This window comes from Salvelinus fontinalis, chromosome 12 (assembly GCF_029448725.1).
Source record: "Salvelinus fontinalis isolate EN_2023a chromosome 12, ASM2944872v1, whole genome shotgun sequence".
Classification (NCBI taxonomy): domain Eukaryota; kingdom Metazoa; phylum Chordata; class Actinopteri; order Salmoniformes; family Salmonidae; genus Salvelinus; species Salvelinus fontinalis.
The window spans coordinates 9,418,839-9,668,475 of NC_074676.1; the positions used below are offsets into that span (position 1 = coordinate 9,418,839).

The following is a 249,637-nucleotide window of genomic DNA, read 5'->3' on the forward strand; positions in this document are numbered from 1 at the left end:
ACCACCACGTGAATTTCCACATGTGAAAATTACAATTTCACATGTGAATGTTTCTTACATGTGAAACTGCAAAATAGATTTTCACATGTGAATGGTTTTCACGTGAACTTGCTATTCCACATGTGAAATTAAGATATTCAAATGTGGAGATCTCTTACATGTGAAACTGCAAATGTGATTTTTGCATGTGATTGTTTTTACATGTGAAAATGCAATTCCATATGTGAAAAGGAGATTTTCACATGTGGCGTTTTCTTACATGTGAAACTGCAAATTTGATTTTCACATGAGATTGATTTTCAAATGTGAGCTTGCAATTCCAGATTTTCACATGAGAATGTTTTTCACATGTGCAACTGCAATTCACATGAGGTGAAAACATGTTTTCTTTTCACATGTGGAAAGCTGGTATTAACATGTGAACTCTAAATGTAATACATGTGAAAATATGGTTACACGTGAAATTTAAGCTCAACATGTGAAATCAGCTATTTAACATGAAAAATTGCGATTTCACATTTTAAACTGCAAATTTGACCCGTTTTTTTTAAATGTAAGAGTTAGCTAACATGTGGCTTTGGCTAAGGTAAACTTTCACAAATTGCAATTAATACGAATCAAAGCAGAACAGTACAGCAATGCTATGAGCAAACTGATTGGTCTATAGCTCATCCTGAAGGGAGAATCAACAGGTACCACTACTGTTGTTGGCTTAATTAATATGTAGAATGAATATGCTCCTCTCCAGCTGGCTGCTTCCTCTGTCTAAAGCAACTGTAGGAGTCTCCATTTCCTCTCCAATGGATGGTATGGTCTTTAGTCTAATTAAAGCATCCCATTGGGATGGGGTAAAAAAATGATCTAATTGAGGGATAGTGGCAGGACAAGTTCAGACTGTTGATGCTACAAATGAATTAAAAACAGTTCTGCTTCTGTTGAGATGCCTTGTCTGCTGTGCACACTGACTGTCGTGCACACTGGCTGTGGTGCACACTGACCGTCACTGAAGCCTCTCATAATGTAGTCTGCCTTTTGAGATGAACTACATGTCTCAGCAACCTGTTCATCTTGGTCCAAGATGGCGTAGCAGTGTAGACGTCTTTGTCCTGTCGTGTCCCGTGTCCCTTGTATATATCTTTTTACATCTTTTTCTTCGCATATCTTTTAAAAAATATTTTCTTAAACCTCAACTTCTACTCTCCTGCAACCCGCCTCACCCAATGTGGCGTGGATCTGCTTTTTTCTAAAGTATTTCTATTTACTTCTGATCTGGAATCCATCAACTGAAGATAGCCAGCTAACTACCTACCAGCTATCAGTTAGCAAACCATTGCTAGCGGTCATCAGCTAACCTTTCGCTCGGAAAGCTCTCGCTAGTTCGAACAACGTGACTAAAACCAGAGCATAACGGACCTATTTCTCTCCATATCCCCGGATTCCTACCGCAAACTCTGAACATTTTCATCTGGATCTTCGCAACTAGCTAACCACAATCCCGGGTGACCACTCCTGGCTAGCGTTTCCATCCCGGAGCAAGCACCAATTAGCCTGAAGCTAGCCCGGCTAGGGCTCCTGTGCTACCACTGAAGCCCACTCCTGGGCTACAATATCTGGACCCCTTTACTGCCGGTACGGAGCACGGAACCCCGCCGATCCTCTACGACTGGAATACCGACATAATCTGCCCGAGGACTCCAACAGGCCCCTCAGGCGTGACGCCCGCTGAAGGCCCATTCTGCTAACCTACTAGGCCTGCTAGCTACCTAGAGCTACCTGGAACCCTACTAATTCCACGACTGGTCTATCGACGTCACTGCGCGAAGAGGCAAAAACAGACTTCCCCCCCATCGCGACGTCCCCCAAAGGCTAACTTGCTAGCCCCGGTCTGCTAACTGCTAGCTTGCCTGCCCCGGTCTGCTAACTGCTAGCTTATCTAGCAGCTGGCGCAGCAAGGAAGCTAGCACCAGTTAGCAAACACAATTCTACAATTCACAACCTCTATTTCGCCATCGCCATCCGGCTTGGATTCTCTGTCGACACGACCACGTCTGGTCTGCAGACGAATACCCCATCCGCTGTGCCCTCAACCGGCCTCCGTCTGAGCAGACCCCCTCCGTCTGAGCAGACCACCCCCCGGGCTACTAACTTTAAACGCGTGCTAGCTTAGTGGAGGCCTCACTGCTCCATCTACGGCTGCCCCCTGGACACTATGATCACTTGGCTACATAGCTGATGCCTGCTTGACTGTCCATTAATTCACGGTACTCCATTCTGTTTATTTGTGTTTTATCTGTCGGCTCTGTGCTTTAACTCAGGATCTGTGTGTAGTTAATCCGACCCCCTCTGCCTAGTCGTCGCCATTTTTACCTTCTGTTGCTGTGTTAGCTGACTAGCTGCTGTTATCTCACCTGTTGTTTTAGCTAGCTCTCCCAATCAAGACCTGCAATCACTTTATGCCTTATTGTATGTCTCTCTCAAATATCAATATGCCTTGCATACTGTTGTTCAGGCTAGTTATCATTGTTTTGGTTTGCAATGGACCCCGTAGTTCCACTCTCCGTACCTCTGATACCTCCTTTGTCCCACCCCCCACACATGCGGTGACCTCACCCATTGAGACTAGCATGTCCAGAGATACAACCTCTCTTATCATCACCCAGTGCCTGGGCTTGCCTCCGCTGTACCCGTGCCCCACCATACCCTGGTCTGCACATTATGCCCAGAATCTATTCTACCACGCCCATAAATCTGATCATTTTATTCCTTGTCCCCAACGCTCTAGGCGACCAGTTTTGATAGCCTTTAGCCGCACCCTCATCCTACTACTCCTCTGTTCCTCGGGTGATGTGGAGGTAAACCCAGGCCCTGCATGTCCCCAGTCACCCTCATTTGTTGACTTCTGTGATCGAAAAAGCCTTGGCCTCATGCATGTCAACATCAGAAGCCTCCTCCCTAAGTTTGCCTTACTCACCACTTTAGCACACTCTGCCAACCCTGATGTCCTTGCCGTGTCCGAATCCTGGCTTAGGAAGGCCACCAAAAACTCTGAGATTTCCATACCCAACTATAACACTTTCCGTCAAGATAGAACTGCCAAAGGGGGAGGAGTTGCAATCTACTGCAGAGATAGCCTGCAAAGTTCTGTCATACTTTCCAGGTCTATGCCCAAACAGTTCGAACTTCTAATTTTAAAAATTAATCTCTCCAGAAATAAGTCTCTCACTGTTGCCGCCTGCTACCGACCCCCCTCAGCTCCCAGCTGTGCCCTGGACACCATCTGTGAATTGATCGCTCCCCATCTAGCTTCAGAGTTTGTCCTGTTAGGTGACCTAAACTGGGATATGCTTAACACCCCGGCAGTCCTACAACCTAAGCTTGATGCCCTCAATCTCACACAAATCATCAAGGAACCCACCAGGTACAACCCTAAATCCGTAAACATGGGCACCCTAATAGACATTATCCTGACCAACTTGCCCTCCAAATACACCTCTGCTGTCTTCAATCAAGATCTCAGCGATCACTGCCTCATTGCCTGTATCCGCCACGGGTCCGCGGTCAAACGACCACCCCTCATCACTGTCAAACGCTCCCTAAAACACTTCTGCGAGCAGGCCTTTCTAATCGACCTGGCCCGGGTACCCTGGAAGGATATTGACCTCATCCCGTCAGTTGAGGATGCCTGGTCATTCTTTAAAAGTTACTTCCTCACCATATTAGACAAGCATGCTCCGTTCAAAAAATGCAGAACCAAGAACAGATATAGCCCTTGGTTCACTCCAGACCTGACTGCCCTCGACCAGCACAAAAACATCCTGTGGCGAACTGCAATAGCATCGAAGAGCCCCCGCGATATGCAACTGTTCAGGGAAGTCAGGAACCAATACACGCAGTCAGTCAGGAAAGCAAAGGCCAGTTTTTTTCAAGCAGAAATTTGCATCCTGTAGCTCTAACTCCAAAAAGTTCTGGGATACTGTAAAGTCCATGGAAAACAAGAGCACCTCCTCCCAGCTGCCCACTGCACTGAGGCTAGGTAACACGGTCACCACTGATAAGTCCGTGATAATCGAAAACTTCAACAAACATTTCTCAATGGCTGGCCATGCCTTCCTCCTGGCGACTCCAACCTTGGCCAACAGCCCCGCCCCCCCCCGCTGCTACTCGCCCAAGCCTCCCCAGCTTCTCCTTTACCCATATCCAGATAGCAGATGTTCTGAAAGAGCTGGAAAACCTGGACCCATACAAATCAGCTGGGCTTGACAATCTGGACCCCCTATTTCTGAAACTGTCCGCCGCCATTGTCGCACCCCTTATTACCAGCCTGTTCAACCTCTCCTTCGTATCATCTGAGATCCCCAAGGATTGGAAAGCTGCCGCGGTCATCCCCCTCTTCAAAGGGGGAGACACCCTGAACCCAAACTGTTACAGACCTATATCCATCCTGCCCTGCCTAGCTAAGGTCTTCGAAAGCCAAGTCAACAAACAGATCACTGACCATCTCGAATCCCACCGTACCTTCTCCGCTGTGCAATCCGGTTTCCGAGCCGGTCACGGGTGCACCTCAGCCACGCTCAAGGTACTAAACGATATCATAACCGCCATCGATAAAAGACATTACTGTGCAGCCGTCTTCATCGACCTGGCCAAGGCTTTCGACTCTGTCAATCACCATATTCTTATCGGCAGACTCAATAGCCTCGGTTTTTCTAATGACTGCCTTGCCTGGTTCACCAACTACTTTGCAGACAGAGTTCAGTGTGTCAAATCGGAGGGCATGTTGTCCGGTCCTCTGGCAGTCTCTATGGGGGTACCACAGGGTTCAATTCTCGGGCCGACTCTTTTCTCTGTATACATCAATGATGATGCTCTTGCTGCGGGCGATTCCCTGATCCATCTCTACGCAGACGACACCATTCTGTATACTTCCGGCCCTTCCCTGGACACTGTGCTATCTAACCTCCAAACGAGCTTCAATACCATACAACACTCCTTCCGTGGCCTCCAACTGCTCTTAAACGCTAGTAAAACCAAATGCATGCTTTTCAACCGTTCGCTGCCTGCACCCGCACGCCCGACTAGCATCACCACCCTGGACGGTTCCGACCTAGAATACGTGGACATCTATAAGTACCTAGGTGTCTGGCTAGAATGCAAACTCTCCTTCCAGACTCATATCAAACATCTCCAATCCAAAATCAAATCTAGAGTCGGCTTTCTATTCCGCAACAAAGCCTCCTTCACTCACGCCGCCAAACTTACCCTAGTAAAACTGACTATCCTACCGATCCTCGACTTCGGCGATGTCATCTACAAAATAGCTTCCAATACTCTACTCAGCAAAATGGATGCAGTTTATCACAGTGCCATCCGTTTTGTTACTAAAGCACCTCATACGACCCACCACTGCGACCTGTATGCCCTAGTCGGCTGGCCCTCGCTACATGTTCGTCGTCAGACCCACTGGCTCCAGGTCATCTACAAGGCTATGCTAGGTAAAGTGCCGCCTTATCTCAGTTCACTGGTCACGATGGCTACACCCACCCGTAGCACGCGCTCCAGCAGGTGTATCTCACTGATCATCGCTAAAGCCAAAACCTCATTTGGACGCCTTTCCTTCCAGTTCTCTGCTGCCTGCGACTGGAACGAATTGCAAAAATCTCTGAAGTTGGAGACTTTTATCTCCCTCAACAACTTTAAAAATCTGCTATCCGAGCAGCTAACCGATCGCTGCAGCTGTACATAGTCCATCTGTAAACTACCCACCCAATTTACCTACCTCACCCCCATACTGCTTTTATTTATTTACTTTTCTGCTCTTTTGCACACCAGTATCTCTTCTTGCACATGATCATCTGATGATTTATCACTCCAGTGTTAATCTGCTAAATTGTAATTATTCGATTTATTGCCTACCTCATGCCTTTTGCACACATTATATATAGATTCTCTTTTTTTTCTCTACCATGTTATTGACTTGTTTATTGTTTACTCCATGTGTAACTCTGTGTTGTTGTCTGTTCACACTGCTATGCTTTATCTTGGCCAGGTCGCAGTTGCAAATGAGAACTTGTTCTCAACTAGCCTACCTGGTTAAATAAAGGTGAAATAAAATAAATAAATCTATTTGTCATTTGAACTCCTCCAGGACCAGGCGACTGAGTAATGAAAGGCCCTTTTTCCATGCTCGGTTCTAATTTTCGGGACTCTTAGCATAAAACGAGATTGAGATCTGAGCTTGTATGCGTTTTTTTTTGTTGAGCTACAAGATAGGATAAATGTCTGTTTTCCTAACATGGTCTCATAAATAAGAACTGTACCAGTGTTTGAGCCTGCGTGTTGCTAGTGATGTCCACCCGACAGCACTGTAGGGATCACTGGAGAGTTAGACGTCTCTGGTTGGTGATCAAATGAAGGGCTGCACGATACACAGATTCAAGAGTCTTCGGTGTAGAGCTTGAGGCACATAAATAGGATCGCCGTAGTCCAACGCAGAGAGAAAAGTACAATGAATGAATTGCCCTGGGCAACATCCTACAAACCCTTCAAATACCTTACAAAACAAAGCGCATGATTTTCCCAGGCCAGAGAATATGATAAATCTTCCAATTGGTATGGATCTCACTAACTCTTCAAATCCTCTTAGGCAATAAGTCTGTTTGAGTTTTCTCACCATTAGCCACGTAAATGATTCTATTGTTACAGGATCAGTGGAATGGCCCTTTTTAAGTCCCCAAGTTGTACACAAAACATTTAAAGAAAAGATTGTCTATGTCTAGCGCATTTGTTTTCAGCTAAAGTGATACATTTTTATTGCATGTGTTGTACTACTGTGCACTGACACATTTCTCCTCAGCTCTGGATGTCATTTGATGAAATAGCATATAATAGAATAAATGTCCTTTGGTAAAGTAGACAGATGCCTGTCAGCTTTAGGTAACGACACATGGATTTCCCCACAGGAACAATAAGTAGACTTTCACAGGGTAGTCCTGTTAGCAAACAAACGGGTCACTAATGGGAAACCATGTTTAGCCCAAAGACGGCTCACAAGTTGTGTCTAGAACTGGGTCCACAGACCCACAGTTGGTGTGGGAGCCCAGTGTCAGTTTGGGTAACAGCAGACCCACAATAGACCAAGCCAGGCTCCCTACCAGGGGGCCAACAGAGCTACGAATGTCAATGCCGAGGGAACAATCCCAGAGTGAATGGAGCAGCATTAGCCAGGCCCCTAATGCCAGTTTACTAACACCTGTATTAGTGCACCATCACTGTGGTGAAGACGACTGTCCAGCAACTAGTAATCCCATAAGCTCCCACAGCATTTGCATATTCCTCATTATTTTATTTAAACCTGAAGAAGGCAGGTTTTCACAGCTAGCGTTCTCTATTCCTCCACTCCCGCTACCTGGGTGGCTGTGGAACAGTGTAGTAGAGTAATGTTAGTGAATGTGAGGTTGATGTGTATGTAAGGGATTAACAGAATGAGTTTGGGTGTGAACCAATGCAGCCATATTCTCTACACGGGATCAGGGTAATTGGAGGGGTGGAGAAGATGGACGATCCATTAGTTTGAGTCTGTTTGCTCGGCGGTCAGCAGGCCTAGTTTGGCAATTTTGCTCCCGCTTTTGGCACTGCTACTTTGTAAGTGTTGTGTTGGGGGGAGGGGGCTTTTTTGTCACCAGACCTTAGCCCTGAGAACCTCTGTATATTCACCAAGCTAAGCAGATCCCCCTACAAAGCAAATGCCTTGAAGATTTAGCATGGCGGACTAGTAGTGTGGTGAAAAAGGGAAAAATTGCTGTGTACATTTCAAGTGATACTTGAGGTGGCGACCCAATCAGACCTGACATTCTGCTGCTCTCTACAAGTGAGAGATAATTGAAATCTATAAACACCTCCAAAGCCCCTTTCTTATTTTTATTAATTCTCTGCTTCTAAATCTCTGCATCAAATGTGCCAAAATCTACTTCAAAGAAGATTGAAATGGTTCAAATTCAGCATATAAAGAAAGGCATTATCGAAAGGCTCTCCCTCTTGCAGAATCTATTTGATTGTGTGGTATTTGAATCTGAAAGCTAGTGGAAATATCACATAGCGTAACTCAAATGATTCAAAGGAACAACATGTTTCAAGTCGTAATATTTTTTTACAAATATATTTCAGCAAGTTCTAACTCAAAATCATCATATTTCAAAGATGTAGGCTAGAGTTTTCCTTGTCAAAGCTGTTAAGTTTTACTATTAGGCTATTAAGGCTGACATTTCCCTTGTGTGAAAAATATTATCCAGCATGTAAAATTATCTGATTACAGGTGGTACTAATTCAATATTGTATCACACACACACACACAATATCACACACACACACACAATATCACAACAGAGCTGTGTTAATCAAGTGGTGGGAATCAGATCAGTTGTCACCACCAATTCTCCCCAGTGTGTGACAGTGGTAAGATAGCCTTCAGAGCCAATTAGGGGAGGGGGTGGTGTGTGTGTGTGCTCTGGATCTGGGTGGGGTGTGAGGGGCTAATGGGTGATCAGTGTGAAGGATCGAGCTTCTCATTACCTCTAATCTCTAGTGTTCTTCTGGGGATAGCTAGCTAGCTGGCCATTACTGTCACACAGCACAACAGTGATCCGATGCAGAATTAGACAAATGTGCTAACCTGTGAGAAGCTTCTCTAACTGTTGTGGGAGATCCTGTCATCTGGGTTATGTTGTGCTATCTAAAGGCCATGGAGTCAGTGGTGTTTTCTAACATGACTGTTTGCTACATAAGGCATCATTTGTGCCTTGTCGGGATTCAAAGATTGCCTGTTGACATCGTTTCAACACTCTAACCAGCTTAATTCTGATGCTGATGGCGCTTGAAGTCACTTGTGCCGAACGTAGGTTAATTAACCCCTGCCTGCATCCTCCCTACCCCAGGCGTCCTCACACACAAGCACACACAGACCAGCACAAAGGTTTGGTTATAAGCAGATAAAAGGCCCATAATGACATGGCAGCAGGTTGGAACAAAAGACATGGACTGGTGGCAGCCATCATGTCTTCTGCCTCAGCGAACAACACAACAGGCCATGCCGCGTGCGGACCATGGGATTGGAACTGTATTGATCACTCAATTTGTGGCCCTGGTTATCCTGGGGCCGTCTGGTGCTGTCCCTGGGGGCCTGGAGGGCTGGCCCAGGAGGGGCTGGCCTAGGGCTCCGTCTGCTCCCCTGACAGGCCCAGCTCTGGGGTTGAAGAATGGGGGAGGCAGGTGGTGTGACTAAGCAGAGCCTTGTTAGAATGGGGCGGTGCGGACGGGAGGGGCGCGTCGTCAGGCACTATCCAAAAATAGGCTGCTGTGCGCCTTTTTTTTTTACATCCCTCCAACTGTTCACATTTCAACGCTCTGACCCTTTTTTCATTTCTATACAATGCATTGTTAACAAAACAGTTTACAAACCACGGGCGATACATTATCCACTCTTGACTTCTCAGATTTACTCTGACTAATGGATTCAGCCACTGAGCTGTGCAGAAGTCCACACATGAACAATGTTCAATATCTCCTTTGTGTAGCATTTGAAAGCAAATGCAAACTTACTGACAAGTCGTGTCTGTAATACTTGTGTGTATATTATAAATATTTACACAAGCATCATTCTCTTTTTGGAGTTCTCATATTTGTGGGAACTCACAACGTAAGAGTTCACAACGTAACAACTCAACTTAATTATGAAGAACTTATTCCTAATTGAACATGTAGAAAAGTGCTTGGACATTTTGAATGATACCAAATTCAATTTGAATTGAATAGAAACGACAGAGTAAGCAAATAAACAAAACAAACCTAACTACAAAAACAGAAAAAAAAGGGAGAAAAGTGAATCAGTGAGTTGGTCTGTTACTGTGACACAGTCAGCAACCACGGTAAAAGTGTTTCCATATAAAAGCGACTAAGTAGGCAAGCTTTGCACACTCCACATGTTACCACCGCTGTCTTCCCCGGGGAAAGCTTTGCATTTATAGTGATCTTAAAGAAATTAATTTGACTTTAACTAGATCATCTTGTCCCTTTTCACACAGTCAGAGACCCCTGGGGTTGACAATAGGGCCTTTGAGAGGGGAAGGAGGTTAGTGCTGGCCAAAGGTTAAACAGGCCGTCCCCTCATGATAAATCACTGCTTAATGAGCCTGCCATTGTCCCACATTGTATTGCTCACTTTCAGACCGTTACCTTCTGGTTGTAAAGCTGACACACATAATGAACTGGCCGCTTTGAAGTCATCCACAATATTGACTGATTGCATGGAGCAGATGTCTCTGGCCAGGCAACTAGTAAATGTACATTTGATTAAGAAAGAGTTCATGGTCCTGGATGTGGCTAGTAGTGTGTGTGTGTGTGTGTGTGTGCGTGTGTGTGTGTGTGTGCGTGTGCGTGTGCGCGTGCGTGCGTGTGTGTGTGTGTTTGAGTGAGTGGAGGGATCATTCACCCAGGGAAGTTCATTTTAAAACAATGACTTTTCACTTTGACAAGAGACTCTCTCGCTCTCTGCGAATAGACTCCACTGGAGCACGGCAGGTTGTTTGGCTGTTTCTGTCACGTTGCTTTTCTGTTTGTTTGAATGGTCTTAGGCTTCTTCTGTTGAATAGGGTGGCTCATTGGCATAGGCTGAAATCTTTCATGTATGCATCTATTAGGGAAATCTACTGGGGCAAGGGGGCTTTGACCTTTTTGGTTCACTTTATTTTCAGGTGATCTTCTATTTTGATGTTGGTCTTCAACCTAGATCTCTACCGAGTGATATATTTTCTCAACAGCGTGTCATAGCAGATCCAGACACGTCACTAACACACTGTTGCATTCAAAAGATTGTTTGGAATAATAAAGAGGGTATTTTTCTATGTTAATTGAGCTTAAAAAGGCCAAATAATTGACAGTTTAAATAAAACCACACTACTTATGATATCTATTTTATTGGGTTTTCTCACACAAGAATGTCATAGGTTCTTACCACATGTTTACAGCAGTACTGTACTTTGGCATATAATCATTAAGACACATGAAATAGCCAAACGTTCAACAATCACACCACAGTACAATACCAATTTGTAAGTCGCTCTGGATAAGAGCGTCTGCTAAATGACTTAAATGTAAATGTAAATACTATAACGCAAATAGAATATCCATACTGTGTTTAACATAATCCTACAATGTAATATCAAACGCATTCTGTATCCCATCTAGTGCTAATAGTCTAGACGCGGGAGCTTTAAACCACACTATTCAATTCTGATCAGAAATATATATTTCTTTCATTATCATACATTTTCTTGAATCCTCTGAACAATATAAAGTCCACATGTAAATGGAGCCAACGTTGAGAGCCCCCTCTCTGAATGTGTAGGGGGAAAAAAGGAAGTGGTTTTCATAGTGGAGGAAAGTCTTCTTCCAGTGTGTTCTAAGGGAGAGGTAATGGCTTAATAAGTAGGCATGACTAAACACGAGCCGGTGCACCAGCTTGTCGTGACAGAGAGGGAAAGTGGAGGAGAAAGGTATTGCTGAGCTCCACTGATTAGCATATAATTGCTGCCTTTGTATTTAGACATGGGGAATTAGTCTTGTGCTAGCTTTAATGCTAGTGGCTGGCTGTCCATTCACTCGCTCAACGTATGTAGCTGGCGCTGTTGCAAAGCAGTTCTGAAATTCAAAAATGCGCTGTTTACATTCAGTTGACACAGTCGACAGCTAGCATAGCATTATTATAAGGTTTGAGGAAATAACTTCCTGGATGATTCTATACTTCATAAGCCAGCTAAACAATACATGGAACATGCACATTCCCACAAGTTCACAATATTCAACTGAGATCAGAAGATGTGCATCTGCATGAAAAATCGAAAATTCAGAAATCATCAAAATCGAAATACATGTTAACCAATGATCCAGTCAAAGGAAGAACATGAGAAAGTCAATAAGGGATTTATCTCCTGAGAAATGTCATAACTAAGCAATTACACGGAAACAATAAAACAATGGTTACCTCCCTGTTAGATGTTCAGTGGGTAAAGAAACACAAACAGGAGGCAAAGAAGTACGGTTCATTTGTGGTCTCACTCATGTTATATTGAGATTAGGGACCAATCCGCCTCAAAGTGCAGATTTAGTCAGATTAGTTGAAGGATCTGGTTCCTAGTTGAGAAAATGTGACCCTTTTTCCAGTCCAGATTTTACTTTGTGATGGAGCGTGTCCCAAAATATTACAAAATCAAATAGAGATTTAGGAGAACCACGGTTTTCCAGTTACTGTATCTGTAGTCTATCCAGACAGTTTCAGGTACATATTTTGCTTACTTAAGTACTCATAGACATAAACTTCTAACTTGGGTTGTAGTGTTTGTTAGGAGTTTGAGAGCCCTACTATGGTAGTAATGACAAAACAAAATATGGGTACACCGAGTACCCAAAAAGTGGAAAATGGTGTTAAATTGTTTTTTTTTGGTGAATATCTATTTAAAAGAATCATAGGCTGGGATTCCATCTGTTCGCACTTTGTTGGCTATGCACCTTTTTAAAGGCAATGTCCCCGCCTTCGCGGAGACCGCATTCACGGTAAACGCTGCATATGTCGGCTCAATCGGAAATTACCCTTCGATGTCAAGCATGCTAAAACGTGAATTTACCAGTGATCAGAATGAATCTCGGCCCTAGTGGCCTCCTTATAGCTACATCTGAGTAGTATGTCACCACCAGTACTTTTTTATACCTTACACACTTTATACAACCACAAGGGTTCTTTTTGCCTCCACAAAGAATTGCTCGCAGTGCATGAAGTTCTGTTCGGTGCTAAACCATTATCTGTGTAATACTATTTCATTAGTCATCGTATTGACCCAGCCATTTTCATGGTGTGCCTATTTAAATGTGTTGTTACATGGTGTGTCTGCCACGGTCTGTGTGAGTGTGTGGTGCTCACATGGCAGGCCCTGAGAGGAATGTGTGTGTGCGGGGGCTCCCATGCTGCCCAGGGCCATGATAAATGGTCTGTGGTCAGCTTGAGGAGGGGAGGGTTCCAGAGCCGTGCACGAAGGCCCCTGGGGGTCGTCAGCTCAGCGAGATGGAGGGATGAGGTGGACCCACGCCAATTATGTCCCTTTGTGCCAGACCGCTCTGTGATTGACATCAGTGTTTCCCTCTCCCCATGGCCCCCATTGAAGAATACTGGCCAGCCACTGACCTGCACAGTGGAGGCAATACATATAACAATCTTGCTACTTGCTTTAAGCAGAAGCCACTCTGATGGAGGTTGAAAAAAACACTAACATATTGGCTTTGGAGACATTTCGTTGGTGGTCGCTACATAATGAAAGTCTGAGGTCCTGTCTTCGTCTTAAGTAAGATTCCCAGAAAATGATTGAATCATTTCTTATTTTAAAGTGACTCAAAAGTGCAAAGGTCAAAAGACGTATGTTCCCTACCACATTGACAGTCACAAGACCCAGCATCCTCACACAGTTAGCATCTTTATAACCCTGGAAAGACCCTTTGTCCCCTTTGACACAAAATTATCACTCATTACTTTTAAAAAGCCCTTTTCCGAGTTTCTATTAATTTTCATTGATGCCAGCCTTTTTATGCCTTTCTCAATGCGGTATTCCTTCCCCCTTTTGTTTCCCCTCAAGTGACGGCTGAATAACTACTCAAGAAATGAGAGCATAATGACCCGGCAATGGTGACAAAACCTAATTGGTCACGGAGGCCAGTGGCTAATGAGCTGAAAAAATGAGCCCATGGGTGTGTAATAACTGTATTTTCCTCTGCCTCTACTCCTTTCGTCACAGCCCTGTGTGGCATTTTTAACAAACTGAAATGGCACCAGATGCAACAGGGCTCAGACACTTTGACTTGAATTGGGAAACCATATGTTCAGATAAGTCATGGTTTCCCCTTTCCCACAGGCAGGGGCCAGTGTGTCTGTGAGGTAGAGCACTGGTGGCCAGGAAGCACCACTTTACGACTCGGCACCATGGGCGACAAAGAAATATATCTCTTAGACACAAATCTTAATAAACTTTATTTTATTACATCAAAGATTTAGATTTTCTTTGGGTTTCATCACCTTTTGAAAAATCTACTTATTTTTTCACTCAGTATGTTATAATAAAAATATACTTAAATGTGGGTAAATATTTTGGGAGGGAGTATTTCAAATATACATGTTTAAAATATATTTCATTATATTTAATGAATCCATTTATTTATTAAATAAGAGTAACACCACATATGTCCCTTGTGATAAATATCATTTTCTGTTAGAGTCAGCCGCAAAGACGTAAAGTTTCTCAAAGGCTTTGTTTTTGCAAGCTTGGCTGCTCAGTTCACACTGTTGTTCGCTCCAGTCAAGTGAAGTTATTATCCTTTTTTTAATATACTGCACTTCTTGCCCTCGTGAACCTGTTGAGAGGTTCTGAAAGGGACCTGAAGAGTACCACTGGCTCCTGAAAATAGTGCTGACTATGAGGCAGAAAGGGGGAACTTCAGTTTTATTCAGTTCCTAAGATAACACCATACAGAATGATAGACTCCTCTGGACTGTTTGTCCCCCCTCGCCCATTGTTCTTCCTTTCATTGAGTGAGACTTGAGGGGGCCGTCACAGGTAGGAGAGCAACAGAGATAATTCCCAGCCCATGGTTGATTGCCCCCTTATAGACACTCACTCCCAGGGCCCTGAAAGGCCTCAGACGCTGGTGAATAAACTCCTACTCGCTTCCATAAACTTTTTCTCCTCCCGAATTTTCCGGGGATGTGAGCATCTCCCAGCCAGGCCCGGGGATGTCTCTGAAAGAGAGCCTGTTTGGAATCAAAGCCCGTCGGCTCCACCCCTCTCTGCACACACACAAAAAGAGAGTGCCTCTGATCCAGCGCTCAGCCAGTAAAGACAAGCTCTTATTTTCCCTCCTATGGTATACCATCCCAGGTTCTCTTCCCTCCTATGGTATACCATCCCAGGTTCTCTTCCCTCCTATGGTATACCATCCCAGGTTCATTTCCCTCCTATGGTATACCATCCCAGGTTCATTTCCCTCCTATGGTATACCATCCCAGGTTCTTTTCCCTCCTATGGTATACCATCCCAGGTTAATTTCCCTCCTGTGGTATACCATCCCAGGTTCTCTTCCCTCCTATGGTATACCATCCCAGGTTCATTTCCCTCCTATGGTATACCATCCCAGGTTCTCTTCCCTCCTATGGTATACCATCCCAGGTTCTTTTCCCTCCTATGGTATACCATCCCAGGTTCTTTTCCCTCCTATGGTATACCATCCCAGGTTCTTTTCCCTCCTATGGTATACCATCCCAGGTTCTCTTCCCTCCTATGGTATACCATCCCAGGTTCTTTTCCCTCCTATGGTATACCATCCCAGGTTCATTCCCCTCCTATGGTATACCATCCCAGGTTCTCTTCCCTCCTATGGTATACCATCCCAGGTTCTTTTCCCTCCTATGGTATACCATCCCAGGTTCTTTTCCCTCCTATGGTATACCATCCCAGGTTCTCTTCCCTCCTATGGTATACCATCCCAGGTTCATTTCCCTCCTATGGTATACCATCCCAGGTTCATTTCCCTCCTATGGTATACCATCCCAGGTTCTTTTCCCTCCTATGGTATACCATCCCAGGTTCATTTCCCTCCTATGGTATACCATCCCAGGTTCTCGTCCCTCCTATGGTATACCATCCCAGGTTCTCGTCCCTCCTATGGTATACCATCCCAGGTTCTCTTCCCTCCTATGGTATACCATCCCAGGTTCATTTCCCTCCTATGGTATACCATCCCAGGTTCTCGTCCCTCCTATGGTATACCATCCCAGGTTCTCTTCCCTCCTATGGTATACCATCCCAGGTTCTCTTCCCTCCTATGGTATACCATCCCAGGTTCATTTCCCTCCTATGGTATACCATCCCAGGTTCATTTCCCTCCTATGGTATACCATCCCAGGTTATTTTCCCTCCTATGGTATACCATCCCAGGTTAATTTCCCTCCTATGGTATGCCATCCCAGGTTCTCTTCCCTCCTATGGTATACCATCCCAGGTTAATTTCCCTCCTATGGTATACCATCCCAGGTTCTCTTCCCTCCTATGGTATACCATCCCAGGTTCTTTTCCCTCCTATGGTATACCATCCCAGGTTCTTTTCCCTCCTATGGTATACCATCCCAGGTTCTCTTCCCTCCTATGGTATACCATCCCAGGTTCATTTCCCTCCTATGGTATACCATCCCAGGTTCATTTCCCTCCTATGGTATACCATCCCAGGTTCTTTTCCCTCCTATGGTATACCATCCCAGGTTCATTTCCCTCCTATGGTATACCATCCCAGGTTCTCGTCCCTCCTATGGTATACCATCCCAGGTTCATTTCCCTCCTATGGTATACCATCCCAGGTTCTCTTCCCTCCTATGGTATACCATCCCAGGTTCATTTCCCTCCTATGGTATACCATCCCAGGTTCTTTTCCCTCCTATGGTATACCATCCCAGGTTCTTTTCCCTCCTATGGTATACCATCCCAGGTTCTTTTCCCTCCTATGGTATACCATCCCAGGTTCTTTTCCCTCCTATGGTATACCATCCCAGGTTCTCTTCCCTCCTATGGTATACCATCCCAGGTTCTCTTCCCTCCTATGGTATACCATCCCAGGTTCTTTTCCCTCCTATGGTATACCATCCCAGGTTCTTTCCCCTCCTATGGTATACCATCCCAGGTTCTCTTCCCTCCTATGGTATACCATCCCAGGTTCTTTTCCCTCCTATGGTATACCATCCCAGGTTCTTTTCCCTCCTATGGTATACCATCCCATGTTCTCTTCCCTCCTATGGTATACCATCCCAGGTTCTCTTCCCTCCTATGGTATACCATCCCAGGTTCTTTCCCCTCCTATGGTATACCATCCCAGGTTCTTTTCCCTCCTATGGTATACCATCCCAGGTTCTTTCCCCTCCTATGGTATACCATCCCAGGTTCTTTTCCCTCCTATGGTATACCATCCCAGGTTCTTTTCCCTCCTATGGTATACCATCCCAGGTTCTCTTCCCTCCTATGGTATACCATCCCAGGTTCATTTCCCTCTTATGGTATACCATCCCAGGTTCTTTCCCCTCTTATGGTATACCATCCCAGGTTCTTTCCCCTCCTATGGTATACCATCCCAGGTTATTTTCCCTCCTATGGTATACCATCCCAGGTTCTTTCCCTCCTATGGTATACCATCCCAGGTTCTTTCCCTCCTATGGTATACCATCCCAGGTTCTCTTCCCTCCTATGGTATACCATCCCAGGTTCTCTTCCTTGCTATGGTAGATTATCCCAGGTTCTCTTCCCTCTTATGGTATATTATCCCAGGTTCTTTTCCCTCCTATGGTATACCATCCCAGGTTCTCTTCCTTGCTATGGTATACCATCCCAGGTTCTCTTCCCTCCTATGGTATACCATCCCAGGTTCTCTTCCTTGCTATGGTAGATTATCCCAGGTTCTCTTCCCTCCTATGGTATACCATCCCAAGTTCTCTTACCTCCTATGGTATACCATCCCAGGTTCTCTTCCCTCCTATGGTATACCATCCCAGGTTCTCTTCCCTCCTATGGTATACCATCCCAGGTTCTCTTCCTTGCTATGGTAGATTATCCCAGGTTCTCTTCCCTCCTATGGTATACCATCCCAGGTTCTCTTCCCTCCTATGGTATACCATCCCAGGTTCTCTTCCTTGCTATGGTAGATTATCCCAGGTTCTCTTCCTTGCTATGGTATACCATCCCAGGTTCTCTTCCCTAGAAGAGTAGAAGCTGTTGAGGAGCCTTTTGGTCTTAGACTTGGCACTCTGGCACTGCTTGCCGTGTGGTAGCAGAGAAAACAGTCTATAACTTAGGTGACTGGAGTCTCTGACAATTTTATGAGCTTTCCTTTGACACCGCCCTATTATGTATGTATGTATGTATGTATGTATGTATGTATGTATGTATGTATGTATGTATGTATGTATGTATGTATGTCACTAATAAAACAAACGCTTTGGTAAAGAGAAAAATGACCAAGGGGGTTGACCCTACAGCAGGAACCAGCAGCCCTAGAATCTTCACAGCCGAGCAGGGTCTCAGATGAGATCACTGGGGGAGATGGCAGCATTGTTAGCGTCCCAACATGGGGCAGTGTATTAAATGCAGCATGAGCTTGATCCCCTTTCAGTCTTGACTTAGCTGCACAGACTCTAAGACCTATGACATAGTCGCACATTCTTAGTGTGACCTCCCTCATGCAGCCTGTTGGCTCCCTTGGAGAGTTAAAAGTCACAAAGAAGAGTGCTGATAGCCACCAGGAAGATTTCAGCACATTAACAATGCTCTTTTTCACTGGGCCATGGGGTGGGTTAAAGAAGGACCTGCTAGTGATAGCAGTGGAGCGAGGAGCACCCACTTTGATTGACAGTGTCTGTCGGGGACAATGAACTCCACTTCAACATTGTATTTATGTGTTCCGTGTAGAGTTGTTCGACTGTGACCCTTCCATCTGTTCTTGCTAATCTGTCCATCATTTGGACCGGGTGTCTCTTGATAGGCATCCGTCCAGTCTCCTCTCGTTCTCTCCAGTACGTATAGACTAGTGTTTCAGATGGAGAGAAATGAAGAGGACAGTGAGCCTCACTAAGAACCTCACTTCAGTCGAGTTCAGGCTTAACTGAATGACAACAGATGGAACACAATATGGAATTTTATTGAATAGTTTGCGGTAGGCCTCGTCTCTGAGTCTCTGAGGAATGCTCATCCGAGCCAGATGTTGATGACAGGTCGCTGGCATCGAAACCCCCCCACTTTGAGAATGGTGTTCCGATGACGGGCCTTCAGGTTTTTATGTTGGTGGTGGTGGGGAGGTAGAAGGTTGTTGGAAGACTGTTGCTGCAAAACATCAAGTGAGAGACAAGGGGTGAGTTAACATAAGTACTCCCCTAGATGTATGCCCATTGGTTGAAAGAAAGGGAAGTGATTATTACCCATAGGGTAATCCCATAGGTTAATCAGCAAGCATGGTGGAATTGCCTTAGTGTGCCATGCTCATTGGCTGAAGTTAATAGGTGAATGACATTCCCTACGCTTGCTAATGGTAAAGACGAGGAGAGACATGACGCTATCCTGATGAGGTAACATTAACACTACCATATAAATACCTGCTTTGCTGATGAGGTAACATGGGCACTCCATATCAATACCTGCTATGCTTAGAAGGCACCATTATAAACACTACTATTAATACCTGCTATGCAGGTAGCCTAGTGGTTAGAGAGTTGGGCCAGCTGGATCGAATCCCTGAGCTGACGAGCTGAGGCCAAGCTCAACAGATAAGAGGGCATCCAGGGGACTTTGAAGCTACTGCTTTAATCTGCATTATTACAGCTGACTCATTCAGCAGCAACATGGGCGATTAGAGTATTTCTCAAAGAAACATGAGAAAGAGAAGATGGTCATAACCTTTGTTATTGGCCTTGACCCCATGTGTCCATTGAACTTAAGGGAACCCGAGAAAGCTGACAACAAAGCAGGATGAGGGGGGAAAAAACTCAAGGTTACTTGCGTAACCCAGGATCTCTGATATTACAAGTGAGATATCTCACATGTGGGATTCACCAGAATCTCAGAAGCTTAAAAGAACCTATCACACACGTCTGTCGGATACAGACAGGCCGAGTGGCGAATGAGGTGAGCCCCTCCCCTCATTATAAGGAGACACTCGGCCGCCCTCTGTTCATTCTCGAGCATACCGAACTTCCTCACACTTATGCTGGTAGGAGAATGCGGTGAAATACAGGTAACTGCCAAAATAAAGGAAACACCAACACCATAGTGTCTTAATGTGGTGTTGGGCCACCACAAGTCTCCAGAACAGCTTCAATGCGCCTTGGTGCCTTAGCATAGATTCTACAAGTGGTCTGAAACTCGTGTGTTGGAGGAATGCGTCACCATTCTTCCACAGGAAATTCCTTTAATTTGGTGTTTTGTTGATGGTGGTGGAAAATGCTGTCTCAGGCACCTCTCCAGAATCCCCCATTGGTCTGAGATCTGGTGACTGATACACACAACACACGTGGCACACACACCTGGGTACCCAACCCTGAAATCTGAACATCTCCGGAATGATCACGTGTTGATCACACCCTGTGAAACATGCGATCATCCGAGAGGGTTGCCTGATAAGAGAGAGGTATTCTATTCTCTGTGTTGGCACCAAACAGCCCTTTATCGGATTTGATCTTCAACCCTAGCTCGGAGAGGTGGGTTACAAGGGAAGTCGTGTCACGTACCTCTTATAAACGGGCTCAAAAAACGGGTGGTCTCAGAGCAAACTGCAGTCTGTAGCCCTTCGTAACCGTGGACCAGACTCAGGGCTGGACTGTGTATGTGCGCCATTTCCCTGCTCTTGTGGCGAGTACCCCACAGGTCGGTAGACTCTCGCTCACCAGTGGTGCCGGAGTGTCCTGTGGTGGCGATGGAGCGAGTCGCCCTTTCATTGTATTTTTGCTCTGTGTGCTTGGCATGATGCCTGGATACAACAGAGACTTTTTGTTGTTGTAAAGGGCAGTGTTGTCACACCCTGATCTGTTGCACCTGTCTTTGTGCTTGCCTCCACCCCCCACCAGGTGTCTCCCATCTCCCCCCATTATCCCCTGTGTATTTATACCTGCGTTTTCTGTTTGTCTGTTGCCAGTTCGTCTTGTCTCATCAAGCCTTTCCGTACTCCTGTTTGCTCTAGTCGTCCCAGTTCTGACCTTTCTGCCAGTCCTGATCCTGCCTGCCGTCCTGTACCTGCCTGACTCTGACTTGGATTACGACATTTTGCCTGCCTTGACTTACCTTTTGCCTGCCCCTTGTACTTTAATAAACGCTGAGACTCGCACTATCTGCTTCCTGTGTCTGCATCTTGGTCTTAGCCTGAGCCGTGATAAGTGTTGACACACTAGAACACGGGGACAGTGCTTGGTGCCATGTCACAATTTGTTTTCCTGCCCCTCTGCTTGAACCAGAGCCGGAGTGTAACGCTCGTTGTTGTAAGAATGGTCGGACCAAGATGCAGCGTGGGGTAGGTTAATCATATTGATTAATGATAACCAGCAACAAAACAAGAAAGAGAAACCAACGAAACGTACAGCCTTGTAGGGCTCAACAGCAACAATACAAATCAAGATCCCACAAACTACAGGTGGGAAAAAGCTGCCTAAGTATGATCCCCAATCAGAGACCTACGATAGACAGCTGAGTCTGATTGGGAACCATACCCAGCCAACAAAGAAATAGAAAACATAGATTGCCCACCCTAGTCACACCCTGACCTAACCAAATAGAGAATTAAAAGGATCTCTAAGGTCAGGGTGTGACACGGAGGGAAAGCCGTGGCACGGAGGGCACTCGGGGGGGGGGGGGGGCGGTAGAGTAAATTCCCTCCGTCTTCCTTAAGAGCGAACACATAGAAATGGGTTGCTGCACATGGAGAAGGGCTCTAGGAGCATAGATGTAAATTAGGAAGGAAAAAGTTTGAGTGGCGATACAGTGCTTCTGTATTTGATACTTTTTATACTTTTTCAAACACTTCTACGTTTTATATTTTGAACCTCTTAAATGTAATGGCATAATGTAGATTCCCACCTAAATAGATATACCCATATTTGGAAAGAAGATATCTGAGAGATTATGAGGAATTGATCAAAAGATAGGAGTTACATAGTTCAGAATACACAAGATCAAGCACACACAAAATATGTATTTTGAAAGTAATCTTTCATTGACAATCTATAAGTGAATTATTGATTCCCAAAGCTGGAAACACATCAGATGGCTTCCACAAGATGTGAACAATATCAGAAAAAAATGGGATTGATAAACCTAACAACTAGAAATGGGCAGATATTTTAGTAAGTGGTGTCAGGTGTGGTCACGGGACGTTTCCAAGTGTCCCTAAACCTCTCCAAAGTGGCATATGTCTGTAAATTAGATAATTCCAGTGCTATTACATATTTGCAATCCCCAAATGCCATTTGTTCAGTATAAATACACAATGTCTACCATATCAACCTCACTCAAGCATTGTGGTGGTGTTATGGGGTGGCGTACTATATACTAGTTCAGTTAAATCTCAATTTGCATCAACAGTTGACCAGATAAGAGAGTTTGTACCTAAAACGCAGGCTTTTTTAAATGGCTGTTTCTGTTTACTGTATGTATTTGTTTATTGTACTAAACACACTAAGAAAAAAGGGTTCCAAAAATATTATGCGGCTGTCAAAAGGGTTCTACCTGGAACCAAAAGGGGTTCTTCAAAGAGTTCCCCTCTGGGGACAGCCCGAATAACCTTTTTTTCCGAGTGTAGTCAGCAAGAGATGAATCTCTCTGAGCTGAAACACAAAACATTGCACACCAGATGTCCCTGTGAAGTCCCCCAAAAACGGCAAGCACATGGCCTTTAACGTAAAGTTGGCCATTAATTAATCCCTGTTTTTCTCTCAAAATACCCTATCCTTCGGCTCTTTTACTGATTTCAACACACTCGGGAGCTGAACTATAGGGGAGTGAAAAGCTCCATAGAAGAAGTGAAGTGTCTTAATTAAAGCCCAGAATTACCAGCGCCCTCCACCTCTCCCTGCTCCTTTCTTCCAGGCCCAGAGAAGCAGGAGGAATGGTTCAATCCCACTTGAAGGCCCCCTTGTTTTCTACCGCCAATAGAAAGTCCCATTAGATACAATGACAGAGAGAGGGCTCAAACTAAAACTAAGACTCCTCTGCCTATGTCATCCCCTCTCATTATTTCCAAAATTAGAAAGCGAGAGGGAGTTGAATGTGGCTTCTTCAAATCCTCGGCATGGCAACACTTGATGCTAATTAACAGAGACTTATTGTCGCAAACCAATGTATATATAAGGGTTTAGTGGGCCTAGAGAAAAGCCCCAAAGTGAGGGTGAATAACTTAATGGATAACTGACACTCATTGGCTTTCACCCTGCCCAGCCTGGATGGAGCTACACTATATTGTCCTTTTAAAATGAACTAATTGCTACATAACTTCTCATAGAACTTGGTCCAGTCAGTCAGTTCAGATAAATATGATGCACAGTAGATGGGAATAAGTCAAGACAGTTATGTTCATTTTATGTGGGATACAGAAAACTGTAACTTAGAAACCTTATTATGTGGATCACACACACAACTCCCTATTCCAAAGCACCTTAGACTTGTTTTTCGAGGATCAAAGTGGAATATGGTTAGAGGAAGTAGAGCTATACTCACTTGATAAACAAATAACACGCTTTCTAAATACTGTAGATATTTCATGCGGTTACCATTTTAAGGAGGACGGATGTCTTCTTTATTCCAGTTAATAAACAAATAATGTGATTCAATCCATCCAAAATGAAAGGCTCTAGTTCCCTGGATCCTTTCCCCATTCCACTGTGGAGTGGCACAAAGAGAACGATGCAGAAGCCTTGGAGTCGGCACTTTCTGATTACTTATACATGACTTGGCGCTCACTCTATTATTCCAAGGCAGAGGATTCGTTTTCTTTGAGACTATGCTTTTCGAATTCGTCCTCATTTTAACTTTTCTTTTCATGACCGCAACGTGCCCCTTCAAACAAATCAGGCCCTCTTTTCTTTCGGGTGGTGGAAAGATGAGAGAATATGTCAGTATGTAAATTGTCGGTTCATATGAGGCTTTGCTCACAGCCCTTTTTTTTTGTTGTTCTCCTTTATTTTTTCAAAGCCCCCCCCCCCAAAAAAAAGAAACAATTATTTGGACCACAAAGGAGATGTGGAGGGGGGGATTCACTGAGCAAACGATATAAATCACATTTTGGGGAGCATTACAAAATAATTACACATATGCTTAGATGGGAGGCATTCATTGGGGTTCACAATATTTTAGGGATTAAAGATGTTAGTGGTGCAGCCCTCTCTAAGGGACACATTCAAATGCAAAAGCGTAGCATTTGGAGAGTGTAATGCCGTCTGTCTCTGGAGCCTTCTACAAATTTTGGAATGGCTTTCCTGCATCCAGACACTGGGCCCTTAATGCCTAAATATGTTCCCTCGTATAAAGCAGGGGACAAAGGCAGGCAGCTTTCATGGTGTAAAAGTAATTACCTTTGAGCTGATCAGAAAAATCTCCTCCATCCCAAACCTCTGTTCACTGCAACAGGCAACTGACCACAAATACCACAGTGTTTTTATTTTATCTCACACTTTAGTCCACCATTCTGAATTCATTTTGGAGTGAGAAGGCATAATACCTGCGGTGCTATTTACAGGTGTACTTGTCTTTCGTCCCTTGAATCTCTTCAGAAAATATACCATCGCAAAATATGTTCTCCAGATTTATAAAACGTGTATTTTCCTTTTACTCAACTGTGGTCATCTGTGATGAGATAGACAATAGAATTTTAGGCTTTTCAGACTGCTAAATCCTGCAGCTCAAATCAAAGTCTACTTCGTCATTTGACCTTCTCCATGCCATAAAAAATAACCACATTTGTACCCAGACTGTAACAGAGACTCTGGATTTTATGTTTTCTTTCTTCTCCCTGCCAGTGTTGATCTGCCTGGCTGAAGTCGGGGCCATGAAATCCCTTTTTTGTTGATGTTTAGACATGGAAATGTAAAGTATTCATGGCAATTATAGGCATGAGAAATTGATGAAATTACAGTCTGTTCCTTGAAAGAGGCAGAGCGGGTGCGAAACGAAAGGCGATTGGCTGTGTCTGCAGTGTGGTGGTGGCTTTCTAACAGGTGAAGGGCCCCGTGTGTGGGATGACTGGGATCGGCACGTGAATGTGGCAGGACAACAGGCCTCCTGCTGGGCCGGCACAAAGAGGGGGCACACACCAGAACCGCCAGGACATTGACTGAAATGAGCACCCACTCTTTCTCTGAGGGAAATCTTTTGGACCTCCTCGAGTGTTACAGATACGGCACATTTCACCAAACGAAGACCTTCAAATGGGAGGTGAATAGCTTAGTGCACGCTTTCATTTCCCCCAGCCCTTTTCAAAGGAGCGGCGATATGGGATGAATGAGCGCCGCTTGAGAATATCCTCCGTATCGCCTTTCTTTCTCTTTGTATGTGTGGGTGTGTGTGACTTTAGTCCTTGTGAAATTATCAAACAAAGGTGGTGCAGGAACCTGAATGAAAGCAGAGCATGCTGAGCGTGTGACTATAATCTGGTGAATGATGTTGTGGTGGACGTGATAACGTTTTCAAAGTGAAAATGAAATGAAAAAGCATGTATTTATCCACTCACATTGTGAAGGGAATTGTATTAGCCTTGACCCTATTTGTATATTACCAGTTTGAATACTGAATTCTCTGTTCTGTTTTGTAGCATTTGTCATCTTGCTTGTTGTCAATTCTGTGGGATTCCAAGAACCGATTTCATACTTCTTCAAGATCGTCCTTTTGTTTAAAAAAAAGTATATTTAATTTAAAAAATACTCTATAAGTGGCAAGTGTTTTTCTGCCTTTATATTGAATGTGTTTTCACATGAGAGAGTTTAACGGTGACACAGCAGAGTGCAAACAAGCCTTTCATTCAGAATCAATGCACCTCTGGGGTGGGAAAGGAAGTCGAAAGCAACTTCTTGGCCTCTCTGCAACAACCCCTTTAAGGCAGGCCATCTGATAAACCCTGTTAATGAAAACACACACACACACACACACACACACACACACACACACACACACACACACACACACACACACACACACACACACACACACACACACACACACACACACACACATCGAGGAAAGCAAATCATCCTATAGCCAAGTCCCATATTTCTTCTGCTGCACCCTGTGTGAAGTGCTAAGCTAACTGTGTCTTGAGATGTGGCAGAGAATAAAAGTCCAAGGAACCACTGTGGCCCTTTATGGGTTCCATTCACAGCCATGCTTCCATGAATACAGCAAAATCTAAAATGAAACTTTCGATCTCTGCATCACATTCAGCTTGCTAAGAATGGGGACTTCCTTTTTAACAGCTTCCCCCACCAACCTTTTGTGTTCTCTCTGCTCGTAATAGTCTTTAGATTTCTCTCTGACCCAGCGAGGGTTATAGACTGCTGAAAGACTCCCCTTTGTCACACTCCAAGAGAATTATAAGGCAAAGGGGGGAAAAAAGAGGCTTGTTTTTTGGGTCCAAAAGGGATTCACTTTAAAAGGCAATGTTTCCTGGATATGGACAAGGAAAAAGGTGCATATGAGGAAGCAAGTAGTGTCCTAAAATTCCTCACCTTTTCTCCCTCTTTCAGAAAATGACTTCAGTCCATTGAAGGTCAGCATGCAGAGCGTGGCTCCTGTTTAAAAATACACAGAAGTATTCATGTTTTATTCAGAATCAAATGTAGCATCAAGTTGAGAAAAGGTCCCATAAAAATGTCTGGAGGGCCATTGGGACCCCCAGGCCCTTTGTAAAGGGGACCCCTCCGCATCTGAAGGAGGAATGATTTCATGACTGAGTAAGAATGAAAAAACACCCCTCAAGAACAAACCTCAGCTCTTGTGACTATTTTTGTTATTTTCTCCCTGAGCAGTAACACCTACATTGTATTCAGAGAGACAGAGAGCATTCAATGGCCTCCGAAAGAAAACCCATTCACTTCAAGGCAGCTGGGCAGGCCAAGTACTCAGTCCAGCCTCTTCACTCTTGGATGGGTTTTGTACAAAGCTCAGATTCAGAGGCCTCTGTTTCACTCACTCTGACAGAAAGTGACTATAAATTCACCTTGTGGGGATTTTTACAGAGCTTGCTAGCTTCTTGGAATGCAGGCCTCAGTGTATAGAGACACAGTGGCATATTACTCTATTTCACTTTATCCCCATTCATTTTTACTCACACAGATACAATACATATGAGCAAAAGACAAAATTATGTTTTACTCATAGCTGAGTGTGTTTGGTGTGGGTGGCTTAGGCTATTGCAGAGGGCTTGCCTTTTCAGGTTTCTCCAGGCACTATTTTTAGGCACCCTGCTCTGTGTCTGTCTGTCAGAGAACTGAATACAGAGGACCCTGAAAGCCCCTCTTTAGAGGGCATCCCAGAGTTCAAAAGGTCCTGCAGAAATGTTTGGGACCTTTCTGTTCGCAGTCTTGACCATCAGTGGACAGGAGAACCACTGGAGGTTTCAGGGGCTGGTCACTTCATGAAGTCCCACGCCAAAAGAAGTTCCTTTTGGGGCCGATTCCTTTATTCTCTTTATACCTCCACCTTCTCATGCATTGTGCTCTCCCTGGCCACTGTTTGTTTAATCTATAGCAGCTCTCCAACCTTTCATCGAAAGGCCAGGATTTCTCAGAGTTTGAAACCGTACTCATTGCACATTGTTTGAATTGTATGTATTCTACTTCTGTCAATTACTCTTAATGCTATTGTCATTATCTATCAGATGGATGCACAATAGAGAGCAAAAGTAATGGAGTCTTTTTGTAGGTATTAAAGGAGGCCAAACGCCTATGGAGAAATGAGTGGGGTTTTTGGAGAGTTTTGTGATGAACGTTGAAAATAAGGTCTGTGGTAAACACAGACTTAGGAGATCGTATACGTTTTGTTCTATGAATTTTGAAGCATTTGTGTAATCACAACAAGCACATAAAGCTTCATAGTTCATAAAGGTCATGTTAACTGACTGATATTATCTCATAGACCAAACTTTATAAGATCTCCCAAGCCTGTGTTATCCTCAGACCTTATTTTCGGCATTTATCACAAAGCCCCATTCAATTCCCCCATAGGAATGGTTGAACGAACCAGAGGTAACTAATTTCCGTTTTTTAGGACTACAAGCTGGCGAGCTCTATATCATAGAGGTTATTCAGAACATTTGACCAGCATGGTAAATTTACCACTATTTTATGATGATATAAAGAATGGATAGAGCCAGATTCATATTTGGGCTATCAACAAAGCATGGAATAATCCTATAAAAGTTGTTTTTTACTCTGTTTGTAAAATATTTTCTGTCTTGGAAAAGAGTGTTGTAACAGGTGGAAAAAAGACAACTTCAAATATCTTTAAAGCCGCAGTCAGGAAGGTTTCCCGTGATTTCAATGAATGACTAGAGTATCATAGAAAGTTGGACAGAAAGGAACAGCATATGCTGAAAATGATGCCTCATCTCATTCACTTTGTATGGATCAACAGATCCTGCCCTAGCATGGTGCCGTGACAACAATGATATTCAGTGGGGCAACCACATCAAAAGTTATTATACCTTTGATTCAGAGAACAAGGATACCAGCACAAGCAGCTTGGGATCAGAGGTTCTCCATATGGGGGTGAGGACGGGGCGCCAATATCACCCACCTCTTCAGGAAGTGTACTGTGAAAGCCCAGAGTAGTAGGGAAGGGGCTCCCCATGGCCATGTGGAGTCCACACAGCCAGCAGGCACAGCGGCTGGCAGCATTATCCCGTTGGAGGAAGAGATCCAGGGCTGCCAGTCCCCGTCCGCTGCTCCCCCATGCCTTTCAACCCCCGCGACCTGCCACACAGAAAAGGAGATTAGGATTAATCTTGCGTCTGACATGCTGATATTAACACCATTTTTTTCTATCTTTCCTTTTAGTTGCTGTACATTTTTGGGCTTGTGAAAAAGGAAGGAGGGGTGGGGGGCCAAAATCAAAGTCTGGGCCCTGGATTACTCCGTGAGAGGGAGGGGGCAGGTTCAAAGGGTTTTTCTTGTGATGGACACAGAAGGAGAATCATTTTGGCAGAGGACAATATAGTGTCAATATCACTCTTTATTGATCTGATTTGGGATATGTGGGTTCAAATTGCCACAGGGAAAAAGAGAGGGCTTCCATACTTTAGGTTTAATATGTCTCTCCATCTCAAAATGCGCACCAGCCAATAAAAATCGTTGAGGTAGTTGATGATAGCTCTTCACACACTTAGCCCTACGCTAAAAAATTCTGCATTAGCCAATCAAAGATTTTAGACTTTGTATCCTACAACCAATGGCATTTTTAAAAGAAATAGGTCAACTTGGCCATGAGAGATATATATATATTTTAAACCTCCAAAATCAAGGTTTACTTTCTTCCTCTTGGTCTGTCACAATTGTTGTGTGTCAATGTTGCATGATGCATCCTTGACTAGGCTACTAACTACTAACATTAGACAACTCTGGAGGCACGTTAGACAAAATTAAATAGGCACGTTTTCTCATATATGATCAAATATTGCGTTTTTTGCTTATCACACACGTCCATGTGCTTTTATGCAAATATTTGAAATTAGGTTCTTACAAGTTCAGAGTGCGAATTATACAATGACATTCAGGGGAGTCTCTATTGGGTGCACGTGCACACATTTAGTTTATGGGCATAATAATCGATACATGTCATTTAACTGTAAAAATTGTGAATGAAATTCATCTGGTTGTCAAACAAATCACTTCAAAAAGTAGGCAACCTGCGGCAGCGCACATTCATCCACTCCATTTGCTGAATGGAAAGAGACATCTGTTACAAAAACCACAAGTGACACACGGCGACTGTCATTAAACCTACTATAACGGTGTGTATTCACAGATGCCAAGGGAAGCCATGCCTCCCAAAAATGGGAACAATAAAAAAAGAACAAAAACGAATTAATTCTTGTTTCATAATTGTCCTTCAATTCGCAAGTGGCTCTTCATGTTTTTTTTTTTTTTTGTTTTGATGTACGATAAACTTACAGAGTGCAAATTACAGGGGAGACATGAGCTCCTCTCTAAATATTGATAATTTGACTGAAACGTGCGCCTCCAGCAAGAGCGTCAATCTCACCGGAGAAAGCATTTGAGCGAGCGAAACAGCGCCCCCCTGTTTCTGTGTGTAGCCCATGTATCTGATGCTGTCTGGCCAAAAAGAGGGCCACTGTTTCGCTCGCTTGGATACTTTCTCCGGTGAGATTGATGCTCTTGCTGTCGGCGCGCGCGTCTTGGTCAAATTATCAATATTCAGAGACCCCCCCCACTAAAGTTTGACTTTTGTTTCCTTAAGAGGAGCTCATGTCTCCCTCGTAATTTGCACTCTGTGTAAATTTACTGTACACAAAAAAGGATTAAGCGCTTCTGGATTAAAATAGCTATGATGTACCACTATTGCCATCTCTTCCAGGTGGCACGCATCGCTAAAGTGGTTGACTTGAAATCTGCAGGGCACATTAACTGTTGCTATGCGCCCCCCTTGTGTGAAGATGTTTTGTTAAGCAAAACACTGTTCACTGCTAGTCCTCGATGCTTGATTCAAATAATGCATATGTCATGAAGTGGATGATTATAACAATGCATGTCAAATGTTGTTCATGTAAAATGTTGTTCATCTTAATCTTCATTTTCAAGGTTTTGGCAGCACTTCCCTTCGCACCACACTAACACAATAAATATAATTACACATTTCAAAGGAAAAAACTATATCTCACCTGGGATTCAAATTTACCACAAACTGTGAAAATTACCATGAGCCAGGCTCGCTACACTGTGAGCTTTTTCCCAAGTTTATATTTTGCATACGGTTTTGTTCGTTTGACTATCCGATCATGCCATTTGACTTCTCTGTTAAGGACGTTTTCATGAAAAAGTGTTCAATCACGTCCACCTACATCAACATCTGTAATTGGCTGATGCAGAAGTTGTTACTGGAAATAATCATGTCCAGCTGGTCAGGTTAGCATATAATAGCATATAAAGCTAAGTTTGCCAGGTTATGTGGTGGGAACAGCTAGCATGTAGCGTTTTATCACGTGCAACTAAGTTGACGATTTCAATTGGCTGATGCACATTTTGAGACAGAGAAAAAGTTAAAACGTATATATATTTTTTTTATATAATGTTCACATGTATGGACACAGGGACTTTAGGTAAAGGCCTACTCTGTTTCTGAAAATAAAACAGACGAGTCAAACAGCACTGTGCTCCAGAACCAGAACTGAAAGCTTCATTCCTGAGACCATATGTTGTTTAATGTCAGTGAGACCTGTTGCTATTCGTGGGGAGTGCAAAACCAAACAAACCTTACTAAATTAAATTGTGTTTTCAAATTTCTATTGGCTATTGTTTTTTTTTTTCTTTAGTCCCCCCCCCCCCCCCCCCCCCCACACACAACTTAACATGCATGTGCTAACCAGGTCTTTGAATGAATGACAGTTATCGCGAGATATTGGGTGAAATTGTGGCTATGGAAACTTCTGGTTGCAGTTCCCTTTCTGTTTTTATACAAGTGGATTAAGGACTGATCATATTTCCTTGGTCCATTTGTATAATAACAAACAATGAACTCCATTAAAAATTATCATATTTAGAAAAGCAGGCCTCCAACCTTTAAAAAAAAAGAAAAAGAAGCTGTATAAACAACAATAAAAACAACAACAAACAATTGTTGGTGAAATGATATCACGTGAGATTCACAGCACTTCAGGCGTATTACAGTGTCTTAGCCTGACATTATTGCTCCTTTAGTGGGAAAAGTGAAATGTCATTGTCTGGAATTTTCCCTCTGCCTTTTGATTATCCCTGTGAGAAACCCTGCTCCTCCTAAAGTACATGAATAGTATACACTTCCAATTACACTTTACACTTACAGGGTCTAGGCCAGGGAACCCTTCAGAAAAAGACATACTCACACACAGAAAAGGCAAAGGGCCTTTGCTGTTATGCAAATATATCAGTCGGTAAACGGTTAAATGCGAATTATATTTGAATTAAATGAGTCTTTGGCTTTCTATAACTGAATTGCAAGACGAAGTCTCAATACAGAATCCCCACGCCGCGGTCACACATATTATGCACTTGACGAAATGCAAACTGACATATATACCATGGCTCACTTTGAATCCGATTACTCGGCTAAACCACATCAATACCATCCAGCCAACAGGCGCTAGCGTCCCCCCATTCAAGTTGCCAGAGAACAACCCCAGCTCCTCCTTGGTACACAAGCGCCCTCGCTGCCGCTGCAGAGCCCCTATGCTCAACCCATCAGAGAAACTCAAAAGAGCCCTTTCGACAAGGTGCTTTCCTCAGCTCTCCAAGCTCCGGCCTAAAACAAAGCTAAAGATTGTGTCGACGTGCCCAAATTCCCACTGCAGCCCCGTCAGCACATACTAGTACTCAGGTTTAAAAAATACTCTCCCCTTCAAAGACTCAGGGCTCTTTTGGTGTGCCATCTTATTGAGTAGGTTTTCCCAATGTGTTCCCATTATCAGAGACGCCATGCCCATAGGGGGCACAGGGGCACGTGCCCCCTCAGATTTGTCCTGTTTAAAAATATATAATAAATAATAATAATAATAATATTGTTGTTTCTGTGTAATACTACTAGCCACCTAGTAAGTTAATGAAGTTGGCTTATAGCCCAGATCTCCCAACCTAATAACTAGCTACGAAGAAGCCATTTCAGGGTATCAATCAAGGTAGCTAGCTTGTCTAACTACAGGTAACTGCCAAAATAAAGGAAACACTAACATAAATTGTCTTCAAGGGTGTTGGGCACCACAAACCAGAACAGCTTCACTGCACCGTGGCATGCATTCTACAAGTGTCTGGAACTCTACTGGAGGGATGCGACACCATTCTTCAATAATAAATTCCATCATTTGGTGTTTTGTTGATGGTGGTGGAAAACGCTGTCTCAGGCACCTCTCCAGAATCTCCCATAGGTGTTCAATTGGGTTGAGATCTGGTGACAGACGGCCATGGCATATGGCTTAGAATGTTTTCATGCTCATCAAACCATTCAGTGACTAATCTTGGATGGGGACATTGTCATCCTATGGGGGCATAGCCATGGTAGCGAAAATAATGGCCTGCCCTGCATTTTTATACATGACCCTAAGCATGAGGGGATGTTTTTTTAATTTTTTTTATTATTATTATTTTTTAATTTTATTAATTTTTATCCCATTTTCTCCCCAATTTTTGTGGTATCCAATCGCTAGTAATTACTACCTTGTCTCATCGCTACAACTCCCGTACGGGCTCGGGAGAGACGAAGGTCGAAAGCCATGCGTCCTCCGAAGCACAACCCAACCAGCCGTACTGCTTCTTAACACAGCGCGCCTCCAACCCGGAAGCCAGCCGCACCAATGTGTCGGAGGAAACACCGTGTACCTGGCCCCCTTGGCTGGCGCGCACTGCGCCCGGCCCGCCACAGGAGTCGCTGGAGCGCGATGAGACAAGGATATCCCTACCGGCCAAACCCTCCCTACCCCGGACGACGCTATGCCAATTGTGCGTCGCCCCACGGACCTCCCGGTCGCGGCCGGCTGCGACAGAGCCTGGGCGCGAACCCAGAGACTCTGGTGGCGCAGTTAGCACTGCGATGCAGTGCCCTAGACCACTGCGCCACCCGGGAGGCCCTGAAGGGATGTTAATTATGTCAGGAACCACACATGTGTGGAAGCACCTGCTTTCAATATACTTTGTATCCCTCATTTACTCAAGTGTTTCCATTATTTGGCAGTTACCTGTATTTTAGGCTTTGTGGCAGCGCTTTGGTTTTTCGTGGAGCACATTTCAACCAGAGGCATTTACAAGACTTTTCTAAACAACCTGCCAGGTGCAGAGGGATCCCCAAAGATCCAGCTAGGCAGTGTAACGTTATGAGGACCAAAGAGATTTTAATTAAATATGTCCCCTGATCTCCCATGACTGATTTAAGACTAATGAGCATTCTATGAGGGTTTCAAAAAGTCCAATGTTTTTAGCCATCTATCTTAATGAGAGAAAATAACCAAGTTTTGAATTGAAATGGTTAGTTGAGCTAAAGGAGGGTACAAAGACCATATTGAGGCAAATGTTTCCCATATATAGTACCGGTCAAAAGTTTGGACACCTACTCATTCAAGGATTTTTCTTTATTTTTACTATTTTCTACATTGTAGAATAATATTGCTGACATCGAAACTATGAAATAAATCATATGGAATCAATGTAGTAACCAAAAAAGTGTTAAACAAATCAAAATATATTTTACATTTGAGATTCTTCAAAGTAGCCACCCTTTGCCTTGATGACATCTTTGCACACTCTTGGCATTCTCTCAACCAGCTTCATGAGGTAGTCACCTGGAATGCATTTCAATTAACAGGTGTGCCTTGTTATTAAAAGTTAATTTGTGGAATGTCCTTCCTTCTTAATGCGTTTGAGCCAATCAGTTATGTTGTGACAAGGTAGGGGGGCTATACAGAAGATAGCCCTATTTGGTAAAAGACCAAGTCCATATTATGGCAAGAACAGCTCGAGTAAGCAAACAGAGACAACAGTCCATCATTACTTTAAGACATGAAGGTCAGCCAATGTGGAAAATGTCAAGAACTTTGAAAGTTTCTTCAAGTGCAGTCGCTAAAACCATCAAGTGTTATGACGAAACCCATGTGTCTCAGTTGGTAGAGCATGGTGCTTGCAACGCCATGGTTGTGGGTTTGATTCCCATGGGGACCAGTAAGAAAATGTATGCTCTCACTACTGTAAGTCACTCTGGATAAGAGTGTTTTCTAAACGACAAAAACAATATATATAGTTAACTAAGCAAAACATAACTATGAACATATGACCAGATATAGGATGGACTAACTGACATTGGTAGAGGTTCGAAGGAAAGCCTTCATAGACAGATTGGCTACCAATGAAATTGGGGAACAGGTGCATTGAGAGCAACACACACTGAAACGCTTTGTCCGTTGGACTTGTGCCTCTCTCCGTTTGAAAACGGGGGTTATGTTTAATGCAAAGTTAATATCGATGTAATGCTGGTCAGAGCTTCTCTGTATTTTAGGCCAGTCCTAATCCCTTCAATGTTCCGCAGTGGCCGGATCCTAGTCAGAAACAGATGCTGAGCCAGACTTGAAGAGGGAGAGCCTGCGCAAGCAGGCGGCTTAGCGAAGGTGTTAAGACCAAAGCAAAGCAGCGTGTAAAATAAATACAATTCAAAAACACAATTTAAACTTGATGATTATCTTCTAATAATATAACCAATAATAGCCCACGTGACTTTTTTAACAGATTTGGTAGTATATTATTTTTTACATTTCCCTGAATGTTGTCATAATTTGCAATCATGATCAAAAACTCTAAGGAGGGTATTTATTTATTTGATTAAAGGAAAATATTAGAATTTGTCTAAATGCAAATGATGGACATCTGCTCACTAAATTGGCTACTCTTAAATATATTGACTAGACTGGCAGAGTGAAAGTCAAGGAAAGAGTCGAATATATTCGGTTAAACAAATAAAGAGCTTGCAAGAAGGAAATATATATATTTTCAAAACGTTAAATAATTTACTTAATTAACCTGAATTTAAAACAGTTATTCTAGTAGGTTAAACGGTTCAAATAATTATGAAGCAGTATTAACGACTGGATCATTTTAATTTTAATACAGGCACATCTTGTGTCTAGGGACAAGGAGGGTGGGTGGTGAGTGCACCTTATGTGGATATAATATCTTAAAAATGGGTTTAAATGTTTCAAATTGATGAATTCAGCGACTGACCAGCTGTTGTATCTATATTTGGTAAAGAGAAAACAATCGTGCTGGCTTGGAAAGCTAGTAGAAATTAGTTTCGGTCACTGGGGCTAAGCTATATTTCCTGCAAACCATCTGCTTGATTTGTACAATAGGGGGATTTTCGAGGGATCGCGAAAGAATAAAATGCTTTGAACATACCAGTGATGTTTTTTTGTCTTCTGTGAAGGTGGGTGCTGTGTTAAGGTGTCTTAATATAGGTTTGGCTACAGTTTGTCTTTGCCCTGATAAATACATTATTCAATGGTCTGAAAAGATAAGAGTAGGCTTTATCTATGTTAATGTGGAAGTGTTTCTGACTATGTTATTATTGTCATGGCTCTTTTGCATAAAACGCGTATTAACCTGAAAATAGGATAAAATAGTCCAAATTAACTAAGTCGACCCTGCTTGCGTAACATGCAAGACGACTGGATCAGGGGGATAGTGGGTAGCCAGCCTACCAGTGTGAGATCATTTGTCAAATATATTTAAAAATCATTACAATTCATGTTGTTGTTAGTTATGGAAGTAGGCTACCATACTGTAAACAAAATCTAGTTATTTCAACTATTATTAAGTAACTGGTTTCCTAGCCTTTTTTTGTTTACTCAACTTTTTGGTTAATGTTACCTAAATGTAAAAAATGTTGTTGGCCCAAACTTAGCTTCAACATTAGAAAACGTAGGCAAAAATCAGTCAATTTAAAATGATGTGTTTGCTCAATTTGTCTCGTATGTTCTTTCAACTAGAAATGATTATTTTGGCATTTTACATTAAAAAAAGGGCAGAGGAACTAGTTACACACACTGCTTTTAATATACAACGTTTTCAACTAACATATTTGACACAAGTTGACTCCATTGTGCATGTTTATTTTTACAGTAATTAGTAGCCTATTAAACATGTCCTCACCTGGGATTTGAACTCACAACCTCATGGAGCGGTAGGTAGCCATAGGGGTTAAGAGCATTGGGCAAGTAACGAACGGTTGCTGGCTTGGATTCCCGAGCCGGCAAGGTGGAAAAGTCTGCCCTTCAGCAAAGCAGTTACCCCCCAAAACTGCTCCCCAGGCGCCAATGACGTGAGACATCGAGCCCTCCATGATTCAGAGGGGTTGAGTTAATGCGGAAGACGCATTTCAGTTGAGTGCAACTGTCTAGGTATCCCCCTTTCCAACAGTATTCCAAACTTCCTGTTACCCCACAATGTCTGTGTCAAGAACTGATTTCACCTGTATTGGTGCACTTCAAAGTAAATATCAGCTCTGTTAAAAGTACACTCAAGAATAGCTATTTTATTTATCATAGTGAAGGAGTAACATTAAAAAAGAGAAATATGTTCCACCATTAGACACCTGTACAACTATAAACAAATACATCAAATCAATGATGAGATAATAGATTAACTGATAATCTACACAGACGTGGGGTGTATAGCACGAAGATCGGAATGCCATGAACCAAGAGGTTGTGAGATCAAATCCCAGGTGAAGACATGTTGAATAATGATTACTGTATATATGAACAATGTAATCACATGTGTCGAATATGTAAGTTGAAACCATTGTATGGCAAAAGCCTGTTCCACAGCCTTTTCTTAGTTGCATGAACATATGAGAAAAATTGAGCAAACGCATCATTTGAAATTGATTTCACTTTTGAGTACATTTTATCATGTTGGTTGGTCATGTGTTACATGCATTTTTTATTGTATTACTTCAGGTAACACTTTGAGAGAAAAGTTTAGTGAACAAAAACAAAGGCGGTGGAACCAGTTACTTAATAATAATTAGTTGAAACAACTAGATTTGTTGGTGTGTTTTGTTGTTGTTTTTACAGTGCATGCATCTATCTTCCTGGGAAGCGCCTATAGAGCATCATTTCATGGAGATTTACTTTCTGTGCCATCACTTAGGACACACACGGGCTTTCTCTTCCCCTCGCATTCAAAGCAGAACAGTTTACTCTTCAGAAAGAAATGTGTAAGGTAACCACTTGAAAATTAATGATTAGGATTTAGGAGAACAAACCCGAGAGAGCAGCAGTCAAACACCATTAGTTGCAGGTCTTAGCCAACAGGCCTCAGGATTCACCTCTCCTGTCGGATCACACAGAAAATAACTTCGAAATAGATTCTTCCTCAAATAAACTATTTAGTTAACTTTCCCCCCTGTTTTATGATCTATTTCATCAATGGGCATTTATCATTTTCCTCTTGCAAGCTATCCTGAAACGTTTTTGCTTTGACATACTACAATGAAATGAACTCACGTGTGGCCCAGCATGCGTCTGAACTAGCCCTCTAAACAATGTCTCCCTTTCTACCCGCAGTATACCGTGCAAGAAAATGTTGCTCATGTTGCACATGTCACCATTAATATCTGCACTATGAGGAGATTCGATGTAAAGTCCATTATGTACAATTGCACTAAATATGATTTGAATAATGCAAGATTTTAAATCCTAGCAGTCTTTAAAATTACATTCGGGAGCAAAAGGTTTTCAACAGTTGTTTTTAATTAATAAAAAAATAATACATTGGAATGGAATATAAATAATACAATTAAATAACATTGGAATATAACATTTAATAACATTAACTTTACTAATTAACTCAGTGTAACATTGATGTGGCAACTCTCTTATGCTCTGCTATTGCACGCATCTAATTTGTACCTGTAGGTCACCCATTTTTTACTTTTATTTAACCTTTATTTAACTAGACAAGTCAGTTAAGAACAAATTCTTATTTATAATGACGGCCTACCCCGGCCAAACCCTAACCCGTACGAAGCTGGGCCAATTGTGCACCGCTCTATGGGACTCCCAATCACGTCCGGTTGTGATACAGCCAGGACTTGAACCACGGTCTGTGGTGATGCCTCCAGCATTGTAATCCCTTAGACCGCTGCACCACTCAGGAGCCCCCCAAATAAAGCTATTCCCACTCACATTGGAGCACAACTCATGAGTGCACCTCCTGCACTGCTCACACCTAATCCAGTCTCCACCTGTGGCTAAAAACAAGCTCTCTCTTAAAAATGTAGATAGCTACCTAGCTATATGACATAAAATGCTGTGTAAAATAGCTAAAAGGTTATAAAGTTGCATTAACTTTAAAGCTATCAGTCACCAATTGAAACATTTACGACTGAATTGTAAGTTATGTTATCTTTTTTAATGTATTTTACCTCAGATGATCTCGTAGTAAGGTTGGTAGCTAGTACTCCTAGCAGTTTATGCTAACTAGCTAGCATTCACTGCTAGTGAAGTTGCTAGCTAGCAAGTTAGCATAAACTAGCGTTAACTGGGCTAGGGCTAGTCATGCCCCCAACACACTCATCCAATTTATTACTACTTTACAAAAAAATTATCACATTTTTTCTCTCTAAACAAGTGGATTATTTATCTTAAGGCCTTCCTACTTGTATATAGACCTAACTTCACTGGAATATATCTACAACTTTTTCAAAATGTCAATTTATTTGATCAATTTACCACAAAGGATTTTTCCCCCAGCAAGGACAGTCACAGACAGGGAAAGTGTTGAGAAAATAATTTGGTGACATCTTGTGTTTTTTTATGTGAACTACAAGGGGGGCAGTTACCCCAGGGGGCTAGTTACCGCCTACTACCCTAACTATCATGAATTTTTAAATAAAAAATGCCCTATGTCATTTCTTTTTCTTTTTTATAGATAAATCATAGGGTTCATTCTCGTCCCATATAAAGCTTATAATGACTGTTAAAAGATAATAAGCATCTAATTAGGCTCAGTAGGCTCAATGCTTCTTTTTTTGTTCTGTGTTTAGGTCTTCCAAGAAATAGGACACAAATTGCCAAATTGCCACTGGCACACAAGTTATTTTGAATAAATTCAGTCATTAAATTCAAAACCGCTTCATCTAATGGTGCCTTACAGCACAAATGCACTTTCATTGAAGAATGATTCTCTAAACGCCCATTGAAATCAAGCTAAAAACGATTTTCCAGAAAGATTTGTGTCAGGGTAAGAATATTTTTGTTGTTGTTGCGTTTGACAGTTACTTCATTGATAAGACATAAGAGCGCCAAGGCCAGAGCTGCACATTATTTTCAGCGGGAGCAGCGACATCAAACGTGATCGCTCAGATCACCAGTTTTTAACACACCAGTTAAAATGCTCGGATATGAAACCTGTCTGATTTTCAATGAGAAAAACTGATTGGTACAGATGACAAAGCCTATTGTGCTCATAATATCCTACTGAATATGCTACATTTTTTTTTTTAACGAGAGAAAAAGGTCATACAAAAAATGAAAATACAGTAGGTTGATAATAATCATCACAAAAACAATAATAATTATGATCATCATCAAATCATTATCATCATACATAATAATAACAATAATACCCTAATAATAAAACAATAGCCTAACTACAACAATATTTTGAATACAAGTGAATGCGTTTAATATTTACAATTATGGCATTTTACAATCAACTTTTGTGGTCAGGCAAATTGTCTCACATTGCAATGCATCCTAATAGAAATGAGGGAATCACGATATTATCATCGTTCCTCTAACAAGTACGAAACTAACGACATTATGCAGTTAGGTGCTCAAATTAATTGAATAGATCATTTTTTATAAACCCCCTATTCACAGACTAACGTTGTTTGGAGTCCTTTAAAAATAACCTTTTTTATTAGTTTGTGTGTGCTGCCACCAGTATCACAGTGAAAGTTATACCAGAGTGGTAAGTATATGTAAAACGGATGACTACACTTTCTTTGTTAAAGGACATTGTCTAGTCTTTGCTTATGAAGTCTAATCCAATCATAAATTGTTTATTCGGACCAATCAGGAGGCACTGAATTTCCCCTGAAAGAAATTCACGTCGAGAACTTTGTTGAACTTCATTGTTAGGCTGTCAGTTTCGAAAGGGCTTTGGTAAAGGTCCACTATAAAACCCTTCTTCTAAAGGGAAGGGCCAGAAGAGAACTGTGAGTCTTTCCACTTGGATCCTATAGGCGAGGGAAACTCCTTCAGTGAGAAAGGGCTCTTTACAGTTACTTTTACTTTACCCATCCAAACTGAGCAATGATGTTCCCTAGTGCACTTGTGCCTCCCGCTATATGCCCAAGTCTACTTCGACCGCCGGCGGCTCTCTCTCTGCCCCAGTCCTTGCATTCAGCTTTCCCCGCCCACTCTAGCTTTTTGGTGGAGGACCTGTTGCGGATCAGTCGGCCAGTGAGCTACTTCCACCGGACGATTCCCTCACCCAGCGTGTCTCCCCTGGCATCAGGAGCCACCACGCTGACCTGCAGTCATCACACTCACCAAGCTGTCATCTCCACTTTAGCACAGACAAGAACGGGTTCTACTCAGACCGCACTCTCCATCAACCACGACCCTAACTATCTGAAGTTTGGAGTTAATGCCATCCTAGCACCATCAACGAGAAACGGTAAGATTATTGCGAAAGTATAGGCTAATGTGAAAATTGTCAGAGTGAATTTAGCCTACAAACAGGCGAGCTGCTTTGAATTTATGCAAATGCATGAATATTATGTATATTTTGTCTGTATGATTTAACGAAACGACAGTCAATTAATGTAAATGTTTCTTTCATTTTGAATCACAGCGTCGTCTCCACGTTTAATGCATCATGCCATGCACGCAAAAGCCTTCCCTCTGCCATATTTTGACTGTTCGTTTCATCCCTTCATCAGAGCATCATATTTTCCAGGTAAATCCACTTAACCCTGTCATGCCCATGTATTCAGCTGATGTTGTTGAACCTAACAACAATCTGCCTTTATTAGTTGAACCTAAGGAGAATACAATCATTAGTTCAGAGGTTGGGAGCCGTAGAACGTCGTGGAATCAGTCTCGCCAATTTGAAGCCCTATTTAGCAGTGCTGACATTTTGCATCAGTCCCCCTAATCTACAAATTAGCCGCAATTGTCATGGTCTAAATTTGAGGCGGATCCCCTCTCACAAGGAAGCTGCTGGCGTCTCTTCATTGCTTATTTTTCCCACCGAGCCAGTGAACTTAGCTACTGATAACTCACAAAGCTTTCAGCACCATGACCAATTGGTCAGCTCCCTCCGGGAAGCCACACTTGACTTAAACATGCTGTTGATAGGCATTTACCAGTCATGGACTAATTCCCCATTAGAGGCTATTCACTATTTCAATATTCTCACAAGACCACATAGAGTGTCATGCATGTTTATGCATAGTGCTGTTGTGAGAAATCTAAAGTTAGCAAACAATAAATGGCACAGGATCCTGGAGTAATGTAATTAAACTATAATGACAGGCTAGCTAATGCTACAATGCTAGGGTTTAAATATTTCAAGATTAAGAATAAGTGTATTATTTCCCACACAGCTATAGTGAATTCACACACCCTTTGGCGTTTGAATAGCCAACAATAAAGATAGTGATAAGAAGAACCTAAAATGGCTACGCTATAAGGTACAGATCTGGGTTAAGACGGCTTCTTTTGAGATCAATAAAACAACTTCAGCCTTATGAATAGCTTTTTGTGTTCATTTAATGAAAATGATGGGACAAAAATGAAAATGATGGGACAAAAATAAGGCCCAGCCATCAGTAGGCTATTCTCCTGGACCCAATTTCCTAAAAGCATTTTAAAGGCTTAAGTTCATCGTTAGAATTTTTGTAGGAGCATCGCCAAGGGCTCTATTCAATCCGTATCACAGAAGTTCAGAGTTACAGCGTGATTGAAATTTAAAGGCAAAGTTCCCGTGTTGGCTGAGACAGCATTCACGGTAAAAGCTGCATATGTCGGCTCAATAGGAAATTACTTTTAAATGTAGCCTATATGGCGCAATTAGTAACGCTTCAGCGATACAGATTGAATAGAGCTCTAAATATCTGAGCTGTTTCCCAAAAGGCCTACTAAAGTTGCAATTGAAAACGCTCGTTATTTACCGACTGCCTCAGACCACGTAGAACAGCTAAGAGCGTCTTTAGATGCTTTTTGCCCTTCCGCGTCACTTCATACACAGAGGATTTCCACTAAACATATCAAGATGTGCAGGCCCTACAGTATCTGTCTCTCTGTGACCACCGATAACTCCAGAACGAAGTTGCCTATAAATACAAACTAGCCAATGTCTTATCAATTGTTACAAACACGCGTAGGATAAAAATAGACTTAAATTGAAAACAGAGGGGACTGCATTCAAATATAAAACAGTAGACTACATAGGCCTATGTATTTCAATCGTTGACTTTCGAAATCAATATCATGATCAATCTATTTAGTTATATTTAGCTAATTGTAGGCTACTGTATCCTAGGCTATGTAAATATCTGCCTCAATATATTTCATGATGTGTAACAACATGTGCGCAATTATGTGCCAAATATGTGATTTAGGCCAGTGCTTTATTAGAGGGTAAGCCATTAGAATCGCTATTGGGAAACCGGGGCCAGATGATCTAGGCATACGGTTGTGTTTAGTTTGAAAGTATAAATCTCTTTTGTGGCAGTAATGTATGGCTTTAGTGTCCTGTCCTAAGCCTTTTTCAGTTAGTTCATTACTACACAATTACCGTTCACGCTTCATCAGCCCCTCTATCTTTCATTGGAGCTTTCGAATGGGATACTCTGCCTTTTTACCATACCAATGCTATAAGGTACCAAGCAATGTGCTAATTAGCTGCTTCGTGCCAATTCATTCAGACGGGCTGCATTTAAGAACTTAAGAACAAAAAACCCGTCAACATTTATAGACTTCGAGAGACTTTGCTTTAGACTACGAAAGAATTCGCTTTTATGCACGTTTATCCCCCCCACCCACTTCCTGAAAAAAAGAAGGCTAGGCTACTTTGTTAAGCAAGACTACTTTGTTAGCCTATGTGTGCATTTCCTGGAATGACACGACGCAAAGCTAATGGTATGTTTTTTTCTTTACTTTTAGCATCCTCTTCAGTGATTCCTATCCCCGGTACATTTTCATGGCCGCTGGCTGCAAGAGGAAAGCCCAGGAGGGGGATGCTACGACGGGCAGTGTTCTCTGATGTCCAGCGCAAAGCCCTGGAGAAAATGTTTCAGAAACAGAAATACATCAGCAAACCAGACAGAAAGAAGCTGGCTGCAAAACTTGGGCTTAAAGACTCACAGGTAAAAAAAAAAAATACAAAAACAACCAGTAGCCTAAGTGAATAAGACCAATAGACCCCCATCAATGTAAAACATTCCTTTTATGTTAGTTTGATTACTGGCATGTTATAATATTGTTATTTGAATAAACCATGATTAGATAGCATTATAATATTAAATATATCTTTCAAGGTGAAAATATGGTTCCAAAACAGAAGAATGAAATGGCGCAATTGCAAAGAGAGGGAGTTGTTGTCGTCCGGAGGTTGCCGGGAGCAAACCCTTCCAACTAAGATGAACCCCCACCCGGACCTCAGTGACGTCGGGAAGAAGTCTTGCGAGGAGGAGGTAGACGCGTTCAGCCCGCGCGCGGCATTCTGCCGCTCTCCATCAGAGGGCGAACTTTTGAACAGTGTGGAGTCGCACCTCTCTTCGCCTTGCAACTCCAGCAAGCACTCCGACTTCTCAGAATCAGAGGAGGAAGAGATTACAGTGTCTTAATTATAAATAATACATACATTATGTTTGTATAAAGTTGTTTGATCACATGTAATTGTTGCGTATATTGTATATAGACATTATTACCCAAATTAGATCCACGCATCCTTTGATTTGAGCATATTATTTGTCTGTGATATTACCAATTCACCTAGCCTATACGTAAATGTAGGCGCCATATTGGTTGTGGTAGATATTTTAGTACTTATTAAGGGATTCACTTAATAAATTAGATGTATTCTTGCAGCTTTTGCTATTTGTACCATATTTTGTAAGGGCCATTTTTATACCAAGAGGATTATACCTGACTTAAATGCGTATATTAGATGCATTGCTTTTAATCTATGTAGATGTTAAATCTATAACTTAAAAATAAATATATTATTTGTATGCTTTGTTTAAATGTTGTGCTTTGAGAGTATTTTTTCAAATAAAACTAAAATGTAAAGAACAACTGCTGCTTTCTTGACAATGGTACAACAAACAGAATAACACTTAAATAGTTTCATTATATTCCCACTATAACAAGTAAACAATGATTGATAAGGTTTGTCACTGCTTTTTTTGCTTTTCTTCTCATAAGAAAGACAGAGGTCAGTATGAGAGAGGGCAGTGTCTTCTATTGCCTTAGAAATGACAGTTACTAGTCCAACCCTCTAACCACTAGGCTACCTGCCGCCCCAGTATAGGGCTATACACCAGGACGTCAGTCACATGAGTAGCCTAAATAATAACAGGCCATTGCGTTATTTCCAACAATGCTACTGAGTTGAGACACTTGAAATGAGTTCAACATACTGACATACTGAACATTGCTGAACAATATTTAAAACCATGTGAGGTCAAATAAAACTTTTACCATTTTAAAACAACTTAATAAATAAACACTGGTTTATTGATTTCTCTATGAATAAAAAAATATGAAAGATGGAAAGTACAGTATTGGGACCAGATTTATTCTCACAGTCTCATAGTTTTTCACTCTTATAGAGAAAGGAACAACCTATGGAGGAAACCTAACTGTAGGCCTACACACATTACTCTGTAGTTCAGTAAAAGATGTATAGAAAATGTTTTGAAAACGTGGCATTCAGATCAAATGTGTACATCTTCACATTACAAAATAAAAATGTGCATAAACAAAATTCACATATCAAAGAATTCAACAATTATCAACCACTAGATTCAATAGCATACCTTTCACATCATTCCAACATCCTAACTGTGTGGGACCAAGAAAAGACAAACAACCATTTTGATTTGTGCTTGCACCACCCTTTACAGTCCAGTAAGATATGCTAGTGAAAATTCAAACCTTGCAAAAATATTCACAGATCAATGTACCTGCAATACAAATCTTGACAATACTTAAAAATACAAGTAAACTGTTTTGGTTTCAGTCGAAAGTTCCAAATGAATGTTGCAAAGAATTTGTTACTAAGAACACTCATGGGATGAATAGCAACAACACTGACAGATAATGGGGACATTGTGAGGGGGAGCAACCAAAGTGGTACCTCTTAGTAGAGTAAGCTGCTCTAAGAATACTCCATCTTATGAGGGAATAAAGCCTAGTCACTCCAATACAGCAACACAGAGGATCCCATTAACACTGGACGCAAATGGAACCGGTGCTAATTCTTCAGAGTGAGCGACTAGACATGCCCGCCTCCGTCTCAAAGCCATGCAGTCGCTCTGATCCTTTTCTAGCCAGAGACCTTTCAGATGTGGGTCTATATGTCCAATGTGCCTCTATATAGGGAAACACTGTGTTGGAACATTTCATGCAGGGATGGAGCTCTGTCTAGAGCTGAACAAAAGACAAACTAGGGCTTTTGGGATACTGTTTGAAACGCTCATGAGGTGTAAAGTTCTCATCTTCCTCAGGAGAGCACCAAAAATCCTAAAAGTATCACTGATTTCAAGATATCCATAACAAAAGCCTAGACCTTTTCGCTACCAGCTAGCTGCACATAAACGATGTGGAGTCATTTTCATCAAAGTATGAGCATGTTAGCAGCCCCTAAACTCTGCACCGCCTCTATAGAAATCAAGTATATCAAAGGCATTGTCAATGCATGTGACCACCGTTGTTATAAAGGTAGCAAGGCATCATTTGAAAGTTAAGCACCAAAAAGATGTCTCTTCACTAAGAAAATGCACACAGGTCAAGCTCTGTGAAGCTGAGTGAATGTATGTACAGTTTTTGCTACTCAGTTTGGACCACATAGCTATAGCCTAGGTTAGGTCACAGTCAAGGCAACTGGTTTGATGCCTCATAAACTACGTCATTCATTTATATGGCTGAGTGTCTTTGTCTGGGACTGTAAACAGACTCCTAATAAACACTGAAAACAGTAGAAATACTGAGTTGAAATTATTCAGGTTATTGAACTTCGACTGGGTTTTTCATCTCGGGTTACCTCCACCCAGTAAATCTATTTATTCTATTATGTATCAGTACACAGTGTAAATAGTGAGTTACAACTGGTAGATAAGATGCTCTGACTGCCTAAAGACATGAAATCGCAGAGGTCAAATTCTAACTTGAAATACATAACCGAACATTGAACCTCATATCAATGGATGATTAACGCAAAAGGTATGTTCCTTTAGGATGTTTCCCAGAGTGAGTACTAGCCGACAGAGGGAGACTCATAGTGTGTACTCCAGTGGTGAATCCAGCATGTTGTCTTCATGGGGATCCTGGTTGCTGTTGGAGTCGCTGTCGTAACTCTGAGTGCTGCCGGAGCAGTGGGCTGCCTCCTTTAACCTCATCAGCATGTTCATCTGTGGAGATTTATAGAGGTCAGAGGTCAGATTGTATGTAGGCAACAACCTGACACTCATGCGGAACATAAAGCCATAGATAGTCTTTCAATAAGGTGTTTTTAAATAGTATGTTCTTGGATACAAATATCAAGTCAAACCTTTGTCCATACAGACCATCACCACATACAGGATTATTGTGTAATGCCATACCAAACATACTTTCTTGATTATTTCCAAATCCAACCAATATTTGGGTTAAAGATTGTCAGAAACGTTAACAGGAGGTGTAAGCCTTATATCAACGTACCAGGGGGTCTCCGTCTGTGCATCCCTGGGGAAGCTGTTTTCTGGGACAGCCATCTTTGGAGATTGAGTATCCATCGAAGCCTACGTCCTCTGGCCGGAGCTGCAGCAGCTGGGGCCATTCGTGCTGCAGGGGGCTGGCTGCCCAGGGGTAGCTCTCCATCACCCACCGTGCTGGATCCTCCCACGGAGCTCTCCTCCCATACATCTGGAAGACCGACAGAATCATAACAACTGCTAAGTGATTTTCATTAAAAACAGTAAGTGTGTGTCAGCTTATTATAAACAGTGCATTCAGAAAGTATTCACACCCCTTGACTTTTTGTTGTGTTACAAAGTGGGATTAAAATGGATTTCATTGTCAGTTTTTGACAGCAATCTACACAAAATACTCTAATGTCAAAGTGGAAGAAAAATCCGAACATTTGTAAAAAATGTTAAATAAAATAGTAATATATCTTGATTAAATAAGTATTCAACCCCCTGTCAATACATGTTAGAATCACCTTTGGTAGTGATTACAGCTGTGAGTCTTTCTGGGTAAGTCTCTAAAAGCTTTCCACACCTGGATTATGCAACATTTGCCCATTATTATTTTCTATATTCTTCAAACTCTGTCAAATTGGTTGTTGATCATTGCTAGACAACCATTTTCAGGTCATGCCATAGATTGTCAAGCAGATTTAAGTCAAAACTGTAACTCGGCCACTCAGGAACATTCACTGTCTTCTTGGTAAGCAACTCCAGTTTGGCCTTGTGTTTTAGGTTATTGTCCTGTTGAAAGTTGAATTCATCTCCCATTGTCTGGTGGAAAGTAGACTGAAACAGGTTTTCCTCTAGGATTTGTAGGGAATTTCCTCCCGAGTCTGTAGGGGAGTTGCAGTGATGGGACAACCAATGTAACTTGAAAATAAAGGAGAGCCGCACACTCTAGGAGTTCAGATGCAAAAATGTAATGTCCAACGTTTCGACAGCCAAGCTGTCTTCATCAGGGTATTTTTGCATCTGAGCTCCTAGAGTTGTGCGGCTCTCCTTTATTTTCAAGTTTTCCACTCCGCTAGCCAGCACCTCGCCAAATAGGTGTGCGTTTCTTTTTCTTCTAGATTACAACCAATGTAACGACCAATTGGATATTACGAAATTGGGGAGAAAAAGGGGATAAAAGTATAAAAATGAAGAAAAAAAAACTTTGCGCCTGTATTCAGGAAAATAAGTTAATTCCTTTGGCAATTTTTTTGCAGTATTACTTTAGTGTACAGGTTTCCTTCTTTTCACTGTCATTTAGGTTAGTATTGTGGAGTAAATACAGTGTTGTTGATCCATCCTCAGTTTTCTCCCATCACAGCCATTAAACTCTGTAACTGTTTTAAAGTCACCATTGGCCTGATGGTGAAATCCCTGAGCGGTTTCCTTCCTCTCCGGCAACTGAGTTAGGAAGGACGCCTGTATCTTTGTAGTGCCTGGGTGTATTGATACACCATCCAAAATGTAATTAATAACTTCATCATGCTCAAAGGGATATTCAATGTCTTCTTTTTAATTTTTTTAATCTACCAATAGGTGCCCTTCTTTGTGAAGGATTGGAAAACCTCCCTGGTTTTCGTGGTTGAATCTGTGTTTGAAATTCACTGCTCAACTGAGGGACCTTACAGATAACATTTCAGCTTTTAATTTTTAATTAATTTGTAAGCATTTTGAAAAACATAATGGGGTATTGTGTGTAGACCAGTGACACAAACATCTACATTTAATCCATTTTAAATTCAGGCTGTAACAAAACTAAATGTGGAAAAAGTCAAAGGGTGTGAAAACTTTCTGAAGGCACTGTATGTACTCTATGTATACTCTATGTAGTATCACTCTGTGTCCGTACGCTAGTTTACAAACCATTATTAAAAGGGCTAGCGCTACTACAAATGTAAATTGATGCCACATTTCAAGCGTTATGTCATTTTACCTGCAGCCCCTCTCGGACAGCCTCCAGCATGTAGGGAATGATGGAATAGTTCCACAGATCTGTGAACCACACTCTGGATCCCTCCACATCCATGGGACAAGACAGGAAGAGGCGAGGCCCTGGGAGGAAGAGAGACAGACAAACGTCAACAAAACATCCCTTTCATTCCATAGAACCTTCAATCTTGTCCCTTATATATTTTCTTTATTGACAAATCTCAAATATACAATTGAAAAGTACGTATTCATTCAAGTACAGTCTATTCATCTATTTCTTAAATCATAATGTAAAAAGAATATGACCAGATAATGTAATAACAAAAGGAGAAAAGAAAAGGATGAATGTGATTTCCTGTGAATCTTACCAATGGTGACGTCCGAGGAGCTGTGGGACTCCAGGAAGCGGTTGAGGTGATGCCAGACAGTAGGGATCCACTCGATGATCCTCACCAGCTCAGCGTTGCGCTGTCGGCTGCTGATCTCCGTCTCCATCAGCCTCCTCCTCAGGAACCGACCCAGGAAGCCCTTCACTGGCTCAGTGTGGTTGGCACACAGCACCCACCTAGAGAGGACACACACAGGAAACAGACAACAGCAGAGAGGGTGATCAGTTACTGTTCAAACAGACCTCCTCAAACGAGGGTTAGGCAGAGGACATATCAATGTTTAAATACTGCCCTCTTGTGGCGGCTACATGACACATCAATTACTTTTCACATTTCAGAATAGAGATGACATCAAATAACATTATCTTGGAACTGAAAAAAAGACAGTAACACATACAACATTATAGATATGATGTACCGGAAGTTATGATGAAGCTGCAGGTTGGGAGTGGATGATGTAGCCTGGTTCATTGTTCCAATGATATAAGGACTGTGAACAAACAAGGCAATACATTTCAGATTAAGAGCAAGCAAATAAACACTGTGTGAGTGCGTGCACCTGTGTGTATGCCCGTATGTGAGCCTGTGTGTGTGTGTCTGTGTGTCTCTGCGTGTGTGAGTCTTTGCGTGTGTGTGTGTGTGTGTGTGTGTGTGTGTGTGTGTACTGACCATTGGTGGTGCTTGCAGCTGAGCAGGCCATTGAAGACCTCTCCTAGAGAGCTGACGTTGTGCAGGTTGTCCAGTATTACCACCAGGGGCATGTCCACCCCATGACTCGTACTGTTGCAATGGTCAGCCAGGTTAGACAGGTACTGACGCAGCTCCTGGACACCAGAGAGAAGAGTTTACAAAGACAGCACAGTTAATCATTTCCACATTAACCACAAAATGATTCCCCATACAGCCTCTAAAATACCACAGTACATTACTAATGACATAACAAGAATTGAATCTATAGAGGGGTTGCAGTTGCGTCACAAATCACTGAGCAACCACACCAGGCTCCATGTTGGAAGACCAGAGTCAGTCTGCTGGAACTTTGGTGCCCTGTGTGTCCTCCAATCTTCCACATGGCTGGCTGTAGTGATGAGACACCGAGGCTTTGTGAACCCTTTGGGGCTTTCATGAAATTCCAATAGTGTGCAACTGCAGCCCGCAATTTGGGGCGTTCCTGCATGTGGGCATTCCTGCATCTGCAAGAACGTCTCCCCTCGAGCATCCCATTGGTTCCTGCATGAACGCTTACTAGTTAGATAGCACACAGTGTTGCCCCCGGCTACCGCCTGCTGTGTAGCAAAGTCCTCCTTAGGACTAGCTGGCTAAGCTAGCACACAGCGTCCTTTTCTCCCGCCTGCCGAACAGCTGTCCTCGCCGTCTTTAACAGAACTGCTGGAAAACATTGCCCGACAGGCAGGGGCAAAGGACACTGTCTACCGGTGTACGGCTAACTAGCTACCGTTGTCGCTCCTGCCCCTTCTTCTGTGGGGTTGATTGGCTGCTGGCATCCAACGTTATTGTGTATTACAGCCATCTACCTTACCGGAGCGCCCCCGCCTTCCGCCAGTCCTAACAAAAAAATGTACCAATAGAAGTATAAAGAGGAGTTCCTGCAGATGCAGGAATGCCAACATGCAGGAACGCCCCGAAATGTTGGCCGCAATTGCACCCATTTCCCAAATTGTGCCAAATAAATGGTTCATTACTCTGAGCTTTTATCACAGTGTTCTTAGTAACATATAAGCATGTTTGATGTTTACATAGACTTATTTTCCCATTGCACCCAAAACGTCATGGCTCAATGGATAGGAATACCACATCCAGGTTTCCCTTTTTTCTTCCAGGTTCATTATTTAGGATGCTGAAGACAAAAGATTATCATATGCTAAACTAATAAACAACAATAGGAAGAGTGTGGTTTGATTGTTTAAAAAAAATTCAACCATAGCAAGAATTCGATTTTGTGCCTATGCTGGTGTCTGATCCCAAATCCCTGTCCCTACCTGCTGAGCTACCGTTCAGGTGCTATAAACTGGAAGAAATGGAACTATGTGTGTAAATAAAGTGTCCAGTAGAGGTCAGTGTTTGAACGCAACTTTGCATCAAAAAAGCACCGGCACCACGGTGAAATCAGTGGGACCTCACATTTTGCAACATGCGGTTCGAAAAAGCATGCGATCAAACGAAGCTTCGGACGTCATTGATCACATGGTAATGTTACTTTGAAACAAGCAACCTCAATTTTTTGTTACAAACAAAACATTTACAAAAGACGTTGGCTCCATTGCGTGATTTAAGATGTTAAATAAAAAAACTGAACAGCCTATGTTTATTGAAACTCACCATTTAAAAGTTAGAAATACAATGTTGCCAGTGGTTCAATTTTTTTTAAACAAAAATATGTGTAATCTGTACAGGGATTTGATCCTGAGCTTCCACAAGGCAAGAGACTCACTCGCTGCTCTATGGGCAGATCCACCTGTTCGGTAAGAAATGGAGAATAATATCTTGAGTAAGTCTGTAAGTAGTGTCCAGCAGTGGTCCATTTGGAAGCCACAGCAGGATCCACTGACTGAGGGATCAAACAAAGTAATTTATCACACGTTAACTACTTGTCGACTTTGCCTTGGGTTTGAATTAAACTTTTTCAACTCACTTTTACATATTAACAAAAAACTTTGGTTCCATAATACTAGAGCGGTTTCATTTACAATCACTGTTTAAGAAATAAAAAACATGTAAATCGATCCTGTCAAGATTCTATAAAAGTGCTATGATTTCAGGATAGAGTCCTCTGGCATATGGCTCTAGGCCCTGAGCTATCTTTCCACCTGCTGTTGCAACCTGACCTCAGAGCATTTCACATTATTCTGTACGTAATTCAGAGACACATCATTGAGCATGATATGTTACGTTTCATATGGTATGTATTCATTTTTGGATGTCCCTCACCCACCTGTATATGTTACGAATTACAATTAGTATTATATGTTACACATTTGCAGAACGTACAATATGTTTACGAATTTGCAAAACGTACAATATGTTATGATTTTGCTAAATGTATGATATATTACAGATTCTAGCTAGGTGGCTAGCATTAGCTAGTTCACTAATGTTAGCTAAGCTAGGGGTTAGGGTTAAGTTTAGGCATTAGGTTAGAGGGTTAAGGTTAGGGATGGGGAAGGGTTAGCTAACATGGTAAGTAGTTTTAAAGTAGCTAATAAGTAGTAAGTTGCTATGTAGATAAAATGCTAAAGCTGTCTGTGATGAGATTCAAACTCGCGACCTTTGGAACAACGCCCCTCATTCACCCCAACCAACCACCCTTCTTTCGTTTTTGACTTAAGTAACCATCTGTCTTATTTAACCATTCCAAACGTAACATATCATACTAAATGGAGTGTCACGAATTTGAGACTAGGTTGGCTAAGAAGGTGAAATATCTAGTTATAAAAACAAAAACCTTTCAGCAGAGGTTGGTGCACTCAGTTACGAGTTCCAACACCTGTCAGATGATAGTGTAACGTCCAAAGCTTTGAACGTCATTAGCACGTGGTATTGTTACTTTGATCAGAGAGGAAGAGGAAGAGAGAGGCACAACTCGGCGGAAAATCTCCCTCCCTCCAGCAGGTAAAAAAAATGTATAGCCTATTTGCTACATGAGGTTTATTTGATGGAATAAAAGTTTCGTAATGTTGAAGTTGTTACGAGTACCGACACAAGTTGGACACCTGACATCCCGGCAACTGTGAGAAAATATCGGAGTTCTCTACATATTCATGACATGAGGCTAATAGCATAGCATCTCTCTCTATTGAATACAGACGGTTGATGGGATTACAATATATGTATCCACCAATCCAAAGGAAGGACAGGCGGGAGCTAAACAGCCCACAGTGCTGCTTTGCAGACAACGACTCTCGTTGTTAGGGTGAAGAGAAATGTATCTTGTCAGGAAATCCATAATCTTTGCTTTGATAAATTGTGTCGAATCAGTATGCTTTGAAAATGGCATCAGAGCTCCGGTATTAATCATCCCATCACTAGCTGGCTGCATTTTGCTACCACCAAAAATATCATGAAGATTTCCCATTTATTTAGTTTTTCTTAGGACCCAGAAAATGGAGGTAGTGGGAGAACATATTTATATTTACAAGTTAATAAATACATTTAGAAAATGATCAAAAACAATATATTATTAGCTAGCTAGCTTGCTACAGTAACTTCATGTTAGTGTGCTGGCTAAACCCAAATGAGCGTCTAATGTAATGTTATCTAGTGTCACACCCTGATCTGTTTCACCTGTCTTTGTGCTTGTCTCCACCTCTCTCCAGGTGTTGCCCATCTTCCCTATTATCCCCAGCGTATTTATACCTGTGTTCTCTGATTGTCTGTTGACAGTTCATTTTGTTTCGTGAAACCTACCAGTGTTTTCCCCCTTGCTCCTGTCTGTTCTAGTCTCTGTTTAAGTTTTTCCCGGTTTTGACATTTCTGCCTGCCCTGAGCCTGCCTGCCATTCTGTACCTTGCAACACCACACTGGATTATTGACTCCTGCCTGCTCTGAGCCTGCCTGCCGTTCTGTACCTTGTCACACCACACTGGATTATTGACTCCTGCCTGCTCTGAGCCTGCCTGCCGTTCTGTACCTTGTCACACCACACTGGATTATTGACTCCTGCCTGCTCTGACCCTGAGCCTGCCTGCCGTTCTGTACCTTTTGCACCCGTTCTGGATTACTGACCTCTGCTTGCCTCTGACCTGTCATTTTGCCTGCCCCTGTTTTAGTAATACACTTTTGTTACTTCGACACTGTCTGCATCTGGATCTTACCTGAAACGTGGTACCTAGCTAGCTAGCCAACTTTACATACGGTATAACTAGCTAAGTGAAAATCAATATCAACAGCAAGCTAACTTCCGAGTGGCACAGTGGGCTAAGACACTGAATTTCAGTGCAAGAAGCATCACTGCAATACCTGGTTCAATCACATCTGGCTGTGATTGTGCGCCACCCTATGGGACTCCCAATTAGCCCAGCGTCGCCAGGGTAGGCCGTCATTGTAAATAAAAATATTATTTGACTTGGCTAGTTAAATAAAAAAATAACTTCATATTAGCTATCTTGATGTATGTATCATTGAAAACTCAAAACACATATGTAGCTAACAGCCATGGAAGGTGAACAGATTAACGTTAGCAGCTCCAGCTGTCAGAGAAGGGAGAGAGTAGACTACTCTGGATAGGGCAAGTACCTTCATGGGAGGACATTATGAAAATACTCTCTAGTACCAGTCCCTAGAGAGAAACTTAGGACAGAGATATACATGTAGCAACATAATATTCAGTGCCGTCTAATTTGAGTATATAATGAAACCTGTTTCTTTGATGTTTTCTGTCCTCAGACAGAGAGCTGTGAAACCCTGCCTGCAGATGATGTCCCAAGAGAACAAGGGTACTTGTAAAGGTATTCATCCCCCTTGGCGTTTTTCCTATTTTGTTTCATTACAACCTGTCATTTAAATTGATTGTTATTTGGATTTCATGTAATGGACAAATAGTTCAAATTGGTGAAGTTAAAAATAAAAAATAAATAAATGAAAAGTGGTGCATGCATATGTATTCACACTCTTTGAAGTGAAGCCCCTAAGTAAGATCTGGTTCAACCAATTACCTTCAGAAGTCACATAATTAGTTAAATAAAGTCCACCTGTGTGCAATCTAAGTGTCACATGATCTGTCACATGATCTCAGTATATATACACCTGTTCTGAAAGGCCCCAGAGTCTGCAACACCACTAAGCAAGGGGCACCACCAAGCAAGTGACAATATGAAGACCAAGGATCTCTCCAAACAGGTCAGGGACAAAGTTGTGTAGAAGTACAGATCAGGGTTGGGTTATAAAAAAAATATCTGTAATTTTGAACATCCCACGGAGCACCATTAAATCCATTATTAAAAAATGTAAAGAACATGGCACCACAAGAAACCTGCCAAGAGAGGGCCGCCCACCAAAACTCACAGACCAGGCAAGGAGGGCATTAATCAGAGAGGCAACAAAGAGATCAAAGATAATCCTGAAGGAGCTGCAAAGCTCCACAGCGGAGATTGGAGTATCTGTCCATAAGACCTACACTCCACAGATCATTACAGAAGAGTTGCCAGAGAAAAGCCATTGCTTAAAGAAAAAAATAAGCAAACATGTTTGTTGTTTGCCCGAAATGCATGTGAGAGACTCCCCAAACATATGGAAGAAGGTACTCTGGTCAGATGAGACAAATTGAGCTTTTTGGCCATCAAGGAAAACGCTATGTCTGGTGCAAACTCAACACTTCTCATCACCCAAAGAACACCATCCCCATGATGAAGCATGGTGGTGGCAGCATCATGCTGTGGGGATGGTTTTCATCGGCAGGGCCTGGGAAACTGGTAAGAATTGAAGGAATGATGGATGGCTCTAAATACAGGGAAATTCTTGAGGGAAACCTGTTTCAGTCTTCCAGAGATTTGCGACTGGGACGGATGTTCACCTTCCAACAGGACAATGACCCTAAGCATACTGCTAAAGCAATACTCAAGTGGTTTAAGGGGAAACATGTAAATGTCTTTGAATGGCGTAGTCAAAGCCCAGACCTCAATCCAATTAAGAATCTGTGTTATGACTTAAAGATTGCTGTACACCAGCGGAACCCATCCAACTTGAAGGAGCTGGAGCAGTTTTGCCTTGAAGAATGGGCAAAAATCCCAGTGGCTAGATGTGCCAAGCTTATAGAGACATACCCTAAGAGACTTGCAGCTGTAATTGCTGCAAAAGGTGGCTCTACAAAGTATTGACTTTGGGGGCGTGAATAGTAATGCACGCTCAAGTTCTGTTTTTTTTTGTCTTATTTCTTGTTTGTTTCACAATAAAAAATGTTTTTCATCTTCAAAGTGGTACCCATGTTGTGTAAATCAAATGATACAACCCCCCCCAACAAACCCATTTTAATTCCAGGTTGTAAGGCAAAACATAGGAAAAATGCCGAAGGGGGTGAATACTTTCGCAAGCCACTGTACATCCTTCTATACCATGGTTTATATGTGTACCTATGTTAGTAAATGTTGTAAACAAAAATACAGTTTAAAAGCCACGCACAATGTATAAACCTATTACAACTGGAGCAGGCCAAACCTGCGGGGTTTGTAAACGTTAGACATCTTAGTAAGAAGTAGAGTATTACTACAGAAGCAAAAAAAGTAAATACCAGAGATGGCGAACCTCGTAACCCTGATCGTTGATCTATCTACGTCATATGTCACCTGGCAACACTCTTTTCCAATTACTGTATCCTCCAACAGTTCCAATTTGCAATATAAAGGGAATAAGCATTTCCATTTGTGAATCTCCTCTCTCATATACTTCCATATCGGTTACATTTTGGCACCTCCACTATCATACAGAAAGCATGCCTTGTTAAAGGTTATTTCCTACATTCAACTTATTAATCATGATAGTGTTTGACAGACCTTGCTGGACTTGTGGTCTACGTTGAACGTGGCAATGGCCCCGTCGGTGACCTCTCTCCCTTCCCTCAGCACTATGTGTTCGGCCAATCGGCTGGCCAGGAAACTCTTCCCGGTGCCACTGGGGCCAGACAGGATGATCCTACGGTGCTCATGGAGCTGGGACACGTAGCGCTGCAGCAGGGGTTTGGGGATCAGCGTCTCAAACACCAAGTCGTCTTGGCTGTGCTCACACACACCTGCAGGCAGGGGGCAGCAGAGGACACATACATTAAAGGATAGGTTCACTGGTGTTGTTATTGACTGATCCAGACAGCTTTTAATTACAGGGTTCAAATTTATTTAAATATTAACAATAAAACAATGCGAGTGATAAAGGTATAGTTCTAATTTTCCAAACTTCCGAGAGGTCCATTCTTGCCCATACCTTTGAGAGAGACAGAGATGGTGTCACTGTCTCCAACGAGGTATCCACAGGGCAGGAGTTCAGGGGTGTCAGTCCCACGTGTGCGATGGATGTCCCCGATGCTATAGCCCAGGACACTGTCTGAGTTTAGACCCAGCTGGCTCACTGGGTCCACGTGGATAATGTACTCCTGCAGGACCAGAGACCAATCAAACATCACATACAGGACAATGGACCAATCATACATCCGACAATGGACCAAAAAACAATCACATGTCAGATACAAGTGTCACTCTATTCACTCCTCTACCAGGCTGAGTTTTTAGTGTCTGTTGATTTACCTTAAAGAGACGTCTGACCACCCCATCCAGCACATCCCATTTGGTTTTCCCACTGACACCAATGCACCCAATCAGGAACTGACGAGGTCTACGCTCCTATAAAATATGAGGACGAACTTATCATAAGATCTGACATTAAGGACAAATAAGGTGAAAGGCATACATTTTTTTGTTAGCCATTGTAATTTCTGGGGGGTTGGAAGTGTAAGAAGTTTCGTACCTCTTTCCACTTGGCATCCTCATCTAGAGTTACGACCACCTTGACGTGTCGTCCTTCTTTCCGTGAGCTACCGTCCCCGTTGTCCTCCAACAACATGTCTACAGAGACAGGGACAAAGATATTAGCTACAGCAGACAGAACTACAAACACACACACACATGGACAGGTGAATGCACATGCTCGCGCACAAAGACTAACACAGGCGCACACACACGCATGCACGTACGCTCGCTCACTCACACTCTCTCTCTTACCGAGGCTGGTGGACTCTGTTAGAGCGAGGCTATGCTGTGGCTGGCCCGCTGAGGGTGAGGCCACTGAGGCTTGTGAGGCTGCTCTGCTGCAGCTGCCCTGACTCTCCCTCTTCATACAGTCGTTCTCTGTCTTCAGCCTCTCTATCTCACCCTGAGGACAGGTTAGAACACATCAGGTCAAACATAACTCACTGCATCGTACCACTTTGTATTTGACATGCTTTATGATGGCCAATGTTTGCGTGGTCATTTCTAGGGTGAGGAGTTTTCCCCTGACCATGCAAACCTTGACCAGGAAAATGCCAGGTCACAAGGTCAGGGAAACCTCCAGGCCTTCATCATGTCATATCAATGGTCATATGTGGTCATGTTTCAGTCACCCTCACCTGCATGCGGTTCATGGACTCCCTGAGCTGGTCCAGCTGGTGGGCGGAGCTGAGGGCCTCCAGGCGTATGTCAGTCAGCTTCATGTCCTTGTCTCGGAGCTCGCTGCGGAGCGCCATCACCGTCTCCGCCTCGCTGTCTGTGCACTCTGAGATCCTGCAGACGAGACAGATGTCTGGTCAGTTCAGGGTAAACAGAATGCTAGTCCTCAAGAGCACATCCCCGAGAAACCTCATGGAGCACAATTCTCATTCTCAGTAACATGCTGTACAAATTATTGGTTTGTCACTGAAAAAATGATTGTCGCTTATTCCAAGTTAATCCAGAGGCACTGAATCACTGTGCGATAGATAGGGGTTCAGGCAATTGTAAACAGGACAAGATTAAAGTCCTGTGAAGGATGTGTGTGATTGGCTCAGAATTCCAGTTTCAATAGCACAACATGGCATGAGTGATCGAGTTGATATTAATTGGTTAAATAATAATTTGGTGCATCAAGGACATTTGTTAGGATTAGCCATCATCAGAATTGCTCATAAAGTGACTGTGGGTTATTCAGACAGTTTTCATACTCTATTACCGAGCGAGAGAACCAGTCCTCAACACCCCAGTGCTACCGCCCCAGCCACGCCCACTAACAGGCAGGGGAGAGAGAAAGGGACTAGAGACACAGACAAACAGACGGACAAGAGAAGAACAGCTTCAATACAAACATCCAACTATTGACTAAAACAATGAGGCCATGCAGTCTATAATGATAACACACACACACACAGCTTGGGGTACTGGGATATACCGTGTATATATATATACACACACACACATACAGTACCAGTCAAAAGTTTGGACACACCTACTCATTCAAGGGTTTTTCTTTATTTGTAGAATAATAGTGAAGACATCAACACTATGAAATAACACATGTAGAATCATGAAGTAACCAAAAAAGTGTTAAACAAATCAAAATATATTTTATATTTGAGATTCTTCAAAGTAGCCACCCTTTGCCTTGATGACAGCTTTGTACACTCTTGGCATTCTCTCACCCAGCTTCACCTGGAATGCTTTTCCAACAGTCTTGAAGGAATTCCCACAAATGCTGAGCACTTGTTGGCTGCTTTTCCTTCACTCTGTGGTCCAACTCATCCCAAACCATCTCAAATGGGTTGAGGTCGGGTGATCGTGGAGGCCAGGTCATCTGATGCTCACTCCATCACTCTCCTTCTTGTTCAAATAGTCCTTACACAGCCTGGAGGTGTGTTTTGGGTCATTGTCCTGTTAAAAACAAATGATAGTCCCACTAAGCGCAAACCAGATGGGATGGCATATCGCTGTAGAATGCTGTGGTAGCCATGCTGGTTAAGTGCTGGTTAAGTGTGCCTTGAATTCTAAATAAATCACTGACAGTGTCACCAGGAAAGCACCCCCACACCATCACACCTTCTCCTCCACGCTTCACGGTTGGAACCACACCTGAAGAGATCATCAGTTTACCTACTCTGCGTCTCACAAAGACACGGCAGTTGGAATCAAACATCAAAAATGTGGACTCATCAGACCAAAGGACAGATTTCTACCGGTCTAATGTCCATTGTTCGTGTTTCTTGGTCCAAGCAAGTCTCTTCTTCTTATTGGTGTCCTTTAGTAGTGGTTTCTTTGCAGCAATTCGACCATGAAGGCCTGATTCACGCAGTCTCCTCTGAACAGTTGATGTTGAGATGTGTCTGTTACTTGAACTCTGTGAAGCATTTGTTGTTTGGGCTGCAATCTGAGGTGCAGTTAACTCAAATTTTCCTCTACAGCAACTCTGGGTCTTCCTTTCCTGTGGCGGTCCTCATGAGAGCCAGTTTCATCATAGCGCTTGATTGGTTTTGCGACTGCACTTGAAGAAACTTTCAAAGTTCTTGAAATTTGAAATATTTCCTTCTTTGAGTCAACTGATTGTGTCACGCCCTGGCCTTATTATTCTTTGTTTTCTTTATTATTTTAGTTAGGTCAGGGTGTGACATGGGGAATGTTGATGTTTTGTTGGTTTTGGGTGTTTATTTGGTAAAGGGGTTATGGGGTGAAGTATATGGTTTTGTGTTGAGTGTAGATGTCTAGCGTTGTCTATGTTGGTTAGTCATCTAGGGGAGTCTATGGTTACCTGAATGAGTTCCCAATTAGAGACAGCTGATTTCGGTTGTCTCTGATTGGGAGCCTTATTTAGGGTAGCCATAGGCTCTCATTGGTGGTGGGTAATTGTCTATGTAAGAACGTTAGTAGCCTGTATGTTTGTGCACAACGTTTGTAGCTTCACGGTCGTTTTGTTGTTTTGTTGTTTTGTTGTTTTGTTAAAGTGTTTTTGTGTCGTGTTCATCTTCGTGGTGTTAATAAAAGAAGATGGCATATTTTCCAACTGCTGCATTTTGGTCCGTTAATCCGCCACACGATCGTGACAGAATTACCCACCATAGGACCAAGCGGCATGGAAGGCGGCAACAGGACCTACCTACACAGGATCTCTGGAGTTGGGAGGACGAATTGGAAGAAGATGGACCTTGGGCTCAACCTGGAGAATATCGCCTCTCTCGTGAAGAGCTGGAGGCAGCGAAAGCCGAGAGGAGGCGATATGAGGAGGCAGCACGGAGACAAGGCTGGAGACCCGTGAGTACAACCCAAAAATTTCTTGGGGGGGGCCTTAAAGGGAGTGTGGCGAAGTCAGGTAGGAAACCTGCGCCTACTCCCTGTACTTACCGTGGAGAGCGGGAGTACGGGCAGACACCGTGTTACGCAGTAGAGCGCACGGTGTCTCCTGTACGCGTGCATAGCCCGGTTCGGTACATTTCAGCTCCACGTATCGGCCGGGCTAGACTGAGCGTTGAGCCGTATGTCATGAAGCCGGCCCAACGCATCTGGTCACCAGTGCGTCTCCTCGGGCCGGCGTACATGGCACCAGCCTTACGCATGGTGTCCCCGGTTCGCCTACATAGGCCGGTGCGGGTTATTCCACCTCCCCGCACTGGTCAGGCGACGGGGAGCATACAACCAGGTAAGGTTGGGCAGGCTCGGCGTTCAAGGGAGCCAGTACGCCTGCACGGTCCGGTATTTCCGGCGCCACCTCCCCGCCCCAATCCAGTACCACCAGTGCCTCCTCCACGCACTAGCTATATGGTGCGTGTCTCCAGCCTTTTACCACCAGTGTCTAAACCACGCACCAAGCCTCCTGTGTGTCCCCAGAGTCCTGTGCGTCCTGTTGCTGCTCCCCGCACTAGCCCTGAGATGCGTGTCCCCAGCCCGGTGCCACCAGTCCCGGCACCACGCACCAGGCCTACAGTGCGCCTCAGCCGGCAGGAGTCTGCCGTCTGCACAGCAATGACTGAACTGCCCGTCTCCCCAGCGCCATCTGAGCCATCCGTCTCCCTAGCGCCATCTGAGCCATCCGTCTGCAATGAGCCTGCAAAGCCGCCCGTCTGCCATGAGCCTGCAAAGCCGCCCGTCTGCCATGAGCCCACTGAGCCGTCCGCCAGACAGGAGCCGCTAGAGCCGCCAGCCAGACAGGAGCCGCTAGAGCCGTCCGTCAGACAGGATCTGCCAGAGCCGCCAACCAGACAGGATCTGCCAGAGCCGCCAACCAGACAGGATCAGCCAGATCAGTCAGCTAGCCATGAGCAGCCAGATCAGTCAGCTAGCCATGAGCAGCCAGATCCGTCAGCTAGCCATGAGCAGCCAGATCCGTCAGCTAGCCATGAGCAGCCAGATCCGTCAGCTAGCCATGAGCAGCCAGATCCGTCAGCTAGCCATGAGCAGCCAGATCCGTCAGCTAGCCATGAGCAGCCAGATCCGTCAGCTAGCCATGAGCAGCAAGATCCGTCAGCTAGCCATGAGCAGCCAGATCCGTCAGCCAGCCATGAGCAGCCAGATCCGTCAGCCAGCCATGAGCAGCCAGATCCGTCAGCCAGCCATGAGCAGCCAGATCCGTCAGCCAGCCATGAGCAGCCAGATCCGTCAGCCAGCCATGAGCAGCCAGATCCGTCAGCCAGCCATGAGCAGCCAGATCCGTCAGCCAGCCATGAGCAGCCAGATCAGTTAGCCAGCCATGAGCAGCCAGATCTGTCAGCCAGCCATGGGCCTTCCCTCAGTCCGGAGCTGCAGTCCCTCAGTCCGGAGCTGCAGTCCCTCAGTCCGGAGCTGCAGTCCCTCAGTCCGGAGCTGCCATTCCTCAGTCCGGAGCTGCCCCTTACCCTGGAGCTGCCCCTTACCCTGGTGCTGCCCCTTACCCTGGTGCTGCCCCTTACCCTGGTACTGCCCCTTATCCTGGTACTGCCCCTGACCCTGGTACTGCCCCTTACCCTGGTACTGGTCCTTAGTCCGGAGCTGTCCCTTAGTCCGGAACTCCCCCTTAATGCAATGGGGTTAATGTGGAGGGGGGTCGTTTGGAGGAAGCCTAGGAGGTGGTTAGGTACTGTGGTGACGTGGGGACTACGACCAGAGCCGGAGCCGCCACCGTGGAGGGGAGCCCACCCAGACCCTCCACTAGACTGTGTATGGTGCGCCCGGAGTTCGCGCCTCAAGGGGGGGGTTATGTCACGCCCTGGCCTTATTATTCTTTGTTTTCTTTATTATTTTAGTTAGGTCAGGGTGTGACATGGGGAATGTTGATGTTTTGTTGGTTTTGGGTGTTTATTTGGTAAAGGGGTTATGGGGTGAAGTATATGGTTTTGTGTTGAGTGTAGATGTCTAGCGTTGTCTATGTTGGTTAGTCATCTAGGGGAGTCTATGGTTACCTGAATGAGTTCCCAATTAGAGACAGCTGATTTCGGTTGTCTCTGATTGGGAGCCTTATTTAGGGTAGCCATAGGCTCTCATTGGTGGTGGGTAATTGTCTATGTAAGAACGTTAGTAGCCTGTATGTTTGTGCACAACGTTTGTAGCTTCACGGTCGTTTTGTTTTGTTGTTTTGTTAAAGTGTTTTTGTGTCGTGTTCATCTTCGTGGTGTTAATAAAAGAAGATGGCATATTTTCCAACTGCTGCATTTTGGTCCGTTAATCCGCCACACGATCGTGACAGATTGGCTCAAAGAAGGAAATAAATTCCACAAATTAACTTTTAACAAAGCACACCTGTTAATTGAAATGCAATTCAGGTGACTACCTCATGAAGCTGGTTGAGAGAATGCCAAGTGTGTGCAAAGCTGTCATCAAGGCAACTTTGAAGAATCTCATATTTTGATTTGTGGAACACTTTTTTGGTTACTACATGATTCCATTGTGTTATTTCATAGTTTTGATGTCTTCCCTATTATTCTACAATGTAGAAAATTGTACAAATAAAGAAAAACCCTTGAATGAGAGGTGTGTCCAAACTTTTGACTGGTACTGTATTTCTGCATAGATTTGTCATAACATTTGATCTGATCTGCATCTAGGTCACAACAATAGACAAACATAGTCTGCTTAAACAAATAACACACTCGTGTCTTTATTGAACACACCGTGTAAACAGTCACAGTGTAGGGTGGGAAAGTATGTGAACCCTTGGATTTAATAACTGGTTGACCCTCCTTTGGCAGCAATAACCTCAACCAAACATTTTCTGTATTTGTGGATCAGACATGCACAACGGTCAGGAGGAATTTTGGACCATTCCTCTTTACAAAACTGTTTCAGTTCAGCAATATTCTTGGGATGTCTGGTGTGAACTGCTATTTTGAGGTCATGCCACAGCATCTCAATTCGGGTTGAGGTCAGGACACTCCAGAAGGCGTATTTTCTTCTGTTGAAGCCATTCTGTTGTTGATTTACTACTGTGTTTTGGGTTGTTGTCCTGTTGCATCATCCAACTTCTGTTGAGCTTCAATTGGCGGACAGATAGCCTATTATTCTCCTGCAAAATGTCTTGATAAACTTGGGAATTAATTTTTCTGGGATAGCAAGCTATCCAGGCCCTGAGGCGGCAAAGCAGCCCCAAACCATGATGCTCCCTCCACAATACATTACAGTTGGGATGAGGTTTTGATGTGGGTGTGCTGTGCCTTAGTTTCTCCACACGGTGTTGTGTGTTCTTTCCAAACAACTCAACTGTAGTTTCATCTGTCCACAGAATATTTTGCCAGTAGCGCTGTGGAACATCCAGGTGCACTTTTGTAAACTTCAGAAATGCAGCAATGTTTTTTTGGAAAGCAGTGGCTTCTTCCGTGGTGTCCTCCCATGAACACCATTCTTGTTTAGTGTTTTACGTCTCGTAGACTCGTTAACAGAGATGTTAGCATGTTCCAGAGATTTCTGTAAGTCTTTAGCTGACACTATGATTCTTCTTAACCTCATTGAGCATTCTGCGCTGTGCTCTTGCAGTCGTCTTTGCAGGACGGCCACTCCTAGGGAGATTAGCAACAGTGCAGAACTTTCTCCGTATGGGGAGTGTCGCTATTTTCAGGTCTCTCCAGAGATGTTTGATCAGGTTCAAGTCCGGGCTCTGGCTGGGCCACTCAAGGACATTCAGAGACTTGTCCCGATGCCACTCCTGTGTTGTCTGGCTGTGTGCTTAGGTCCGTTGTCCTGTTGGAAACTGAACCTTTGCCCAAGTCTGAGATCCTGAGCGCTCTGTAGCAGGCTTTCATCAAGGATCTCTTTGTACTTGCATCTTTCCCTCAATCCTGACTAGTCTCCCAGTGCCTGCTGCTGAAAAACATCCCCACAGCATGATGCTGCCCCCACCATGCTTCACTGTAGGGATGGTGCCAGGTTTCTTCCAGATGTGACGCTTGGCATTCAGGCCAAAGAGTTCAATCTTGGTTTCATCAGACCAGAAAATCTTGTTTCTCATGGTCTGAGTCCTTGCGGGCTGTCATGTGTCTTTTAATGAGGTGTGGCTACCGTCTCGCCACTCTACCATAAATGCCTGATTGGTGGAGTGCTGCAGAGATTGTTGTCCTTCTGGAAGGTTCTCCCATCTCCACAGAGCAACTCTGGAGCTCTGTCAGAGTGACCATCGGGTTCTTGGTCACGTCCCTGACCAAGGCCCTTCTCCCCCAATTGCTCAGTTTGGCCGGGTGGCCAGCACTACGAAAAGTCTTGGGGGTTCCAAACTTCTTCCATTTAAGAATGATGGAGGCCACTGTGTTCTTGAGTACCTTCAATGCTGCAGACATTTTTTGGTACCCTTCCCCAGATCTGTGCCTCGACACAATCCTGTCTCGGAACTCTACGGACAATTCCTTCGAGCTCATGGCTTGGTTTTTGCTCTGACATGCACTGTCTACTGTGGGACCTTATATAAACAGGTGTGTGCTTTTCAAAATCATGTCCAATCAATTGAATTTACCACAGGTGGACTCCAATCAAGTTGTAGAAACATTAAGGATGATCAATGGAAACAGGATGCACCTGAGCTCAATTTCAAGTCTTACAGCAAAGGGTCTGAATACCTATGTAAATAAGGTATTTCTGTCTTTTATTTGTAACAAATGTGCAAAGATTTCTAAAAACCTGTTTTCGCTTTTTCATTATGGGGTATTGTGTGTAGAATGATGAGGGGAAAAAACTATTTAATCCATTTTAGAATAAGGCTGTAATGTAACAAAATGTGGAAAAAGTCAAGGGGTCTGAATACTTTCCGAATGCACTGTGTATGTATATATATATACTACCATTCAAAGGTTTGGGGTCACTTAGAAATTACTTTTTTAAATAACATAAAATTGATCAGAAATACAGTGCAGGCATTGTTAATGTTGTAAATTACTATTGTAGCTGGAAACGGCAGATTTTTAATGGAATATCTACATAGGCGTACAGATGGCCATTATCAGCAACCATCACTCATGTGTTCCAATGGCACGATGTCTTAGCTAATCCAAGTTTATCATTTTAAAAGGCTAATTGATCATTAGAAAACCCTTTTGCAATTATGTCAGCACAGCTGAAAACTGTCGTTCTGATTAAAGAAGCAATAAAACTGGCCTTCTTTAGACTAGTTGAGTATCTGGAGCATCAGCATTTGTGGGTTCGATTACTGGCTCAAAACGGCCAGAAACAAATAACTTTCTTCTGAAACTCATCAGTCTATTCTTGTTCTATTCCATGCGAGAAATTGCCAAGAAACTGAAGATCTCGTACAATGCTGTGTACTACTCCCTTCACAGAACAGAGCAAACTGGCTCTAACCAGAATATAAAGAGCAGTGGGAAGCCCCGGTGCACAACTGAGCAAGAGGACAAGTACATTAGAGTGTCTAGTTTGAGAAACAGACGCCTCACAAGTCCTCAACTGGCAGCTTCATTAAATAGTACACACAAAACACCAGTCTCAACGTCAACAGTGAAGAGGCGACTCCGGGATGCTGGCCTTCTAGGCAGAGTTGCAAAGAAAAAGCCATATCTCAGACTGGCCAATAAAAATAAAAGATTAAGATGGGCAAAAGAACACAGACACTGGACAGAGGAAGATTGGAAAAAAGAGTTATGGACATAGGAATCTAAGTTTGAGGTGTTCGGATCACAAAGAAGAACATTCGTGATGCACAGAAAAAATTAAAAGATGCTGGAGGTTGACGCCATCTGTCAAGCATGGTGGAGGCAATGTGATGGTCTGGGGGTGCTTTGGTGGTGTTAAAGTGGGAGATTTGTACAGGGTAAAATGGATATTCAAGAAGGAAGGCTATCACTCCATTTTGCAATGCCATGCCATACCCTGTGGACGGCACTTAATTGGAGCCAATTTCCTCATACAACAGGACAATGACCCAAAGCACAGCTCCAAACTATGCAAGAACTATTTAGGGAAGAAGCAGTCAGCTGGTATTCTATAATGGAGTGGCCAGCACAGTCACCGGATCTCAACCCGATTGAGCTGTTGTGGGAGCAGCTTGACCATATGGTACATAACAAGTGCCCATCAAGCCAATCCAACTTGTGGGAAGTGCTTCAGGAAGCGTGGGGTGAAATCTCTTCAGATTACCTCAACAAATTGACAACTAGAATGCCAAAGGTCTGCAAGTCTGTAATTGCTGCAAATGGAGGATTCTTTGACGAAAGCAAAGTTTGAAGGACACAATTATTATTTCAATTAAAAATCCTTATTTATAACCTTGTCAACGTCTTGACTATATTTCCTATTCATTTTGCAACTCATTTCATGTATGTTTTCATGGAAAACAAGGACATTTCTAAGTGACCCCAAACTTTTGAACGGTAGTGAATATATAAAGTATATAAATATATAAAGCTGTTGAGATATCTGTATCAGACACTATGGGAATCAGTAGTAATCATTAATATGGTCATGTGAAGTTCCAGACCCCTGAGTTGACTGTATTAATATAGAAAACAGGGAGCCTCCATTATGATCCACTATCACCTCCCATTTAGAAACAGGTGAGTGTCTAATAGCCTGGGCCCAGGTACTCACAGAGAGTTGGAGTGGGAGAAGGTACTCACAGAGAGTTGGAGTGGGAGTTCCGGATCATGGGTGTTGAGGCGGTGGAGCCGTTATATGCAGTTAGCTTTGGGGAGGAGGGCAGGGAACAGTCGGCAATCTCTTCTGCGTCGGAGTGGGAGGACGCAGACTTGGACGACTTCTTCTTCCCAAATGCCTGCTTGAAAGAGCTCCGCAGCTGCAGCCAAGGATGGGGATGGGGTCAGAGAAGAGAAGAAAACAGAGAGACCTGATTACATAGTAAAGCACACAGACATATAAGGGGCCCAGAAATACATTTTGAATCACAAAACAGTTACAAACTTCTACTCTTTCACTATCTCCACCTAATCAAGGATAAAAGTCTATTTTGGAAATGAGTGTGTTAATCTTACCTCATAAACCTCCACACGATAGGAGAGCACAAGAGGGGAAAGACAAGACCACAGCATGCTGATCATAGACAATTTCAACTTTTAGCTTGGAGACACAATAGAGGTATGGTGGATTTGTTTTGTTAACAATCCACGAACTTGTGTACAGGTCTTAAGGACATAGAATAGGCTGTACACAAGGCAGGTCACTAAAGAGACTGAACGCAAACTATACCCTCACAGCTACAAACAAGGAATGAACACAAGGCTAGGGAGGAAGAGTTATCACTTGTATAAACTTCTCACTAATTGACACGACTACTCAACCACTAAAGGGGAGATTTAGATATTTAAACTCAGTAGTCATCTGCCCCCTTGTGGTCAAATAGTCAGGTGCGCCACGGTTGTACTTCTAACTAATACACTGATACTAGTATCATCACCGTCTGCGTACATAGTCATCATTCACCTTCCCTCCAGCACACGCAACAGCATCATATCAGGACAAAAGAACACACACGCAGACATTTTAAATTGACTTCATAGGTTAGTACAGGCAATATTCAACCAACATACATACTGTGTACACACCTCTTTTCTACAGGCAGAAAATGCATGAGTATATTGACCTAAACTCGTGTCTCCTGACTAACAGATTACAGGTGACCTTTTCGTAGTTGCGTGCAGTTTCTTTGCGGTTTTGCCATGTGTAATAAGGGAACACCTCACAATTCTCAACTCACAATCTAGTTTCTAGAGCAGCTCACTAACAACAATAACCATATTCACCTTTGCTCCTGCGCAAGAAGGCTGAGCACAAACAGAAGGATTGGAGGAAAGGGCAAGAACATCTGACAGATTAGACGTGCAGACAGAGACAGACAGACGAACAGACACAGAGCGACAGACAGCTAGCCAGCCATGTTGATAAACAGACAGACATAGATGGACAGACAGACAACTAGCCAGCCAGCTGGATAGACAGAGAGTGGAGGACCTACCCAGTTCTTCCTCGTCTTTTTGTTCTTGGCGTCCAGCTCCAAGTTGCTGCCCACGCTGGAGTGGCTGGTGGCGCTGGTGATGCTAGACACACTGTCAGACGAGTGCTGTCTGCGGATACACAGATCCTGCTGAGACTGGGGGCTTCCATTGTCTGAGGCTGTGGGATGCACAAGAGAGAGGGTGAGACAGGGACCAGCATAGAATTCTAATCCATTCTGATTCGGTGTCAGATGCCCTTTTTCTCACTAGCCAATAGACATCTGTTCTTGTTGGGTTTCATGTTGATGTGGGAGGTAACTTCTCACCTGGCCTATCACCTTTGCAGGTGAGCTCTGGCAGGTTGATGACACCATCGATGGCTGCCTGGGCTGCTGTGTTCTGCTTCTTCATGTGCTCTACTGTCTTCCTCAGGTCGTTCAGCTCAGAATCCTAAAATACAACAACGCGATGAAGCAACACAGTTAGCATCACGATCCATCCAAGGAAAGACGGACATATTTCTGAGGAAACCGACATTTTGACGGCTCCAGTCCTTACTTTCTGCTCAGCCGTGGTGGTAAGGCCCTGGAGTCGGATGGTCATGTTCCCCAAGCTCTGCTCAAACGCTGCTACCAGGTGAGCCTACGGACATGCACACAGCAGTACACATTCAGCTATCCATGTATACGTTTGCAAACTGACCTGCTGACAATGTCATTTGTTCTCCTTCACCTGACACACACTTGTTTGATTAGCAAGCCCCACTCAGGGCTGTGAAACGGGCAACGCACTGCAGTTTTAGGAAAAGGTCTCGCTCGTAAGAACACACCCACATACCTTTCACGACATGCATACACAGAGCCAAAAGAAAAACATCCACAGGTGATAATGGCTTCCGTGTCATGGTGCACAATGAGTATTTTGAGTAAGAACGAGAGGAGTTGTGTTTCTCCACAGGGACAGCTGGGGAAGTCACTGCATGTTAGAAATGGATCCATGCTGATATAATGGGCCAGGCTCTCTGCCGACTACCGATTTACCTGTCTGGGCAGGGTTCCATGGTTCAGTAGCCTGGTAGAGATGAACATGAGGCCAACACGAGTCCTAAAAAAACCCTCTAGCTAGCTATCATCTGCCTTCGTGAAACCAGAGACCTGCTACCTTCTCACAGCCACAGACGAGCAGAGAGAAAGGAAAAAAGAGGGAATTCTGGTTAAGCGAAAAACATTTTGGATGTTTTCTTCTCATATGCAGAGTCAACTGATCACAAGTATTTGTTATCTTCTGTAGAGATACAGGTGTGAGAGAAACATGCTGCTTAAAGTCAGGCTGGTTATCAACTTGCACGTTGATTTACTCATCAATGTCACAGTTGGACATTTGACGAAGGCGTACAAAGAGATTGCAGACCGGCTCAGTCAGTTTGGCAATCATATACATCCAAAGAAACCACCTCAAATGCATGAAATCAATGGATGGCTTGTGTTTTAGAAGATAAATGCTAAAACGATTCCATACCGTAGGCGTTAGGATTTCCAAAGCTGTGGTGGGTTTTAGATAGCACATTTTCTCTTATGCATTGCTGTTGTTGATATACTTTGCAAGGACAAGAATCAGCGCAATCGATTCACATTACACAGAAAACCTAAAGCATGCACATTTTTTTTAAATCAAACATGAAATCAAACGTCACGTTCCTGGTAGTTGATAACAGCTTTACAGGCAGAACAAAAGCAGAACATCAAGAGTATTGCAACAGAGACGCGCGTGTCCTCTGACATATCTAGGACAGACAGACACACTGAGGACAGACAGACACACCTCTAGTTACAGCTCACAACCCAGCCATGTACTGTAGTAGCAGTAGTACGCTATACTGATGGCTCCACAATAAACAGACAAATACCCAGGATGTAGTAGCAGTAGTACGGAATACTGATAGCTCCACAATAAACAGACAAATACCCAGGATGTAGTAGCAGTAGTAGGCTATACTGCTAGCTCCACAATAAACAGACAAATACCCAGGATGTAGTAGCAGTAGTAGGCTATACTGCTAGCTCCACAATAAATAGACAAATACCCAGGATGTAGTAGAAGTTGTAGGCTATACTGATAGCTCCACAATAAATAGACAAATACCCAGGATGTAGTAGCAGTAGTAGGCTATACTGCTAGCTCCACAATAAATAGACAAATACCCAGGATGTAGTAGAAGTTGTAGGCTATACTGATAGCTCCACAATAAATAGACAAATACCCAGGATGTAGTAGCAGTAGTAGGCTATACTGATAGCTCCACAATAAATAGACAAATACCCAGGATGTAGTAGAAGTTGTAGGCTATACTGATAGCTCCACAATAAATAGACAAATACCCAGGATGTAGTAGCAGTAGTAGGCTATACTGATAGCTCCACAATAAATAGACAAATACCCAGGATGTAGTAGCAGTAGTAGGCTATACTTATAGCTCCACAATAAACAGTCAAATACCCAGGATGTAGTAGCAGTAGTACGGAATACTGATAGCTCCACAATAAACAGACAAATACCCACATGCCAACATACAAGCTCACTTCCCAAAACAAAGCATCCAGAGACTCAAAGCTGCTGAAGCCCTGTGAGAGCCCAGAGGTTCCAGTCAGATCCCACCTCAGTGAGGTCCTGCTGTATGTTGCTGTCCTCCTTGTGGCCTGCAGGGCTGTAGCTCTGGCTGCGTCTCAGCCTGAGCTGCAGCTTGCGTCTGGCCTTCTCTCTGGTTGCCTCCTTCCCCAGGGACGGGTAGTGGTTCAGGGGACACCACGTCACCACCACCGGGCTGCTAGCCCCGGGACTGGGGCTTTTGGCTGACATGGCTAAAGCGCCTCAGCTCAGGGTCATCCAGGTCCAGTCAAGGACCAGTCTTCCTTTGATAAAGTATGAGTCCGGTAGCAGACAGACGCTGAAGACTGATAGTTAGGTGCTTCTGTTCTGATCATCACACAGAGGTATGAGTAAACACATGTTCTGATTCCTATCACAGCCCAGAGCCCGGCCGCTACGGAATATGAGCTGATAGCTTGGCAGAAGGCAGAAGAGAAGGCGGGGAACAGATCTGGAGGGTTTCCATCAGACAGAGGGGCTGGTGTTGGGGCATGTGGCAGGCTGGCTGATTCCTCCACTATCAGGCTGTACAGTCTGTCAGGTCCTAGTGCAGGTATGTCTTACAGGGCTGGTAAGGCCAGGGGCTCAGGCCATACTCTAGCAGCCTAACCCGAGTTCTCTTACAAGGAACTACAGCCTTCATACTCCACCCAAGCCCCCACAGCTGCTCTAACCTGCTATGTTGTGAAATCTCTGTTTGTGAGATCACATAACCAGTGTGGATGCGGGCCTGAGGATGTACCATTTCATTAGGCTGTTACTGATGCTGTTTCTGCTGCAGGGCTGTCATGTTTGTTTACATTCAGAGAGCAGATAATGGGACTGAACGCCTGCTTCCCCTCTCAGACCATTACCCAGTGTCATGTTCAATGTGCTGTAGGACGCCACGCAAAGGTAAACAAAAACACCATGTGCAATGCTGGAACTCTTTGACTTGTAGGTATTTTCAATTCTGGTAACACGCAACACTAGGACGAATCCATTCCAATGACCACAACCAAGGCATTATATACAGTTAGCAGGGTTGGGGTCAGTTCCATTTCAATTCCAGTCAATTCACAACGTACACTGAAACACCAATTCCAATTCTCTTCCATGCTTTTCAATGAGGAAAATGTGGAATTGGAATTTGGTTTACTTTATGAATTGACTGAAATTTAAATGGAACTGACCCCAACCCGGACAGTTAGTACCAGCGGAACCATGATGCCACAGTGCTTAGCATAGTAACCATTTGCCATCAAACTTACATTAGCACTCAGCTGAGTGGTCAAACCGGACACCTTCTCCTGGGAAGCGTCCAATTCTCTCCGCAGCTTACGAATCTGAGAACAGAAAAACAAGATAATGCTTATCTACAGGAAACATAATATTAGGATATAGAGTATGTAGTACCCAAATAACTTGCTGGCTCATAAACAGTTATGATGTTACAGTCCCAAAGGGAATCAATGGTGGCACATTGTTTGTGTGAAAGGAAAGTTGTTCTTACCTCCGACTGAGATTTCTCCTCCGGCTATGAAAAAGAGGAGAAGAGAAGAGAGGTTAATGCAGGTCACAGGATAAGACAGCAAGACAGACAATCTGAACATATTCAGTTTCCACCTAAGGCTACAAGGATTCACACAAGCAGTTAATTAGCAATGCAACTCAGCAGTCAAGTCAGGCACATTGAGATGGTCCCTCTTCACTTTCACCCATATAGCTCACCGAGGGCTGGTTTCCCAGACACAGATGAACCCTAGTCCTGAACTAAAAAGCATGCTCAATGAAGAACCTCAATTAAAATATCTTTTCTTTTTAGCCCGGGACTAGGCTTAATCTTTGTCTGGGAAACCAACCCTGAGTATATTAACATTCGTACTATGTGTTTGGACAGTGCATCAAACATGAATCAAAGTGTCGCTCACCATGGAGTGGGCAGAGGAAGTGCTGGACACTAGAGACAGAGAGGAGCCGTGGACTGGAGAGAAACAAAAAACAACTCATTCATCTGGTGACATCAATCATGGATAATGGCTTCATGCAAGCAGTGGTTCATCTCCCCCTGACGACTTTGGAAACAGCAACATGCATAAACAGGTCCCCTGGGTGAACATTTACAACAGAGGTGCTGCTCTAGGTGTGTGAGTGCGTGCGTGGCACTGTTATGTTACTGGAACTAGTTTACTTTGTAGCCTATCCTTTAATTGTGGTGATATGGTTTGACATCCACACATCCGCCCCGATATCTAACAGCCTGACTACACTCACATAATCACATGTCCAAGCTTAAAATCGCCCTGGTGAGACATACAGTATGACACATTCACACTTTAGCAGCAGTCATCAGCCTATACATCATCATTACGCTTTAGTGAGTGCTGTTACTACACTAACACAGCCTCGCTATGTGAGCTGTCTCTCTCTTCATTAATCATAATGGAATAGAACCCCAACATCACCGCAGGACTAAAATGACAGCAGGGGGATGTGCCAAACTTAAAGGGCCAATGCAGCCATTTATATCTCAATATCAAATCATTTCTGGGTAACCTTACTGTGATTGTTTTCAATTAAAATAGTAAAAAAGAAACAAAAATAGCTTCTTAGCAAAGAGCAATTTCGCAAGCAAGAATTTTGCTAGAACTGTCTGGGGGTGGTCTGGGTAGGTGCGGAAAAACGGAAAACTAGCTGTTATTGGAAGAGAGGTTTGGAACTCTTTCTTATTGGTCTATTAAGTATACTGAACAAAAATATAAATGCAACAACTTCAAAGATTTGACTGAGTTACAGTTCATAAGGAAATCAGTCAATTGAAATGAATTCATTAGGCCCTAATCTATGGATTTCACATGACTCGGCAGAAGTGCAGCCATGGGTGGGACTGTGAAGGCATAGGCCCACCCACTTGGCAGCCAGGCCCACCCACTGGGGAGCCAGGCCCAGCCACTGGGGAGCCAGGCCCACCCACTGGGGAGCCAGGCCCAGCCAATCAGAATGAGTTTTTCTCCATAAAAGGGCTTTTTACCATTTCTGGGATCTTTTATTTCAGCTCATGAAACATGGGATCAACACTTTGCATGTTGCGTTTATATCTTTGTTCAGTATAATTTACTGCCTGGTGATGTTACCAGACAGGCCAAAACAGGCTGTAATTTCAGGCGGTCTTTTCAAACAGCTCTTAAACTAAAAGGGCATTATCATTTTCACAATTTCCTAGTATTTCTCCAATCTCATAGTGTGGAAATGTGTGTGTGTGTATAATATATATATATATATATATATATATATATATATATATATAAATATATATATATATATATATATATATATATAACACAGAGAAATCACGTTTTTGCCTGCACTGGGCCTTTAACTAAATGCTTAGCTGCTTATCAAGCCTTTGTACAATTATTTAGAGCCCTGAGTGTGGTCTCCAATGTCCCAGAGTCCACTGAAGCGTGTGAATGTATGGTGGGGTAAAATAATTCCATAACAGTATGGATTTCCAGGCACTGGTGTCAAAACCAAGGGCAGGTCTTACAGGACTACAAGCTCAAGGAAACCCATGAAGAGTTACGGGGGTCAGCTAGTTACAGATAGTGACATTTAGCCCAGGTATACACTTAGTTGCCAGTTTATTAGGTACACCCATATAGTACCGGGTCACACCCCTCTTTGCCTACAGAACAGGGGCGTGGAAACATTGCTCAATTGGTATCAAGGGACCTAACATGTGCCAGAAAAACATTCCCTACACCATTACACCACCACCACCAGCCTGTACAGTTGATACCAGGCAGGATGGGGCCATGGACTCATGCTGCTTACGCCAAATCCTGACTTTGCGGACGCAACAGGAACCGGGATTCGTCGGACCAGGCAACGTTTTTCCATTCTCAACTGTCCAGTGTTGGTGATCGCTTGCCCACAGTAGCCGCTTCTTGTTGCTGTAGCCGATAGGAGTGGAACCCGGTGTGGTCGTCTGCTGCAATAGCTCATCCATGACAAGGACAGACAAGTTTTGCGTTCCAAGATTCCGTTCTGCACACCACTGTTGTACTGCGCTGTTATTTACCTGTTATTTTACCTGCACACCTGTTAGCTTGCACAATTCTTGCCATTCTCCTTTGACCTCTCCTCAACGAGCTGCTTTCACCCACAGGACTACCGCTGACCGGATGTTTTTTGTTTGTCGCACCATTCTCGGTAAACCCTAGACACTGTCGTACGTGAAAAGCACAGGAGGCAATCCATTTCTGAGATACTGGAACTGGCGAGCCCGGCACCGACGATCTTACCAGGCTCAAAGTCACTTAGGTCACTCGTTTTGTCCTTTCTAACGTTCAATCAAACAGTAACTGAATGCCTCGATGCCTGTCTGCCTGCTTTATATAGCAAGCCACGGCCACGTGACTCACTGTCTGTAGGAGCGAACCATTTACGTGAACAGGGTGGTGTACCTAATACACTGTATATCATTGCAGTAGGCCTATACAGTGCCTTCGGGAAAGTATTCAGACCCCTTGACTTTTTCCACATTTTGCTATGTTACAGCCTTATTCTAAAATTGATTAAATTACAAAGAAATCCTCAGCAATCTACACACAATACACCATAATTCATTTTTGCTAATTTATTACAAATAAAGAACAGAAATACGTTATTTACATAAATATAAAGACCCTTTGCTATGAAACTCGAAATTGCTCAGGTGCATCCTGTTTCCATTGATCATCCTTGACGTTTACTCTCTCTCCTCGACGTCGCTAGTTGTCTAATCATTACGCACACCTGCCACCATTGTTACGCGCACCTGCACCTCATGACACTCCCCTGGACTCCATTACCTTCCTGATTACCTCCCCTATATCTGTCACTCCCCTTGGTTCTTTTCTGAGGCATTATTGACTCTGTTTCTGTCTGTACACTTTTTGTGTTTCTTGTTTTGTACTAGGTTATTTTTATTATGAAATTTGCACTCCCTGTACTTGCTTCCCAACTCCCAGCTTACACGTTATAGAATAATGCCTCCCCAAGGGGAAGCATCAACAGGGATTATATATATATTTTTTTACTGGTGACGTCGGCTCCAAGTGCCGCTGACGAAGCAACCGGGGATGCCTCAGCTGGCTCGTCAGGCTTCCATCCCTCAGCTAGCTCTACAGGTTCTCGCGCCTCGGCCGGCTCGCCCGGCTCCCTCGCATTCACTATACTTGCTTCCTGACTCCCAGCGTACACGTTACACTTGAGATGTTTCTACAACTTGATTGGAGTCCACCTGTGGTAAATTCAATTGATTGGACATGATTTGGAAACCTGTCTATATACCTGTACCTGTCTATATAAGATCCCACATCTATATAAGATCCCACAGTTGACAGTGCATGTCAGAGCAAAAAATAAACCATGAGGTCAAAGGAATTGTCCAAAGAGCTCCGAGACATGATTGTGTCAAGGCACAGATCTGGGGAAGGGTATCAAATCATTCCTGCAGCATTGAAGGTACCCAAGAACACAGTGGCCTCCATCATTCTTAAATGGAAGAAGTTTGGAACCACCCAGACTCTTCCTAGAGCAGGCCACCCAGCAAAACAAGAACCTGATGGTCACTGACAGAGCTCCAGAATTCCTCTGTGGAGATGGGTGAACCTTCCAGAAGGACAACCATCTCTGTAGCACTCCACCAATCTGGCCTTTATGGTAAAGCAGCCAGACGGAAGCCACTCCTCAGTAAAAGGCACATGACAGCCCACTTGGAGTTTTCCAAAAGGCACCTAAAGACTCTCAGACCATGAAAAACAAGATTCTCTGGTCTGATGAAACCAACATTCAGCTCTTTGGCATGAATGCCAAGCGTCACATCTGGAGGAAACCTGGCACCATCCCTACGGTGAAGCATGGTTCTGGCAGCATCATGCTGTGGGGGTGTTTTTCAGCGGCAGGGACTGGGAGACTAGTCAGGATTGAGGCAAAGATGAACGAAGAGATCCTTGATGAAAACCTGCTCCAGAGTGCACAGGACCTCAGACTGAGATGAAGGATCACCTTCCAATAGGACAATGACCCTAAGCATACAGCCAAGACAACGCAGGAGTGGCTTCATGACAAGCCTCAATGTCTTTGAGTGGCCAACCAGAGCATGGACTTGAACCCAATCGAACAATGAGGGCCTTCTACACCTTCAGAGAAGGGCTAAGGATTTATATAATAATTCTAATAATAATAATTCTAATTACATTATTCTTTTTATGATGTTCTGATTCAATCTTTTCAGTTTTTGTTGGAATGGGTTAACAATTAAGTGAAAACAATATCCAATCAGGATTTTTCTTTAGAGGTCTCGGGAAGAAATTACAATTCCTCACTGTCCTAGAACGAGTCAAGACCGAGTACAAATGCATCAGACTCCGAGACAAGACCGAGACGCTCAAAATGTGGTCTCGAGACTGCACTCGAGACCTACAACATTGATATGTATACTGTCACTGGATCAGGGATTTTCCCATGTTTGCTCTATAATCTGTGATCTAAAGTAGAAAAGTAGACATTGGGGTGCCGTCAAACAGGGCCTTGTGCTCCTGTCAGGAGGCTGGTGTTGAGTCAGATGTCTGTCTGCGATGGGGGGAGGAGAGGAGATACTGAACAGCCTTTCTCCTCCTCCTCCTCCTCACCCTGGCCTGCATGCCACAACACCAGCCAAGAACCTGGCACCATAGAGGGATCAGCTAAAATGAGAGCCTCAGGACAAGCACAAACCACAAGAGCAACAAGCCATTCAGAGCCAAAGAAGTGCAGTCAATCATCAAACCTCAGTCTATGTACATTTCGCAAATCGAAACAAAGTGCTTCTTTCTATTTCCCAATTCAACTGTAGATGTGTGGAAAATCAACGCAGGTTCCAAATGACACTGGCACACTAAATGTAATGAATGATTTCACTGGTGATTTATTAAGTGGTTGGTGGAACAAGCGTGTCGATTCGATAAATATTAATTTTGTAAGAAAAATATGAATCTTTCACTAGCGTCCTTCCTGTAAAGAATGAAAGCTTTCAAAAGATTATCTTAGTTAAGCAAAAGCTTGATTTTCTAAAGGGAGTTATAATCCATTCAGAAGTAAAATGATAGTTCACACATGCATGTGGAGTGTCAAAACAACCCTCTTAAAATAACTTGAATAAACAAAAATGACTTGACCAGTATTTCTCTGAGGCCATGTGTGAGAGCAGATACTGTAGGTAGAAGAGTGTGTCAGTCTGTCTTACCCTCCTCTAGTCCATCCCTGAAGGACCCAGAGCTGCTCATGGTGCGACTCTTCTCCTCCAGAGACATGGACGAGTTCCTCAGGCGTTCACTGTACGGGTCATACGGCCCTTCCTGATTGGCCAGGCCGCTGCGGAGGTTGGCCAGGTTGATCTGTGCAGCTGTGGTAGGGCTGCCTGCTGGGACACATCCGTTACATAACACAGGTCAAAGGTTATCTTAAAAAACAGACATGGGCAGAGGGCATTGATCAGACATATTTGCTTGCTGTCTGTTACTCTTCACTCAAAGTGGAAAGTAAGAGTGAAATACACCATTTCAGTGATAATGCCAGAGATGTGCAAATATATCCTCCAAACACCGGCTTCGAGGGCATTATCACGTTTGTACAACGGGTTACCATCATATTCAAATAATGGTTGACATATTTTCATTAAAAACTTTATTTTTATGAATTTATTCATACTATTTCATGCCGACACAAATCTAGGGTTGCTACCCAAGCCGGCTGGTCATTCGTTCTATCGGTTCGGTTGCTAGAGACTCGGCGACCCAGTCGTTCAGTCTTTTTGTTCTGTATCTATTCGTTCATTCTAAATGTTCCATTGCCATACTGGGTGGCAATGTTCTTATCCCTTGCTTGCTAGCTAGCCAACTAATGCTAACTTACAGTTTCGTCAAAAAGTGCAGCAAGAATAACAGCAAAGTAGCCGCATTGGTTTAAGCTGTTTTCTAGTGACATTTATTTGGATACATCGATAACAATGAGCTAATGAGGTGCGATTTTCGCTTGGCATAGAAAATGTGCTCACTCATCAGGACACTGTTGTTGTTCAGAGGAACTAGCCAACAACACAGCTATCACAATCACTTCAAACTGAAGCTGGAAAGACTGCAAACTAGCTGCCCTTCATTTAGTTTGACCTTTTTTCATTGACATTTCTTTGTATATATCCATAAAAATGATGCCAGCTGATTCATGCTTTAGACTGGCTGAGAAACGCAGCCTGTCTGTCTGTCTCATCCTGACTCCTGACACGTTCATTACTATGGGACAGCTGGAGATCGAATTTGAATATTGAAACAATGTTGCAAACATTGGAGAGACAGACAACAAGGTTTATACAGATCTCAGCTGTTGAAAACTAAATGTTAGTCTAAAAGAAATGTGAGATAATGTCTAGATGCTTTTTATAGTGGAGATCAAGTTTATAAATTGCTTGGCTGGGCTGATGAGACAGTGGATTGTGCAGTCAGATGGAACAGAGTAAATAGGCATTTTAACATCGTAGATTTAGCCGGTGGTAACTTGTGGAATAGACACAGACTGGAATGCGGTTCAACCAATCAGCATTCAGGATTAGACCAACCCGTTGTATAAAATAGATATAATCACTACTACTTTTCCTTACATCACCACAAATATCACTGTAGTCTCTTGAAAGAGACGAAACATTAAGCCAGCATGCACACAATATTTAGTTCTGGGTGCAGAGATGACTATCACTGCTCCTGCAATGATTATCATAGCGATGAGTAGAGAGGGTTGAGGCTACACCTACCAAGCTGGGAGAAATTGAAGCGGGCTCCGGAGGGCGAGGTGAGGCTGGAAGCGGGGGAGAAGGGGGAGCTGCCGGCAGACTCCTGAAGACCTCCTGCAGAGTGGGAACGCAGCCAGTCCCGGGGGTCGTCATGACTACGCAGCTGGGGCAGGTGGCCGTACCTTGAGAGAGATGGGAGATGCTGAAAAGCCACCTCACATCCACAGCTATAGGTGAACGTTGCAAGTCACTAGCTGCACAGGTCTAATGACCTAGGTTGTTGATGGACAGGGAGGCACATGGATAACGTCAAGGCTGTCTGATAACGTGCATCTCGTACAATCACAAATCACAGGTGGAAGTCGCACGTCAATGTACCTTCATGAAAACAATACTTAATTGCTTGTTTTTTCTCAATGTATCTATTTTTTTAAATATCTCATGGAAATGGTGATTTACGGAGAAGTATTTTGGGAGTTCTGCCATTGTTAAAGTAAAAGAAAACTGGTGTAATATACATCTAATCACAGGGCCAATTCCTGTGTTGGTGCAGGTAGGTGTGTTGTCATTCTGAACATATAGAGACAGATAACTGATCTCTTATCCATAGAAGCATCACAGCTGCTGTGTCCTATATGCTTTGATGTACATCTCAAGATTAGTCCTCAGACTGCAGGCCTGCCCTTCCTAGGTCAGCCAGCAGATGGCGCTATGCATGCTGTGAAAGAGATGCAGGCAGCGAAAACATCCAACGGTCACTTCACTTCACAACACAGTACACCACACACAGGCAGCTGTTTCACTATCAAGCAAGCCTAGCTCCGTATAGACACATTTACCTGTCCTGTTTCCGGGGTAAAGTGTTTCTGCTGAATTTGGGACTAGCTGCGGGAGAGGAGAGGGGGCTAAGACTAGGGGGTAGGGAGAAGGGGGTTAGGAGTTAGGGGTAGACAAAACAGAGAGAGGAGCAGCACCAAGAGAAGGGGAAAACAGAGAGATCATCAGTCATGATAGAATCCATGCTTTCATCCCACCAACACCTGCTAGGAGTCAGTCTCCTATCATCTCCTTTATCATCAATATGGCCAGTCAAACACTTCTGTTAACCCTCATGCACACAACAGTTTAAAGGTCGAGATACAAAGGGAGGAAAAGGGAGGGGAGCTTGTAGTAGATATTAAAACACATAGCCACACCTGGCCGTTCCGGAAACGCCCCGCTGCTCCTACCTTTCTGAGATTCCCGTTTTGATGCCGTTGTTCCTGACGCAGGCTGGCAGTGTGTCGTGACCATGGCCGTGGTGTCCGTGGCCACCGCTGCCCAGGGACACGTCGATGGACTCGCTGCTGGTGGCAAGGCTGCTAAGGGAGGGGTAGCCGGGGCTCAGGGTGTCCCTGCTCAGGGTGCTGCTCCAGGCCAGGCTGTGGGAGGGGGTGGACAGGGTCGAGCCGGGGCTGGAAGCCAGGGGGGAGAGGGAGTGGGCCTCCACACCCAGACGACCTCCACCCCCATACAGAGGGCTACTGCCCCCGCTACTGGCCGAGGGGGAGTCCAGAGCGCCGCCCTGCTGGCCAGAGTTGGCGTGGAGGTTGGAGATGACGGTGGAGTTCTTCATGTTCTCTGCGGTGGTGACTGGGGCCTGCTGCTTGCCCTGCTTGCCTCCGAACAGTCTGGACGGCACGGGAGAGGGGAGAGGAGTGACAGGAGAATTATATGGGGTGCATGGGTTTTAAGTAGACAATTGTTGAAGGAATTTGTGATGAAAATGCTGGTTAATGCAAAGAGAAGTGAAACAAATACATATCATAACATTGCCACGGGAACACAATACCTACTTCATGGTATAACCACATAATCGCAAGAAAAATACATCTCTCTCTCTGATTCCCCGGTCCGTTTTGGGCGTCCGCGTGAACAGCTATCATACATCTTCTACCGTGGCTTTTAATCAACAGATCATTTATATTAATTAAAGCAGGATGCGAAGCGTGTGCCACAGACACCATATTAGTTTTGACAACATTAAATCAACAAGGGTTAAATGAGAAGGGAGACTCTCAGACCACTGAGGGAGAACAGCTGCTCTCTTTTCTCTTTTCTCATTACCTCATCAGGCGATTAGTCAGATAAGTCCAAGCACCAGCAGCATCAGTTAAAGCAACACCAGGCGGCCCCTGGGTTCGAGCTCCTGGGTTCGAGCTAGAGAAAACACTGGCCCCTCAGTCTGGGCTCTGTCACCCTGCTTTTAATGAGCAGTGATAGGCCATTATTTCACAGGTCACAAGGGAAGAGAGGCCCTCTAGCTGCCTAGTGATAACACAAGTCTTTTGGTTCATGGGCAAAAAACATAATGAAACCCTGATAAGGGCTCTCTAAAGGTTCTTTAATGTTACTATAACGCTGATATGATGATTATCTCAGCTCAAATCTGTTTGCACTGTGCCTGAATACGTCACCCCTTGAAACACAAGCAGGATGGTGTGGTTGTGCTTTCAGGGCTGGAGGAAGGAACTATCAGACTCATCGACTGTTAGTGTAAGACAGCCCCTGATATATGGGGGTAGTTGTACTTTAAGTAGACTGTAGTATGGAGGTGGTGGGCTCACCTGCGCAGAGTAGGGGAGGAGATGTCTGGGTACTTTCCCCCTGGCTGCCTGGCTCCTTGAGGGGGCAGAGTTGCTGAGCCCTGGGCCATGGGATTGGCTTCAGAGGAAACCCCCTTCTCCTTGTCTGTCTGGTTAGATCCCGAGCCAGGCAGGGGGATGCCACCGGCGCTGGGCTTGGGGACTTGGCTGCGGTTTTTGGGGCCGTGGTGCGTGTTGGACCTGGAGCTGAGGTTGGACTCGATGCTGGTGCTAGAGGAGCGGTTGGCGCTGCGAACCCCGCCAGAGGCTCTGCTGGGCCGGGGGAGGCTGCGGTACTGCAGGGTGGAGTGGGAGCTCACAGGCAGGTAGCCATCATCCACACTGGCCTGGCGACCAAGACCCCGACCCCCGTGAAGCTGCACTGATTTGGGGATCTTCCCCAGGGTGGCAGAGCCACTGGTGATGGTGACTCCGCTGGCTGTCACCATGGTCATACCTCCTCCTGCGTGCTTCTTGAAGCCAAACGTGTTGGTGGTGGGGGTGCGGCTGGAGCTGGAGGTGGAGGGGGGCTTCTTGGCTTCGTCTCCACTGCTGCGGCCCGTGTCTGATGGGGAGCGCTGCATGCTGCTGTTGGCCCGCGGCGAGAGATGATGCTGGCCCTTCTCAGACACCTTGGTGTCGTCCGTTTTACCTGTGGGTGGAGACATGACACAGTCTGTTAACCGTGGACCAAGCACATTCACTCAGCAGTGAAGTTATACAGTAGCATCAGACATCCTGCTGAGTTCCAACATGTTTCAACTCAAAGGCCTCTCTATCTACCACTTCAATATAAAAAGGTAAGAGATCACCAAGTCTTCAGAACGGTTCTCCGGAGAGTGGTTTCATCACCTGGCAACCTGAGCACTGATCTCACCAGATAAAACCTCTCTGTGGTTGACTGCTGTCTGCCTTTTCACATGCTCCAGGAACCCATGCAGTTCAGACTGACAGAGCACACTACATAGACAGTGTGGCTGTTGGGACTGCAGACAGAGACAACATTGGCTCTACTCTGTATGTAACGTACCTGTCCCATGGGTCTTCAGCATGCCGCAGACTGGCGTGACAGGTGCCTTGGTCCTGGGCGAGGTCACGCCCACCTGGGCACTCAGGCCTCGCCTCCAGGAGCCCGTGTGGGCCATGGAAGGCGTTTTGCGGTCCGAGGAGCTCCTGCCCGACTCGTCCGACATGTCTGAGGGGCGGCGGCACCACTTGGAGCCCAATTCCATTTTGAACCCGCTGTCCGAGCTCCCGTCTGACCTCTTGATCTCGTCGCTGCCGGACCACACAGAGTTCTGCTCGACGGCTGAGTGCTTCTCCGCGTCCGTCTGGAGCTGGGGGGGAAACCAAACATAAAACATCTGTTACTTCTGTTTATTCAAGTGGTGTAGATACTATATAATAACATGTGAATCATCTCACAAGGAGAGCAAGCAGAAAGAAAAGCAATGATCTACTATAGTATCTCACCTCATAAGCTCACCCGTATGCTATCATTCCAGTTAAACAACTCCACATGCCCCTATTACTGTGAATGCTTTAACATTCTCATCAACAAACAGCACTCGTTAAAAACAGTCAAGACCAGGGTGCTTTTTTAGTAGCAATGCGTATTCCCCGCCAAATAAATTCATAAAAAATCCTACAATGTGATTTTCTGGATTTTTTTTCTCATTTTGTCTGTCATAGTTGAAGTGTACCTATGATGAAAATTACAGGCCTCTCTCATCTTTTTAAGTGGGAGAACTTGCACAATTGGTGGCTAAATACTTTTTTGCCTCACTGTAAGTCTCCAGCTTCAGTGATTTTTGCAATTCGTTCCAGTCATTGGCAGCAGAGAACTGGAAGGGAAGGCGGCCAAAGGAGGTGTTGGCTTTGAGGATGACCAGTGAGATATACCTGCTGGAGTGTGTGCTACGGTGTTGCTATGGTGACCAGTGAGTTGAGATAAGGTGGAGATTTACCTAGCAAAGACTTATAGATGACCTGGAACCAGTGGGTTTGGCGACGAATATGTAGCGAGGGCCAGCCAACGAGAGCGTACAGGTCGCAGTGGTGGGTAGTATATGGGGCTTTGGTGACAAAACTACATCCAATTTGCTGAGTAGAGTGTTGGAGGCTATTTTGTAAATGACATCGCTGAAGTCAAGGAACGGTGGGTAGTCAGTTTTACGAGGGTATGTTTGGCAGCATGTTTGGCAGAGGAGGCTTTGTTACGAAATAGGAAGCCGATTCTAGATTTAATTTTGGATTGGAGATGCTTAATGTGAGTCTGGAAGGAGAGTTTACAGTCTAACCATACACCTAGGTATTTGTAGTTGTCCACATATTCTAAGTCAGAACCGTCCAGCGTAGTGATTCTAGTCGGGTGGGCGGGTGCGGGCAGCAATCGGTTAAAGAGCATGCATTTAGTTTTAATAACATTTTAAAGCAGTTGGAGGCCACGGAAGGAGTGTTGAATGGCATTGAAGCTTGTTTGGAGGTTTGTTAACACAGTGTTCAAAGGAGGACCAGATGTATACAGAATGGTGTCGTCTGCGTAGAAGTGGATCAGAGAATCACCAGCAGCAAGAGCAACATCATTGATATATACAGAGAAAAGAGTTGGCCCGAGAATTGAACCCTGTGGCACCCCCATAGAGACTGCCAGAGGTCCGGACAACAGGCCCTCCGATTTGACACACTGAACTCTATCTGGGATTTAGTTGGTGAACCAGGCGAGGCAGTCATTTGAGAAATAAGAATTAAGTAGTGGACTACAATGGAGGCCTACAAATCCCGACAAGACCTGAAGTGATTACCACAGGAAATCAGCAAAGACGGCTCTTTCATGCTTCACAAATATTACCGCCTTGAAAAAAAAAAAAAGGAGAGACTGGAGAGTGAGGCGGGCGAACAGGACCATTACGTTGGCCCTACAAATAAACAATGTGTTGGAGCAGTATAGTGTGTTTTCCCAGCGCTCACCAAGCTTACTTAAGTCCCGGTTATAACACGTCATTGTTTAAATAGCTACTGAAAATACTAATAAAAATGGATTGCCAGGGAAAGAATTTTAATGGCCTTGTTCTTTATCAGCATGAATCTGAAACACTTATCTCTAGGCCTATACTTGCAATAATAAATCCAAACTGTATTCTACAGAGCAGCAGAAAAATGCAACACAAAGCAATTCTATACAAGGCAATAGTTACAGAGAAAATGGGAGAGATTTTGTGATTGATTGTTGGCTTGAAGAGCTGGTTTTGGGGCCGGACTTCAATCATCTGTTGATGTTTAAGTCACTCGTTGGCACGGGAGGATGCAGAGGAACTCTTAATGGTAGAAAACATGAAAACTAAACGGGTGCCAAAGCAGCAGTCTCTCCTCTCGTCTACCAGTGTTTTTTTTATGACTGGAAATAACCTTGCTGCAGTCTTCTACACTGTAAAAAAAATATATTTTGTTTTTACGTTAACTTACTGGCAGCCAGTTACCTGTACTTTCCTGTAAAAAAATGTACAGTATGTTACCGTATATTCCAAAGATTCTTTGGTTTAACAGTATATTAGTGTCTCACTCTCCAGTCTCCACTTATCAGATGTTTTAACTAAAGTTTACAGTAATGTACTGCTAAACCAAAGTTTCTTTGGAATTTATGGTAACATTCTGTACCTTTTTTTTTTACAGTCACTAACAGGCTGCCAATAAGTTACCGTAAAAACAACTGGATTATTTTTTACAGTGCACAATATCACAACCATGCCAACTGAAAACTCATTCAGTGCTGTTCTCGTGATGTTCCATTGAAAAGAGACTGTCTCTATAGGAGCAATATGTGGTTAACTTTGGAAAAAATATGAACTACTTGGAAAGGCTACAGACTTCTGTCACACAGACTTCAACATAAGCAATGTAGACAGACATAACCCACTGGGCACCAACTGGTTGAATCAATGTAATTTGTCAACATATTGTGATGTGGAATCTAGGTGTAAAATACATTGGATTTAAAAAAAAATCTGCAACTGTTGTTTTGAGGGTGAAATTTCAACCACAGGATTATGTCATCATGGTAACAAATGTCAACGTAGACAAATCTTGTGTAAAATATTCCTTTAATACAACATAAATTCTTCAATGTTATATCCAATATCAGAAAAAAACTATAGGCTCGGTAGTACCTCCTACTGGAGAGTTGACCTATCAACAGCTACCGTTTGGTCTCCCATCCAGGGTTTTAACCAATCCCAGCCATGCTATGATACAGTATTTGTCACTGAGTATTGCCAACGTGCTATCGTGAGAATGATTGTTGATTGCGCTCCACTTAAAAACTAAATAGATTCACTTTTGCTATCGAAGTCATTCCAAACAGTAGATTTAACAGAGCAAATGAAATGTGACCATACTTTATCACTCCTATATAGTCAATGGTGCTATTTAGGCCTGTATAACATTTACAAAGTCATCAACAGCTATTGTTTCAATTCAACCCAGAATTTAACTAAAAATAGACAACACAATAGGCCTAGGGTTTCAAGCTCTGGTTGTGTCACGCCCTGGCCTTAGTATTCTTTGTTTTCTTTATTATTTTAGTTAGGTCAGGGTGTGACATGGGGAAGGTTTGTGTTTTGTCTCGTTTTGGGTGGTTATATGGAAAGAGGGGTGTTGGGTTTAGTGTATGGGTTTGTGTTGAGTGACTGTTTCTAGGTATGTCTATGGTTGAGTGAATGTTCTAGGTATGTCTATGGTTGCCTGAGTGGTTCTCAATTAGAGACAGATGTCTTTCATTTGTCTCTGATTGGGAGCCATATTTTAGGCGGCCATAGGCATCATGTTTTTGTGGGGTCATTGTCTAGGTCTGTGTATGTGTCTAGGTTGCATGTTTGCATTTCGTTCGGTTCTAGCTTCACGGTCGTCTATTTGTTGTTTTGCTTCGTTCGTTTTCTCCTTAATAAAGAGAAGATGTATTTTTTACATGCTGCGCCTTGGTCCTCTCTCTCTCCCTTGGTCGATCGTGACAGGTTGATTTCAAATGTAATGATGATATTTAGGGATTTTGAAATGTGTTTGGTTGTCAACGTAACCAAATATCAACATTTAAAGGAGATCTATCTTCTGCTTGGATAGTTCAATCTGTGCCACTGACAGTCTGGCTTTAATAACATGTTGTCTACAAATGAATCACTGATGTTTTGGATTCACGTCTGCATCTAAACCAAAAATCTAAGTTAAAGAATAGGAACTGAATCAAATCATACTTTGATTAAAGTGCATTTAAAGTTTGATTTGATTTAGTCCTATTCTTTAATAAATAAAAGTTGGAGAATAGGATTAAGCCTGTGGCTAAGATGGAACTACCCAAGCAGTCGATACAGCTCCTTTAAATTTGGATGTTTTTGTGTTGTCAACCAAACACAATTCAATATTACTTTCACAGTAAATAGCCTAAAGTTAAGGCTATCTTACAAACTAATGTCACAGTATTTATTCAACCTTAAAATAAGTAACAGATCCATGGCCACATTTTGAGGTTACTGTAACTATACATTTATTCTTATATAATTATATAAAGTCTGCATGTTCAAGATAGCATGCATAGGTCATCGCAGGTCTGTGTAGATATTCACAATAGCTGTAATAATCTCTGCAGAATCTCAAATAGCATTGATCACTTGCACCATGTACTTCTAATCAGGGAAGGCATTATGGGCGGGCCCTAGGGGGTCTGGCACGCCCTACCGTTCCTCCTTGACTGTCCTAAATGAAACATTGAAATATGAATAATTGATTTGACCGACAGGCAGAACGACACATCAATCTCATATAAAGCATCCGTGCGAGAAAAAGAGCCCCTCTGTCTCAGTACGTGTAGCCCATTTATCTGATGCTGTCGGAACAAGAGTATGGCATGTTATACTCTTTTTGTCCAGACAGCATCAGATACATGGTTCACATACAGTGAGACAGAGGGGCGCTGTTTCACTCACTTGGATGTTTTCTCCAGTGAGATAGTTTCAGCCACTAGCGAGTTGAACAGGGATGTAGTGCTGCCGGAGGCGTAGTAAACAAATATTTCTGGAATATTAATTCTGATACATTTTAAATAAATGATTTAATTGTTACAAAAATCCATGAAAACGATAGAATGACAAACTAAATAAATATGTAGGTTGTAGCAGCCTATAGGTAGGTAAATGGTGCTTTCTTCCCGACCTCTCAATTCAATTCAATTCAATTCAATGGCCTTTATTAGCATGGGAAACATATGTTAACATTGCCAAAACAAGTGAAGTAGATAATATACAAAAGTGAAATAAACAATAAAAATGAACAGTAAACATTACACATTACACATTACACAGAAGTTCCAAAATAATAAAGACATTACAATAAAGACATTACAAATGTCATATTATGTCTATATACAGTGTTGTAACGATGTGCAAATGGTTAAAGTACAAAAGGGAAAATAAATAAACATAAATATGGGTGGTATTTACAATGGTATTTGTTCTTCACTGGTTTCCCTTTTCTTGTGGCAGCAGGTCACAAATCTTGCTGCTGTGATGGGACACTGTGGTATTTCACCCAGTAGATACTGTATGGGAGTTTATCAAAATCGGGTTAGTTTTCGAATTCTTTGTGGATCTGTGTAATCTGAGGGAAATATGTGTCTCTAATATGGTCATACATTTGGCAGGTTAGGAAGTGCAGCTCAGTTTCCACCTCATTTTGTGGGCAGTGTGCACATAGCCTGTCTTATCTTGAGAGCCAGGTCTGCCTACGGCGGCCTTTCTCAATAGTAAGGCTATGCTCACTGAGTCTGTACATAGTCAAAGCTTTCCTTAAATTTAGGTCAGTCACAGTGGTCAGGTATTCTGCCACTGTGTACTCTCTGTTTAGGGCCAAATAGAAATCTAGTTTGTCTGTTTTTTTGTTAATTCTTTCCAATGTGTCAAGTAATTATCTTTTTGTTTTCTCATGATTTGGTTGGGTCTAATTGTGTTGCTGTCCTGGGGCTCTGTGGGGTCTGTTTGTGTTTGTGAACAGAGTCCTAGGACCAGCTTGCTTAGGGGACTCTTCTCCAGGTTCATCTCTCTGTAGGTGATGGCTTTGTTATGGAAGGTTTGGGAATCACTTCCTTTTAGGTGGTTGTAGAATTTAACGGATCTTTTCTGGATTTTGATAATTAGCGGGTATCGGCCTAATTCTGCTCTGCATGCATTATTTGGTGTTTTACGTTTTACACGGAGGATATTTTTGCAGAGTCTCAATTTGGTGTTTGTCCCATTTTGTGAATTATTGGTTTGTGAGCAGACTGCAGACATCACAACCATAAAGGGCAATGGGTTCTATAATTGATTCAAGTATTTTTAGCCAGATCCTAATTGATATGTAGAATTTTATGTTCCTTTTGATGGCATAGAATGCCCTTCTTGCCTTGTCTCTCAGATCGTTCACAGCTTTGTGGAAGTTACCTGTGGAGCTGATGTTTAGGCCGAGGTATGCATAGTTTTTTGTGTGCTCTAGGGAGTCTAGATGGAATTTGTATTTGTGGTACTGGTCCTGGTCGACTGGACCTTTTTTGGAACACCATTATTTGGTCTTACTGAGATTTACTATCAGGGCCCAGGTCTGGTAGAATCTGTGCAGAAGATCTAGGTGCTGCTGTAGGCCCTCCCTGGTTGGTAACAGAAGCACCAGATCATCAGCAAACAGTAGACATTTGACTTCAGATTCTAGTAGGGTGAGGCCGGGTGCTGCAGACTTTTCTAGTGCCCCTTGCCAATTCGTTGACCTTCTCTCTCTCTCTCTCTGGCGGTGGCGCAAATGATGAAGAACTGCAGATGTGTGTAAAGAGGCCTGTCAGTGGGAGGGTTGACCTCTTCGAGTGGGCCAAATCCAAGAACAGCCACAGACTGAAAACACGACCAGGGGGGTGATAAAACGTCTGTCCTCAAAACAGTTTGTTACGGACTTGGGGTTCATGTACGACGCATTTGAGCTCGCCCTACTGTCCGAGTGTTAAGCTTACAGAAAAGTACTAACTCTATTGCGCATGCAGGCAAACTGATTCACCGCATGAACCGTATCATCCCACCAACGAGGTCTAGCATCCAAATTCACTGCGTGTCCGCCTTGATGTTCATAAAACTCCACGGTCCCCCTCTTAAGCAGTGGGTCCCAAAACGATATGTGACCAACCCGGTTAGGGAGTTGACCAACTTGTTTTTCTCTGTAAGCTTAGCACTCGTACAGTAGGGCGAGTTCAAGTGCGTCGTCCAGCACCACATTTTAAAGGGCGCTCAAATTGCTTAAATGAACCCTTATCAAGTTCTGCTGCCTACACCTACTCATCACATATTAGTATTATTAGTATTGCTATTAGAAATAAAAAGACTATCACTTCTCACAATGGTGCTCGTTTAGTAAAGTTAGATCCAAGCTGAATCATTGCCTCACAAAATCACATCATGATTTTACATAACAGAACAGAATATAATAGCATGTTCTGTGCAGTAATAGTAGGTGTATAATATGTTACACCAAAAACACCTCCTCAGTCCTTTCTTATCTAGAGCTGAATAGTAAAAAATGCTTCCTCATGCGGCCAAAACTCAACAGCGCACAGGACCCAAGTGGTAAATATAAAGATCCAGTCCATTTTAAAAATTGGAGGCCCAATACACTTCAGCGTTGTGATGGAAAAATTCTAGTAAAATGCATAGAGCACAGAATAAAAAAGTTATTGTCGCATATTATTCATCCTAATCAGACAGTTTTTTTACATGGACAAAAATGTGGAGATAATATAAGGCAAGTACTGGAAACAATAGAACACTAGAAATCTGGGAAACCAGGCCTGGTTTTCATAGCTGACTTTGAAAAGGCTTTTGATAAAGTACGACTGGAATTTATATATAAATGCCTGGAATATTTCAATTGTGGAGAATCTCTTATACAATGGGTTAAAGTTATGTATAGTAACCCTATGTGTAAAATAGTAAATAATGGCTACTTCTCAGAAAGTATTAAACTGTCAAGAGGAGTAAAACAAGGTTGTCCACTATCAGCATTTCTATTTATTATGGCCATCGAAATGTTAGCTATTAAAATCACATCCAACAATAATATCCAAGGGCTTAGATATCCAGGGCTTAAAAACAAAGGTGTCATTGTAAGCTGATGATTCATGTTCTTTTAAATCCACAATTTGGATCCCTCCACAGCCTCAGAAGATCTAGATACTTTTTCCAACCTCTCTGGATTACAACCAAATTATGATAAATGTACTATGTTACGTATTGGATCACAAAAAAATACAACTTTTACATTATCGTGTAGTTTATCTAGAAATGGTCTGACGGTGAATTGGACATACTCGGTATTCATATCCCGAAATAAAAAAATGATCTCACTACAATACCTTTTAACAGAACATTAGCAAATATAGATAAGATCTTGCTACAGTGGAAAGGAAAATACCTGTCTATTTGTGGAAAAATCCCCTTGCTTAACTCTTTTGTCATATCTCAGTTGACCTTTTTGCTTATGACCTTGCCTACACCCAGTGAACAGTTTTTTAAATTATATGAGCAAAAAAATATTCAATTTTATTTGATACGGCAAGCCAGACAAAATTAAACAGGCCTATTTTATATAATGAATATGAATTCGGTGGGCAGAAATGATTAAATATTAAAGCATTATACCTCTCACTAAAGGCTTCAGTCATACAACAGTTATACTTAAATCTGAACTGGTTCTCTAGAAGATTAGTAAGAATGTCTCACCCCATGTTCAAGAATGGCCTTTTTCCCTTTATTCAGATTACAAACTCTCACTTGAAAATGAAATCATCTCCAAAATATAGCTATTTTTAAAACAAGCCATAGAAAGTTGGTTGCAATTTCAGTTGAATCCACAAGAAATGAAAGAACAAATATTATGGTTAAACTCAAATAGACTAAATTACATAAACGGTATAATCTATAAATGATATCACAAATAGGACTGGTGGAGTTATGTCACACATGCAGCTAACAAAAATATATGGAAATGTCTACTCTACTCAAAATTGCAACCAACTAATTGCAGAATTACTGCAAAAATGGAAGAGGCAAGTGGAAGGGGGAGAAAGTAAGGAACTTGTCTGTTGGCCCTGCATTAAAGACCAAAATTGGTTCAATAAAATTGTGATAAATAAAAAAGTATGCCAGTTTCATTTAAGGACCAAAAACTTGACAGCTGTGCCATATAGATTACAAAATAGTTGGGAAGATATTTTCGATGTGGCGATTCCATGGCACGTGGTTAATAAACTGATACAGAAAACGACGCTGGGTTGAGTTTTTTTATTTAAATTATTATACAAAATTCTTGCAACCAATAGAACATTATATATATGGGAGATACAACCATCCCAGCTCTGGAGATTTTGCTGTGAAGAGACAGACTCATTAGATCATTTGTTTTGGTACTGTCCATATGTAGCTTGTTTTTGGTCGCAAGTTCAGGAATGACTGAAGAATCGCAACAGTTACTAGGAGCTAACTCTGCAAATAGCACTGCTGGGTGATTAAAAAAGTCATAGTCAATTGATCAATAATATATTAATACTCTTAGCAAAAATGTTTATCTTTATTTTACAATATGTAGAAGCTATGAAAATAGAAAGGTTTAGAACTTTTGTGAAACATCACAGCACAGTTGAAAAATCTATGGCAAATAGAAATCAAAACTTATGGAGCTGAAGGATGGGACTAAAAACAAACAAAATATAACTATTGTAAAATATACTGTGTCTGTGAAATGTATATAGTATGTATAAGCTGGAAGTAAAAGCCTAAGTTTTTTTGTCCAATTGTTTACTCCAATTAAGGGAGGGGTGGTAGGGTTAGGGGGACATAACAAAAAATATATATGGGGATTGGAAATGAACGCGACAATTACATTGATGGAAGCCACAATCTATCTGCATTTTTAAAGCTGATCTAACCCCTATATATACAAAATAAATATATTTAAAAAAAAGGTAGGCGCGTGGATCAGAAAACCAGTCAGTATCTGCTGTGACCACCATTTGCCTCATGCAGCACGACACATCCTAATGTTGATCAGGCTGTTGATTTTTGCCTGTGGAATGTTGTCCCACTCCTCTTCAATGGCTGTGAAAAGTTGCTGGATATTGGCGGGAACTGGAACACGTTGTCGTACTCGTTGATCCAGAGCATCCCACACATGCTCAATGGGTGACATGTCTGGTGAGTATGCAGGCCATGAAAGAACTGGGACATTTTCAGCTTCCAGGAATTATGTACAGATCCTTACGACAATGTGCCTCAGGTTCTCTTCACGGTATCTCTGTGCATTCAAATTGCCATCGATAAAATGCAAGCTTCTTGATATGCCACACCTGTCAGGTGGATGGATTATCTTGGCAAAGGAGAAATGCTTACTAACAGGGATGTAAACAAATTTGTGCACAACATTTGAGAGAAATAAGCTTTTTGTGCATATGGAACATTTCTGGGATATTTTATTTCAGCTCATGAAACATGGGACCAACACTTTACATGTTGCGTTTATATTTTTGTTCAGGGTAGTTTTAATTAATGTTCAGCAGCGTGTCTCCCAGGACTTGGGGGGCTGCTGGGTAAGAGAGTTTCCCACCATACCACGTCCTACCAGTCACGAACCCTGATGGACCCTAACCATGACACCGTTCTAAAGGAGGTTTGTGTGGAGGCCAGGAGATAAGAAATAGTTGGGGTGTCTGCGTCTCATGCAAGCTGCCTTCTGTATAATGACAGACAGCTCCACACCAGGGCCTCCCTGTGGGTTCACACTGAGGAAACCTTTAATTACAGGAGTGGAGGTCTGACTGAAAATGTTGCTATTCTCAAGGCCAGATTTAAAAAATGTAACTAACTTGGAGCTGGTTTCCTTGTGTTTTTACTGGGTTTTGTTTTGCTCATAAAACTTGGGGGCCCAAATAAAACCACCCGCAGGCCAAATTCGGCCGCGGGCCACCAGTTGGAGAACCATGACCTAAAGGAAATGCATCATAGGTCTCTAGAACCAAGATTGAGACAGTTTTACTGTATGGCAAACAAAGTCTGCACCTCAGATCGATGGTCTAAAAGGTGAAAATGTGCACTTAAGAATAAATACCTACTGATGGGATTGTCGGGATAAAATTAACCGTGAACCTGGGTGGTGGTGTGCCTGGCTGCGATTTCAATAAACACTTTGAAGCAACCACATCAGCACATACTGCAGAACAGACACAGATGTATATTTCACTCTGCTTATAGCTGCAGTGAGAAAGTTGAAGTGCAGCCTAGTGTATGCAGTTCCTTTCAGCTTACTATAGCCATTCAAATGATTGGGGCTAAGAGAATCAAAGTATATAAACTTAGATTCCCTGGTAGTCCCTGGTATATTACATGGGAGAACCTAAGCGCTCATACATTAGACTAATAAGAATATAAACTATGGTAATGCCTGGCTGTAGACATCATGTGATAAATATAGTATTTTAAAGGTAAATACAAGTGTCATAAAAAAGTGTTTTTTAACTTAATAAAAAATCAACATGTTTCAAAGCCAAAGATGCTACCATCTTAGAAATAGCATGTTCATTCACCCTTATAGTAATTCTAATAATATTGTTGCCACCTCCTACAGTGTGATTGGGGCAGACCCTACCTGTCCCTCTAGGTCCTTGCAGGAGATGGACGGAGTGTTGACATAGGAGCTGATCGAGGAGCTGGTGTTGATGTCATCTGTGTCGACGGTGTCACTGATCCCACTGCTCACCGAGCTGCTGTCGTCCCAACTTGGGAGCGAGGAACACAGAAGAGAGAAAGAGTATGAGTTTGAATATTATATGGTAGGAGTTCGTAGCGAGAAAGGGGGAAGACATGATAGAAAGAATGTCAGGGAGAAAGCAAGAGACACCGTAGAGCAGGGGTGTCAGACCAGTTTCCCCCCCACGTTCCGCATTCAAGCATCACAATGTTTCAAAGCCAAAGATGCTGACACCGTAAAAAAGAAACTTGTTCAGGCCACTTTTCTCTCTGTAATTGATTATGGTGACTTGCTGTATACGCATGCAGCCTCCTCCGTCTTACAGAGACTGGACTCTGTTTATCATGCAACCTCCTCTGTCTTACAGAGACTGGACTCTGTTTATCATGCAACCTCCTCTGTCTTACAGAGACTGGACTCTGTTTATCATGCAACCTCCTCTGTCTTACAGAGACTGGACTCTGTTTATCATGCAGCCACCTCCGTCTTACAGAGACTGGACTCTGTTTATCATGCGTCCTTTTTTACAAATGTCAAGTCACTCACCCACCATTGCACATTGAACCAAATTGGTAGGTTGGATCTCACTTTATATGCGCATAAAGATGAATTTGTATGTGTTCATCTACAAAGCCCTTTTAGGTAAACTCCCTCTTTACCTCTGTAGTCTGATCTCCTTCACCACCAGCAGTGACCATACCCGGTCTGCTAGGTGGTTGCTACTTAAAGTCCCCAGGACATTCACAGTATTAGGCAAGACTGCCTTCTCTTCGTGTGCACCAGACGCATGGAATAATCTACAATCCATGCTTCATCTAGATATGTTGGTGCCACTGAATGAATTTAAAATATTGATGGAAGACTGTTACAGAGGAGTGTAAATGCTTTTCTTAAGGCTGGATCATGTTGTTGTATGTTTTAATTCTGTAATGTATTGATTGTTGCTGCCTTGTTGGCCAGGTCTCCCTTGAAAAAGAGACTCTGAGTCTCAATGGGCTTTTCCTGGTTAAATAAAGGTTAAATAAATAAAAATAAAATCACAGAGGTTCGGAGGGCGGCACTTAAAATGTATTATATTTCCTTGTCATCAAAATGTACAAAAGATCGGTCTCCTCCCTGGCTGTCTAGCGACATGCGGTCTGGGTACCCACCCTGTGAAAATGAATGAAAAAAGAACTAATGTAAAATAAATAAATACACATTTGATCAATAATCATTTTATCAATGAGCTTAAGGACATACATCAAAAGAAGGGACAGAATATAACACGATCATTTCAAACTGAGTGTTATCAATGGAAAAACGGGCTCTGTGGCTGCGCTGCTAGCAATCAACTCTACTGCTTCCCCTGCCTGCTGTTCTACACCAGCAACAGCGTGTGGACAAGAGCCGGTAACTGCGACTTGAACAACTAGCCTACAGCACTCAACAATCATGAGAAATCTGTGTCTCACATCCAGAGCCAGATAGCTCTGAAGAGATTCAGTAGCTCGCCGCTAGATCTGCCATTGAATCAACACCGGAGATTGAACATCAGCATGCACAATGCAAAGGTAAAAGAGAGCCGTGAGATTTAGAAAGACCAAGCTAATTAATGCTACATGCTACCTAAACAGGAGATGGCATTTTGTGGCAACGATGAGAGTGCCAGCTCATCAAACAGGCCCAGGGGCAACCATGTGGAACTAGTACACGCCTTAAGACTTAGCTGAGAAAGATGAACAGTTAGCAACTCATCTAGAGACGCCACCGTGTTTGCTTTTTGCTCACGGCCCATGGAATTTTCAAAGAAACAGGCGCGCTCTTCTGTGTTCTGCAGAACAAAAAGATGGATATCGGTTTCTGCCGTACCCGTAACAGCGACACAATGAAAGCGCTGGAACGGCAGCGACAAGACTTTGATAGTTTCTATGAGCGATTCAAGCAGAAATGCAATGACCTGGGCCTGGCAGAAAGCGAAACTCGTAGTAAACAGCTGATCAGTAGAGAGGGGGTGAATATACTACTACATGCTGGACAATATTAATGTTCAGATGAGAGCCAGGTTTGACCTCTTTGGTGACTTTAATTTCCTTGGCTTAGAGGACTGCAAAAAAATCGAAACAATGTCGCAAATTTCGACACCAGCAAACGAGAGCCTGTCAAATTATGCCAATTACTTCGATTTCGTTAGACTTAAGGAAGATCTTGTCGGATTGTACAGTTAACAAATGGTACAGGACAAATCACATGGACAGCTCCTCAGCTTTGTCTTCCAGCATGACCAGACACAGACTGAGTTACTGCAGCTGGTGCTCACTATACCAGCCACAACAGCATCCGTTGAGAGGTCATTTTCGGCACGGAAACGGATAAAGACATACAGTCGAAACCGGACCGATAAAGGGCGACTCTCATCCCTTGCCATCATCTCCGTTGAGAATTAAGACCGAGAGACTTTTAAAACGGAGGGCCAACAGGGAGGAGTTCTACAGTTCAGTCACTGATGTCTTTACCCAGAAGGAAAGAGGGATGGACATCAAGTGTTTAGCGCCCTCTACTATTATCACATTGTCTATTGTGTTAGTATATATCTCAAGCAGTAGCACTGACTACTATTATTACGTTACATGTCTATTGTGTTAGTATATACTGTATCTCAAGCAGTAGCACTGACTACTATTATTACGTTACATGTTGTCACGAACGTCGTCAGGGAATTGACCGGACCAAGTTGCAGCGTGGTGAGGGTACATTTTCCTTTATTTTAAATGTCGCCAACAAAACAAGAAACAACAAAAAAGAACGTGAAGCTTACTAGGGCTATACAGGCCACTAACAAAGACAACTACCCACAAACACCAAAGGAAAAAAGGCTGCCTAAGTATGATTCCCAATCAGAGACAACGATAGACAGCTGCCCCTGATTGAGAACCATACCCGGCCAAAACATAGAAATACAAAACATAGAAACAAAGAAACTAGAATGCCCACCCTAGTCACACCCTGGCATAACCAAAATAGAGAATAAAAGCATCTCTATGGCCAGGGCGTGACACATGTCTATTGTGTTAGTATATATCTCAAGCAGTAGCACTGACTACTAGGCATTTAGTGTGTGTAGCGCTGTCTACAAGTAGCCCTACTCGCTGGCATTTGGGTCGCTGTCTGTGATGCTGAAAGTTGCCTGGTCGTGCAGGGCAGTTGCGTAATTAGGGCCTGTGAATGTGTGCCTAAAGGTTGCGCCGCCTACCTGTTGCTGTTTGATGGTTGGTTGTGGATGTTTGATGGTTATCTTTGTGATCGCGTCATACTGAAAAACAGCGTAGCGACAAATCCGCTTTATGGATGTGTGCGTGTGGAGTATAGAAAGTGTCTACCCGGCCTCGGACCTTACCGCACGTCACTGTTCGCTTCGACGACATCGGCAAGCTGGACAGAGTGAAAAGACTTTAGGCGTAGGCCCGTTATCATTTCTTCACGGTTTCAATTTGGTTTTGGCCATTTCAACGTCGATTCAAATACTCAAACCACCCGCGGGGCCTTGAGTTTAACACGCGCTGCAGAGAGACAGAGATACATTAATAAGACTAGACAGGGTAGAAAGAAAAAAAAACTCCTATTATTCTCCCTCTTTCTTATTCTCCATCTTTTACCAGGTCTGTTGGCCAGAGACAGCATTCCCATCATGCCTGTGACGTTAGGAACGTCTCCCTCCAAATCCCTAACTAGTTTTAATTAGCGTTCAGCAGAGTGTCAGGACCTGGGGGGGGGGGGGGGGGGGGGGCTGCTGGGTAAGAGAGTTTCCCACCACACCACGTCCTGCCTGTCACCAACCCTGATGGGCCCTAACCAAGACACCGTTTTAAAGGAGGTTTGTGTGGAGGCCAGGAGATAAGAAATATTTGGGATGTCTGGGTCTCATGCAAGCTGCCTTCTGTGTGATGACAGACAGCTCCACGCCAGGCCTCCCTGTGGGTTCACACTGAGGATACCTTTAATTACAGGAGTGGAGGTCTGACTGAAAATGTTGCTATTCTCAGGGCCAAAGGCTCTATCTGTGTGTGAACGGACTTAAAGATGTGTGTATGTGTGTGTGTGTGTGTCTGCGTGCATGTAGATGTGTGAGGAGTTTATCATCCACTGTCTGTGTGACAGAACCACTCCTTTCACAGTACTCACAGAGGTGTTGAAGTGTGGAGGGAGTTGGGTGGGAAGGTTCTCTTTATGATTCTAAGTTCACACGGATCAGGACACTCACTCATTCCAAGTCTGCCTGTCTGTCTGTCCTCAGTCTCCCATGCCAGTGTGATTGTTGCTGAGCTAACCAAAACAAACTTGGCCAGCCACAGCCAGACACTGCTGAGTGTTCCCTGTGAGAGCATCAACACCTCAGCCAGAAGCAACAGACCCCTCAATTCACAGGTCTACTCAGTCCACTGTCTCAACTAAGTCCAACCATTTCAGTATAGTACCACGTTTACTGTGAGGAATATAAAATAGTAGCAGGGGGAAATCAGAGTCCATAGATGACAATAATGAATGATGAACTGACTCAGTAGTCCTAAACATCACCCACAGGTTCCAGTCTAGCAGGTAGGTGGGCAGAGGTCTGGCTCTAATCTAACACAAGCCAGGCTTGGGTTACCAGAATCTTCAGTAATTTTGGTAATTAACCAAAACCTCTGGCAATCTATCATATTTGATCATTTAAACTTGAATAACTTACTTATTTGTTATTAATATATAGTATTGTCCCTAAGTTTGTAACAGATAGACCATATGATTCAAGAGAAAATAGCCTATTGAATGAAAAAAGCATCTTAATCAACAATGGCAATATTTTCAATTAACTCTGCAACTCTTCCAACTATCGACTTTTTTCCCAACTGCCACCAGTTTGACACCAAAACAGTGACAACAAATACATATTGACATAGTCAAATGAAGTGTGTAAAAAATAACGGATAGTTCGTACTGAAACCCTCCTATTTAACATCAATGGTATTCACTCAGTTGATGGTTTGTATTTAGGATAATGTTTTACAGCTTTGTAATTCAATTTTTTTATTTTAAAATCATCTCATTTAAATATTTCATATATTTTACATGTGATAAGGCCAGACAGAGGGCCAGAGATAATTACAGACACCTGTGATAATCTGAAGTACCCACAAGGGCCACTAGATGTCTTGTGATAGATTACATAAAATCCTTGAAAGATGCCCACATTCTGGTAGTTTACTGGTAAACTTTGAACGTTTCCAGTAATATACCCTCCCTCTGCAACCCTAAGCCAGGCACAGTTGCTACATTTCCATTGAGGATTAACCACAATGTTATACCCAAAAGGCTCAGACTTTTCTGTTTCCATCTACATGGGCCGGCACGGGTGTCTCTCTAGGCCATGGCTCCGGCGGACCTACTCTAACTTGGAGCCAAGGCCCTGGGTACTTTTCAGCTTGCATTTACATAACAATGTCTAACTGTGAACTTTAACACCTTCTCACAAAGCAACAGTCTTGAATGATGCCGAGGTTGTTGATTCTGATCGCCAGAAGTCTTTAGTGTCACACTCCTGATGGAAACACCATAACACTAGAGCTGGCATTAACATAAAACACTGGCGGCCCACTGGTGTGGGGGTAAGTGTCAGTGGTAAAGCACCAGGTGTGTCCTGCTGGCCAAATGCCTGCCCGGTGTCCTGCAGTGCCCAATCCAGCACTTGTTTCACTGCACTGGTCTTCGCGCGCACACACACACACACACACACACACACACACACACACACACACACACACACACACACACACACACACACACACACACACACACACACACACACACACACACACACACACACACACACACACACACACACACACACACACACACACACACACACACACACTCAGTCCACTGTCTCAACTAAGTCCAACCATTTCAGTATAGTACCACGTTTACTGTGAGGAATATAAAATCGAACACACACACGCACACACGCACACACGCACAGCTACACCAAAACAATTAAACTTTTCACTGAGCCAGGGCTGAGAAATGCAAGACAAGGCCAGGGGCTGGAGTGGGGTGGCAAAGGTGGAAGAGGTCCAGCACAGAGACACAGTCACTCAGTATTCGGAATGTCTCCCTTCCTCCGTTTCAGCTTGGGAGAGTTCTACTGTATACTTTATGGACTTGTGAGAGCTGAAGTGGTCAAAACAATACATATTTCAGATGGACCCATTCTGCTTCTAGCCACCCAGCACAGGACTAATCATGACTGGTGGGCTGAGGTTCAGACAGGTTACGGTTCACCCTTTGCTATGCTATCAACCCTGACTATTTGTTAAATGGAGGAGGGAGTCTCCTGGGGGTGTTCTAGGCTGTGAGTCAGAGATTGACTGGGGGTAGAGTGAGCTCTCAACCCATGTAGGCTGACTGATAGTGTGGCTCCTCCAGGGTCTGGGGGAGATACAGCTTAGGCCCTCCCCTCCCCGGCTCCTGATGCTGCAGTGCTGCTGTCACTGTTTCCTCCAGTCTGAATAATGAGCAGAGACTGGAGCTGGCAGGGTACACCTTGCCCCTAATCAACATCGCCCCTAAGCCACCATTAGTCTCTCTCTCTCTCTCTCTCTCTCTCTCTCTCTCTCTCTCTCTCTCTCTCTCTCTCTCTCTCTCTCAAAATTCAATTCGCTTTATTGGCATGACTTAACAATGTACATATTGCCAAAGCTTATTTTGGATATTTACAATATAAAAATGAGAATCAAAATTGTCAACGGGACAACAGTAACAACAATAACCAAGGGTCAAAATAACCACACATTCAACAAAAACAATAAGAATACAGTAGAGTACATGTGCAGGTTGATTGGTCTGTCAGACACTGTACCTCAACTTATGGCAGGCAGCAATGTAGTGCGATGCCAACCCACAGCTCTTTGCGTCCTCCCTCAACAGGACGTGTAGCCTATCCTCATCAGAGAGGTCTTTGAAACCTTGAATAAGGGTTTCAAATTCGGGAAAATGACACTCTCTAATTGTTTTATATTTTTGACATTTTGTCAGGAAATGCAGCTCCGTCTCAGGTTCTGCTGTTGTGCAGTGGTTGCACAGCCTTTCCTCTACAGGGAGCCAGGTTTTCCTGTGTCTACCCTTCTCAATGGCAAGGCTGTGCTCACTGAGCCTGTACTTTGTCAAGGTTTTTCTAAGGTTTTGATCAGTAACCATGGTCAAATATTTAGCCACGGTGTACTGTCGATTTAGGGCCAGATAGCACTGCATTTTGCTTTGTGTTTGTGCTTGTGTTTCCCAATAAGCAATGTAGTTTTGTTTTGACTGTGTTGTATTTTGGTTTATTCTGATTGATTGGATGTTCTAGTCCTGAGACTTCAGTGTGTTAGTAGAACAGGTTTGTGAACTCAGCCCCAGGACCAGCTGGATGAGGGCTCTTTTCTTTGCTCAGCTCTTGGCATTGCAGGGCTTGGTAATGATATGAGAGGGGGTCACTGTATTTTAGATGTTTCCAAAACGTAATTGCTCTTTTTTGAGTTTTTATTATTAGTTCCTAATTCTGCACTGCATGCATTGTTTGTAGTTTTCCTCTGGACATGTAGGAGAATCTTACAGAACTCTGCATGCAGGGTTTCAATGGGGTGTTTGTCCCATTTGATGAAATCTTGTTTTGCAAGTGGACCCCACACCTCACTGCCATAAAGTGCAATTGGTTCAATGACATATTCAATTAGTTTTAGCCAAATTTTAATAGGTATTTCAATTTGAATTTGCTTTTTAATGGCGTAGAATGCCCTGCGTGCTTTCTCTCTCAGTTTATTCACGTCCTCATTATGGTGTCCAGTTGAGCTTATTTTTAAACCTAAGTAATTGTAGTGTATACAGTACTCTATATATTTTGTACCAATTGAGAACTTTGGTCTAATTCCCTGAGATCTGGATCTTCAATTTAAAATCATTATTTTAGTCTTTTTGGGGTTTACTGCCAGGGCCCAGGTCTGGCAGTACTGCTCTAGCAGGTCCAGGCTCTGCTGTAGGCCATGTGCTGTGGGTGACAGCAGGCATAGGTCATCTGGGAAGAGTAGGCATTTAACTTCTGAATTGTGGAGACTAACACCAGGGGCTGAGGATTTTTCTAGAATAGTGGCCAATTCGTTAATGTAAATATTGAAGAGTGCAGGGCTCAGATTGCAACCCTGGCAAAGGCCCCGCCCCTGGTTAAAGAAATCTGTTATTTTCTTACCAATTTTAATGCTGCACGTATTGCCAGTATACATTGATTTAATTATGTCATATGTTTTACCCCCTACACCACTTTCAATAACTTTGTAGAACAGTCCTGTATGCCAAATAGAATCAAATGCTTTTTGGAAGTCGATAAAGCAGGCATATATTTTGGTATTATTTTGGTGGACAATTTTATCTATCAGGGTGTGTAGGGTGTAAATATGATCAGTTGTGCGATGTTTTGGTATAAATCCAATTTGGCTTTTACTCAAGACATTGTGCTTATTACGGAAGTTCTTATTGAGCTCCTGGTCAGTAGTTGGGGAGTCCAGTGGATTTTGATTGTCCTTTATAGCTTTTTCTAATCCATTCAACTTCTCATGAATTTGGCGTTGTTCTGCGTTTGTGTCAATTTGAACAGTGTTGTAGAGTGTTTTAAAATGGGTTGTCCATATGTCACCATTTTGTATCGCTAATTCCTCTTGTTTAGATTTTTTTTTTGTTTTTTCCAATTTTGCCAGAAGTTGTTTGTGTTTATGGACTCCTCAATTAGTGTCAGCTGCTTGCTGTTGTACTGTGCTTTTTTGGTTCTGAGTGTATGTTTATAGAGTTTTAAAGTCTCACAGTAATGAAGGTGTAATTCACCATTATTTGGGTCTCTGTGCTTTTGGTTGGATATTGTTCTAAGTCTCTCTCTCTCTCTCTCTCTCTCTCTCTCTCTCTCTCTCTCTCTCTCTCTCTCTCTCTCTCTCTCTCTCTCTCTCTCTCTCTCTCTCTCTCTCTCTCTCTCTCTCTCTCTCTCTCTCTCTCTCTCTCTCTCTCTCTCTCTCTCTCTCTCTCTCTCTCTCTCTCTCTCTCTCTCTCTCTCTCTCTCTCTCTCTCTCTCTCTCTCTCCTCGTTTCACCCTGACTGGGAGATTGTCACTTATCAAAAATGTGTAACTGATAAAGAAAGATGACCAATATATTCCATGACCAGAAAAGTATGCGAAAGACTAAGGTGGGAAGTTGGGGGTCAAATGCGTTGATATTGTTGTGTCTGTTTAGATATTAGAGACTGGAGTCTCTATAGAGTGAGTTGGGGGTGGTGTGGCGGCACACACTGTATACCCCTCCTGTTTCTGTGTGGCGAATGCAGGATTAGAGACACAGGGCCCCAGAGGAGTGAGGGGATCAGTGGACACTCTCTGGGGCAGGACATTGGGTGACTTTGGTCTGAGAGGCCAGTGGAGGGAAGTGAGCTGAGCCCCCCACGCCACGCTGTTCTGCATGTCCACTCTGTTTGGTCAGGGTGGGAAGCCATTAGTTCTACTAGACTTCTCACCCCCTCAGCAATATATTCAAAGCTGTTGCCAAGCGATGAACACCTAACGCCAAGCTGCTCAAGTCATTACACAGACAAAAGTGCCACATAACCGTTTTATATTTGCTTGGAATAAAAACAACACCATAACTATCATTTGATAACAAATCACTACTCTGAGTGTATATTAGAATGGCTGATTGCTCACACACAAAAAGCCAGTCCGTCAGTACACTAAAGCAGACAGATTAGAGAGAAACCAAACCAGGCAAAGACAAACCCACTGGGCACACCACGTCATTTCAACGTGGAAATGTGGGTCATTTTCGGTTGAGACGTTGATCAATGAAATTTCAACCTTTATTCACCCAATCAGAAAGACAGGCAGAGGTTTGTTGAATTCCCAACGTATTATCATTATGCATTCAACCATCTAAAAGCACAACCAAATTCCAATGAAAAGACAATGTCTGATTTTTGGTTTAGCTATCATGTAAATGTGTTATCACTGCACTTTCAACCATTTAAAAGCAGAACAAAATTCAAATTGGAATACAATGTCAGACATTTTGTATTTATACAACTTAATGTGTTATCACTGTGCTCTATCTAATAGCACAACTAAATGACCTGGATTGCAGTTGAGATTACATTCAAAGTACATGGTGCAAGTGATCAATGCCGTTCGAGATTCTGCACAGATATTTATGTTGTGGAGATCTCCACAGACCTGCGACCTTTGCGTGCTGTCTTGAACATGCAGGCTTTCTATGATAGCATAATACAATTTTTATAGTTACAGTCACCTCAAAATGTGGCCATGGACAAGTTCACTCATTTTAATGTTGAATTAAAACTGTTACATTAGTTTCATAGACTAGGCGTAACATAGTAGATGTAAATCCGGGAAAATCCAATTAGTATGATATGTAACATTTGGTATGGTTACATAAGACGAAAGGTTGCTTAATGCAAGAACTAAAGGAGGGTGGTTGGTCGGTGTCGGTGTCGGTGGATGGGTGGGCGTATAACGCAAACGTCTAGCAACCCAAAGGTAGCGTGTTTGAATCTCATCACGGACAACTTTTGCAATTTAGCTGATCAGCAACCTTTCAACTACTTACTACTTTTTAGCTACTGTGCAACTTTTTAGCATGTTAGCTAACCCTTCTCCTAACCATAACCCTTTTAGCTAACCCTTCCCCTACCACTAACCTTAATCCTTTAACCTAACTCCTAACCTTAACCCTAACCCGAACCCTAGCTAATGTTAGCCAGCTAGATAAAGTTAGCATTAGCCACCTAGCTAACGTTAGACACAACAAATTGTTTCGCGAATTCGTAACAGTGTACTTTTTGCAAATTCGTAACATATCATGTGAATTGTAATTCGTAACATATCCTAAGAAATGGATGATGGACATGCACAAATGAATATATACCATACGAAACATAACGTATCATAATAAATGGAGTGTCTCGGATTTACGTAAAGAATCATACGAAATGCTCTGAGACCAGGTTGGATAGCCTTAACTTTAGGTTATTTACTGTATTACAAAAGTCATATTGAATTGTGTTAGGTTGACAACACAACCAAATATCAACATTTAAAGGAGACGTATCTAATGCTTCGATAATTTCCTCTGAACCCCTGGCTTAATCATATTCTTTAACATTTATTTTTGGTTTAGTTGGCGACTATCCAACATATCATTTGTTAACTTTGCAAAAATGATATTAAATTGTGTATGGTTGTCATTGCAACCAAATATCAACATTTGAAGGAGATGTATATTTTGTGCCACTCACTTAGTCTGACTTTAATTCCAGTTTGTCTACAAATAATTATTGATATGTTTGATTCACGTCTCCCTCTCAACCAAAAATCTAAGTTAAAGAATAGGACTAAATCAGATCATATGCACTTTAAATAAAGTTGGATTTGATTTAGTCCTATTCTTTAACTTAGATTTTTGGTTGAAATGGAGAATTCAACATATTCATTATTAACTTGAAGATTACATTTGACATCAACTAAAGCTTGAAAACCTAAGCCTATATGTATTGTCTAAGGCCTATATGTATTGTCTAAGGCCTATATGTATTGTCTAGTTTTAGTTGAACCCTGGGTTGTATTGAAACAATAGCTGTTGAGGACTTCGCAAATGCTATATAGGCCTAAATAGTATCATTAATAATATACACTAAGTGTACAAAAAATTAAGAACACCTGCTCTTTTCATGACATAGACTGACCAGGTGAATCCAGCTGAAGCTATGATCCCTTATTGATGTCACTTGTTAAATCCACTTCAATCAGTTTAGATGAAGGGGAGGAGACAGGTTAAAGGAGGATTTTTAAGACTGGAGACAATTGAGAAATGGATTGTGTATGTGTGCCATTCAGAGGGTGAACGGGCAAGACAGAAGAAATATCAACCCACACAGAGAAGCACGAGATTACATTTGAGAGTTTTCCCCCTTAGTTAACACTATCAATGTTTCCCTTTACTGTGGGAATTGTGATCGAATCAACGCAATATTAGCCAGTTTCAATGCAACACAATGAAACAAAATTAACTATGCATGAGATTTTGTTGTAGGCAGAAGGCATCGGAGTAGGATTCTGTTGTTGACAAGCAGGACTCAGCCAGTACTCTACACATAACGGTGTGTATAACCAATCAGAGCTGCAGTAGGCCTGTATGCAAATAGACCATTGCCATATTTGGATCTGTGCCATTCACTTTGAACTAGACTGTGTTTACAGTATGAGTGGTCATGAGTTGATGCGCTTGTTTTGAGATAAAAGTTAGTTAGTTATTAGCCCAGTTATAGATCATTTGTAGTCAGTAAGGGGGGAGTGATTGCTTACTACAAGGGCACAAACCATGTACATTTCTAGACACCTTTGAAAAGCAAGTCAGGTAAAGAGCTTTTTTTTGTCTAAAAGGGGCAGTGTTGTATTTTGAGACGGTCTTGAATAAGCTAAGTAGCCAATAGGCAGAGAGTAGCATAATTTGTCTGATTCCCTTTAATAATGGTATGGGAATATTAATGCATTTTATTTTGTAAAGTGGTTTCTTGCAACAAACAACAATTCTCTGGAGAGAATTGCTTGTGGAAGATCAACGAGTTCATGTTTCCATGGAATATCTGTTGCTGCTAAGGAGTACTGTCTGCATTGATAGCTGTGCTTGCTGTGGATCTTGTGAGGAAACCTGCACGGAACTGCCATACTTCGCTGAGGGAATATCTACGAGTAGTGAGGTGGGGTGCTTCGGGACTTTATGTGTGTCCTCATTTATTTTGAGCTCCAACGCGCGCCAACAGGTTTAAGCAAGCTTGCAAGTAATGTGGGCATGGGTTGTGAGAAACCATTGGGGTTGATTCCTTTCATTTCTTTTGATGTGGCACATTGAAAATGTGATAATATAGACCTTGAACCTTATGTCTGTTCTATCTGAAGTTAATACTCTAGTTGTCATCACATTAGTGAGTTTACAATAGGGATTCTTCTTGGAGATGTCCTTCTCACCTAACATCCCATGCTGTAGAGATATTCCAAGTAAGGTATTATCGCGGGTGTCAAATTCGAGCCTGGTGAGAGTGTTACACTAGCAAGCAAGGGATAAGAACGTTGCCAGCCAATGGAACATTTCGAACAAACGACTGGCTTGCGTCCATAGATACCGAACAAAATGACTGAACGACTGGGTGTCCTCTCTGGCAACCGAACCGATAGATCGAACGACCAGCCGGCTTGGGTAGCAACCCTAGTTTGTGTCGGGACTATATCATGTAGAAGGATTAAATAGTATGAATAATGTCATAATAATAAATATTTGAATGAAAATATGTAAATCATTATTTATATATGTTGGTAACTCGTTGTACAACAGTAATAATCCCATCGAAGGCGGCGTTTGGAGGATATATTGGCACGATTTGCCGGCCCTCGACTTCGTCTCTGGCCTAACAGCACCCGTGCCAATATATCCTCCAAACAACGGCTTCTCGGTTATTATCACTTAAATAGCCACGGTAGCCTACTTGACCACTGTCTGAAACTGTAACTCAAAGCGGGTACAGCCTCAGTGTTCACAGTAAACACGCGCTGGAAGTTGCACAGAATTTTCACAACGTTAAAGTTTGTGCTCGGCAGACCAGAAATTTGCTCAGTACCAAAGGAAATAGAGGGAACATTGGTAGTAGGTACCAGGCGCACCAGTTTGTGTCAAGAACTGCAACCCTGCTGGGTTGTTCATAATCAACAGTTTCCCGTGTGTATCAATAACGTTCCACCACCCAAAGGACATCCAGCCAACTTGACACAACTGTGGGAAGCATTGGAGCCAACATGGGTCAGCATCCCTGTGGAACGCTTTTGTCATCTTGCAGAGTTCATGCCCCGACGAATTGAGGCTGTTTTGAGGGCAAAATGGGGGGAAACTCAATATTAGGAAGGTGTTCTTAATGTTTTGTACACTAAGTGTTTGACTTACATTTGGTTACATTTAACTTGCTCTGTTAAAACTTCTCTTTGGAATGACTTCAATAACAACAGTGAATCTATTTAGTTATTAAGAGATCTCTCAATAGTAATTCTCACGACAGCACATTGGTAGTAGTCATTGACAAATATCAATGCTGGGCTACGTTAAAACCCTGGATGGGAGACCAAATGGATAGCGTAGATAGATCAACTCTTCAGTAGGAGGTGCTGCCCAGCCTATTGTTGTTTTCTGATAGTGGATATAACATCGAAGATCTGACGTTGATTCAAAGGTACAAATTCAAAACAAATTGAAAAGTGGTTAGCATTATGACATATTTCTGTTGCTGAAATTTCACCCTCAAAACAACAGTGAAGGACTTTTTGCAAATCCAATGTATTTTCCACGTAGATTCTACGTCACAATACGTTGACAAATTACGATAAAACAACGTCGATTCAACCAGTTTGTGCCCAGAGGGAAGCTCTCTGTAACCATTGTCTGTAGGCCTTCAGCACTCAGCAATGAACCGCTCACATTAATAAAACATATCGCCCAAAAGGAGCAACACTGTTTAAGGACAATTTGCATGCATGAATAGGAACACGTGCCCTGACATTAAGCGATGCACTACATTCAAGGATAAATTACATTTAGCTGCCATTTCAGGAGCTCCTGTAAAGGTTTTGTCACATTCACTACATCTAAAAAGAATCCATTAATAACAAACACACCTGTAAAAATGTATAAGAAAAGTACCCGTTTTAAACTCCAACACACAATTGTGTAGCTCCACAACACCACAAATAAAGATGATCTATTCTACTCTCAGACAAACAAGACAATGATAGTGAGCAAAAGCCAACTCAGACCCACATGGCTGTGGTCCTGCAGAATTCCTTGCCTGTCTGTCTGTCCATACCTGAGAGAGCCAGCAGCAGTAGCAGCCCACGGTGATATCCCCTGGCTGCAGTAGGAGCTACTAGGAGCTCGCTGAGGGAAGCAGCTGACGTTGGATTGACTACACTTCCCCCGTCCTACTCAGTCCTCCGCTACAGCACACTGACTGACTTACTGACTGATCTCTCCCCCTGCAGCGAGACAGGCAGCCACACACACACACTCTGGGGGGGAGCGGCCTCACACACACAAACACACATGCACCCTCAGAACTGCCACAGAGGGGAGTAATCTGATCTGGGAGCAGAGTTAACCTGGGAAGTACTTCAAACACCACTTCAGCTTCTGAGTCACCATCCAGACAGCCAAGTCAGAGCTGATAAAACAGAACAGAACCCGTGAGGTCCTTCAAACATAGGTAGGTAAGCCTCAGATCTCAAAACAGATCTCAGAACAGCTTTACCTCTGAGATTTTCAAACAATAATAAGCTTTTAACATGATCTCAGAACAGCTAACCTAAGAAGCGCTTTAAACCCACATTTGTCCAAACCAAATGCTTTTATTTTGCCAGGTGGATGGTGCGTATGCTTGGGGAGTATTTGTAAAGACAACAAGCCCAGGAGGACACGTTGGTGGGTTTTCCTAAGCCAATCTAAATTGTACATTCCAATGAGGCTCATTTTCTTTCCCTGCTTTCCCTAAAAAGGATTGTTCAGGGTCACGTCCCCGGGTCAGGGATCAAGTTTAAAAATGGCTGACTCACTAACTCAGAGGAAAACATCAACATTAAGCAAGAAAGGCAAACCAGCCCCCTGGTCATGCCAATATCTCTCCACTTTCCAGTGATATTCAAGTGACATGCATTTCATAAAGATCTTTAGAATGACTGAAAGTAAGGTGGTCTCCCAGGACTGTTAACAAACTCTAACAAGCTGACTGACCCATATTTTAAATTCACTTCATAAGCAGAAACCAACAACACACATATAGCAGAACCACACTTGATGTCAAACCAGAATGCTGTTAAAAGCAAACAGGCATAAAATATAAAACGTAGTATTACATTTATATGCGTTTTTTTTCTCTCACATACATAGAAAAAAGTTGTCATCTAGAAAGTAAAACGGTTCTTTTTCTGTGCCCATAGGAGAACCCTTTGAAGAACCCTTTTTGGTCCCCGGTAGAACCCTTTTGGTTCCAAGTAGAACAGTTTTAGGTTCCAGTAGAACTCTTTCCACAGCGGGTTCTACATGAAACCCAAAATGGTTCTACCTGGAACCAAAAAGGGTTATACCTGGAACCAAAAAGGGTTATACCTGGAACCAAAAAGGGTTATACCTGGAACCAAAAAGGGTTATACCTGGAACCAAAAAGGGTTATACCTGGAACCAAAAAGGGTTATACCTGGAACCAAAAAGGGTTATACCTGGAACCCAAAATGGTTCTACCTGGAACCAAAAAGGGTTATACCTGGAACCAAAAAGGGTTATACCTGGAACCAAAAAGGGTTATACCTGGAACCAAAAAGGGTTCTACCTGGAACCAAAAAGGGTTCTCCTATGGGGACAGCCAAATAACCCTTTAATAACCCTTTTTTCTAACAGTGCATCATAAAACGGGACAGCTATACATTTAGCTTCAGATTCAGTGTATAGAGGGAGTTTGATTGGCACATTCCAGGCTAGCAGGCTAGCAGCCCAAACCTCTGAAGCCAGTCGTGTGTAATGGCATGGCTGCCTCAAAGCCGGGGGACTGCCAGGAATTCAGCAGAACAACAAATCTCTCGACGGACTCAGTCTCTCTCTCTCTCTCTCTCTCTCTCTCTCCCCCTCTTTCTCTCGCTCTCTCTTTCTGACATGCGAGTGTCTGTCTCTCAAATGAGTGGAGTAATCAAGCAGCAGAGAAATGACACAATTTCCACTGTATTCTGTAGTTCCAGCTGTCCGTAAAAAATAAAAATTCCACTTCTGAATAAATTCGGTTCTGAATGAAAAAGAAATGAAGAAAAAAGACATTGTTGACAAGCTGAACTAAATATAATTAGAATTGTTTCTTTTCTGAGCATGTGCAGTACCTTAAGTAGTCCAGTTTCTTCGCAAGCTATTGGCAGCTAGCTGCTACCAGCGAAACATTTGACCCAGAGTGATCATGTGTTATGTGCTCCTCTGGCCTGGTCCGGCTGTGATTTCACATCTCTGATGTGAACCCAAGCCAAGTTCCCTCTCATTGTTCCAGTGTTACTCTGCTGAGACGGTGGGAGCTGGAGACGGACTGTGGAATAGCAGGTCACAGGGCGGAGTAGTGCTCTACACACACACACACCACAAGCAAAGTTACTCAAGCACACATACATGCACACTGCATTTCAGAACAAACACGTGTGGGCGAGCACACACAGATACAAACACAAACACACACACACACACAATCAAAGCTCAAAATGCAGCTCAAATCCACAACACGATATGCCACAATAACAAACGCTGATAGAGTCACATTAGCATTGAGTGTTCTTTTGTTATCGCTCTCTGCGTGTTGAACATTCTATTGCTTCTGCAGAGAAAAACGCAGGGAAATGACAGAGCACTTCATTCACTTCCACATTAAATCCACGTCCATCATCCATCCCTCCAGGTGACAGAGTACGATTTCCCCCTTCCCTTCCTTGCTTCCTTTTCTCCCCGGCTCATTTGCATGCCAATCGACTGCAGGGTGTTATTCCTCTCAAGCATAATTAAGACTATTGTCTGGAGCACTCAATTACCACAATTTAGGTTGTGAAACGCCTCTATTTCAGACACTCTGACTGAAGGGCCAAACACAATGTAGTTTCACATCAGCGTGGCGAGGAGTTTGAAGAGGCCTCTCTTCCTATCCACATGACGTTTTGTGGTCAAGAGCTGAGATGTAACAAAAAAAAGCTATTTTATTCATTATTTTTTTTTGCCGTATAGGCTTGGCTTTCCAACTGATTCTCAACAACAGTCCAATCATTTGAAAATATATCGGCATCCATCCATTCAGCCGTCAGCGAAAAAACATTTTGATCGTCGACGTTCAAAGCATCACTTGTGTTGATCTTGATCTGCGAAGTGGTGTCTTTCTTAACCAGATGAACAGATAATACGTTGTCCCGTCGCTCTTCCTCTCGGCCAGACGTTGTGTTTGCAGAAAGGACCCCATTGCTGTATTAGCTAAGCCCACTCATAGCCAAGACTCACCAGAACAGACACAGCTCCCGGGGACGGGCATGTAACACAGCCAGCAACACATCGCTAAATCACTTTCACACCACTCTGGACTCCTCTATCTCTCTGGTTTAACTCCTAGACAATAAAACAATATGGTGTTTGTGTTCTTGTAGTGTTTGCCTAGATTTCAGCCAATATCATACAGTGTCCTAAACTAAATCACATAGGCTGCCTTGAACTGTGTCAACAAGTGGCATCTGCTCAGAAGCTACTGACGTGAACTCCATATGAGGTCGCCAACCTTTCGTAGCAGTTCTCCGTGTTCCAGCGGTATAGTGTCTTCCCTAGAGAACCAAGGAAGGTTCACTTCTTCCCAGCGCGCAAATCACATGGACATAAAGAATGCTCATTCTCTCCAATGAGCATTCTCTCCGTAAGTTCTCATACTTTCTGCGTGTACCGTTAGAGCCCAACGACACTGCTCACTTATCTGTTGTGTAGTGGGCTGATCCTCTGGTTTTCACAGCTGGGCTTCTAGCTTGTGATTGGGTTAGAGAGCCAGTGGGCCACTCGGAGATCATAATGAATGGCTCACCGTTCATCACATTACACGAGATAGGAAGTCTTCAATAGCAAACGGACCGACTGACATCGCGTCCGATCACACCGACCCTGAGAACGTTCTCATTCCTCCACATCACATTTAAAACAAAACACATGCCAATTCACATGAACAAACAGACAAAAAAACACTTACTCCGCAGCTTACATTCTCCACTTTGTTATATTGTTCTCTGTATCCAGTTTGTCCCTTTGCGTTGCAGACTGCCTCTCATTCCCACTGCATGCATAACAGAGCAGAGCCGGAGCCCAGTCTGCACACCAAGGAGCTGCACTCAACAGGTAAACAGCCCAGCAGACAGACAGCACGGTCACAACGACAGCCCTCTGCCAGCCACCCAGACAGCACAGGGCTATCACTGATCACTATCAGCCCTCAGCCCAGACAGACAAAACCGGAGGATTCTAAGCTATCAGCATTGTGCTCCCCGACAGACTGGAGTGGAGCCCCTCCCTGCTAGTTCTCTCTCTGGCTGAGGTGTGTGTGTGTGTGTGTGTACAGTCGAGAGTTCTGGGGCTAGAGCAATGAGACACGGAAGATCCTCCCCTCTCTCTTTTTTTCTCTCCACCAGATTCAAGCCCCCTCCAGCGCACTCTGCTACTCACACATACATTACTGGTACCCCACTCCTCTATGTGTGTGTGTGTGTGTGTGCATGTGTGTGTGTGTGTGTGTGTGTGTGTGTGTATGTGTGTGTGTGTGTGTGTGTGTGTGCATGTGTCATTGCGTGTGTGTGTGTCTGTGTGTGTGTGTGTATGCCTCTCTGATCATCATCTGAATACTAATGCATTTTATCCCAGGACCCCCCCCCCCTTGCGGTGTACTGTAGGTGTAGCTTTGAGGGGATGTATTCTCACTTGAAATGCGTGGGCGGGCGAGCTAAATGCAGTGCAAATGCTCAAACAGACCGGTGGGAAAGAGCTTTTGGTGAATATAAGTACTCTGGAACTACTGTGTGAACTATAAGAATGGGCCAGGTATAGACATCAAATCAAACATCCGATACATCTCTGTCCAAAACAACACAGTCCTCCCTCCAGAAATACCGCTTTCCAAAAGCCCCTTTAGGCTGAGATTACAGAGCGGAGCACCGATCAGAGTCCGAGAGACACAGCGGCTTTTTAGAACCGCCGTCAGCATCGCAAAGACAATAAGGCCGAGCAACTGCAACGTCTGGGGGACAAGTAATCAGGCAGGGTGCCAGGTTACACTGTTCTGTCTACCTCAGACTGCCTCGAGGCAGCGGACTGCTTTTTCAGAGTCCTGTCCACCAGACCCCCCCCCCCAACTGGCTCTGAGCCTCCTGAATACACATGCATACATTTACACATCCATGGTTAGGACACAGCTTACACCGTCCTGTCAGCCACAACACAACTCTGATTTTACCGCACACTTCCTCTCCGTCACCTAATTTGAACCGTTGGTCAAAAAGACGCAAAAGTAGGTTTTCATTAAGGCGTTATGCTCTCTTGTTCGTTTTGTCTCAATCTTCCCCTCACCATGCCAGGCAATTTTTACAATTCTAAAGATGTATATTAAAAAGCAGATGAAACAGAGGTAAACAAAATGTTTTTTTTTAACATGTATTTTTTTTATGACAAAACAACTGGTTTGCCATGTTGCCAGAGTCTGCTGGTCCTCCATGTCTCCAGTTGGAAGCAGAAGCTCTGTGTCGAGTCGTGGCCTGTGCACTTTCCACTGGAGGAGCCCAGGGTAACAGGGGATGAACCAGAGAGGAAGGGGGACTGAGTTTCCATGCCTGGAGTAAAGAGGGCTGTGTCCAGACAGGTTGGACACAGTGGGGTGGGTGGGACTATCTAACATTCTGCAGGATGGATATACGAGTAATAAATCTGCACCCTCAGGCGTCTAGGCTCCATGTACAGTTACTTCACAGGTACACCAAAGACGGCATAGGTACGGCAATAAAATAGTCCTTTTTTTGCGAACGTGCATTACAGAAGTAAGTGCAATTATCAATGCTATCGATACTGTTTTCGTTGTTATGGTTGCTAGTCCTGCCAGTACGTGAGCTCAGCTGCTCTCCTGTAGGTGGTCCATTGTTACAACCACTAGAACCCCTCTAATGTATCCCATTAGCTCTAACTCTGTGGGAGGTGGGCTGGCACCGGGTCTGTGCTTTATGCTAATGTTGTTAATACGTGGAACCACCTTAATTAATTAACCCCGACGGAATTCTCGATCTTTCAACAAAGGCCAAAACCAAAAACGCTACTGTTAAGTGTTGACAGTGTGTCCATACCATCTGTGATGTCTATTTAAGATAGTAGTGTGCTTTCTGGTGTAAACCTTTGTTCACAACTGTAGACACCTTCATCAATAAATCAGGACACCCCTGTCGGTTTGGGCAGAAAGCACACAGGGCAGTTTGTGCGGAGGAACACAGCTGGATCGTCTTTGTGTACCTCTCTAACCTCCATTCATTAGGTTGTAAGCACCGCATCAGGAAAGAGATGAGCCTGCAATGTTGTCTAGATCTGTAACACCGACACATGGGAGAGGAATCAAGAAAAAGTTCAGCGTCGTATAGAGTCATTAGAGAACTCCCTTCTCATATTGCTCAAATGAACAGTTTTTTTTGGTTTGTTTTTTAAAGATAATGAAAAACCTCACGGCACAACGCCTCTCCCCTATCTGACCGTGATATTTTGTGTGTATGCACTGTTGTGTAGGCTACGTGTGCCATTTTCAAATGTATGTAGTTCTGTCCTTGAGCTCTTCTTGTCGAATGATGTTCTGTGTTATGTCATTCTGTATTATGTTTCATGTTTTGTGTGAACCCCAGAAAGAGTGGCTGCTGCTTTCACAACAGCTAATGGGGATCCTAATAAAATACCAAAATACCAATTACCTCCAAAAAGGAGTTGGTTGGCTGAAGACAATGGGGGGGGGGGGGGGGGACTGTGAGTGTCTACTGTCTACTCCAAACCCATCCATTACCCATCCATAGCCTGTAGCACTGAGGAAAATGCAGTCTGTTTCCACTCAGACTCAGTCAGCCTCCCAACAATGGCAGCTCTGTTGCTTCTAGACTGATCCTATTGGATGACTCAACATTCTACTGGATTCTTTGGCAGAAGCAGGGACCTAATCCACAAACCAATCCAAAACGGGCCAAACTTACAGTAAACCTCTGTCTGGTACATGGTTCCTCGATAGGAACGTGTGACTGTACAGAAGCCTCACCTGACCCAGACACTGCAGGTGGGGTGACGGGACAGGGGAATGGGTGGTGCTGACCTACCTGTCAGTGGCGTCCCCTTGGCCCTTGAATGTGTTGCGATGGAGCGTCTCTCGGACGGCGGCCATGCCATCTGGCAGGCGGTTGAGGCAGTGTGTGTACCGGCTCAGCCCGCCGTCCGTCATGTAGCTGCAGACAGACAACACAACAGGCCTGTCAGTCACAGTCTCTGTACCTGTCTCAATATCGGTGTCTGTCCTGGTCTCTGTCCTTGTCTCAGTCCCTGTCTCAGTCCCTGTCTCAGTCCCTGTCTGTCCTGGTCTCTGTCCCTGTCCTTGTCTCTGCCACAGTCCCTGTCTCTGTCCTTGTCTCAGTGTATATCTATGTCCCTGTTTCAGTCTCTGTCCCTGTATATGTCTTGGTCCCTGTTTTTGTCCCTGTTTCAGTCTTTGTCCTTGTCTCAGTGCCACTCTGTCCCTGTCTCTGTCTCTGTCTCGGTCTCTGTCTCGGTCCCTGTCTCTGTCCCTGTCTCTGTCCCGGTATCTTTCTCGGTCACAGTCCCTGTCTCAGTCCCTGTCAGTCTTGGTCTCTGTCCATGTCTCTGTATTTGTCCCTGTCCTTGTCTCTGCCACAGTCCCTGTCTCTGTCCTTGTCTCAGTGTATATCTATGTCCCTGTTTCAGTCTCTGTCCCTGTATATGTCTCGGTCCCTGTTTTTGTCCCTGTTTCAGTCTTTGTCCTTGTCTCAGTGCCACTCTGTCCCTGTCTCGGGTCTCTGTCTCGGTCCCTGTCTCTGTCCCTGTACATGTCCCTGTCCATGTCCCTGTCTCGGCCCCGGTCTCTGTCTCGGTCCCTGTCTCTGTCCCGGTATCTTTCTCGGTCCCTGTCTCTGTCCCGGTCTCTGTCCCGGTATCTTTCTCGGTCCCTGTCTCTGTCCCTGTCTCTGTCCCGGTCTCTGTCTCTGTCCCTGTATATGTCACATCTCTGTCTCTGCTGTGTTACATGACAGGCTGTTCTGATCCTCTTCACTGACAGGATTACAGCCTCAAACACATTACAATCCTGTTATATACGTTTATACTGTGTCTGACCTGAAGACCCCTATACAGAACAACCATGACGTATGTCATCCCGAAAATGCACTGGAGACAGCTCAATTGGAGACGCATATTTGGTTCGTATCATCTGGTAATACTAACACTGTTATTCTGCATAGTATGTGTGTGATGTCAGTGCCAATAATACCGCTAAAAATGAAGAACAACGATATCTCCTGTCAACGCGGCTACAGAATACGGCACGGGCATTCAGAACGATCACACCATCCCTGCAGTTGGAGAGGTGGGGGTTTGACATGACGGATGAAATGACAACATATAAAACAAAAGAACGTGCCCAAAGTCATCTCGGTATTGTATGCGGAGGGCATACGAGACGATTAACCCGCCGCAGCTAGATAAACATTCACATTTGCTCTCAGTCAACACCAACTAACCCTCCATAATTACCCATTTCCAGTTACTCATTTAGAGGGCCATTGTCATGCCTTTAGCCCAAAGCAACGCCGTAGGCTTACCAGCTTAGGTTGAGATAAATTCATTGAGGCAGTCCCATTGAAAAACACAGCTTTACTGTCATCCCTGCAACTTCACATAATCCCAGGCACGGTTTCACGCTAATCCAGGTGACACAGGGAGTCTCAGCTTGTCTTGGAGTGTGACAGGAAATCATGGGAAACTGCCTCTGTTTAAACTACCACTCATTAAACACATACAATTGCTTCCCAAGCCTGTAATACTACTTTCGTAAAAATATTTATGGGTTTGTTACTGCAAAGCATTTTCTATCTCTAACTGTTAGGAGAGCTGACCAACACCCAACCTAAGGGCTTGGTTATCGAAACAAAAAGTGAGGAAGTTTATGTTACCATTGTCATGTTGTGTGTCCCAGAGCCATTTATAACCATGTTTATTAATGGCTTTAGTGTGTACAGACACGACAGCTCCCAAATCATTGTTGAAAAGGTGAATTTGAGTCATAGTGAAAGCGACATTTTAATGTGACTACTGATTAACTTGGGGTTTGTCCTCGTTTTGTTCACACATTTTGGGAGTCATTATTTGGGTTAGCACACCCACCTCGGCAAAAGGTGCCTGACCCTAAACTGAAGGTACTAGAACCCCAAATACAAAGAATGACACATATTAAAATGCTATATGTAGTGCATGAAAACCTGCTAGACATTTAACTAAGTGCTTCAGTCAGTTTAGGCTTTTTCACATACAACTTTTTTTTCTTCTGCTTTTAATTTTTTTTGAGTAGATTGGAAACATACCTGTCAATATTGAGCTTCTAGAAAATGCCAATCCTGCAGGTTGGTCAGAGGAGAGATTTCACTACTGAATGGTTAACTAAGGCTGGTCCAACACAAAGTCATCCGAGTCACCCAGCCAGTTCTCCTTTACTACTATCCTCTCTTTCTTTATCTTTCTCTTTCTCTGTCACTCTCTCTCCTTAACACAACTGCCTCTCTCTCTCTCTCTCTCTCTCTCTCCCTCTACCACTCTCATCCCTGTCAAGTCTGTTCAGATGGAGGAGCTCTTCAGGAGGAATGATGGGGTCATTGGTAACAAAAGGAGCAGATGAAGGACCAGGGAGCTGCAAGCTCAGTGTTTCAGGCGGAGGCAGAGTGAGAGGAAGAGAGGAAGGACATGGCAGTACAGGACAGGAGAGCCCCAGCACAGGAGGGGAGGGGGTGTTGTTTGCGGAAGGGGTAGGGGTAAGAGGAGGGGCCGGGGTAAATGTCTTGGGGGTATGGGCTGTGAGTCAGGGAGTAGCTGATTAGAATGATTTTCCTCGGAGCATCTTCCCCCACTAACTGGAGGAGGGATATGATTCGTTAAGGCTGCAATAGTTAACTTTTTTAATAGTTAACCCAACCAAATTCACATAGAAATGTGAGTTATAGATCTGTCATTCTTATTGAAAGCAAGTCTAAGAAGCCGTAGATATGTTCTATGTGTGCTATTTCTATGCTGCCCATTCCTAAATTTACTTTCGGTTTTATACACCAGCTTCAAACAGCTGAAAATACAATATTTTTGGTTATGGAAAATATATTTAAAAGCGGTGTAGATGGTACAATTATTCTCTACACAATGACTGATTTTTTTTGTCAAATAAACTGAAATTAGGCAAACTTTTAGAATTTTAGGAATCAAGAAATTACCCTCAAACTGAGCAAACAGAGAGACTATGATTTGATTACTTCTCAAAATCATTTGTACAAAAAGACATACTGTATAGAAGGAATCCTTACTCTCTAAAAAGTTACTGTTTAAGCCAACCTGATTATGGGCTTTAGGTAATAACACTTCATAGTGAGTGATGAAAGAGAAAGACACCAACCTAAATTAAATATCACCTTTCATCTCAAAGATCAGGAAGTACCAATTACATGCAAGCCCCGGCAGCACTAGCATGAACAAAAGGCCCGAATTTCCTCTGATAAGCAAAAGACCTAAATAGCAGCCACATTTCCTAGGATGAACTCTTTTGAGTGTTTCGAGGTTGACAGTGACTGATGTGACTGGAGCTATACTGTAGGCAGCTATTAAAGCTGAGTCAGACCAGTTGTTGACTAACCAGCCAGACAGGTAAAAAGCCCTAACCTTTGACAAAGGAGGGAGTGGAGTGTGTGCCTTATGCCTTCCTGTAAACAAAAAACAGCACCTACATGGGGAAACAAAAGATAAGTTATGATTTTTAATTAAACGCCTTTTGCAATGAGACGCGCCACAGCAGATGACTCATTGACTGGCTCACTTTGTTATTAAGACAGAAAAAAAAGTAATACAATGCAAACCAAGTACACAGCAATATATTTCCAAGCAGGTCAGTGGTATATGGTACCCACAACCCACCTGGCCAAAGCGCAAGTTTATAGAAGTGGTCTAATGTTGGTCCCTACCTCTTTAAAGGGCATAAAATCAATAACTTGAATATCTGCCAGTGTTTAAGTTTTAGAGCTGCATGCTTGCAGTGGGTCATCCATTAACTCTGGTTACTGAACAACACCGGATGGTTTGAGCAGAGACAGTTAGCCTGCAGCAGGTCACTCATTTGTACTAAGTCACTGAACTCTCGACCACTTCAGGCCTGGGTTCAAAACAGAGTGAAACCCAGTAGAGTTTACAGGTCACGTTAGTATTAGGCCCATGTGTTCACCTAACCAGAAAAAAAATACAAAATACATTTTTAAATAGATTTAAAAATATTGTGAAATATTTAAAATTGGCAAAATATTGTATTTATTTATACATTTTAAATACATTCCAAAATATATAACAGCATTCATTTAAAATGTATATATAAATATAGGTAAAATGTACATCACAATATATGTTAAATGGATCAGAAAATGTATTTAGTGTATTTAAAAATACATTCTGAAATATATTAAAGAATGTATTTTAGAATATATTTTCACATGCTTTTTCAAACCGTTTGTGTTGCAAAATGCGAGATCCCACTGACTCTTAAGTCCAAATTATTTTAAGTACTACTGAAGTAGTTTTTGGGATATCTGTACTTTACTATTTATATTTTTGACAACTTTTACTTTTACTCCACTACATTCCTAAAGAAAATAATGTACTTTTTACTCCATACATTTTCCCTGACACCCAAAAGTACTCGTTACATTTTGAATCCTTAGCAGGACAGGAAAATGGTCCAATTCAGACTCTTATCAAAATAACACCCCTGTCATCCCTACTGCATCTGATCTGGCGGACTCACTAAACACAAATGCTTCGTTTGTTGGAGTGAGCCCCTGGTATTACGTAAAAAAAAGTAAACATTTATAATTGTGCCGTCTGGTTTGCTTAATATATGGAATGTGAAATGATTTATACTTTTACTTAAGTATATTTTTGCAATTACATTTACTTTTGATACTTACGTATATTTAAAGCTAAAGACTTTTACTCAAGTAGTAGTATACTGGGTGACTTTCACTTTTACTTGAGTCATTTTCTATTAAAGTATCTTTACTTTTACTCAAGTACTGTAGGACAATTGGGTACTTTTTCCACCACTGACCGTACTTACAAATATAGTTAGGATTTTGTACAAAAAGAGTCACCTGACTGGTATCTTAGCAGGTAGAATAGGGAACTATGGAACATTCAAGGACCTAAGGGTATGAGGTCAAATCCTGTTAAAGGCGCACTATTTCGATAAAAAAAAGAAAGTGAAACCACAGTTTCTGCGCTGTTGTTTAAATAATTTGTTTTATTTAGTATAGTATAAACTTCTGTCTTAAGCATCCTAAACAATGCCATAGATGCAGTTTCTGAAAAATGGTAAACTTGAAGGCAAAAAACGGAAGCATGACGTGAACTCAGTGTGTATTCCAACTGATTACAGGCTACTAAAGCCAACGACTTATCGCTGCACCACAGCGCTTTGATGAGAACAGTGGAGAAAAACAAACTTGTATCCGATCATTAAACGCTGCTATTTAATGCTGACCAGCAGATGTCACTAATGTGCATTGTGAACAGATTAGGAAGCTCAGCGTAATGAACTGTTTTTCAGCACACTATAGTGAAAGCCTTTGGAAAGCCTCAGGTTCCCATCACTAGCTGTTGACTGTATTAAAAATGAACCTTCAGATGCCTCTTCAGTATCACATGCACTTATGTCAGTCTCATTGCTCCTGCAGAACAGGCAGTGTACAAACTTAACCTTCAACCAGAGAACACAACATAACACATTAACTGGCATGACAATCCGTCACATGGGGAGGCCAAAAAGCACTATGACAAAGCCACGCCCCCAACACACCATGCCTCCAAGTCTTCTAATAAGCTACCGCTGCTACAATATATTTTGTCAAAATTTGGCTTGGGCTGTGAACCGTATATACCGTATACCAGGGTATTTGGAAATAGCCTTGGGCTGGTTTTTCAAAACACCTCAGTACCATTGAAACAATTATTTTGAAGTTTTTCAACACATTTTTATATTTGTAGCTACTTTTGAAGTAAATGCAATATGATTGGAGATAAAGCAGATCGCATTCTTCATTTCATCTGTCACATTATTTTACATTATGATTTACATTTACATTCCCCAGAACAGTTGAGCCAGTCACGTGTTTGTTTGTAAATTGCACAATGGGAGAAAGCGGGATCAGATGAGTCCAGCTGTTTATTGACAGGGGTCTGGGTTTATATTGAAAGTCAACAGTGTTTTTTTTGCTTCAATAGAGTGATAAGAGACGTGCAAGTATAGTTTTCCTTCACAGAAAATACATTAGTGCAACACATTCGGCAGGAAATAGCTTCATTGTAATCAGATGACAACAGAAGTGCAACACTATTTGGCTGGCAGCCCCACAAGTAAATACATTTACAATGAAAAAGCAAGGTGGTTTTTTTTGCAAAAAAAACATATTTCTAATGTTTATCAAAGAAGGAATGTAACCAGCTACATTTCCTCATGTTTTGCTTAAATTGAATCTTGCATTTTACCAGAGAAAAGTAGTCTGGCTACACCGAGAAAAGTACAGGAGAAAGATAGCTACACATCAGTCAGAGCGCTGTCTTTTGATAGAAAGCCCATTTGTGAATTCTCATCCGAGTGGAAAAGAGCAACTGAAGCACAACATTAGTTTGATGCTGAGCAGAAATTACAATAAGAAGCATTTTAGAATGGTGTTTTATCTTTTTTTCCTGCATTAAAAATGAAGAATTCTGCGTTAGGACAACCCCTACGTTTAACTTGCTAGTTATCTAAGTAAGTGGCTGAATTAATGAGACCACAGAGCATCATAGTGTGTTAGCTTTCTGCCGTGTTTGAGAAGTCAAAGCCCTTTGCATGAGTTATCTACAGCTGCCACTGCAGCTTGATTTCCTTGCGTTTTTCCTCCTCTCTGTTCAGGGCCGTCTGCTCCTCCCCTATCTTCTCCTGAGCAGAGCAGGCAGGCCCGTTGCCGTAGAGACTCCCAGACACCACACAGACACAGCGTGTACACAGTACTCTTCTTCCTTCAGACAAGCATGCGTCAAAACTTTGTTAATTTGCACAATGTCTCTTGTTCACATTCACTTGTAAATATCCAAACTCACCAAAAATAACATTTGCTCTTACCTATATATGTATTACTTTATGAGTTGGATTGCCTGTCTTTACAATTTGTTTATTTTCATTTGTGCTAGTTAGCATATTTAGGTAGCAGCCTCCATGGAAATTCACTACTACTTGTGCTAATTTTGTTTGCATTCTGGTAATAGATGCCCAATGGGCTTTTTTGCGTTTTTGGCGCCCCCTTGTGTACTAAGCCAGTAATACCGGGAGAGAAGGACGGTATGATGATATGAAAATCTGCATACCGCCCAACCCTAGTCAAAATGCACTTTTATTGCACTAGACACATTCCAAAAGCATACCAAAAGTAATAACATGCATTTTTATGCATTTAAATTACTACAAAAATGACTACAAACATAATACATTATCGGTCATGTAGTGACTCCATGTCTTTCATGTGCATATGACAAATAAACAAATGAACTTGATGAGAGAATTGCAACTAACGTCCAACGGGCAGAACTTAACGTGTACTGGGTCGTTCCACGAAATCAGTACTTTTTTTTGCGTCCCAATATAGAATTTTAAAAGACAAATATATATTGCCCTTTAATATACACCACATGGAGAGCTCAATAAATCTGATTTTCAATATGAATAAAGACTTACTAGTGCAAGTACTCTTTTGGCAATTTTCTGGTGTTTTGGGGTGAAAACTGAGCATAACACGTTAACCCTGTTAACCATAGTTAGACAGGCTAGAAATGTGTGAATAATTAAAAAAAATGGTGAATCTTGCATTCAATTGCCCTTCCCTGTTGCACACAACACGCTTATATTCCCCCTGTCACATGGGGATTCATGGCTGATTTAACTAATCATTACCAGTTGGAGGGCCGTTCAAGTGGATTTTTACCAGATGTTCCCACTTCCCACTTGGTTACGAATGCACCATAACACCACTAACCAGCCACCTGGAGAGAGGCACTTACTATAGTCTTTTTTTTACCTCTTGAGATGGGAAATTCTTTTTTTTTATGAAGTTGAACATGTGCTATTTATGACAGAATGTTAAAATTATGTCACAATTCAAATTATATCACTTCCAAAGAGTAATTTAAGAAGCTGAATTAGGAACCACTTTGGCCACCCTGTGGACCAGACATCATAGCCAAGCATTTCTGGAATATTGTCAGGGATTACATGCATTTCTGGAATATTGTCAGGGATTACATGCATTTCTGGAATATTGTCAGCGATTACATGCATTTGAGCAAAGATGCAAATATATCTACTGTATTTTTAAATACATTTTACGTGATGTATATGGAATTATTTTTTATTTTTTTTGTATGGGAACTCGCCCCCTTTGATAGGTCGTTCTATCCTTTGACAAAGTGCTGTGACATCACCAAGACATTCATAATGAACTTGTATAAAGCCTTTCCAGAGCAGAACAAGGACCATGTCATCACTGACATTCTCCATTGCCTCCGGGTCCTAGAGGAAAATCAGATAATAAGGATGATTGTGGTGAACAACATCCAAGTTCTCCAGCATCTTGTGCTTGTTTCAACCTGACAAGGAGATGATGGTAAAGTAAACAGCTTATTTGGTCCAAATTCCACTGAGACGAAACACACAGCATAATATGTCATCACATCACCTGCAGACATATCCTGACCTGCATTTGGCTCTGTGTCACATGACTTACCTCTTTGTGGAGACCTCTGGTTGACTGTGTGAGATTGTTACCACAGAACCTCTGAGGCCCAGTAAAGGAGAGGATTCAAATCGAAGTTGGACCAGCATTCTTTCTCTAGGAGTGCATGTTGCATATGAATAAGAGCTCTCACTTTCTCACGTCATCTCAAGGCTAAGAAGAATATTTCCCATGAGCTGCTTTCTCTCTAGCGCACAAAGGGCAGATTCTTTTTTGAAATCATAACCCTCTTCCCCTTGAGAGCTTTCCAAAAGAGACAGCATGTTACCAAGCTATCTTCCAAACGAAAGATGTCTCAAGTGATCTCTCATCTGTCGTCTGCCACAGACTCAGGGGTTCTCTCTGAGCTACCACTGACAACTAAGAGACATTAGCAGAGAGGACAGTCACACTCACAAGGACAGAAGACAGAAACACTACCATCTAGTGGCAAGAAAGCAGAACACAGAGGTGGTCCATTCATAGCAGGGTTATTGCTCTTCCCCAGGTTGCTTTCGTCGGTTGAATACACAAAAGTACAGATGTCGTGTGCACTCACCCACTGGAGACTTTGTCCATGTGGAGATTCTTCCCCAGCACGTCACCGTCGCTCATGTACCCCGTGGTCTCCATGGCGATGCACTCCAGCTCCTCCATCTTATCTGGCGGGTCCAGCTCACACACACTGTTCCTCTCCTGGCCTGGTGTCTGCCTGCCACGGAGGTAGAGCCCGCTCTCGGGGCTCACCATGCGACTGGCACTGCCCCGTGTTGCTACCTCGTACCCATTCCCCACTGAGGGGGCATCGCCCGCCTGCAGACGGGGGCTGGAGGGGCCCAGTCGCCAGGGCAGCGCTGGGTTGGGGCGGGGGGACAGGTTGAGCATGCCTCTCCCGCTGACCTCTGTGGTGACGCTGCCGTCAAAGGTGGTCTCCAGGGTACTGGGGAGAGAGAAGGAGGCGAGGATGGTGGAGGGGGGGGGGGGGGGGGGGGGTAAGATCCAGATTCAAAATTAGACAGACCCCTGCTGCGAGAGGCTGTGGTGAGTCAGGAGCCAGACATGAACAAGTCCCTGTCCAGGGCAACGGGCTGTCACTCAAATAAATCAAAGGTCTGTTCAGGGGGTGAGTGGGTCAGGACAGGAGCCTGCTGAAACCAACAGCATAGCCCACAGCATAGCTGGTCTGACCAGCATCGTCTAGCTGGTCAAGCTGGTCTGACCAGCATTGTCTAGCTGGTTTTGTTGGTGACCAGCCTTCGCTGTGTTTTGGACACTGGTGACCAGCCTTCGCTGGGCTTTGAACTAGAGGTCGACCGATTAATCATTAATGGTTGATGATATTACTAGGTTAACTAGCTTGTCCTGCGTTGCATATAATCAATGAGGTGCCTGTTAATTTATCATCGAATCACAGCCTAATTCAACTTCGCCAAACGGGTGATGATTTAACAAAAGCACATTCGTGAAAAAAGCACATTCGTTGCACAAATGTCCCTAACCATAAACATCAATTCCTTTCTTAAAATCAATCCACAGAAGTATATTTTTTTTAAACCTGCATATTTAGCTAAAATAACTGCATGTTAGCAGACAACATTAACTAGGGAAATTGTGTCACTTATATATGCAGCAGTTTGGGCCACCTGGCTCATTGCGAAATGTGTTTCTTCCTAACAAAGGCCGTAATTAATTTGCCAAAATTGTACATAATTATGACATAATATTGAAGGTTGTGCAATGTAACAGCAATATTTAGACTTAGGGTTGCCATCTGTTCGACAAAATACGTAATGGTTCCGTATTTCACAGAAAAATAAACGTTTTGTTTTCAAAATGATAGTTTCCGGATTTGACTATATTAATGACCAAATGCTCGTATTTCTGTGTGTTTATTATAATTAAGTCTATGATTTGATATTTGATAGAGCAGTCTGACTGAGCGGTGGGAGGCAACAACATGCTCGTAAGCATTCATTCAAACAGCACATTACTGAGTTTGCAAGCTGCTCTTAGCAATGCTTGACACACAGCACTGTTTATGACTTCAAGCCTATCAACTCCCGAGATTAGACTGGCAATACTATAGTGCCTATAAGAACATCCAATAGTTAAAGGTATATGAAATACAAATGGTATAGAGATAAATAGTCGACGCATCATAATTCCTATAACTACAACCTAAAACGTCTTAACTGGGAATGTTGAAGAACTGGGAATATTGAACCACCAGCTTTCATATGTTCTCATGTTCTGAGCAAGGAACTTAAACGTTAGCTTTTTTACATGTGTCACGACTTCCGCCGAAGTTGGTGCCTCTCCTTGTTCTGGGGGCGTTCGGAGGTCGACGTCACCGGTTTTCTAACCGCCACCGATCTACGTTTCATTTTCCATTTGTTTTGTCTTTATTGTACACACCTGGTTTCCATTACATTATGATTTATTCCCTATTTAAACCTCTGGTTCCCACATGGTTTTGTGCGTGTTTGTTCTGTGTTTAGCTGTCGCTAATATTATGTGAGCTGGATTGTTTTTCCCTGCATGGAATTTATTTTGTTGTCGTCTTGAGTAAAGACCGTTATTACTCATCCTCTGTGTCCTGCGCCTGACTCCGTCCCACCTGCTGCACATCCACCCTTTACAACATGGCACATATTGCACTTTTACTTTCTCCGTTTTTTGCATTATTTAAACCAAATTGAACATGTTTCATTATTTATTTGAGACTAAATAGATTTTATTTATGTATTATATTAAGTTAAAATAAAAGGGTTCATTGTTCATTCAGTATTGTTGCAATTGTCGTTTATTACAAATATATATATAAAAATCGGACAATTAATCGGTATCAGCTTTTTTTGGTTCTCCAATAATCGGTATCGGCATCGGCGTTGAAAAATCATAATCGGTCGTCCTCTAGTTTGGACACTCATGACCAGCCTTCACTGTGTTTTGGACACATACAAGCTTATGCTGGTGATGGTGGTATGCTGGTTACAAAGCTGGTCCATGCTGGTCTATGCTGGTCCAGCATGGTCTAGCTGATCAAGCTGGTCTGACTATGCCCATCATTATCATATTTCCCAGCATTCTCTATTGCAGTTGATTTTTAGAATTGTTTGTTTCAATATCTTTTGTGTTTGTTGTGTTTTTGCATGTACATTGATTCATTAATCTTATAGTAAACAAAGATTAATAACATGTTTTTTTTAATGTTTCTAAACTATTAGTTGGACTTATTGCACCGGATACTGAAATGGTTGTTCCAGTTTAGATGGTTTGGGATGTCTCATTTATCATACTTTCTAACCCTGGCAGTCATTCTGCAAACATATTATGGGTGAAGAAAAGTTGAAATTGTTGGATATCCCCACTCTGGCTAGATTCCAATAGGAATTAAACGTCACTTTGCAAGCCAGAATGATGTGACTTGATGCTGGTTTTGCTGGTGACCAGCATAAGTGTCCAAAACACAGCGAAGGTGGCTCACCAGCAAAAACACTGCGAAGGTTGCTCAGCAGCAAAAACACTGCGAAGGCTGGTCACCAGCAAAACACAGCAAAGGCTGGTTACCACGAAAACACAGCGAAGCCACCACGAAAACACAACGAAGGCACCACAAAAACACAACGAAAACACTGAGGCTAGTCAGATGAGGCTAGTCACCAGCACCTATGCTGGACCAACCAATGCTGGTCTATGCTCTTTTTTTCAGCTGGGGAGTTACCTCTCTCACTCTCTGACAAACTAAAGATCAGACTGGTCAAAATGGCAAAAATAAAATATGTTCAATATACAAAACAATAAATGTAAGGGGTGGAGAGCGAGAGAGAGAGCGAGAGAGACATGAGATGAGCCACTTCAACATGAAAAGCTGCATTTACATGCCGTTCAGAGAGAATGTCAATCAAAACCCCATCAAAACCCCATTCAAATGTATATACTATGAAAATATTTGTCCTGGCTGAACAATCCTACTAGTTGAACTGAACCTTTCCCTCCCATATGATGCTAAAGAGTGTAGAAATGCTTTTGGCATTGTAAATCAGCCCACCAGGAGTGCTTTCATGTATATTCTCCCCTTTTATCAACTTGGGAGACAAAAGCAGCTTTTAACCCAGTGCTGGCTGACCACAGGGGTCCAGTCAACCCCTCTGAGCCGATTTCACGGCTGGGCTCAGGACGAGGCGACTGGGCAACACATCAGATTCATCAGACCAGAGACAAAAGAGGATGCCTCCAGATCAACATCTGCTCTACCAGTCCAACTGCCAATCAGGCTAAAGCCTTTAGACCCCAAGGCAGACTCTGTCATGTAGACAAGATGGAATCCAAATGGTTCACATGCAGCACATAATGGTCCTCATTTTGAACGCTTCCTTCCCACATCAATCAAAATGAATGTCATGTTTTTGTTTCACCCTGCTGTTCTTCTGCCCTCGGTAATAGATCGCTGATGCATTACTGAGCTTGTGAAGACCCTAACATTAAATGCTCTGTGGAGAGCACTTTGCAAAGTAAGTATGCAATCATGTTTGGGAAGTGCGGCGCCAAACCACTCAAATAAACCTCTCAATCCATAAGAGCATCGAAAATGACACACACACGCACTCGCATAAAATGGGTGAGTAATGAGTGACACGCACAGATGGTGCTGAAGCAAGGTCAGTGATCTACCTGTGGCTGATCTGTGTTCCCCTCAGGCTGGACATGGTCTCTTCCAGGTTCTGCCTCAGATCGGCAATGTTCTTCACCGTCCGCAAGCGCCTGGCCTCAGGGTCTTCACCTAGAAGTAGAGGGGGTGGGTCTGTTAGAGACAGCCTACCTGAAACAGCTGCTACGTCAAACAACACACATGGCACAGGCTTGTCAGGACATCCTCAGAAATTCAGGACATCCTCAGAAATTCAGGACATCCTCAGAAATCCTCAGAAATGTGCATCTTTCCTTCAAAGGTATCCATTAACACTTGAAACAGACCATTCACAACAAGAGTGTCCTAAACATTGCATACCGTCCTGTAGCTCCTTCAGGGCCAATCAAATCCCAAACCAGAAAAAATATACATACAACAACAACAAAAACGCCATATGAATTCTCTGTGCTTTTGAGGAAAGAAAACGTTGAAAAAGTTCTTACGATCAGTCAAAACAGTTGCTGGGAAGGAGAAAAGCTTGGCCAACTAATTCACCCATTCACCCTTTTTCCAAATAAACATGAGCAGTAGGTGAGTGGAGGGTGTTGCTGGGCAGATTGAAATGTATTTGCCTATCATGAGGGGGGAGGCAGGGGGGGAAGCCCCCCCCCCCCCCCCCCCCACTCCCACACACACACCCACACGCTGCCGTGACATGGAAACGTGGACTGGAGAGCTGAGCAGCACTACCAGTCAAGGCATTCCAGGGGGGGCTTGAAGGGAGCACAAACGAGCCCATTCACAGGGCTAAACCTGCCCTTTACAACACCACTAACTCCTTACAGGCAGCCCTTTGATGGAGGGATTGTGTAACTTTTCTCCCGTTTTAAAGCTGACCTCCCTTGACGAAGTCCCGTTTCACGCCAGCTTCACTGAGAAACATAACGGTGAGGGCTGACGGAATGTTCTGCCGGCAGAATAACGGTCACATGCTCTGAATGCTTTGAGAGCATGAACAAACTTTTGCTCTGCGAATGAAAAAAGCCGCGTCTAAGTCCGAGAGGTCTGGGACGGTAAAGGAAAGCAGCCCTGAAGACCACATGCAGAGGGCAGCGGGGGGCACACGCATGCACACATACACAAGCACTTACTCTCGTGTTTCTCATATATCTCCAGCATGGTGAGGAGGATCTCCTCGTTGAGTTGAGCGATGCCGTCCCAGACACAGGTCTGCTGCAGGTGCACCTGGTACAACCGGCTCTGCCTCCGACTGGACACATAGTTCTCCTCCCAGGTCACATGCTTGGTTCTGAACTCTGACGTCCTGGCTGTCTGCCTCAGGGTCACAGGGTCACAGCTCTCGGCGCCCTCTCTTCCTGGACTCTCCCGAGTCTCCGCAGAGGTGTTTAGCTCAATGGCTGGTTGTCTAGTTTTGTCTGGGGTTGGTCTGGTGGGGATGGGGATGTGACAGGCGGGGTGGCTGTGCTGGCTGGAGCCCCCCAGGGTAACACTGCCCAGGGACAGCCTGGTCCTGGTTTGGTCTCTGCTGTGTCCTACCTCTCTGCCACTGGCTCTGCTGGGTGAGGAGTCATTGCTGCTGCCATTCTTACCAACACCCTCCTTGTTTCTGTGAGGAAGCATTTCTTCTCTCTCCATGTAGTCCTTACTAGGTGCTCCAAGTCTCTCCAAGTCCTGTCCGGTATTGACACATCCTCTCCATGACACGTTAGGATTCGGATCGGAACAGAACGTAAGTAAACGCTTGTTTTCTTGAAAATCTTGAATGATGTCGCTGAGAATGATGTCGCTGAGAATGATGTCGCTGAGACAACTGCTCCAGCGTTGCCCACTCCTCCTGTGGCGACTGGTTTTTCTGGAGAAAGGCCTCTCCAGCCATCCACAACGCACACACACACACACACACACACACACACACACACACACACACACACACACACACACACACACACACACACACACACACACACACACACACACACACACACACACACTACTTGTGTGTGGTAAGGAGCCTTGGCAACTCCATGACATCCACAGCCTTTAACATGCAGATGAGCTTTTTCTGTCCCATTCAGCCCCTGGCCTTTTCTCTCCCTCCTGGCTGCCATGTTAGACACAGAGACACAGATTCCGGGCTGGGGCTGCCTCAGGACAAAACTCCATCACTTCACCAGTCAACTCCAGGGTCAAAACAAGCCTCTCTCTCCACACTCTCTCAACGAGTCTTGCAATTCATACAAAGCTCAATACGAATCCAGTGTTTCACTTTTCTTTATTTTTCCATCTCAATATTTTTCTGTTTCCTGTGTGGCAGCAGAGCAGCTCTCCAGATGAACAGTACCAACCAACATAAACTCACTTACATCCTGGCTGAGAAACTAAGAAACTGAGAAAGTTTTTTCCACTGTGCTGTTAATTGCATTCAGACAGACTTTGTGTGGGCCTGCCAAATCATTGTGAACTTTGAGGCAATATCTCTGATCCATCACGAAGAGGCTAAAAGGAATCCACAGGGAACTGAGGCTTTTGCCCTCCATGGTGGCATTTTGATTCAGTCCTCGCTATAGAGTACTGACATGTATAGCTGGGAAGAGAGACCCTCATTTGTGCCTGGGAACAATACGAGGCTGAAAAAATGGTTTCCATGGACAGGATCCTTTGATGCTAATGAGAGTTAGCTGTCTATTTATCACCAGAAATCGATGCTGGCACTAAGATTGCACTCAATGAGCTGTATAAGGCCATAAGCAAACAAGAAAATCCTTTAATGCAGGAAAACTTAAATCTGTTTTACCTGATTTCTACCAGGATGTCACAAAATACTCAGGACCACCATTATTCCACAAACAGAGACGTATACAAAGCTCTCCATTTGGAAAATCTGACCATAATTTTATCCTGATTCCTGCTTACAAGCAAAACTAAAGCAGAAAGTACTAGTGACTCACTCTATACTGAAGTGGTCAGATGACGCGGATGCTAAGCTACAGAACTGTTTTGCTAGCACAGACTGAAATATGTTCTGGGAGTCCTCCGATGGCATTGAGGAGTACACCATCTCAGTCACCGGCTTCATCAATAAGTGCATCGATGATGTCGTCCCCACAGTGACCGTACATACATACCCCAACAAGAAGCCATGGATTACAGGCAACATATGTACTGAGCGAAACGCTAGAGCTGCCACTTTCAAGGAGCGGGACACTAATCCGGACGCTTATAAGAAATCCTGCTATGCCGTCAGACAAACCATCAAACAGGCAAAGCATCAATACAGGACTAAGATTGAATCCTACTACACCGGCTCTGAAGCTTGTCGGATGTGGCAGGGCCTGAAAAATATTACGGACTACAAAGAGGAACCCAGCCGCGAGCTGCCCGTGACGTGAGCCTACCAGACAGGCTAAATGCCTTTTATGCTCGGCAAGCAACACTGAAGGATGCATGAGAGCATCAGCTGTTCCGGACAACTGTGTGATCACACTCCGTAGCCGATGTGAGTAAGACCTTTAAACAGGTCAACACTCACACGGACGCAGAGCCAGATGGATTACCAGGATGTGTACTCAGAGCATGCTTGGACCAAGTAAAAAGTGTCTTCACCAGTGGAGGCTCCTCAGAGGAGGAAGGTAAGGACCATCCTCCTCAGTGAATTTCATAAAAATGGTAAAACATTGAAAAGTTATCCTTTTTAGATAGAACTATACTAAATATATTCACATGTCACCAAATAACTGATTAAAACACACTGTTTTGCAATGAAGGTCTACAGTAGCATCAACAGCACTCTGTTGAGGCTAGCTTACGTCCTCCTCTTGGTACATTGACTTCAATACAAAACCTAGGTTGCTCTTGGTTCTCACCCCCTTTCATGGACCCCCACAGTAATTATGACAACAAATGCAGCTGGCTAGTTTAGTTACTCAAACACCCGGCTCAAACAGAGGGATGCAATGTTAGCTAGTTGGCTATGACTATCCAACACAACATTAGAACTCTTCCAAGTCAAGGTAAGCTTTTAGCTTTTTTCATTTTTTGCCACCAGGGCCTGCTGGTGTAACTTCTTACTGACTATACACTGTAACGTTACTGCATGATTGTAGCGGGTTTACTAACGCATTTGTTCTATTAGCTATGTTACTTTAGCTAATATGGGAACAACAATGTAGGCTGTGTGTAGCGGTTATGACATGGTTTGGCTTGGAAAGTTTTTTTTGCTTGGTCACATACAGCTGATGTGTTGTTCATTGAAGTCCACAAACGAAGGGTAAAGGTGAGAGGAGGAGAGTGCATAGAGGCGAGAAGGAATACAACGTGGCTGCTATGAAAGTGAACTGTGTTTATGCATGATCAGGGGTGAATTCATTCCGCCGATCCTGTTGAAAAACATTTCTTAAACGGAAACAATTGAAACGGAGATAAAAATACCTGAATTTGTCCAATAGAAACTCTCGTTTGTAACTGCTGGACTAACTATTGTCATCTCAACATTTTCTCTCGACCTGTGTGCACCTACGTTGTAAACTTTCATTCACAGGCTAGGTTGTAGCATGATGGGTATAAGGAAAATGCAAGTATCATGTCGTAGCCTAAACCTATCTATGTTACATTGAGCTGGGTGAATGGAATATGAATGACAGTCATCCAGCATGCTGTAATAGAAATAAGGCCATGCTCATGAAAAAAAAATGGTCCTCCCTCATCATAAACAGCACTGACCGCCACTGGTCTTCACTGACATTTTCAACCTCTCCCTGACCGAGTCTGTAATACCTACATGATTCAAGCAGACCACCATAGTCCCTGTGCCCAAGGAAGCGAAGGTAACCTGCCTAAATGACTACCGACCCATAGCACTCACGTCTTTAGCCATGAAGTGCTTTGAAAAGCTGGTCATGGCTCACATCAACAGCATCATCTCGGAAACCCTAGACCCACAACAATACGCATACCGCTCCAAAAGATTCACGGATGACGCAATCACAATTGCCCTCCACGCTGCCCTTTCCCACCTGGACAAAAGGAACACCTATGTGAGAATGCTGTTCATTGACTACAGCTCAGCATTCAACACTATAGTGCCCTCAAAGCTCATCACTAAGCCAAGGACCCTGGGACTAAACACCTCCCTCTGCAACTGGATCCTCGACTTCCTGAAGGGAAGGTGGTAAGGGTAGGTAACAACACATCTGCCACGCTGTTCCGCAACACGAGGGCACCTCAGAGGGGCGTGCTTAGTCCCCTCCTGTATTCCTTGTTAACCCACGACTGCGTGGCCAAGCACGAATCCAACACCATAATTAAGTTTGCCGATGAGGCAACAGTGGTAGGCCTGATCACCGACAACAACGAAACAGCCTATAGGTAGGAGGTCAGAGACCTGACCATGTGGTGCTAGGACAACAACCTTTCCCTCAACGTGATCAAGACAAAGGAGCTGATCGTGGACTACAGGAAAAGGAGGGCTGAATACGCACCCATTCTCATCGACGGTGCTGTAGTGGAGGAGGTCGAGAGTTTCAAGTTCATTGGTGTCCACATCACCAACAAACTTTCATGGTCCAAACACACCAAGACAGTGGCAAAAATGGCACGACAACGCCTATTCCCCTTCAGGAGACTGAAAAGATTTGGCATGGATCCCCAGATACTTAAAAGGTTTTACAGCTGCACCATCGAGAGCATCCTGACCGGTTGCATCACTGCCTGGTATGGCAACTGCTCGGCCTCCGACCGTAAGGAACTACAGAGGGTAGTGCGAACGGCTCAGTTCATCACTGGGGCCAAGCTTCCTGCCATCCAGGGCCTCTATACTAGACGGTGTCAGAGGAAGGCCCAAAAAATGATCAAAGACTCGAGCCACCCAAGTTATAGACTGTTCTCTCTGCTACCGCACAGCAATCTGTACAAGAGCGCAAAGTCTAGGTCCAAAAGGCTCCTTAACAGCTTCTACCCCCAAGCCATGAGCCTGCTGAACAATTAATCAAATGGCTACCCGAACTATGTACCTATTACCTCAATTACCTCGACTAACCTGTACCCCCACACATTGACTCGGTACTGGTACCCCTTGAATATAGCATAGCCTCGTTATTGTTTTTTTATTGTGTTACTTTTTTTATTTACTTAAAATTGCATTGTTCGTTAAAAACTTATTCGGGATCGGTGTCTCTTCCACGGGACGGTTGAGCTAAAGTAGGCTAATGTGATTAAGCATGAGGTTGTAAGTAACAAGAACATTTCCCAGGACATAGACATATCTGATATTGGCAGAAAGCTTAAATTCTTGTTAATCTAACTGCACGGTCCTATTTACAGTAGCTATTACAGTAAAATAATACCATGCTATTGTTTGAGGAGAGTGCAGTTTTGAACATGAAAAGTTATTAATAAACAAATTAGGCACATTTGGGCAGTCTTGATACAACATTTTCAGTCTAAAACTTTGCACACACACTGCTGCCATCTAGTGGCCGAAATCTAAATTGCAGCTGGGCTGGAATAATACATTATGGCCTTTTTCTCGCATTTCAAAGAAAAAAATACAAAAGAACAGTTGGTTTTTTCTTTGTATTATTTTTTACCAGATCTACTGTGTTATATTCTCCTACATTCCTTTCACATTTCCACAAACTTCAAAGTGTTTCCTTTCAAATGGTACCAAGAATATGCATACAGGGAGTTAGATTTGGGTATGTCATTTTAGGAGAAAATTGAAAAAAGGGGCAGATCCTTAAGAGGTTTAAGGGCTCGTAAGTAAGCATTTCACAATTGTATTCAGCAAATAAAATTTTATTTTGATTTGAATTTCGATTTTTGCCATTCACAATACTCTCATCTTCTTAACTACTGTCTTTTACCGGAACAGTGAAATGCTGTTCCAGTAAAAGGCCAAAGAAAAACCAATACGGAAATTGAAGTCACGAAGCACAGTATGTAAATGCCCTGTTTCAATCTGCATGTACAGTGTGGGGAGAATCACTTGAATAACTACTTAGCAATCACAAATGATGTCTGGTATACTTGGAAAGCTGTGAGATGTAACCAGTGAACTGCTACACATACACTGTACATCATAGTGAGCCAGTCTTACCTGTGAGGTCCTCCAGGGAGTTGTGTGCTGATTTGCTGTAGGCTGCAGTCTCTCTGTGACACTCCAGTGACCCTGCTGCCTCCATCATCATGTCTGTTCCGGTCACATCTGGCTGAGACCTATAGGACATGACAGCAACAACAAAGACAATGAGAGATGTCACAGAGCCCTCTCTCAGTCTACCTCTCTACCTCTGCGCCCCATCAGGAGTAAACAGTTGCCAGTGAGTATATGTAGTTCAGTCCTCTCCAATTAGTCATTGACTATAATTTAAGCTTATACAGATCCTCAACAATCAGTAAAAAGATTTGATATGTGGTATGTATAAAATGTTTGACATTGTGGTATATCCTACTATCAAACTATGAAAGCTCAAATTCTGTACATCAAAGCGGGCATAGTACCTGTACATGAATGGTGCAACAGTAGCAGTGTTGGGGTGGTTGTATTGCTGCTGAGGATGAGGTAGCTGAACACTGATGGTGTTGCTGGCTGTGGTAGCGACTGGGGGCACTCCGTTGGTGTGGTGATAGTGAGACCTCCCTTCAGAGGCAGCCAGGCTGGAGCAGGAGCTTCTGTTGTCCAGCTGGCCCTTGTGCACCGAGAGACCACTTCCCCCACAGGCCCTCAAAGTGCGGGGCCTCTCTCCATCTCGACCAGAAGAGGTCTTCCCTGCCTTGGAACCTGGCTTTGGTATTCCACTGTGTGCTGCTGAGGCTGAGCTCTCCTTTGTGCCACTGCCAGCCTTGCCTCCTTTTGGGATGAAGCTAGTGATCTTGGCATTCCTCTTGGGCTCCGCTGCGTCTGAACCTTCTACCTCCTGCCTGGTGTTGTCCCTGGGTACCTCCTGCTCTGTGACTGACCCCCACTTGGAGCCTTCCTCCTGGGCCTTGTCTCTCTTCTTGAGCCTGGCCTTGTCTTTCTCCTCCCCAGTCTTCAGAGAGCTCTTCCTGGGGGTGAGGGCCCGGCTGAAAGTGCGCTGGGCAATGCCCTTCAGGGCCAGTTTGGGGCTGGTCGCCATGGCGCTGGGGGGCCGGGAGTTCCCATCCGCCTCTTCCAGGGGATCCACGCCGATGGGGCGCACCTCCTTCGCCTCCGTCTCCTTCCCCGTCGGAATGTCAGTCAGGACTCCAGCTGCCTTGGAGGTTCCTTTGGTGTTGAAAAGCTTGAGTTTCTCCAGCATGGACTTCTGGGAGATGACTTTAGGGGGGACCTCTAGGGGCGGGACCACGGGCTGCCTGGTGGGAGGGTCCTGCTTGACGGACAGCATGGAGGAGGTGGCGCTGTGCTTGACGTTCAGGGACTTACTCCTCCAGGGCTTGCTGCTGTTGCCTGCATTGGGCTGGGGGATGGAGGAAGAAGAGCAACCGTTGACGGGCCCTGGAGACAGACTGTGCTCAGTCATGATGGGAGAGGCCATGGAGCTTCTCTCTGTGGAGATACACAAACAGAGGTAGGGAGAGATGAGGGAGGACAGAGTGCCTGCTGTAGATTGAGATCTCTCATTGAATAGTTATAGTTGGGATAAGGGATGAACCATCCCTGGCAAATCCATCGATCACGTGACACCATTCATTCCAATGTGAAGACTCAGTAGCGCATTGAAGCCAAATGAAGTCGGTTCAGATGGCGTCTCATGGAGACATAACATGCGCTGTTTGAGCTACTCCAGGAAGTGACTTTGCAGGCTAGCTCAGCGCTGCCCCCTCTCATTGAGTAACTCCAGTTGAAGGCTGACTGGAGTACTGCAAGCTGTCATTAGAAACAACATTTATCTTCTTCTGTGTGCAATAAAAAAAGATGGTTCAAGAACATAGATCTGATGTATTAGAAGGAATTATTTGGTACCATGATTGTCTTCTAAACATTGACCACGAAGATTGACCACGAAGATTGTAATGTTTCCATTCACTATAATGGGGTATCCTGTTTTGTGCCTGCATGCAGTACCAAGGTCGGCCTTGAACCTCTGTGGCTTCAATGAGAGGCGGCAGTCGTTCTCCCCTGGGATGTCAGTCAGTCAGTCAGTCATCAGTCAGTCAGTCAGTCAGTCAGTCAGTCAGTCAGTCAGTCAGTCAGTCAGTCAGTCAGCCAGTCACTCACTCACTCACTCACTCACTCACTCACTCACTCACTCACTCACTCCCACTGGTCTCCATGGCTACACTGGGCTTCACACAATACTGATATAATGCAATACAAAAATTATTACTCTGTGAATTACATGCTGAGTAAACACATACTCTATCTACAATTTGGTAGAAGAGTCATGAAATACACTCCAAAATTCGAAATATTAATTGCAAACAGTTCTGATAAAAAAAAATACATATTTCTCAGTATAATTTAGAGTACCCCAGCAATTTTTAACATGCAGCTATTTAATTATCAATTAGCAGGAAAATCTATTGTTATTAAATTAACATGATTTAAGCATATCTGACCTACCTCTAAGTCCAGTAGTCTACATGGGCAACAACAACAAGCAGCGAAACTCGTTTCAGAAGTTAATCCACTCTCAGTAAGCACACTTTCAGAGTAAACCCAGCCACATACCTGTCTTTTACCATGCCTGAGGGGAGGTAAACAAAAATGTACTGCCACAGCTAGCAGACGTTTAAATTTCAAACCCAAACATCAGCGGCGGGTTGTGTACAGTTTAGAGTGCACGCTATGCAGAGTCCCTGGGAGAGAGAGTCAATCATGAAAGCCTGTCTGTTCTTGCCGACTCAACACTGAACACCAGTGACCATATACAACTGTCACACACACACACGCACACGCACACGCACACGCACACGCACACACCTCAGCTCACAAATAACGCTCTAACAATGTTGAGCTTTGTAACACATACATGCAGTAAATCACACACATGCATAATTGACTTAGTTTAAACACGGAGTGTACAAAACATTAAGAACAGCTGTTCTTTCCATGACATAGACTGACCAGGTGAAAATGGTGATCCCTTATGGATGTCCCTTATTGATGTTAAATCCACTTCAATCAGTGTAGATGAAAAGAAGGAGAAAGGATAAAGAAGGATTTTTAAGTCTCGAGACAATTGAGACATGGATTGTGCATGTGTGCCATTCAGAGGGTGAATGACAAAAGATTTAAGTGCCTTTGAAAGGGGTATGACAGTAGCTGCAAGGCACACCGGTTTGTGTCAAGAACTGCACTGCTGCTTGGTTTTTTCACGCTCAACAGTTTCCTTTGTGTATCAAGAATGGTCCACCACCCAAAGGACATCCAGCCAACCTGACACAACTTTGGGAAGCGTTGGAGTCAACATGGGCCAGCATCCCTGTGGAACGCCTTCGACACCTTGTAGAGTCCATGCCCCGACAAATTGAGGCTGTTATGAGGGCAAAAAGGGGAATGCAACTCAATATTAGCAAGGTGTTCTTATTGTTTTGTATACTAAGTGTATGTTGTTTTTAGACCTCAGAGGCATCAATGACGTGACTTGTTATCAGGCTCATTTGTTAAGCTCTGCAATAATTCACCACATATCTGTATATATCCACAACCCTGGCTAGAAAGTAGTGTGTTTCAAGTACAACATTTATCAGCAGTGTTGCGCACCAGTCTCCAACAAAATGTACAACTCAACACCAAACATTTTACCCACCCCGACAGGGTTTATTCTTCCCCAACAAATGTGATCCGCCTCATCCACTGACACTTACTCTTGATCCTGACATATCGCTGGGATACCCAGCAGGTGTCCTGGCCTCTCTGTGTCCAGCACTAGTGCTCTGTTTTACAGGTCAAATCACCAGAGACACTTGGCCAAAAGCACTCAACACCCCGTTCGTTACACTATATACTCAGTAGCTTCAGACGCTCCATACTGTATACTTCCCTGTACTTCCCTGTGCCGAGTAAAGGTTTGCTTAAAGCATACCTTACCCGGCAGCTGCTCCAGGGTCTAACGGTCAAGCGCAGCGGGAAACTGTTAACATTCTCAATTACTAGACAGTAATTCTGTTTATGTGGAACCCTTTAACGATCATGAGAATTTCATTTCACCTCAGTCACTCGCGGCTACATACAAGTGTTCTGTTCTACCTGGTGTAACTAGAAACACATTGGATCTTTCACATCATATAGTATGACAGAATTGAGGTGAACAAGATTTTTTTGTTTACAAAAAATATGGCGAATTCATTGTAGTCTTCATGTCTCCATTCACTGCCTAAAGAAATGCATCTGTGTTTAAGTGAGTTAGACAGTATGCTCTGGTTCTTTAGACACGGTAGTTGGTAGATCGTGGCGCTTGCAACGCCAGAGTTGTGGGTTCGATTCCCATGGTGCACTTGTATGAAAATGGATGCACTCACCACTGTAAGTCGCTCTGGATAAGAGTGTCTGCTAAACGATGTAAAAAGTGAAAGTTCCTTCACATGAATAAACACAAATAGAACACCATCTGGGCTAATCATCCTGTTCTAGCAGAGAGGAACGACAGTAACTTTACTTCATCAAATCTCCTATTGACTCCAGCACAATACACATTTTGTAAAGCATAAGGACAGACAGACACAGAAACACCTATAGCCAAGCACTAGCATTTACTGTTTCACAAGCATAATCCTATATCCCCCCCAGTCTAAATTTGGCAACAAAAACAAATCTATTTACCCCCCCACTCACCCTCTCAGATGATCCTTGATTGACAGGTCAGGAATGACAGTGGTCATTGTATAGTTCCAATCATGCTTCTATCCTCTCCCAAGAAGTGAACACTAACCATTTCTGATTTCCGTAACTCTCACTATGTCCTTTCTACCAGAGATCTACACTTAACAAGGCTCTCTCTCTCTCTCTCTGCCATATCTCTATTTCTCTTCGCCAGTCTCACTTTAACGAGACTCCCTGTCCCACTCTCTCCCTCACTGCCTATCTTTTCCCCTCTCTACCCTTTCCTATCGGTTGGTCTCTCGTTCACTCGCTGTCCCACCCTCCCTGTCGCTCTCGCTCCCTCTCTGTCGTTCCCTCCATCCCTCCCTCTCCTTACCACAAGTACACTAATTAGGGCTCAATCAATGCACAGTGAATGCCTCATCAACACAGCAGCAGCAGTTTACCACAGGCTGGCATCAGTAGACCGTAGACTGGGTTATCCAGGCCCCGGCCCAACCAGAGCTAACTCCCACTGTCACGCTGCTCTGCTCGGCTCTGCTCTCACTAACATACATCACAGTACTTGGCGAGTACCGTCTGACTGGCTTCATACCACCGAGGACTCAATCTGTCAATCTAGGACTTGGTCTTACAGTGAGTATACATTATGAGGTGTATCATTTTACGTCAAACAAGGCCATCCTTTTATACAGATTTATTTACACCACTACGATTGTAAAGCCATGGTGTGATGTCATGTCCGCCACACTGTAATCCAACACACAGGCAGGAATCAACAGTAAATATAGGCTTCAGAAAGGAGAGGAAGTAACACATTTGTTATGTCAAATGTTGCACTTTGCAATACTCAAATAGCGGATAAGAGGTAGCAAGCCAGCTGAAATGATAGGTGTCTGACTGCGGAAGTAGCTCTTGACTTCACAAACAGAAATGGCAACGGCTTAAAGGTTATCTGTGAAGCATTACAAATAAAACCTAAACCCTAAACCTAAGACCGAATGTAAAAAGACACCTAAATAATCCATATCTTTAACTTCGTGTAACGTTTTACCTCGAACGATCCACAGAGGAGCCTGTACGCCGCAGGGTCAGCTTGAGTGGCACCCGTGTTGTTAAATCATTACCTGCTCCTCTAACAGCAGAGGAAATGTAAAGACAGAAACCACGTTTACATAGGTCATCTATCGATGTGTCTGTGTGTGTGTGTGTGTTTAGGATAACTGTCTATGTGGTTTGCTATTTATGTGTGTGTGTGTGTGTGTGTTTAGGATAACTGTCTATGTGGTTTGCTATTTATATGTGTGTGTGTGTGTGTGTGTGTGTGTGTGTGTGTGTGTGTGTGTGTGTGTGTGTGTGTCTGAGAAAACATGCCTTCTCACCTCCCTGTGGTCCAGTCTGTTAATGTACCTCTAATGGTGTGACTGTTGACAGTTCAGTCACACGGTCGTGGATAAATGGTTCTCTCCCAGCAGACAGCTGTTTCCCACACCATTCTTCTAAGGAAGAAGACTTTAACGCGCAGCACGACTCTAGCTACAACCAGCTAACAGCACACAACTAATGACTGTATGATAGACAAGATTGCTCCCAATCCAGATGTGTTTAGATATTTTTCTGTTGTTATTGACCTGGACGACCACATATTGATTTCTAAAACGGGTGTCCCCAAAGTGGTTTCCCTCTAAAAGCACAGACCTACATCCTCATGCACTGTTACTCACCTCTGTCGCTGCTGGAGGGCTTGGGCTTGTCGTAGTGGTTGAAGCTCTGGCTGCGACGGTTGCCGTTGGAGGCCGCGCGGGGCTTCCCCTCGCTGCCTGGAGCTGAGACCCGCATGGTGGGAGCTGGCAGTCTGTGGGCCACAGTTGCAGGTTCAATTAAAACAGTATGAAAACTCATCTTAACGGGGCGTAATTTTGAAAACCATAAATGATCATCTCCTAAAGAGGATTAAATAATATTCCTCAAATCAGTCTAAATAACTCCCTTTAAGGAGTGCATTCACAATTTCGTGAGTACTTGAACAGACGATCTGTGGACAAGAGCTCAAGAAAGATGCATGTGGTTGCACAGTTATTCCATTAGGTGGTGCTATTGCATAACCTCGTGCTGGGCATCTCCTCAACAAAATCTACTGCACCTACTCACACACTCACACACAGTAAAACAGAATACTTTTTTCTTAATTTCTTAAGGACAAGTTGAAAAGCACTTCCTGTCTACTGAAACCATGCACACAGCAAACCTACCAGGAAGCAAGTGTTAATACACCAAAACTAGTCTGACATACTACAAGACAACCTGAAATGAGGTGGGAGAATGGGGAGGGGGCAGCTTCTCAAACACAATACGTGGTGTATCTCCAGTGTGAGTGGATTGCGGCATGCAGTGTCTATGGGAGTGAGATAGATGACAGCTGACCTAGAAGACTTCCTCTGAGCCACAGAGAGCTTTAGCCCTTTACTCTGAGTGGAAGAAGCCTTGGATGACAGACTGCATGGAGGAGAAAGAGAGAGACGGGTAAGAACCAATGTTAAGAGTAGACAGAGATCTGAAAACCGATTGGGTGAGATCAAGAGGATCACAGAGCTTTGAACATGGAAACAGCAGAGGACGAGACTACACGCAATTCGAATGGATGACATAAACAACCCTGAGGAACCAGTGTCATGAGGAAACATGAGGAATCAACGTCACATTTGATGGGGAATGACTGGGGATCACTCATTAATAACCTCACATACTATATCTGAGCTTCTCCAAACCATGGATCTCTTGCCATGTGTGAAAGCTGGAGGTTGGGTTGTTACAAGGTACTGTTACCTAGACAGCATATCTGATGCTGCTTTGTGTGCTGGTGCAGTGGAGCTGTGGGTATGAGGTGTGTGGGTCTGAGCGGGCGCTGGTGACCCATAGGGAGTATGTCCAGGCTGGTTGCTGTGCTCTGGGTGATGAGAGGCCTGCTGCTTCAAGACCTTCTGCTGCTGCTGCTTGTAGCGGGACAAGCTGAAGAACAGGCCCAGGATGGTCTTCAGGTTCCCATTAAGGATCTCTGCAATAGGAGGAGAGACAGAGAGGTTGGTATCTTTGGTATCATTTCCTCTTCACAGTCGGATCTAACGTGGAGTTATTCATTAGATGCTCTAGATGAGAAGTCGATATGAGGGAGAGTGTCTGGTAGATAGCGGCAGTTTGACGTACCTTCTGCACAGAGTCCCTGGATGTTCACCCCTTTAGCTGCCAGGAATCCTAGGCAGGTATTGATGTTCTCAATCTGGGGGAGAGGGGAAAGGAGAGAGGAGGGCATGGTACTTTGTCAGTACAGATAAAGCAGAGTCATCAATTAACAAATTGTCACGCCCTGGCCTTAGTTATCTTTGTTTTCTTTATTATGTTGGTTAGGTCAGGGTGTGACATGGGGGATTTATGTGTTTTGTCTTGTCTAGGGGTTTTGTATGTTTATGGGGTGTTTTCTAGTCTAGGTGTTTGTATGTCTATGGTTGCCTAGATTGGTTCTCAATTAGAGGCAGCTGTTTATCATTGTCTCTGATTGGGAACCATATTTAGGCAGCCATATTCTTTAGGGATTTCGTGGGTTATTGTCTATGTATTGGTTGCTTGTGTCTGCCCTTTATATATATAGCTTCACGTTCATTTTGTTGTTTTGATTCGTTTGTTTAGGTCCTTCTTCGTTTCGTGTTAAATAAATAGAAGAATGTATTCGTATCACGCTGCGCCTTGGTCCTTCTCTCTTCCTCCATACGACGAACGGGACACAAATATTTCCCCCATAAGGTACTATTAGGCTTAATGTTTGTCTGCGATGTAGGAAAACCTCAGTCAAATCGAGAACCATATGGTCCTCTGTGGATTATAACCAACCACTAATGACGCAAGGTAAAATAATTCTGTATAATCCACAAGCAGAAATCATCCTTCAGGCAGTTCAAACATAGTAGTAAAGGAGTAGAACTAGACTAGCATACAGGCCACAATGAAATGATTAACCTCTCTTAATTCAGACTTTACCACAGATCTTTTCATGCAATTCACAATCCCCCATTAGTAAGAGCAGGGAAGTTTCCCAACAACTAAAGCAACGTGTTTCTGATGGAAATCTAAATGTGTTCCCAACCATTACGCTAAACTCCAGGAAGTTGACTTTGAGGGAGCACAGATTACTGAAAGACTTCCATTCATAGAGCTATTTTAATAATATTTTCCCAATTTCTGGCCCGCCACAAGATAATTTTTTTTGTATAACAATGGGATCTGTCATTGAATGTGTAGGGGAGCTGGTGCTGGTGGGTGAGCCAGGGTGAGTCAGCTAGCGTGAGAGGAGAGCGAGATATATTAGACTGAGGGAGGTGGTCCAAGCTTGTAGGAGTGAAATAAGGTCAGAGAAAGAGAATGAGCTGCAAAATTGAAAGCAAGGGAGATATCTAATAATATTGAAGGTCCAATACAGCAGTTTTTATCTGAACATCAAGTCATTTCTGGGTAACAATTAAGTACCTTACTATCATAGTTTTTAATTCAAATGGTTAAAAAATAAACAAAAGTAGCTTTAAGCAAAGAGCAATTACTCAAGCAAGACTTTGCTAGGTCTGCCTGGTCTGAGTAAGGGCGGGAAATCTGAAAACAAGCTTTTATTGGAAGAGATGTTTGGTCTCTTTCTTATTGGTCTATTAACTCATTTACCGCCTTGTGATGTCTCCCGGCAGGCTAAATCTCCATCCCACCGAAATTTCAGCCTGTCTTTTCAAACAACTCTTACACTAAAAGGGCATTATCAAAACGTTCACAATTTCACAGTATTATTTTAACTTCAAAGTGTAGAAATATATATAAAACACAGGAGAATCAGGTTTTTGACTGCACTGGGCCTTTAAACTAATTATCTTGGATTATCGTACAACCAAAATAGAGGCTACTAGAGTATGTCGAGCGCGATAACAACAATAACGTAGTGAACGGATGTTTAACCCATGGATCCATGGATAACTATGTGGGCACAGACAAGACTGGTTCAATCCCAAAATAGACAAGGGAGGTTGTTTGGGGTGTCAGCGGGACACCAGTCTATTTAATGCCTCCCCACAGCCTCCCTAACGTGTTAGTAGGGCATCACTAGAAAGGCCGTTCTCTTACAGGAAACAGTGAGGAAAGAAGCACTTGCCACCAAGGGTCTTCACTCAGCGTCAGGAGTTCAGATTTGGGACGGATCAATCCGGTTGTGTGCGCACAATAATCACACATGCGATAACTCATTATCCGTACTATGAAGTGCTGTTAGGCTTACGCCTCCCTGTTATCACTGTTTTAGGGGCCGGAGGATCGGTTCCCTTACGTTACAGAATAAACACAACACTCACCATCTGAGTCCGGCTCTTCGGGTAGCCATTGATGTCTTCTATCTTCTCATTCGCTAGAAAATAATGGATGAAAAGAGAGAGAGAGAGAGCAAGAAAAGAAAGAGGATATTGAACGATGAAGTAACACATCCTTCTTGGGACTTTCCCTGCGCAACGACAAGTCAATTGAAAAGCAGTAAGTCTATCCAAAAGCAGTAATAACCTACGCTAACCGTGGGAAGCAGCCAGGTTTTGCACCTGATGCCATCCTCAGTCAAACACCACCGCTATGATCCTCATTTAGCCTCCGCTAACCACACTGCCTCTATTCACCCCACTTAAATAGAATGTACAGTGCAGACACACAGGAAATAATGACAGGCTTGGCTGCTCAACCTCTCATCCACCCTGGGAGGCTAAAAGCAGAGCTGGAATCTCAAATTGCTGAATTTCAGAGCAGGAAAGACTGATTTTAAAGACCCTCCTGACCTAAAGATCCCACTTAACCTCTCCACAATAAAGACCGTAGAGGCCACTGAGGAAGGCCAGAGAAGAGAGAGGCAAGAGGCCACTGAGGAAGGCCAGAGAAGAGAGAGGCAAGAGGCCACTGAGTTGGAGGCCAGAGAAGAGAGAAGCACTGTGACATATCATACTCATCACATCACACTAATATTAGGCGATATAATATGATAAGCATGCAAAAAGTTTGTTCTTGTCATTGCATTGCAATGGAAAGCCAATACGAAACGCATAGTGATTACGTGGAAGCATTCCAATTGATCTGCTGATAAATTCAAAGTTACCAATAGAATGCCAGGCAAGTCCTTACCGACAACCTGTATGATCTCAGCCAATAGCACTCCATCTGTAACATCCTGCTGCAAGTCCTTTATCAGTCGCTTACGGCCCGACTTCACCAGGTAATGGTTGGCCCAGTCTGTGTAAATCTGCCCAACAACAAAACACAGAGAAACACAATTGACATATTAGAAATACAATCAATTCACTTAATAACAGACCATTACTGGTTAATACAGGCAAAGCAATAGCCAGTGGATAACACCTTTCAAACCCCTTTCAGAACACACTCGCTTTTCAAGGCTTTGATACTCACATTCCTCCAGAAATCAGGCCACTGAGCACAATGTAAGTTCTGCTCTGGGAGTGAGAAATCATGTCTTTCAAAGAGTAGGAAGTGTGACATCACGTATTAAGACAGAAACTCACTGGCTGAGAGCACCGGTGTGTGGTGTCTGTAATCTGAGGAGCTTTGCTCATAATTGGATGTTTACTGCTGCTGCATTTTAACATCTCAGTCATTTTTTAAGTCTGTCTGATCTGACGGAAAATAGTCTACACTTTTTGCCCCAAACTGTTTATGAGATTATTATGCTTATACTGTAGCTAGATAATACAGATCCACCCAGAGTATACACTCTATGAGAACCAGGGGGATAAGTACTTCACCATGGGGTTAAGAGGAGTTACCAGGGGGTTAAGAGGGAGGCATCAGACGGGTAATCGGCCATGAAAGTGAAACAGATGAAGAAAGAGCTCAAATCGGGCAGAAAATCTGTGGGTTTGAATGACAAAACTGAACAGGTGATCTAGGGTAGGTAGAGTGCTTAATGTGTACAACAGAAAGTAGCCTGGCAGAGAAAGATGGTTTTAAGAAATGTACACCTTTCAAGGTACTATAAAGACATTACAAAAGGCTAAGAGGACAACACAGCTTGCTATTCTGTTTCTGCTATGGTGTTTCGCTCATCTGTTTCTGGTGGAATTGCATGAAAAAAAAGAGTGTTGAGTTTGACACTAAAACCTCAGGCTGTCTCCTATAGATAAAGCTATGACTTTCACTATGGAACAAAACCGGAAGCTTATAAGAAATCCCGCTATACCCTCCAATGAACTATCAAACAGGCAAAGCGTCAATACAGGACTAAGATCGAATCATACTACACCGGCTCTAACGCTCGTCGGATGTGGCAGGGCTTGCAAACCATTACAGACCACAAAGGGAAGCACATCCGAGAGCTGCCCAGTGACACGAGCCTAGCAGACGAACTAAACTACTTCTATGCTCGCTTCGAGGCAAATAACACTGAAACATGCATGAGAGCACCAGCTGTTCCGAAAGACTGTCTGATCACGCTCTCCGCAGCCGATGTGAGTAAGACCTTTAAACAGGTCAACATTCACAAGGCCGCAGGGCCAGACGGATTACCAGAACGTGTACTGCGAGCATGCGCGGACCAACTGGCAAGTGTCTTCACTGACATTTTCAACCTCTCCCTGTCCGAGTCTGTAATACCAATATGTTTTAAGCAGACCACAATAGTGCCTGTGCACAAGAACATTAAGGTAACCTGCCTAAATGACTACCGACCCATAGCACTCACGTCTGTAGCCATGAAGTGCTTTGAAAGGCTGGTCATGGCTCACATCAACACCATTATCCCAGAAACCCTAGACACACTCCATTTTGCATACCGCCCCAACAGATCCACAGATGACGCAATTTATATTGCAATCCACACTGCCCTTTCCCACCTGGACAAAAGGAACACCTAAGTGAGAATGCTATTCATTGACTACAGCTCAGCGTTCAACACCATAGTGCCCTCAAAGCTCATCACTAAGCTACGGACCCTGGGACTAAACATCTCCCTCTGCAACTGGATCCTGGACTTCCTGACGGTCCACCCCCAGGTGGTAAGGGTAGGGAACAACACATCCGCCACGCTGCTCCTCAACACAGGGGCCCCTCAGGGGCGCGTTCTCAGTCCCCTCCTGTACTCCCTGTTCACTCATGACTGCATGGCCAGGCTTGACTCCAACACCATCATTCAATTTGCAGATGACACAACAGTGGTAGGCCTGATCACTAACAACGACGAGACAGCCTATAGGGAGGAGGTCAGAGACCTGACCATGTGGTGCCAGGACAACAACCTCTCCCTCAACGTGATCAAGACAAAGGAGATGATTGTGGACTACAGGAAAAAGAGGGCCGACCATTCCCCTATTCTCAGCGATGGGGCTGCAGTGGAGCAGGTTGAGAGCTTCAAGTTCCTTGGTGTCCACATCACCAAAAAACTAACATGGTCTAAGCACACCAAGACAGTCATGAAGAAGGCCCGACAAAACCTATTCCCCCTCAGCAGACTGAAAAGATTTGGCATGGGTCCTCATATCCTCAAAAGGTTATACAGCTGCACCATCGAGGGCATCCTGACCGATTGCATCACTGCCTGGTATTTCAACTGCTCGGCCTCTGACCGCAAGGCACTAAAGGTAGTGCGAACGGCCCAGTTTATCGCTGGGGCCAAGCTTCCTGCCATCCAGGACCTCTATACCAGGCGGTGTCTGAGGATGGTGCTAAAAATTGTCAAAGACTCCAGCCACCCTAGCCATAGACTGTTCTCTCTGCTACGGCACGGCAAGCGGTACCAGAGCGCCAAGTCTAGGTCCAAGAGGCTTCTAAACAGCTTCTACCTCCAAGCCATAAGACTCCTGAACATCTAATCAAATGGCTACCCAGACTATTTGCATTGTTCCATCCCCCTTCTTTACACTGCTGCTACTCTCTGTTGTTGTCATCTATGCATAGTCACTTCAATAACTCAAACTACATGTACATACTACCTCAACTAACCGATGCCTCCGCACATTGACTCTGTACCGGTACCCACCTGTATATAGTCTCGCTATTGTGGTTTTACTGCTGTTCTTTAATTACTTGTTACTTTTATCTCTTATTCTTGTCTGTATTTTTTTAAACTGCATTGTTGGTTGGGGGCTCGTAAGTAAGCATTTCACTGTAAGGTCTACACCTGTTGTATGAGGCGCATGTGACTAATACCATTTGATTTGAACAGCCATGTATATCCCATAGCTTGCTATCACTGAAAACAAAAGGCTCAGGGCTTAAGTTACCTCTCCAACCAGACAGAGAAGGGGTACCTCTCCAACCAGACAGAGAAGGGGTACCTCTCCAACCAGACAGAGAAGGGGTACCTCTCCAACCAGACAGAGAAGGGGTACCTCTCCAACCAGACAGCGAAGGGGTACCTCTCCAACCAGACAGAGAAGGGGTACCTCTCCAACCAGACAGAGAAGGGGTACCTCTCCAACCAGACAGAGAAGGGGTACCTCTCCAACCAGACAGAGAAGGGGTGTGTAGATCATAGACTTAGACATTACATCATTGTATCTGTCCCATTATGGTGTCTGTGAGTAGTACATTTTATTAATCTACTACTTCCATGAGTTGGCAAACAAACTGAAAAGGCGAACACTGCCACTGGGAGTGTGTTGTTTGAACAGGTATAAAGCCAAGGTGGGCGATTTACTGCCACCTGCAGTTATGAAATGTTTGCTCGCGAGTATAATTAATTGACTGATCAGTCCCGATGACCTGGATGGAATTATATGATCTTTCTTAACCCACAGGAAGTCCCACCCAGTTAACTACCTCAGAATGCTGAAAGTCCTCAATGGCGCTGCCCATACTGAAACTAGCTTTTGGGCACTAGAGTCCTCCATCTATCGCTATGGTGTAGAGTCCTCTTTCTTACATCTCACAGCATACGGACGCTGTGTGAGCCAAGAAACACCAACCACAAAGTGCGACAAACAGTGAGAATATTCTTGATATAAGATTGAATGAGGCGAGCACCGCTTTCACTTGCTTTTCAAAATGATGGTTGCTAAAGACAGAGTGGACATAGACCAGAACTGGACACTGTTTGAAGCCATACCTGGACATACGCTAGTAGGTCTGACAGAAAGCCAGTGAACTACAGTCATATATCAATGTTTGTCCACATCCAGCCGAGGTGTCCATTAGTAAGCATTAGTCATGTCTAACACCGTCATTGTTTAAAAAAATAGGCACCTACTGTCCATCACAGTTCTACATCCCCAGTAGCTTGACTTTCTGTTTAGATTTTATTTTATTTGATCTCATTTGCGTCTAGTTTTTGATGGTTTGTTTGTTTGTCCACTCTGCTGAATGTGTGTGATTTACGGTCATTAGGTGGAGGCTACTCGACAAGCCCTTTTGGGCTTTTCCCCTCCTGCATGTAGCGGTTTAGTTTTTTTAACTGTTACAAACCGTCTCTCTATTTATGCCAATTAGAATAAAATAAACTAGTCTAAACTCTATGGTCCACCAGCTCCCTCGTCTATATCCTGTCCTGTCCAGGTGGGAAAAGCCAACACTAGGGGGCAGTGTGTGTGTGTGTGGCCAGTGCATCCCATGTGTGTCAGTGGACCAGAGGTAATCTATTCTAACACATAATGTTACTGTTCCCCCCTCCTCCTCTTGCTCCCTCAAAGCCACTGTATTTCATTATTAATGTCCTACACACACACACACACACGAATGCATGCACACGCACTCGCACACAAATAACTCATTCAGAATTAGGCTGCATTTGATCCTGCTTTTTTTAGCTTGTAGTATTGCAGAGAGCAACCGAGCACTACTCCACCCAACCAAACCTTATGCATTACGCACCACTTCAGACCATTGGCGGTGTTCATGTAATCCTCACATAAATAAACACGTAACCATCCTGGTGGAATGGAACCCTGCCTGTGGTGGTGTTCGGCTGGAAGTCAGTGCAGGCCAGCTGGATGTGTGTTTACTGCAGAAGAAGGCTGTGGTGGTGTCTTAAAGGGATTCTCTCTTCCTGGTGGGACCAAACGAGATGTTGCAGACCCCCCCCCCCCCCCCCCCCCCCCCACGCACAGTAGGCCTGCTAATCTCTCGCCAGCAGCAGGTGTTGCCGAGTGGCAAATAACTACCAGCTATCTTCACTATTGTCATGTACTGTATCAATGTAGCTGATAAATCACGTTTTAGATGGAAGAGAAGCTGTGTATATTCTCATTTGGTAGAGAGAGAGCAGTAAGATTCACTGTGATCTTCTTCACTAACGCGCTGAGACTGTATCAAGGAATCACTCATCTTGTCTGGTTCACTGAGCATACAGTGCTCATTGTGAACATATTGTGCTTCCATTCACAAAATATCGGGGATCTCAAGACGGAGATCTGGTAGTCGCTTCTCCAAACGTTCACATTATGTAAAACAAACACACCCCAATCCCACTGGGCACACACTGGTTGAATCAATGACGTGGAACCAACGTTGAATTGACGTCTGTACCACACTGGCTAACTCTTCATGATTCCATAATGTACCAATCCCAGAAAGAGGTATTTTCTCACCATATGTCCCCCATTAGGGTACGCCAACAAAATAAAAAGGAAATATGAAATACGATAATATTATTCTATGCTTGTGTGTTCCCGTTTCCTCTCCAGTGGGCCCCCTGGCCCCCCAGCTTCATGAACTCTGTAGCCGGGCTGCAGTGTGGAGCACACTGAGCCACAGCACAGTACTGCCACTCCAAATAGAGCGCTGGAGAAACCCCCCTGACCGCTGTTCACTCTCACTGCGTAATGATAGGCTATGCAGTAATCTTTCATCCTCCCCACCACATGAAGCAGAACATCAGCTCCTGCTGCCTGCCTGGGACAGTAGGCTACAGGATAGGCCAAATTCACATAGGCTACATATAGGCTATACATGGCCAGGCCAGCAATATAGACACAAGACCGGCACTCCTGGACTATAATCTATAGTCACTTTCAGTTGAACTATAATCTTTGTACAGTTCTGCAAATACATGAATTTAAAGGCATATGCAGACATCAGCCAGACCAGGTATGTAAAGCTCATAAAGCCCATCTGCCTGCCACACAGGCCAACATAAGGGGGTACAATTCTCACACCAACAACTGCCATGAGGCCAAACCCTGCTTTTGTATTCTGTTCTCACTGCAAACCTTAGTCTTTTCAAATGTCCCTGTGAGAAAGTAACTAAGGTATGTCGAAGAGAATTAGATATCTATTGAAATGAATGCTTACAATACAGAAGATTTCAAACAAACACTTCCTTTCATGGGGCTCCCGAGTGGCGCAGCGGTGTCAGGCACTGCATCTCAGTGCAAGAGTTCCCACTACAGTCCCTGGTTCGAATCCAGGCTGTATCATATCTGGCTCGGGATTGGGAGTCCAGTTTGGGCGGCGCGCAATTGGCCCAGCGTCGGCCGGGTTCGGCAGTCAATGTAAATAAGAATTTATTCTAAACTGACTTGCCTAGTTAAATACAATACAAACTCCACATAGTGAAGACAAGGGAGGAGTCGTTGTTCTCTATGTGCACCGCTGAATGACCAACTGAATAGAGTATTAACTCCTCCTTTTCACTGCCTTAAACAACATGCGACTAATGCTTTAACCTGTGACATATGTTTACATTACTTACCACACACACACGCCATTCATCATTATGTGCCCTAGACACATTAGCCTGCATCTCTCCTATACACACAGCAGCGGCAAACGCCGATAATGTTCGCTGTCCAACTACGCATGCCGAACAGGTGCAGAGAGCCTATATTTTATCCCAGTTCACTCCAGGTTTTGTCCTTTAGTCTTTTCAGTACGTAACATATATGAGATTGAGAAGAACAGTGCTCTGACCTGAGGGTCCTCTCGGTCTTCACTCTCTGTGGTGGAGAGGCTTCTGTTGGGGGTGGGGGTCGTCTCCACCTTTCCCTGGCCCTCTCCCTGCCGGTGAAGGGCTTTCAGAGGGCTGTGTCTGAGGTGGCTAGCCCTGTGAGGGCTGGAGGTCCTGGACCTGGCAGGGTTCTGTTTCTGAGGGATGGGCAGGGCGCTGTGCACCGGTTTGGGTAGTCCTGACTTCATCTTAGAGGCAACCAGAATGCCCGGCATCTTCCACTCGTCTCAGAAACCTCTCCACACACTCACACACATACAAGCACTCTGTGACTCTCCATCTCTCTCTCTCCGCTGCTTTCTAAGAAGGTTGGCCAAAAGCAGCCGTACTCTCACACAGAAGCTCCACAGCTGGGGTAGCTCAGCCTACATATAGACATGTACAGCAGGAGGATCTTTGTGGTACACACAAACTCACACACACACACAGACACACACAGACAGTCCAAAAGTAAACCTTTGGAAACGGCTCTGGATGCGACGCTCGGAAAGATCAGAGCTCTGTTTGTCCAGGCAGGCAGCAGAAGTGTCTTAGAGACTCTAATGACTAAACACCGTTGGGTGGCAGCCTGGAGGGACGTACAGTAGTATCCTCCTCCTCCTTCCTCAGCTTGTCAAGTAGTCTCTCTCTCTCTCTCTCTCTCGCTCTCTCTCTCGCTCTCTCGCTCTCTCTCTCTCTCTCTCTCTCTACACTGATACTGTGAAGTGGGAGAGGAGCCCGATTCTAATTGGCCCAGTGTTGCTGTATAAAAGAGAGTAGGGTTTCTGGGTTCTGCTGATCTCTGCAGGAGGGGAGGGGCTCCAGTTCTGATGCCCTCTCCCTGGGTTTTATATTATGCTCCCCACAGCTTTGAACTCAACTGTAAACTCCACAGTGCCAGAACAATTTGGTTGTGCATAGCGATGAATATGACGTTATCAAGTGCTTTCTTATGTTCTTTGTAATTCTGTACGGTTGATTCTCAGTGTCATGTAAACTTTCAGTCAGCAGACAGACTGGGGGATGTGTTATTATTCAGAGCCAGCCCCGGCAGAAGCTTTGTGAGGTTTCAAATAGTGCTGCAGCCAGCAGTTCCTCCAGCCGGTGGATTGAACCCTGTAATCCCTACGGGTCTAAGTCAAACAGAACTCTCTCTAACTCTGTGTTTCAAAACAAACCATCCATAGGCTAAAGTTTTTCATTCTCCTCTCAAAGGACCGTCTATCCCCCTTGCCTGTGAAAGCAAATCAAAGGTCATACAATCTGGAGAAACCACAGGCTAATCGATAATCCACTGGACAATCTGGTTACCCAGAAACACTCTTTTCACACCACTTTGATAACCAAAATTACCTTTTCATCGCAGGTTAGGAGAACTTACGCAGCAGGTGAGGATGAATAACATAGCAGGTTAGGAGTCTGAGGTTAAGGTTAGGGTTAGCAAAAACGCCCTCCTAACCTGCCACGACAATCACTTTGCATCGAGGTGGCGTGAAAAGAGTCGGTCGCAGTCAACCAACCCTCCACTCTCATTCACTGTCATCTGTTTTCTGTACAGACCTAGCTAGTTTGCCTTTGTTTCTATCCTACACACCTGCGGAATTGATTGAATAGTTCACGTGTATTATAGAAATGAATAGAAATCCATGTGCTACAGAGGTCTACGTGTGCCTGTTACTACAGTGTTGATGAGCCTGATCCCCATTCTGTGTATGTGTTTGTGTTCGTGCCGACTAAAACGTCCACCTCACTGATCACCCGGGTGGCACGGTGACCCCGCTGTGTTGTGACTTCTCTGATAGGGTCATAGAGAGGTCTTTTTCCCCCCAAATACTGTCCGGCGAAGACGCGCTAGGCACGTCTTTCTCCACTAAGGCACACCTTCATTGTTTTCACGGCGTGAATTGTTTGTCAATGTTTATGAATTCCCCACCAAGTATCAGAAGTATCACCAGCAGTAAACGTAGGCTACCGTCTTTACCATTTCCTCATTAATCTAAAATGTTTGGTTACGGTCATTTCTATTCATTCAATGTACAGTACCACACCTGTATAATACCACACTCATTCAAGGGGTTTTCTTTATTTTTACTATTTTCTACATTGTAGAATGATAGTGAAGACATCAAAACTATGAAAACTATGAAATAACACATATGGAATCATGTAGTAACCAAAAAAAAAGTGTTAAACACACGTCAAATATACACTGCTCAAAAAAATAAAGGGAACACTTAAACAACACAATGTAACTCCAAGTCAATCACACTTCTGTGAAATCAAACTGTCCACTTAGGAAGCAACACTGATTGACAATAAATTTCACATGCTGTTGTGCAAATGGAATAGACAAAAGGTGGAAATTATAGGTAAGACACCCCCAAAAAAGGAATGGTTCTGCAGGTGGTGACCACACACCACTTCTCAGTTCCTATGCTTCCTGGCTGATGTTTTGGTCACTTTTGAATGCTGGCGGTGCTTTCACTCTAGTGGTAGCATGAGACGGAGTCTACAACCCACGCAAGTGGCTCAGGTAGTGCAGTTCATCCAGGATGGCACATCAACGCGAGCTGTGGCAAAAAGGTTTGTTGTGTCTGTCAGCGTAGTGTCCAGAGCATGGAGGCGCTACCAGGAGACAGGCCAGTACATCAGGAGACGTGGAGGAGGCCGTAGGAGGGCAACAACCCAGCAGCAGGACTGCTATCTCCGCCTTTGTGCAAGGAGGTGCACTGCCAGCGCCCTGCAAAATGACCTCCAGCAGGCCACAAATGTGCATTAACGCTTATCGCCTGGTACTGTTTGGACTCTGATTTGAAAATAGACCAAATAAAGAAAAACCCTTGAATGAGTAGTCCAAACTACTCCAGACTGCTACTGTATTAATAGTACCGTTCTCATTCTCACAGTGGACACATTGTTTGGAAAGCTCACAAACTGCCCAACACTTGTGATAATAAAGCTGTAATTTCTTGAATTATGTTTACCAGTTTGTTATTATGTTTACCAGTTTGGAGCACATGTCTGGTTTCTCCATCTTGTCATTGTTGTGTGAACACGTGCACTTGAGTGCGCGCAGATGTACCCGGCCTGCGTTCGTTCCCTATCGCTAGGAAGCTCTCCTATCACAGCACGATCAGCTCCCTGACAAATCACATGGTAATCAAGCACAAAGAAACTTTCTCGGAGGGGAACAAGCAGCAGCAATCTTGCGTCACATCTTTTGGCACTGCAAAAGCGCCGCTGTGACCACGCCAGAGCCGAACAGGTAACACCGCCCATTACGGCTTCAATGAATGATTCTCAAATGGCACTTGTTTTTTTTATTGCCTGAATATGTATGGGGCAATTTGATTTCAGATCATATTTCATTACTTAACCTACCTTTCCATAGTCATTTTGATTCCTAACATAAGGTTTCTACAAGCACGCACCACCGCTAAGGTTACTGGCATTTTTAAGTTTGTGTCCCCCTATATTTAATAACCAGTTGATATTACGGTTTCAATAAATTAATCTTAAAAGGCACTCGTTTTTTTAATTGACTGAATATACAGTATATGGGGCAAAATAGAAATGAGGATTTGTTATCTGTAATGTTTATGATAAATTGGCCGTTGTGGTTATTTTCTTCTCCAGTACGGGCCAGGTGTTCAACATGGTTTTTTTCTTCATTCGAGAACTAGAAAAAATAATAATGTGAGTACTTCAACAGTCAACAAAATGTCAAATGCCCATCCCTAGTCATTCACGTGTGGTCTAACTGTGTCGTTGCCGGGGACCGCTGAGACTTGCTACTGATGAGAAATCAAGGGCTGATTTTTCATAAAAGCACACCGGAGTGACTTATTCCATCCTTTAGAGAGAGAAAGAGAACGAGTGAGAGGAAGAGAGAACTGAGCATATTCTAGATGGTCTCTGGGCACCTGCTCAAATCTAACCAACGTACTGTACTGGCTGGGTCAGTCCCATTGGGTTGCTGGGCTGGTGATAACAATGGGAGCTAAAGACAACATGACATCAGAAGGGTTTTTACCTGAACCCTGTCACTCATTTATATCGCCACCACACCGACTCAGTCACCTCAGTCCTGCCAGCCAATGAGTCAAGAGTAACCAGGTGAGTTCTACCAAACCACCAATCGGATACTTCGCTGTGAGTGTGCACAATTGCCAAAATCCTTTGTATGCAGCTGAGAGCTGAATGAACTAGCTGAATGAGTACATACGCGTGTGACTGTCTGCACGAGCGTGTGTGTGTGTGTAACTGTGGCTGTCTGCACGAGCGTGTGTGTGCGTGTAACTGTGGCTGTCTGCACGAGCGTGTGTGTGCGTGTAACTGTGGCTGTCTGGGGATGTGTTTAACCTGTGATTCAGTGCAGAGGAAGCCCTACTGACCTCTCTGACGTGACAGCAGCACTATCACCCTGGCTGTATCCTGTCCTGAGTGGGGGCCGCACAGCAGATATGGTGGGTGCCTACAGGGTGGTGACGCTGCCGCGCCACCCTGGCCACCCTCCTCCCCTTTTGCTTTCTGGATCACAGCAGCACGTGCCGCCGATAAAACAGACACATATCGTCCTCTGGTGATGATACGCAGACAGAGGCCCAAATGAACATTTAGCGGTGCCAGCGGCAATTAACAGACCAAGACTAGATATGGAGGACAACAAGCCGTAAAAGGTACAGTGCAATACATTTCTATGTTAAGCAAACAGGCTGCCGCTTTATAAAACCGTCAAATGAATTACGAAGAGGGGAGATCAAATCGACTCTGTGGATGTGGTGCATTAACCCCTACACACTGGATTTGGCCGCAATTCCACATCCGGATGTAAATAACTCGTTATTGACAGATGGTTGTAACGTCAACCTCCCTCCGACTATATCAAAGGTCGAAGGTCGCCCCTCAGCCCCAGTCGGTCCCGCTTCCACCGTAGCATTTGGGGTTTTAAACGCTGTAAAAAGGCAGCAGACGGCACACTGGCAACACTGTTAATTCCACTTTCATGAAAATCCCATGATTAGATTACAAGATGAGTGCCCAGTCAGCAAATAATCCCCTTAAGGGTTTAGGTGGAAGCAGGGCAGGATGGCGCTACCACCACTGGGTCAGTAAGCCAGGGCTCTCTGTCACCTCCCCAGCTCAGCTCCTCTCTGATGGGCTTCTATACACCACAGTATAGTCAGACTGCCACTGGCAGGGGGCAATACGAGGAAGTCCGTAGGCTATGTCCATTGGCAATATTTTGGGTTAATGGTGCAATGAAGCAATAATTTTACCATTGGCCAGCATTTATTATTTTTTTTTCAGTTTGAAAGTTTTACAGACTATAATAATATGGTGCGTAATTGTTCTGGCACACTGTCGTCTTGGCTGACCAGGCCGCTCAGCTTCAGAAGCTCTTTTACAAAAGGCGCTAGATGAGATCGACGATGTGAAAACCAGACTATATCAATGACCTTCACAGATGAGAGAAAGTAACTGTGAGATATCTTTTTATGGGAAAGGACGTTTCCAGATCTTGAACCTCGGTCTTTGCTACTCATGGTGGCTAAAGGGCCCGGACTGGGTCAGAGATGGAGACACTCAGACATCCCTCTTCTCTACCCCACAGGAAAACCCAAGGTACTGAGCTGAGAAGCTGTTGATACATCTGCCTATCAATGACACAGTTTGCTGCTAAATGGATTGATCCGCAGGCCACCATTTCATGCCAAGAGACATATGGTCTTCTTTCAATGAGCCAGTCTGCTGAACCTCCCATCATAAATCCATAGATGCGTCTCAGTGGCTGAAGAAATGTTCAGACTTATTGAGATGAGCTAATATGGCCGTATTTAAGCATCATATTAAACTCAATTAAGGGAGTAAGAGCCCCTAAGTTATGACCAAAGTGACATCCCTATTTCCGAGCATCATATGTACGATATCTGAGTGAGAGTGACTAACGAAATCAATGGGGTGCCCCGCGCTTCCCATCCCTGCTGTAGACAGCGCGTCACCGCCACGCCATTCTGGTTTTAGTCATGTAGCGGAGCTTCCAACGGAGGCACATGAACAGCAACCACACAGCGGCAGGGGACTAGCAGAGAAAGTTTGGGGCGATTGGTAGAAAGAGAGAGGTGCCAGAGGCAGATATATTAATGTCTTGAATGGATGCTTTGACTAGGCTCAGTAGGTTATAGGGGCGTTCACTGGGCGGGGGCGGGGACGGGGACGGGCGGGGGGGGGGGGGGGGGGGGGCACATTGCACACCACCTGTTCTGCATCCTCCACCACCTCAATCCACTTACAGGGCTCACATACTGTATCAACATCACCACAACAGTTTTGTTCTATAGTGATAGGGCAGCAACAGGCCTGAATGGTAGACAACCGCCACAAGCTGTTGCCTACATGAAGTGGCTTACAGTTACATGTCCAATATTCACATAGTGAGCATCTAATTGCATGTGAGAGTGCAACACATGTGCTATACATGCTTCACCAATAACATCAGCTGGATCAGCTGTGGATCAGACATGTTGTTGTCTTAAGTCTCTCTTCATGTAGTGTTGTGTTGTCTCTCTTGTGGTGATGTGTGTTTTGTCCTATATATATATATTATATATTATATATTTTTATCCCAGCCCCCCGTCCCCCAAGAGGCCTTTTGCCTTTTGGTAGGCCGTCATTGTAAATAAGAATTTGTTCTCAACTAGTTAAATAAAGGTTAAATAGAAAATCATAAAATATCAGGAGTCTTGACTGAAAAGATCCAAAACTCAGTAGCCTTTATACTGCACGGTCTATTCATAATGGAAACCTTACCCCAGGACTATTCATAATGGAAACCTTACCCCAGGTCTATTCATAATGGAAACCTTACCCCAGGTCTATTCATCATGGAAACCTTACCCAAGGACTATTCATAATGGAAACCTTACCCCAGGTCTATTCATAATGGAAACCTTACCCCAGGACTATTCATAATGGAAACCTTACCCCAGGACTATTCATAATGGAAACCTTACCCCAGGACTATTCATAATGGAAACCTTACCCCAGGACTATTCATAATGGAAACCTTACCCCAGGACTATTCATAATGGAAACCTTACCCCAGGACTATTCATAATGGAAACCTTACCCAAGGTCTATTCATAATGGAAACCTTACCCCAGGTCTATTCATAATGGAAACCTTACCCCAGGACTATTCATAATGGAAACCTTACCCCAGGACTATTCATAATGGAAACCTTACCCAAGGACTATTCATATCAAAGTTTTATAACAGCAAAAACCCTTTGTGATTGACAGCAGACTAACACCCACAGAACAGTGCATCACGGTCGGCATTCTTTCCCTGGCTGGTTCAGGTCAAAGCGGCAGCCAGGAAAGCTTCAGCAGTGAAGAGTGCTGTCATCCTGTCGATAAAAAAGGGTATATAAATAGTGCTGGGAACAGGAGGGCATTAAGGTGGCGCGAGAGAGGGCACAGGGAGAGAGGAAGCAGATGTGTGAAGACCCTTAAGACACTTCTTCTGACCAATGCCAATAGATTAGAGCAGCTATTGCTGGTTCTGGTGAACATCGCAGCTCACAGAGTCTCCTCAGACACAAATAAGCACTTTGACGAGGATAGCTATAGCAACCCTCTACACACAGTATTAATATTATCAACTTGTGATATTGTTATAAATTTGTGACATTGTCAAATACCTTGTTGCGGTGTCTCTGGTGTGTCTGGTGTTTAGAAGTACAGTGCATTCGGAAAGTATTCAGACCACTTAGCTTTTTCCACATTTTGTTACGTTACAAACGTATTCTAAAATTGATTAAATAATTGTTTTCCCTTCTATAAATCTACACACAATACCCTATAATGACAAAGCGAAAACAGGTTTTTAGATTTTTTAGAAAATGTGTTAAAAATAAAAACAGATACCTTATTTACATAAGTATTCAGACCCTTTGATATGAGACTCGAAATTGAGCTCAGGTGCATCCTGTTTCCATTGATTATCCTTGAGATATTTCTACAACTTGATTGGAGTCCACCTGTGTTAAATTTAATTGATTGGACATGATTTGGAAAGGCACACACCTGTCTGTATAATGTTCCATAGTTGACAGTGCAAGTCAGAGCAAAAACCAAGCCATGAGGTCGAAGGAATTGTCCGTAGAGCTCCGCGATAGGATTGGGTTGAGGCACAGATCTGGGGAAGGTTACCGAAGAATTTCTGCAGCATTGAAGGTCCCCAAGAATGACGGTTACGCTGACAAAGCTCCTGAGTTCCTCTGTGGAGATGGGAGAACCTTCCAGAAGGACAACCATCTCTGCAGTACTCCACCAATCAGCCCTTTATGGTAGAGTGGCCAGACGGAAGCCACTCCTCAGTAAAAGGCACATGACAGCCCGCTTGGAGTTTGCCAAAAGGCACCTAAAGACTCTCAGACCATGAGAAACATGATTCTCTGATCTGATGAAACCAATATTGAACTCTTTGGCCTGAATGCCAAGTGTCACGTCTGGAGTAAACCTGGCACCATCCCTACGGTGAAGCATGGTGGTGACAGCATCATGCTGTGGGGATGTTTTTCAGCGGCAGGGAACTGGGAGACTAGTCAGGATCGAGGGAAAGATGAACAGAGCAAAGTACAGAGAGATCCTTGATGAAAACCTGCTCCAGAGCGCTCAGGACCTCAGACTGGGGTGAAGGTTCACCTTCCAACAGGACAATGACCCTAAGCACAGAGCCAAGACAATGCAGGAGTGACTTCGGGACAAGTCTCTGAATGTCCTTTAGTGGCCCAGCCAGAGCCTGAACTTGAACCCGATCAAACATCACTGGAGAGACCTGAAAATATATTTTAAGTGACGCTCCCCATCCAACTTGACAGAGCTTGAGAGGATCTGCAGATAAGACTGGGAGAAACTCCCCAAATACATTACATTTACATTTACATTTAAGTCATTTAGCAGACGCTCTTATCCAGAGCAAATACAGGTGTGCCAAGCTTGTAGCGTCATACCCAAGCAGACTCGAGACTGTAATCGCTGTCAAAGGTGCTTTAACAAATTCTGAGTAAAGGGTCTGAATATTTATGTAAATGTAATATTTCAGTTTTAAATGTTTTATAAATTTGCAAGAATTTAAAAAAAAAACTAGTTTTGCTGTGTCATTATGGGGTATTGTGTGTAGATTGATTAGGGGTAAAAAAAAACAATTTAATCAATTTTAGAATAAGGCTGTAATGTAACAAAATGTGGAACAAGTCAAGGGGTCTGAATACTTCCTGAATGCACTGTACATCTAAATCGTTTGAAGGAAGAAGAGCTTTATCCCACATTTCCATCATTGGACGTATCTACAGGGCATTAGGACTAGTAAGCAGGTTAATAAGGTTACATTGGCAATGCAGACATTCAGTTGATTGTTAGAGGCCACCGTGAACGCATGAGGTAAAACAAGTCAGCCTTGAATTACGGGATTTCTACGGATTTTCTTTCTATGAGCCCTAGCGACAGGGCGCATTGCAGACTATTGCCTCAAGTCAGTCAGTACCCTGGACTATGGCATCCATCTACTCCAACATCCGCCCGCCACAGTCACCAGGCCTATTACATCCCACTCTATTAAAAGTAATGACAGGAAACCCACAAAGCAATAACACATCATCACGGATGGACTGACGCCACACAAATCTGAGGATGTCATTACTCATTATGTCACTACTCAGTACCAAACAATAACTAAGTAATATATATATATATTTAGCTAACTTTATATGTTTGGACTGTGAGGGGACTCTTCTACATGATAACCGAGTGTGGCAGGAAAGGTTCAGGCTGAGCATGCTCTTTAAGTCATTCAGTTGGTCATCAGTTGGACCACAGCTGTGGTTACAAATCAAATCAAATCAAATCCAAACAAGAACATGACCACCAGGACGTACAGAACAGTATATCATTCGCTGAGCGAACGAGACTTAACTACTTCCCCCAATGAAAGTACTCCAGTTGCTCCTCCTTCCTTTGCACCGCTGTACTCACACACTGTGGTGAATTGATTCCTGTACTACCCACACGAGCCAAGTGAGGGCAGCATACACTGACTCTTTCTTTGCCACAAGAAATGAGCTACCTTATCAGGCTGGTAACCAGGTTACCCTTTACTGGAGAGACAGTAAACTCAATAAAAAAATGTATTTGTTTGAATTAAAGGGCCACTTCTCCCACATCATCTTTCCCCCTGAGTCAACCGCTGTGCGTTTCTCTATGTTCAATCTCTGTGTTTTAAATGGCTTGAGATGTTGACACGTGTGAATAAAAATGACCTCAGTGAAATAATACAAGATAGAGTCCTTCTACTACAATTCATCCTGTTGAGGTATTGAGACATGCCTTGTTCTTTATAAGGCTGGGAACCCGTCAATGTCTGTGTGTGAAGTTAACAGGGTAGAACTGAGCTGTTCTGTGGGTAAGATTGTAGCTCCACACAGTGAGAGTGCTGACTGAACACAATAGGCCTCCTTCGCTGCACTGTGCTGAAGGGATCCAATATCACTGTTTAAGTACCAGTAGCTTTACCAGGTTTCCTCAATGACCTTTCTCTCCCTTCATGCCAGTGCTCTAAAACAATTACTTCAAAAATGCGATAACACGACCCTCTAAAACAACTACTTGAATAATGCAATAACACACAATCAAACATTCACACGAACGCAACGTACAGAGACGCTCAAGTAAACTCCGTTTAGCGCACAAATCACTCCATCACGCCGACACACAAACGCAACAATGTACAGTCAGACGGTATTCCTTTTTTTTCATTCTGTTTAGTGTCTGTAAACCTGGCCAGACCTTGTGGCCCTTCGCAGTCTGTCCAGTCACCTTGTGTGATTGTGGAGTATTGCAGGCGCCTCATCTATTATTTACGGACGCAAAGCCTTGGAGGGAGGAAGCCAGATAGGGGGGGGGGGGGATCTGCCCTTTGAAAAAACATCACCATGAGGTGATCCTTAGTCACACACTTATTTATTTATTAACGGACCTTGGCTCAATCACCCCTCACAAAGGATGGAGGGAGGGGAGGGAGAGAGAGAGAGAGAAAGAGAGAGAGAGCGTGCCCTTTCACTACATCCCCTGTTTCCATACATCCCAGACTAGAGCCTCATAGAGAAGGACCATGCACGCTAAGGGTATAATGAAATTCACCACTCTGTTCCTCCTCTCATTCCTTCATCCTCCTTTTTTCTCTCCCTGTCTAACCAGTCGTTCCCTACCAGCGTTCTGACACAGCTCTGTGATACAGGATTACATGGACAGACCTGACCAGGGTTGATGAGATTACAGCACAACAAAATAGTTGAAATAAAAAGCTTGATGAGTCCTGCGTGAGTGCCTCAGCCTGTGAGGTTTATGAACCGAGAGTTTAGCCGTTGCCTTTGGTTATTTCAGATTGGTAACTCGTTGGTGACATAACTATCACAGTGCCACAACTATCATTGATTAACTTGGATGAATGAACCTATTCAAAATAGTTCTCTTTTACCAATCTGATTTGAAAAGATGTGCTTGAGATGCAGTCAGCCAAGAGGGCAACTCAGCATTGCATGCCCAGCCATTCCTCCTCATTCATTTGGCAAAAAGGAATATCTATTCAGTCAGACAGCTCAAGAGAGTCGAACTTTCACAGAGAATGGATGTAATACACATAGATTGAGCTTTTCCTGCAAAAGACTGTGTAAGGAACTTTCATAGAACTTGTTAGCAGAACTTCCTCTTCTGTATTTGTGTGCTAAATGTACGGCTCAGGCACCAGACATCCCTCAGTTGAGGAACAAACAGCAAATAACAGCTCTGGCCAACATTTCTACAGACATACACTACCGGTCAAAAGTTTTAGAACACCTACTCATTCAAGGGTTTTTCTTTATTTGTACTATTTTCTTCATCATAGAATAATAGTGAAGACATCAAACTATGAAATAACACATATGGAATCATGTAGTAACCAAAAAAGTGTCAAACAAAAACATATATTTGAGATTCTTCAAATAGCCACCCTGCCATGATGACTGCTTTGCACACTCTTTCACACTCTTTGCACACAAGGGATCCGTAGCGCAGAGAAGTTAATTATTTGTATTTATTTTGATGTGGGGCTTTGAAAATGTAATAATACACATTTTGAACCTTATGTATGTTACCTTGGTGGAGTCATTTCCTGTTTCAATTGAATTTAATGCATGGGAAAGTATATCCTTATACAATAACAAATATCTATAATCATTACATCTGAAGTTAATACCCTATTTGTCATCACCCAAATAGTTTACAATAGGGATTCTTCTTGGAGATGTCCTTCTCACCTAACATCCCATGCTGTTGAGATACGGTAATATCGTGAGAGTCAAATTCGAGCCCGGTGAGAGGGTTACACTTGAATGTGCTACTTTCCAAGGAGGATGAGAGTCCAGTCGTGTGGTTTGGTAGTTATGAGTCAGGGCCATCTGACACATCCATTATTCTGAACTAGAATACTTCACTAGTCCAAAAATGTCCAAAAAGCTGAAGTGACAGTGCAAAGTGTGACCTGAGACAAGTCGCTGATCTGTAGTGTGACACAGCTCCGGCATGGCCTGCCTACATCACACAACACCAGTCTGCCCTGATCACATCACATCTTTTTTGTCCACAGAGCACAGAGATCACAGCCCCTGGCAGAGACACAGAGGAAAGGAAAGGGAGTAAAGGAGAGAAAGGAATGAGGAGTAGAACAGAATAAGCCTCTGCTCAGTGGCACTAGACATGTCCTTACCTAGAGGGACAGAGCGAGAGAGTGAGACAGACTGACAAAGAGACAGAGAGACATTGAGAGAGAGAGAGAGAGGGAGTGAAGTTGAACCATATGTCCAATGAGGAAATGAAATGTACAACCACTACTGCAGTCATGATCCTGTTCGTCAGAACATAACAAACCCGTGTTGTATCACTCTCTGCAAACATCTACCTCGGGGGTCATCCTACTACACTTTGCAACCAAAGACCAGACTTCAACATTGTCTCCATCTGCAACTCGAACACAGACCTAGTTGAGTGTACCAGAGGCTGGAAAATACTAGCCTGGACCCAGATCTGTTAGTCTCGCTAACTCCTACAGATGTAGGATCTTAACCTGAGCCAGTTTGCTACAGAAGGAAAATAATCCTGCAGCAACAGGACATTTTTATTATTATGTGAATAATAATTCATGGACATTTTTTGTAGGGGTTGATACACGTTCGTTAGGGCAAATCAAGTAAGTTTAAACTTTAGAAGCCTTTTTAAACCTCGAATGCACTCCAAGTTTGCATTTCTAAATCCTAAAAAGGCTACAATATGTCCAGAACTGTGCTGCATGTGTCCTCACCCACACCTTTATTTATTTTATTTAACCAGGTAAATTGACTGAGAACACATTCTCATACAGCAACAACCTGGAGAATAGTTTCAGGGGAGAGGAGGATGAATGAGCCAATTGGAAGCTGGGAATAATTAGGTGACCATGAGGGACAGATTGGGAATTTAGTCAGGACACCAGGGTTAACACTCCTACTTTTCTGATAAGTGCCATGGGATATCTTTAGTGACCAAAGAGAATCAGGAAACCAGTTTAACATCCCATCTGAAAGACGGCAACCTACATGGTGCAATGTCCCCATCACTGCAATATTTGTAAAGAATTACACAAAGGAAAGAGTGCCGCCTACTGGCCCTCCAACACCACTTCCAGCCACATCTGGTCTCCCACCCAGGGACCAACCAGAACCAACCCTGCTTAGCTTCACAGGCAAGGCAGCAGTGGGATGCAGGGTGACATGCTGCTGTTCAAACTCCACTGGCTCCCTATATGCTCACGCATTGACTTTAAAATCCTGGTTCACACCTACCGAGCTATCCACAACTCTGGACCCAAGTACCTGTCTGACTTTATCCTACCTTCCTGCCCCACACGCACCCTTCGCTCCTCCAAGTCCATCTCCCTTCAGCAGCCCCACACCAGATTAAAAATGATGGGTGAAAGGGCTTTCAGTTGTGCGGCTCCTCGGCTGTGGAACGCACTTTCAGTAACTGTCAGGGCTGCAGAGTCTCTTGCCTCATTTATAAAGGTAAAGACTGTCAGAAAAGCTTTCAAGGACCTATTTTAATTCTGTTCTCCTGTCCACCGGTTCTGATGACACCTGTATGTATATAGCTTTGATTGTTATCTGCTTACATTGTTCTGTGTTTTGGTTTGTTTTTATTATCATCATTTGTATTTTCTTCAGCACTTTAAATGCACAAATCAAATGAATTATTATTATTTCCAACAAAATCCTCAGCAACAAAGGAGTGATCAAATTAAGATCCTACATTTGTATGATCATTGTCACACATGGCAGCACAAACAGATCTGAGACCACCCACTGGGCACGGCACATATGTCAGTTCAACTTCTAGTTTTGATTTACATTTGGTTGAGTTGTCAATTTAAGTGAATTCAACGTGAAATCAACAAAAAATGTCATCGGATTTAGGTTAAAAGTTGGTTGAATTTTTTTTATTTTATTCCTTTACGTTGATTACTCTTTTCAAATCCAATCGGTTTTCCACATTGATTCAATGTCATCACAATATATTTTTTATTTGAAATGACTTGGAAACATTGATTCAACATTGATTGATTCAAGATTCATTGTTTTTGCCCAGTCTGCAGTTTAGGATTTTCCCAGGTTAGGTTTCCTGGACGGTAACCCAACAGCAGAAGCTGTCCTCTACTGACTGCAGCTGGCTGGGCTGCCTGGGGGCTAAGCTCCCTGATAGGCAGTTATCTCAATGCCAGATCTGAGACAACGTGGCAGATTACAGGCAATAGATGAGCCAATCGAGCAGATTACAGCCGTAATCCACTGTCTCCTGACACTCAGGGCCTGATCCTGCTAATGTTGGTGTCTTTCTGGCTCCTTCCTTTCCTCTCACATCAGCACCATATGGGAGCGTATCATAACCATATGAGTTGGCTAGGTCAGGTGAACATATGGTGTGCAAATATGCTACTTCCATCGATCTTCTGAGGGGAGCCAGTAGCCTACTACAGAATCACTTGGCTGACCCACTACCAGCTTCTCCTGAGGCACAGAGACTGGTGGTGAGATCCTGCAGGGATATTTCAGGGCATAGGTGGACATGATCAATGGAAATAGTTCAGCCTTGGACTGTGCATTCAATACTACAGTATTAGCACTTGGACCAGTAGCATTGATGTCACGGAGGGTACTGTATGGAAAGCAGTCGTCAGATGTTTTCCAAGATGATCAACGTTGGCGCCTTCACGTGCACGTTTTCCGCATAACACGGAATCAGGCGTACGGTGATACTTCTACACTGTCACTTATGTTACTGAGCAAACCAGAGTCGCGTTATCCACACTTTCAGAATAGCATACACTGTATGGCAACAAAGACCTACAATGCAGTCAATAACAGTACCATGGACATGTGTATGATAGAGCAACTATTGAAAAGGGAACTAAAAGCAAATGAGGAGCGGGCTAAACTCAAACACACACACACACACACACACACAGTGATAAGCTGTTCAGCTGGGCCACTACCCTCCACGCTAATCTCTTGCAGTGAAGAAAGGAAACAACACATTTGTATTACAATAGCGGCGAGAGAGAGAAAAAGAGGGAGAATAGAGATAGGGAGAGACAGAGAGAGAGAGAGAGAGAGAGAAGGGGGAAAGAAAGAGAGAGAGAAAAAGAGGGAGAATAGAGATAGGGAGAGACAGAGAGAGAGAGAGAGAGAGAGGGGGGAAAGAAAGAGAGAGAGAAAAAGAGGGAGAATAGAGATAGGGAGAGACAGAGAGAGAGAGAGAGAGAGAGAGAGAGGGGAAAGAAAGAGAGAGAGAGCGAGAGATGGTGACAAAGAGGTCCAATGGACAGTCACTCGGGGCAACTCCTTCCCCTGGGTACTGAAGGCTGAACACAGGCAACACGTAGGACCGTAGCAAAGTGTGAACAGTGTGTATAACTGGAGGTTCCTCTCACCAGTCTCCTCCCAGCTACACCACAGTAGTTCCACTGGGACCTCCAGACCTCCACAGTGTCGGAACAGACAGCCAGCCAGACTGAATCACAGCAACCTGACGTGAAGACAGGGTTTACTACTCTTATTGCAATATTAATAAGGAGATGATGTCATCCAGACATCGCTGCTGCTCGATGGTGAGTCTGGCCTCTCTTGAAAGCAGTAATGGAAGTCACCTCGAAGTGACAGGAGCAGCCTTGAGGGAAGAAATGTGCAGGAAGCTCCTACTGCTAAATAACACATAGTGGTCTCGGGCAAATCAAATTGAATCAAAAGTACATTTTTTATTGGTCACATACACATGGTTAGCAGATGTTAATGCGAGTGTAGCAAAATGCTTGTGCTTCTGGTTCCGACAGTGCAGTAATATCTAACAAGTAGTCTAACAATTCCCCAACAACTACCTAATACACACAAATCTAAAAGGTGTGAATGAGAATATGGAGCTAATGATAATCTAAGTATCACGTTGGGGTCACCAAAACAGGGTCGTTGGGAAATAGGTCTCAGCTAGCCTTACAGATGTTCCTCATTTTGTTCGAGGGGTGGCAGGTAGCCTAGTGGTTAGAGTGTTGGGCCAGTAACTGAATGGTTGGTGGATTGAATCCCTGAGCTGATAAGGTAGAAATCTGTTGTTCTGCCCCTGAACAAGGCAGCTCCTAGGCTGTCATTGTAAATAAGAATTTGTTCTTAACTGACTTGCCTAATTAAATAAAGTTTTTTTTTTTTTTTTTATCCACGGTATCTGTGGTTCTTTCACATTTCTCAGAAAGCCTAGATGAATCAGTCTCTGAATCCCAGATGGACATGATTATTAATGAATGCCCTGTTTTCCATGTTAATTGGCTCCTCCAATGGCAGCCTGACAGCTGGTCATCAATAACCCCACGAGGGAGGCATCCTCCATTAGAAAACAGCAGGAGGAGAGGCAGGGGAGGAGACCTGCATAATGTGTCTGAATGTCTGCCTATGACAATATTCCAGCAGTCTGGAACTCAGTCATACTCTTTAGAGCGGCTTAGTGATTGAGGAAACGGGAAGTAACGTTGAGACACCAGGGGTGACCACTATATTATATGTACAGCATATCAAACTGGGGAAAGATATATTCAGCTAAACAGCCTCAGGGATATACTGCTCAATATTTTATATAGTTATGCTTCCATTAAAAATGCATGCAGGGTTTTTTCCCCACAGAACATTGAAGTATAGTTTAGTGAGCGGGAGAGAGGGATGCATTCCTACATGCAGTGAGGCAGGTGTCCAGGTGTAAGAACACCTTCTGTACAGATGGACGGGTGAGGAGTCTGTCTGGGGCCCAAATTCCTCTCCGTCGTCAGCCAGTGTCCGTTAGCCAGCTTCTGCTCTGCTGCAGTCTGATCCAAAACATCTGGCAACGAGAGCTTACAGTTCTACAGTTGAATCCATTACTCAGTTGGTCCGTCAGAGAAGCGATCCAATCCAGGTGTAGTTTGTAGTACAGAGTTTATAGTACAGTATAAACATCACATCTGGCCAGTCAGTCCCATCTGTTTTCAGCTGGTGCCCTGCTGCGTTTAAATCATCCAGACTGGCTTGTCTGCTTCAAACACGGGGTCAAACACACAACATTCCCCAAATCTCACCAAATATCAGCGTGCTTGAACATCTACTGTATCCTACAAGTACAGTCATCAGGGAACGGCATAAAACACAATCAGTATGGGCTTTCGATGAGACACCATCAATGGGTTTGAGACTGATAATGCTGCCTTAAACTGACTTACACTCATAAGGAGTGATAAGATTGATCATATCTGATAAACATTTACCATTGACGCCCAAGCCAGTGACAGTCTAGCTCAGAGGGCAAAATCAATTAGGCATGAGATGAGAATAGTCCTTTTCACAGGTTAATTAATTTCTATGGCGTTGTTTACCCCTTGGAGTGAGAGGTCAGCCATTCATATTTATATTCCACTGTTAGTAGATTAGCACTGGCTGTGGGCCAAACTGCTCCTTTATGACGGAATTAAACGACCATCTGGGGAGCAGGCATCTCCACAACTAGATTTACAGCATGGATTTGTCAGATTCTTGTCACTTTCATGCAAATTATATGCCAGATTTCCATATGAGGTGTTCTGTGTCATATGGTTTGTTTGAGATACCAAGTAAATGCCAACATGCCATTCTCACGTTCAATTCAAGCATGTATTTTATATATTTTTAAGGGCATTACAATTTGCACTCATTATTATCATTCTTTGAACATTTATGATAAATTCTACTTCTTGAGACAGAAACCTGTATCACAATGGTAATTCCTTACACATATTTTCCTTGGTTTAGAGCTCATGTTTCAGATAAAGGAGGACACGGTAAAACATACACTAACTAGAATAGAAAATCAATTCTTAAATCAATAGTGATCCTTAAAGTGGAACTGACAGCATTTTAGCAACATGAAATCTCATTCAAATCTGTTCATATACACCCCCCAGGAAGAATCTAATACTTTTTAAAAACATTCTCTGACAAGCTGGCACTTAGATATTGTCATTTTCACGTTTTCATAAATTCTTAGAATGTTTGGGAATGACGTATACTAAGGCATTTGTGAAAATTCTATAGCAATATAGTGTCGCACCCTGATCTGTTTCATCTGTCTTTGTGTTTGTCTCCACCCCCCTCCAGTTGTCACCCATCTTCCCATTATCCCCTCTGTATTTATACCTGTTCTCTGTTTGTCTGTTGCCAGTTCGTATTTCCCGCCTTCCTATTTCTCTAGTTCTGTTTCCTAGTTTTTCCCAGTTCTGACCTTTCTGCCTGCCCTGACCCCGCCTTCCTGTATCTGCCTGACTCTGACCTGATTACGAAACTCTGTCTGCCCTGACCCCGAGCCTGCCTGCCGTCCTGTACCTGCCTGAATCTGACCTGATCACTCTGACCTGACCTCTGCCTGCACTCGACTTACCCTTTGCCTGCCCCGTGTTTCGAATAAATAATCTGAGAACTGTACTATCCGCCTCCCTGCATCTGGGTCATATCCTGAGTCGTGAGAGTACGAACTGGCCATGACTGACACAGTAGACTTGGACCAGCTCCGCAACGCTGTCTCCCTGCAAGGAGCCACCGTTTTAAGACACGAGGAGTTACTTCAAGGTCTTCTGGAAGGATTCCAGACCTTGGTGGAACGCCAGGACCGTGCCTTCAACACATTGCTGGAACAATACCGCGGATTATCTGTGAGGCAGCCCGCCACTACAGTAACCCCCCAGACTGTCAATTACCCCACTACCAGCGGTGTTTCTCCCCAATCTACCCCGGCTTCCCATGAACCCTCCGGAGCGCTTTGCTGGAGATCCCGGATCCTGCCGGGCGTTTCTCTCCCAGTGTTCTCTCATCTTTGAGCTGCAGCCCTCTTCATTTCCCTCGGATCGCTTGATGATAGTGTATGTGATAACGCTGATGTCCGTTGAGGGCACTTGCCTGGGCTCCGGCGGTGTGGAAGCAACAATCCACCGTTTGCCTTATATTGGAGGAGTTTGTGGCGGAGGTACCGAAAGTGATTGATTCTCCATTGTCCGGGAGACAGGCAGCTCGTTAGCTGCTCCAACTATGTCAGTATTCCCATAGTGTGGCAGACTACGAGGTGGATTTTCGCACGTTGGCAGCTGACGGTGCCTGGAACCCGGAAGCTCTGTTCAACGCGTTCCTTCACGGGCTGTCGGAGGTGATTAAAGACGAGCTTGCAGCCCGGGAGCTGCCCCTGGACCATGACTAATAGCCTTGACCATCTGGATCGATGGGCGGCTACGGGAACGTAGGAGGGAGAGGGAGTCCGTTCCCTGTTTCCGACGCTCGTCCTCGATTTCCACCTTGCTTCCGAGGAATCCCAGAAATCCCCGAAGCCCACATATCCGAGTGAATCCGATGTCGGCCGAAGTCTCTCGGAGGTCACCGAGGGCTGTTGAGTCGTCTCCTCCGGAGCCCATGCAACTTGGCACTGCTAGATTGTCTCATGCTGAGCGCTTACGCAGACTTAACACCCAGAACTGTTTGCATTGTGGAGCTACGGGACATTTTTACCTACCTGCCCATTAAAGAACCAGGCTCATCAAGGAGGTACTAGTACGAGTACGCTGGGGAGCCGTACGGGGAGTTTCCATCTTCCATTGCTCGTAGCCTTCTCTATGCTACCCTGGGCCGACGAGAGCTTTATGGACGCTACCTGGTGTCGGAAGCCCCACACCACCCCTCTCCATTCCCACTGACGTCAGAGCATTGTATGGGCGCTCTATTGGCAGAGTCACCCACACCACGTGTCCCATTAATCCCATTAACCTGAGTGTCGGGTAATCACAATGAGTTTATGTAGATCCTGCCCATTGAATCACCTCACGCACCTGTGGTTTTGGGGTTTTCCTGGCTCCAGAGGCACAATCCCCTGATCGACTGGGCTACTGGTTCTATCCTGGGTTGGAGCCTGTTTTGCCATGGGCATTGCTTGAAGTCGGTGCTGCCTGCTCCGGGGCGCTGCCTGCCCCGGGAAAATCAATACGAGGGTAAAAAGTTAGTCACTCACCCACTCCTCCAATGACATGACATCCTGCTAGCAGCAAGCTAGCTATCTAGCTAAAGTTAGGCTCTGTGTTTTTAGCTTTCTACAGAAATAGATCCGCTAGCATATTAGCCACGTTGACTGACTTGTGATCATTTCTCTTGCCAGTTTGATTGTATTGACTTTGCCAACCTTAGATACATTCTTCCATTTTTGGGCCAAGAATTGAGTCATTAAAACTGGAACAGTGCATCCCGAATGGAGGCAGCAATCAATGTGATTTACAACCTGATAGCAATATTTCTTTATACGAATAAATCTATTGGTGAATCATATGAACCATGCATTGAACTGCATCCATCTATACTGCCAAAAATGCCTTAGTGTACGTCATGGAATGTTGAATCAAATAGAACCTATTTTTAAAACCTCTTATAAAGTTGGTTTTGTGGCATAAACTGGGAATTTGATCTTTTTTACTGATATTATGATTGTCTGTTTGTTTCATATCGTCAAAGTAGTTAAACCGCAACAAGGGTAACAAGGTTGGTGTGTTATGCTTGACTTACTCAGTTTTCCACCAGAAAACGGACAAAAAGAGTAGAGTAGTATGAAATAAATAATAATTTTCAGAAATGACTGTCAAAGCAACAAATATAACTAGGGCTTTTACAATGATGGTGAAAACTTGGGAGGAATTGTTGGGTTTTAGGCTGGGTTTCTGTATAAGCAGTTTGTGACATCTTCTGATGAAAAAAAAGGCATTAGAAATCAATTTGATTGATTGATAAAATCTTCCTAGAAGTCACTGAGGGTACACGGAGTGACACGCCAAAAAGGGGTACACGGAGGGACACGCCAAAAAGGGGTACACGGAGGGACATGCCAAAAAGGGGTACATGGAGGGACATGCCAAAATGCAGAATTTTATCACTTTAGAAAGTCTTTATTCATATTAAAAATCAGATTTATTGAATTTTACATCTGGAATATATTAAAGGGCACTTCATTTAATATAATATCAAATTCAATATTGGTACACAATTTCTATTTAAAACATCAAATGGACGCAAAATGGATACATTTCATACAACGAACCATAAGCACATTACAGAGGACTACACTCTTAGATTTTTTTTTCTTCCAAAAGGGTTCTTCGGCTGTCCCCATTGGAGAACCCTTTTTGGCTCCTAGTAGAACCCTTTTTGGTTTCAGGTAGAACCCTTTTGGGTTCCATGTAGAACCCCCTTTAAGGTTCTAGATCGCACCGTTTTTTCCAGGAGTGTATGTATTTCTATAGGATGTCACTGGGATGGGGGCACAGGTTATGATTAGGCATTAAAAAAATTAATAGATACTTCATAAACATTGATAATGCAACATGATGTATTAGAAATACCACAAAGCTAGCTAGTGGAAGCACCCAGACGCACCCTGACCACAGCATTACTGCTGGGGGCTCTTTGGGATGATGATGATCGTGGAGTGTGGTGTAGTTATGAGGTTGTTGCCAGTAATCAGGGGCCCAGTGAGAGACAGGGTCAGGAAGGTCTCCGTCTGCAGGTTCGCCTGGGTAGGCAGCCAGTCACCTATACCCCTGGTCTCAACCCCACCTCAACCCTGTCTCACCCCTGTTGCTCTGTTCACTCAAGCAAAAACAACCGCATTCTAAGCAATCCCAGGATGCATATAGTACATCACTCAGTATGCACATGTACCTTAACATCATGAACGTACAAAACACTCCTCAAACCTCATTTATTGGTTCATCTACATTGAAGATTACAAATTCAGCTAAACTACTGGGATGCTTTTGCTGTGAAAAAAAAGTGATCATTGAAGTGCATCTGAAAGAACAAGCCTAGAGAATTTGGGCACTGAAAATCATATCTATAATCGTGTAATAATAATTTGTGATGCCAGTGACAGCTTGTCCGAGGGGAGGCCAGTGGGGGAGGCTTCTGCAAGACTAAGGCACGTAGCCAAGGTGAACGATTCCATCACACTGTCTCACTGATCTGCCCACAGCACTGTTGTTCTGAAAATAGCACAGCCTACAACAACCCATACCCTCAGCTTAACCACACAACATTGTTCCTATTCAACCTACAAAACACTAACAGGGTACTTCGCCAAACAGAAGGTCATTGAGAGGTGAGCATAGGGCCACTGGAGCCACATGTTAAGGCTGAAGCATTATCACACACACATTTTGGACATCAAAGGCATCCTGCTTATTAGCCATTCACCACACGGCCCTCTTATTCTTCAGAATCCAAAAGAACCCATAGCAGAACTAGGACAAGTACCGTAGTAGTGGGGTGTAAGGAACACTCCTCCCCTCCCTCAGGTTTCACAGCTCTGCCCCACGACCTGTTCTTCAGCCCACACCTACATTCAGTCATAGAGAGAGATAGAGAGAATAAGAAAAGGAGTGCAGGAGAGCAGCAGATGGTGCTGGGGCCTAGAGGAGGACCCAATTGAAACAAGTGCCGTCCATCCTCCAACCTCTCTGCATTTCCAGCCCACAGACAGTACCAGTCAGTCCCTACAGTGGCTTGTGAGCTCCAGTCCCTCTGTTTCTCTGTTCTTTAGTATGGCCCCTGAAGAGGCCAGTGCTTGTAATGGTGTTCCCCTTAGTAAGTGCACTGCACCATGGAGGGGATCATTGGGTTGATATTACTGAGGCATTGCAGGGGGTTCCTCACATTAGAAGAGCGCGATTTAAGCTCTGTCCAAAAGTGTGTGTGTGTGTGTTACCACTGCAGCTGCAGCATGTTAGGTAAAGATGATATTGACACCTTCTAAAAGAACAGATGTCTAATCCGATTTACAACCAGAGGAAACGGGAGAATCTGGGTGACCTCACCCACAGTTCAGGGACAATCCTCAGGATAAACACGCAATCTAATAGTCTTACCATTGTCCCCCTTACAAGCTTTTGTGTCTGTAATCTACCGTTGCTTTGGGCAGAATAGCACACCTGCTTCATTGTGAAGTAGAAGAATGTCTAAATGTTTAAGCAGCAGAGAGAAGATCTATGGACATTCTCTCATTTCTGCAGGGGAGCAGTTCTCTCCCTTAGATCAAATTGTCATCCATTAAAAAGTGGAGAATGATATTTTCACTCAGAACGCAACGGCACAGCTCTCACCATATGGCCTAATCCCCGAGGTTGATGATGGATGTTTATTCCCGAATAAAACAATGAATTGTATATTCCACCATTCCACCGTTCATATCACAGGTGTACAACCATCCATTACACCGTCCTATATCTTTAGCTAAATCAATCAATCAATGCCACCCCTTTCCATGGGAGACTAAGACTGTGGTGACAGGGTAACACAAAACTCCTAGCTACAAGGATAGAGAAGAATATTACTCTGGATTTATGAAATATGATGCACATATTTATATGAACGAATATATGAAGAAAATAGTAGTAACCCTCTTAAGTAGTACTGTACTCCTCATCCTCAATCACGCCATCTAACAGCTCGCAGAGCCGTTAACCTCGTACTTTAGGCTGAACTTTTCCAAACGATCGTGAAGACAAAGTCTGAGCTGGCTGTGTGTAGTCTAATACCTTTTGACAGGATCACTTGATGTCCCTCCATAACTCTGGACAATCCACCATTCTTTCCAGGCCCTATAAACTTATTAGGTTCAATGTCAGTGACTACAGCTAATGCACATGACAGGACCCTAGTTCATACAGAAGTCCTCTCCTCCAGCTCCACTCAGCCACAGTGAGGAAAGGAGAGTAGGCAGAGCCCTGTCCAACACTACATAGGATCAACACAAAAATTCACGTTTATTTAACTAGGCAAGTCAGTTTAGAACAAATTCTCATTTACAATGAGCCAAACCCAGATGATGCTGGTCCAATTGTGCACAGCCCTATGAGACTTCCAATCACAGACAGTTGTGATACAGCCTGGAATTGAACCAGGGTCTGTAGTGACACCTCTACCACTGAGATGCAGGACCTTAGACTGCTGCGCCACTCGGGAGCCACTCATCACACCATTCTATTGCTAATTTTCCTTTACAGAGCTTGCAGAAAGAAACTAAATATGAATATGTAGTGCTGCAGAGCCTAGATGTGCACCAACGTAAGAACACACAAAGACAAACAGACGTTATGTTTGACTCTATTACAACTTTCAACAACTCAACAAAAATTGTTATGAAATGTGTGCTTTGTTATAAAAGTGCCAATAAGTGTAATTCAAGGGGGGGCACAGTTGGGGCACATGTGGACTGTGAAAACAACTGCCTAATTTGACTAACTTTGGAACAAAATTACATCCTAAACAGCATAAAGGCTCCAGTACTCACTGTAGCTTTGTAGGTAGCCAATGTCATACCAGATAGATGACTAATATGGGGACTAACATGTTTCACTGTGTGAATTAGTGGTCTAAAAGATGGCCGTTCAGGTTAAGAGTCCGGTAATGAATGATGCAACCGTCACAAACCGAGATTATTCACATCACTGCACCTGGACCTATCAATAATTCTGTAGGGGGTCAACCAAAGCATCAAGTCACAGAAAACGACTCTTTTCAAATCAAAGCTTATTGGTGGCGTACATAGATTTGCAGGTGTTATAGCAGGTGCAGCAAAATGCTTATGCTACTAGCTCCAACAGTTCAGTCGAATGTCTCACAAATACAAATAATATAAAAAAAACACGACAAGACATCACGAAATAGCAATACAAAGTAGATATATTTGAGTGAGCCTGTGTGAGAATCCACAATATAAGTATGTGGTGTGTATGGACAGTATATAATTTGGAAAAGAAAACGGTATGTACAGTCGTAGGTATATAGGACGAGAATACAGTATATACATACACAGTGAGGAAACAACGGTTTATAAACAGAATATGATGTGACCAGCTTTCAATGACTCTATCTATGCACATGGGGCATTAGTCTCAAGGTGCAGGGCTGAGTACCAAGCAGGTAGCTGGCTAGTGATGGCTGTTCAACAGTCTGATATCCTGGTGATAATAAGCTGTTTCTCAGTCTCTCTGTCCCGGCTCTGATGCACCTGTACCGTCTTCGTGGTAGCACAGTGAACAGACCTTAATGAGGGCAGGCAACGTGCCCCAGATGGTGCGTTGGGCTGATGGCACTCCGAAAGAGCCAGGCGGTGATTCAGCCCGACAGAATGCTCTCAATGGTGCATCTGTAGAAGTTCGCGAGGGTCTTAGGGGCCATGCCGAATTTCTTCAGCCGCCTGAGGTTGAAGAGTCGCTGTTGCGCCTATTTCACAACAGTGTCGGTGTGGTGGGACAATTTCAGGTCCTCTGTGATGTACATGCCGAGAAACTTAAAGCTTTTGACTTTCTCCACTGCGGCCCCATCGATGTGGATGGGGGCGTGCTCCCTCTTTTGTCTCCTGTTGTCCACAATCAGCTCCTTTGTTTTTGTTTTATGTTGACATACTTTTTTTAACGTTTAATGTACTGTACTTTTGGCAAACTACTGAAGATTCATGATGTGTTAAAGAAAATCTTCACCCATTTTGAATGTTATGTTGTTTTTGTGCATCTCTGAGCGATGTTTTATCTATTCCCGGGGTCATTTGATGTTTTCATGTGTATCTGAGCTATTCGCCGTTCAAGCAGGCATAAATACAGCCGGTATGACGAGTTTTGCATCGTATGACCCCGGGAATTGATAGAACATCGCTCAGAGATGCACAAAAATGATATAAAATTCTAAATGTGTGACTCTTTCCTTTAACAAACAGCGTTCTTCTACCTGTACCTATCAAGAACACTGAATCATAGACACCACAGGTCTGTACCTATCAAGAACACTGAATCATAGACACCACAGGTCTGTACCTATCAAGAACACTGAATCATAGACACCACAGGTCTGTACCTATCAAGAACACTGAATCATAGACACCACAGGTCTGTACCTATCAAGAACACTGAATCATAGACACCACAGGTCTGTACCTATCAAGAACACTGAATCATAGACACCACAGGTCTGTACCTATCAAGAACACTGAATCATAGACACCACAGGTCTGTACCTATCAAGAACACTGAATCATAGACACCACAGGTCTGTACCTATCAAGAACACTGAATCATAGACACCACAGGTCTGTACCTATCAAGAACACTGAATCATAGACACCACAGGTCTGTACCTATCAAGAACACTGAATCATAGACACCACAGGTCTGAACAAATATAACATTTTATCAGCCACGGATGAAATAATGACAAATAAGGGTCGGCTGAATGAGGGACAACAATGAGGTAGGAGTAACAAGGCAATTAGGTTGCCATAAGGCGTGAAGTGAGGGGTCTAATATAATAATACTCAACACTGAGCTTTACTTTGTTCAAAGGGAGATTTCCACACGGAAAATCATCAAAAGCGATTTATCAAAACAAATTACCTAATTTCCACGACAGCCCCACAGTTCAATGTTGACGCTTCACCAAAGCGTGACCAATATATGCTGCCCCAGCTGCCAGCCATGGGGGTGGGGTGGGGTGACAACCTAGCTACCGTAAAGAACCCCCTTATAAGATCCTGGTCTAAGGCCTGAACAGATGGGGGACGGGTTCTCCAATACCTCTCTTATAAAAGATACATAATCAACTCTAGCCAAGCATAAGAATACTTTTGTTACTGTCATTTTCACTGCCATCATACATCATTTATATTCTTTCATACCATTTTTAAGTTTTCCAACAGATGACAATCAAAATGACTTATATCATTACTCAATCATTTTGTCCTATTCAGATTCAAAGATCAAAGCATTCAGAAACTCCTGTGACATGCACACATTTTGATGTCAACAGAGGATTTGTCCGAAGAATCAACCATCGACACTGAGACAAATGGTGCACCAGCCACTGATTTGATATACCACCTTAACAGGGTAGCCATCATTATGTCAAAATCAACTTGGGTGAATCAACAAGAGAGCTCCTGTTTGTGACAGGATGACCACTGTGGAACAGGGCTTCAGGGCAGCTACCTAGAGGTCATTAGGGAACAGACAGAGAGACAGACAGCACAGTGGCCTCCACTTACCTTTTTCTGATCCTCCAGTGCATGTGTCACAGGCTTCCTCCCCTGGTGCTGATGCTGATGCTGGCTCCCCTCAGCTCCCGATTCCATCTCAGGCTGTATGCCAGATACCCCCTCTCTTCTCTGCTCAGTCTCAACTCGTCAATATCCACAACCCAATAATCCCCAAGGGGAAGGGAAATCCCAGATCCTTCTTCCCAGGATGTAAATAAGGATACACCACTTCTCAAAAGAAATGATTAGAGTCGATACCTCCCAAAGGACTCTGGGGCTCTGGCAGAGGTGAGGTCAACCATAGCTCTGCTTCTTCAGTCTCAACTCAGAGATGCTGCATTGAGGACTGGGCCACAGGATTGACAGGAGAGACTGGGTCCCAGAGGATGCTGGTCTCTGACCCATGGTGCTTAGTTAGGGATGCAGCCTGAAGCAGTGATGCCCTGCCTTCATTGGAATTGATAGGGTTAACCCACTGATGATGAGCGCTGATGAGCATAGTTCAGTCCAATGGGCTTAATACAGTTTCATCACGCATGATCTGAGAGAAGAGCTTGAATTACTCACCATGTAAATCACACTAATGCTGCAGTCAGAGATGTTGGGTCCCATGGAGACTGTTGTCTTTTTAAGATTGTTGGAGATAATCTGATCATTTGAGATGCCAACAGATATTACAGCTGAACTAAACTGTATTTAAGATAAGTAATCACCATCTAGCAGTTGCCACCTAAATGTATTTTATGAACATTTAGCTGCAATGAATATCTTAATAAATTGATACATTATCTTCGTGATTGTCATCATCGTTTAGGAAAATCGATGATTCTCAAAACTCCACACGGTCTCTAAACTAAAGTTACCCAAATAGGCTACAGACTACAGTTAGTTGAACGTATTTAAAGTTTCCTCATTAGAAGTAACCTACAACATGAATAATATTCCAACTGTAAACGCAATGTAAAAAATAAACATGTACAAATACACTCCAAAAGGAGCGTAGTCCAACATGATAGATATCACTGTACGAAAATTCTTGAAATATAAAACACTCACCGCAATAAAATCCTATTTTCGCTGAATATCCATGCAAGAATATGAAACTCTCATCTCCCGTGCGCACATCGTGCACCAGCACAGACCATGCGTCCCATCCCCATCAAATCATTACGTCACCACGGTAAACGCCAGGCTAATTTTCAATAGTTTTTGTTGGGCACAGCTTTCTTGTCCTATGGATAGAGCTCGTTCCCAAGGAAACTTTTAGCAATGAATTTTCTGCCATCTAGTGTCAAAAGACGTAACCTCCGCTATTAATTTATTGCACCTTCGACCGCAGGGACATCGAACTACTAAACTACTGTATGAAAAATGCTTGACTTTTCGGAATTATACATTCTTGAACTTTCCATCTCCTTGAAATTAGTGATAGGTTGTTATATGCTGTACATAGTCCATCTGTAAACTACCCACCCAATTTACCTACCTCACCCCCGTACTGCTTTTATTTATTTACTTTTCTGCTCTTTTGCACACCAGTATCTCTTCTTGCACATGATCATCTGATGAATTATCACTCCAGTGTTAATCTGCTAAATTGTAATTATTAGATTTATTGCCTACCTCATGCCTTTTGCACACATTGTATATAGATTCTCTTTTTTTCTACCATGTTATTGACTTGTTTATTGTTTACTCCATGTGTAACTCTGTGTTGTTGTCTGTTCACACTGCTACGCTTTATCTTGGCCAGGTCGCAGTTGCAAATGAGAACTTGTTCTCAACTAGCCTACCTGGTTAAATAAAGGTTAAATAAAAAATAAAAATAAAAAATAACATAATGCAATAACCAGGTGAATACAATATAACTAACTAACTGGACTGTCTACAGGCTGGGTGTACTAGTGAATTGGTTGTAAGTCCCATCACGCATGATGGTCCTAGACCAGAAGTAGGTGGAAACACCAAAGTGACCATCTTGGGTGTGGGTAATGTCGGTGTCCTCAGTATCTTACGGTCTGTAAATCCCACTGTGCATATCAGAGACCACCAAATACTTTTTATTTTAAGCTTGTTATGAAGTGCCATACATTTCCAACAAAGATATGAAATGATCTTGGGCTGGCCCAGCACAGCCCTGACGCCATCCTCCTGGTGGTATTTAAACCCTGGTAACTCATAGTGGTGCAAAAAGTACTCAATTGCAAAAGTGTGCAACTACAGCCTGCAATTTGGGGCGTTCCTGCATGTGCAATTTGGGGCGTTCCTGCATGTGCAATTTGGGGCGTTCCTGCATGTGCAATTTGGGGCGTTCCTGCATGTGCAATTTGGAGCATTCAAGCATCCCACTGGTTCCTTCGTGACCCCCCCCCCCAGTGAGCAAGACATCTTCATGCTTGTGTGACACTTTTGAATGTGGGTCAAAAGGGAAATAAAAGTATTATCTGAGTTTTTTCCTGCCGCTTACGGACACACGGGCACACTCAGACATCATCGTTTGTGTTTAGTGAGTCCGCCAGATCAGAGGCAGTAGGGATGACAACGTTACATTGATAAGTGTGTGAATTGGACCATAATTCTCTCCTACCTCAGCATTCAAAATGTAACGAGTACTTTTTGGTGTCAGGGAAAATGTATGGGAGTAAAAAGTACGTATTTTCTTCAGGAATGTAGTGGAGTATGATTAAAATTTTGTCAAAAATATTATAGTAAAATACAGATACCCTCCAAAACGACTTAAGTACTTTAAAGTATTTTTACTTAAGTACTTTACACCACTGGTAACTCACTACACCATGGTCCCTTATTATAATAGTTTAGGGAGAAGTGAGTAGGAAATCAGACGGCTGAGAAGTCTTTCAAGTCAAACTTACAGTTACATTACTCCTTTTCCCTAAGAAAAGGTGTATTCCTGTTATGAATAAACAATGCCAAATAGTAATTGAGCATTTATACACCATATTTGTTTCTAACCTGGGCTGTTGGCTAACGCCATGTACAGTGTACCCTGTGGCACGTCAGTGGATGTGCTGAACTAAAGATGTGGGATCTTAATTTGACCACTCTTTTGTTGCTGAGAATTTTCCTGCCCCGCAGGAAATGCAGATGAGCTTTGGGATTTACATATATTAATTGAAAACCTGCACTACCACACCTATTAACAGTATTGCACGTTTCATGTAGCCTACTTTTGTCCAGCTAATAGCCTGACCACCGATCAAGCAACATTATGGACTAAACCTTCAAAATCTGTTGCTGCAAGATTATTTTGCTATGACAATACTGGTCAAATTCAGATCCTACATCTGTATGTGGCCTGAAGGCTGAGTGGGTTCTCTCAGAGAGGGTCATCGGCAGCAGGACCAATCTGGACTAGCACGGTTCTGCTTTCTGATGGGAGAAAGACTGCAGGTCCACCACAGCATTGTCCATGGCCACATCACAGGAGAGCACGGGGAGTCCAGTGGTGAGGCTCTCCCTCCTACCCCTCCTGTCAAAAACAGCCTCGCAATCAATCCATACAAACATTTTGAGCTTTGAACTGTTATACACACATTCATTTTAAACAGACCAATTCAATACTATTTCAGGAGTTGATCATCCATTTGAGATTTGATAGATACATACTGTACTTGTTGTTTCCTCTTTTGTCCACACAGTGGCGGTGTGGAGTGGGGCCAATGTGGCTGTGCTCCAGAGCCTCACTAGAGAGCTGGAGGCTGGGCAGGACTCGGACCTTTATTAACGGTACTGACGACCAGCATTATCCCTGTCATCACTAAATCACTAGAAACAAGGGCTTAAATTCCAGTCAGTATTATTTTGAGTATACACACACAGTAATATGGGAAATGTCTGTCTTTAGTGCTTATAAGGGGATCTGGCTGAACCTCCTGGGCCATTGGTCTGAGTGTGTCCAGCCTAGCACAGGTCATACTCAAGAACCTCCACACCATTCACCCTGTGTCCACCCTCACCAAGGTAGGTAGACCTGCAAAAGAGTGTATAGCCTACTGTAATAGTGCAATAACAGTTGTGTGTAATATAACATATTGTTGTGGAAAACTCAATCCAAAGATTAATGCAGAGACTATTTAATTGTATAATAGAAACATATTTAATCAAGCAGCTGCGAGGGAGCTCTGTCTTTGATTTCACAGGGAAATGGCGCCAGTGTCACATCCTGATATGTTTCACCTGTCCTTGTGATTGTCTCCACCCCCCTCCAGGTGTCGCCCATCTTCCTCATTATCCCCTGTGTATATATACCTGTGTTCTCTGTTTGTCCGTTGCCAGTTCGTCTTGTTTGTCAAGTCAACCAGCGTTTTGTTTCTCAGCTCCTGTTTTTTCCCAGTCTCTCTTTTCTCGCCCTCCTGGTTTTGACCCTTGCCTGTCCTGACTCCAAGCCCGCCTGCCTGACTTCTTTGCCTGCCCCTGACCCTGACCCTGCCTACCGACCTGGACCTTTGCCCCCCACTGGATTTTTGACCTCTGCTTACCCTGACCCTGAGCCTGCCTGTTGTCTAGTACCATTGCCTTACCTCTGGTTTACTGACCCATGCCTGCCTTGACCTGTCTATTGCCTGCCCTTATTGGATCATTAAACTATTGTTTATTCGACGTGGTCTGCATCTGGGTCTTACCTTCATACCTGATAGCCGGAGGGGATGGCTGCCGTTTTACGGGCTCCTAATCAAATGTGCTATTTTGTTGTTTGTAACTTATTTTGTACATAATGTTGCTGCTACCATCTTTTATGACCGAAAATAACTTCTGGGCATCAGAACAGCGATTACTCACCTGGAACTTGATAAAGAATTTTCTTTAACGAGTCCGACGCAAAGGATATACTGCTTTCTCAGGAACAGGCCCAAATCCCCGTAATTTGCGTGAAGAAAAGACGGAGAAAAAGGGGGTGGAGATCAGGCTGCCTTCTGAGAATTTGTAGGCGAGTGAGGAAACTTCCACTACCATCCGTTCTATTGGCCAACGTGCAATCATTGGAAAACAAAATGGATATACGATCAAGACTATCCTACCAACGGGACATTAAAAACTGTAATATCTTATGTTTCACCGAGTCGTGGCTGAACGACGACACGGATAATATAGAGCTGGCAGGATTTTCCATGCATCGGCAGGACAGAGCAGCTAAGTCTGGTAAGACGAGGGGCGGGTGTGTGTGTCTATTTGTCAATAACAGCTGGGGCGGGATGTCTAATATTAAAGAAATCTCAAGGTATTGCCTACCTGAGGTAGAGTATAGTATGATAAGATGTATACCAAAATATTATTCGTATCTGTCTATTTACCACCACAAACCGATGCTGGCACTAAGACCGCACTCAACCAGCTGTATAAGGCCATAAGCAAACAAGAAAATGCTCATTCAGAAGCGGAGCTCCTAGTGGCCGGGGACTTTAATGTAGGCAAACTTAAATCTGTTTTACCTCATTTCTACCAGCTTGTCACATGTGCAACCAGAGGGAAGAAAAGTCTAGACCACCTTTACTCCACACACAGAGATGCAAACAAAGCTCTCCCTCGCCCTCCATTTGGAAAATCCATAATTCTACTTTATTTTTACCAGTGACTCGCTCAATACGGAAGTGGTCAGATGACGCGGATGCTACGCTACAGGACTGTTTTGCTAGCACAGACTGGAATATGTTCCGGGATTCGTCCAATGGCATTGAGGAGTATACCACCTCAGTCATCGGCTTCATCAATAAGTGCATCAACGTCGTCCCAACTAGAAGCCATGGATTACAGGCAACATCCGCATCGAGCTAAACACTAGAGCTGCTTTCAAGGAGCGGGACACAAATCTGGACGCTTATAAGAAATCCCGCTACTCCCTCAGACGAACCATCAAACAGGCAAAGCGTCAATACAGGATTAAGATTGAATCCTACTACACCGGCTCTGACGCTCAAAAACTGTTACGGACAACAAAGGTAAACCCAGCCGCGAGCTGCCCAGTGACGCGAGCCTACCAGATGAGCTAAATGCCTTTTATGCTCGCTTCAAGGCAAGCAACACTGAAGCATGCATGATAGCGCCAGCTGTTCCGGACGACTGTGTGATAACGCTCTCGATAGCCGATGTGAGCAAGATCTTTAAACAAGTCAACATTCACAAAGCCGCAGGGCCAGACGGATTACCAGGACGTGTACTCAAAGCATGTGCGGACCAACAGACAAGTGTCTTCTTTGACATTTTCGACCTCTCCCTGACCGAGTTTGTAAGACCTACATGTTTCAAGCAGACCCCCATAGTCCCTGTGCCCAAGGAAGCAAAGGTAACCTGCCTAAATGATTCCCGCCCCGTAGCACTCAAGCCGGTAGCCATGAAGTGCTTTGAACGGCTGGTCATGGTTCACATCAACAGCTTCATCTCGGATACCCTAGACCCACTCCAAAAGGCTCCTTAACAGCTTCTACCCCCAAGCCATAAGACTGCCGAACAATTAATCAAATGGCCACCCGGAATATTTACATTGACCCCCCCCCCAATTTGTTTTTACACTGCTGCTACTTGCTGTTTATTATTTATGCATAGTCACTTTACCCCTACCTACATGTACAAATGACCTTGACTAACCTGTACCCCCGCAAATTGACTCGGTACCCTTACCCACTGTATATAGCCTCGTTATTGTTATTTTATTGTCTTACTTTTTATTTATTTTTTACTTTAGTTTACTTAACTCTTTCTTGAACTGCATTGTTGGTAAAGGTCTTGTAAGTAAGCATTTCACGGTGTTGTATTCGGCGCATGTGACAAACAAAGTTTGATTTGAAGAACTCAAAGAGTAAATGGTTACATGTCCCTTACATAGTGTGAGGTAAAATTACAATCATATTGTGTACACAGCAGTTATTTTATACAAGCAACAGTTCCAGAACACAATGGCATTGTGCTAGGTTGCAGACATACCAGGGGTCTGTGAAAGGCATAACATCACAGTCCAACACAGAACATATCCCTTGAGAAGTTACAACAGCTCTCCCCATTCTGCCACCACAATATGATGTGTGTGGGTGTTGTGATTGTGTATGTTTTTTTTCCAGGGCATGTATGGGTTAGAGGAGGAGGTGTTTCTCCATGTGCTGGGCTGGGAAGGGATGTATGGAGTACTAATGACCATGCCCCAGAGGGACACAGAGGCTCAGGGACTGCAGGAGAGTGTACAGATCCTGGGACAAACCAACAGAGAGCTGAGCCTCTGAGCCACAGAACTCCAGGACAAAGAATGAATTAAGCTCATACATTAGTTTACACTGAGGATAACTAATGTTGTTACATATACATTAACGACGTCTAAACATGACCCATCAAGCTCATTTAAGTGATTTGTGTTGTGTCATCAATAGTGATTTATGTATAGCAAAAAAAAGAAAAGAAAAAACAGAATGTGTTTGATGAATAAAGAGAGTTATTGAAAACTTCTCTGCCCCATCTCTAACGCATAAAGGAGGGTTATACAATTATGACCAAAGGAGGGCATTGTTGTCCTTATTTCAAGTGAAGTAGCATGTTAGATGTACGGCAAGAAGGGGGCAGAATATCCTTTCCTGAGCAGGATTGGCCAAACGTAAGGTGGCAGCAGAGTGGCTTGTAAACAGACAGGGTGAGCTAGGCAGGTTCAGTAACGCTCTTCCCCTGCTCTCTCCTGCTCTTCCTGACACAGTGTCTTCCTGACACAGTCTCTTCCTGACACAGTGTCTTCCTGACACAGTCTCTTCCTGACACAGTGTCTTCCTGACACAGCATTGAATCAGCAGGCTCATGGTTCCTGATGTCTGTCTCTCTCCTCTTATGGTCCCTCTGCTTGTGTAGCAGTTTTTCTTTGTGCATCTGAAATACCCTCACCTCTGGCAGGTTCATCTCTAGGAACATAAAGCAAGGTAACATGGGGACAGACTGTGAATGAAACCGGAATGAATGATTACCAGCACAGTATATGACTCCTTTAATTGTGGCATATTGTTTTGAAAAATACATTTAACTAAAACAACAATCACAAAATATTGGTAAAAGGTAAAGATTTAGTGATGGACAAAGACAGAGAATGTAAGAAACTGGATGTCTTTATTTTAGCATAATGATGCCTTTAAATAATAATACTATTTCCCAAATAATGGGTTAAGCAAACAGGCTCCTCATCCTGTTGACCAACTAACACGGACACTAATACTGACATGCCCCTGTCAATCTTCCTCTGCATTTGACTGAGTTGTTCTGACAGGTAGAAGCTTGCAACAAGGCACTGCTAGGCCTCAGGGCCTGCTGTGTTTCCTAGACCAACTGAAATACCCTGCTGACCCCACTGGTCCATCTAGAGGCCAAGACATTTGGGTGATGTTGTTATCCATTGCGCTTCAATTCCCACAGTGGGTTACTTCCCCTTGCACGCCTGTCATTGTATGAGTGTGAGGGAGCCAGCTTCACCCTAACCTATGTCGTTGCATGTTGTGTGGAGTGAGTGTGTATTTGTATGTGTGTAACTCTAACGCCGTCTGAGATGACGGGGCTTGCTCTGGGTCCTCAGTGATGAGTGTCATGAACAAATGAAGCAGCCAACCAGAGGACAAAATATGTAACTGCCTCAAGCTCTTACTAGAAATGGGTTGCCTGGAGTCACCTCTAATGAAAAGAAATGGAATTGAGAGGTCCAGAGGGTTTCAACAACAAAAAAAATATCTACAGTGAGTAGTAGGTTATTTTTGAGGTGTTAGGTGGGGAAAACAATCATTGCGGAAATATTCACAGGAAACGCTGCATATGTCAGTCAATTGAAATTACCTTTAAAGGCCGTATTGTCCAGATCTGCAATCAGATTGAATCCCAGCCTTTTTTATGCAAAGTAAATCAAATCTTTGTGATAGAAGGAACATGGAATAACAAAATGTGTGGATACTGTAATTGTAACTCATATTTTTCATATTGTTGTGGGGTAGGCAGGGGCAGATCTGAGCCCCCCCTTCCAAAAACTATTGGGATTTTCTTTTACTGTTCAAAAGATTTAGAACACCTACTCATTCAAGGGTTTTTCTTTATTTTTACTATGTTCTACATCGTAGAATAATAGTGAAGACATCAAAACTATGAAATAACACATGGAATCATGTAGTAATAAAAAAAGTGTTAAACAAATCAAAATATATTTTATATTTGAGATTCTTCAAGTAGCCACCCTTTGCCTTGATGACAGCTTTGCACACTCTATCTTGTTGGTGTTGTTTTGCAGTGGCACATGGAGCCTCAAACATCTAGACGACATCTGGTCAGAAACGTCACATTCAGGCTCCTTAGCGCTTTGACTGCAGACAAATAGCAAACCCTCACACATGCTCCACCAGCTTACCTACATTGACAGAGATGACGTGTGCAGTGACATAAACATGTTAGAAAATAATTCATAGGTGTCATTTAAAAAAAAAGATGACATACACTGTAAATGCAAACATTGTGGTAGTGACCATGTAACCTGCAGCATTCTGTTTTCAACGTTCTACAAGATGTTTACTGGCTCACTGGCGTGTCAGAATCTTTTATTACTAGGCAAGTCAGTTAGGAACAAATTCTTATTTACAATGACAGCCTAGGAACAGTGGGTTAACTGCCTTGTTCAGGGGCAGAAATACAGATGTTTACCTTGTCAGTTTGGGGATTCAATCTAGCAACCTTTCAGTTGCAGGCCAAACGCTCTAACCACTAGGCTACCTGCCGCCCAAAATGCTTTGTTCCAGGGCTCAGTGTGCTATGCCAGGGTGTTATGTTAAGCACTGTTGCTTGGGCTCCCGAGTGGCGCAGCGGTCTAAGGCATCTCCGTGCAAGAGGTGTCACTGCAGTCCCTGGTTCGACTCCAGGCTGCATCACATCTGGCTGTGATTGGGAGTCCCATAGGGCTGTGCACAATTGGCCCAGCATTGTCTGGGTTTGGCTGGGGTAGGCTGTCATTGTAAATAAGGATTTGTTCTTAACTCACTTGCCTAGTTAAATAAAGGTTACATGTGCAGCTAGCTAGCTAGTACACACTACTATGTCTCAGCATCTGTGGCTTGAGGAGGTACAGCATATGCTGGAGCCAGACCCTATAGCATAGAAATGCATTGAATAATGATAAAGTGTTTGTCCTATATGTGAGAGATACATTCACAAGACAGTTTATTAGGTGCATCCATCTAGTACCGGGTCGGACCCCCCTTTGCCTCCAGAACAGACTGAATTCTTCAGGGAATTCTACAAGGTGTTGGAAACATTCCACAGGGATGTTGGTCCATGCTGAAGCGACGGCATCACGTAGTTGCTGCAGATTGGACGGCGGTACATTCATGCTGTGAACAGCCCGTTCCATCTCATCTTAAAGATGCTCTATTGGGTTGAGGTCTGGGGACTGCACAGGCCACTCAAGTAAACTGAACTCTCTGTCATGTTCCAGGTCATGTTTCTCCACTCCTCAATTGTCCAGTGTTGGTGGTAACGTGTCCACTGGAGCCGCTTCTTCTTATTTTTAGCTGATGTAGAATTGTCTGGAAATTAACTGAAATTAGGCCGATGGTAATTGATGGCTGATGATCTGTGGTCAGAGGCAACAGGATGCCCACCCGCTGCGTTTAAAAAGGGTAGGTAGCATAAACATAACCACATGTAACATATGGATTTGCATTAGTATATGCATCAAAAGTCCCAATGCAAAGTTACACATCACTTTTCAATTTTTGTAATTATTACATAAAACTGGACATAATTCCGTAGAAGGGCTTAGTCAAGTCGGAAGTTTTTTTCCCCCGGGGGTGTGATGTAATATGGAGGACCCTGCAAGCCAGTTAATTCTAGGACTGACCCCAATTAGTCGACTGGTCGATTGTTTGGTCGATAGGCTGTTAGTCGACCAATAATTTCTGAGTCGAGCAGTAGCAAATATATTCAGTTTTATGGCACACAAGACACCTGTCTGATTCGTGCCCATCTCAGTAAACTAATGCATTGCGGAGGCTGCAGGGATGGTGCAGTCCAGGAAGAAGGGGAGTGTGGCTAATAGTTTATTGATGCTTGATCTGGCAATGCTGTCCATAGGCTCTGTATAGAGGGTGTGACGCAACTGTGCAGCCTCCGGAGGCTTGCAAAGTCTAGCTCCATATGCTTCCAATTTCTTTTAAACAACGCATAGGGCTCCATATAGCTCTTTATAACTCCGCATTGACATGATTCGCTGATGGTAGGTGGGGGTGGGAGATCCTGTATAAACAGAAACTCATCGACTTGACAACTTTATTCACAACAGCTCTGCGAAGTGCAAGAAGCATGAATACCTGACTTCTACAGAGGCCATATCGCAGTAAATGCTGTACAGCCACTGCAGATGTCAGATTGACCATGCAGAGCCTTTAAGATGCACAATACACGTCTCTCAAGAATGCGCTATCCCGTCAACTTGCACATTCATTGTTTCATAACATCATTGTGTGAATTGTTTGCGTTTGTGTGTGTCTATCAATCCCCATTACATACACTATATATACAAAAGTATGGGTACACCCCTTCAAATTGGATTGTGGATTCAGCTATTTCAGCCACACCCGTTGCTGGCAGGTGTATAAAATCGAACACGCAGCCATGCAATCTCCATAGACAAACACTGACTTGTTGGAAAGGTGGCATCCTATGACGCTGCCACGTTGAAAGTCACTGAGATAAGTAAGGCCATTCTCCTGACAGTTTGTCTAATTTCTGCTCTGCTAGAGCTGCCCTGGTCTGTAAGTGCTGTTATTCTGAAGTGGAAACATCTAGGAGCAACAACGGCTTAGCCGGGAAGTGGTAGGCCACACACAAGCTTACAGAAGTGTACCGCCGAGTGCTGAAGTGCGTAGCGTGTAGAAATCTCTGTCCTCGGTTGCAACACTCACTACCAAGTTCCAAACTACCTCTGGAAGCAACGCCAGCACAAGAACTGTTCGTCGGGAGCTTCATGAAAATGGTTTTCCATGGCCGAGCAGCCGCATAAAGCCTAAGATCATACCAAGTGTCGGCTGGAGTGGTGTAAAGCTCACCGCCGTTGGACTCTGGAGCAGTGGAAATGCGTTCTCTAGAGTGATGAATTAAACTTCGCCATTTGTCAATCTGATGAACAAATCTGGGTTTGGTGGATGCCAGGAGAACGCTACCTGCCCCATTGCATAGTGCCAACTGTAAAGTTTAGTGGAGGAGGAATAATGGTCTGGGGCTGTTTTCATGGTTCGGGCTAGGCCCCTTAGTTCCAGTAAAGGGAAATCTTAACACTACAGCACACAATGAGATTCTATGTGTTTTAATAAAAATCAACTATATGTGTCCACATACTTTTTTATATAGTGTACATTAAAGTAAACCATTTTTTTGAACTCCACCTATCAAAGAATGTTAGCTATATGCAGTGATCTTTGCCAGCAAGCTAGTCAAGTAGCTAACGTTAGCTATTTAGCCAACTAGCTATTAGCCTAGCCATCCACCATGGTTATGGTAAGCAAGCTAAAGCCGTACTTCTCGAGACCAGCTAGAACACAACACAACTAAAGCATAACCGCAGACTAAAAGCAAAGAGAGAGCAGAGACTTACAGATTGATGGTTGGGGCCCATCTGATGGTTAAACTTTTAAAAGAGTTAGCTACCAAAGCGAAAGGGAGGCGGGCATTTCAATGGGCCAAAATAGATAGATTCCAGATGTCAGTCAGCTAGCGCGCTAGCACTAAGCCAAGGTGGAAAAAGTTACAAAACTCCCGTAGCCTACTTCACAGAGAACATGACAAAAAGTTGACAAAACAAAAAGGAGAACATACGAGGTACTACAGTTTTGGAGCTAGCAGGTATGATTTTCTCTTTTGTTTTGAGCCCAAGGCAAGAAGGCACCAGAGCCTGCCATGCTAATGGGTTCGCACTAGATAACACAGCCACAAAGTCTGAAAAGCATGAGGTGTGGCTAACGTTAGCCAGCTTGAGCAAGCTACCGAGCTAGCATTTGAACTCTGTAGCAGAGTAGATCCTCCATATGACGTTGAGAAATAGAGCATTGTGTATAGTTTAGAAGTTACCTGGAAATAAGTTAACATGTAATCACCCAAAAACATAACTATGTTTGTACTTATAGGTAACCAGATCTTGACTACACTGCGGTTACATTGGGAAGTAAAAACTCATGCCTCCTACCCTTCAAGTACACATGGTCGTCTGTTGCGCTGGTGTTTTCCCGATAGTTTTTTACTCATCTCTGCAGGACTCTACCTTCAAGCGGAGACAATCAACCAAACACACACACACAGGGTGGCAGTCAGCCTTCCTTCCCCACCATGCCCCCGACATCCATCAACACCAAGGCCACCCTGACAATTCTTCCCAATCAATAGTAGGTGTCAGGACAGCATAGGGCCACAGCCATCCTTGACAAGAGCACACATTAATCCATGTTGCGGTCAGTCAGGGGATAAGTAATAGACTTAGGGCTTGATTCAATCTGTTTATAACGGTGAACTTTACTGATAAAGATTGAATCCACCCCTTAATCAGTCTGGCCTAGAGAGGACAGATAGTGCACAGATACAGCTTCACCTCTACCCAATGGAGCGAGACACAGGGGGATGCTTTAGCAATGTAGGGTTTCCTTTAGTGTGCTGCGCTACTCATGTATATAAGGTAAAATAAACAAAACTGTATAGCTATTCAACAGGTACAAATATTGCAATTTTATTTGCATATAAAGGCAACTAAATGTATTACAAGTTAAACAAAAGTTTCATAAACCAGGAAACTAAACAGGCATTTACAATGACAAAAGACTACTGTTGGCAACTTTTTTGCGTGCTAGCAAGATCGCATTTTCACACTGTGCAACAAAACAAAAATAATTAGCAAAATTCTTATTACCGTATTTTAGGGGACAACTCACTTTAGCGTCGGCAGCTGTGAAATATAATTTAAACAGCGGTTTGGTGAATATCGATAAAAATATAAAAGTGAGATGAAAATGCATGTGTGCTTTGAATAGCATGTAACATACATTTTTGAAAGGCTTTAGTGGGCCTATATAAATTCACACAAACACCAATTCACATGTACTCCATGGAAGATGGGGACATTTGAGAATATACATAATATGTTGCGTCCTGTTGAATGTAACCCAGATCAAGGTAGATGATGTACCGGTACATACTTTTCCAAAATAAATGTGAGAGCCCAAGGGACTACCGTATATAATAACTGGAAACATTTCATATATTCAAAATGTTTCATTTTCAACAATACACAGGGCTTTAACAGAGACCAAATAACTTTTGTTACAATGCCAAATGCATGTTCTATTATTGTCATGAGGTCAAGTATTGCTGATGTAGAGGGTACGATTACTGTCAGGCAGTGTACTTGCCTGTCAGACAAAAAGCGTATACGGTTGAAGTCGAAAGGTTACATACACCTTCTCCAAATACATTTAAAATCAGTTTTTCACAATTCCTGACATTTAATCCTAGTAAAAATTCCCTGTCTTAGGTCAGCTAGGATCACCAGTTTATTTTAAGAATGTGAAATGTCAGAATAATATTAGAGAATGATTTATTTCAGCTTTTATTTCTTTCATCACATTCCCAGTGGGTCAGAAGTTTACATACACTCAATTAGTATTTGGTAGCATTGCCTTTAAATTGTTTAACTTGGGTCAAACATTTCGGGTTGCCTTCCACAAGCTTCCCACAATAAGTTGGGTGAATTTTGGCCCATTCCTCCTGACAGAGCTGGTGTAACTGAGTCAGGTTTGTGGGCCTCCTTGCTCTCACACACTTTTTCAGTTCTGCCCACAAATTTTCTATAGGATTGAGGTCAGGGCTTTGTGATGGCCACTCCAATACCTTGACTTTGTTGTCCTTAAGCCATTTTGCCACAACTGTGGAAGTATGCTTGGGGTCATTGTCATTTGGAAGACCCATTTGCAACCAAGCTTTAACTTCCTGACTGATGACTTGAGATGTTGCTTCAAATATATCCACATAATTTTCCTTCCTCATGATACCATCTATTTTGTGAAGTGCACCAGTCCATCCTGCAGCAAAGCACCCTCACAACATGATGTTGCCACCTCCATGCTTCACGGTTGCGATGGTGTTCTTCGGCTTGCAAGCATGACCCTATTTCCTCCAAACATAACGATGGTCATTATGGCCAAACAGTTCTATTTTTGTTTCATCAGACCAGAGGACATTTCTACAAAAAGTACGATCTTTGGCCCCATGTGCAGTTGCAAACCGTAGTCTGGCTTTTTTATGGCGGTTTTGGAGCAGTGGCTTCTTCCTTGCTGAGCGGCCTTTCAGGTCATGTTGATATAGGACTCATTTTACTGTGGATATAGATACTTTTGTACCCGTTTCCTCCAGCATCTTCACAGGGTCATTTGCTGTTGTTGTTCTTTTCGCACCAAAGTACATTAATCTCTAAGAGACAGAATGCGTCTCCTTCCTGAGCGGTATGATGGCTGCGTGGTCCCATGGTGTTTATACTTGCGTACTATTGTTTGTACAGATGAATGTGGTACCTTCAGGTGTTTGCTCCCAAGGATGAACCAGACTTGTGGAGGTCTACAATTATTTTTCCTGAGGTCTTGGCTGATTTCTTTTGATTTTCCCATGATCTCAAGCAAGGAGGCACTGAGTTTGAAGGTAGGCCTTGAAATATATCCACAGGTACACCTCCAATTGACTCAAATTATGTCAATTAGACTATCAGAAGCTTTTAAAGCCATGACATCATTTTCTGGAATTTTCCAAGCTGTTTAAAGGCACAGTCAATTTAGTGTATGTAAACTTCTGACCCACTGGAATTGTGATACAGTGAATTATAAGTGAAATAATCTGTCTGTAAACAATTGTTGGAAAAATGACTTGTCATGCACAAAGTTGATGTCCTAACCGACTTGCCAAAACTATAGTTTGTGGAGTGGTTGAAAAACAAGTTTTAATGAATCCAACCTAAGTGTATGTAAACTTCCAACTTCAACTGTACGTCTTCAGAGAGAAAACAAAGAATGACAAATGGCACAGAAAACCAGTTATTGCAGCAAATGCAAACAATTGGAAAATATTTCATATTTTACAAAGTTCATAATTTCATTACCAGAATCAGATTTTCATGCATTTTTACAAGCATTTTTACAAAAGCCAAATATCTTGAAGATGAACATTTAGTACAACTCATTTGATTAAAAAAATGCTGGTTTATTTCCGATGCTCTATGGGTTGGGCAGGTCGAATATGATGGGGGGGTTGGTGGGCTGGAAACTGGCTGTACAGGTGGAGGAGTTGATAAAAGTTGTGCATCCATCCGTCATAATGCCGTACCCTGCAGACAGAGGACAGAGAAATAAGACACCAGAGTCAAAAAAGAGACAATAACAGGTCTGTTAAGCCAGAGATGCATGGCACAGGATAGCCCCCACTGATACAGTATTAAGTGTCGCCCTAGTACAGCATCCATGTTAGGAAGTGTTTTGCCTGAAATTGGACTCCTTCCTATAATTGTGTAAACTGCCTAAATTTTGCTGGACCCCACCCAGGAAGAGTAGGTGCCAAGGCAGCAGCTACTCTTCCTGGGGTCTAGCAAAAGTAATGTACTGGGGATCCATAATAAATACAAATACAATACAATATGGATGCTGTACGTCAGTACTCTACCAATCTGCTATTGCGTAGAACCATTTACATTACATTTAAGTCATTTAGCAGACGCTCTTATCCAGAGCGACTTACAAATTGGAAAGTTCATACATATTCATCCTGGTCCCCCCGTGGGGAATGAACCCACAACTCTGGCGTTGCAAGCGCCATGCTCTACCAACTGAGCCACACAGGACTATGGAGGACAGGGTACAGAAAACTCACCCTCGTGGATGCCACCGAAGGCGTGAAGCTTGGGTCGGACCCTCTGCTGTACCGTGTTCAGCAGCTCCACACAGCCCACTCTTTGGAGCTCCTTGGGGACCCAGTCACGGAAACCTGTCCCAAACCACACCAATAGATTGATTAACACACACTGGATTAAGCATAAGAAAGATACATTTGTAACGAAAATACATTGAACAACAATTCATTTATAACATGTAGTGAGACCAGTCAGGCACAAACTAAGGGCAACATTTTCCCCTGTCTTAACGCTGTTCGGAATTACATTACAAAACAATGTGTTACTAACATATGTGCTGTGAATGTTTGAATGGAACATTTTCTGTCCAAAAATGATGCAGAAAAATTAATCCATGCTTTTGTTACTTCTAGGTTAGACTACTGCAATGCTCTACTTTCCGGCTACCCGGATAAAGCACTAAATAAACTTCAGTTAGTGCTAAATACGGCTGCTAGAACCCAAAAATGTGATCATATTACTCCAGTGCTAGCCTCCCTACACTGGCTTCCTGTTGATTAAGGTTTTACTGTTAACCTACAAAGCATTACATGGGCTTGCTCCTACCCATCTTTCCGATTTGGTCCTGCCGTACATACCTACACGTACGCTATGGTCACAAGACGTAGGCCTCCTAATTGTCCCTAGAATTTCTAAGCAAACAGCTGGAGGCAGGGCTTTCTCCTATAGATCTCCATTTTTATGGAATGGTCTGCCTACCCATGTGAGAGACGCAGACTTTACTGAAGACTTATCTCTTCAGTGGGTCATATGATTGAGTGTAGTCTGGCCCAGTAGAGTGAAGGTGAACGGAAAGGCCCTGGAGCAACGAACCGCCCTTGCTGTCTCTGCCTGGCCGGTTCCCCTCTCTCCACTGGGATTCTCTGCCTCTAACCCTAATACAGGGACTGGCTTACTGGTGCTCTTTCATGCCGTCCCTAGGAGGGGTGCATCACTTGAGTGGGTTGAGTCACTGACGTGATCTTCCTGTCTGGGTTGGCGCCCCCCCTTGGGTTGTGCCGTGGCGGAGATCTTTGTGGGCTATACTCGGCCTTGTCTCAGGATGGTTGGTGGTTGAAGATATCCCTCTAGTGGTGTGGGGGCTGTGCCTTGGCAAAGTGGGTGGGGTTATATCCTTCCTGTTTGGCCCTGTCCGGGGTTATCATCGGATGGGGCCACAGTGTCTCCTGACCCCTCCTCTCTCAGCCTCCAGTATTTATGCTGCAGTGGTTTATGTGTCAGGGGGCTAGGGTCAGTTTGTTATATCTGAAGTACTTCTCCTGTCTTATCCGGTGTCCTGTGTGAATTTAAGTATGCTCTCTCTAATTCTCTCTTTCTCTCTCTCTCTCTCGGAGGACCTGAGCCCTAGGACCATGCCTCAGGACGACCTGACATGACCCCTTGCTGTCCCCAGTCCACCTGGCCGTGCTGCTGCTCCAGTTTCAACTGTTCTGCCTGCGGCTATGGAACCCTGACCTGTTCACCGGATGTGCTACCTGTCCCAGACCTGCTGTTTTCAACTCTCTAGACTACTGTGATTATTATTATTTGACCATGCTGGTCATTTATGAACATTTGAACATCTTGGCCATGTTCTGTTATAATCTCCACCCGGCACAGCCAGAAGAGGACTGGCCACCCCTCATAGCCTGGTTCCTCTCTAGGTTTCTTCCTAGGTTTTGGCCTTTCTAGGGAGTTTTTCCCACCGTGCTTCTACACCTGCATTGCTTGCTGTTTGGGGTTTTAGGCTGGGTTTCTGTACAGCACTTTGAGATATCAGCTGATGTACGAAGGGCTATATAAATAAATTTGATTTGATTAGAGATTTTTTTTACTGGTAATAGCTTCAAAGTAGGCTAGACATTAACAATATAATACACAGACAACAATATTATTTTAGTTAAATATTAAAAACATAGGCAACAAGACCAGCCTCATTTAAAGCATGGGCCTATGATGGCCTACTCTGGACTATTCATCATCTACCATTATTGTCCCTGTTTTATTCTTATCTCGTAGCCTTCTCAGTACATTCATGTAATTATACTTTGTGGAAAGGTTAATTAGCATACTCTCCCCCAAACCTCCTTTTGACACTTCCATTTTTGGCTCCACCTACGCAGACGCAAATACAGGTGAGGCGAAAATACCCAACTCGTCATTGCACAGGCTTTGTAGCTCGTTATGCGTGTTTTTTCCCAGCGAGGAAAAGGTCACCCAAACTCTGCTTCCATTACTAACAGTTAAAGCCCAAACTATATGTTATTTTGGGTCCGATACCGATTCAGATTTTTTGGAAGGGGAAAATTGACCTATACTGATATCTGCTAATATACTGTTTTACAGAGGGGATTTTTTTTCAATACTGAATTCTCATAAAGTGCCATCCAAAACAGCAATTGTCCAAGAAATATGCTTCTAATGTTGATTTCTAACATCGTGACAATAATGATAATTACCACAAGTGTTGAGATAAGCATGAGATTCCAGTTAACATCCTATTTATTGAATATCACCTATCGGTGGAATTATTTCCAGTATGTGCAATGAATGAGTGACACAGTAATCATACGGGCAAATAAGTGCAACCAGTTTTAGCAGTCTGTGGGATAATATCCTACACACTATGATGTGGAATAGAGTGTTTGGCGGTTATATGAACTCAACTCACCGAGGGGAGGTCCGTGGGTCATGAGAACGTCTATACCCTCTGGAACCTGATTCCACTTGTCCAGTAGTGACTGACCGCGGGGAAGGTTAAAACCCCAGCCATTAAACCACGGCGTCCTGTAGAAACGGTTCAAAGGAATCTACATTACAAACACCCGCACAAAATACTGAATACAGTATATGTGCATACATGCAATTCAAACACGAACACAGAACTGAGTACAATGTTTTTTATAAATTGCGAGAAAGAGAGAAACAGTTGTTTTTCCCACCAGGACATACAGTTCATTCGTAAAGTAGTCAGGCCCCTTCCCCTTTTCCACATTTTGTTACAGCCTTATTCCAACATGGATTTAAAAAATTGTTCCCCTTAATCTACACACAATACCCCATAAAGAGAAATTAAATGACAAAGCAAAAACAGTTTATTTTTTGCAAATGTATTCAAAATAAAACAGAAAAAACGTATTTACATAGGTATTCAGACCTTTTGCTATGAGACTTGAAATTGAGCTCAGGTGAACCCTGTTTCCATTGATCACCTGTGGTAAATTAAATTGATTGGACATGATTGGAAAGCAACACACCTGTCTATATACAGTTCCACAGTTGACAGTGCATGTCAGAGAGAAAAAAAACAAGCCATTAGGTTGTCCATAGAGCTCTGAGACAGGATTGTGTTGAGGCACAGATCTGGGGAAGGGTACCAAAAAATGTCTGCAGCATTGAAGGTCCCCAAGAACACAGTGGCCTCCATCATTCTTAAATGGAAGAAGTCTGGAACCACCAAGACTCTTCCTAGAGATGGCTGCCCGGCCAAACTGAGCAATCGGGGGAGAAGGGCCTTGGTCAGGGAGGTAACCAATAACCAGATGGTCACTCTGACAGAGCTTCAGAGTTCCTCTGTGGAAATGGGAGAACCTTCCAGAAGGACAACCATCTCTGCATCACTCCACCAAATCAGGCCTGTATGGTAGTGGCCGGACAGAAGACACTCCTAAGTAAAAGGCACATGACAGCCCGCTTGGAGTTTGCTATAAGGCAACTAAAGGACTCTCAGACCATGAGAAACAAGATTCTCTGGTCTGATGAAACCAAGATTGAACTCTTTAGCCTGAATGCCAAGCATCACATCTGGAGGAAACATGACACCATCCCTACGGTGAAGCATGGTGGTGGCAGCATCATGCTGTGGGGATGTTTTTCAGCGGTAGGGACTAGTCAGAATCGAGGCAAAGATGAACAGAGCAAAGTACAAAGAGATCCTTGCTCCAGAGCGCTCAGGACCTCCGAATGGGGCAAAGGTTCACCTTCCAACAGGACAACGATCCTAAGCACACAGCCAAGGCAACGCAGGAGTGGCTTCGGGACAAGTCGCAATGTCCTTGAGTGGCCCAGCCAGAGCCCGAACTTGAAAATCTCTGTAAAACCTGACAGAGCTTGAGAGGATCTGCAGAGAAGAATGGGAGAAACCACAAATACAGGTGTGCCAAGCTTGTAGCGTCATACCAAGAAAACTCGAGGCTGTAAATCGCTGCCAAAGGTGCATCAACAAAGTACTGAGTAAAGGGTCTGAATACTTATGTAAATGTGATGTTTCAGCTTCTTTTGATAAAATTAGAAAATGTAAGAAAAACCTTTTTTGCTTTGTCATTATGGGGTATTGTGTGTAGATTGATGAGGAAAAAATATATGTAATCAATTTTAGAATAAGGCTGTAACGTAACAAAATGTGGAAAAAGTCAAGGGGTCTGAATTCTTCCGGGGGGTGGGGGGGTTCCCTCCCAGATCGGATTTGTTGTTGTTGTATTGTTGGTGTAGAAAGACTTGACTGAACATTTTTAAATTCAGTGTGATGTTATTTTGGGGGCATATCATCTGGGTGTACACCTATGAGAATCAGAAAATATTTTCTAAGTAAGAGAACCTTAAACCTTTAACCTGTCTTCGAGATTAAAGTCTTATTTACAGATTTACTTATAAGTTGTTTAGTGGTGTTTTTGCAGCACACGTGATGGTAGATTTCCCAAAACAAATACCCACTGGATTGATGAAAATAATAATGATATCATTAATTATTTGACATCATGGTAAGCATAGGCTAGCATGTAATTGAGAAGGTTTTCGGGAAAGCCTTTCCATCTACCAGAGGACTGTTTTCATTAGCATCAATACACAAAGTGGTAGACATGCGAACTGCACACACGGACATTCTCGTTGCCCCTTCAGAAAGTTGTTGAATTTAGGTCAATACATTTTGGGAATATTGTTGAATTCCATTTTAATGCCTGGATTCTGTTAGAGCCCTAATTATCATATTTGGACCAGAATGAGGCTCTCCACCACCTACTGGTGTAGTTACGATTCACCATCTTCATAAATTGTTTTCATCATTTATCTACATATAAAATCACCAACAAGCCTAAGCCTACCAGTAGCCTATCCATAGTAGAGAGCCAAATTGATGGCTCTCACCGATTCGATAGGCTACACCGACTGACAAGACACACACTTTAGCATCACTGTCCGGCAAGACCCAACATCCTAGGAAAGGAAACCTAGGAAATCCTTTGGTTTACTTGTCCCGATGCGATATCATGGATATAAACACATTGCATGATTTATGAATGGCAAAGGGTTATAGATGTACTTTATTCGTTCAGTTTGACCCTTTTTATAAACTAGTCCACGCTTGTTCAGTTGTCAAATCAAAGCACAGTAAATAGCAGGGACGTCGCTAGGCCTATTTTAGGGGGGGGCTTTAGCCACAGTGGAGCATAGTGTTCAGTTCTCCACCGTGTATTTCTTACTGATGTTTCAGTCTCTTCTTTCTGTAACTGAGGGACGACATAAGCTCCTCCAGAAAGAGACTGGAGACCTGGGAGAAGCTTGTTTCGGCAAACAAGCCGTATGTGACACACTGATAGGCAAACGCACAGATGCATTTGCCACAGAACTTTATGACAGAACCAAAGCACTCGGTGAAATTCACAATATTCCAGAGGCAGATGCAGCAAGAAAGTGCAAACAAAGAGACATTGTGTGGTGGAGGCCTCCTTGGGTTTAGGCAGAGAATTGTCAGGGATCCCAAACAATGAAAACAGAGTTATTGCTCCCCTGTTTGGACAAGATGGATTCTCGACTGTAGATGCAGGTCTGCTCAAAGGCATACAGGCATGCAGCCCCAACTCAAAAAAATTCCTCGATACATCATGCTTAACTGAGTTTGCCAAGCACTACGGTATTGATGTTATAACAGAAGAGATGTTGGCGGCCAGAAACTTTCTTGCCCGGAGGGGCCGGATGTCCTCCCAAAGATATGCTTGCTGTGCATAACCTCCTGGATGATGATGTTTCCTTCTCTGAAGGAAATCATTCAGGTTGCCCTCACAATTCCTGTGAGCAGCTGCTCCGGTAAAAGGTCCTTTAGTGCACTGCGCCGGCTGCGATCCTGGTTGCGTAAGACAATGGGTCAGAAAAGGCTTGCAAATCTTGCAGCCATGTCCATTGAGGGTGAAGTGCTTAGGCCACTACGCCACAATAGTGTCATTGACCGCTTTGCCACCTTTAAAAATAGGAGGTACACTTTGATGCGTCCACCCACAAAATAGGCATCAAAAGAGAGAAGCAGGAGGAGCAATTCCTTAATATAGGTTGTAATATTTGTTTGGGATCGTACTTTATCAGATTTTATTCGTAATTATTTTTCCATTTTATTTAGCTCATTAGTTGAATTTAGTTTTGCTCCTTTGTGGGTGATACTGTTTTTTTCTAATGGTATAACATGACCTGCATCTCTCGCTCTCTCCCCCCAAATAAAATCCCAAAGTATTTTGGCTACGTAGCATAGCCATTTTTGTGCCTTTTGTTGTTGGATGGATGGGGACAGAGTGGACTTTAATTTCTTTCTTTGGATATAATTTAAGTAAGTCATATTAGATCAGTGTCTAACCTAATGTAACGTCTACTTCCAGCTCACACTCTCAAACACATAGAGCCCCTGAACGCAACCCACTCTCCAGATCCCAATCACCTGAATTCTGATCACACACCTGTATGTCATTATCACACACTATTTACTTCAGTTCTTTGCACCGCATCATTGTGAGGTGTTGTTTGTTTTGTGACACACGCCTATTTGGAGCTCTGTTTTTCCCGTGATTTACTCCTCCCGTGTATGATAGTTTTTGCCTAACGACGCCTTTTTACCTATTCCCTGCCTGTACCTTAGCCCATTGGATTTCCTGTTACCCACCTATTGCCTGATCTCCTGGACGACGTTACTAGCCTTTTCCCTGCCTGTGTTGTTGCCTTTTTGGACCCCCTGTGTATGACTTTCTGCCTGCCCCTGGACCCAGCTACCTGCCTCCTCCTATGGTCCTTTACCAATAAACACCTGCTGCGCCCTGCGCTTGAAACCAGCTCTCTGTCTCCCATCGTGTTCATTACACACAAACTATGAGACTGGTATACCTTTACCTAACCTTGACCAAAAATAACCTTATTTTGATAGATTTTACACCCATTGTTCCTTTAAAAATACATGATGAAAATATGTTGGGGGAGTATGCCCAGACCCCCCCTAAAAGAGGTTTAGCCCCTCTATCCATGAATCTCTGGTGACATCCATGGTAAATAGTAAATGCGCCATGAGTCCGCATGGCTGGCTATGTGAAACACGTGAAAGAAAATAAATGAATATACCACTCGCTTTATGACTGACAGGCGCCTATACTATCAATAGATCGCTAGAAGATGCCCAGAGAAAAGAGAGAAAGAGAGAGAGCTGAAGACAGCGAGCCATAGCGGGAGATAGAGGGCTAATAGATGACCAGGACATTCATTCTGGCCACACGGCTGTGCCACAGCATAACAGAGGTCATCCAAAGAGGAGGCAAATTGATTAAGCTGTCAGCACCAATGAGAAAGAGCATGTTAAGAGATTTATGTCTCTCCTGGGACAGGCCTCGTAACACACACATCAGTATGTATGGGCAGCCCTGCCCTGACTGCCGCCTTTATACCGACTGCTCAGACAGCCAGGGAGGTAAAGAGATGGCCCGGCCTCGTCGGCCAGACAGCACGGCACACATCATCAGGCCACAGCTAAATCTGTCCAGAGCTGCCTGGGAGAGGGTGGGGAGACGGACGGGGGGCGGAGTGGAAGCTCTATGGTCTCGACTAAATGAACGCTGATAGCTGTGGCTTTATGACCGATGTGGCCCGTGGGGCATTTATCAACCTGCCTGGACAGTCTAGGCTACACCGTGGCGCAGGTCTCTCTGAAGGGTTCAACCCAGGGCTGCTGCTGCCTCCGGGGGACATTAACTACATACAAAACACTCCAGATTGATGCTTCCCTTCTGACCAAAGATGCATTTCCCGGTTCGAGTCATTCCAGTCCTAACCTAAAGAATCTGGCGTATAAGAAACGCATGAGCTCCGTTCCTTTCTTAACGGTCCCGACGAGAGAGAAAACAAGTCAGGGGTAGGTTCTCGTCTGCACTGTTCAACCAATCCAGTAGATGTGGAGTTAAGATGCATTGTCCTCTGTTCAACTCCAGGCAACTCTTTCCATTTCCCCTGATGCCTCTAGTTGTTTCCAACCCGCTGAGGGTGTTCCAGTCCAGGTAAGCCTCTGGACCAACTTTCACATCGAATAATGTGAGTTTGAATCAGGCACATTTTGTATAGTGTGGCTTTCAACTAAATGAAAACCTAACTTGCTCCTACTGCCAAGTTCAATTCAAATGCAAATTTGATTTGTATGGTCTTGTTACATATCAGCATTTCTGTTAAACCCCCCACTGTGCGATAGCAAAGGCCTGCTGACACAGCTCTGCACTGCGTTGCTCACAAACAGCCAATTCATATTGACTGCACCTATATATTTCCCTCCAGGCTAGGTAACACTGCCTTCTCCAACCTTGTGACTCAAAGCTGAGCCTGTTCTGTGTTAGAACTGGATCCTACTGCTGACACCAGTGCACAGATTAATCCTGCGTTTTCCCCCGCGTCTCTCTCGATCCCAGCAGAGCAGACAAAGATGAGAGCTGAACAATGAGCTGTGCTGCTCAACACAGGAGTCTGTAAGAGACAGGAAGTGGAGGGGGGGGGGGAGAGGCAGGCTCCGGGCCGGAGGACTCCATTATCTTCACATGCTGTGGGGGAGCCGGAGCAGAGGGAGCAAGAGCATCACCTCGTTGGGGGGGGGGGGGGCCTTGGGAAGAAGGTACACATACCTCTTTATGTTGTCATACCGTCAGAGGATTCACGACAAGACAAAGACCAGAAATAGGGGGGGGGGGGGGGGGGGACAAAAGAAAAAACAACCTTAGCATCCCCCAATTGTATCATGGACAAAAATGATTTCAAGTGCCCACATAGGCCTAAACATATCAGCAAAGATTGGGGGGGGGGGGGGGGGGGGGGTAGGATATTAGGATAGCTGGACCAAGTAGACATAAGATAAGATCAGATGAGATTTAACTCTGCCTTCTCCCACTGTGGCTGTCATCACTAGGCTAACTGACAGACTACCTCTGGCCACTGCTGTTGTCTCCTGTTGTGGAATGATCCATCAGGACGTGTGGAGCGCTGGCCTCCGCTGTCTGCCCGGACTCAGGCTGATAAAAGAAGTAATGCTAGTTCCTGCCCTGCATGCCTGGGCCCTCTGCTTTAAGAGGCCAGCGGCAGCTTGATCGTGATTGATGACAGAGTAAATAAAGCACAGTGCCTGCTTTAGAGCATGGTGTGTCGGGGGGTATACACATGGGTGCAATCCTTCACCATTGCGAGGGCTAGCGTTTCTGCAGACCCACCCCCCTCCGGCAGGCAGGCAGACATTAGGCAGATAAAGCCCTGCAATAACAGCCACTGTCTGGACTTGCTGCTATCTGATCATCACCTCACTCTCTGTCATTACACACACACACACACACACACACACACACAGTACGTGCGCACACAACGTACACACATGCAAACGCAAACACACATTTCTGCTTTTCCAAGCATAGATCTGACAACGTCCTCTTGTTAAATATGCCAAACTGTACAGTGTACATCGCCTTGACACAACAAGCTATGCGTGTCATTGGTTTGAACTTTATCAGCATGTGAGCTTGGTGACCTGTCAGCTGAACCGAACACAGAATGCAGACATGGGCCAGACATTTTTAGCTCTAAAACAGTGCCCCAACCGCACCCCCAGCTTCAGGTTATTTATGAAAGCGGTCAGGTCAGCCACTAATGCACTGCCTCGCGAGTCCCTCAAGTCTCTCCAATCTAAAAGGGCTACTGGAATCTTCAAATATTAATCCACTCAGTCAGGACTATCTGTGGGTAGTAGCACTAGACTAGAAGTGAGGGGCATAGGGCTGTGTATGGCTGTAATGTTGAACAACTCTCTGCTGCAGCAGAGTGTTACTGAGAGGGAAATTAAGGGCCTGGGGATTTCCTGTCTGTCTAGTCTGTCTGTAATGGCATAGGATGCTACATACCTGGACACATACTCTGTCAGTCACAATACTGACATGAGGAAGCTAAATGGTAAAATGCTGCATTCTTCTGAGTAAAGCCTACCATCTCCTGTTTCTCTCTATCGCCTGCCCTGGCCTGGACAGATGGTCTTAGCTTCTAGCGAACACTAGTCACACTACACTTCACTGTGTCGTGTACTCAGCCAGGCTTGTTGTGACACTGCATGGGTGGTCCAATCAACCCCTCAACCCCACTGAGTAGGCTAGCTGCATCCTCCTCAGTCTGAATGTCACCTGGTAGTACGATCAGCTCTTCTGCATTCATTCATTTGCTAGTCATTGAAGCCTGGGAGTGATCATCAGTAGTCTACACACACCACAGAGGGCTGCACACACACGTCGTCTCGTCCAAGGTCTCCTCTACCGAGATGGCTCTGGATGACCCTGGTTAGTCAAACGAGCCGCATAATTCATTGTGGTAAAGGGCACTGCACTGGTTGGTTATTTCACAGATCATTACATTGTGGTGCTAGACGGAGGCTGTTAAAGCACTTGTGATGTCACTGTAAAAATGTGGATGATGTTGAGGTAACAAGGCTCTAGCTGGCTCCTGGGGGGGAGTGGTGGTGGGGTAATAGCAAGGCCTCTTACCGCTGACTGAAACATACAGAGACTGAGGAGGGGCAGGCTCACAGAAACACATCGCTAGAGAAATTGGCATCAGCGGTGGGATTTGCGCCTAACACCTGAACATCATTCAACCTGGACACATAAGTCAAAGGCCCTAGCCATCCGAATCCACTGTGGCAGGCTGGAGTTCTTCCAAAATGGTAATCCTCTGAATAGAGGGCAGACATCTCCTCCTCTCGTCTGTGGGTGTTCATCCCATTCCTAATCTGGGTCATACTTATTGTCTGCCTGACCCACTCTTCTCTCTGCCCCCCCCTTTCCTTCCCTCTCCCCCCACCACCACTCCTATGACCCCCGCCTGCCTCCTTCGTGGCAACCTGGCCCCTCGTCCTGTGCGCAAGTTTGCCCTGCCTACCTGGCGCTGTGTGAGAGCCTCCCGCGCTGTGCTGCAGTCAACCAGAGCAGGACAATGCACTGCTGAAAGATCTGAGGAGGGTAGCGGACATGAGCAGCTAATTAACACTGACGTGCAGCTTGCACCTCCAGGTCAAAGGTCACTTCACAATCAGTGATGTCAGCAGGTAAGGCCTCGCAGGAGCCTGTAGGGCAGATTAGAGCAGCATTTCAACATCTCCCCTGTGTGAACCAACACTCCCAGAGGCTGAGCATAACCATACACTCCCTTGTGGTTTTGATTTGGGGAAGGAGAACAGACCGTGGCCTGTTTTCCCCAGGCTCTCACGTTACTGCTTCTTCCTCTGAAGTGATGGATCTTGTGGAACAGTCCACTCACCAATGGACAGATGGACATTCAAAACCTGACCAAAACCGCTGCTACCCCAAAGACACTTCTATTACATATTGTATTATTACATTATTATATCCAGCTATATTCTGGAAAGTCTTTATTGAAAAGTGAGCTGAAGTATTTTGTCAGAAAACTAGGCCTGGGAATTGCCAGGGACCTCACGATATGATATTATCGCGAAATTTAGGTGCCGATATATGTATTGCGATTCTCATGATTCCATATGACTTGCGATTCGATTGCGATTTCCAAACATTCTGCTCACAACATGTCTTCCGCAGAGAGACAAGAGAGCATGAGAGAATTTGTTTTGATCAATCATCGAAAATAAGTGCTGAAAACACGTTGGCTCACTATTTTTAAAGAATACAGAGAACAAGCTGTAGGATGAAAAATAGGAGAGTTTTGGCACAGGTGCAGACTAGCGCTAGCTAACGCTACCTAGCAAAAAATATATATAATTCCAAATAATATAATAAGTCATACTGTGTGAGGTAATTGTTATCAGACAAGTTGTTGTGATGACAGAATTTTCACACATTGAGGGGTAATAGGGATTTCCACCAAGTGATGCTGAAAAGTGGAGCCTTTACCTAGGGAGTTGGAACCTCATTTCAGATATGCCCTTTATTTCTTCGCATAAACACACAACGGTCATTTGAGGCTATGCTAGCATACTGTTGCCGATTAGTCAGGCAGCTTCCCATTCCCATCTATTCATCTGCTACACAGATGGACAGAAAAAAATCAAAGCCACACATGACATTAAGACAATGGCCAGTCTACCAGTCAATAAAGTACATTGCTAGCTCAGCATGAGTGTCCATGTGAGAGATTGAGCCTGCATTAACCTCACAGCTACGCTGTCCTCACTGACCCACACACCCAGTGGAACTGATTTAAATGGCAAACACACTGAGGATGACACACACACACTAAAGCGACACACACACACGGCTGTGCCACGGTTTCTATGGAAACAGAACCACACCTTCTTTGTGGCTCTGCCTGGCGGGCTCTCACCCGATGTGAACCCAGAGGTCACATGACCAGTGTGTCCGCAGTCATAGGCGGATTAGAGGAAGTCTTAGCATTTCTAAAGCCATACTCAGGCTGCCACTGTCACCTTGCTGCCTATAGCATAGCAGCTCAGCTCCCTTTGCCCTCAGTCACACTGACACACACACATAGAATGCTACTAGGTCTGGTCATGGTATATCTGCCATGAAAGGAGAAGGTATTAGCTGTTCAATGCTACTAGGAGATATGGAACATTTCAAGTAAAAGTTGTTCAATTTTAGGCTTAAAGGGATACTTCAGGATTTTGGCAATGAGGCCCTTTATCTACTTCCCCGGAGTCAGATGGACTTGTTGATACCATTTGTATGTCTCTGTGTCCAGTATGAAGGAAGTTAGAGGTAGTTAGAGGTAGTTTCGCCAGCCAATGCTAACTAGCGTTAGCGCAATGACTGGAAGTCCATGGGTATCTACTAGCATGCTATCTGACTCTGGGGTACACTGACCAAAAATATAAATGAAACTATTTCAAAGATTTTACTGAGTTACAGTAAATATAAGGAAGACATTTCAGTTGAATGTATTCAGTTGTACAACTGACTAGGTATCCCCCTTTCCCTTTTAAGGAAATCAGGCAATTGAAATAAACTATCCCCTAATCTATGGATTTTGCATGACTGGGAATACAGACGTACAGTTGAAGTTAGAAGTTTACATACACTTAGGTTAGTCATTAAAACTCGTTTTTCAACCACTCCACAAATGTCTTGTTAACAAACTATAGTTTTGGCAAGTCGGTTAGGACATCTACTTTGTGCATGACACAAGTACTTTTTCCAACAATTGTTTATAGATGGATTATTTCACTGTATCACAATTCCAGTGGGTCAGAAGCTTACATACACCAAGTTGACTGTGCCTTTAAACAGCTTGGAAAATTCTAGAAAATGATGTCATGGCATTAGAAGCTTCTGATAGGCTAATTGACATCATTGAGTCAATTGGAGGTGTACCTGTGGATGTATTTCAAGGCCTACCTTCAAACTCAGTGTCTCTTTGCTTGACATCATGGGAAAATCTAAAGAAATCAGCCAAGAACTCAGGGAAAAAAAGTGTAGACCTCCACAAGTCTGGTTCATCCTTGGGAGCAATTTCCAAACTCCTGAAGGTACCATGTTCATCTGTACAAACAATAGTATGCAAGTATAAACAACATGGGACCACGCAGCCGTCATACCGCTCAGGAAGGAGACGCTTTCTGTCTCCTAGAGATGAACGTACTTTGGTGCGAAAAGTGCAAATCAATCCCAGAACAACAGCAAATGACCTTGTGAAGATGTTGGAAGAAACAGGTACAAAAGTATCTATATCCACAGTAAAATGAGTCATATATCGACATAACCTGAAAGGCCGCTCAGCAAGGAAGAAGCCACTGCTCCAAAACCGCCATAAAAAAAGCCAGACTACGGTTTGCAACTGCACATGTGGACAAAGATCGTACATCAGTCCTCTGGTCTGATGAAACAATAATATAACTGTTTGGCCATAATAACCATTGTTATGTTTGGAGGAAAAAGGGGGAGGCTTGCAAGCCGAAGAACACCATCCCAACCGTGACGCACAGGGGTGGCAGCCTCATGTTGTAGGGGTGCTTTGCTGCAGGAGGGACTGGTGCACTTCACAAAATAGATGGCATCATGGGGATGGAAAATTATGTGGATATATTGAGGCAACATCTCAAGACATCAGTCAGGAAGTTGAAGCTTGGTCACAAATGGGTCCTCCAAATGGACAATGACCCCAAGCATACTTCCAAAGTTGTGGCAAAATGGCTTAAGGACAACAAAGTCAAGGTATTGGAGTGGCCATCACAAAGCCCTGACCTCAATCCTATAGAAAATGTGTGGGCAGAACTGAAAAAGCGTGTGCGAGAAAGGAGGCCTACAAACCTGACTCAGTTACACCAGCTCTGTCAGGAGGAAGGGGCGAAAATTCACCCAATTTATTGTGGGAAGCTTGTGGAAGGCAACCCGATACATTTGACCCAAGTTAAACAATTTAAAGGCAATGCTACCAAATACTAATTGAGTGTATGTACATTTCTGACCCACTGGGAATGTGATGAAATAAATAAAAGCTGAAATAAATCATTCTTTCTATTATTCTGACATTTCACATTCTTAAAATAGTGGTGATCCTAACTGACCTAAGACAGGATTTTTTTTTACTCTGATTAAATGTCAGGAATTGTGAAAAACTGAGTTTAAATGTATTTGGCTAAGGTGTATGTAAACCTCCGACATCAACTGTATCTGTTGGTCACTGGTACCTTAAAAGAAAAGTAGGGGCGTGGATCAGAAAACCAGTCAGTATCTGGTGTGACCACCATTTCCCACATGCAGCTCAACACATCTCCTTCGCATAGAGTTGATCAGGCTGTTGATTGTGGCCTGTGGAATGGTGTCTCACTACTCTTCAATGCTGTGCAAAGCTACTGGATATTTGCGGAACTGGAACAATCTGTCGTACGCATCGATCCAGAGCATCCCAAACATGCTCAATGGGTGACATGCCTTGTCAACAAAAACCCGCAAACTTTTACAGATGCAAAATTGAGAGCATACTGTCGGGCTGCATCACCGCCTGGTATGGCAACTGCACTGCCCACAACCGCAAGGCTTTCCAGAGGGTAGTGAGGTCTGCACAACGCATCACCGGGGGCAAACTACCTGCCCTCCAGGACACCTACAGCACCCGATGTCACAAGAAGGCCAAAAAGATCATCAAGGACAACAACCACCCGAGCCACTGCCTGTTCACCCCGCTACCATCCAGAAGGCGAGGTCAGTACAGGTGCATCAAAGCTGGGACCGAGAGACTGAAAAACAGCTTCTATGTCAAGGCCATCAGACTGTTAAACAGCCATCACTAACACAGAGAGGCTGCTGCCTACATACAGACTTGAAATCATTGGCCACTTTAATAAATGGATCACTAGTCACTTTAATAATGATTATATATCTTGCATTACTCATCTCATATGTATATACTGTATTCTATACCATCTTGCCTATGCCGCTCGGTCATCGCTCATCCATATATTTATATCTACATATTCTTATTCCATCCCTTTACTTAGATTTATGTGTACTAGGTAGTTGTGGAATTGTTATTTATTACTTGTTAGATATTGCTGCACTGTAGAAGCACAAGCATTTCGCTACACTTGCATTAACATCTGCTAACCATATGTATGTGACCAACATTTTCAGCTTCCAGGAATTGTGTACAGATCCTTGCGACATGGGGCTGTGCATTATCATGCTGAAACATGATGGCTCATGATGGCTGATGAAACGTGATGGCTGCGGATGAATGGCATGACAATGGGCCTCAGGATCTCGTCATGGCATCTCTGTGCATTTAAATTGCCATTGATAAAATTCAACTGTGTATCTTGTCCGTAGCTTATGCCTGCCCATACCATAACCCCACCGCCACCATGGGGCACTCTGTTCACAACGTTGACATCAGCAAACCCCTCGCCCACACAACACCATACATGCTGTCTGCCATCTGCCCGGTACAGTTGAAACCGGGATCCATCCGTGAAGAGCACACTTCTCCAGTGTGCCAGAGGCCATCAGTGGTGAGCATTTGCCCACTGAAGTCGGTTATGACGCCGAACTGCAGTCAGGTCAAGACCCTGGTGAGGATGACAAGCACGCAGATAAGATTCCCTGAAATGGTTTCTGACAGCTTGTGCAGAAAATCTTCGGGTGTGCAAACCCACAGTTTTATCAGGTGTCCGGGTGGCTGGTTTCCGACGATCCCGCAGATGAAGAAGCCAGATGTCGAGGCCCTGGGCTGGCATGGTTACTCGTGGTCTGTGGTTGTGGGGCCGGTTTGACGTACTGCAAAATTATCGAAAACAGCGTTGGAGGCGGCTTATGGTAGAGAAATAAACAGATTCTCTGGCATCCGGACATTCCTGCAGTCAGGATTTCAATTGCATGCTTCCTCAAAACTTGAGACATCTGTGGCATTGTGTTGTGTGACAAAGCTGCATATTTTAGAGTGGCCTTCTAAGGTGCACCTGTGTAATGACCATGCTGTTTAATCAGCTTCTTGATATGCCACACCTGTCAGGTGAATGGATTATCTTGGCAAATGAGAAATACTCACTAACAGGGATGTACACAACTTTGTGCAAAGAATTTGAGAGAAATAAGCTTTTTGTGCATATGGAACATTTCTGGGATCTTCAATTTTAGCTTATGAAACATGGGACCAACACTTTACATGTTGCGTTTATATTTTTGTTCAGTGTAGATAAGGGGGGGCCTCATTGCCAAAATCCCAAAGTATCCCTTTAACTTTAACAGTTAAGTTTGCAGACAGACATGCTATGTGGCAAAAGTCTGTTGCACTGCTATCAGAAGTATCTAGGGGTCAAGGTCATGAACTACTGGCTTTGACAATCACTCCCCAAAAACAATTCATTTAGATGATTTCAGTCAGGATTGACCCTGAGACCTAGAGCAGGCCTGCAGTGTGTGTCAAGCCTGGCTGAGCTCTTTGTGGGCGGTGGAAATTACCTCTGTGATCAATAGGCTCAGAGGTAGCAGGGGCCACCGTGGCCTGCTGGGAGTGCTGTCCCTAAGGGGGCGCGGGGTCAGGCCCAGGGTTTGATCCGTACGCCCCAACAAAAGAACCAGGATGTGTCGGAACAAAGGCCACTTCCTGCTGGAGAGGCTGGGAAATCGCCCCGGTAAAGATCACCCCAGAGCTGCACCATAGACCTCCCATCATGCATCCTGTCGGCTGGTTCGCTCCCCTTCATGTCTCCGCCCCTCTTGACAAAATAATAATTTGATTCGGCACTACTCTGTGACTGAAACATGTTTCTGTCCTCATTGTTGCTCTTTCCTCACGGCCTGCATTGTGAGAAACATTCCACTATCACCAGGAAAACCAAAACCTTTGAAGTGGAAGATAAAGGATTAAATCAAGCTGGGAGAGTTACTCTCAAGACAGGAAGGTTTGCCACTAAGAATGAAAGTTGCGCTCAGGAAGCAAATATAATATCATACTGACTGAGCCAGGTTAAGGTGTGAAGACCTAAAACACTACTTCTCTCACTATCATCAGCATAACATTACACCTGGTCAGACGTTCATTGTCAGATGAGTCATACCTATTCAACTGGGGCTTGAGGAGACAAAAGCACCATGACCTCTCTCTCTCTCTCTCTCCAAGACCAAACGTCCAGGGGCTGATGAAGAACAACACAGGCAGATGGAGGCATGTGGTTGACAGAGAGATTATTAGCTCTGGGAAGGGGGGGGGGGGGGCTGTGAAAGGAGGTTGGTGTGTGCCAGCCAGCAGGGAGTTGTGGTGGCCAGACGGGGGTCAGGCAGACTGACACACAATGGCATCATTCCACTGCTCTGGCCCTCTCCAGCCACCCAGGGCCTCGGCACAGCTAGCCAGGCTGCATGTCTCTGTCCATCCTACTGGGGAGAATACCAGGGGGATGGAGTTTACAGGGATGAAGTTTACATTCGGTTATGTTTTGTAATTCTAGCCACTTAAAAAAGGTCAATTAAGTGTCTTAGAGGAAGAAATATAAAAAATGTGCCACTGGCACAAGCATTAAATACAATTTTGAAGAATCAGATGACAGGCCTACAGCGAAACTCTTCACTTGCCTCATGAACTACCTCTGAGTCTGACTTCCTAATCTAAATCAGAGATCAGTCATCCCCTCACTGACACTGTAGTACGGAGGGGAAACTAGAGAAGCAGTGGTTGAAGGGTTAACTGGGCCTGGGAGATATACACAAGTCAGACACAGTGGTGTGGCTGAATGGGGATATGGGTGCGTGATGACATAAGTCTGAAGCTGAGTACACTATAAGTACATGTCTCCGTGGCAGCCTGTAGCATGTTAGGACATGCCACAAGTCTAGGACAGGAGGAGAGGACATGGCTGGGACTGACCCACACCCAACTAATCAGACATGTGTCTCAGGCACTCAGGAACCAAAAACATGGAGTCCCTGTCAGGATTCAGGACAACAAGGCAATGACCTCAATGACGTATGGAAATGGTAAAAAGCAATAAAGGATTTAGAACATAGAAGCAGTGAATACTCTGTAGTGTTTGATATCCACCATGGACACACACTAGTAAATAAAAAATAAACTAGACTAATCCAGGGACTTAATAAGCAAGCAAAGCGAGTCACCACACACATTCTGTCATCACCTCTACTGTATGTAAAGCATAAAGTATTTGAGCAACACGGGCAAACTCAGGTATAGTGATCAGTGTCACTGAGGCCATATTATGCAATAGTCTGTCACTCAGCGATTAGCCTCTAGAGCAGGGGTAGAGGCAACTAGATTCAGCCACGAGCTGATTTTTGTCGGAGTGAATGGTCAAGGGGGTCAGAAAATAAATATAATAATTTAGACACTACAAATAGACCACACCTAAACCCAAAAAGAGATTTTTTTAAATAATAATTTCACACCTTAATTACATTGAGACATGATCACGTCTCTTTTGTGGGAATACTTCAACAGACTTCCTAAATTAAACACATTTTCAGCTCCTGTTTTTTTTTTTACCGTCTTTTTTTAAAACTCAAAACTAAAATGTGACCTATAGTCACTGTAGCATAACACTGCATAGCACTCATGATATTATTAAACCCAAGACAAGAAATAAACTTACCACGGTGCCCCGAATATTCGGAAACCCTTGACTGTAACCTCAGAGTCCTGCAGGTAAGTACAGTTTGAGAGGAGGGCCTGAACATCGTCAAAGTCCTCAGGTCTCAGCTTGGAGACGGAGGGAAAGCGATAGTAATCCTGCTTGACCAGCTCAGCCATGAAGTCCTTGTCAAACGTCAGTTCATGGTTCCCTGCGATCACCACCTTGAATTCATACGGTAGACTCCCTGCAGGAAAGACAGAGACAGAAATAATTGTTGAATATCAAATCAAATATTTAAATACCCAGAACACAACAGGTGTAGTAGACCTAACCATGACATGTTTACTTACAAGCCCTAAACCAACAACGCAGTTCAATGTAAATAGTCCGGGTGGCCATTTGATTAATTGTTCAGTAGTCTTATGGCTTTGGGGTAGAAGCTGTTAAGGAGCCTTTTGGACCTTGACTTGGCGCTCCGGTACCGCTTGCCATGCAGTAGCAGAGAGAACAGTCTATGACTTGGGTGACTGACAATTTTTTGGGCTTTCCTCCGACATCGCCTAGTACATTGGTCCTGGATGGCAGGAAGCTTGGCCCCAGTGATGTTCTGGGCCGTACGCACTTTTCCTCTGTAGCACTTTACGGTCAGATGCTGAGCAGTTTCCATACCAGGCGGTATTGCAACCGGTCAGGATGCTCTCAATGGTGCAGCTATAGAACTTTATGAAGATCTGGGATCCATGCCAAATCTTTTCAGTCTCCTGAGTGGGCTTTGTCGTGCCCTCTTCATGACTGTCTTGATGTGTTTGGACCATGATAGTTTGTTGGTGATGTGGACACCAAGGAACTTGAAACTCTCGACCCGCTCCACTACAGCCCCGTCAATGTGAATGGGGGCGTGTTAAGCCCTCTTTTTTCTGTAGTCCACGATCAGCTCCTTTGTGTTGCTCACGTTGAGGGATGAGGTTGTTGTCCCGACGACCTCCCTATAGGCTGTCTCATCGTTGTCGGTGATCAGGCCTACCACTGTTATGTCCTCAGCAAACGTAATGATGGTGTTGGAGTCATGCTTGGCCAAGCAGTCGTTGGTTAACAGGGAGTAAGCGCACACCCTTGAGGGTCCCCGTGTTGAGGATCAGCGTGGCAGACGTGTTGTTGACTACCCTTACCACCTGCGGGCGGCCCGAGAGGAAGTCCAGGATCCAGTTGCAGAGGGAGGTGTTTAGTCCCAGGGTCCTTAGCTTAGTGACGAGCTTTGTGGGCACTATGGTGTTGAACGCTGAGCTTGGATGCCACCTTTCTAACAACTCAGTTCGTCAAATATCTGACCTGCTAGAGCTGCCCCGGTGAATTGTAAATGCTGTTATTGTGAAGTGGAAACATCTAGGAGCAACAACGGCTCAGATGTGAAGTGGTAGGCCACACAAACTCAGAACAGGACTGATTTCTGTCCTCGGTTGCAACACTCACTACAGAGTTCCAACTGCCACTGGAAGCAATGTCAGCACAAGAACTGTTCGTTGGGAGCTTCATGAAATGGGTATCCATGGCCAAGCAGCTGTACACAAGCCTAAGATCACCATGCGCAATGCCAAGAGTCAGCTTGAGTGGTGTAAAGCTCACTGCCATTGGACTCTGGAGCAGTGAAAACGTGTTCTCTGGAGTGAGGAATCACCCTTCACCATCTGGCAGTCCAACGGATAAATCTGGGTTTGGCGGAAGCCAGGAGAACGCTACCTGCCCGAATACATACTGCCAACTGTAAAGTATGGTGAAGGAGGAATAATGGTCTGGGGCTACTTAGACCCCTTAGATTAAAGCTACAGCATAAATTGACATTCTAGACAACTATGTGCTTTCAACTTTGTGGCAACAGTTTGGAGGAGGCCCTTTCCTGTCAGCATGACAATGCCCCCATGCACAAAGCGAGGTCCATACAGAAATGGTTTGTCGAGATCGGTGTGGAAGAACTTGACTAGCCTGCACAGAGCCCTGACCTCAACCCCATTGAACACCTTTGGGATGAATTGGAATGACGACTGCGAGCCAGGCCTAATCGCCCAACTTCAGTGCCCGACCTCACTAATGCTCTTGTGGCTGAATGGAAGTAAGTCCCCACAGTTATGTTCTAACATCTAGTGGAAAGCCTTCCCAGAAGAGTGGCGGCTGTTATAGCAGCAAAGAGGGGTGACCAACTCCATATTAATGCCCATGATTTTGGATGTTCAATGAGCAGGTGTCTACATACTTTTGGTCATGCAGTGTATATATATTTACTGAAATAGAAAGTTGTCTTCGAGAGGTTAAGGGAACGGTCCATGAAAGTAAAACGCCACAAATGAAAAGGTGAAGGCTTCTTGACCTCCTCAGATCACAGTAAACATTTCCCCTCTCTTAACAAAGAGCAATAGCTGCAAATGAAGACCGTAGTTACCCGGTCAACGCACATCTATTAAAGTCCACAAGTGACATTTAAAAAATGTTCATTTGACCTTTTAACTTTCTTGGAGATAAAGGTCCTTTGTCCCAGTTACTTCATCTATTACCACGCTAAGACAGTTCTGTATAGAGCTCATATTGAAAGCCCAACGTCATTTTCTCTCGGCTGTAGGCTAAAATGAATTTGAAACTAAGGAGGATGGCAGTGTTTAAATAATGTGTAGCCTTCAAGGAAAATGACTTCTTCCTTTTCGTAGGTTCTTCATCTTAAAATGTTTTATTGCAGTAGTAAATATTAAATAAATGTCGAAGCAGACATGAGAAGACCACATTAGACTAAACGCTGTTGTAGTAACTTACAGATATTTACATTTGATCAGATTGCACAAAAGTGATTAGCCTAGATAGAGGTTACTGTAACAGTATGATGAGTGTTACAAAACAGCATTGTGTGTGCATTAAAAAGAGACACTTTACCTAGCCAATCGTTGAATTTCTTGACCTCAGAGGGTAGGCCCAGTTCAGTGAAGTCTCCAGTATGGAGCAGGACGTCCCCGTATGGCATCTGGATCCCATCGGTCCTGGAGTGTGTGTCCGACACGCATACGAAACGTGTATGACCGGAGGGTTTAGGGGTGTCATAGGGAATGGGCTCCACCCTGTCATCGAAGAAGGACAGCATAAATCAATTTCTTAGCTTGTGTCAAATTATGAAAGCAGCCCTGTGTCAATAAAAATTAAAAAATCCCCATGAAATCCATCAGTTTAATATAAAGATAAAATAAATTATAATAAAAAAAATGTAAATAAAAATTGGTGGATTGCATCTCAATCCCCCACATCCTCCTATGTCGCCCTTCCGGATCTACGGTGGAAGGTGGCCAGGCTACATTGGTGTTTGTCAGACCATGAGACATCTCGAAAAATCAGTTCTCTCACAAAAAGTAGTCCGAATGGTTTGGCCTACAAAGTAATATGAAAAGTGTCCTGAGTTCACTTATATCTCCTAGACATATACAGATTTGAAGTGTCTGTCCTTCCTTATAATACCATTTATGAATGTGTTATACATTGCATTTCTATGGGCTATACTGTAGTAAAGGCCAAAGTCAACATTTTATCCCCCAATAAGTAATATATCTAAATGGGTCCTAAAATTCAAAATCAAATAACTATTTCCATATGTTAACTTAGTAGAAACACCCTCCCAAACGGCTTAGACTTTGAAGTGAAGCTAGTGCAGGTCCCTCATCCCTCAGCCTCTTGCCAGACTGAGGCAGCCAGGCTGTGACTGCGAGGTCATGTGGGATGTGGGGCTGGCAGGGCTAGACAGGTGCCATACTGTGATGCATGGAATGAAGATGGCAAATTAGAGATTAGGCTGCCAGCTTCAATGAGTCGCCCGAGGTGTTTTAATGCAAACCTCCACAACATCCAGGAGGTTATTCAGAACCCCATACTCCTGCCCTGTCAGATATGAATAAATGAGCGTACCTACAGTGGCTCCGGAAAGTATTCAGACCCCTATATATTTCCCATATTTTGTTAGTTACAGCCTTATTCTAAAATGAATGAAATAAAACAATTTCCTCAGCAATCTACACACAACACCCCATAATGACAAAGCAAAAACAGGTTTAGAAATGTTTGCAAATGCATTAAATACAGTATTTAGACACTTTGCTATGAGACTCAAAATTGAGCTCAGGTCCATCTTGTTTCCTTTGATCATCCTTGAAAAATCTACAAATTGATTGGAGTCCACCTGTGGGAAATTCATTTGATTGAACATAATTTGGAAAGGCACACACCTGTGTGTGTGTGTGTGTGTGTGTGTGTGTGTGTGTGTGTGTGTGTGTGTGTGTGTGTGTGTGTGTGTGTGTGTGTGTGTGTGTGTGTGTGTGTGTGTGTATAAAACCAAGCCATGAGGTCGAAGGAATCGTCCATAGAGCTCAGAGACAGGATTGAGTTGGAGCACAGATCCAGGGAAGGGTATACTCCTCAATGCCATCAGAAGAATCCCGGAACATAATACGTCTCTTATTATTATTGGTGTCCTTAAGTAGTAGTTTCTTTGCAGAAATTTGAACATGAAGGCCTGATTCACGCAGTCTCCTCTGAACAGTTGATGCTGAGATGTGTCTGTTACTGGAACTCTGTGAAGCATTTATTTGGGCTGCAATTTCTGAGGCTGGTAACTCTAATGAACTTATCCTCTGCAGCAGAGGTAACTCCGGGTCTTTCTTTCCTGTGGCGGTCCTCATGAGAGCCAGTTTCATCATAGCGCTTGATGGTTTTTCAACTGCACTGTTTTTGAAATGTTCCGTATTGACTGACCTTCATGTCTTAAAGTAATGATGGACTGTCTTTTTTCTTTGCTTATTTGAGCTGTTCTTGCCATAATATAGACTTGGTCTTTTACTAAATAGGGCTATCTTCTATAAACCACCCCTACCTAGAAACAACATAACTGATTGGCTCAAACGCATTAAGAAGAAATTCCACAAATTAACATTTAACAAGGCACACCTGTTAATTGAAATGCATTCCAGGTCATGAAGCTGGTTGAGAGAATGCCAAGAGTGTACAAAGCTGTCAAGGCAAAGGGTGGCTTCTTTGAAGAATCTCAAATATATTTTGATTTGTTGAACACTTTTTTTGGTTACTACATGATTCATGTGTTATTTCGTAGTTTTGATATCTTCACTATTATTCTACAATGTAGAAAACAGTAAAAAATAAAGCAAAATCCTGGGATGAGTAGGTGGGTCAAAACGTTTGACTGGTACTGTACATTATGAAGAAGAAAACAAATTCATGTGAAGAGCTGCATCTGCTCTTCTCCTGTGCATTTGGTAGCTGAGCGAGCTGGTGATCATTGTAGTAGTTTTCTGTCGTCCGTGGCTAGAGTTGGTTTTCATTTCAGACCAATCAGCTTTTTTAAAAGCCAAATATCCCAAGGAGGTGTGCTGTTGCTGGGTGAGATAATACCCACGAGGATGGACTTATGACTCATTTGTGGCCCAAAAACATGAAGCTAGCTTTGAAGTGGGACCGGTTTGTACAGTTGAAGCAAGCAGATTGGAGTAAAGGAACCGCAGGCACATCTACTGTATGGGATGCTCATTTCAACCCGGAGGACTTCGAAGGCTATAACCAGTGGAAGGCAGGATTCTGAATGAGACTCAGACTGAAACCAGGTGCTGTGCCGAGCGCGAATGTGAAACCTGCAACCTCTGTTTCCTACCGACCTACCGGTACATCACAAGTGTCAGCAGTGATGGAGATAAACTGGGTAAATTCAATATGGTAATAAATTATCTATACATATACTTGCGAAGATTTCTAGATTGTTATATCTAGCTAGCTAACGTTCATTATAAGGTTGCTACCTGTATACTAGTAATGTTACAAGTAAGGCTACACCACCTGCAATGTTTTTGACAAGCTAACTTAGCCTCTTTCTCTGCTAGCTAGCAAGCTTATCAAATGGTGAATGTCGACACATTGCTGGGATTGAAACATAGGAGCCAGCCAGCCACCTCTCAAACTTTCCCAGAAATGTTCCATATGCACAAAGCTTGTTTCTCTCAAATTCTGTGCACAATAATGTTTACATACAGTGAGGGAAAAAAAGTATTTGATCCCCTGCTGATTTTGTACGTTTGCCCACTGACAAAGAAATGATCAGTCTATAATTTTAATGGTAGGTTTATTTGAACAATGAGAGACAGAATAACAACAAAAAAATCCGCTGTACCTGTTAGTGAGCATTTCTCCTTTGCCAAGATAATCCATCCAACTCCTAGGTGTGGCATATCAAGAAGCTGATTAAACAGCATGATCATTACAGGTGCACCTTGCGCTGGGGTCAATAAAAGGCCACTTTAAAGTGTGCAGTTTTGTCACACCACAATGCCTCAAATTGAGGGAGCGTGCAATTGGCATGCTGACTTCAGGAATGTCCATCAGAGCTGTTGCCAGACAATTGAATGTTCATTTCTCTACTATAAGTCGCCTCCAACGTTATTTTAGAGAATTTGGCAGTGCGTCCAACAGGCTTCACAACCGCAGACCACGTGTAACTAGTTCAGTTCAGGACCTCCACATCTGGCTTCTCCACCTGCAGTATAGTCTGAGACCAGCCACACGAACAGCTGATGAAACTGAGGAGTATATCTGTCTGTCAAAGCCCTTTTGTGGGGAAAAACTAATTCTGATTGGCTGGGCCTGGCTCCCAAGTGGGTGACCCTCCAAGGCCCACCCATGGCTGCACCCCTGCCCAGTCACATGAACTCCATAGATTACAGACTAATTTATTTATTTCAATTGACTGATTTCCTTGTATGAACTGTAACTCAGTAAACTCTTTGAAATTGTTGCATGTTGCATTTATATTTTTGTTCTGTATTTTTTAGACCTGTTCGGTCCTGTTGATTAATGCATTTATCCTTTGCCAAGATAATCCATCCACCTGACAGGTGTGGCATATCAAGAAGCTGATTAAACAACATGATCATTACATAGTTGCACCTTGTGCTGAGGATAATAAAAGGCCAAAATGTGCAATTTTGTCACACAGCACAATGCCACAGATGTCTCAAGTTGAGGGAACGTGCAATTTGCATGCTGAATGCCCACCAGAGCTGAATTTATTTCAATTGATTGATTCCCTTATATGAACTGTAACTCAGTAAAATCTTTGAAATTGTTGCATGCTGCATTTATATTTTTGTTCAGTGTGCATTACGCGTTAGGCTGATACAGTGCCTTGAGAAAGTACTCACAACCCTTGACATTTTCTACATTTGGTGTGTTACAGCCTGAATTTAAAATTCAAAAAGCACTCACATCTGAGCTATCTTTGTTGCAGAAGCATGGTAACAATTGAATAACAATTGAATAAGATGAGAAAAAAAAGATGTGAAAAGCCTAATAAAGAGCAGTGATACTAGCAAGAGCAGTGTGCGTTTCTTCTTTTTACAGCCTGAATTTAAATATAGATTTTGTGTCACTGGCCTACACACAATACCCCATATTATCAAAGTGGTTTTTGCAAATTAATTTCAAATGAAAAGCTGAAATGTCTTGAGTCATAACTCTCTTTGTTGTGGCAAGCCTAAATAAACTCAGAAGTCACAAGTCACATAAGTTGCATGTGCAATAATAGTGTTTAACATGATTTTTGAATGAGTACCTGATCTCTGTACCCGGGAGGTTTAACAATGCCTCGCAAAGACAAATACACCCAGTCACTACAAAGAAACAGGAGTCATTCCTAACTCAGTTGCCGTAGAGGAAGGAAACCGCTCATGGACTTCGTCATGAGGCCAATGGCGACTTTAAAACAGTGAAGAGTTCAATGGCTGTGAGAACTGAGGATGGCTCAACAATATTGTAGTTACTCCACAATACTAACCCAAATGACAGAGTGAAAAGATAGAAGCCTGTACAGAAAAACACATTTCCAAAACAGTCATACAGTTTGCAATAAGGCACTAAAGTAAAACTGCAAAAAATGTGGCCTGAATACAAAGAGTTATGGTTGGGGCAACTCCAACAACATCACTGAGAACCACTCTTAATATTTTTAAGCATGGTAGTGGCTGCATCATGTTATGGGTATGCTTGTTATCAGCAAGAACCAGGGAGTGTTAAGGGTAAAAATAAACAAAATAGAGCTAAGCACAGGAAAAATCCTACAGGAAAACCTGGTTCAGTCTGCTTTCCAACAGACACTGGGAGATAAATTCACCTTTCAGCAGGACAAGAACCTAAAACACAAGGCCATATATACACAAGGCCATATATACCCTGGAGATGCTTACAAGAATACATTGAATTAGGCCTGGTTGGCCTAGTTACAGTTGATGGAAATCGGCTTGAAAAACTATGGCAAGACTTAAATGTCTGTCTAGCTTTGATCAACCAACATGACAGAACTTGAAGAATTTTTCAAAGAATCATGTGCAAATGTTGTACAATCCAGGTGTGCAAAGGTCTTAGACTTACCCAGAAAGACTCACAGCTTTAAAATCGCTGCCAAAGGTGATTCTAACATGCATTGACTCTGGGGTGTGAATACTTATGTAAATTAGATATTTCTGCCTTGTCTTTTCAATAAATTTTCAAAGATTGCTAAAACATGTTTTCACTTTGTCATTATGGATGAGCCTTCTCTACACCTTCGTGTGTAGTCTCTGTACCTCCCCAGTCTGAAGTGCCAGTCGCATCATCTGCATTGGGACCAACTGGACAGTGTCATAAAGGCACACTGGTGTCATTTCTAATGCCACATACAAGAAGAATTGGTGAGTCATCATCTTATATCTCTGCCCTAGTTACTTTGGATTGGATATGTTGTTGCTTTGTCTTCTCATATGTCACATTTATACTGCTCACCTCACCTCCAGGCAGTTATTGTGAAAAAGCTGTCAATACCAATAATTTATAAATCATAAAACCTGAGAAGATTTAATTTGTGCGCACATACTGAAATATGTCTAGGATGTAAAACAATTCAACACTATGGCACAGTCCTAATTTGTCCAATGCACATTCATTGGAGAAGATGAAGAGATGGACCTGGGTTTGGAGGAGGAGAACATCTATGGCAATAGAGAGGACATGGAGGATGAGGAGGGTGACGTGGGTGACGTGGTCATTGGGTGAGTAGTGGTGTGCATATTTTGAATTGTGAACAACTTTGTTTGCCCTACAGCGTCCATAAAAATGTCTGACGTTATGTGTGACATTTTATTCACGCACAAGGAGTCAGGCTTCAGCCAGTCTGTACAAGGAAAATATGTTTGGGTTCCAGTCAACTGATGAAGCTTTTCCAAGTCTGTGTTGGGTTCCAGCATTGTTCCTGTACCCAAGAAAGCAAAGGTACCTGATCTAAATGACTATCGTACCGTAGCACTCACTTCTGTCATCATGAAGTGCTTTTAGAGGCTAGTTAAGGATCAGATCACCTCTACCTTACCTGACACCCTAGACACACTTCAATTTGCATACCGCCCCAATAGAGCCACAGATGACGCAATTGCCATTGCACTGCACACGGCCCTATCCCATCTGGAAAAGAGGAATACCTACATCAGAATGCTGTTCATTGGTGTTGACTGCTGAGCTATAGTCATAGTACCCTCCAAGCTCATCACTAGGCTCGGGGCCCTGGGTCTGAACCCCGTCCTGTGCAACTGGGTCTGAACCCCGCCCTGTGCAACTGGGTCCTGGACTTCCTGACGGGCCGCCCCCAGGTGGTGAAGGTAGGAAACAACACCTCTACTTCGCAGATCCGCAACACAGGGGCCCCACAAGGGTGCGTACTCAGCCCTCTACTATACCCCTCTTTTCACCCATGACTGCGTGGCCATTCATGCCTCCAACTCAATCATCAAGTTTGCAGACGACTCAACAGTAGTAGGCCTCATTACCAACAATGACGAGACAGCCAACAGGGAGGAGGTGAGGGCCCTTGCGGAGTGGTGCCAGGAAAATAACCTCTCCCTCAATATCAACAAAACGAAGGAGATGATCGTGGACTTCAGGAAACAGCAGAGGGAGCAAGCCGCTATCCACATTGACGGGACCGAAGTGGAGAAGGTGAAAAGATTCAAGTTCCTCGGCGTACACATCACTGACAATCTGAAATGGTCCACCCACACAGAGTGTGGTGAAGGTGGCGCAATAGCGCTTCTTCAACCTCAGGAGGCTGAAGACATTCGGTTCCTAAGACCCTCACAAATGCACAATTGAGAGCATCCTGCTGGGCTGTATCACCGCCTGGTACGGCAACTGCACCGACCGCAACCGCAGGGCTCTCCAGAGGGGGGTGCGGTCTGCCCAACGCATCACCGGGGGCACACTGCCTGCCCTCCAGGACACCTACAGCACGTGATGTCACAGGAAAGCCAAAAGGATCATTAAGGACATCAACCACCCAAGCCACGGCCTGTTCACCCCGCTATCATCCAGAAGGCGAGGTCAGTACAGGTGCATCAAAGCTGGGACCGAGAGACTGAAAAACAGCTTCTAACTCAAGGTTATCAGACCGTTAAATATCCGTCACTAGCCGGCTACCACCCCGTTACTCAACCCTGCACCCTGCTGTCCTATGTACATAGACTCACTGGTCACATTAATAATGGAACACTTGTCACTTTAATAATGTTTACATACTGCTTTACTCATTTCATATGTATATAATGTATTCTATTCTACTGTATTTTAGTCAATGCCACTGATTACTGCTCTTCCTAATATTTATATATTTCTCAATTCTATTCTTTACTTTTAGATGTGTGAATTGTTAGATACTACTGCACTGTTTGAGCTAATAACACAAGCATTTCTCTACACCCGCAATAACATCTGCTAAATATGTGTATGTGACCAATAGAATCGGATTTGTGGCACGGAGAGTCCAGAGAGTACATCATCAGCCAGAGTAACAGCTCTCAACATCACACAGATCTGCATGTCGCGCAACCATGTGAGTGAATAGTCCAGCCAGCCTATGATCGGGAGGGTGCCAGCAGGCAACATGCTCCCTTCTGCTGCCATTTTGGTGTCAGGTTGTATACCGACCAAAGTCCTCTGAATGCTCGGCATGATGGGCGTGGCCACCATTCCCCGCAGCACAGTCTTCTGTCACCAGCAAAACCACCTTGAGCCGGCAGTCCTCAAGACATGGGATGTCGAGCAGTGGCACCAGTCGAAACTCTCCAGGAAATGGGTGGAAATCTGGTCTTGGCAACAGATGGAAGGAGTGAGTCCCGCCCCCTCCTCTCTCTCAACACAGTGAGTAGTCTTGTGTTAAGTGATACTACTTTTGTCTGAATAAGCCTACTTGTCACATTTCTTTTGGCTGTGTTGTCTAACTGTATGTCTATTTTGCGTTCATACAGCCAAATTCCCTTCTGCTAGCTGAAAGAACCAAGTATTTTTTCAACGGACCATGTGTGTGTATATATATATATATATATATATATATATAAGTTTTCATAACAATCGGAAATCTGCAGATTTTCTTTTTTACACCTTTATTTAACTAGGCAAGTCAGTTAAGAACACATTCTTATTTTCAATGACGGCCTAGGAAAGGTGAGTTAACTTCCTTGTTCAGGGGCAGGACGACAGATTTTTACCTTGTCAGCTCAGGGATTCAATCTTGCAACCTTACGGTTAACTAGTCCAACGCTCTAACCACCTGCCTCACGAGGAGCCCGCCTGTTACGCGAATGCAGTAAGAATCCAAGGTAAGTTGCTAGCTAGCATTAAACGTATCTTATAAAAAACAATCAATGAATCATAATCACTAGTTATAACTACACATGGTTGATGATATTACTAGTTTATCTAGCGTGGCCTGCGTTGCATATAATCGATGCAGTGCGCATTCGCGAAAAAGGACTGTCGTTGCTCCAACGTGTACCTAATCATAAACATCAATGCCTTTCTTAAAATCAATACACAGAAGTATATATTTTTAAACCTGCATATTTAGCTAAAAGAAATCCAGGTTAGCAGGCAATATTAACCAGGTGAAATTGTGTCACTTCTCTTGCGTTCATTGCACGCAGCGTGAGGGTATATGCAACAGTTTGGGCCGCCTGGCTCATTGCGAACTAATTTGCCAGAATTTTGCGTAATTATGACATAACATTGAAGGTTGTGCAATGTAACAGGAATATTTAGACTGATGGATGACACCCGTTAGATAAAATACGGAACGGCTCCGTATTTCACTGAAAGAATAAACGTTTTGTTTTCGAGATGATAGTTTCCGGATTCGACCATATTAATGACCTAAGGCTCATATGTCTGTGTGTCATTATATTATAATTAAGTCTATGATTTGATAGAGCAGTCTGACTGAGCGATGGTAGGCACCAGCAGGCTCCTAAGCATTCATTCAAACAGCACTTTCGTGCGTTTTGCCAGCAGCTCTTCGCAATGCTTCAAGCATTGCGCTGTTTATTGCGCTATCAACTCCCGAGATTAGGCTGGTGTAACCGATGTGAAATGGCTAGCTAGTTAGCGAAGTACGCGCTAATAGCGTTTCAAACGTCACTCGCTCTGAGACTTGGAGTAGTTGTTCCCCTTGCTCTGCATGGGTAACGCTGCTTCGAGGGTGGCTGTTGTCGATGTGTTCCTGGTTCGAGCCCAGGTAGCGGCGAGGAGAGGGATGGAAGCTATACTGTTACACTGGCAATACTAAAGTGCCTATAAGAACATCCAATAGTCAAAGGTATATGAAATACAAATCATATAGAGAGAAATAGTCCTATAATTCCTATAATAACTACAACCTAAAACTTCTTACCTGGGAATATTGAAGACTCATGTTAAAAGGAACCACCAGCTTTCATATGATCTCATGTTCTGAGCAAGGAACTTAAACGTTAGCTTTCTTACATGGCACATATTGCACTTTTACTTTCTTCTCCAACACTTTGTTTTTGCATTATTTAAACCAAATTGAACATGTTTCAGTATTTATTTGAGGCTAAATTGATTTTATTGATGTATTATATTGAGTTAAAATAAGTGTTCATTCAGTATTGTTGTAATTGTCATTATTACAAATAAAAAATAGTCTGATTAAATCGGTATCGGCTTTTTTTGGTCCTGCAATAATCGGTATCGGCGTTGAAAAATCATAATCGGTCGAGCTCTAGTCTATACCCAAACAGTTCGAACTTCTAATCTTAAACATTAATCTCTCCAGAAATAAGTCTCTCACTGTTGCCGCCTGCTATCGACCCGCCTCCGCTCCCAGCTGTGCCATGGACACCATTTGTGAATTGATCGCTCCCCATCTAGCCTCAGAGTTCGTTCTGTTAGGTGATCTAAACTGGGATATGCTTAACACCCCGGCAGTCCTACAATCTAAGCTAGATGCCCTCAATCTCACACAAATTATCAAGGAACCAACCAGGCACAACCATAAATCCGTAAACATGGGCACCCTCATAGACATTATCCTGACCAATTTGCCCTCCAAATACACCTCCGCTGTTTTCAATCAGGATCTCAGCGATCACTGCCTCATTGCCTGTATCTGGTATGGGTCCGCGGTCAAATGACCACCCCTCATCACTGTCAAACGCTCCCTAAAACACTTCTGCGAGCAGGCCTTTCTAATCAACCTTGCCCGGGTATCCTGGAAGGAAATTGACCTCATCCCGTCAGTCGAGGATGCCTGGTCATTCTTTAAAAAGTAATTTCCTCACCATCTTAGATAAGCATGCCCCGTTCAAAAAATGCAGAACTAAGAACAGATATAGCCCTTGGTTCACTCCAGACCTGACTGCCCTTGACCAGCACAAAAACATCCTGTCGCGTACTGCAATAGCATCGAATAGTCCCTGCAAAATGTAACTGTTCAGGGAAGTCAGGAACCAATACACGCAGTCAGTCAGGAAAGCAAAGGCTAGCTTTTTCAAACAGAAATTTGCATCCTGTAGCTCTAACTCCAAAAAGTTTTGCGACACTGTTTAAGTCCATGGAGAACAAGAGCACCTCCTCCCAGCTGCCCACTGCACTGAGGCTAGGTAACACGGTCACCACAGATGAATCCATGATCATCGAAAATTTCAATAAGTATTTCTCAACAGCTGGCCATGCCTTCCTACTGGCTACTCCAGGAGGAAGCCAACAGCTCCGCCCCCCCCGCAGCTACTCGCCCAAGCCTCCCCAGCTTCTCCTTCACCCAAATAGCTGATGTTCTGAAAGAGCTGCAAAACCTGGACCCGTAAAAATCAGCTGGGCTAGACAATCTGGACCCTCTCTTTCTAAAACTATCCGCCGCCATTGTTGCAACCCCTATTACCAGCCTGTTCAACCTCTCTTTCGTATCGTCCGAGATCCCTAAAGATTGGAAAGCTGCCGCGGTCATCCCCCTCTTCAAAAGGGGGGACACTCTTGACCCTAACTGCTACAGACCTATATCTATCCTACCCTACCTTTCTAAGGTCTTCGAAAGCCAAGTCAACAAACAGATTACTGACAATTTCGAATCCCAACGTACCTTCTCCGCTGTGCAATCCGGTTTCCGAGCCGATCACGGGTGCACCTCAGTCACGCTCAAGGTACTAAACGATATCATAACCGCCATTGATAAAAGACAGTACTGTGCAGCTGTCTTCATCGACCTGGCCAAGGCTTTCGACTTTGTCAATCACCGTATTCTTATCGGCAGACTCAATAGCCTTGGTTTTTCAAATGACTGCCTCGCCTGGTTCACCAACTACTTTGCAGACAGAGTTCAGTGTGTCAAATCGGAGGGCCTGTTGTTCGGACCTCTGGTAGTCTCTATGGGGGTACCACATGGTTCAATTCTCAGGCCGACTCTTTTCTCTGGATATATCAATGATGTCGCTCTTGCTGCGGGCGATTCCCTGATCCACCTCTACGCAGATGACACCATTCTGTATACTTCTGGCCCTTCCTTGGACACTGTACTAACTAACCTCCAAACGAGCTTCAATGCCATACAACACTCCTTCCGTGGCCTCCAACTGCTCTTAAACACTAGTAAAACCAAATGCATTCTTTCCAACCGTTCGCTGCCCGCACCCGCCTGCACGGCTAGCATCACCACCCTGGACGGTTCCGACCTAGAATATGTGGACAACTATAAATACCTAGGTGTCTGGTTAGACTGTAAACTCTCCTTCCAGACTCATATTAAACATCTCCAATCCAAAATCAAATCTAGAACCGGCTTTCTATTTCGCAACAAAGCCTCCTTCACTCACGCCGCAAAACCTACCCTAGTAAAACTGACTATCCTACCAATCCTCGACCTTGGCGATGTCATCTACAAAATAGCTTCCAATACTCTACTCAGCAAACTGGATGCAGTCTATCACAGTGCCATCCGGTTTGTTACCAAATCACCTTATACCACCCACCACTGCGACCTGTATGCTCTAGTCGGCTGGCCCTCGCTACATATTCGTTGCCTGACCCACTGGCTCCAGGTTATCTATAAGTCTATGCTAGGTAAAGCTCCGCCTTATCTCAGTTCACTGGTCACGATAACACCACCCACCCGTAGCACACGTAGCAGGTATCATCCCAAAAGCCAACACCTCATTTGGCCGCCTTTCCTTCCAGTTTTCTGCTGCCAGTGACTGGAACGAATTGCAAAAATCGCTGAAGTTGGAGACTTTTATTTCCCTCGCCAACTTTAAACATCAGCTATCTGAGCAGCTAACCAATCGCTGCAGCTGTACATAGTCCATCTGTAAATTGCCCACCCAATCTACCTACCTCATCCCCATACTGTTTTTATTTTAATTACTTTTCTGCTCTTTTGCACACCAGTATCTCCACTTGACATCATCATATGCTCATTTATCACTCTATTAATCTGCTAAATTGTAATTATTGTATTATTATTGTTTACTCCATGTGTAACTCTGTGTTGTTGTCTGTGTCACACTGCTTTGCTTTATCTTGACCAGGTCGCAGTTGTAAATGAGAACTTGTTCTCAACTAGCTTACCTGGTTAAATAAAGGTGAAATATTATTATAAAAAATAATCTATGAAAACCAAGGTGCCAAAGGCTGGGCCTTATTTTGTAGTGATTATTATGTGGATGTAAAGAATATTTGCTGGTCTGTGGTGTGTAATGAGGAGCAACCAGACGCTGCACTTGACACATTTATGAAATTGCTTATTCCAGTTACTAATAAGCGTGCACCAATTGAGAAAATGACTAAAAACGGTTAAATCCCCTTGGATTGATGAGGAATTTTAAAGTTGTATGGTTGAGAGGGATGAGGCAAAGGGTATGGCAAATAAGTCTGGCAGCACAACCGATTGTCAAACGTACTGCAAATTGAGGGCCTACCAAAAGGCAAAAGGCATCCGGCGGGGACGGGGGCCTGGGATTTAAAAAAAATCTAAAATAAATATAGGACAAAACACACATCACGACAAGAGAGACAACACTAAATAGAGACCTAAGACAACAACATAGCAGTGTAGCAACACATGACAACACAGCATGGTAGCAACACACCATAACAACATGGTAGCAACACAACATGGTAACAGCACAAAAGCCAAGAAGGTAGAGACAACAATACATCACACAAAGCAGCCACAACTGTCAGTAAGAGTGTCCACAATTGAGTCTTTGAATGAAGAGATTGAGACAAAACTGTCCAGTTTGAGTGTTTGTTGAGGCTCGTTCCAGTTGCTAGCTGCAGCGAACTGAAAAGACAAGCGACCCAGGGATGTGTGTGCTTTGGGGACCTTAACAGAATGTGACTGGCAGAACGGGTGTTGTATGTGGAGGATGAGGGCTGCAGTAGGTATCTCAGATAGGGGGGAGTGAGGCCTAAGATGGTATAAATAAGCATCAACCAGTGGGTCTTGCAACGGGTATACAGAGATGACCAGTTTACAGAGGAGTATAGAGTGCAGGGTTGTGTCCTATAAGGAGCATTGGTGGCAAATCTGATGGCCGAACGGTAAAGAACATCTAGCCGCTTGAGAGCACCCTTACGTGCCGATCTATAAATTATGTCTCCGTAATCTAGCATGGGTAGGATGGTCATCTGATTCAGGGTTAGTTTGGCAGCTGGGGTGAAAGAGGAGCGATTACGATAAAGGAAACCAAGTCTAGAGTTAACCTTAGCCTGCAGCTTTGATATGTGCTGAGAGAAGGACAGTACACCGTCTAGCCATACTCCCAAGTACTTGTATGAGGTGACTACCTCAAGCTCTAAACCCTCAGATGTAGTAATAACACCTGTGGGAAGAGGGGCATAAAATGACAAATAAACTTTACTTTGAAACAAAGACAAATTGTATAAAGAATGATAGTAAAAAGCTTTGGAGCACCTTAAATAACATTTTGGGAAAAAAAGGTCAACTGGGCTCCATCATTCAATGAATCAGATGGCTCATTCAATATCACAGAACTGATATTGCCAACTACTTTAATTACTTTTTCATTGGCAAGATTAGCAAACTTAGGCATGGCATGCCAGCAACAAATGCTGACACTACACATCCAAGTATATCTGACCAAATGATGAAAGACGAGCATTATACATTTGAATTCCGTAAAGTGAGTGTGGAAGAGGTGAACAAATTATTGTTGTCTATCAACAATGACAAGCCACTTGGGTCTTGACAACCTGGATGGAAAATTACTGTGGATAATAGCGGACGATAATGCCACTCCTATTTTCCATATCTTCAATTTAAGCCTGCTAGAAAGTGTGTGCCCTCAGGCCTGCAGAGAAGCAAAAGTCATTCCACCTTTACTGGCTCAAATAGCCAACCAATCAGACATTTACCAACACTTAGTAAACTTCTGAAAAAAATGGTGTTTGACCAGATACAATTCTATTTTACCACTTACACAAATGACTGATGATTGGCTGAGAGAAATTCATGATAAAAAGATTGTGGGGGCTGTTTTGTTAGACTTCAGTGCGGCTTTTGACATTATCGATCATAGTCTGCTGCTGGAAAAACGTATGTGTTATGGCTTTACATTCCCTGCTATATTGTGGATAACGAGTTACTTGTCTAACAGAACACAGAGGATGTTCTTCAATGGAAGCCTCTCCAACATAATCCAGGTAGAATCAGGAATTCCCCAGGGCAGCTGTTTAGGCCCCTTACTTTTTTGAATCTTTACTAACAACATGCCACTGGCTTTAAGAAAAGCCAGTGTCTATGTAATGCAGATGACTCAACACTGTACACGTCAGCTACTACAGCAACTGAAATGACTGCAACACTTGACAAAGAATGGGTGGCAAGGAATAAGTTAGTCCTAAATATTTACAAAACTAAAAGCATTGTATTTGGGACAAAATCCTAAACCTCAACTAAATCTTGTAATGAATAATGAGGAAATTGAGCAAGTTGAGGTGACTAAACTGCATGGAGTAAATCTGGATTGTAAAATGTCAAGGTCAAAACATATTGATACAAGAGTAGCTAAGATGGGGAGAAGTCTGTCCATAATAAAGCACTGCTCTGCCTTCTTAACAACACTATCAATAAGGCAGATCCTACAGGCCCTGGTTTTGTCACACCTAGACTACTGTTCAGTAGTGTGGTCAGGTGCCACAAAGAGGGACTTAGGAAAATTACAATTGGCTCAGAACAGGGCAGTACGGCTGGCCCTTAAATGTACACGGAGAGCTAACGTGAATTATATGCATGTCAATCTCTCATGGCTCAAAGTGGAAGAGAGATTGACTTCATCACTACTTTTTTTTTGTAAGAGGTGTTGACATGCTGAATGTACCGAGCTGTCTGTTTAAACTCATACCCCACAAGACATGCCACCAGAGGTCTCTTCACAGTCCCCAAGTCCAGAACAGACTATGGGAGGCGCACAATACTACATAGAGCCATACCTACATGCAACTCTATTCCACATCAGGTAACTGATGCAAGCAGTAGAATCAGATTTTTTTTAAACAGGTAAAAATACACCTTATGGAACAGCAGGGACTGTGAAGAGACACACAAAAGGTACAGACACACACATATGCACACAAGCGCTAGCACACGCACTCTACACACACATACATTGCAATATTGTTGTATGGTGGTATTATACATTTTGTATTGTATATTTTGTATTGTATATATGTAGTGGTGTATTAATGTTATATGATGTACAGTTTTGTCTTTTGTTTTATATGTAAGTGCTTTAATGTGTTTGAATCCCAAATAAAAAAAATGGGGATCCCTAATAAATACAAATATTGGAATAGCAAATGGAGGGTAGTTTCCTGCCAGTACATTTGTCACTCATGTTGGGTAGGCTTCCCAAACTCTGTATGCCATAGGCTCTCCAACCCTGTTCCTGCAGCTACTCAGTGCTTAATTTGGGAAACCAAGTGAAATCTGTTAGGGAACGTCAATAGGAATATGTTTTCACAACATATTTCATTAAACTATTGACAGCCCCTCTTTCTGCCTGTTGGAGAGGGGAGGAGATGGAAACTCACAGTGGTGAGATATTCTGTAGCAAAAATGTAACTTGTCGGCCTATTAATTATGGGAAAAAAAGCCCTATTACTAGGCTATTCAAGATACAAATACACTAATTGTAGGCTAAATCTGAATGCGTTTAATTTAGTCTAGACCAATTATGTACCAAAGTTTTCTTAAATCACTATATACATATTTGTAAATGTTTTTCGGCCATGTGTAATATGCGGTAGGCTATGTATTGTATAACGGCACAATCATTATTTGAATTCAGGTTTTTTTTGGGGGGGGGGGGGGGGGGGGCTCATATATAGGCCTAGGCTTTTGCATAAGCTCTAATGTGCATGTTTTTCATTTGAATGAATCATTACCTTAGAAAGCGCTGTCCATGTCGTCGTGTGAGGCTTTGAAACAACATCCCCATCCACGACCATGTTTCCCACTCAGTTTTAACCTGTTGTTGAACTACTTTCTTCAAATTGATCAATCACAGTTAAGTGAGCTATAAAAGCATGATACTCTTCTGATAAATGTTTGATGTGATTTTCGATTGCATTTGCATTTAATGTCAGAGTGGTTAGAGGGACAATAGAGCCCCGAGTACCAGGCCATTAGACACCTGATGATCGTTAGTAGGTTTGGTACTACTAATGCGTGTCCAGAGTGCATAACAGGAGATTACCGTGACTCAAGGTCAGGTAGAATTTTACTGCGGTCATGACTCCCGGTCATGACTCCCGGTGTGGCGGTACGCGGAGCAATGCTGGTGAACTGAGCTGATAAATTGTCCGAATACGGTCTGTTTGTGCATTGTTACGTCTGGAATTGTGAAATGTGTAGGTAAAAAGTGTATTTATTGTTGATAGGTTTAACTGAGAGTGCCAATAGTATGTTTAGGCTAGTGCTTATGATAATGCATGAATGCAACAAGATTCTACACATTCATCAACTGCACTGTGAATTATATATCACGCTGTCAATGCCATTTCTTGACAGTTGGCTATCACCGTTGTAGCTTACAGCCAATTTGATTGATGAAGTTCAAACAAAGTACATGGTTAAAGCGAGTGCATATTGGTTCAAATTAATCAAACTGGTCCGGAGATTGAGTGAGTCATTTGTAGAAAAGGTCAGGAATTAGAGGATTTGTATGATCTTCCCTACTTTATAAGTAGGCTAAAGTTGTCCTAAAAATGTTTTATTGGGCTGTAGGCTATGATTTACCTGCTACCTATTTGAAAACAATAGCCTACTTGTGTTGATTTCGAGCAGGCATGTTAGCGTAGGCAGGCTACAACTGGAAAACTCGAGGAACTCCGATTTCAAGAGAGAAGCCATGTTATACAGAAAGAACGAGACTAGCCAACATCGTTAGAAACTGCTCGGCTTTATTATCTACAACTCTCCTCATGCATGCTAGCATAACAAAATGTTTAGTCCAGGCAGGTACGTTGGCCCCCGTAGGACATTTTAGGTGAGTCAAATAGAACACACAACAATAATTTCCAGGGGCTACATAGCAAATATAAACAAATACAACTATGTATTATGGATTTTCATGACAATTAATTTGCCATATGTGACGTAGCGTGTGAATTGACACTCGCTACTCTTGCATGCAAATTTCACGCCGTTGACGGACCTCTCTCCGTGTGATTTCGGCTTTTAGCTTCTCACAGTCCTGTTCTAAAACGCTCCATCCGATTGAATTACTATAGCAGTGGCAGATAGCTTCAATAAACAATCCAACTGATCCAACAAAGTCCACCTTGTTGTTCTACTGAGACATCTGTTCAGGGTCTAAGACAAACAGACACAGAGAGCCGTTGTAATATAATGGTTACTATTTAAAAAATGTAGTTATTAGTGGACTAAGTGAAAAACACTGGTTAACGGAAGTCCAGACTTCTATAAAAGAGGACATCTGCCGTACGCCTTTGTTTTCTCTCTGCTGGTAAAGTGTTTTGTGTGGGTGTCACTGCCAGTCAGTGAGTCCCAGTGAGACAGCCAGAAGCACCTGCCTCCCCCTCTGACCACCCCGGGCCAACCCACCTCATCTACAGCAACACTCATTACATCCTAATGATTCAGAAGTCAATAGGGAAGTTACTTACAATTGAACTGTGACCCAGAGGTCAAAGGAACATTGTTAAATAGCTTATAAACCCACCGCACCTCTGACCTCCGTTAAGTTGATAACATGAAAGGTGGCCTCTGCCACTGTAGATTATTTGGCAGGGTGGATAACTCACAAACCAATCAAATTAAATAAAATCACCCTCCATCTATTCTTCTGTGTGAATCACAAGCTAATATGTGGTGAGAATAGAGAATACAGAAGGCACCACCAGCTGGGGGTTGGTGGTAGAGGTAGTGAGGACAGATGTCTATATATTCACCTTCTTTTTTTTTGAACCCATCAATCAATACTCTGTGCACTGTAAAGGCCCTTCAGATGAAAGGGAGGTAGATACTCACATGTGGACATGGGGTGGTTGGAAGCGGCTCTCGTTGATGTTGTAGTGGGTAAAGGCCTGTGTGGGGTTGGAGCTGTACTCGTCCACAGTGATGGTCACCTTGCCCTGAGAGGGGGGGTTTCTGTGAGCCATGGCTCCACTGCTAGGGACATGGGCAGTTAGTTTACCAGGATCCAGGACCATTCTAGGAAGCAGGCATCATTCAGAATGGCCCCGCTCAGCTCACCAACTCAGACCCACCGGCCCTCTGGACAATCTGTACCACCGTAAACAGAAAGAGAGGAGGAAATCTTTATATACAATAATTGTGCCGTATCATCATAAAAAAAATATGCTGCAATAAATGACAGCATTAACTGAGCCTTAATTCAAATAAATTAAATGACAGCATTAACTGAGTATTGTACAAAGACACAGCAAGAAAACATTCAGAATACATAGTTACAATAATAACTCAACCACTAATATCAGAAAAGAAGCCATACAGGTCTTGTTCATTTCTGCTGATAGATTTTACCTACAGTAGATAGGATAAAGCTCCGACATTAAAACCTAACAACAAAATATTTTTACAAAATGTAATAGTGACTCAGTAAATGTATACAATGTAACCAAGTGAATTATAGTTGCAGTAGTAGGCCTATTGGCTAGATGACGTACGTGAACTTTGACGAAACCACTTAAAACGGTCAAGAAAACAAAAACATAACTATCCAGACGAATTTAACATGAGCAAATGAACAGAGATGCAGACAAGACTACATTTTCCACCACTCAACTTTAACAAGCTGATTGTCTTACAAACTAAATTGTAAGAGGATCTTTTACGTAAAATCTGTTCCCTCTTTTGTTTCACATCGCAACATTATGAAGAGGGAATTTTAAAAACCTATGCACCATTTCTACCAATCAGCCTAAAAAGAGAAATATGGAAAAGAGACCAAATTGGACCTCTGACACCCGAGATTACAAGATTGTGTTGTTCCTAATTTATTGTATCCTGCATTACAGAGAATAAAATACAAACATAAACCAAGTTATTGCATCTAAAAATAGTACGAATAGCAACATCTATAGCCTCTGCAGAAACCTCTGTATCCATATGGCTCGTAAATGACAAGCCACCTCTAACCCACCGCTTTGTGCCTGCCTCGTTATTTTTTCCCAACGATTTTCTTGCCAAACGGGTGGCGAGTTCCTTTCCTTCGGCCGACAACTGCTCCGCGTTAACCCTATCTGTTTTCAAAAACGCGGTCCCATAGATAACGCAGAGAATTCACGTCTTCAGAGGTGGAGGTCGTGGCTAGCAGGGCAGAACCTTCGACCCTGAGAGACCCTCGGCTGGCAATTGAGGAAATGCGACAGACAGGCAACGAGCGAGTAAGGAGCCTCGATGTGAAAAGAGAAGGAGGGGGGAGCCCGAGAGTGCAGTGCAGTGCGAGAGGACTGCCACCGGGGTCAGAGAGCAGTACAGAAGCACAGGGAGACGCCGAGGGGACTGCACTGGGACTACTGTTTGTATAATTTTAAATAGGATTTAAAGCAAGCTATTTTTTTTTTTTACTATTTATATTTTTGGATAGCCTACAATTGGGCTCACATAGCCATTGTTGCCTATTAAAACGTATTGTAACCCTGTTTATACAGGGTCGTTACAGTATTATACATTATATATAAAGAAAGACAAATACACCAAATTAAATACACATTTGTACTGTTAAACGTAAGGTCCCAGCAGTGTAAATTAAACCAATGACATACTACCCGGACTATTTGCATTCTACCCCCCCCCCCCCCCCCCCCCCCCCCCCTTTGTTTAATGCTACTGCTAGTTGATGTTTATTATCTATGCATAGTCACTTTACCCCTACCCACCTGCATTCGGAAAGTATTCAGACCCTTCACTTTTTCCACATTTTGTTACGTTACAGCCTTATTGTAAAATGGATTAAATAAAATAAAAAATCATCATAAAGACATAAATACTGAAATACTTTATTTACATAAGCATTCAGATTCTTTGCTAAGAGACTCGAAATTGAGCTCAGGTGCATCTTGTTTACATTGATCATCCTTGAGATGTTTCCACAACTTGATTGGAGTCCACCTGTGGAGAATTAAATTGATTGCATATGATTTGGAAAGGCACACACCTGTCTATATAAGGTCCCACAGTTGGTAGTGCATGTCAGATCAAAAATCAAGCCATGAGGTTGAAGGTATTGTCTGTAAAGTTCTGAGACAGGATTAAGTCAAGGCACAGATCTGGGGAAGGGTACCAAAAAAGGTCTGCTGCATTGAAGGTCCCCATGAACACAGTGGCCACCATCGATCCTAAATGGAAGAAGTTTGGATCCACCAAAATTCTAACCTAGAGCTGGCCGTCGGGCCAAACTGAGCATATGGGGGAGAATGGTCAGGGAGGTGACCAAGAACCCGATGGTCACTGTGACAGAGTTCCAGAGTTCCTCTGTTGAGATGGGAGAACCTTCCAGAAGGACAACAATCTCTGTAGCACTCCACCAATCAGGCCTTTATGGTAGAGTGGCCAGACGGAAGCCACTCCTCAGTAAAAGGCACATGACAGCCCACTTGGAGTTTGCCAAAAGGCACCTAAAGGACTCACAGATCATGAGAAACAAGATTCACTGGTCTGACGAAACCAAGATTTAACTCAGTCGCCTGCATGCCAAGCGTCATGTCTGGAGGAAACCTTGCACCATCCCTACGGTGAAGCGTGGTGGTGGCAGCATTATGCTGTGAGGATGTTTTCAGCAGCAGTGACTGGGAGACTAGTCAAGATTGGGGGAAAGATGAACGGAGCAAATTATAAAGAGATCCTTGATGAAAACCTGCTCCAGAGTGCTCAGGACCCCAGACTGGGGCAAAGGTTCACCTTTCAACAATGACCCTGAGCACACAGCCAAGACACCGTAGGAGTGGCTTCAGGACAAGTCTCTGAATGTCCTTGAGTGGCCTAGCCAGAGCCCGGACTTGGACCTGATCGAACATCTCTGGAGAGACCTGAAAATACTGTGTAGCGACACTCCCCATACAACCTGACAGAGCTTGAAAGGATCTGCAGAGAAGAATGGGAGAAACTCCCCAAATACAGGTGTGCCAAGCTTGTAGTGTCATATCCAAGAAGACTTCAGGCTGTAATCGCTGCCAAGGATGCTTCAACAAGTACTGAGTAAAGGGTCTGAATTGTCACGCCCTGGCCTTAGTTATCTTTGTTTTCTTTATTATTTTAGTTAGGTCAGGGTGTGACATGGGGGATGTTTGTGTGCTTTTGTCTCGTCTAGGGTGTTTGTATTGTCTAGGGGGTGTTTGTAGAGTTCATGGGGTTGTGTTCATTGTAGGTGTTTATGTAAGTCTATGGTTGCCTAGATTGGTTCTCAATTAGAGACAGCTGTCTATCGTTGTCTCTGATTGGGAGCCATATTTAGGCAGCCATATTCATTAGGTAGTTCGTGGGTGATTGTCTATGTGTAAGTTGCCAGTGGCTGCACTTATTGTTTGTATAGCTTCACGTTCGTCTGTTTGTTGTTTTGATTAGTTTGTATAGTGTTCGTTTCGTTTTCATGAAAGAAGAAGGTATTGTTATCACGCTGCGCCTTTGTCCTCCTCACTTAAATGTTACGACGAACGTGACATGAATACTTAAGTAAATGTGATATTTCAGTTTTTTATTTTTAATAAATGTAGCTTTGGCATTATGGAGTATTGTGTGTAGATTGATGAGGAAAAAAATACTATTTGATACAATTAATAATAAGCAATAAACGTAACAAAATGTGGAAAGAGTGAAGGGTTCTGACTACTTTCCGAATGCACTGTACATGTACATATTACCTTGACTAACCTGTACGCCGCACATTGACTCGGCACCAGTACCCCCTGTACTGTATATATAGCCTCGTTATTTTATTGTAATTTTTTTTCTCGTTTTTTTTCAAGGTAAGGCCTAACCCGGTTGTATTCGGCGCATGTGACAAATAAAATTTGATTTGTACACTTGGAAATTATTAGAGAAATTGGCATACTATTATGTCCCACTACAGCATTTTGCTTTCCTAATGTGTGCAATCAGTACCAGCAAAGGTGTGAAGGAAAAAGTAACTACTCTTCATGTATCCTATAATTTTTTTTATTTCACCTTTATTTAACCAGGTAGGCTAGTTGACTAGTTTACAACTGCGACCTGGCCAAGATAAAGCAAAGCAGTGTGACACAGACAACAACACAGAGTTACACATGGAATAAACAAACATACAGTCAAACATACAATAGAAAAAGTCTATATACAGTGTGTGCAAATGAGGTAGGATAAGAGAGGTAAGGCAATAAATAGGCCATAGTGGTGAAATAATTATAATTTATTAATTAATAATTACAATATAGCAATTAAACACTGGAGTGATAGATGTGCAGAAGATGAGTGTGCAAGTAGAGATACTGGTGTGCAAAGGAGAAAAATAAATAACATTTAAAAAAGTATGGAGATGAGGTAGTTGGATGGGCTATGTACAGGTGCTGTGATCTGTGAGCTGCTCTGACAGCTGGTGCTTAAAGCTAGTGAGGGAGATATGAGTCTCCAGCTACAGTGAATTTTGCAGTTCGTTCCAATCATTGGCAGCAGAGAACTGGAAGTTAAGGTGGCCGAAGCAGGAATTGGCTTTGGGGTGACCAGTGAAATATACCTGCTGGAGCGCATGCAACGGGTGGGTGCTGCTATGGTGACCAGTGAGCTGAGATAAGGTGGGGCTTTACCTAGCAAAGACTTATAAATGACCTGGAGCCAGTGGGTTTGGCGACGAATATGAAGCGAGGGCCAGCCAATGAGAGCATACAGGTCGCAGTGGTGGGTAGTATATGGGGCTTTGGTGACAAAACCGATGGCACTGTGATAGACTGCATCCAATTTGCTGAGTAGAGTGTTGGAGGCTATTTTGTAAATGACATCGCCGAAGTCAAGGATCGGTAGGATGGTCAGTTTTACGAGGGTATGTTTGGCAACATGAGTGAAGGATGCTTTGTTGCGAAATAGGAAGCCGATTCTAGATTTAATTTTGGATTGGAGATGCTTAATGTGAGTCTGGAAGGAGAGTTTACAGTCTAACCAGACACCTAGGTATTTGTAGTTGTCCACATATTCTAAGTCAGAACCGTCCAGAGAAGTGATGCTGGACGGGCGGGCAGGTGTGGGCAGCAATCGGGTGAAGAGCATGCATTTAGTTTTACTTGCATTTAAGAGCAGTTGGAGGCCACGGAAGGAGAGTTGTATGGCATTGAAGCTCGTCTGGAGGTTAGTTAACACAGTGTCCAAAGAAGGGCCAGAAGTATACAGAATGGTGTCGTCTGCATAGAGGTGGATCAGAGAATCACCAGCAGCAAGAGCGACATCATTGATGTATACAGAGAAAAGAGTCGACCCGAGGATTGAACCATGTGGCACCCCCATAGAGACTGCCAGAGGTCTGGACGACAGGCCCTCCGATTTGACACACTGAACTCTGTCTGAGAAGTAGTTGGTGAACCAGGCGAGGCAGTCATTTGAGAAACCAAGGCTGTTGAGTCTGCCAATAAGAATGTGGTGATTGACAGAGTCGAAAGCCTTGGCCAGGTTGATGAATACAGCTGCACAGTATTGTCTCTTATCGATGGCGATTATGATATTGTTTAGGACCTTGAGCTTGTCTGAGGTGCACCCGTGACCAGCTCGGAAACCAGATTGCATCGCGGAGAAGGTACGGTGGGATTCGAAATGGTCGGTGATCTGTTTGTTAACTTGGCTTTCGAAGACCTTAGAAAGGCAGGTTAGGATAGATATAGGTCTGTAACAGTTTGGGTCTAGAGTGTCTCCCCTTTTGAAGAGGGGGATGACCGCGGCAGCTTTCCAATCTTTGGGGATCTCAGACGATACGAAAGAGAGGTTGAACAGGCTGGTAATAGGGGTTGCTGTCACGCCCTGACCTTAGAGATCCTTTTTATGTCTCTATTTTGGTTTGGTCAGAGCGTGCATTGGGGTGGGCATTCTATGTTTTGTGTTCTATGTTTTCTATTTCTGTGTGTTTGGCCGGGTGTGGTTCTCAATCAGAGGCAGCTGTCTATCGTTGTCTCTGATTGAGAACCATACTTAGGTAGTCTTTTCCCACCTGTGTTTTGTGGGTAGTTGTTTTCTGTATTGTTAGTTTCCTTACAGAACTGTTCGTTTTCCTCTTTGTTATTTTTTTGTTCTAGTGTTCTGATTTTAATAAAATATCATGAACACGTCTCACGCTGCGCTTTGGTCCAGTCATTCACAGGAAGAGGATTGTTACAGTTGCAACAATTTTGGCGGATAATTTTAGATAGAGAGGGTCCAGATTGTCTAGCCCGGCTGATTTGTAGGGGTCCAGATTTTGCAGCTCTTTCAGAACATCAGCTATCTGGATTTGGGTGAAGGAGAAATGGGGAGGCTTGGGCAAGTTGCTGTGGGGGGTGCAGGGCTGTTGACCGGGCTAGGGGTAGCCAGGTGGAAAGCATGGCCAGCCGTAGAAAAATGCTCATTGAAATTCTCAATTATTGCGGATTTATCGGTGGTGACAGTGTTTCCTAGCCTCAGTGCAGTGGTCAGTGGGGAGGAGGTGCTCTTATTCTCCATGGACCTTACAGCGTGTCAAAACTTTTTGGAGTTTGTGCTACAGGATGGACATTTCTGCTAGCCTTAGCTTTCCTAACTGCCTGTGTATATTGGTTCCTAACTTCCCTGAAAAGTTGCATATCGCAGGGGCTATTCGATGCTAATGCAGTACACCACAGGATGTTTTTGTGCTGGTCAAGGGCAGTCAGGTCTGGCGTGAACCAAGGGCTATATCTATTCCTGGTGCTACATTTTTTGAATGGGGCATGCTTATTGAAGATCAATCAATCAATTTTATTTTATATAGCCCTTCGTACATCAGATAATATCTCGAAGTGCTGTACAGAAACCCAGCCTAAAACCCCAAACAGCTAGAATGCAGGTGTAGAAGCACGGTGGCTAGGAAAAACTCCCTAGAAAGGCCAAAACCTAGGAAGAAACCTAGAGAGGAACCAGGCTATGAGGGGTGGCCAGTCCTCTTCTGGCTGTGCCGGGTGGAGATTATAACAGAACTATGCCAAGATGTTCAAAAATGTTCATAAGTGACAAGCATGGTCAAATAATAATCATGAATAATTTTCAGTTGGCTTTTCATAGCTGATCATTAAGAGTTGAAAAACAACAGGTCTGGGACAGGTGGGTGTTCCATAACCGCAGGCAGAACAGCTGAAACTGGAATAGCAGCAAGGCCAGGCGGACTGGGGACAGCAAGGAGTCACCACGGGCGGCAG

General features: G+C 43.6%; 3 protein-coding genes and 1 long non-coding RNA gene across 9 annotated transcripts; 1 reads left to right on the top strand and 3 right to left on the bottom strand.

The window, feature by feature from the left end:
• The first annotated feature begins 40,498 nt into the window (after nt 1-40,498).
• LOC129866755 (homeobox protein DBX1-B-like) lies at nt 40,499-44,601 on the top strand. Its single transcript, XM_055939597.1, has 4 exons — nt 40,499-41,026; nt 41,204-41,308; nt 43,519-43,721; nt 43,893-44,601. The coding sequence occupies exons 1-4, from the start codon at nt 40,660-40,662 to the stop codon at nt 44,199-44,201; spliced, it is 984 nt and encodes a 327-aa protein (XP_055795572.1). The 5' UTR covers nt 40,499-40,659; the 3' UTR covers nt 44,202-44,601.
• A 470-nt stretch (nt 44,602-45,071) lies between these two features.
• LOC129866753 (neuron navigator 2-like) lies at nt 45,072-185,276 on the bottom strand. Of its 6 annotated transcripts, XM_055939591.1 has the most exons (39): nt 156,387-156,981; nt 149,655-149,772; nt 148,847-148,899; nt 146,673-146,745; nt 146,295-146,523; nt 145,893-145,964; nt 145,193-145,323; nt 139,223-140,249; nt 138,819-138,937; nt 131,746-131,854; nt 127,631-128,011; nt 118,336-118,461; nt 96,228-96,357; nt 84,559-84,865; nt 83,511-84,180; nt 82,134-82,574; nt 81,744-81,815; nt 80,926-81,086; nt 79,366-79,542; nt 74,027-74,079; nt 73,609-73,632; nt 73,367-73,441; nt 70,029-70,112; nt 69,797-69,920; nt 69,491-69,648; nt 68,139-68,314; nt 59,303-59,383; nt 58,725-58,878; nt 58,339-58,489; nt 58,085-58,182; nt 57,865-57,960; nt 57,545-57,713; nt 57,121-57,356; nt 50,285-50,439; nt 50,034-50,105; nt 49,595-49,791; nt 49,231-49,349; nt 47,278-47,481; nt 45,072-46,988 (listed from the first exon to the last, which is right to left on the bottom strand). In XM_055939591.1, exons 1-39 carry the CDS (start codon nt 156,636-156,638, stop codon nt 46,854-46,856), a joined length of 7,209 nt encoding a protein of 2,402 aa, XP_055795566.1. In that variant the 5' UTR covers nt 156,639-156,981; the 3' UTR covers nt 45,072-46,853. The 6 variants fall into 6 exon arrangements, with proteins under 6 accessions (XP_055795566.1, XP_055795569.1, XP_055795568.1 ...); XM_055939594.1 differs by lacking the exons at nt 81,744-81,815; nt 145,893-145,964; nt 156,387-156,981 and adding exons at nt 184,134-184,665; nt 185,181-185,276; XM_055939593.1 differs by lacking the exon at nt 81,744-81,815 and having other exon boundaries at nt 79,366-79,539; nt 156,387-156,980.
• Nucleotides 112,302-115,191, bottom strand: LOC129866756 (uncharacterized). Its single transcript, XR_008761526.1, has 2 exons — nt 113,329-115,191; nt 112,302-113,237 (listed from the first exon to the last, which is right to left on the bottom strand). It is a non-coding gene; the product is annotated as an uncharacterized LOC129866756 (long non-coding RNA).
• Nucleotides 185,277-197,825: 12,549 nt separating the features above from the next.
• Nucleotides 197,826-243,690, bottom strand: LOC129866757 (metallophosphoesterase MPPED2-like). Its single transcript, XM_055939598.1, has 7 exons — nt 243,418-243,690; nt 242,283-242,537; nt 223,295-223,476; nt 220,397-220,622; nt 203,720-203,835; nt 201,030-201,143; nt 197,826-200,490 (listed from the first exon to the last, which is right to left on the bottom strand). Exons 2-7 carry the CDS (start codon nt 242,462-242,464, stop codon nt 200,381-200,383), a joined length of 930 nt encoding a protein of 309 aa, XP_055795573.1. The 5' UTR covers nt 242,465-242,537; nt 243,418-243,690; the 3' UTR covers nt 197,826-200,380.
• Between the last annotated feature and the right edge of the window lie 5,947 nt (nt 243,691-249,637).

Excerpts from the sequence above, each read along its gene's own strand:
- LOC129866755 (XM_055939597.1), top strand. The coding sequence starts at position 40,660 with ATGATGTTCCCTAGTGCACTTGTGCCTCCCGCTATATGCCCAAGTCTA. Across the intron at positions 41,027-41,203 it reads AGCACCATCAACGAGAAACG|CGTCGTCTCCACGTTTAATG; the intron begins GTAAGATTATTG and ends TTTGAATCACAG. Across the intron at positions 41,309-43,518 it reads CAGAGCATCATATTTTCCAG|CATCCTCTTCAGTGATTCCT; the intron begins GTAAATCCACTT and ends CTTTACTTTTAG.
- LOC129866753 (XM_055939591.1), bottom strand. The coding sequence starts at position 156,638 with ATGCCGGGCATTCTGGTTGCCTCTAAGATGAAGTCAGGACTACCCAAA. Across the intron at positions 138,938-139,222 it reads GTTGCACCATTCATGTACAG|GTCTCAGCCAGATGTGACCG; the intron begins GTACTATGCCCG and ends CATGTCCTATAG. Across the intron at positions 57,357-57,544 it reads CATCTCTGTCTCTCTCAAAG|GTGTGTGTGAGCACAGCCAA; the intron begins GTATGGGCAAGA and ends CCCTGCCTGCAG.
- LOC129866757 (XM_055939598.1), bottom strand. The coding sequence starts at position 242,464 with ATGGTCCTGGATCCTGGTAAACTAACTGCCCATGTCCCTAGCAGTGGA. Across the intron at positions 223,477-242,282 it reads CAACCACCCCATGTCCACAT|GGTGGAGCCCATTCCCTATG; the intron begins GTGAGTATCTAC and ends CTTCGATGACAG. Across the intron at positions 220,623-223,294 it reads GAAATTCAACGATTGGCTAG|GGAGTCTACCGTATGAATTC; the intron begins GTAAAGTGTCTC and ends TCTTTCCTGCAG.